The sequence below is a fragment of the Fistularia commersonii genome, chromosome 17 (genome assembly GCF_037954325.1).
Source record: "Fistularia commersonii isolate RoL2024-O1a breed Wild chromosome 17, RoL_Fcom_v1.0, whole genome shotgun sequence".
NCBI lineage: Eukaryota > Metazoa > Chordata > Actinopteri > Syngnathiformes > Fistulariidae > Fistularia > Fistularia commersonii.
Window position 1 is genome coordinate 10,358,552 of NC_141300.1, and position 236,999 is coordinate 10,595,550.

The 236,999-nt window shown below is 40.7% G+C and overlaps 10 protein-coding genes and 1 long non-coding RNA gene across 17 annotated transcripts in view; 6 read left to right on the forward strand and 5 right to left on the reverse strand.

The window, feature by feature from the left end:
- The window catches only part of LOC147225075 (synaptic vesicle glycoprotein 2B-like), a 47,515-nt gene extending 1,657 nt beyond the window's left edge, over positions 1-45,858 (forward strand). The window contains exons 1-15 of one of the 3 annotated variants that reach the window (XM_086163171.1): positions 8,306-8,496; positions 27,388-27,989; positions 28,769-28,998; positions 34,301-34,481; positions 35,336-35,487; positions 35,612-35,745; positions 35,908-35,997; positions 37,555-37,668; positions 38,128-38,216; positions 38,293-38,368; positions 38,483-38,571; positions 40,290-40,423; positions 41,590-41,787; positions 42,579-42,738; positions 43,045-45,858. In XM_086163171.1, coding sequence (XP_086019297.1) covers positions 27,754-27,989; positions 28,769-28,998; positions 34,301-34,481; positions 35,336-35,487; positions 35,612-35,745; positions 35,908-35,997; positions 37,555-37,668; positions 38,128-38,216; positions 38,293-38,368; positions 38,483-38,571; positions 40,290-40,423; positions 41,590-41,787; positions 42,579-42,738; positions 43,045-43,228 — 2,067 coding nt within the window. In that variant the 5' untranslated portion in view covers positions 8,306-8,496; positions 27,388-27,753 and the 3' untranslated portion in view covers positions 43,229-45,858. Of the gene's footprint in view, positions 1-8,305; positions 8,497-9,032; positions 9,081-27,387; positions 27,990-28,768; positions 28,999-34,300; positions 34,482-35,335; positions 35,488-35,611; positions 35,746-35,907; positions 35,998-37,554; positions 37,669-38,127; positions 38,217-38,292; positions 38,369-38,482; positions 38,572-40,289; positions 40,424-41,589; positions 41,788-42,578; positions 42,739-43,044 lie in introns of those variants that run through there. The other 2 variants (XM_086163173.1, XM_086163172.1) reach the window with 2 other exon arrangements.
- Positions 17,233-41,594, reverse strand: LOC147225076 (uncharacterized). Its single transcript, XR_015107368.1, has 5 exons — positions 41,527-41,594; positions 40,334-40,491; positions 35,562-35,780; positions 34,277-34,493; positions 17,233-18,411 (listed from the first exon to the last, which is right to left on the reverse strand). It is a non-coding gene; the product is annotated as an uncharacterized LOC147225076 (long non-coding RNA).
- Positions 43,266-56,637, reverse strand: LOC147225077 (aminopeptidase Ey-like). Its single transcript, XM_086163680.1, has 23 exons — positions 56,501-56,637; positions 55,528-55,622; positions 55,153-55,269; positions 54,861-55,047; positions 54,645-54,787; positions 53,980-54,116; positions 53,675-53,801; positions 53,254-53,408; positions 52,971-53,084; positions 52,360-52,503; positions 52,217-52,282; positions 52,011-52,076; positions 51,488-51,660; positions 51,261-51,340; positions 49,873-50,003; positions 49,654-49,709; positions 48,119-48,266; positions 47,918-48,009; positions 46,941-47,051; positions 46,697-46,864; positions 46,476-46,616; positions 46,179-46,260; positions 43,266-46,099 (listed from the first exon to the last, which is right to left on the reverse strand). The coding sequence occupies exons 1-23, from the start codon at positions 56,635-56,637 to the stop codon at positions 45,935-45,937; spliced, it is 2,835 nt and encodes a 944-aa protein (XP_086019806.1). The 3' UTR covers positions 43,266-45,934.
- A 1,210-nt stretch (positions 56,638-57,847) lies between these two features.
- LOC147225078 (aminopeptidase N-like) lies at positions 57,848-68,848 on the reverse strand. The gene is made up of 21 exons (XM_086163170.1): positions 68,557-68,848; positions 67,945-68,251; positions 66,794-66,936; positions 66,563-66,699; positions 65,806-65,932; positions 65,483-65,637; positions 64,753-64,866; positions 64,521-64,664; positions 64,349-64,414; positions 63,346-63,411; positions 63,082-63,251; positions 62,527-62,603; positions 62,007-62,140; positions 61,813-61,868; positions 61,504-61,651; positions 61,317-61,408; positions 60,770-60,877; positions 60,413-60,580; positions 60,188-60,328; positions 59,294-59,375; positions 57,848-58,730 (listed from the first exon to the last, which is right to left on the reverse strand). The coding sequence occupies exons 1-21, from the start codon at positions 68,846-68,848 to the stop codon at positions 58,563-58,565; spliced, it is 2,895 nt and encodes a 964-aa protein (XP_086019296.1). The 3' UTR covers positions 57,848-58,562.
- A 5,718-nt stretch (positions 68,849-74,566) lies between these two features.
- dnaaf4 (dynein axonemal assembly factor 4) lies at positions 74,567-80,328 on the forward strand. The gene is made up of 9 exons (XM_086163592.1): positions 74,567-74,689; positions 75,435-75,582; positions 76,089-76,222; positions 76,310-76,511; positions 76,930-77,075; positions 77,255-77,364; positions 77,459-77,612; positions 79,586-79,691; positions 79,813-80,328. The coding sequence occupies exons 1-9, from the start codon at positions 74,567-74,569 to the stop codon at positions 79,926-79,928; spliced, it is 1,239 nt and encodes a 412-aa protein (XP_086019718.1). The 3' UTR covers positions 79,929-80,328.
- A 27,494-nt stretch (positions 80,329-107,822) lies between these two features.
- Positions 107,823-112,578, forward strand: LOC147225080 (homeobox protein DBX1-B-like). The gene is made up of 4 exons (XM_086163310.1): positions 107,823-108,302; positions 108,614-108,715; positions 111,433-111,635; positions 112,025-112,578. The coding sequence occupies exons 1-4, from the start codon at positions 107,933-107,935 to the stop codon at positions 112,322-112,324; spliced, it is 975 nt and encodes a 324-aa protein (XP_086019436.1). The 5' UTR covers positions 107,823-107,932; the 3' UTR covers positions 112,325-112,578.
- A 308-nt stretch (positions 112,579-112,886) lies between these two features.
- On the reverse strand, positions 112,887-139,919 carry ckap5 (cytoskeleton associated protein 5). Of its 3 annotated transcripts, XM_086162973.1 has the most exons (45): positions 139,827-139,919; positions 136,897-136,994; positions 135,962-136,155; positions 134,092-134,298; positions 133,798-133,969; positions 133,561-133,690; positions 133,053-133,153; positions 132,748-132,861; positions 132,527-132,631; positions 132,237-132,326; positions 131,970-132,134; positions 131,717-131,845; positions 131,459-131,623; positions 131,222-131,320; positions 130,877-130,987; positions 130,576-130,668; positions 130,225-130,410; positions 129,865-129,959; positions 129,540-129,723; positions 128,538-128,683; positions 127,945-128,119; positions 126,944-127,057; positions 126,586-126,714; positions 126,313-126,507; positions 126,073-126,193; positions 125,644-125,729; positions 124,808-124,918; positions 124,039-124,161; positions 123,088-123,237; positions 122,773-122,976; positions 122,558-122,693; positions 122,280-122,473; positions 122,022-122,194; positions 120,510-120,533; positions 119,051-119,224; positions 118,842-118,962; positions 117,724-117,903; positions 117,441-117,628; positions 117,191-117,266; positions 116,916-117,104; positions 116,691-116,828; positions 116,466-116,549; positions 116,171-116,330; positions 115,636-115,757; positions 112,887-114,978 (listed from the first exon to the last, which is right to left on the reverse strand). In XM_086162973.1, exons 2-45 carry the CDS (start codon positions 136,951-136,953, stop codon positions 114,724-114,726), a joined length of 6,165 nt encoding a protein of 2,054 aa, XP_086019099.1. In that variant the 5' UTR covers positions 136,954-136,994; positions 139,827-139,919; the 3' UTR covers positions 112,887-114,723. The 3 variants fall into 3 exon arrangements, with proteins under 3 accessions (XP_086019099.1, XP_086019101.1, XP_086019100.1); XM_086162975.1 differs by lacking the exon at positions 124,808-124,918; XM_086162974.1 differs by lacking the exon at positions 120,510-120,533.
- A 2,176-nt stretch (positions 139,920-142,095) lies between these two features.
- Positions 142,096-147,961, forward strand: cstpp1 (centriolar satellite-associated tubulin polyglutamylase complex regulator 1). The gene is made up of 9 exons (XM_086163316.1): positions 142,096-142,298; positions 142,730-142,832; positions 143,140-143,270; positions 144,142-144,226; positions 144,566-144,651; positions 144,931-145,117; positions 145,585-145,694; positions 146,315-146,378; positions 146,618-147,961. The coding sequence occupies exons 1-9, from the start codon at positions 142,244-142,246 to the stop codon at positions 146,784-146,786; spliced, it is 990 nt and encodes a 329-aa protein (XP_086019442.1). The 5' UTR covers positions 142,096-142,243; the 3' UTR covers positions 146,787-147,961.
- A 2,400-nt stretch (positions 147,962-150,361) lies between these two features.
- mapk8ip1a (mitogen-activated protein kinase 8 interacting protein 1a) lies at positions 150,362-169,141 on the reverse strand. Of its 2 annotated transcripts, none has more exons than XM_086163314.1 (12): positions 168,896-169,141; positions 163,464-163,539; positions 162,262-162,855; positions 160,224-160,802; positions 159,045-159,299; positions 158,527-158,602; positions 158,276-158,442; positions 158,069-158,172; positions 153,603-153,713; positions 152,512-152,582; positions 152,315-152,413; positions 150,362-151,688 (listed from the first exon to the last, which is right to left on the reverse strand). In XM_086163314.1, the coding sequence occupies exons 1-12, from the start codon at positions 168,965-168,967 to the stop codon at positions 151,616-151,618; spliced, it is 2,277 nt and encodes a 758-aa protein (XP_086019440.1). In that variant the 5' UTR covers positions 168,968-169,141; the 3' UTR covers positions 150,362-151,615. The 2 variants fall into 2 exon arrangements, with proteins under 2 accessions (XP_086019440.1, XP_086019441.1); XM_086163315.1 differs by having other exon boundaries at positions 160,575-160,802; positions 168,896-169,018.
- Positions 169,142-201,356: 32,215 nt separating this feature from the next.
- On the forward strand, positions 201,357-215,501 carry cry2 (cryptochrome circadian regulator 2). 2 transcript variants are annotated; one of them, XM_086163349.1, is made up of 13 exons: positions 201,357-201,648; positions 203,473-203,581; positions 206,012-206,154; positions 208,044-208,228; positions 208,437-208,525; positions 209,328-209,468; positions 209,584-209,709; positions 210,474-210,659; positions 210,749-210,900; positions 211,187-211,389; positions 212,539-212,619; positions 212,735-213,249; positions 213,643-215,501. In XM_086163349.1, the coding sequence occupies exons 1-12, from the start codon at positions 201,491-201,493 to the stop codon at positions 213,235-213,237; spliced, it is 2,076 nt and encodes a 691-aa protein (XP_086019475.1). In that variant the 5' UTR covers positions 201,357-201,490; the 3' UTR covers positions 213,238-213,249; positions 213,643-215,501. The 2 variants fall into 2 exon arrangements, with proteins under 2 accessions (XP_086019475.1, XP_086019477.1); XM_086163351.1 differs by lacking the exons at positions 201,357-201,648; positions 203,473-203,581; positions 206,012-206,154 and adding an exon at positions 206,557-206,728.
- Positions 215,502-216,298: 797 nt separating this feature from the next.
- On the forward strand, positions 216,299-235,347 carry tango6 (transport and golgi organization 6 homolog (Drosophila)). The gene is made up of 18 exons (XM_086163463.1): positions 216,299-216,468; positions 216,789-217,441; positions 218,206-218,322; positions 218,534-218,681; positions 219,007-219,113; positions 219,248-219,410; positions 219,750-219,817; positions 220,081-220,193; positions 220,956-221,132; positions 221,265-221,391; positions 223,177-223,374; positions 224,845-224,988; positions 226,037-226,531; positions 228,167-228,224; positions 228,301-228,459; positions 231,263-231,414; positions 231,524-231,637; positions 234,180-235,347. The coding sequence occupies exons 1-18, from the start codon at positions 216,417-216,419 to the stop codon at positions 234,354-234,356; spliced, it is 3,222 nt and encodes a 1,073-aa protein (XP_086019589.1). The 5' UTR covers positions 216,299-216,416; the 3' UTR covers positions 234,357-235,347.
- Positions 235,348-236,999: the final 1,652 nt, after the last annotated feature.

Below are 236,999 nucleotides of genomic sequence, written 5' to 3' on the forward strand. Positions count from 1 at the left end.
TGCATTAGTTAGCCTGAACTGGTTGCAATGGGCCAGTCCCAAGTGGATTTGGTCAATGTTGCTATTACGGCAAATAATGGTTGGACATAATCTGCGACCTGCGGGGCATAGCCCTCCCTGGCTATGCTTATGACATGAATAGCAAGCAAGGCTTCATGAACCCAGCGTTTTTCACTGACAAGAAGAGTAGATTAAAACAATTAATCTTAGCCTTCAAATATTAATGGCTGGTGCTCGGGGGGATTATTTTTTTCTCAAATCCAGTACTGAGCAAGATCGAGCTTTAACAAGCTGTGGCTTTGTTGGTAGAGCGAGCATTGGCAGTTCGACCCCTGGCTCCTTCTGACCGATTGCCGAAGTGTCCTTGATCAAGACCCCACCTCAACCCCCTGTTGCTCCCTGTGGTCTGGTCAGCGCCTCGCATGGCAACTTTGCTGCCATTGGTGTGTGAGTGAATGGCTGAATGTGTAAAGCTTACAATTGGAAACCACTTACTAAAACTGGAATTGCGGTTATATTAGATTATCTATTAATGCTTTATCTATACCACTTATCCTGCCCTTAGGGTTGCATGGGTGCAAGGGCCAATCCTAACTGTGATTGGGCGTTGAGACAGGGTTCGCCGATCCATCACAGGGACACTCATAGTGACATACAACCAAACACAATTATCTGCGGGTGCAACTTTTGCAACGTTAAATAGGTAAATCAACAGGTGGTTAGACAAGTGTCACAATTTAGGTTTGTCTTGTCAAAATTACACAGCAGTACGGCTTGTGACCAATTGGTCGTAAATTAAACACAAAAATGCACTAGATTCATAAGCTACAGGGAAGGGAAGACGTAACAGGGAAGTTACATCTTGGTACATCACTAGCAATCCCTTGTTGTTTGCGGGGGGTTACGTTCCAGAACCAGCCAAGATAAACAACAATCTACACAGTAGCAACCATATATTGATTTTATTATTTATAAATATTTTAAAGCTTTTTGCAGCAAGCACACGATGATGTGAAATGGAGAAAACAAGGTGCTAAACGCATGCTATGCTTAGGATATGCAGAAAAGTATGCTACCTTCACTGAGGCAATCAGAGGCCAGGATACAGAACATCATGCTCTGGCTGGTCAGCACCCTAGAAAATTCTTATTTTGCCCTAAAAACAATTGAAATAATATGTAAAAGTACATTTATACCACATATCCACAGTATCATCCGTGATATAAAATCACAGTTAAAGATGAACCACAATATGGCAAGGGATGACTGAAGAGGGAAGTGACGCCCTTCTTTGGCCTGACCAGATTACGTAATGATGAAAGCACGTACGTGCACAGCCTCCCGGAACCCACGGGGAATACATTGAAGTGCCTGTTTGTTTTTTTTTGTTTTTTAAAAAAGGACTTCACATGAGAGTCTATGAGAGAACTTGATGTCAACCTGACTGAAAATTGCCCCCAAAAAGGGGCGGCTCCCAACAGAGGGACACTGCGAGCTGATTGGATGTCACATTCAGGGGCAGCTTCAACGGTCACAACTGCTGTAACAGAGATAGAATGGGATTTAAAAAATTCCCTCTTTTTCTGTAGTTTGGTGGTACATTCAAGGTTTGAACTTTTCAATTACTTGAAAAGAAAATAGGCATTTTTTTCTCTCTGTTTTGCAAAGGAATATGGACCTGCACCACTAGATGTGACCAGAATTGCCGCATTGTGTTCTCTAAAACATGAATTCATTTATTTCTCATTTGAACAAAGTTGTTTTTGGTGCTTTGCCAGCGGGGAGGGAATGGGTATTATTAATCACTATCTTTTCACCAATTAGTATTTGCCTTCGGTCTGCTCAGAATGAAAAAATAGGGTGAGCTTTACAGTTTGGCAGACCGATCTTCTCCAATCGGTCTAATGCGCTGTTCTGTGCCAGAGCAGGCATATCAATATCAGAAATGCACTCCCTCTGGATCCATATCAAACGGTTATTTGCAAAGTCATTCCTCTTTGTCAAATGAGAAATCCCAGCTCGGTTCCTAATAGTTTTTTGTTTTGCTCAGCTTTAAGCTACTTAGCAATAGCAGGGATCCTTCTTTTTTTTTTTTTGTCCATTAAATATGAAAGTGTTAGTTTATTCAGAGCGGAGGGGGGCATTGCTCTTGCATTAGTTGATCGTTATTGGCTTTTCCATCCTTGCTTTAAAACACTGAGTTTGTTTGTCAATCAGACAACAAATACTATTTTTGCCAGCTGATTTTTTATTTAAAATATTTATGAAGTGATTTGGGTTTTCCTCCCTGTGATTTTCATTCTTTTGGCAATTCTAGACATCAATTAGATAAAGTAGATCTCACTGCACATAGCTGCATATGCCAAATGGGAAAATCTTCCTCATAATACGCCTACATCACAATATAGTTTGTGTAGTTTCACTTCACAGAGGTGTTTTCCATCTGGTGTTTATCAGTTACCACTATAAATGTATACACAAAATATCCTGGAGAAGGAGAAAAACGTAATAAGAATGAAGAGGAAAAAAGGAAGGGAAGCCAGATTACACTTGGTCTTCTTTACCATTTGTGTCAAAAAAAAACGAGGTGAGAGGAGTTTATATCATTGTCTGTTTTCCTCAATGCTTTATTTAGCGATAGCAACCAAATCATTATTATTATATTTTTTTTTTATATCTGTTGCTTATGTTGCTTCCCAAAAATGACAGAATGCATCAGCGGTTATTCCATTACACAAGGAGTGAGATATGTTAGTAAAACCTCAGGTTGTGACGTGTGTTTGCGATTCACACTTGTCTGGGCGACTGACTGCCTGGTTGACCGGCTGACTGATTATATCTGATGTAATCCTCTGCCATCAGCTTTATACCGCAATGTCAAAGTACGCCAAATGGATTAGGGATCCCTCCCCATTCCCTGCCTGGGTGTGTTGGAGTGTGTAGACACATACTGCTTTCCTCTGACTGCAGATCAAACTGGTGTTTCTGTGATGTGAGTGGAGGGATTGAGGACGACTGCACTGGCCCACCTGAGTGGGTGTTCAGACGTTGCATATTTAATGAGGGAGTAGATTTATCATTCCTTACTATGCGATAGAAGACTATCATCCAGAAGGAACAGAAAGGTGTACAAGACAGTGGTGAGACCAGCGATGCTGTGTGGCCTAGAAACAGTTACAATGATGAAAAGACAGGAGGGAGAGCTAGAGATGAAGATGCTAAGGTTCTCTTTGGGAGAGAAGAAGAAGGATAGGATCAGGAATGAGTTTATCAGAGGAAACGCACATGTTAGATCAGGGGTGGGTAAACTACGGCCCGCGGACTGTTGGTCGTTTTGATCCGGCCCCCCAAAGATCGGTACAGAATTCATACTTGATGCGAATGATTGGATCAATGAATGTGGGAGCTCAAATAGGAGATTATTTCATTTTTGGAGCTACTTGAGAATTTTCCTGAGCTGAATGACACAGATTGGCTTTGTGCTTTAGTCTTTACTGTGGACTATGCTGACACACATGAATGAGCTGGACGTGAAACTACAAGGGAAAAACTGGTTTGTGCATGAAATGCAAGCAAAAGTTAGGGCCTTCAAAACCAAACTGGTTTTATTTTCAAAGCAAATGACAGACAAGTCTGATATGTACTGATAACAAATGCATTTTTTTTTTATATGTATCATATCTTGTGGCGACCTGGCCCGTTGCTGTGTTGCCCATCCCTGCGTTAGATGTTCTAGGGAGACGGTCAGAGAAGCCAGACTGGGATGGTTGGATCATGTACAGAGGAGGGATAGTGAATGTATTGGTAGACAGATGCTGGAATTGGAGCTGCCAGGCAGGAAGTCTACAGGAGGACCAAAGAGAAGATTTATAGACGTCATGAGAGAGGATATGAAGGTAGTTTGTGTGAGAGAGGAGGTTACAGAGAATAGTTAGATTGAAAGGTTGACTCGCTGTGGCGACCTCTGAAGGAAAAAGCAAAAATAAGAAAAAGATTTATAATTCTTCCTATTCCGCTTTGGACCTTTGGGTTATATTTGTGATTTTACCGGCAGATGTGATTTCTGTTCTCACCTCGCATCTGCCCTCAGGACGTGTTGCCAATGTAGTTCACGCTAAACTACCTACTGCCACCTTATTGGTCAATTGCGCCAGGGCCATCTATCAATGAGATTTCCATTCCTCTTCCTTGCATGTGTCAGCATTCAACTTGGAACCTAAGAGGCTTCTGTAGATGAGAGGTGGAGGGAAAGTACGTGAAAGCAGCATAACGGAAGCGATGACGGTGCATTCAGTCTTCGCCCTCCATGGAGAATATTCACCTGCTAGTATTCACAAACTAAACCCAAAGATGTTCGTTTTTCACCGACAACAAATGGACAAGACTCCCTGAGTTGCTGTCTTCTGCCTGTGCATGAACATTTTCAGATTATTTGCAGAATCCATCAGTAGATGTCAGCGTCATCTTCGCATGAAATCATTTGTTTGGAATATTTTTTAGATTTATTGATGAAAGATGATTTATTTAGGCCAGGGGCGCCCAACACGTCGATCCCGATCAACTGGTTGATTGCAAAGCCAACACGGGTCGATCACGGAGCCCTGCATTTCAAAATAAACTCAACGTACATCAACGTAAAAAAAAAACAAAAAAAAAAGACCTCGAGTCACAGAATATGTGATGGTACAAGTAGTGTGGATAGATTGCATGTCATTAAATATAGCAGTTAGCCTATCATCCATCCCCACTGCACCATTGACACGCTTGATTGACATACAGTACAGCCAATCCGAGATCTCGATACGGACCACCTGATAGTTGACTGAGTCCAGTTTGTGCAAGACGTCATCAGAGTAAGGCAATGGCCAAAAATGTACACAATTATATTGTGCCATATATGTTCATGCTGTTATGCAAGGGAAACGATACATACACACGCACGCATGCACACGCAGGCGCGCGAACACACACATAAGTACTGCTGTTAGATCATTTGGACTTGGGCACCAAGGACTGCTTCATTTAAGTGTTTTTGCCCTGCTGTTGAGTTTTACCCTCTGCAGATGCGCATCCGTCACTTTATTATTCATATTCAATCACAGTCACATGATTATATCAGTTATTCATCACACAGAGAGAATAAGCGTTGTGTATTGGATATCTTACTGTTAATTTGAAGAGTAGCATTACAGTTTTGTACCTCCTGCATGAAAGGATAGAATCCAACCAGGGACCTTCTTGGTGTGAGGAGGAAGCGCTAACCACTGCGCCACCAAGCCATCCCTCAACCATGAAAAATCACAAAAAGAAAATGTTCCCTGATTCAACACCAAATATTCACATTTTTTAAACTTTAAAAAGGTTAACAACTTTACCCATCCTGACAAAACAAATGACACATGCTGAGAAATAACTAAAGCTAAAAATAATAATTGACCTTAAAAAGGGAGGAAAATATGAAAGATTTATTTTTCAACGTTAATTATTCTCACTGAGTTGGCCGATATAGGTTTTTTTTTTATCATTACACGAATCCCCAAGAGTTTCTCATGTCTAATCTTGGCCCATTTGAAATAAATGTCAATCAGAGTAAGAGCTTCAAAAAAACGACACCTGTCAATATTAATGTTGCTGCTTCAGCTGCATTTGTATTGACCGACATCCTGTCCGACAGCTTTTCCCCCCTCACTAGTTATGATTCAATCCAATTTAGTTGAATATGCTTCGCCATTGTGAAAATAAAAAGGTCAAATCAGCTCTTGGCTCTCATTCAGGATCCTAGACAGGCTGACTCAGCTGTGTAAATTAATGTCCATAAGTTCGGTTCTGTCAAAGTAATCAAAATAAATTCCATAAATGTATGAACTGTATGTTCATAATCACTTATGATTGGGTAATAATAATAAAAACCATTTGTTGATATTTAGCCTTTAAAAAAATTGCGACAATTCCAGACAAAAAGAACTGAGAAGTCATGTCTTGCATGTGTGTGTGTGTGTGTGTGTGTGTGTGTGTGTGTGTGTGTGTGTGTGTGTATGAACAGCTGCAGCAAAATGCGTGGGCATATGGAGAACCTATTGTGATCATTAGTTTGTCCAGGCTGGCACACACACACGCACACACACACACACACACACAAACACACACACACACACACACACACACACACACACACACACACCCTGCGGTGAGTGCTCTAACACTCTAAGAACATAAAAAGTACAAGGCACTGAAGGCATCACGTCATCAGGTCGAGGTCATCACTTAAATCCAAAGAACCAGAGTCGAGCAAAAACGTTCTGTAAAAAAGAAATAATTGGTGGTCTGTGTTTTAATGCTTAATAAGGTGACTTCACAGATGGCAAAGTTCTTAGAAAAAAATAAAAATAAATAACTGCATATAATTTACTTGCATAAAGAAACTCTGGATCTATTTCGTATCGCGCAAAAACTTGTTCACACCAGCACGTCATCTATCAAGAGGTGAACACATTCAATAAATCCTATTTTCAGTGATGTCGCTCTATCCTGTCAGCAGGAGGGGAGTTTCAACACATTTAAATGTACCTTTAAATGTGGTTTAAAAAGGGGGGGGGGAGTCCAGGGGTGTTCAAAGTGACAGAAAGACAATGTCCACACAAAAGAAGCGGTTGTTGCTGTCAAAGGTAAACAAAGGAGCATCTCTCAACACGCCGCCCACAGACTTTCAAACAGATGGGCCACGACAGGAGGGCCAGTCCTGCCTTCTACCACTCTCTGCACACATATGACACTGAAGTGACTGGTTTCCCCTGTGGGAACGCCTTGGCTGGTCGTTTTGAACTGAATTTGTCATCAATGGCTGAAAATGTTATCGTGTAGATCCAACGAACATGGTCCTCCATTCGTGCTTCGGTTAGACGCCCAAATTGGGCAGTAGGTTCATATGATGTGAATGAGAGGGTGAATGGTTGTTTGTCTCCAAATGCAGAACTGTTATTGCAGGCCGCCGTTCCAGGGTGAACCCCTCCTCTCACCAAATGACCCAAATGGGCTCCAAAGTTGCCCAAAGATTGTCGGGTGGGAGTCAGTGGATGGCTCTTCAGGAATAAATGTTGAAAAATCTCTCCCTCTTCCCTCTCTCCCCACCCTCATCCCCTATTAAATCTCTTACAGCATTATTAATTCATCTCCATTGAGAACATTACTTATTCCAGAGACCTCCCAAGATTAGAAACCCAGAGCTGGTTATGTCAAATGTGCATGATTAAGTGTTGGCAACATTTTTAAATTAACATTATAAAACAAATATCTGCCCAATGATGACGGGATTTAGGGTCTGTTGATGAGGAGTGACCTGCCTTTTCCCTCCCTGCCCTTTTCATATTTCACTGAAGTGCACAAAGACAGCATCGCTGCAGTAGCTGAATCAGGAGAGCCGTGCTAAATGGCAGGGTGGGTGAATGTGCACGGCATGTGCACGAGGCACATGTGCAGGATGTTTGTCAGACTTTTCACTGAAAGCATCTCCAGTGATGCATCTTTTACGCAGTTTTAGCTGTTATGGGTTACCTAATGCTCAAATCTTGTTTTTAAGTCTCAAAATCAAAACACTTTTAGAGACCTTACGTGAAATGAAAAAATATTAACCCTCCAAATATAGCTCTTTTTTTATTTGTATAAAAAAATATCAGAGAGATTACCTTAGAACCTGTAAAAAAAACATTAACCAGAATTAGCCAGATAGGTCATGAGTCACAAACTCCATGTGTTGTTTGGGGTCGCGCGGAGGTTGAATGTGCATGGTGCGCATGTAGCAGGCTGACATGATGCCGGATGTGCGTCAGGTTGCAGGACTCCTCCATCAGTGTGTAATGTATTATAGAAAGCATCTCTGTTCTCACACTAAGTCAACACATCTGTCACTGGGAAGCTGCCACTCCCTCACCTCCTCCTACATCCATCCTTCCCTGCCTCCATCACTCCCTCCTCGCCACCATCAACCACCCATCTGCCTCTCTCTACCACACACACAAACACACACACACACACACACACACACACACACACACACACACACACACACACACACACACACACACACACACACACACACACACAACTAGCCTGCCCAACCCTTCCCCCCATCACAACCGGCCTCTTCGTGCTGGAAAAACAGAAGTGGTACGTTCCCCCTAACTTACAGTAGTGGGATACTGAGGTGGACTGTACCATTCTGCATGCAGTCCGGGGGGGAGGGGGTCAGCAGGGAGGAGTGCTGCTGCAGAGATGGAGAGAGAGAGAGAAAGAGAGAGAGAGAGAGACACGCTATCTTTTGCTTTTCTAATCCCTTAGCTGTGTGTGTGTGTGTGTGTTAATGTGTGTCTTGTTGCCTGCGTAAAAAGTGACGGTCTTTACATTTTCAGTGCAGAAACTCCTCATCGGGATTTTAGGAGCCCTCATATATTTGCTGTGATATTGGGGACGCCTCTGATTGGATGTAAACTTCAGTTTCTGGTAAGATAAGTTTCCATAAAAATCAAATTTTAGCTGTTCATACATTATTTGTACTGCTCTTTCTGTATAACATACCAAATATGACAAAGGGGATTTTAGATTTGTTCCCAAAATATCAAGATCTTGTCATTTTGTTTTGTCACTAAATCACATCTTGTGAGCTTTGTTTTAAGAATTAAATATACCATCTTAATCCATATAACCATTAAAGTTATCTTATTTACTCTTCTTTTTTCCTCATATGACAGCTTTATTTTATTTTTATATAATCACAGATACACTGCACTATCAATGCGAGGTGTATAATATTCAACTTGAAACCCACCGTGCAGATTATAATAATTAACTTCCAAAAGTATCTATATTGGGACAATAAATAAAAGTCAATTGAAATGCAATGCAAAGCGTGACGCCTGCAGGACACGAGACGTCCCACGTCGAAAACTTCTGCTCCAATCACAGGGGAGCAGTTTACTGGCACACACATTAAAATAAAAGCAGCTGTTTGCTTTGGAAACATCATTCCATTAACGCAAGGAACGGTCTGGTATCTAAAAGGACGCTTGAAAGCCTTGGACAAACAGGTATTTATCGCAGCAGGATTAAACAATGAGTGCCTATACACACACACACAGATACACACACATCATATATTACATTCTGTCGCACATTGTGTTATTATGACTGTGTGTGATTTGTCTGAAGTGGGACATGCAACCAACACCTGATGCCACAGACCGTTGTTGTATTGTTTGGTTGTTGTTTCTGCAGTAAATCTTGTGTCGTACCGATCGCAGGCCCTAAATAACCCCCCGCTGCAATAATCTTTTTGTCCAGAACTTAAAAAAAATCACTTTGTTGACCTATTGTCATCATTTAGAAATGCAAAAGAAAACTGCAGCATAGCCGTAATGTCTATACTCTCTTATTTTATTATATTTTTTTCGAGCCACAACCAGAGAAATTTCTCAAAAAATTCAAGGTGCTAAAGTCGTGATGTGTGGGCTTACAACATTAATTAAATTAACCAGAACTGAATCGTGATTTTCTTATTTTGTCGTTCAGACTGCGGATGCAGTGATTCCCCGGGCTGTCGAAGCGTCAGCAGAAATGCATGCAGCTCAGGATAACCATCTGAGTGAGAATGTAATGGAAGTGAATGACAGAGTTTTGAATTTTATTTTTTCTAGTTTTAGTGCGGTAAAAGGATTACTATCAATTAAAAACAAAACAAAACCAGTCAAAATAAAAGATGAATATTGGTAAGACGTTGTTTGGTTTTGAACCAGCTGGTCTCAGATGGGATGGCGGCGCTGCACTGTGGGTTACTTCTGCTCCAATTTCATACACAAGACTGCACCCTTCTTAATGTGTGTGTGTGTGTGTGTGTGTGTGTGTGTGTGTGTGTGTGTGTGTGTGCGCGCGTGTGTGTGTCTTCCTGCTGTAGATAGAACACACTGCATTATTTATCTTGGCTAAATGACTGGGATGACTCTCCTGCTTCCTCTCCCTGCATCCATCACGGGATTGTTTTTATCTATCAGCTTGATTTATCTTGTTTAGTTTTTTGTTCTCTAATTCAGTACAAAAGTTGTTTTTATTTCAATTAGAAGTTTTAAAATTTGAATATATTTCCTGTAGCTTAGAACATTATTCGCGCTCTTCAGAATGATTAACAGAAACGCAATGTTCCCCAGACAGCTCCGAGCTCAACGCGGGCGGACGTCTGTCTCGACCGGTTGGAGATAGAGAAAGAGAGAAGGACAGAAACAGAAAGCGAGAGTGTGATGGAGAAGGATGCGGGTATGAGCGCGTACAACAAACATAACAGACATATTAAAAATAACCTTGTATTTTCAGCCGTGCACGTGAGGACTTCCGCTGATAAAAATAGAAGCCTCTTTCAAGTATGGCTGAACTACAAGTCCCTCTTGAAATTTAATTAAAAAAATTCAAGACAGCATATTAAAAAAAAAAAAGTATTTTAAATTTCATTTGCTGTTGGAAACTGATTAAAAAATTTAAAATGTTTGTATGTAAAGGATTATACTGGTTTGGAATATAAAGTATTTGTGAGATCCAAACGTGCATTTTTCACTTATTTGCAAAATTGAGGCTCCTGCTGTGTTCTGAGTGCGTAGGCTCGAGGCGGAGGAGTTCAGATAAGTTGTCGTCAGGTGTCAGGCAAGTGGGAGGTGTGATGCGCCCGATCAATTCATATGGAAAACAAAAATAAATCTGAAAGTTCCAGGTGTTCTTTTCACAGCGCTTCTCTCTTAGTCGTCGAACTGGTGCTAAGTTAATGTTAGGTATAATCTCATTCATATGAGACAATGTATCGCAATATTACCACTTTTTTTTCCCACTAATGCTATTTTGCGCTGTCACAGAAAACAGCCATCATGTTGTTATTATACATATACCAATATTGCATTATTAACTGAACTATTGCACTAAACTGAGCAAAAAAAAATGCTGCTACTCTCTATATTGAAATTACATATATTTATACACTTCAGTTTTCATGTCGCCAAATGTCTGTCATCTTTTCAAATGATCCAGCAGTTTTGTGCACTTTATACCTTACAGTTTAATGTTTACTTTTTAATGCAATTTTGCACTTTACTGTATAACTCACACTCTATTATTATTATTTGTTACTTTCGTGTCACCGTGGGATTGTGAGAAATGTCTTCTCGGAAGAAAGAAATTGGGAAGAAATTGTCAATAAAGGTAACTTTGACTTGACTTTTGATACATTCGAGTCATATATATATGAATCCATAATCTTGATATTAACATTTACCCCAGATCTTGGAACAGGTTCAGATGAATAAGGTTAGTAAATGTATTTTTCCTGTACAGATATCCATCCATAGCACTCGTTTTAATTAGTAAGAGTTCACAAATCACACAATAAAATGTACTTTTTTAACTTAAGGAACAAAGTGTTTTGTGAAAACCATTACCACTCCCTAACTGGCTTTAACCGGCTGGTGTAAATAAAGCCATATTCCCTTTAGTGCTCAGACGCAGTTCAGTAGGCTACTTAGCCGGCATGCTATTATGTAGCACCCGCAACTTGAGCATTTGCTACGTCTAATCAGACAAATACGACGATATAGGATATACCAAAGTCGATAAAACATTGACATTAACGTTAAGTGCATATGTAACTGTGATAACTCATATCGCAATTCTCGACATCTACTCAGACTGGTTTAATAGGACTCCTTCTTGCCAGTAAGCTAAATGTTTATCTCCTTGCGTGGCTAGCAAGAGCTAATTTAGCGGAGGACAGAAACGCCCTCAACTCACCGGAGTTCTCAATACGATAAAACTCGATGTCACAGTCTTGTTTTCTTTCATCAACTTTTTTTTCGGATATATAAGTAACTTAAAAGACTAAGCGGATGGAAAATAATCAGTTTTAAAGTATTCTTTATCTTTTTCTCAATTCAAGAGCAGGGAGCTCATTAACTCACATTCAAAGCGGGGGGCTGAAGATGGAAAAAAAAAGGAGAGGAACCTAGTTGATCACTATTCTCCGGACAGTGTAGTGCGCCGTCTATAAGTAATTCCTATCTTACTACCCTATTTTCATAGGGGCTACACAAACATACACGTTATCCAGTTATCAGTTATCCAGTTATCAGTTATCCAGGTCATGGTGAATTCTTGTATCAAAATCTTCTTCTCGTGGCAACTGGACTTAAGTTTCTTCTGGACTTGAAGAAATTCAAGTCCAGTTGCCACGGATGGATGTTTATTTGTGTGTCACCCGCTGTGGATGTCATTCTGCCAGCCGCTAAAGCAGGGGCAGATCGCTGCAGACCATGTTTCTGTATCCGTGTTATTTCGAGCACCAGCGGTGCCGGTCGGTTGATCTGCACTGCACCCAAAACTCTGACAGGTGTGTGTTTGTTTATGCGTCTGCGTTCCGCCTCGCTTCTTACATTCAGCCAAGGACGAAACCGGCTCTCTCGGTTTACCGTGATTTTATTACAAATACAATTCAGTGCCAGAGGGTGTTCATTCGAGGACCTTGGTTTGGTCCGGCGTGTAAGACTCAGCCATAAACAAATCCACTTTTGCACTGAGAGCTATATGTCAATCCCTCCAGGGGGTCTGTTTGACAATGATCTGGGCCTCAAGGCCGCCCGGGGGGTTGCAGTCTGACATCGACCTGCTGACCCCCGGGGGCCAGTAGTCACCTGGGGGCGTCCCAGCCGGCCGGAGGATGGTGACCTCATCCTTCGCTAGATAAATACAAAGGAAGTTGACAAGAAAAATACAAATGCAAGCCTTATCATCCCCTGTCTCTTGTGGTGTTCAGGTCAGGCTGACCCATCACACACGTCTGTCAAAGATAACCATCAGTTTGATTTTGCTGATTTTGAGGAATAATGTGGTATAATTTATTGGTAATAAAAAAGTATAATAAATTGGTAATAATATGATTATCTAAAATATGAGTTGAAGAAAATTCTCAAAGATTTCTGAAGAATACTATTCTTTCGGATAGTTGTGACTGAAATATCAAGATTTCTTGTCTAAATATAAGTAATGTCCCGTATGATTATTGGATGATTTGTTGGAGATTTATGTCACTCAATTGGTCGCTTTTAGCTTTTATTTTATAAATGTTTATCAAACATCCAACTGATTTGTTGGTACATTATTGCTTTAAGGTAATTTTGTTAATACTTTCTGTTATCAGTCAACAGATGACGGTCTTACTTACTATTAATAAAAAAAATCATTTTGTATTGCTTTATCAAACGTTGTTTTCTTGCACTCATAAACGACGTACATCGTGAATTTGGTGTTTTGCTTTAGCTTTTAAAAGCTGGAGCGATTTCACCCGCTGTCGAAAACAGCGACAAGCGGCCGGCCTGGCGAGTGCGTCCACATCATTTAATATTAATGATGCCATGAGCAGTTCCTGTAATATTTATGAACAGTCAACATTGTGTGAAGGAGTGTGTGGGTGTGTGTGTTGACGCAATATTCTTCGGCATTTCCATTTGGAAGATTATCTTAAGAACAGAGATTTCTCCATGATCTGCTGAATCCAAAATTGGATTGTCCGGGATTTATTTATTTATCTATTTATTTATTTATCATTGCAAAAGAGAAGCTGTTTATTCCTGCAAGAAAAAAACATTTCCAGGGGAGAGAAGCTGGTCACGTTGTATCTGGAGTTTCTGGACACTCTGCATCAAACCTGCTGGTTACATGTGTATGTATTACCTAAATGTTGAGAATAAATTAACTAATATTATCAATTGTTTGTCTTTCTCAGTAGCCTTATCATTAATATTTATATACTAGAAATAATAATTATTTTTGTATTTTTGTTGTTATTATGATAACTGTACTAATACTATTATTTGTGTTAAAATAATATCATTATCATATTGTTATACTAGTAATTATTATTAATGTATTGACAACAATACTACTCCTTCTACTACTACTACTACTACTACTACTACTAATAATAATAATAATAATAATAATAATTAAGATAATAACAATAATAATAACAATAATAAGAATAATGATAATTATAATAATAATCATAACAATAATAATAATAATAATAATAATAATAATAATAATAATAATAATAATAAGAAGAAGAAGAAGAAGAAGAAGAAGAAGAAGAAGAAGAAGAATGCCAATACTGATTATAATACTTAATTATTAATGTCAACAACAAAATTAAATAACATAAGATAAGATAGTCTTTGCTGATCCCATGACAGCCGCGTTGCAAATAGTGCAAATGGGGGTAACAGAAAATAAATAAATAAAAACATAAACAATAAAATGAAACGACGACAACAACAACAATAATACTAATATCAATACTAATGCTACTAAAACCACCAACAACAACAGCAATAATAATAAAAATAATTCATTGATTATCTATAGAGCTTATACTGCCCTTAGGGCCTTGAGGGGCTATACTAAATATTTCAACGTGCAAGTTGGAAAATAGCACGTTATGATATCAATTAGCATAAAATTCATTTAAGATGAGCATGACAAGAGTTACTTAGGTTTAATAGCTGAGTGAAAGAGTGAAGTCAAAAATAAATTTTTTAATTCATTTTGATAATGATCCATTGTGACGTGAAAGTTCAAAAGCTATTAACATTTAAAACATTAATTCAAAACAATTCCCAATTTTAGTTTTCACTCGCTGATGCTACTGGTTAGCAGATGGGAGAGTCTCATGCTCTGCCGGTGAATAAACGCTTCCATGCTTGTTTTTTTTCGGCGTCTTCAGAACAGCATCCAATTGTGTTTCTGCAATTAACCATGCAACGTGCTCCAGGAGAAGTGGGGTAAAATAAATTAACAATTACAACTATTAAGTCAATTTCCCTTTTCACTTGCACCATTTTTAATAAATCATTGGCCTTTTCTATGTTGTTCGTACAATTGTATATGCATTATAGTTCCCTTTTTTGTAAATTTCCCGCTGATTCTGTTCATTTATTACAGCTGTTTGTCTGGTTAATTATCGCTTGCGTCGGGAAATTCATTGTTTGTAGACGGCAGAGGGGAGAGGAAAGGCTGAGGGATAAAGACGGGGAAGAAGAGATGGCGGGGAGAGCCAGGAAAACAACAGAAATAACCCGAACATGAAAAATACAAGAGGTAACATGTACAGATGTTGCTGAAAGCACTCAAGGAATCGGCTGAATGTTTGTTCTTACAAGGACAAAAAGTGGCCGTGAACTCACACGTTCATGCATTTTCACTTTTTAAGACAAAACCTAAGAAACACTCAAGTGTTTGCAGCTCGTAAGATACTCACGCCGAAACAGGTTTTCTTAATTAGCACGCATGTGTGTGTGTGTGTGTGTGTGTGTGCGCTCATGAGTGTAATCACCAACCAGTTTTAAAACCAGTCAACCGTCAGATCACAATCTGATCCAACATCTGTTTCACACAAACCTCCTCTCTTGTACTACTAATTATTTTTCTTTCGCATGCATGAATAAATAAATAAACAACTACAAATTAGGGGATTTAAGTCAGTGACAGTGGAGCTCTTGGGCTAAAAATATCAGCAAACCATTTCAAAACCTCAAAGAAATAGCCGCTTGACTACATTTATTACATTTGTGCTAATATATTATGGTGTGTTCTGCCTGTTTGTGTTCTTGTTCAGGTGGAAATCTGACAAATACATAAGCCAAGGTTACAACATCTGAAAAAGTCCCTTAAAATTAGCCAGGAGATTGTTAATTTAACAGATCCGTACCGGCTGGAAGCACAGGTGCGGGTTTCTTCTGGCTCAGACGTTGAGGGTTTACATTTTGGCATGTTTGATAGAGGTAGGGATAATTCACAAATCACTGCAAGAACTTCTGCTATTAAAAGCATGTTCATGACAGAAGCCAAGATACAGACAGAATGTGAGGTTATTTTCTTGTGATAGCGGTGCGGTATTCGGATCTTGACGCTTTCGCTGCATAGAGGCGTGTTTTTTTAATCATTTAGGATCGGAAAGTGCCAATTGTTATTTTTCTTCTTGGGGAATTTGTCCCATTAATAATTAACTGAATGGCTAATTGATCTGCAGAGTTCCTGCCAATATTAAGATAAGATAAGATAAGATAAGATAAGATAAGATAAGATAAGATAAGATAAGATTAACTTTATTGATCCCCATCGAGGAAATTCATTTGTCACAGCAGCGTAACTGTTATAGTGTCAATAAATATGAATATAAATAAAAATGGAGATACAATAAGAAGACAATTAGAGGATAGCCAGAGACATCCACAAATAAATAGACAGCAGAGAGAACAAGATAAGAAATAGTTTACTGATCCTCATAGGGGAAATTCTTTCAACAACAACAACATCAAGGATAAGAATGGAAAACAGAATTGAAAAAAAGACAGTAAGGGTGAAAATAGACAACCAAAACGGCAACAACAGTGATAAGAACATCAACAAAGTGACAATAGCAATGATTAAAATAACAAAAATAAGCAGGATGTGAAAGGGCTGAGACCAACAAGGGTAAAATAGACAACAGAGTTAGGGTGTGACCCATGTGAAAGGGTGAGGTAATAAGAGATAAAATGGGTGAGGTAATATTCATATGAGGGTTAATCAGATTTTAAATTTCATTAACATTTAACTGAAAATTTCTGAGGGAAACAGCAACGCCCATCCTTCGTTTGTGAATGAAAGTCCCCTGGGTTTGAGCTGGAGGGCGGAGATAAAGCCCGGACGGAACCGATGGCACCTACGGCCGTTTCGCCCACTCCACCATCGGATGATTTCTTACAATGCCTCATGAAGTTATGGGAGATCGAAACGGGTCGATAAAGCAGGGAGTTATGAGGAGGACGGCACTCGCTCTTTGTCTCCCAGCGTTTTTAATTTCCTGTTTCACCTCTGGGCAACAAACAACTGATGGTTGGCTCAGCTGGATCGATACCGATCCCTGATAATCGAATCATTTTACACTGCACATAGGGCACATTATTCTTCCTCATTGGAATGTTATTGGTGCAAAGATACAGGAAATTAACTGTAAAAACTCTCAATGTCTGTGGATTCATCTTTTTTTCTCAGTTTTTCCTTGTGAGACACCGCCCTTTTTTTGATGCAGGGGTCAGAGGAGCAAGCAGCTCGCACAACATCGACACTTTAGCGGCTCTTAAAGTTAGCAAAACCAAGTGTACCAAGTAAGGGTTTAGCAGGTAACTCTCGCTACCACGCTTTAATCGAACAGATTTTTTTTTTCTTTTCATAACACAACAGTTCCGAGATCAGAGATGGCAATCTTTTATAAAATTAAAACCTGTAATTTTGACAAGACAGGAGTTATTTTTCTGCAGGATTAGCACTGTTTCATGAAGCCATCAATAATTCAAAGATTCAAAGTGTTTATTGTCACGTGCACAGTGTAGATATGCGTTTCCCTGTACAGTGAAATTCCTACTTTGTTGTCTGGAGTGCATCAGGATATGTGCTGGTAGAAGAGTGTAAATAGTCTTATAAATAGGATTATATATATGAATGTGAACATTGCAGTGAAACATAAGATGTTTGAGTGCAGCTTGGTGTGCAACACATTAAGTGTAGGTGCAAGGATGAGTGCAATTTGAGCGGCGGTGGACTTTACATGTGCAAGGAGAAGAACGAGTTTCAGCTGTTTAAGTGTCTGAGAGCGGTCGAGTAGAACGAGTTCTTTAATCGCGTCGTTCTACATTGCACATTCTTGTACCTTCCGGCCGGAGGGTGGGAGTGTGAACGGTCCATGCCGGGGGTGGGTGTGCTCCTTGGCGATGGAGGCGGCTCTCCTGTGGACTCTGCGGTGGTAGATGCTCTGCAGAGGAGGCAGTGGGGCTCTGCAGTCTTTACCACTCGCTGCAGGCGTCTACTGTCCAGATAACGGTGCTGCCGTACCACACAGTGATGCAGCTGGTCAGGATGCTCTCAACAATGCAGCTGTGGAAATTGCTGAAGATCCTCAGCCTCCTCGGGAAGTACAGTCGCTGTTGAGACCCTCTGACCGTCTGCATGGTGTTGAGGGACCAGGTGAGGTCCTCGCTCATGTGGACACCCAGGTACTTAAACCTGCTCACCCTCCCAATCTTGGAGGAACAGGTGGCTGATGAGGTCCCCTCTCCTTTGTCACGTCCACTATCATCTCCTTAATCTTGCGTTGTCCTCGCACCACTTCACCAGACTGGCCACCTCCATCCTGTAGGCAGTTTCATCTCCGATCTCTGCGGTGTCATCTGTGAGCTAAAGGATGACATTGTCCTCATGGGAGGCGACACTGTCGTGGGTGAACAGGTTGTAGAGCAGTGGTCTCCAAACTACGGCCCGGGGGCCGGATATGGCCCGCCTCCATATTTTGCCCGGCCCCTGAACAATACCAGAGATGTATTATGATTTTTTTTTTTCATTCTGGACGTGTAATCGTGACTTGTACATGTATAGAACGTAACATTCTATTCCATCCTTTTGCAGTCTGTGCCTTATCTGCAACCCCTCCCTCAAAAAAAAAATCCTGGACACACCCCTGTCAAATAACACGGAATAATGGCGAAAAGATTAGGTAAGAGAAAAATAAATTCAGAACGCAGGGTATTTAACCTGGTAGGAGTATTTAACTTGGTAGGTGTTGGTATCACTTTGGTTTCATTGCCTGCTTGCTTTCTGGTTTTCACAGTGAATTTGATATGAGAGAGTTGCAAACAGCTGTGTCTACAAGAAAGTTAATGTTCCTTGGTCTTTTTTATCTGTGAAAAACTTGAAAAGGGATTTTTGGTTATTATTTATTTGATAAATAGCGTTATTTATTTCATTAATAATGTTATTATTTGTTTTTCTGATTTTTTTTTCCCTGTCAAGATCCCAGAAAGGGTTAATTTTTGGTTATGTGTGGCTTTCTGGGAAGCAGTAAATGTTTACATTTAGACACCTCTGCGATCATCACACTTTTTGTTACAAACTGGCCCGGCCCCCCGTCAGAGAAGGGAAAAGTAATTTGGCTCTCGCAGGAAAAAGTTTGGGGACCCCTGGTGTAGAGGATGGGGCCTAAGACAGATCTCTGATCTGCCTGTGTTAATGATACCTGAGGTCCTGTTACCTATCCTGACAGACTGGTTTCTGCCAGTCAGGAAATCCAGGAGCAAGTGCAGGCCAATGATGGGCATGTTGTGTGTGAGTTTGTGTGGTGTGAACATGTTGAATGCGGGGATCTAGATTTGGTGATTTGCCTCTAAGGATATACAGTACTGTCTCAGAAAATTAGAATATTAAAAAAACAAAAATTACTTTTTCATGAAATTCTAATATTTTGAGATAGGATTTTTGAGTTTTCTTAAGATGTAAACCATAATCAGCAATATTAAAATAATAAAAGGCTTGCAATATTTCAGTTGATTTGTAATGAATCCAGAATGTATGACATTTTTGTTTTTGTAATTGCATTACAGAAGATAAAGAATTTTATCACAATACTCTAATTTTCTGAGACAGTCCTGTACATATATGTATATTCTTTTTTTTTTGAAGAAGTAAATAGATACTGCCAAGCTCAACATTTTGTACCACTGATATCAAGCCCTTCTGTAGGATGTGGAATAAATAGTCTGAGGATTATAGTGAAAGAATAAGAGGAAGGATACTAATAAGAATCACCTACAGGCAGTTTAGAGTCTTAATTAGTGAAAATTACATGTTTAAAGTGGGAGGAAGCAGAAGGATCCAAGGGAAAACCAATAGATCTAAACGCGGCCCCTCATCATTGCCGCGCCAAGTGCAAAATCACGGAAATTCATAACATTAAACCAAGCAAACCAAGTTAAAACACATCCGGACAAGATTTGGATGGTTGCACCAAACGGCAGTTTGTGCTCTGGGATCAATGCTGGATGTTGTTACGCTTAACAAAGAGATTAATAAAGTAGTAGAAGATCAGCAGAAACACGTTGGGGGGCGGGTTTTAAATCTGGTGGCCGTCACCCAAACCACTGAGGGGGTTCAGTTGTCAGGCTAATGGAATAAAGCTCTCGCCGTCTTCATCCAGAGCTTCAAAAGGCAGTAGAAACCGCACGGTCTGACACAACAGATGCAAACGCGTCTCAATGCATTGGGCGAATGATAGACCGTGGCGAGTCCTGCAGCTCGCGCTCTCTCTCACCACGATTTCGATTTCAGAGCGCCGCGGGATGTGCTTCAGCTGCTGCCAAAGAACATGAACTCTAAAAAATGGTCAGGAAACTTCATCCCTCACTTCGATACCCGATAGCCTCGGCTGTTGCATGTTTTTCGGACAAACGCGAAATGTCGAGGCTTATTCCAACCATACGTCCGTAGGCCCAAGTCGTTCAGAGGGAATGACCCATCTGATCGGAACGCGAGTGAACTTCTGCCGGTCGCGGATTGACCTGAACAAACTGCAACTGCCGTTAAACAGACGTTCATAATCCAATCTCATCCCGATTAAAGGTACACTCAAATTAAAGCACGCGCTGATTCGTTTAACCCGCTTAAGCTCACAGTTGGAGGAAGCGATCACAGAATTAAGATGTAAGACATTAAATATATGTGAGTAGTCTTGACATTAATCAAGTGACTGAAGTTTTCAAATAAAAGAAGCATTGGTAACTTTAGGGTGGGTAGAAGCGGACATTTTCATTTTGTTTCAGGGAATTAAATGTAAATGCTTTATCCGCCCGTGTCCTCGGTAAAACCGACATTCTCAAAATATCTATTTAAGAAGCCAAACCGACCAGATGACTCACATCCATTGAATCATGTGGCTCGAATATTGATTTGGCAGCGCCAGGGAGGACTGTGCTGTTGTTATTTTGGGGAGGAATATTGTAAATTCATACAGAAATTTATTGCTTTTGTAACTCAGTGCCATGTGGATTCAAACTAACGAACGGTTCCCATTTTTGGAAATGGCTAGACTTTCTTTTGACATTTGCTGAACCTTTAAATTCGAAAGCAGCTTTGCAGGATTTCATCCTGGGAATCAGTTAGGTCAGTTATTGATCCCCGTAAGGATTCCAGAGGAGTCGAGTCTGTCTGCTTCCCGTGGAAAATCTGTCCGGACAGCCAAAGTATAAATCTGCCATTTGTGAGTTTGGCATTTAGAATAGAAGTCTGCGTTTACTGCAGCCTGTTTGTTTCTAAAAAAAAAAAAAAAACCTTGAATTCCCTTTGTAACTCTCCAGTCGATCATACATGGTGCGGTTCACTTATTCATCCTGTTTTGAAGTGATCCAAGACATCCAAGACATTGTTGCAGTTTCACAGAATTCTGCCATTAAGGGCTAAAGGGTTAAAGTCTTGAAAAAAAAAAAATTAAAATTAACAGGGGGTTTAATCACACTGAAACCATCCATTGCATGCTGGATAGTGTAATGCAGGGGTGCACACACTTTTTCACCATGCGAGCAACTTATAAAATGTCCAAGTCAAAATGATCTACCTACTATAAAAATATTAAACATACAGTATAGTTGTTTATGATTATATTGAGAATTCTTTACAAGCACAATATATGTACTGTACATTTTTTTGTCACTATCTTGCACTGAATGGAAGCAGCCAGGGATGTGGAGTCCGGACAGTAGCTAGCGATATCCAGCCTCAAGCACACTTCTAAATGATTATTGTGGTTTTTATGAACAATCCGTAAATGCTGCTCCACATTTCCCTTCTTCGGTACAGCGATGGTAGACTGGCACTTAAAAATTACTTAGTCAAAAAAAAGTCCTCCTCCCATGAAAGTGGTATGTTTTTGACGACTTACTTGGTTCAGCACCCTCACTCATTTTAATGCCCTTTCTTCAGTTCAAAAGAAATTGAAGGATAACTAAGTAACTTGCTAGCTTTCTGGAATTTAACAGCACTCAACGCCGTTGTATGCACAGTGACCCACGTGTCAGAAAAGGTGAGAGGGCTGGCTGCCCTGTGCATCAATTAAGTGAAAAAAATTCATAGTGAGGTCGGATAATAAACCGATGACCGTTTTTAAAACCATGCGATCTACCCACGCTGCCATTGCAATCGTCCGGTAGATCCCGATCGCAAATCTGGTACCCCCGGTGTAATTGATAATCTGACATGATCCAAATTCAAGTTTGAAAGTAAGATGAAAAATAGGTCTAACTTACAAAAAAAAAAAATGTTTTATCACTTTGGAGAGTAAAAACAACAAGTGATGTATCGCGATGAACAGTAAGTTGTGTTGTTTTTGCCTCGGCCGACACCGGAAGAGGGTGAGCTGAGGGGTGAATGACAGGGTTGTTAGCAGAAGACATTGGCGGGGTGAGTCGGCGGGGCGAGTCGAGCATGAGCTGAGTAATTGACGTTCACAGCAGCTCCGCTCTAAACGCCGCAGACACTTTCCTAATGAGCCGCGGGTCCATTGCTCACCGGAGCCAAAAGCGGCAGCCGCCGAACACAAATCAACGGCGGGGCCGCGTGAGACGGCAAGATTACTGTGCAGTCGACTGGCAGATGATATCCACTGCATTGCAGGAGACTCAAGTTGTTGCAGAAAATAAACCGTGTGTGTGTTTTCAACTTACAAACACTGACAAAATAAATTGCTAATGCATTTGTCTCCGCCTGTATTTGAACAGAAATGGGAATTAATGCTAAGTTTTTTGAAAATATCAAATTACAAATGAACTCGTGCTTTATCTAGGCAGCTCAGTGATGCAGAGACAAAACACACAGTGAATGGTTGAGCTTCTTTATAAGATTTGTGAATGAGAGCGAATGGTTTTATGTCCCTATATCAGGGGTCGGGAACCTTTTTGACTGGAAGAGCCATAAAAGCTGAATCTATTTCATTGAGAGCCATGTAGTATTTTTCACGTATTATAAATTAAATATGTCTTACTTTTAATGCGGCCTCTGGTGCTGCATGGATTTGTTCGAAGTGCCGCTTTATATTTGACCGTTTCATCGATGCAATTCTATCATAGCATATTAGACATACCGCAGATCCAAATGTAAAGGCCTTTCGTCCACGCAGCCTGGAATGCATCCTCTTTTTTTCTTTTCGCCATCTTTTCCGTTACGAGTATATCACAAGTATTTTAAAATCAGTTCCACGCCGATTTTTTTCTTTTTCAAGTCAAAATTGTCTGGGAGCCCTAGCCGTCACCGGAAGAGCCACATAAGGCTCGCGAGCCATAGGTTCCCGACCGCTGCTCTATACGATGTGTGAACGGGTGAACATTCATGCAAAGGGTGAATGAGAGGATGAATGCTTAAATGTGTTTATAAGACGGGGGAATGCGAGGGTGAAATGTATGTTTCTATATGACCTGCGAATGAGCAAGTGAATGGTTGCATGTCAATATGACATGAATGAGAAGGTGAATGGCTGTATGTTTCCATTTGTCAAATGGATGAGAGGGTGAATGTTTGCATGTCCCTATGTGCATGTGAATGAGAAGGTGAATGGTTGTATGTCTATATATGGCATGAATGAGAGGGTGAATGGTTTCATGTTTCCATAAGAGGCGCAATGATCGACCGCTTCCTGGTCCAAGGTAAACCCCGCCCAGTGACGGCTGAGATAGGCTCCATCAACCCCCCGACCCTCGGTGCTGGATTAGTGGTATAGACACCGAATGAATTAATCCGTTCATGTTTTTTTTAACCCTTATATTTTGATTATCTCTTCAAACCTTCTATTTCGAGCAAACCGACCTGGGATATTTTTCGACTTGTTACATCCAGTACGGTCATCGATCCTGGAGAACATTTTCACTCCTTACAATCTTAACCTGCACCGATAATTTGAGGGAAAAAGAAGCCGGGGACAAATCGATTCGAGCCCCCCCTGATTAGATATCTCTGTGATCAATAGAATATTGAACAGCCTTTAGCAAAGTGCCGCTTTTCCACATGACTTTGGAAGACTTTGTTCGGTTCTTTCCTGCAGCTGGTGATTTTAGGAGAGCGAAAGAAGGCAAAAATCTTGATGCCAATTCTGCTCATGTTTCTGCATCATGTGCTGTTATTTAAATCCACACAGTCAGAGGTCGGCTGGCCATCTGCACCATCTGGGCAATTTTAGATCTCCCGCTTATGGAGGGTTTATAAGCATGCGGTCGTATTCGATTGGTAATTTCCCCAATGATTTGAAATGCAAGGTGTTTGAAGATGAGTCCTTTCTCACTTTCAACCTCTAACAACAACAGCGGTATTGGTTCTGCTCATGGGGTTATAACTTTTTGGAGCTTAGAACTGGGAGATCGAGGTTATGATGTCTGATATTGGTCTGTCAGCAGATTATTGGAGTAAAATTACACATCACATTCAGCAAGGAAATACTGGTTGTTTCCAATCTGATGTATAGATAGAAATAATTTCAAGAAATGTGGTGGGTTTATATGCTAGTTAAAGTTGTCTTTCTTTAAAGTGATTTGTAAGTGATTCTTTTAAGTGATGTCAGGTCTGAAGGTCAGCACCGATAAATCACCGGGAACTTGTTTGATCATCTGACGAAACAACCAAAGTGGGAACATAGAGTTACTTGAACTGTGGCAGAATTTGAAATAAACAAACAAACAAACAAACAAATAAATAAATAAACATCATTGCTGATGTCCAAATATTGTTCTTAATCTGAGAATCCTCAGGAAATTACCTAGCATCTCTCCTTCGACTTAAAATAAAAAAAAAAAAAAAGCAAAAATTCTCTATATGACATGTAAATGAATGAAGAAATGGTTTTATATGATATATGAATGAGTCAATGTCAATATACTGTGTGAATAAAAGAGTTAATGTCATCTGTCCCGATATAAAGCCTCACAGAAGGCCGCTACACCTGAAGACGCAACCAGGTCCTCAAGAGTCTGGCAACAGTTCTTGGGACCAGGAGTAGTCACACCAACTCTTTGGCCTCGGAGACCAACCCATTCTATCGCAGCCCCAGCCTTCATGCGACAGGGAGAGAATAGCTCAACTGTCTCCTTACCAAACTAGATGCTAGACAGCTAGCTGTGGTGCGGGACTGAAAAGTGCTCGCTGATATTGGCCAGCAACTTATCTTTCCCCCCTGAGATCGCATGCCACTTCTCTGAGACCACACTTGGTACTCCGGTTCCATGGGAGAGCTCACCAGAAGAGGCAAGAAACCACACTACACTGGAAGCAGACGCTCAACCATGAGGATGGAGTGCAAAACTGTACCCGGTTGAAGTATGATGTGGACCTTTTGTGGCTCTTTAAAGACCTCTGCGCCCATGGACAGGCTCTGAAGGGGCCAGTGAAGATGGATCATGCGGAAGAACCCTTGCTGGGCTCGAAGAGCCTCGACATGAGCTGCTCGCTAATCCCCACTCGAGGACCCGGTCCACAACCCTCCGGGACGAGGGTGAACCAGGTCAGCTCTAGGCTGGACTCAGGGAAAAGGACTTCCCCAGCCTTGCTTAGTCCTTTCGGATGTGTCCCGAAATTTACATCCACTCCACACCTGAAATACAACTCTTGCGCCACTCTCAACATCAAGGTAAAGCTGATTGGCGTATCATCTATTGGCACAATGGACGATTTACCATCACGTCTCGAGTTTCATAATCCTATGACGTGAATGAGTGAGTGAAAGGTTGTATATAATTTATAAATAAATGAGTGAACGTTCCAGGATGAATTCTGACTCTCACCCAATGACAGCCGAGAGATCGGCAACACGATAGCAGGATTAGCAGTATAGCTAATGAATGAATATGTATATAAATACCAATCAAAATGATCAAGAAGTAAAAAAAAAAAACAGCTGTTAATTCACTCAGAAATACATTTCCATCACAGGCCTGCAGCTTCTCACTTCTCTGGAGTTTGTGCTCGGTCATTCTTCTAACTGCCCTCCGTCTGTCCTTTAAATCCCACGTCTTTTTTCGAGCTTCACTCTGAATTCTAATTCCTATTATTGTCATTTCACCAAGTCCGGCGTCCCATCACTGATGCAGCATGTGTTGACCTTGCTTGTATCTTACCTTGTAAGACAAAGAAAAAAACTTGAACTTAAATTGGTTCATTTCTTCCTTTTGACAACTTGTCCGATAAAGTTTGGATTTGTAACTTTAGGGTATGAATTGTTTAGCATATTTCAATTAAAGTTATCATATGGACGGCGTTACATTGTGGAATTATATAGCCATATATCAGGTTTGCACACCTCAGCTGTGTGTGTCCAGGCTTAAACAACAACAACATCATTTTCATTCAATATTTTAATTACCTTTCTGAGTTATTATACTCAGCTGGCTGTAGTGATTGTCCTTCTGGGACAAATAAAGGGATTTGAATAGAAATAAAAGAGAAAGCGAGTTCTGAGTATAGAACATTAAATATGGAACTTCAGGCGCTTGGAAATAAATTGTTATAGTTATCAGCATCAGCAGGACTTAACATTATTTAGGGACTCTTCTAAAGCTATTCTGCACAAGAGAGGGTCACTTGTTCCCACAACATTTTTTGTTTGTTGAGCCAAGAGCCAATATTTTCTGGGTGTTGGAAAATCTCAACGAAAAACTCCTTAATAGAATACAGTAAATTAAAATGAGTCCAAAACCCCATAAAATCTACAAAAACCATTTTAAATTACCCATAAAATACCTTTTTATCCACCATATCCAAGCAAGATAATTAACTAAATAGGAGCATAGATATAATTACCCAATGAGATGGAAATATGAATATATATATATTGAGTGTTCAGTGTTTTGCCCAAAGACATTTTGGCATGCAAACACAATAAAACCGCCAATGCATACTCACACACACAGACACACACACATATATATAAATTTACACAGGGAATGGAATGCATAAGTTGCTCAGAATAAACTGACAATTTTGTATTATTGATGTGATGGGCAGTGCCTGACAGTGATGTGCCAGAGATGTGGCAAAGAGGATGGATTTAATGCTGCATTTCTGAAAATTTCAACTGCTTAAACTGGGACTAAGAATGATGTTAAATTCATTACTCTTGTCTTTATTCAGCCAAAAACAGTGTAACCTTAAAAAAAAACCTTTATGATGGGAAATGGGTGGGTGATATATCTTCTATTTTTTTTTTTACTTTTGATAAACTCGGGGCATCTGTTTCTTGCAAGAGTTTGCAACAATACTCTGAGGATAGTTTACCTCAGTATAGGCGGAGGGGGTGAGAAATCAGTTCACTGCAAGATGATTCCATCGAAAATCCTTAACTGAGACAAAATATTGCCAGCAGAGACTAGTAGAAAAATCAGGATGAGAAACATATTTCCCGTCCGCTGCAGCGTTTCATCCATAGCAAAGAGTGTGTGACATTTTTGATGTATCTTTCAATTTTCCTGCCTGTAGGAACAAAGTCTGGAGGAACCCTTTCTGACGGCGGTGATTCATCACTGCATCGTTGCCGCAGCACAAAACCTGGAACCGAGACAAACGCACTTCACTGCACAAGTGCAGAAGAAGAGAAAGCCTTGATGGAAAAATCAGTTAGTGAACTGTCGCGACAATAAACGCCAGCTGGGCTTGAATCCGTGAGCCGGACACGCGAACAATCAACAGCATTTCGGCCCATTTGTGCTCAACTGATAGATACAATTCAGGATTTTTCTAAGTAGGTCAGAGTCGCAACACATGACCAACTTTGCAGAAAAAAAATAAAGTAAAAGTGTCGATTAGTTGAAAATAAGCTGAACCAAATAGATCCAGTGAGCCAACATGGCTGACCCCTACCAAAACAATATTTACCAACAAGGAGGCAGCGACAGTTACGGGACCTATGGCGAAGGAGACGGAGAAAATGGATATTGTTATCAAACAGATTACCCGCCCCAAGACGAGGACGCCGCTAGCGACGTCACCGAAGGTCACGATGAAGAAGATCAGATGTACGAAGGAGAGTATCAAGGAATCCCGCACCCCGACGAGGTGAAGGCAAGCCAGAAGGCGGACAGGTCTGACATCTCTTCCTAGATTTTTCCACTTTCAAATTAAGCGCTTCTTGATCACAGTTTTCCAACGAATCTCCAAAAATCATCATGTATCGCTATTGTTTCATTAATCCCTGACTGAATACTTGTTGAAATCTTCTTGCCACAACAACAAGACTTGAATTTCTTCACTTGAAGATGTTTGGACCCTCATCTTAGAGGCTTCTTCAGTTCTGATAACCTGTGGGGAGTTTCCGAATTTAACTGCCAGGGTTTTGGGCGGGTTTAGGTTATGTTGGCTTGTTATGTAAATAGAAGAGTTGATCAGCAGAAACTAGGTCAAAGGGGGTTATTATGCTAAATGGAGGTGTCGCACTCTGGCAGTTATATTCAGACATTAGAACTGCGATGAGAGGTGAAACGAGAACTTCAAGTCCAGTTGCAAACGACAAGAAGGTTTCTACAAGAATTCACCACGACCTGCATCCCTGACTGAGTTTGACATAATTTGATCAAGATATCTCTGTGGTTACGAGGTAAAAATCACAGGGAGTTGCAAAAAGTAAATGAGCTATAATAATTTAAAATAAACAATAAATGACCTTAAATAAATTTGGGTAAAGTTATCAAAAAATTGAAATTTTGTAAACACTAGCAAGAAAAAGATGGAAAGTATTTGAAAATTACTTTGGACTACCACAGAATCTACCTCATTTAGGTAGAATACAACAATCTGAAACCTGAGAGTGAAATATCACCTTCAAAACAGCAAAAAAAATTAACAGTCTGTGCATAAATGTCAGAATCCACAGCCAAAAAACCAAATCGTCCGGCGCATCGGAGCTGGAGGAGCTGTCTGAGCAGTATGAGGCCATCATGGAGGACTGCGGCCATGGAAAGTTCCAGTGGACGCTCTTCATCGTGCTGGGCCTGGCGCTCATGGCCGATGGCGTTGAATGCTTCGTGGTGGCGTTTGTTTTGCCCTCTGCGGAAAAGGACCTGTGTCTGTCCAACGCCGAGAAAGGAATGCTGGGTAAGCGCTTCGCTCCGCAGTAACTCTGAGACTCTGTTAGCAGGGAGGGGGGGTTTGATATTCACTTGTCCCGTCGTGATTTAGGGATGCATCGATTCTCTCCCCTTCTTGGACAGAAGGTGCAACGCAGCATCCAAGTCCAAAGGGTTGATTTTTAATGTTTATCCCAAAGATCATCGGGTGGCCGCAACTACGGCTTAAACACATCTCACGAGACCGCATGGAAAACCTTCATTATAATAATAATTATCGCTGCTTGTCGTGGCAACTTCTTCGGAACTGGAGAAGCCTCTGGAATGAGGGGTGAAACGTCTTCAAGTGAAGAAATTCAAGTCCAGTTGCCACGACAAGAGGAATTCGCCATATCCAGGATGACTGAGAACCTCCACAGACATAATTGTTAGTCCTATCTCATTGTTGATCCCTGACCTCTTTCCATTTCAAAACATGCCTTTGCCAAAGATTTAGTGAGTCGCCAAATGGTGTCCTGACGCTTTCCTGACACGATCAATTACCGCTGAGAAAAATTTGCAGAATTAGCTCCTTATCAAAATCTTCTTCTGGTGGTAACTGGACTTGAATTTCTTCACTTGCTGTTTCATCCCTCATCCCAGTTGCCACGACAAGGAGATTTTGACAAGAATTCGCCATGACCTGGATGACCGAGAACGCCGACAGGCATTCAGAATTAGCATTCTAGAAGAGAAAAAGCTAACAGTTTGCATATTTCAGTAATTATTGGTTAATGCCAAGTAGGAGTGTGGACTTCTGGATGGATATGGTTTCACCACCAGGGCAATTTCCTGCTTAAAATGATTTCAAGCCGTTACCAAACCACATCCTTCCACAGCTTAATGGCACAGAAAGCATGGATTCTAATTTGATTCATAAAACGTTAATGATTTATGATCCGATGGGATAAAAGCGACAAAAACGGATGAAAGCGCAACGCTTAGATTCACGATTAATGCCGAAATACCGGCGTGTAATCACTCGCGTTTCTATCACAGATTCATCTATAGACGATCAAATGATAGTGAAGTTCATCGTGTCAGTCACACCTTCAACAACATTAATACATTTTATTATCCGAATCTCCTGTTTCGATTATCATACGTCTCAGCCCGATAAAGTGCAAATGAGATTGTGAAAATATGCACACACACACACACAAGCACGCACACACACAAGCAACCCAGTCAATAATTGTCCGGAGCCTTTTAAAGCCTTCAGTAAACCCTAAATGATTTCTGCAATCACATTAGCTAATGGGCACTGAGAGGGTAGAATCGTCCCGCCTGCCAACGATAGAGAGAGCAAGAAGCATTTGCAACTATATAACATTGTATATTACTTTATTTGCATATTTAGGGTTCCCTCAGAGTAACTGTATTTGCATATTTATGGCATGGCCGCTGTATTTGCATTGCTATGGGCTCATCATTTCATTTGATTTGACAGATGCATACATGGGGTTTTGATGGTGGAGGAGGAGAAAGATGGCAGGGAGGAACAGATGGGGAAGATGGGAGGAAGAGTTTATGTAACAGCTGAGAGATTCCCCATAGGGGAAATTCTTTTGTCAGAGCAGCGTAGTAATTGCAGTATCAATAAATATGGGTATCATTTCCCATCTTTGGAAGAAAAAAAAAGACACGCTTACGTGCAAAATGACTTCATCTGAGATAGTTTGGACATGCACTGAGGGAGGATTGTGAAGATCTGGGTAGAGGGATGCTGAGGTTGAAACTGCCAGAGAGGAGGTTTATGGATGAAGTTAGAGGACAGGAAGTTATTTGTTTTTGTCATGAAGGAAACAGCCCATCATGATGAAGTCAAAACGAAATAGTCAATATTACTACTTGTACACAAGAATATTTTTCATAGTATTGTCCATTGATATCACATGACGGTGTCAACATCACTTCCATCTCAGAGATCATTATGGGGTCCTTAAAGCAACGTCAGCTAGAAACACTAGAAACGTGCAGGCGTGAGCGCTACTCTTATTAATAGCACAAGATCATTTGTGCCCGTCTCCTTCCATTTGTCTCTCGATCACACCCTCGCTTCCGATCTGTCCGTCCTGCTAATTCGCTCTCACTACCCCGACCGTTCGAGGCAGAAGGCCGCCCGCATTGAGGTGGGATCCGTCCAATAACTCTGCCCGGCAAGTGGCCAAGTGCTTGCTCACGGTTGAATGTTGGATTTCTATAAATCCTTTTAAAGAGAACACTGTGTGTGTCATGAGGCACCGGATAGATATATAAATAAAATATGACTTGACAAACAGACAACTGATGCCAGTTGGCTCTACCTCACAGCACAGGCACCACTTTCAATTAAAACAACTTGGCACAATGTGGATTGTGCAAAGATGCAGGATACGAGCAGAAAGCTGCGCATGAGGCTGATCTGTGAGAATAAACGCAGCAACATCCTATATATCGCATCTTGTAATTGCATCTTACGGGAGGTATTTTTGCATCGCTGCTTTCGGCCCCGAAAGCGAAGATGGCGGCGCCAAGGCTCAGTCTTCCCGGAGCGTTTGGACACGCAAAACTGAGTTTCATTCTTGATACCTTTTGTTCCAACTGTTGAAATATTGTTTAATTATCCACCACATGAGGGACGAATAGAATTGAATTTGAAAAGAATTATTACTATCTTTGTTAGTTTCACATCAATGTCAAGATTTAGGCTAAAAAATATCGATAGTAAGGATGCTCACATTGAAAAGTAAATAACTTTGCAACTTATTGTTTGATAATTTTATGTTACCGTTCTATTTTCGGGGGGATTCCCTGTACTTTTCCACTTCTCTCTCCGAGACAAACTCCCACTGATGCTCTCACTTCTATGAATCATCTTCAGGTCCTGCAACAGACTTGCAGATAGGTACTGTCTTACACCACCTTTGGGTTTAGGTACCATTCCATCCTTATCTGTTACACCCCCAATTTTGTGTGCAGTACTACACTTCTCTGCATTGGTCACTCCTTGTACAAAAGGGACTCACTATAACCAATAAATAGGAGACCTGCTGGAAGAAAAGCAGATGCAGTCTCCATCTCTGTTTCTCTCTGCTCGCCGTAGCTACGACCTAACCTCTGATACAATAGGTTGTCGTCCATCATCAGATCAGCAAGGTCAGGGGTCGGCAACCCGCGGCTCTTTCATCTTTACACTGCGGCTCCGAGTGGCTTGGGAAAATAAATTATAAATATTTAATTGAAGTGTATTTCATTTGTGTTAATTCCTTTTTTTTTAACTTTTAGTTCTAAGTTGGAAGAGTATTGTGATCTTGAAATATTAAATAAAATTATATTTATTATTTTTCGCCGCACAAAATAACGTCACACTCGCGGAAGCCGGTATACCTGCCAGCTGGTAAAGTCCCGATTTGCAGATGCTGTGCGCAGACGTTCAGGAGCAGAAGTCCCATAAACTATGTAAAATAAATATTTAGACGAAGATATTTTGCAAATACTTATTTTTTATCGTTTACTGACACAGTGATTTTTTCCAGATTTATTTTTAAAATTCAGGTCAAGGCTCCGCTACACCCTCTGAAAGCCCAAAGCTCAAAATGAGTTCATTACATAAATAAAATCTAATTTTCTCCGGAATACTTTGTGAATTTCAGATGTACCACACTACACACTTGTTTATACAAAGTGTAAAGGTAATAAAAAGCAATATATACAGTGGTACCTTTATTTTAGACGTCAAAAAGTAATTGCGGCTCCCAGTTTTCTTTTCCGAGGAAACCGGGTCCAAATGGCTCTTTGGGTGTTACGGGTTGCCGACCCCTGAGCTAGAGGATCCGGACCTTAGCCTTGGACTGAGAGGACGAGGAGAGCCCGCCGCTTTGGTTCTCGGGGGCTATCACCCGCCTCACCCCAAAACACTTATGATCCAAAAAAGGTTGGATTTGCAAGGAACGGGACCTGAGTCTCACGCCGTCCCGTCCTCGCTGTTTTCCGCACAATAGCCTCCCTGCATCATCACCTTCCTGTCCTCGGTTTGGTCCCGCAGCGTTTTGGGATGGAGATAGACTTATTTTCCTCTGACTCAGCTTGCGCAGTCGGCGATTGATCGATCCTCCACCCCACCCCTACCGCTCCGCTCTGACCTTGAAACGAGAAGCGACAGAACAGCCGGCGTGAAAATAGATGCGTGAACCCCATGAGCTTTGCTTGTTTTTATTTAAATCGATTGCTAGAAAAGATTCACACAAAACCCAGAAGGAAAAACTGCGGATGATACGGTCTTGTTTGCAACGTGTTAACAAAAGGGGTTACTACGCCAGCCAAAAAGTCTCAGTTGAAGGCCGTTGGGTTTGTTTACTTTTAACAAAGATAACAAAAATGACTAATTTCCCCAGCAGTCATTATTTTAAAAGGTAGACCTCTCTTTATGTATTCATGCTCCAAGGCCAGGTTGGACTGCGGGTTTCCATGTCGATTAAAAACCAAGCAATATCCCGCGATCACATAGAGATCTGGAACAGGAATAAACCCCGTCGCTTTTGTGCGACCATCTGCATACTGACGTGACGCCGAGGCGCCGGTCCTTGGCCGCAGTTGGACTTGGCCGAAGCGGAAACATGCTCGGGTCTTTATTTTGAAAAACTGGGGAGTTGGCAGAGCAGAAAAATGAGCAGGGAGAAGCCATTTCCCCGGCATGAGATGCCGTAGCGTGTTGAAAAGTAGAATGAAAATAGAAATATTCCGCTATTGAGGTAAACTGTAAAATCATTTCCTAACGGATTATCAATATGGCTTATCCTACGCTTAGGGTCGCGGGAGGGGCTGGAGCCAGTCGATCACAAGGCCACGTATAGACACGCAATCATTCACTCTCATTCATTTAACATTCACACGTCTGAGAAATTTAAGGTCTCTGTTGAACCCATTACATGTTTTTATGCAGAACAGAAAGGCCGCCTGTCAGAATCAAACTTTGCACTGCGCCGCCATGGTTTCAGTTATTAAAATAATTATCCATTTTTGAGCAACGTATTAACCCGCACACATACAGATTTCTCCTCAGGGAGAGCAACTGTTTTTGTTTTCAGGAATAAAAAGGAATTAGTAGAAGTGTTTGGTTGAGGTCAGAAAATCTCCTGTCTAACAATAAATGGAGCAAATTAAACAAAATCAGCCAAACCTTGCTTGGGCGTCAGCAGAGAGTAATCTGAGTAAGTTCATTACTACTTTTTGAGTAGCAAAGGGTTTTATGAAGGTGTGTGTGTGTGTGTGAAGCCTTGACTTACCGACTCTCCCGCTCCCGCTTTCAGGTTTGGTGGTCTTCCTCAGCATGATGGTTGGGGCCTTCCTCTGGGGGGGGCTGGCGGACAAAGTCGGCCGACGACGCTGTCTAATTATTGCTTTGGATATAAACTGCATCTTCGCCTTCTTGTCCTCGTTCGCCCAGGGATACGGATCCTTCCTCTTCTTCAGGCTGCTGTCGGGCATCGGGTAACGCGACACCTGCATCAGCACAGAAATTACATGTTTGAAAAAATAAGAATGAATGAAGTGTAATATGGCAGCATTTACTCATATTAACTCGATCTATCGTGATTTCTGCAAACTTTTTGGCTGCTTCTCCGGGGCTTCTATGTCTATTTCTAAGTTTTATGTCTGCCTTTTTGGTGATCTCTTATAATTTTCTCTGTGTACTTGTTATTTTTATGCTTGTTTTTTTCCATGCCTGGGGTGATGCATCCATGGCATTTTCACATTTTGAAAAAGAATCGGTTTACCTGAAGTTTGCAGAGAATTGTCTAAAACCAAGAGAACATTATGTATTGTCAGAATTACCCTATTACCAAATTGAGTTATTGGTAAATACAACAGCTCCATAATTAGAGTGTTTAGCAAAGCTATTAAATCAGCCTTTTAATATGGAGATCATGCAGATATGGAACTCCAGTTGCACAGCCTGATTTCCGTCTCGTTGTCGTGACACTCTGTTCTATCTCAGAATATCTGCGTTCCACAGGGAGCCGCGCAGCCCAGACCGAGAAATAGGTCACATACTCCACAAGCACAATGAAAATAATTCATATGCACACACTGCCGGCATGACGGGCAAAAAAAAAAAAAATATATAATATATATATATATATATATATATATATATATATATATATAAATGCATGGCCCACCGGTGGGTATCTTAACGCTTTATCCTTTTTAAAAAGAAAATGTCCTCGGTATAACCAGTAAATTCCACATTAATGTAAAGATGAAATGTGTTATACGTCGATTCAAATGTGTCTGTGTGTGTTATGAAACTGATCACACTTCTCCAATGTTTTTTCTCTCAGCATCGGCGGCACGGTGCCGATCGTTTACTCGTACTTCTCAGAGTTCCTTCAGACGGACAAGCGAGGAGAACACCTGTCCTGGTTGTGTATGTTCTGGATGATCGGTGGGATTTATGCCTCCTTCACCGCCTGGGGGATCATACCTCAATACGGTAAGGATATTAACTAAATATGCCTTTCAGGGTCCACTTTCTTTGCAGATTGTTGTGTCCTACTGGGCTTTTACCATTTATTAATTTCTTTTTCGGCTTGTTGGGACTGTTTGTGTGCGTTCAGGCTGGGGGTTGAGCATGGGTTCGGAGATTCAGTTCCACAGCTGGAGGGTGTTCGTCCTGGTCGCGGCGCTTCCTGCCATCGGCTCTCTGATAGGACTCGCCTTCATGCCGGAGAGCCCCCGCTTCCTCCTGGAGGTCAGATTTTCCTGGATGCTGTTCACACTTCAAACCTGTTGGAGGGGGGTTGGAAGAGAAGAAACGTATCAGGCCTTTATGTAAAGTTTGCAAGCGCTGCAAAGGTATCTCCTGGTGTGCTCATACATCCTGGATGTGTGTGTATTGGTGCGTGTGGAGCAGAATGCCAAGCACGATGAGGCGTGGATGATCCTGAAGCAGGTCCACGACATTAACTGGAGGGCAAAAGGGAAGCCCGAGAAGGTCTTCACGGTGAGCGCACATACCTTTCTACCACCAAGCAAAGGCATTACTTGCACAATTACTGGAGTAGCTACCGTTGATAAACTCAAAAAAATAGCTATAAAACCTGTAAATGCAGGTTTTTGAATGAAAATACTCAATTTTTTTGCTATAAACAATGTTCTGCTGATAACAAATGGGCTCTAATTTGCACGACCTCGAAGGTTAAAGGACATTAAGAGGGTTCAAGGACTAGAGTACTGGGATTGGTCAATGGGATCAAGACCAAAGAACCATAAACAATGGAGTTAAGGAACATAAAGGTTTAAGGGAACATGAGAATTAGGGGTTATAGACTCAAAAAGGGTCATTTCTTGGGAAATATAGGGTTTTGATGGACTGGTGGAACTCGGGGCAGAGGGAAAATAGTGTTTGGGGAACAAGTAAAGGAATCAAATAAATGTACACCAGTGTTCGTGTCATCCTGCATGGCAGCGTTTGAAGTGAATACAAAACAAATGTACTTTTCTGCGCACAAAACACGAGCCATGCACCAAATGTGTGAGGAAGTTTGTCTTCATTACATAGCTCTATTTTTCTGGCAAGTACAACTCAGGGTTTATGTGAGTATCCTCTAAGAGCCAGGATGTTCCCCAATGAAAACTTGCCCGCGAGCTGTAATCGGAATTTACTGTGCAGACAAAAAGGAGCCTGACAGCTTCCAATCAATTCAAAAACTTTTTTTTTTTCCCTTTAACCCAACTTGAGTCTCATTGTGCCAAATGCATCAGCAGAAACTCTATTTCACTTTGATTCAGACCTGATCTATAATGTAACTAATATCAGACCATCACAGAATAAGGGAAGGCAACAGTACATAAACTGTGGGAAATACAATCAGTATTAACGTAAAAAAAACTTACATTAACTTAAGGAAGTACTTATTTCAAGAACCTAATTACTCAACTTGTCCTATCAAACTTCCTCAGTGAATCTGTCAAGACGTCGCAAGGATGACTTGAGATTGAACCCAAATGCTCGACATGAAGCCGGTGTTGATCTCAGCAGTATTTTAGAAAATGCAAAATAAAAAGTCAGAATGTGTAGAAATCGAAACTCCAGAAATAACAACAAACCTGACACAGCCAGGCAAAATGAAAGGATTCACACCACATATATACACCAGACTTGAAATGGAAAAAAAAGGTTGAGACAACTGCCTCAGCCAATATCCATGGACAGAATCCTCGGTTTTCGTTGTAAAAATCTCGACTTTTTTCTCAACACTCCATCAGATCTGACTTCGCTTTTGACGTTCACGTCACAGAGAGGCTCCAAACAAGGACCGCTGAACAAAATGTTCAAGGTCACAGGCATTGAGTGTTGTATATCCAACATAGGATGTTTCTGACCAACCAGATACCATTAAAATGTATAATTATTGACAAACAAGAGTATATTTTTCACTATAACACCCAGCCTTATTTAAGACTCAATTCTAGACAAGGCAGAAATACCAAAGCAGAAGCTTAAATCATGTCTGAAGTTTGTTGTTGCAAAGGACTTGAATTTCGTTGTCTCCTTCAGGTGACTCACATAAAGGCTCCCAAGACGGCAGAGGATGATTTTATTGAGATCAAAAGCGCCACAGGAACGGACACGCAACGCTGGGCTGTCCGATCTCTCACGCTCTGCAAACTGGTACGCACGGAAACACCGGCTGAAGGAAAAGCCTCACAGGGTGGGCGGGGTGGGGGGGAAATGTGGATGTATTTTCTCTTCCCATCTGCAAAGCTCCAGAGACCCTTAGCCTGGAGTTTGTCCACTTATAGATTCCATAGGAACACGCCTGCAATTACTGTCAAGGCCAGGATTTCCATCACCTGAACGAAATCTACTGCTGTTGTTTTTTTTTTTTTAAATCAATGTTCAAACTTAGGATATGATTTAACAGCTTTGTCTTTAGTGCATTCACGTCAGAACCCCTAATACCCATCGATGTGAAGCGACACTCAAATGAACTGGCTGTCTCTTTATAAAAGCGATTCAATTATTTCCATCGATGAAACGTTCCTCCTTTCTTTTTTTCCTCCAGTGACTTTTTGGGCAGTTTTGTAGGCCGTTGGGTTAAATATGAAAATAACACATGTTTGCTCCAAGGTGCTGAAGAACGTAGCCTCTCTCATGTCCGCTGAACTGAGGATTGCGACGCTCTTCATGGCCGTGATCTGGTTCTGCATGGCTTTCAGGTTCGTCGGCTCTTCCGCCTGTTACTAAAACCTCAGAATTTTCTATGCGTAATCATCGTCTTCCTTCCCGTTGCAGTTACTACGGCCTGTCCGTGTGGTTCCCCGACATGATCAAACACCTGCAGTATGAAGAGTATAAGTCCGAGGTCAAGGTAAATCTTCCACCCAAGTGGAAGCAAGAAGTTCCATGTTTTCAAACGCTTCTGCACAGGTTTCCCCCCCCCAAAAAAGTATCAAATGACAGTAAAAACAGTTCTTCTCTACAGATCTTCAACAGGGAACGAGTGGAGGACTTTGTTTTTAACTTCCCGCTGCAGAACCAGGTGCATAACAACGGCACATTCATCAATGACAAGTGAGTAAACTGCTCTGCCCGGTGGACAGAAGAAGTACTGCAGACCTGAAGCCCTTGCGCTCATGTCAGTTTGGAAAGAAAATGGAATAAATCTGTCTTAACTGACTGGGCTGAGACCAAATAAGCAATAAAAGATGGCAAATGAAAACTTAATTCATTCTCTCATCTGCTCCGGAGACAGAGCAAAACACTTTAAGTCAACATTTAGTTTCAGGAAGGACCTTGAAGCGACAAGCAAAAAAGTTTTAATGTCGTATATCAACCATTCCATTCTTTGTTATCACACACTTGCATGTTTCATTGACGTGCATGTGAAACATTAGCTATATGTCAACACCGGATCTCCTCTCTGCATATGCTAATGGTCAAAATATACAGCCATGAAAATGCATTGTGAAGATTGTAAACCCTTTGGGGTTTATGTGAGCTTCACATTTCTTTATTTCTTTATTTTATTCTTATTATTGGATTCTGATGGAGAATTCATGTTTATAAAGGGGGACATCCACATTCTGTCCACATAGGTCAAATCAGGAATACACTTATTTTGTCTGAGGAGCCCAATGAGCAGCAACACCCTCCTGAAGTTCCTCTCGGTTCAGTTTTTAATGAAATAAGAAGTTTAAATTTTCTAATCAAGTCGTAATCCTTAGTTACCATTTAGAAAGCACTTGTAATGTATAAAATGTCACTGTTTAAAAAGTTATGTATCCATTTACAGTATTAATTCCCATTGGAAGTGACTGGATACTTTATTAGTTACATTTAATTTTGTTAATTAGAAGTCCTGAATGTTGAAAAATTCCAGAAAATTCTATTTTAATATATGCTGAATAGCGATTGGTAGAAATTGATATTTAATCAAGAAACAATGCAATACAGTCAGCCATTTTGAAAATACCCCCAACAAATGAGACGCAAAGATGTTGAGGCTAAGCGAGCGTCACATGAGCGCATTATTATCCGGGCCTTTTCTAAACCCTCCGTCAGACATCACTCAACTCAATGAAACTTGATGTAACCTGATTTTGGAGAGATCACTGAAATTTTTGTTAAATACCAAATTATGACCAATGGACTGGAGCGAATGTGGAGGACTGCATTTCTGTGTGGCCTTTACGAAAAAACCCATCGGGCCCCTGCAGGACATGTCACCTCTGTAGAACTAGGTTTTGGGAGCTGATATACAGTAAATGACGCTACTGTATATTGCTGGACTTCTATGCCTCTCGCAGAATTTAAAGCAACAGAATGGGATCTCAGTCATCAGCAGCATTATACCGCTGAATACCGCACTGCGGGGATGCGACCGTTGGGACTCCAACCATGTAAACTGCAAGTGTGAGACAAATCTACACTTGGTATGATCAGCTCCCTCCACGACCTTGAGCATTTACAGCCTTTTGCCAGTCAAAAAACCTTGGTCAGATCCCAGCGGTGGGCTGCCTTCTGCCTTGACCGGTTTGGGGCAGAACATGTATGTCCAAACATGTGGCCCCTGTGATTGACAGGTCTATGTCAAATCGCACCCTTTGCCCAATGCCCAACACAGGAATGACGCTGACATGGTCCTAGTATCAGTACAGCAGACAATGCAACGCCGTATATTTCTATTTGGACAAGCCCATTCTGCCCATTCTGCACTTTGTCAGCCATAGAAGTCCAAGTCCATGTTTTCTCCGTCTATCCGTCTGTGTGTGGCATCCCATCCTCCGTAGGTTCATCAACATAGAGCTCAAGTCAGTGAAGTTTGAGGACTCACTGTTTGAAGACTGTCGCTTTGAGGACATCAGGTCCACCGACACAGTGTTTGAGAACTGCACCATTATCTCCACTGTCTTCTACAACACAGGTATGTAGTGCAGGAGCAGCAGCCCAACACGTCCCGCTCGGGAGGGAGGTCAAAGCGATGTTTGAGCCCTGAACGATATGAGACACAAAAACGTGGACTCAAAGTGTTTCCCTTTCACTACTGCCATTGAATTTAAAGAGGAAAAACTGCATTGGTTGGGTCACTACTTGGAGGGCAGATGCTCAACTCAGGCTACATGGAAAAAAAAATATTCAGAGCACATTGAGATGATTGTCAAAGTGATTTAAACACTGATCAGAATTAATCCTCTACTGCATTATACTTTGCCCAAAAAGTATTTTTCAGGCGCTTGAACCTGCACACTCACTCTGCACTCAACTCATCTCATGACAATTTCAGTTTTTCTTGTGGCTCTAAAAAAAATGATGCAACTGCTCCCCAGAGTGTAGAAATGTGTGTACATCCCTACGATTCCACGGAATAGATGTGCCGCTGTAACATTTCACAGTCTGCTCTAGGACACCGGCGGCAAAGCACTTCAGATGCAGCCACTTTTAAGTTTGCTACGCAGTTACTTTCACCACTTTGACGTACTTTACATTCAAGGAGATGAACGATTCATTGTCGAAAAGACAAGGTTAGGATTTGACGGCGGTCTGTTGGGAATAAATTTTGAGCATAAAATTCCAAATGGACCTCATTTGAAGCCCTTTTTTAAGTGATTTTTTTAATTTTAAGAAAATCCCACTTGTAAACTGCTAAGAATGACAAATGTCCACTTATATCACATTTTGTCTTTTTTTAGGGGGAAAAAGGAGGGAATGGATGAATAATAAGTAATTGCAGAAATAGCAAAAATCTAAAAAAATCATAAATAGCCTCTTTTTTGGTTATTACTGCTGATGCAGTTGACTGTACTTTGGGTAAAATGGTGTTTCAGCACCTCCAATTTAGACAACTGCAAATTAATTCATGTTTGATATTGGTTTTAAATGACATTTACAGGTAAATTATATTAAAACCTTGAAGGTAAAGCCGACAGCTAACCTAAAACCTAAATCAGCTTTATTAAATACGAGTAAAATCGGCCAAGAAAGAGATTGATGATGTGATTAAATAGAAATGATAAAATAGAAATTCACCGTCGCCCTCGGGGCTTGTCTGAAGCTTCCGTCTGATGTTTTGTGGTTCCCCAAACCCCATAGACTTGGAGGGAAAGTTTATAGACTGCAAGATGGAAAACACCACCATTGAGCACAACAAACATGGCTGCCACCTGGACACCGTCGAAGAGAACGACGTCCTCATCTACCTGGTCAGCTTCCTGGGCAGTCTGGCAGTTTTGCCTGGCAACATCATCTCTGCGCTCTTCATGGAAAAGATTGGGAGAGTTCGAATGATAGGTAATCTGATTTACTTATTTTGACTTTTATCATTACTGTTCTATAAAACTTATGGCAATATTTTGTTTTACAATGATTCATTTATCCTTTGTTTGAGTGGCCTGATGACTTAATTCAAATTTGAAAAAACAAACGAGCGTTTTAAAAAGTTGTTTGCGCACTATCTCATGCACAGACGTGACTTAGAGATTTTACAAGAATCACCATCACGAGGTTGTAACTTTGGCACTGTTAATAAAACTAAATAGATTATGACTTTTAGTTAAGCTATTAAGAAGTAACTATTGGTTTCAAAATTTTAATATCTTTAATTGTTATTATTCCTGGATATAAGGGAGCCGTGATGATCATGGGGATGTGTCTTGTCATTGATAGGCTACTGATCTCAAAAGCTATCATTAGCAATGCTAAGCTAACCTGTTAGAGGAAGCTCTTTGTTGAACAGCATACTTTCGGGTCCACTGTTACCATAGGAACCTACAGTTAAATAGTCATTTAAAAAAATGAAACCCTCTACCAATTCCCATTTTACGACAATAAAACATCACACAATATAAAACATATCCAAATATTTGATCACCATTTCAGTTGGTGCATCCTTCCTCCCCATTTTAAAAGCAATGCACCCTCAGATTTGTTTTGTTTTGTTCAAATAAATACTGCTGTTCTGTTTCCTGCACGTGCACAAGGCTGGGTAAAAGAAATATCCACTAATACTCAAATATGTTGGGAGTCTGTGCTAGTATCACCTGCGTGTCGGTCACTGCCTGTCCTATTGGCCATCTGTGCAGGCGGCTCCATGCTCATCTCAGCTTGCTGCAGCATCCTGCTGTTCCTCAGCTTCACCCAGTCGGCGATCATCGCCCTGCAGTGTCTGTTCTGTGGCGTCAGCGTCGCTGCATGGAACGGCATCGAGGTGGTGACGGTGGAGCTGTACCCCACATCTAAAAGGTAAAAAAAATGTAAAAAAAAATCCAACTAGGAATTGAGATCCAGTAAATTTCATGTTTTTCCACTTCATCAGATGAGTGATATGCATTTTTCTAAAAGCTATTTATTTGCCACATCTTTAATTACACATTTTAATCTCAACTCAATGGCGTTGTAATAGTCATTTAGAATTAACAAATCAAGTTTAAAGGTGGGGCGGAAGATTTGCTAGAGATCTCAACCCTATATGTTTGTCTGAAATGGGATTTTTTTTTACAAGCAGATATTCTTCGATGACCTGCTGATGTTCTCCTGTTTGTATGTCAGGGCAACGGCTTTCGGCGTGCTGAACGCTCTCTGCAAGCTGGCAGCGGTCCTTGGTAGCTCTATCTTCGCCAGCTTCGTGGGCATCACCAAAGCCATCCCCATCCTGCTGTCCTTCGCCGCGCTGGTGTGTGGCAGCCTGGTAGCGCTCAAACTACCCGAAACACGGGAGAAGATCCTGCAATGATGTCGCTCGACGGCAAAGGAAGTAGGGAAAGGGGTGAGGGGGGGGGAGTTGGCAAAAACATATCCGCTTTTACGCCTCTGTTGCTTTTGAAAGCGAGAATTAGAAAACTAAGACGTACCAAAACGTAAAAAATGCCAAGCTCTAATTTCTCTTCATGTCACGTGTTATTATTTGTGAAGACTTCAGGGACAAAAAAAAAAGGTCAATCATTCCAGTAGGATTAGTTGTGTGTAATGACAGAGCTCGAATAATGCAGCGGATCAGTTAAAGGTGCATTTCAGCGACTGGATGTGGGAAAATTACATACAAGGTCAATGATTTCTGACCCGAAAGAGTGTGAGCTCAGGGGTTCGTTCTCTCGACAAGGTGAGAACAGTGTGGACAGAGCCTTCAGAGCTTGGGATCTCCGAATGAAGGTACTAAAAATTCCAGGGCCGATGGTCAACGTGAACCGTGATCAAATTAATTCATCTGTACTCTTGTCTCGTGCATGCTGGGAATAACATCAGACACCGGCTACGTTTTCGAAAATCAGTCCGTGTGACTGATGCTTTTTTCTTTTCTTTTGTTACCCCGCTTTCCAGCATCCCTGGGAAAAAAAAAAGTACTTGCTCAACAAATAAGCATGACTGTTGGAACTGAACTGTAATAAGAGACTGCCAGTGTTAAAACTCCTGTCAATAATTCTGTTGAGTTTGTTCGCTCCTCAATATGAAAATGGTGAAATGAATTCCTCTAAATTAATAGACTGGATATCTATATTTTCCTATTTTCAACAAGCATTTAAACATCTAGAGTAATTGGTTGATAATTAATAGCCAAAATAAGATTAATTTAAGTGTCACATATTGGTCAAATTACTGCCTACTTTGGGATATTAAATGACTATCCTAACCCTTATTCTCCTTTTTTGGGGGGCCAGATTCTGATGTTTTTCCAAAGAACAGCGCAAAACACTACGGGAGAAATGGTTGTAAATATTCATGCCGTTGTGTCACGGTTAGCATGAGTGTTACGTTCAGTTCTACTTTCCTGACATCATCTCAATGGAGGAATCACTCAAAGAGGAAATTCTTACTGATTTCCCACCACTGCTCCCTTGCTGTGCTCGTCCTGCATGAAGCAAACAAACGCAGGAATGGCGATTTTACAGGAATTAGTGATGAATGGCCGTCTGGGGACAAAAGTGATTGACAGGTTATTGCTTATATTGAATTCTGTCTGATTTTTTGGCATTCTTTCTGGCATCTCGATCATATTCTTTGATTTAACTTTTAACCAAAAATCTGTTCATCAAGTGGAAGCAATTATTTTTTTGAAATGTAAAAGAAACAAAAAAATGTTTAGATCACTTGTGATTCACAAACATTACACGTATTTTGTAAAGCACTCAGCACACAAACTTGCGCCCAGCACAGACATCGACAGTTAAATCAACACGTTGGTGAGATTAATTTCATTTTATTTTTAAATGTACAGCTTAATTTTGAATAGATATTTGTTACATCTTGTGCTACGACTGGTTGTGTACACAACTAACTGCATGTTCGTCTACTGTTTCCCCCGGGTTACCTTTCAATATATGTCACTGTGTGTACGTCTAAAGGAAAAACAACAATAATAATAATAATAATAACAATAAGAAGAAGAATGATAAATCCAGGCCTGTTTTTCCTCAAAAAAAGCAAGAGCAGCGGCACTTTGATACAGAAATAGCTTCTCCTTGCTTCTCGGTGTCTTCCAAAGGATTTATGACCAAACAAAGTGAGTTTGAACCCCAGTCTACCTCCCACACTGTTTGATATGTCATGATAAATGTGACCAGCTGTGACTCCCGAGCTTTTGTTTTTTTTTTGACGTTTTACTGGGCTTTTACATTTCAAGAAAAGAAATTTCCTGCGACAGGCAGTTGCTTAATCTGACGTGAACCGAAAATACATCAACGCCTTCCCGCCCTCTTAACTAGCTCTTTTAAAAATGTATTTTAATTGTATTTATTTTTGAAAAACTCCATGGGGCAGGGATGAGATAGAAATACAGTTAGGACAACATTGCATTTTTTAATCTAGCTTGAATTGCTGTGCATGGTTGTGTGTTTGTTGTTGTTTTATTATTTTTTTTTACAAATATGTGGGTGTCAACCTGAGATCCGAACTTCTTGTGCATTCTTTTTTTCTTAATTTCATGTAAGGTATTTATTTATGGATCAGTGGGACCACGGTAAATCTAAGAAAAAAAGCAGTCTGTGAAAACTAAGTTGGTTTGCAAAAAGAAAAGAAAGACGTCCTCACACAAGAACAGCGGTTTACTGTCAATGCCGTGTCCTGAAACCCGCTCAACATGTCTTGGATCATGTCAGCTTCCGTGACAGCATCATGATGCCCACAGTCACACTATAGAGGATTTAAAAGCGCGCCGCTGTTTTTCAATGACTGCTTCTTAACCCAAATCTAGTTTAAATGTCTGGCTGGTTATTTCTTTTGCGTTTTTACGCTGCTGTCCGGCGACAGTCTGCCATAGGTGAAAATTTTGTTTCATGGTTTGATTTCTGTAGGATACCTGCGTGTATTTGTGGTCATGATGAATAAGACCAATAAAATGTGTTCATTAATGCACTAACATTCAGTAACCCTGGGTTTGTGTGTGTGTATTTCTTCCTTTTTTTTTTTTTTCCTACACACCACCAAATTTTTATCTGTGTCTCCTTCAGTGTGGCAGGCTGCTGCTCTGGCTGGTGAACCAGTCCAGGATCTCTTGTTTGTTCTGCTGCAGCCACTTAATGTTGGCCCTCGTTCTCTCTAAGGCCTGCTGCACGGCCAGCGTGGCGGTACCAAAGCCCCCTGACTCGTGCTTCTTCACAAACTCCTCCAGCTGTCAAAGACGCACAGAGGTCACACACGACAATTCAACACACATGTTAGGGATCAATCAATCCAATGGGACAACGTACCTCCTGTAGTTGAGCGGGGGTGGAAAACCTCGCCGTCACCCCGCTGATAATCGAGGCAAAGGAAAAGGAGCCCTGCCCGTATCTGGAAACCAAATTACAGATTTACCCTAAAGTTGCGCACTCGCTTGCATTTGACACCTCATTCAACTGGTTTATCTTCTAAATGCCTGGGCTGCCAGACACTCGGGCAACAAATCAGACGTGGTACACATCTCGTTTCTTCCTTATGCACCCCCCCCCATTATGTTGCTGCATTGAAATGTAAGGGTTTGGTCAAGGGTCAAGGGTCTCACTCACTGTGTGAACATATACGTCCACCGCGCCCTGACAAAGTCCCAAGCCAGACTCTGTCCCAGCCGGTTGCTGGCGATGGACGTGATGACCGAGGTGGCGTCCTGCTTACGGATCTTGATGGGATCCAGTGTGTAAGACAGATACCTGGGTGGGCATGGGAAATTATCAAGTGACCAATCGCGAGATTACTTTCCTCGTGTTTGATAAAGCAGCCGAGAACCCACCGCTTTAGCAAGGGTGTGTTACTGGTGCAGGCCAGCGCAGACATGAGACTACTGGCCTCGCTTGCTAAAGTAGCATTTTTGAACCCGGACCAGGCGAACTTCCACTCTGCCTCGCCCCCCGCGGCGATGGCACTGCAGTAAACGGTCGGCCGCAGGTTGGCACTGATCCTGAATGAAAAGAAATTGATCAAACATGGGTGTCCTGAAAACAAAGGAGGGGATTGATCAAACAAAGAATACTAACGAATTGTTTTCAGGGTTTTGCATCCATTCTTTGAACCATGTGCTGGTCAGGTTTTGGCACTGGTGTATCCCAGTGCTGCAGGCCATCCGGAGGGCGTTCACCTGGTTGTACCTGCGGGGGACATGAACATGGCTGTCGATCAGCAGCTGGATCATCACATCAGCGAAGAAACAGCTTTGTTCCTAACTGGGGGGAAATCCTCAAAGGGGACGATGAGATAATTACTCACGGGTACTCTGATATTGAAAACGAGAGGTTACATTAAAATAAAGAAAGACAAATAAAAACGATCAAGTTATTGCCTATATTCAAGGGGATGAAATGACAGACAAGTAGGAAAATAATTAGAGGAAAAAAAAATTGAGAAAGAAATTAAATTAACATGATAAAGACCAAGTTAATAGCAGATTTGAAACTGCTATGCAACCAATTTGGTTCACTTCTAGCTAGTTGTTGTACTTCTAATTGGTCTGTTCATGGACACGTGGTTAGTTACCAGGAAGTAAAGCGGTTGCTGTGAAGTGTGGACATTAAAATCAAGCACACATTGAACCTGCGCATTATGTAGGAATTACCAAGGAAATAATCCAAATTAGGAAAAAAGACAACCATTAAACCTTATGAAATCCAAAAGTTTACATGTAAGTGGTCATGAAGTTACATGAAAATTAATGACATCATTAAGTTATGTCAAGACAAATTGTCTTGACAAATCAGCAATTTGCAAATTATGAAACGCCTCCAAACATAGCTGTCAATGCCGAACTGAAGGATCCTCTCGAATGAGGGAAAAACATCTTCAAGTCAAGAAATTCAAGTCCAGTTGCCAAGACAAGAAGATGACAGAGAACTTCATTGTATTTCCAATTAAAGGGAAAAGGGAGTTACTAACTTATTGCTGTACATTTTATGAATATGCTTGTTCGATGAAGGACTTTACTCGTGTCCGATGTGTGCCGCCGTTTGTTTCTACTCACTGGTCGGTGTGTCTGCCAGGAACCTGGGTCCAGTTCGATGTCATGTTTTTAAAGAACAGGAAGAGTGGAGTCACTAGCTTCCTCATGTAGCCCTGGAAGTAATACAGGATGCAGATGCTTCTTAACCATTCAATCACCACAAAGTGGCACAAGAGTAAAAGAATGTCTGTATTTGTGGCTATTTCTTATGAAGTCCTGTACCTGCATCGGCTGATAAACATCGGTTTGATCCAACATCAGGTAATAATACTGAAAGTTGTCCAGCGCAGCCTGCCAGGGTATGTATTCCGTCTCCATTGACAGATAGGAGGTGGTTCTCAAGGCCAGAGAGGTGGAAACCATTCCAGCTCTGCGGGGGTTCATGAGTTAAAAACATCCCCAAGCTATGTCACTTCTGCTTTCCATACAAAACAGTATTTTAAAAGAATACCTCTGGACCACCTATTTAATGAACTGCTGGTCTGTAGCAGAGATAAACTGTATCATAACTAAACGATTTGCACTCTTGCATATCTTATCATCTACCTGTCACATTACAATTGCTTATTTTCTTTATCAAACTTTGATAAGATCAGACTTCAGTTCGCTCTTTATCTAATTTTCTTTCATGTTTTTTTTTTTCTATTTTTGTACTATTTTCCAATTTTACATCTGGTTTGGGGCTTCCTCCAATTTTTATTTGTTTTCCTTGTTGAAATCTTCTTGTCTTGGCAACCGGACTTGAATTTCTACACTTGAAGACGTTTCACCCATCATCCGAGAAGTTTCTTCAGTTCTAATAACCTATGGGGGGGTTTCTGAATATAACTGCCAGGGTTTTGGACGGGTCTAGGCTATGGTGGCTTGATCTGTAAATGGAAGAGTTGATCTGCAGAAACTAGATGTCGGCGGGGGGGAACAAAAGAGCAACTTAGGGAACAGGTAAACCTAAATAAAGGAGTTAAACCTGTTGGATCACATGAACTGAGGGTCATGTGGACTTGACCGAGGGCTGGTTCTGGTGGTGGGTCTTTTCTGATTGTTTGGAGAGTGCAGATCGGCCTGGTACATGTGTGCAAATCTGTCTTGGCATTGATCCCAGTACGGTGTACTTTTGTGAAAGGTTGTGTTTGAGGCCCCCTCCAATATTCAGAGATGGCCCTTGTCCTTCAGGTGAAGTTGGACTGTGGAGTCCTATCCTAAAGTGGTGGCTCTCCTGTGTTGGGGCAACCGTTTGTGCAGCGGTTGTTAGGTCTCTCCGATGTAGATGTCATCACAATCCTCAGTGCAATTGACGACATACACATTCATATGAAGACAGGTCATTAGAACTAAGGAAGTCTCTCGGATGAGGAGTGAAACGTCTTCAAGTGATGAAATTCAAGTCAAGCTGCCAAGACAAGAAGATTTCGACAAGAACTCACCGTGACCTGGATGACCGAGGAACCTCCACAGACATTTATTTGTTATCCTTCTCCCTTTACTTCCAGCCAGCCAGAAATTTTTGCTTGAAAAATCGATGCTTGAATATGGACGCACAACTCAATAGTTGTATTACATTGAGTTATTTTAAAGTATTTATGCATGCAAGAAATGAATGTGCTTCCGAATGTGAACAGGAAACCGAAAAACAAATTTTGAATAAAGCCCAAATAGGACCAATATTTCTACTTTTGATGAAGCTCTGAAAAAATCTGAGGAGTCAGCAGCTGAAGGAGGAAAATGCGGCAAAGCCTCGGGCTGTAAATCGGACCTACCTCGCCAGATTGAATGCATCATCTACCAGCTGGGCTCGGTTTATCACCGGTATAACCTAGACAAAAGATAGGGATATGGGAACCATCAATAACTAGTCAATAGCACATGAAAGGTAATGTTAAAGTAAAATACATAGGAGTGAGCAGAAGAGATTAATAGTGAATTCAAAGAACCACTATCTACACGCCATTCTTGGAATCTAGAATCTGACCTTGTACCTGATGGTCTGTATCCAGCTGAATCAGAAGTCTCTGCCAGTTTTCCAGGTCGTAGTTCACCCGATAATAACCTGTGATGTTCACATTAGCCAGAATCCACGAAGCACCACTCCTCATCTCCAAGTTCACACCTTGGAGAGAAATCATTGAAAGAAAGCAGACATATTTCAGGGGGGGCGTTGTTTACATTGTCATATCACTTTTGCGAAGAATTCATTTAAAAGTTGGCATTTTTGTATTAAATGGAGAGGTCCTTATAACAACAATAACGTTGTTAACTTTGTCACAAACTTTTTGTCTAGGATACGTATCATTTTTTTACTACTTCACTGTGGGTCTAAGAGAAATGCAATTTCAATCCTCTGTATGAGTGGAAAAATATGACAGTGTTGACTACAAAGTTGACTTTGACTAAGCTGATGGTGGAAGTAAAACAAATTATACGAACTACACATAGTAATTTCTTAGTAGTAAGATATATCAAAAATGTCATTTTTTTCAACTTTATGACAGTAAGACACTGGTACAACATTAGCAAGGCATCAGTTTCAAGATGTAAATGAAGCATTTAATGTAGCAAAGACATTAAATGAAAAATCAAATTTGGATTTCAGGAGTGGGATGCCATCAAAAAAAATTATAAAAGTTGGTTGAGGTTTGATGATGGGGAAATAAATCATATAAATTGTGTTTTAATGAGGAAAAAAAATTAATGACGATCAAGTTATGAGCTTGAACTTTACCTTTCCGTATTAGCAATCCTGTTATCTTCCGTAGCAATGCTAACATTAGCAACTTGCGTAGTCTTACAAAGTTAGTATTACCTATCTGCGTGCTAGCTCCAACATGGTGCTCTCGGTGAGTGGAGGTGCTTCTGTGAAACGCAAACTCCCCCAAAGTGCAAATAACAATTTTATTTACTCCCACCTTTAATTTAAATTTCCCTTTTTCCCCGTCGTATCAGTGACCACGTCTTTCATGCTAACCACACTGTGCGTCACTGAAAATTGTCCCTCTGAAACTTGTACGCGGAGAAGTACCATAGTGCAAATTAATTTTAATTAAAGTTTAATGAGCAATAGTTGTTGTTGGCCACAGCCACACCGCAAACACCTGCAATTTTAACTCACTGATCCCGCTCAATTCCAGGTAAAAAAAAACAACAACCCAGAATTCATTGTACCCCAAACCACACCCACATCATTCCCAAAATCACACAGAAAACAAGCTTCGACATAAACACCAACATGTTCTCAACTCATCATTTTTTTCTGTAATTAGTTAACTCCAGTCAGTTGAAACTGACTCTTGGAAAATTTCAAGTAGCATATTTAAAAAAAAAAATGTTGGGTTTTTTTTTATATGAAACCAGAACCCTCCATCCTCACCTTTCTTTTCCATCAACCACCAGATATCTCTCTGCACATCACCGCCCGTCATCCACCTTATAGGAACCATCCACTCGTAGCTGGGAAGAAGGGAATCTATTTAACATTGTGACATCTGAACTCATAAATAAACCATCAACTCTTGTTGCAAACTTTTACTGATAACAGAGTTAGGAATTTGAAAAAAAAAAAAAACCTTGTTGTGTTACACATGAGGCTCTGCGTACTTGTAGGGTGATCTCGCTTTGACGCTGGACTTTGAGTCAAGTAAGAAGTGCTGCTGTGACACTTCTCCCGTCAAAGTATTGATTGTAACGACTGGGAAGCCCATCTGGAGAACCCAACGGTTCATAATATCATGAACTGGACGAGGAAGAAATACATTGTTGTCTTCCACTGCCTGTTGAAAATAGATCACAGTATTTTCATATAAAATGAAGATTATTATGAGTGTATTTGAGTCATGACATACAGTATATTTTAAAGCAATCATGTGGCTATTGACAGTTTTTTTTTCCAATAGTTGGGTACTAATTAATCAGATTCAGATATGGAGGTTTTTAAAGGCAAGTAAGGCTTTTTTGACTGATATTTCTTTCCTCGGTTGTTAAAAACCCAAAGAAGTTCATTAAATAAGCCTTAGCATGTTTGCTGCATCACCCCTTCCGTCTCACAAAGCTCAAGTCAGTCACTGCAACACCTATAACAGTCGACCCGATAAGTGTTACTGAAAAATCAGAACCGAAATACCTTTTGTAGATTTTCCCACAAATCATTCCCGACTGTGTTGCCAGAGGAGAAGTTGTTGAGATACCCCTGGAGAAGAAAAACACATCGTTACAACCTGACACTGTGTCCCCCCCCCCCCCCCCCATGCTGAATGATTTATACCGTGATTGATTTGTAGCTCCACATTAGAAGCAACTTTGTGGAAACCGCGATGCAAGCGCACTCACATTAAGTCCCCGGACGAAAACTGGCTCGGAGAGGAAATCGGACAACATCCTCAGTACGGCTGCACCCTGAGGACGCACGCGGACTGTCAGTATTGAGTTTAAATTTCGGCCCCGAAAACATGGGCATGCTCCACAACAAGCACCTTGCTGTAAGAGATGACATCGAACTGCTCCGTGATCTGATCCGGCAGAAAGATGCTGTCCTCTTTAGACGACAAAGGATGAGAGGAGGCCAAAGCGTCCACCGCAAACACCCTGTGGATTTCATCCAGGACAATCAGATCTTTCTGGAAGAAGGACACAGATTTTGCCAAATGAATGATCTGTATTTCCAGTAATACAGGGTAAAACCTCAGTGGCAACTGAAAAAAAGATAACAATACATCTTCTGGTCCTGGTTAGATTCCCCAAGCCCCCCATAACCTGTTGAAGTGCTGTTGAGCAAGACATTGAAGCCCCAGATGCTCCCCAGGTGCTGCTTAGTGTCTGTCTGATAGTCTACCCATCAAATCTGGCTTTTTTGGGTCCATTTTGTCTTTAAATGGATATAGCACTGCATTTTGTTAACCTGTTCTTGCACATGTGTATTAACACTTAAGGGGAATCTAATAAATTGATGAATATCTGGTCAACTTTTTGGGGGGCTTAGTTTGCAGTACTTGGGCATCTGGTGAGGTATTCCACAGACGTAGCATCAGTGTTTTGTTTTGTTTTGTTGGAGATCATATTGACCAGATAGAAATGAAATCCTCACCACATTCCATCCAGGTTCAGCCTTGTCTGCTCCCAGATAAGACACGTAGGTTGCAAATCCTTCATTCAGCCACACCTCATTCCACCATCTCAGTGTCACCAGGTTCCCAAACCACTGGAAGCCAGAAGTGTCAGTTCACTAACAATCAGCTACATTATCACTTCCCAAGAAATATGGCACTTTTCTATATGACCCTCGGGTCATTTGACAAAATTTGTCGTTTGCCTTTGACTCACAGATGTGGAGAAAAGAAAACCGACCATTGGTCGTAGCACAAGCTCACCATGTGTGCCAGCTCATGAGCAACAATAGTGACGGTGGTCTCCTTATTTCCGTTGGAGGAAGTCAAAGGATCATAGAGGAGCTTGGTCTCCCTGTAGGTCACCAAACCCCAGTTCTCCATGGCCCCGAAATAGAAGTCCGGCAAGGCCACTTGATCTACGAGGGAGGGGTAAAATCAACACATACAATCCCTCCATATCTTCATGTACTTTTCTAAAAGTACTACATTTGTATTCTCTGTGTTTGATTGATAAAGGGTAAAAGCACTTCTTTAGCTTTTAAGATCACATGTAGTTTTCATAACTATACAATTTAATCTTGCATCATGACAACACATCTTGAGGGAGCTTCAAGCAGCCTGAGATGCATAATGTCAGTTAAAATGGGCTTGCTGGTTTAGCCAAGCAGAACGGCGGGCTAACCTGACTTGGTGAGAGGATAGGAGATGTTGTAGTACTGCTGGAAAAATTCCAAAATAGGTCCTGTCACAGCGAGGGCGTAGTTCCCCTGTCCTTGTTCAATAGCCTTCACGCGAGCCCAAACACGTATCTGGACGCAGAACGGCAAACCAGTTCATTCTGCGTTCAACATGTCATTTTAGATGGAACATGCAACTCCGGGCAGAGGACACATGTAAGGTCAGGTGAAATACTTATATCACATAACTGTTGTGCAAGTGTACCTTCAAATGATGGGACGTATTGGACCAATCCCCAATTATACCTACCAGTGTGTGTCCTTGCATGGCCTCTCGACATGCAAAGTCTGAAACCACGATGGCTAGTAGATACGTGGACATTTTCTCTGTCGGCCAAAACTTGGTCATCGTCACCGCAGTTCCGTCAATAGTCATGTTGACACTGTCTGAAACACAAGGAGGCACCCTGTAAATGTGGACCCATCTACAGGGTTTTGAGTGTTTTCTTGTTATTCATGTGACATTATAAATGTCCGTTTCTTTCAAATTTTCCAGGAGTGAATAGAAGAGCAACTGTTTGCTTAACTTGCCCATGTCTTTGGATTTATTCCCATTGTATGCTACTTCACTATTTTACAGCAGGACACTTGCCTCGCAGCATGACGGCCCTCGATTCGAGTCCGACAGGGAGAACCATTCTGCACGGAATCTCCATGTTCTTCCAATATCTGCATGGGTTTCTTCCACGTTCTCCAGTGTCCACCCAAACACCAAAACATACAGGAGCTTCCTTGTTGACGCGCAATTGCCCAGAGGCATGAATGGGAGCATGGATAGTTGTATATTTCCAACTATCTGTGATCGACCCCCACCTCTTGCCCAATGACACCGGGGATGAACTACAGCCCCCCTGTGACCCTGACTACAGGATAAGAGCTATAGATAATGAATGGATGAGCGAGCTTTGGACTGACCTATCTCCATGCTGTTGGACAGCGCCACAGTCCCTGGAGGATGCAGGACAATGAGATGGAAAAAAGCCTTCATGGCAGGCTCGTCAAAACAAGGGAAGGTCTTCCTGGCGTGAGTGGGATGCATCTGAGACGTGGCCACAATCCTGCCAACAAGCAGAAACATTCTGGTGAGCATGTTCACGGCAAAACAGACACTGTCTAAAAAAGAGGACTCACTTCCTGATGCCGTCCTCCTCATATTCACTTCTGTAAAAGCCTGCCAAGTCGTCCGCCAGTTCTCCTGTGAACACGGTCCCCAACCGGTACGTCCGCCCCGCGGTTAATTCTCCATCGAGATGAATAACCAAGAACTGCGTCTCTGGTTGCAGCCAGGACTTTTTTACAGCAGGAACAGACCCTCCATCTGGATTGGAGAACATTTCAAAAGTCAAATGTCGACGACAAACAGATACAAAATTTAGAAAGAGGCCGAGGTCTGGATAAAGTGTATATTTGTGTTAGCGCCCACCTAAAGCTACAAGCGTGGCAATGTGTGTGTCGTTCACTCCGGTGTAGTTGAGTTTGTTGGAGTGGATCAGGATCAGGTCTGTTTGCATCACGCAATCAAACTCCACAGTGGATTCACCTGTTGGAGACATAGAGAGAAGAGACTATTGGAGAATAATAACAGTCAAACACTGATCAAGACAGTCAAATATGTATGATACAATTACATCTTCAGTATATATGTGCATGTATATATGTATACATATATATATACGTGTGTGTGTGTGTGTGTGTGTGTGTGTGTGTGTGTGTGTGTATAATCCAAGAATACCATGGATATTATTGGCCTCTTCTGGCTGAAGTAAGAATAGCATTGATGAAAGTCAGGAGGGCTCACCTGTGAAAAGGTAGAGGCCGTTGGGGCCGGCACTCAGATGAGGCCACAGGGTGATGTTGTAAGTGGAAGGGACCAGGGAAGTGGGGAGGCGGTATCTGTTACACACACACACACACACACACACACACACACACACACACACATACACACACATACATACATTCATTCATTTCACTCCAGCTGTGTGATGATGATGATACTACAAGTACGACTACTACTACTACTACTACTGATCATAATAGTAATAATAATAATTATTGTCATAAAATGAGATGGAATTCTTATAATACTTCCAATACTTACTGCTCTGCAGGCCAAAGCTGATTTTTTTTTTATTTTGAATGTGGTTGAATTATTTTATTATGTTTTCCGGCAATTTTTCTAGAAAGGTAACAGATATTGCTTTCTCCAAAAGTGTTTGAAAATACACAATGTGCACCAGAAAAATGACCAAACAGCTACATTGACCTGAAAAGTCTGATTGAAATCTTCTTGTCTTGGCAACTGGACTTGAGTTGAGTTTCAAGTTCAGTTGCCAAGACAAGAAGATTTCGACAAGAATTCATCATGACCTGGATAACTGAGAACCTCCACAGACATATTGGCCAGAAAATGCATGTAAACTTTTGATTAAAAAAAACCAAACAGATTTTTTTCCATTTCAGTGGAGAATTCAGGAGCCATGTTTCTGGAGAGAAATTTCCTCATTCTGCTAAATGTTTTCTGTGAACAAGCTGAATGAAATGTTCAAACTGCAACTTAAGGATGACTGGTATTTGTGTTTTTGTAAAATTTGATGGTGTTTTGACCCAGGTGGCCACAAAAGATCCCACTGAGTTTATATTACGATATTAAAGAAAAAAGGGAATCTGGAGTTCCATGATTTTTCTCCATTAATCATCAGCGCTTAAATCCAAGTGACATCTCCTCACCACTCAAAAGAAACACCTGGAGAAATGAGACAGAACCCTACCTGTCCCAAGGCGCGGTGGCATCACCAGCATCTCCTGTCAGGGCAACAGTCCATAACGTAACAATGGTTACCACGGAGACCAAGCCCAGGACCAGGAACACAATGCACATCCTGCTGACTCGGCAGGAGCTCCCCATGGCCTATCAAAGTGCGAAGATCCTCACAGATTAGACAGATCCAGGCGCACTAAAAACAGAAACACGATGATCCGCAGGAGATTTCCTGAGTCTGGCATGTGAAGTAAACTGACAAAAGAGCAGCGTTTCCCAACATTTAACAGCCGTTCTGACCTTAACCTCCCCCTGTCCAGCCTCTCACAGTTCATTGTTTGGAGTAAATAGATTATATATTATGACAGGATTGCTCTTCACAGCACCTCCTGATAACCGTCCGCTTACGCTTGCGATAAGGGGGATAAATTATCTCGAATAATGTGCAACCTGTGTTCCCATGTCATGTCATGTCATATCATAAAACATCCCATGAGAGTCCGCATTTGTGTGACGTTAGAAATGTGCAATAGGTTATAAACTTTGAATTAACTTCACCAGTTCTGCTTGTATTTTTTATTCGCTGCTTATCACCGTGAAGTCAAGTGAGCGATTTTAAAGCTGACCAATCAAAGGGCCACTTAAAAAGGTTTACAACTGTTCGTTGTCATTTAGAGTCTTTTAAAAGGGTGGTGGAGCTGCAGAGCCCAGGGAAAAGCCATGGGGAGAATGTGTTTCATCCACACAGAAAGGTCCAAAATCGGATGGAACCAGAAACCTTCTTACTGCAAGCTGGAAGCATTAAAAACATTTGTGACAGAATGGGTCGCTCTCAGGTGCTCATCATCATAAACAACATTATAATTATCATCATCACCATCACTGTGATTAATTCAGATCAACTGTAACCTAAAATTTGAGGAGATTTTGGTCAAATTAAAACCAATGCCTCAAGTCATTGTATTTCAATACAGCCTTTAACGGACAGCTTATTTTGTTTAATTATGATTCATTAAAATGATGTTAAAAATCACATTTTATTTCGGGCTACATGTAGAAAATGCTTGTGTATGTGTGGATGCAAGAGTACAGACAACAATCTAAGAGGTAATAAAAATATATAACCTAGACCTGCCCAAAAACCTGGCAGTTATACTCGTAAATTCCCCATAGGTCATTAGAACTGATGAAGCCTCTTGGATGAGGGGGGGAAAGGTCTTCAAGTGAAGAAATTCAAGTCCAGTGGCCAAGACAAGAAGATTTCAACAAGAATTCACCATGATTTGAGTGACTGAGAATCTCCAAAGACAATACAAATGTTTATTTTATTTTCAAAATGAATTCAAAGAATAGCCTGTCCCCGAAAAAGCAACAAATTCATCTGTGCGAGTAGAGAATGTCTGTTCTTATGCTGGTTTAATTCTTCAGGCTAGTAATTCATTACATGATTGTTGGAAAAGCCAAAAAGCAAATAATACAGCATATTGGAATAATAAATAAGAGTAAGGGTGAAATACCAAACATGTTTGAACCAATTTGCCTTGACAGAAAGATTTGAAATACCCTTAAAATGACAAACAGTTACACATGTGGAAAATTTACATCCTGGACCTGAAATATTTCATATAAAATTAAAAAAAAAAAAGCACCAGGCATTATTGATATGCAGTAAATGGAAAAATGTCTATGTGAAATACATTGCGCTTAATATACAAAAATGATTTTCTAACTTCATAATGAAATAGAAATGTTGAAAAAGTCAAACATACATTACAAATAAATGGCACAACACGTGCAACTTTTATTTATATAATTCCCTCTCAGTATCTGCCTCTGTTGAAGCTCTCCTGAATATGACGTACTGTCACTTCATGCTAGGAGTGAAAGCAATGCCCCCAAACCTTAAATCAGTGTATATGTACTTCCATTAGTATTTCCTTCTAATTTTGTCCATCAATATTAAACTGAGTCACGCACACAGTCTGTAACACACAGTCAATTCAGTTCTACGTGTCAACTTCTGTATTCAACCTGTTGTTGCCATGGAAATCAAATTGCATTTGACAGCTCAGTCAAGGCTTTACGGGCTCCTTCAGATTGTCATTGAACCATTTCAAAACGCTGGCCTCATTTTCCTCGATCCACTTCTTGTTGGCCCTTGTCCTCTCGAAGGCCTGATCCAGAGCCAGGGTTCCTGAGCCAAAACCGACATGGGCGTTGTCTTCCTTGAAATTCTTCAGCTGTGGGAAAACATTTGAGGAGTCATATTAAGGAACCATTTGAGACAAAAACATGAATGATAAAACACAAAGATGGTTCAAAGAGTCAGTCTCAGATAACAGTTGGCCTAGGACAGGGGTGGGCAAATTACGGCCCGCGGGCCGATTTTGGCCCTCGCGAGTTTCCAGTGCGGCCGGCGAGCTCTTTTACTACGAATATCAGCAAAATTTTATCTTAGTCAATATTCATTATGCACTTTATTCTCATCATTAAAATATTATTTTCTTTGGTGTTTCAACATTGTTGATTCAAAATGAATGAATTTAAAGTAAAAAATTAATGTTTTTTTTAATTTTGATGGTATGGTATAAAGCGAAAGTTTTGATTATTACGGCCCGCTGTCTTAATATACTATCTCCATACGACCCGCGGATAAAAATGTTTGCCCACCTCTGGCCTAGGACCTGGGCTGGGGCCCAAATAAGGACCAAGACCAAGGATTAGACCCCAGCATAAGACCTGAATCATTTGTAAAATTAGGAATCTAAATGTAATCCGAAACAACCACTGAAGAATATCTGACCTGTTCAAGCTCAAAGTCTGTGGAGAAGCGTTTCGTGACTCCATTGATGAGGTTGGAGAAGGAGAAGGATCCACCACCATACCTAAAGATCCAAAGGAAAACATACTCAGCAAGCTGAATTCAGTGTTCATGCACTGTTACATGTAGTAGGTTGATACACGGCATCGGGCCCAGTTTGATAGAAACACGCTGTGAAGGTCATGAGAATGACCCCAGTTTTGAAAAACCTGAAATATTTTAAGTCACAGTAACTCAAATAAACAATAAATTTAATTCAATATAATCCCAATATCAAGCAATATCAAGAAAAGTAATTAAATATTTTGCTAACAGGCATAGCAAAAGCTTTTATAAGATTGCTCAACTATCTCGGTTAGGTCTGTAGACTTTATCTCAATTCATATTGTGACTTTTGAGTCCATTAACTCATTTATCTTAAAATTGTCACCTTCATTTCTCTTTAAGGAACATTTTTCATTCAGTGATACTACTAGTGACTATTGAAGACAAAGGTATTCTTACGTTGTGAGTAAAGGATCTGATGACCTCATTGGTAACTGTTGGCCCAACATGTTGTTGTTCACAATAAAACTTTAAGCACTTTGAAATGCTGCCACTATGTCCAGAGTTACAGTCCAACATGGTGCGATTCTGAGTCGAGACTAAAGGTCAGCAGGACAATTTTATTAATCCGACCATTTTGAGTCAATAAAGTTGTCACCCCAGCCAGCCCCATGTTGGATATTCTATTGTTTCAATGAACCTCTGTTCACTGTTATCAGGAAAACAGATTTTCTGCTTTTTCAGAATAACGACCCTTATTTTGACTTCACACACACCAGGTGGAAACACAATGATATTAGCGGTTACAAGAAAAGAAATGGTTGTACTTACTGATTGAAAATGTACGACCAGTGAGCCCTGACAAAGTCCCAGGCTAGAGGCTGACCGACCACATTGCTTGCAATGTAGACAATGGTCGAAGTGGCGTCCTGCTTTCTGATCACATTTGGCTGCAGGGTGTATTCCAGGTACCTGAAAAAGTCGACAGCTCAGTGTTGTGTCATAGCACCCTCTTAGGTGATATTGATAATAATAAGAGGGTTGTGATGTGAGTACCTGTTGAGTAACCAGGGTTGCTTTGTGCACGCAAGAGCATAACGCAGTTTCTCAGCTTCACTCGCAATGGTGGCATTAAGGAACTCGCCCAAGGCGAATTCCCATTCCTTGACGCCCCCTGCGGCTATAGCGTTGCAGTAAACCGTGGACCGCAGGTTTGCGTGAATGCTGGAGACACAGGAAATGAAAGTCAATGAAAGTCATGTCGGGGACGATTCTTTTTATGGCTTGTGAAAAAAAAAAAACTTGTTCTTGGCATGAAAGAACCAGATGAAGCAGAAAGTTTGATAATCCGTGAAGATCGTCTGACATAGGAAGAAAGAAAAAATGAAAGAGTGTGTTGACTGATGCACTCACGTATTGTTTTTCGTATTCATCCACTGCTCAAACAATGATTTGGTCAGATTCAGGCATTTTTCATGGCCCGTCCTGCAGGCCAGACTGATGGCATTCACCTGATTGTATCTGAAGAGAGAAGGACAGTTGAGAAGAGGCAAAGCTTCCTAAAACACCTTACATTTCATATTCTAGGTTGTTCTTCAACAAAAACAGAAATCGCTTCAGGAGCCTTGAGGAGGTGTTCATCGTTACCATCACATTTAAAAGGTGTATTATCGTTTATAGAAAAGAAGGACTTTTAAAGACTAATAATCTTAAGTTGCCTTTCAGATTTTCAATCAAGAAATGTGAGGAAAAGCGTTGTGTGCACAAGATGTGTTTCTTAAATACGATTTTGATAAGATATTCTAGGTGAAATAATGTCAGATAATGAAAGTCAATGGAAGTGTTAATATTCAGGATGCTGGTTAAGATTTGATACACATCCTTTCTCATCAATGTAGTGTTTACAATTTTTTCTATTTCTTGAAAATTATTAATTGATCACTATTGTCTCTTTACTCACTGGTCCAGGTGTCCATTGGGCACCTTCTCCAAGTTGCCAGTCATGTTCTCATAATACTGAAACAAATCTTTCACCTGCTTATTCAAATACGCCTAAAACACAAAAAATACAAGAAAGACCATTTGAAGCATTAGGATAAGAGGATATATGTTTGAAAATCATTGATTTTACATGTTAGAAATCCCACCTGCATGGGACCGTAAACCCTGCTGCGGTCAAACATGAGGTAGAAGTAGTCCAGGTTATTCAAGGCTGACTCCCAGGGCATGTAGTCCCTCTCCTCGTTCAGGTACAAGGTGGTTTTTAGAGCATTAACTGTTGGAATGATCTTTGCCCTTCAGGATAATGACAAGTAAAAACTGTTAACCAAGCCAAAGCGTTTGCATACCTGGGTGATGATTGCAAATTTTATTATACAACCAAATTCATCGCAGAGACGAAAACCCCAAACATCATTCATTCCCTTCATGATGATGATATGTTAAGTAGGACTTACCTGGCCAGGTTGAAGGCGTCGTCCACCAACTGAGCTCTGTTGATCACCGGAATTTGCTTTGTGAGAGAAATAAAGAGCAAACGTGTCACTGGGGGTGATGATGGACAATATTGATTATAGATATTAGGTAATAGATCGATACATATAAAATCCACTAATAGAAATATCCTGACAAGTACAGTCACCCGACCCACCGTATGGTTGGTGCTCAGAACATGGAGGAGTCGATCCCAGTTGGCCTGGTCGTAGTTCACCCTGTAGTAGCCCACCATGTGGAAGTTAGCAAGCACCCATTCCTGTCCTGTGGCCTTCATCGCGGGTATGATTTCTACAGAAAGAGTGGGAGTCATTATTTTTAACAATACATAATTACTCAGTGGGATGATGATTCTAGTTCGATCCATAGCCCCGTATGAAGTGAAATACCTTTATTGTCACGTTCAGTTATACATACAGCACAACATAGTGAAATTTAACCACCCCATTTAAACCCATGAGCAGAAGGTAGCTAATGAACAGTGGCATGGGAGCACTTAGGGGTTCAGTGTCTCGCTCAACAACATTTCGACTGGCAAGGAAGAACGCAGTAATTGAACTAGGAATGTTTGGTTCCAAGGAAAACCACGCAAACGCCCTGAGTCACCCCATCCCATGGATTAGTTGTTGTTAGCTGGATAAAGTCCCAACCCTCTTAATGGAGTTCATGTACATCACCTGATTTTGTCTCCAGCCACTCTATACTCTGGTTCTTTCCATTCTTCATCCATTTTATTGGGACGATCCACTGGTAGCTGTAAACACAATTAAATGTATCAATAATTTCAAGACATTTCACTTTCACTGGTTGACAAATTACCTTTTTATCTCTTCAAATTTCATACCAATATAATATTGCTTTACCCTTTCACTTGGTCACGTGGCTGGTTTCTATTGGTTCAATGGTTGAATTGCAAACACGCAAAAGAATGTCAAATTAACCAATACCAATATAATACTGTTATAATTTTTTGGAATTGTTGTAAAATAATTAGAAATAGCCTGTTGCAATAGACATTGACTGTGTATTTTCTTAAAAATAAAAAAGGTTAATATCCCTTTTGACTATTTGTTGACTTAGATATATATCTTATTGGTTGCATTTTAAGTAATTACAAGTAAAATGAATGTTCACCTAAACAACATAAATGAAAAGCTTGCAATAGGGGTTGACAAAACCCCAGGATGGGGGTTGGGTGATACAAATCATACAAATCATTATACAATACATACTTAAAGGGAGATGGAGCCACAACATCTGAGTCCAGATCCAGGAGAAAGTGCTTCTGGGATACATTTCCATTTGCTGTGTTAATCGTGACCAAAGGAAAGCCCATCTGCAGCACCCAGGTGTTCATGATTTCATGGATGGAGGAGGGAAGATTGACACTCTTATTGGCAGCCTGTTGTTGCAAACAGAGAAGACAACGATGTGAGAGCAGAGCGGTTTTGCTTGTTGGGGAGGGTTTTCAGATGTTCTTCGGTGAAATGGCTTACCACTTGCAGATGGTCCCAAAGCTGCGTGTAGACTGTGTTTTTGTATGCAAATTCAGTCAGGTAGGTCTGCAGGGCAAACAGACACAAATAGAGAGAATGGATTACACGATTTGCACTTTTGCTAACACTTGTTTACTGGATAACTGTTGTCACTAGTGTCCACTCCACCAGGTCTGCACTTATTTGTTTGAATTTTCGTCCACAAACAACACATATATTCTATATCCTCAAGATGGACTTATGCATGAAAAACGATGGAATTTGAAAGGATGGAAGTAAGTGGCATATTTTTAAACTGAATCGTCATTGCGATGATCATTTTGGACAGCACTTTGGGCAACATGTCAGGACTGAAGAGCCAAAAAAGAACAAGAAAACAAAGCTAGCAATCTAGCAACTCAAAAACTCTTTTGTTAAACTGGTTAATGCGGTTCCAAAGCACTTTACAGTCAATCGCATTTACACACAAACAGAGCGGCAGAGCTACCACACAAGACGCTAACCAGGCCATCGAGTAAATGGGGCTTCAGTATCGTGCCCAAGGACATTTCATGATGCAGACAGGAGGAGCCAGGGATCGAACAGCCAATCATCCGATTGGAGGGATGCCCACCGTCCCCACTGAGCTACAGCAGCCCCCATAAAATGGTAAATTAATCAGAAAAATCCCCCCGTACAAAATTAATCTGGAAGCCAAACAATGAAAGCATGTTTTGGTTTGTATTTGTATATAAAAATAGAAAAAAATATATATATATATCCTGAATAAACATTGGCGACTTGCTCCTCTAACCTTTTTGTCTGCCTCTACAGTTGTGCAACTCCCATGCCCCACCCCCCATCCAGCCATCTCTGAACCCCCAATATATCACACTTCAGAATCAAAATCAGAATAGCTTTAATCGCCAAGTAATTTTTCAACTCCATGGAATTTGGTTTGGTTAGCGGTGTTAAACAGATAACATGCAACAGTCATTTAACATCAATGTCATCAACAACTTACTTGGAGTCCTGCAGTGAAGACTTCTTCGGTCAGGAAATCAGACAGCATTCTCAAAACAGACGCTCCCTGGGGTTGAGCAGATAGAATGACTTAAGAACAGACGAGTGACCGAAGCTGGTACAGAGTGATCTTGAAGCCCAGTGGGAAATTTGACTTAGAGTGGGTAAATCACCTTGCTGTATGAAATGGCGTCAAACAGCTCACTGATCTGTTCCGGCCTTTGGATGTCCTCCTCCTTAGAGGACAGAGGGTGAGAAGACGCCAAGGCATCTACGGCAAAAACCCTGTGGATGTCGTTGAGCACGATAAGGTCTTTCTATTGAAAGAAACAAGAGTTAGTCCAACACCGCTCATTGCACATGATGCTGAAGACAAAGGCCAAGAGGTTGAAGGGTAATCCTTACCACTCCCCAAGTCTTTTCAGCGTGGTCCGCTCCCAAATATTCAACGTAGGAGGCAAAGCCTTCATTCAGCCACAGATCATTCCACCATTGAAGCGTCACTAGATTTCCAAACCACTGAAAGGAAAGGCAGAAAGTTTTAAGAAGGGAACCACTTGATAAAATTGGTCTTCTCACCGATCAGGATCCCATGAATTAGTAAATAAAAAAGGATGGTCGAGAAGACTTAAGACTAGATCTGGACCTGAAAGATACAAAGATCTGTGATCAAACTACCCGTTTTAGCAAGACTGAAGCTTTAAAGTGCAGGGTTCACCAATGTCCCACTTTTATTAAATCAACCTGAACAGTTGTGTGGTGATTCTAACAAACTCTAACTTTAAGTCCGTTCATTCATTCATTATCTTCATCACAATATCCTACAGTCAGGGCTGTATGGGGCTAGTACCTATCCCAACTATCATTGGACCAGTCAAACACAGAACCACATATAGAGACAAACAACCATTCACTCTGCCACACATGCATCTGCGCAATTTAGAGTCTCCAGTCAACCTACTGCATGTTTTTGGAAACTGAACAAGCCAGAGGAAACCCATGCAGACAGGGGGAGAACATGGAGACTCCACACAGAAAGGTCAGACTCCAAGCTGGGACCTTTTTCGCTAATTCATATGAATTCATATGAACCACTCCATTAAAGCATTTTCCAGCCAGAGTGTTAAAAACTCACCATGTGAGCCAGTTCATGAGAAATGATGGTAGCGACCCGCTCCTTGTTGGAATTGGATGAATAAACTTTGTCATACAGCAGAGCCGTCTCTCTGTAAGTGATAAGACCCCAGTTCTCCATGGCACCAGCATTGAAGTCCGGCAGGGCAATCTGATCTATAGAAAAAAAAAGATGGATCAAAGATGAGGTTTGTTGATGACCTTTACACATACCTAACTTGTTTTTATTATGTTTTGTGATTCTTGAGAACATCACTATCTATGACATCAAAAATGATTTGCAGGAGCAGAGTGGCTGCTTGTCATCAAGGGTGGCTTACTCACCAGATTTGGGCAGAGGATAAGGGGAATTGTAATACTTCTCGAAAAACTCGAGAATCATTCCAGTTTTCTCCAGTGCATAATCCCCTTGGTTGGCGTCCATAGCGGACTTCCGAGCAAAGACTCGGATCTGAGCCCAGATAAGACGAGCATAAACACACACACACACAAAATGAAAGCACAGCGTTATAATGTGCATTTGCTTCAGATTCAAAATCAATAATTGGAAACTGGGAGAGAGAAAAATCTTAGGGACAAATCAGATTTACAGCTTGATGGTAAGTCTTCAAACAGACTGTCAACTATAAACAGCTGTTACCATAAATCCATCTTTGTAGATACTGGAATTAATTATAGTGAATTCTTGTTAGTAAACGAGAACAAAAACAAAGGAGATATTTTTTGAATTCTCATTATTCATTCATTACTATTTCTTTTCAAGAAAGCTTCAAAGCTGTTTAATTGTTTTTCTGCCAACTATCATCAACCAAAAGTAACTGTCGATATTTATGATATATTGGTGCAGGTTCTGAAATGACTGATACAACACTGGTCCACAGCTTCATGCAGTACAATACCATCCGATTTCGTTATATTTAAACTGAAATCCTATATCCCTTCGTCAAATATCTCATCTCATTAAATTACTAAATCTGTCACTTGTAAGATTACGTGGCTATTGCTATGGCAGTAACACATGAAAAACAAAATTAAACCCAATTAGAAAGTCTTGAAAGTCATGAAATATGGGGTTACTGACCAAAGTCCCATTCACGGTACTATTGATGGATTCAAATTCACTGACAATAAACGCCAATAGATACGTGGACATTTTCTTTGTCGGCTCAAAAACAGTTCTTCGAACATTTTTGCCGTCGATGACCTCGTCTGTTGAGTCTGCGGAAGAAAATAGAATACAAACTCTTGTATCACATTTTCAAAATTAAACACTTTCTGTGCGTTCCAGTCGGTTTGTATTGGAAAAACAAACCTTTTTCTGCTCCGTTAGAAAGGGCCTTGGTTGTTCTGTCATGGATCAGAGTTATGTGGAAAATGGCTTTCATAGCCGGCTCATCAAAACAAGGGAAAGCCTTCCTGGCATCTGTTGGCTGCATTTGGGTGGTGGCAACATACCTGAAAGAAAAATATGCATCTGTTAGTACACCTGCAAAGGCACTTAAACATTTGTGTTTGTTCACTTCTATAGCACTGAGACTATACATAACTGATGTTGCAAATGATAAAACATGATTATTCTTTATTGCCCCTATGGCAACACCATCTATAAAATTTTCCCTACGTCAACTCCCAATGATATAGGATAATATGTGTTGATTTTTTCAGCCACACCTCATTTTTACAAAAATTGTTCTAAATTCTTATTTTTATGTATAAGTTATAATTGATGAAAAAACATATGTCCAAAATGTCCAAAAGGCCAGAGTCTAAATGAAATCAGGCTGGGGCCATTCTTCAGGAATCTAACTGTAACTATGACATAAGACCATTATTTGTATGAAGTGATGTTTGGACTCCACATTTGAGCCATCCTGGAGGCTGACTGATGTTTTTGCCCTCCAAGGCGGAGTTCAAGTTAACTTACAAGGAATGGGACTTGATTTTGCATCTGATTTTGAGTTCTGAGATTGGAGTTGGTGTCAACACTTAGGTGAAGTTTCAAACTTCAACTGTCCAGATTGGGTTGATTCACAAGCCGAGGAATGTAAAACCAGAGTCAGTCTTGAGATGGTATCGTACACTAAGTAGGTCCCCATCCCTGTACTTAAGTAAAGTTTTAGCTCGTGCAATTTGGTTAGGACTCGAGTTTGTTCTCTGGATTTGGCTCCTGCACACTCAGGTCTCATTCAAGTCTGAATAGTCCATGCTCGAGTCTAAGGTGAGTCAAAATAAAAAATAAAAAATAAAAAAAAAGCAACAACTTTGAATCTGTCTAAACAAATAGAAATCTCAAGGCAATTCTGAAACGTCTGTGATTGATTATGATTCATAATACTTAAGTCAGACTTGAGTCAGCATTTTGGGGTTTGATTCTAAACCATTCAAGTCCAAGTCTTCCGTGCTGACGTTCGTGAAATTCCGTCATTCATCATTGTTATTGTAATTATATCAATTGGCACATACTTTTTTTGGTTCCCTTCCATGTATTCACTTCTGTAGAAGCCTCCCAGATCGTCGGCCAGTTCTCCGGTGAAGCTGGTGTGAAGACGGTACTTGTGGCCTTTCTTCAGTTTACCATGCAGCTGCAGAACCAAGTACTGAGTCTTATACTCCAACCTAGACAACTTGATGGAAGGGGCCTTGTGTGCACTATCCACTGCTTCAAGCATCGCCAAGTCATTCTCTCCATACTTGGTGTGGTTCAGCTTGTTGGAGTGGATGAGGATCAGATCGGTTTCCTCAACACAGTCAAACTCCACCATGGACTCACCTGGAACAAACAAGAAGAATCTTTCAATGTCAAGCCTGATATTCCTAGAACATGCTAAATACATATTTAAAAAACCCTTTAAATCTTTGAATTCTTTAATTTTGGAACATTGAGAATTGTTTTCCTTATACATATATTTATGTTCTCAAATTGTATAAATTAAGTGTACAGTCATCCCCTGGACTTTTGTAGACAGTAGTTCAATTTGCCTGATGGAGGCCATGAAAATTCATGGAATAATTTCTTGCATTTCAAGCTTTAGGTTTTTTTTGTTGTATGTAATTAATCAAAAATCAAAATTTCACCTGTAAAAATGAAGAGTCCACTTGTCGGATCTTCAATGAGTCGAGGCCACAGTGTGACATTATAGTAGATCGGTACCAGAGCCTTTGGCAGTCGATATTTGTCCCAAGGCTCATTGGACTGGGCAGGAGTGGTGACAGGGGGCTTGGATGTTGTTTCCTCGAGTATTTCGTCATTTTTAGCTTTTTCCTGTGAGTAGACCACGCTAAGAGCAATGATGGTGGCCACAGCTCCTGCTCCCAGCACAATGGCCACCACTCCCACAGCTTTACTGACATAGAAGCCTTTAGCCATGTTGCCTGTCTGTGCTGAAGTCCCCGCACTCAAACAGTGGAAGTGAGGCAGGGAGATGAACCACTATATGTAGCCAGTCATTGAGGCTGGTGATACATTAACAGTCCCGCTGTAAATTTCCAGCCAACCTTGTAAAGACAACTACTGTCACTGTTTGCCACCAAGGTCAATACCTGAGATCAGCTATTTTTCTGGTATTTGAATCCCTATCGTTAACATTACTTGGGTTGGAAGATGCCTTTTCTTTTGTGCAACAGACACTCCACCTTTGATACAACATATTTTAAAATTCATCCATTCATCTTCTGCCTCTTGTCCATAATCTCATTACATTAATTTAATATTTAGTGTTCTGTGTTTCCCAAAAGATATTTCTTACACTTCCTCTGTGTTCGGTCTGTTTGTTTGATCCTTTGTATGTGCAACTGTTTGCTTCAGTTACAAGTTTTTCTTTTCACATTTCAAGAAAATCCCCCGCAGACTCCCTACTTAAAAATTGTTTGACAATGTTAATAATATTTGGTAGATTTAGGGGTTATTTCTTGCCAGTTTTCAGAGAAACATCGGCACAACTTCTTTCGAATAGTTGGAAAAATAATCACAAAAAGTACCGAAGTACCATCAGCTTTTCTTATTTATAGATTTAAATTTTTTTGGCTGAATTATAATCATCTCCCCCTTTGTCTGCATGTGGGGAGAAAAATAACATTATGATGAGAATGTTGGGCAGCTGCGTCAGGCTTAAAATTGTATTTGCGCAATCCAGAAAAAAATCCCTCATATGTTACTCTGTAGTTATACTTCAACAGGAGTTTTTTCCATTGTTTCATCTTGTGATATTTTATGGATGCTGTAAACAGCAGTTATTATTGTTCCCACAATGACTCATGAAACATTAAGTACCCAGTGCTTCAAAAGCCCTCCTGAGTCACATTGCGAAATTATCCCATCCAAGACCACGTTATACATTTGGGCTACACCAACATTCAATAGACACCGGATGGACAGAGACACATATTCACCTTTAACTGGATTTAACTTCTACTTAAATGCAAATATGAACACCTTAGTTAGCATAACCAAACTGCCAGCAGACAGGTACTGCTTACTGATAGAAAGTAAGGTTTTTGGGGGGGGGCGTGGATTTCACTGGTCTAGTCATATTGTGATGAAGTTGTTAGAAAGTGTTAGAATGAAGTGAAACTCGCTGAGTGCTGAGCTGCTGAGCTGCTGAGCTGCTGAGCTGCTGATAAGTTTAGCTTTCATTGAGAGTATTTAAATCAATGGCTTTGTCTTTACGGTATCAGAACTGGGAAGAGGGGTTTGGTGATGAAGGATTAGGGATTATTACGGCTTGATGTCCATTCTTATGAACTCTGATTGACTGTTTAATCAAAACACGTTGTTATGCCGGAGGTGTAAATAAGGTGTAAAAATACACAACTTACAATGCAAAAAGGTGTGTGAACTTTAATTCCACTCTCACGTTTCTTGAAAATATTTAACATGGCTAGGTGTTGGAAAATTGGGATAAAGTTTAGCGCCATTCTAATTTTCCACACAGCTGTTGGCAGAAAGAACTGGATAAGATACGATGAGATATGATAAGATAACCCTTTATCAGTCCCACAATGGGGGAAAATTGTAGTCAGAGCACCATAAGTGGGCAGGCAAGGAAATAAAGAAACATGCTGAGTCATAACAAAAAATGAATTAGCAAAAACCCAATATGTGTAACAATATATATACAGAGAGAGAAAAGATTATGGGATAAAAATCTGCAACTATTCTGATATACTGTTGAAGGCTAGATGAGTATTTGTGTGAGCATATTTGTTTCATCTCATTCAACTGTCTGCCACCAACTCCACTCCACTGTATGAGGGGCATGAGTTAACCAGAAGGCCCTTCCTCCTCTTTCTGAGAGTTCCTGGCGGATAGGTTAGAAGGTTAACCACAGTTCAGCTTTCCAATTCAATCCACTTCCTCTGATAGGACAAAAGTGTATGGAATACATAAAGATGCTACAAAGCTCTGGTGTAAATGCCCTCTAATCTGACAATGACATTCTCATGCTGCCAAGAATAGTATTTCCATTATTCAGTTACTGGTAGTCTTATAAGTTGCTTCTCAGGCCAGTAGTATATATATGAGTAAAATATAATCCCAATGCTCTACCATTTCAATGACCCTAAATGTAGGATATGGAGTAGATAACAAATGAATGAAAGAACATTTTAAGACACAAAGACTGTAAAATGTTAACTTGGCTATTGTGATTCTATCGCTGGCCTTGCTTTTATCTTGCCTCTTCTTGCTGGCTGATTGCGTAGCCGAAGGTGATAAATCATGATAAAATTAATCTACTGGGTATGACAAAGCAAAATGTTCAATTGGATGTTCTGGAGGGTTACATTATGACATGCAAAGATTTTGACTTGGTATCTGATGGTTACTTTTGGAGAAATGGATGCAAAGTGGAGGAAGCATTAATACACCATGTGCCCTCACCAAATTTATAATTTTTATTTCATTAAATTATCAGCAGTTTTAAAAGAATTTAAAAAAAGAAGAGTGACTTGCCTGAGAGTATATTTTGAAGATATAGAAATAATCACCTGATTTTATATTATTAAATTTGTGTACTGTGTTTCAATTTAACTGAATTTTAACTGAAAGAAAAAAGATGCAGGCATACATGATTCAGTTAAATTATAATTATTATTATTAGTTGTAGTACTCTAAACAAGAATGTTATATGTAAGCCGAAAAAATTAACTTTTTGCACCCAATTAGTTGTTTATCATGTGTATTTTGTCTACTGCTTTAATTACAATCATCTGAATTCAGGAATCCGGTGACAACAGCAGTTAACGTCATAAATGTCAATGAAGCGCTTCACTTGTATATCCATAAAACAGAACTAACGGCACCAAGAGTCAGGTTAAGGATAAAAACAAACCTTTGATTAAAATGAAATATACATACAGTGAATATCAACATATTTATCCTCATTAAATATTGTACAAATATCTTGTTGTGTGTTAACATTTGCAGCTTTAGAAAACTGGATTTTTATTATTCAACAACTCAATCTCAACACAGCCCAGTCTCAAAGTAAACTGTCTGGACTGTCACACAAATTATATCCATAATCAGACGCTGATATATACATTGACATGGCAACCTACATTCAACCAAACATCATCAGAAAAAAAAAGTTGGTATGGAACCGAGACTAGATAAAACAAGCTGATCAGATGATTTAAGAGGTATCAATGTTTTTGTACATTTTACATAAGCAGCACTTCACGGAGATGGGTTTATCAGTTGAAGATATCAGCTGATAAGGATTGCCAGTTCTGGCACTGACACGGAGATAATCCGCCTAGGGGGGGACATCAGACTGACATCAAAGATCTGCTCAAGTTACAAGTAAAAGAAACTCAACAGATGTTTTGAATGACGGTGATTTTCTCATTTTCAAGAAAAATCTCAGGAAATATATGCGTCAGCTACTCCTTTTCACCCAAACACTTTTTCCTCCAAATGATGGGACAGAAAACATAAAAGATGAATAAAAGAAGACAAAACTAGAATAGAAAAATAGAATTCCTCATAACACAGGCTCTGTTATACTATTAAGATGAATTATGATTGTTTCCTTTTTTTGACTTGCCAAATAAACCAAAAATTTACAATACATGATACACATTTCCACCAAATTTCAGAACACATTGTACCGTACTTTCCGTCACACAGTAATGTCAATTAGTGAAATTGTATGACTGACTGATAAAAGCATCATCCTTGTACATTTGAGCAGATGCAATTACTTTTTGAAGAATGTAAATCAAACTTTATTTTCTTCGTACTGAAAAGTTGTTCAGTGCATGTATGATATCTTATTAGCAGGAAATACTTGAACATTTGTGTTCAGTGGATGGATATAACTACCCATCATTAAATGTAATTAAAAATGGCAACCCTTTATTAATTTTTGGTTCCAAATAGTGACATCATTTTACCCGATGGCACTTTCACAGGATAACAGTGTTCATATGACGGTTGTCTTTGAAGGTTCTAAATAAAAAATCCCCGGGAGTCATCCTGTGGAGACCCTCACTCTCAACACAAATGGAACATCACTGTTAATCTGACTGCTGTTTATCTAAGTGATGTAAATCCTCCTCCTCCTCACATACAAACACACACACACAGAAAACAATGACTTTGAAAGACCCTAAGAATTTGCTTTGCTGTGCTTTACACTGTGAAAACAGATTAATAACCCAGTCCCAGACACCTCAATAAAACCCTGTTATCACTGTGCCGGAAATGCAATATACCACAGAAGAGTTTGCAAGCTGGTCATATCACAGTTCACTCCATGTGCTCCAATCTCTCCATAAAGATAAACCTTAGTGGATATCACAGCTTTGCTTTCAGGAAAAAGATGCTGAGAAGATATAAAGTCTGTAATCTCCACCTGATTAGAAGAGTTACGAGGTGTCGTACTCTTCGCAGAGTATTGTACAAGGTATAACACTACTATAAAATACAGTGCAGCTTTAGAAAACAGTTGAGACGGAGCAGAATCTCAAAGGTCATGGTATAATGTTGTTTTGCATTTTTCATTTCCTTGCAAATGAGTGGAGCCCCCATGACTATAAAACCTAAACTTTTTCTATGAGCACTAAGTATGTTTTGCAGACGCCCTTATTTGGAGATATTGGATTAATTTTACTGCAGGAAAATTACACAAAGTTAACGAAACATTTATTTTTGCTCTGGTTAGGCCCCCAGTATGCCAATATGATGTCCCATCATGATCTTGATTAGGACACAAAATTGAAATTCCAAATCAGTACCACTGAAGGTTGTGATGACTACTAATTTTTATTTTTTCAAACGTACACACCAATGAACCATTCATGCATTTGTTTGACAGAAATATTTTTCAGATTCTCTTCTTAGAGGCATTGGACTTGCAAACACATTTCAGGTTTTATTTGTCATATACACGTCAACAATGGAATGGAATGTTTTGGACAAGACAAACTAGTCAACTCACTATCCACAATACAGACCCAATAAATGTAAAATAAAAACATGAACAACATTGTACAACTATTCAAACAATGGACTTGTCTAACAAAGAACCATGAGAAGCTGCCAAAGGTCATCATAGCTGCAAAGGATTCTAGGGTTCAGCCAGCCAACCCCCCTACCAAATGCTACATTATTATTATCATCATCATCATCAATATTTGGAAGAAAATAAAATACAGTAAAAAAAAAAATAGCGAGCAGATTTTTTTTCATTTATGTTATTTACTTGTTCGTTCGTGATTGATATGCAGCAGCTACTTTTCTGCATTTTAACGTCTTGTTTTAGAGTCCACCTCAAGGACAGCTAGAAGTTCTTTCCCTGTTTCCCTTTTAATTGAAACAGCACCCCCCTCTGGCTGTTTCCATGAAAAGGGAGCCAAACCATGAAAAAATACATGACAAATGCTAAATTTAATAACAAATAAACTCGCCGGGGTTACACAAGTATTAAGTTCGGCTCTAGCTTGGAAAACCGTTTAGCTAGCAACCCCCGCAACATCAAAGAGCGCAGCTCTTTGGTAACCATAGCGACGGGACGCGATTACTCAGAGTTCCTGAAGTCCGGGGTGAATTTCATAGGTTTTAGAGGTGTGAATGGTGTCGTAGATGCCTGTAATTGTGACAGATTACACATGGACGCAGACGGAGTCAACGGTTTACATAAACGTACCTCTGAGAGGGGCCAAAGCCGGGAAGCCGGATGTTCTGTCGACAGACGAGTACCTGAAGGTAACCGGACATCCCAGCGTTGGTCGGGACAGCCGTCCAGACTCACCTGCGGAGCCTCGTCCTGTCAGTTATATCTTTATAAATACTCAGAAAAGTACACAGATCCGTAACTTCAGATCCGTAATTTTGCTATTCTCATTCTTCATTGTTTACAATGTTTTCAGGTTAAGGCATGTTGTTTTTTTGCTGAAGTCTCGCGATAACTGGCAACAACCCTTCGCAATGATAGCTTCATTATAGAACTTAAGTAACTAAAAAAATTTCACATTTTTCCACTTTATTTTTTTGTTTATTAATTTCTGATTGCTGATGTTCACTTACTGGTTTGTTATAGAATTCATTGAAAATGATCTTATGATTTCAGCCAAATTAGTAAACTGGTTATTCTTTCCATATCTCAATGTTTTATGTTTATTTTCCCTTAAATTACTCGGCCTCATTGATTCTCAGTGGGATGAACTTTTAAAGTAGATTTCTTCTTTTTTTCTTAATTGCCCCGAACAGCAAGTTGATTGCCAACAGGGAAACTTGAATCTACTTTAAGAACCATGAATACAGTTTTTCTTGTGAGACTGATATTCGGATCAGAATTAGAGATTGGTTTTTAAATTGATGTGAGTGGCAGATAAGACCCTTGTAACTACAAGAAGATATTTCAAGGATAAAGTTAGTTATGACATCACATGTCATTTGAACAGTAGCCTGCTCACTAACTGAAGTGGCATACTTTGTCCTCCCTGCAAAGGTGAATTTCCCGCCTTTTCTTTTCGAGGCCTTCTTAAGCGAACCCATAGATGAAGACCGAAGCACAGCTAAGATTGGTGAAGGAGTGCTGACCCTGAGTCTACCAAAGAGGACCAACAAGCTGTGGGATAATCTGATGCTAAGTACAAGTGAGAGGTTTTCTCCTACTGACCAGTTCAGGGGCCTAGAGTTTACCAACACCTTTTAAATCTAAGACCTTAAACCTATTGAAATCCTTGTAAAAGTAAAGACCATTTCAGTTTGAGATTATCTGATGGCATGAGCATTATTTGTATTCAATCACATACTTCATGCTAATTTTCGGTGTTTTTGCTTGTTTATTTGTTTGTTTTGTTTTATTTTTTTATTTTTTATATTTTTTTGGGGGGGCACGATGGGTCATTATATCTTGCCATGATTAAGAAAGTGGAAAATCAACATCTAAAGGCTTGTTTTTCACAGCCTGAATAAAAAAATATCACATTCATGAGGGATATTGCAATAATAAAGGCTGCATGTTCTTTTTTTTCAGAATCATTGCTAAAATTGCAATTTTTCCTCTGGTCTGAAATTACCATTTACCTGATCTCTGAGAGTGTTTTAAGACTCACCCAGATATTCACAAGGTGACAGAGCTTTCATGGCACTCTTTCAGAGGATAAAGCAGAGTTGAAGGAGATCAGAGAGCGGGCTCTGTTGAAATACCAGGAAAAGCTTGCTGCAGACTCCAAAGCCAAGGCAGAGAAGCGATGCAAGGAGAAGAAATATGCTCTGAAGACAATGATGAAGGTCAGATACTCAATCATCTAAATACTATTCACATCAATTAGTGAAGGGTTACTCGCGAGATGCTCATACATTTGTATTTCTTCTCAGATTGAAAGTGATGAGAGAGAGAGAATCCAAAAGTTGAAGGATGACATACGGGAGAGGACCACTGCCGAACTGCAAGCATGGCAAAGGAAGCAGAGGGAGAAAGCTGAGGAGGAAGAACGAGTCAAAAGTCAAACTGCCAAAACCAACAAACTTGAAGAAAAGAATATGAACGGAGTATCTGGTGGGAGAAATGTCAAAGTTGGTGCGTGGATTTCAGCAGGAGCAAAGTGCCTTGTACAAGAAGATAGATGTCATCATTTCTCTGTGCTGCATCACAGAGCATACACAGTTAGCTTAGCACGATGAATGGTTGTCTATGATTTGTGTTAGCCTACCAAATACACAATCCAACCCACATCTAGGATTTTCATTTCTATACACATTTAAAGTGACTTCTCCCCTGTCACAGGACAGAGCAATGTTCACAATATATCTTTTGATGATTTTTGACAGAGCTAGGCTATCACTGCTATCACTTGCCATCACTGTACGAAGCTAACTAGCAGAGTATGCATCAGTAGCTCCCTACAGAGGAAACAACAGCACCTGTTTCTCATCTTACTTTACTTTCCCATAATGTTGACTTGTCCTTTTAACCATATATTCATGCGCACATGCAGTCAAAAGATGCAGCACTAAAGCAGAGAGCAAGAAAAAACAAGTTGATATCCCAGCTCCAAGAGCCTGCGGAAATATCCAGGTCTCTTTCACTCCTCGGGTTTTCCCGACGGCCCTCAGGGAATCGCGAGTGGCTGAGGAGGAAGAGGTGAGCACCAGTTTTATCCAAAATAAAAAACATCCCAAAGTGGAGCTGTCAACTCAAGCATGGTAGATTTTTTTTTTCTTTTTTTTTTTTTTTTAATGTGTTGACATTATATTTCATCAAAAGTGTCCAGCACTTGTTCCGATGTGGCACTGAGGTAAAATCTATGTGTCTCCTACCAGTGGCTAAAGAAACAAGCAGAAGCCAGGCGGGCAGTGAACGCAGACTTTGAAGAACTGAAGGATTTGAAAGAGGAGGAGAGGAACCCTGATTGGTTGAAGGAGAAAGGAGAGTAAGTGATACCTATCGGGATTTTAAAACCATCATTGACAGACTCTTGTTTCATGCCAATGAAATCACCTGATAAGGACTTTACTTTCCACCAGCAAATGTTTTACTTCTGGGAACTACCTTGGCGCACTGAATGCTTACAACCTGGCCATCAGACTCAACAGGCACATCCCAGCACTGTATTCCAACAGGGCGGCATGTCATCTGAAGTTAAGAAACCTCCACAAGGCCATCGAGGATTCCTCCAAGGTGTGCTTCACACTTTATGTTAAAAATAAACTGCATCATATGATATTCGATTGCTGCAGTACCCAAGATAGCAGTTCCAGGACCGGTTATGGGTCTTTCAGGTCTGTGCAACATCGCCATAGAATCAATCATGAGGCATTTTTAGGAGCTCTTGCGGCTGTGTCAAGATCACAGTCCAATAGCATCATGATATATACTACTCTGGTATGTTTTAATGCAGTGGTGGCATTTTTTTCTTATTTATTTATTCCTCTCAAAACTTCTCAAAAGGAAAACATTTTGGGGCACAAAGAGAGTCTCATTTGCCTGAAAATGCTTCCAACTTCCCTTCCAACTTTTTAGCAACCAGCTGTGTTGCAGGGAGCAGTAGTGTTGTGTAGTCAAAAATAAACCCACTCATCTTTAAAATTACTAATAGCATCCCTCCTTCCCTCCCGCACTTTGAACTCTTCAAAGTTCCATCAAGATAGAGTTCAGGCATCAGATGATCTGATTGTCCTTCAAGGTTATGTATGGTGATTTGCATAATAGGTGCACCATACTTATTTTCAGATCTGATGAGTCACATTCAGCAGTTCATGTCATTGCGGCTGGACTGCGTGACTGTTAATGATAAACGGCCAAATGTGTCACACATTATCCAGGGAGATTTGAGTGCTGCCAAATCTGTTATGTCCTATCAGCAAAGGCCGAAAATGCTAAAATGAATCATCGATAGATAGGACATGAGAGAAACACGCACACACACATAGATGTACATGTGTGACAGCTTTGTGAATATGGATTTTTCAGCTGGCCCAAGAGGGATTTAAAGGGTTAAATTTGATCAATAGCAGGAGAATTTCACAACTGACTAACTGAGATTTTGACAAACATTGCGAGGAATGTGGTTTTCACTAGACAGGAACCGGGATTAGAGATTATAATCAAAACAACAGTACCTACAGAAGTCAAGCTAACGTAGTGGACGTAAATGGCAGTATGTCTTTCTGATGTCTGGAAAACCATAAAGTAACTGAGTGGCTGCTGTGAACATATTCAGAACAAGTGTTAAGTGGAGGATCAAGCAAGACAAACTGACCCACTGGAATTCCAATAAAAGCACGATGAATAGCCCAACCCCTTATAGATTTCCTCCCCCTCCTAACAGATAGATGCATATTACTCCAAAGCTAGAAGACTCCGGCCCAGAGGAACTGGTCTGCATCGTGAAACTGCAGTAATACTTAAATCTTTTTATCAGGCAGTCTGAATAAGAGCAAAAAGGTGACTGTCACTTCCATCATACTGGTAAATGTGGCTACGGTTGCCAAGAAAGAGGTGTGTAGTTGCTTGTATTTGTGATCACACAGGACAGATCATCAATATATTAATCAATAAATGTAATAGAAATGTGTATAATGTATTATACTTGGGGTTCAGGACTGCAGATCATTAATATAATTCATAATTTATCATCTTAAAGAGAAATACGTCTGTTTGGAAATCCCTCGAGAAAAGTGACAGCAGTATTATTGAATGGTTTCTACTGAAAATGTTTAGAATCTACAAAAAAAAGTTATTTTCTTATATTTTGCAAGTAATATCCGTATTTTTCATAAAATAATTGCAATTAGTTTCAAAGATTTGGATCCTTCATCTGTCAGGCTTCTATTACAGTGTTTTTTTTCTTGTCTCGGCTGCTAACGTAGAATTCTAAAGACCAATATCATTAGTGAATAAAAGGTCATTTGGCCTGAACTTACTTATTTTTATTGTACCTTTAAGTACCTCAAAGTTTATTCACACTTCTAGAGTTCCGTCTGGTCTCCCAGACACTTCCATTTTCCAGTATTTAATTTTGATAAAAGTTGCGATTTCATTCTTGATCATTAAATTACTTAAGTTCCATACTGGAATAAAAACAGCAGTTAAACTATTGTGTTATTTTTTTCTCTCAAATTCTCAGTGGAATGATTGCGTTTTCTCTGCAGGCCCTTGAACTGATGACTCCAGCCATTTCTGCCAATGCGGCTGCGCGGGCCAGAGCCCATGTCCGCCGGGGATCCGCTTTCTGCCAGTTGCAGCTCTACGTTGAAGGTCTGAACGTACAAACATAAGAGTTTTGACAGTTTTTCAGGAATGAGCGCTTGAATGCCTCACAGCAACGTCCGTATCCGCCAAAACACACACCTGTGTAACTTAACATGTGTTCTCACAGGATTGCAAGATTACCAGGCTGCACTGAAGATCAGCCCCGACGATGAAACCCTGCGGGCAGACACACACAGGATCAGGGAAATGGTGCAGGGCACTGCAGCAGAGACCGGGAAATAGTCTCTGCTTTTATTATTTATGTTCCCCAAGGAGCCCGGGCCCACACGTTTGCAAAATGACCCTGAGATTCATGATTTCCATATTCGTCTGGTTCGATTCCTACTTCTATTATAGGGAAATGATGTTTACTATTTTGTTCCTGCCCCGCACACATTTCTTGGCGGAAGTCCATTTGGCCAGAAGTCATCAGTATCCCCAGTTTCAGCGAAGGAAAGATGTAATGATAAACAATAATAATGTAGAGTCACAAATGTTGGGGTTTATGCTAATGCTTGTTTTCTGTGTTATTTTGGGGTTGCTGGGGATGATGTGTGTGCGGTTTGGGGTGCAATGAATTCTGGGACTTTTTACCTGGAATTGAGCAGGAACAGTTAGTTGTATTGCAGGCTTGTGTGTTGTGTTGCCCATTAAACAGACATTTTACAGTCACCCGGGTGCTTTCCCTGGCTTAAACGCTACAATAGTAAACCTTGATAGGGATGGGGGAAATCTGATTTTTTTGTTTTTTGAAGTGGTTCCTTGAGGTGAATTAGAGGATTGAGACTGCTGCGCAAACGCATACACGCACCCACCCACACACACACACACACACACACACACACACACACACACACACACACACACACTCACACACACACACACACAAACGCACACGCACACAGAGCTGGTAGTGAATCAACATGAACGATGGAACCACAGTAATGGTCTTTGGTGCTGCCATTGTCACAACCAGACAGTAACGGTATCAATTACTATGGGCATTACGAGCATGGACACACACACACACACACACACACACACACACACACATGCACACACGCACACACACACACACACACTGAGGAAGCTCCTTCAGTTAAAGGGTGATTTCATGGCCAAGCAGGGGAGGGTTGATGTGAAAACCCCTGCCTCCCCAGGTCCAGGTGCTTCTATGGTCTAGTGCTCGTCAAAAGTCGAATGCTGTACATTCTGTAAAACAGGAAAGAGGAAAACTGTCACTGTTCATCAGGAATTAAAAAAGGAAGAATAACTAAAGCTTTTGCAATGTTTTTGATATAACGGTCCAAACTACTCAAGCAGGGAAAGGCCGGAGGCCTCTCAGTGGGAACGCGGCGCCACCGTGTGGACAAATTTTGCACAAGCCAAAATCCAATATTTGAATTTTATTTTGTATCAGGAGGGTTTTATTGTTTTTCTCTTTTTTTCTAAAGTGTTTCATCCTTTATGGTATAATTTTATTTCTTTTTATATCATTTTCTATATCATATATTTTTTATTTTTATATCAAGTTTGTGATGTTGGGTTTGGCTACTACCAGTACAAATGCATTTGGAAAAGTTAGAGGAAATAGATGTGTTTTTGTGTTTTTCATCATATTTCAAATATGACAGATATCCTTTTTTTGGTGACGATTATTTCAAGAGCAGCAATGAAAAAGACCATTTGCAGTAAGGTTTCATGTAACTTGTTTTAAATAGCAATAAATCATTTTCTATTATCATTTTATTTCCATTGTTTATAATGCCCTATTTGCAGTTAGGCGTACTATAAATTTACTGTAAAACACCTGCCTAATGTGAATCTTTTGTCATACTTGTAGTAGTTAGTAGTAGTAGTAGTCGTTATAGTAGTAGTTAGAGTAGTGGTAGCAGTAGAAGTGGTACTTGTTGCTGCTATTGGTGATGATTTTGATCATGATGACCATATTGATGAATATCCAGCATGTAAATCAAATGTTAATTGATAATTTAATACAATGGTATTTGAAATTTTCCTCATTTATGTAATCTCAAGAGTTCATCTGAAAAACATTTACCTCTTTCAAAATGAATGAACAATAGATAAGAGGTAAAGTTATGGTGTAATAAATGTCGTGAATCTAAATAGTCCTGCATCTAAACCTGTCTCTGTGATTTAAGTAGACCTTGTAGTTCAGTCTGATGACGGTTTCACACCAAAGCTCCTTTGTAAGCGTTCAGAAATCTCTTCCAACTTACCCAGAGTTCCGACAACACGACTCTGAAAGCACTCGGGAGACCGGAGCCACAGAGTGAAGTTACTGAACAAAAGAATCCATCTGGACTCATGCACACATAGAAATTCAGATCACATACACATCCAAGAGAGATACCTCAAGAAACCAAGTCTCTTATTTTGAAGGGAACACGACAACATACCGTACCGTAAATTTAAAAGTGTTTTTCTGTTTAGGAATTGGTCATGAATGATTTAATGCTTTCATATATTGAGCAATACTTTTTTGCCGTTAGGAGTGTAAAGACTTGCCGTTAACATGATATATGATTTGATTATGGACAAAATACTATTATTGATGTTTGATAAATGTCACATTATTTGTCTGACTGCTGGTGGTACTTTTTCACTTCCTAGGATCTGTAATAATGGTAATAATAAGATTTCTGTTTTGGGTTACCCTGTGACGGACTTAGGGTAACACCACAACCCAGCCTCCCAATCAAAATTAGCCATTGATAATAATGATAGTAATAATAATGATGATGATAATAATAATAATAATAATAGTCAAAAATTATCAGAAGAATTTAATTTGAATTTTGTTTTATCATGAGTTATTATAAAATTGGCTTCAGTCATTACATTTTAGATGCTGACGTTTATTTTATTAAATGATTCAAAAAAAACTTCAATTGGTTCAAATAAGGTTAAGACAGTTAGCCAAATGTTGAATTATTAGTAATTAGCAGTAAATTAGTATTAGAATTAGTAGTAAAAGCCGCTATTACCTTGTCGGTATTTACCGCGAAGCATTTTTTGTTGGCTTGAACATTTCCTGACCGACCTCCCTGTTTTAAGGGCTCGTCCTGCAGAATTTTGAGAACGATTATTTCAGCCTGAGAGGGTTTAGAAAATTGCCACTTCTCTTTGTAAACAGATTTTCCGCGAAGCCGCCTTTCACGAGGCAAATCGTCCATTTTGCTTTGAAACTGAAGTACAAATTGAGGTCAAGCGATCAGCTCGAGGTCGCGGTTACAGAACCGCTGCTTGTTCTGATCCTGCTGTCTAAACCTCCTGGAATGCCTTTTCTATGACATAATCTTATAACTTATTAAAAGTATGCCACTTATTTTGATTTTTTTTCTTTCAATCTAAGCGGATCCAATCCCTCCAAAGATCTGAGTGCAACGGTGAAGTAGCACTTGAAGACCTCGACCACACACCCTGCCCTCTGTCAGCAGATACAATTGAAATCTATAAACACCCTACAAAGCTGCTTTTCTTTCTGTTCTTTTTTCCGATACTACCCATTTTGCTTTTTTTTTTGCTTTAATCTCCTAATCAAATGTGCGGAAAGCTTCCTGAAGAATTAGGAATGGTTGAAATTGGGCACTGAGAGAATGGGGTCATTAAGAAGCCGTGATTTGCAGCGGCGCCTCATTGTGGCGAGCCAGGTTCGAATGAATGGCGGTGTGTGAATTACTTTTCCAAGCGTTTGAAAAGACAAACACCGTCCCCGTGTTCGGAGGGACTCAAGGTGTTATTACAAAAGATTAATGCGAGGCCCTGGAATTGGAACAAACTGAGGTGAATGCGCGAAGCCTCGCAGGGAATTAACAACAATACTGACAACATTATGTTTCAACTTGAATTAAAAAGGTGAATGTTGAATTTTACAATCACATTGGTGTATTTTGGCCACTGAGTCTTCCCCTGCATGCAGGCTGCTTCAGTTCTGACTGACTTTTTCTTTGAAAAGAAAGTCTCAGTGGACTAGTTGCAATGTCAGGCCTGAGACAAGAATTCATGATAAATCAGGTTTGCAGACACATTCAATGTCAGGATGCTGTTCATGTAGCGCTGTCAATGCCTTGTTTCAAACTTCACATTCACCCATTTACACACAGCTGCAGAGATGCCATGGAGGCATCAACCAGACCATTTGGAGCAATTGGACAGTTATGCAATTTACCCAAGGAGCCTCCAACACACAGAGGAGGAGCAAGGGATCTGCCAACCTTCACATTATAGAGATGCCTGCTCGACCACCTGAGCACTTTATTTATTCTCTGCCATATTTACAAATTTGTCTATTTAACTTTTTTTTTAATTAATTTATATTTTTTTCTGAGTTTTGTACCACCCGTGTATTTGCACAGGAGAATGTCGTTGTGAGGGTGACTGAAAATATCCTATGACAACGCCCAGAAATATGATATACAACCATGTTCGTATGGCGACAGGTTTTAAATACACGTTTAAAGTGAAAAAGGGACCTCTGGAAGTGACATTACGGATTTTCACAAGTCAATAAAAAATAGATTATAAAAGAATTTAATGGAAATGTTTAAAGCAAATGAGGAGTATTGAACAATGACATTTGGCAGACATGTTTTCTAGAGAAAAGCATCACAATAACAATGTTGTTCTTATTGTATATTATTTTCAAAGGCAATAAAAAGTCTCTTCATTAGATTTGTGGAGAAACAGATCAAATACTGTGATGTTTCAGGATGTGCTTTGGTAGAACTTCGGTTCATTCCCCTTAACCTCGGGATCAGGTCACCGTTGTGATGCTAAATCCAACATATTTGTTGTAGACAGTCATAACGAGACACGCTTGAAAACTGTTTTCTGTTTTCACTGTTCTGAAAATGTCATTTTAATGTCTAAAAGTCCTGTTTTGTGATAAGACCTTGCTGTTTTGAATGGCTCACTCGGCAGTCTTTTCATGCCTAACAGGACCAATAGAACTAATCTGTGCCTTATTGGTCTCCATGTTGACCCTTATGTTGATTGTATGCTATTTAAAAATGAGCATTTACAAGGGGTTTCTCTTAGCGTGTGTGTGTGTGTGCGCGCGCGTGTGTGTATGTGTGTGCGTGTGTGTGTGGGCAAGTCCCGGGGTGATTCCTCCCTATTGTTGCGTGGGCTCTGTGTGATTGGCAGGTGGTCGGCCCCTCTGGCTGGGCACTGAAGGTGACTGACCAGCACAATATGGAGGCCTTTATTTCTGCACACTGACCAGGACACCCACTGCTGCCTCCGGACACCCCTCTTTAACCCATTTACACACTTCAACAAAAGGCCACGGACCCCCATGCATGTATGTTCCTGAAGCATAGACCCCTTTGGAATTTATTCAGTGCCGAGGGTCCAACGTTAGCTTGTTTGGTCATTTAATGTGGAGCTCATAGTCTGCAAAGGGAATTTCTGCTTTAATATTTTTCCTGTAGTCTACCTGTAAATATATATGAAATTTAAAAAAGGAAAATTAAAATTGGAATTCATCTATGTCCACACTTGGGCTGGATTGCTCCCTCCCATCGAGAAACACCTGGGTTTGAGTCGCGGGGTCGAACCTGGTTGCTGAATAAGCGGCGTAGAAGAAAGACATTTATATTTAATGAATTATCAGAGAAATGCGAACTTAGTTACTGATTCTTCAAAAACAAAGAGCTGAAAAAAGGCAATAGAATTACTGTGATTTGTATGACTTATTTCCAGATAATGCTAATTATGTAGCTTTTTTACTTTGTTTGAACTAGTATATCTTAATAGTTGTTGTATTATTAGCATTTCAGCAGGTATTGGATTTAAATTAAACATTGGTTTAAAATTCTTTATATTTTCAACTAGAACTATAATAACAATTTATGATACTACAAATTTGAATTTATTACATCCCTTTATTGACAACTGAATACTACTTTCAATCAAATAAGATACAAATATGGCTTTCAATCAGCCAAATGTGTAATTACCACACCAGACAACAGATTCTGCATTCATCACTTATACGTTAAATACGTTAAGATTTTAATGCACATCCAGATGATTTGGATCTGTAAGTACAGAAACATTTTTGTTACATTGTTAATATTGAATTGTCAAAGAAATGTTCCTGCCCTCGTTGCCTTTTGTTTTGATTAGATAAAGAGGACGTCAGGCGTAGAAGCATGAGTAATATACAGGTTTGGGTATATTTTGTATATACTAAATCATATATTTTGTTGTTCAAAAATAATACCCTCTTACCTAATTGCTTGAATTCCATTTTGATATTTGGATGATTTAGTGTGTGGACAATGAAATTTTTCTTGCAGTCATGAACTGATTCCATTGTACATTAAATAAAACCCCATCATTCAGCGGGCTGTGAAACCAAAAGATAAATTCTGATTTACTGTTAATTAACCATCACATCCTACTGGTGTTTTTTTATTTGGGTGGCTGGTACGTTATGACCAAATAATATAAAACTATATGAAAATATGATAAATAACAATTAATACAAGTGACGCAACTGACTTCCCTCGCATCCCCTCTTGTCTCTGCCTCCCTCCTGAGCTTCATCTTCCTCCCCTCCTCTTTCCTCTTTCCTCTCTACTCAGCTGAATAACCACTAAAGGTAAATTAGATCATAATGACCCTGCACCGTCCATACAAAACCTGATTCGACATGCAACCCTCTGCTTAATGAGCTGAAAAACTGCTGTGTGTGTGTGTGCGTGTGTGTGTGTGTGTGTGTGTGTGTGTGTGTGTGTGTGTGTGTGTGAAATGTCTGTATTTTGCTCCTTTCGTCACAGCTCTGTGTGGCATCTCCTGACACGCATGACACACATGACAACGCACGTACACACACACACACACACACATACATTCAAAACCATATGTTATCATGACATACTCGATCCTAGCCCTTTGTCCTGTGAGCAAAAAAAACCCCAAAAAACGTGTATTTGATAATTTCATACTGAGCCATAGTATAGCAGCTCCAGAGTACAGAAAGGGATTTAGAATATGACAAAACCTATGAAGGTTTCAGTCTGACCAGGCCTGATGACTGCTTCCAGCAGTGTGCACGGCATCCATGAGCTCAAAGGCTCCTGGACTTTCAGAAAAATCTCCAGACTGAAATGCAAATTTGTACTGGTCTCCATCTCCTACAGCAATGCAGTTACATCATGTGGGGCCGATTGACTCGGCCCCACATGATGTCACTGTCATTAACACTGTAGAAAAAGCACCAGCATTTGCAAATGATGTGATTGAAATTACAATTACATTCCTGAATTTTGTGATTTGAGGCACTGTTTTTTGCTGACACCTTAGTGCCATATGCCATATATTTAACAGGTAGAATACCCTCCCCCTTATTTTCCATAGAGGAGGCTCCTCTGGTTATTAATTGTTTAGTTTTAAACAGTTACAGGAAGGAACAATGATGTGAAGATCCCCTCAACACCAGCCTCCACTGTGGGTCACATGATCATAAGCTGAAGCCTTTTCTGAAGAATGGATTAATATAAACTGTTTCACGTGAAGATTTTGGCCAGCAAATGATACCCGAAGGTTGCCACTAGCAGCCTTCATCATAATGTCTTCAACATAATGACGGTTTCACGATAATTCTAGCTAGGCTGTGTAACAGAGAAATATTCGAGGGATTTTTCCTGCACTTACTCTATGACTGCGCTTTTAATAATAATAATAATAATAATAATAATAATGCACTTTATTTAAGAGGCCTGACTCAACACTCAAGGATGTAGGTAAACAGAAAATACAGATTTAAAAGAAACAAAAAAGAAAAAAAAAGAGAAATATACATCGCTACAAGTTCTGCAACAAACATCAGCCATCAGGAAAATCTTATATTATCCTCAAAATGAGTCACATCTCCTATTTTCCTATCAGAGCTTAAGAAATTTTTGTGAAAAAATGCTAATTATTTTTTCTTTATCTGCTAGTCTCCTGTGCCCGTGATAAAGAAAACTCAGAAAACCTTTATATTTGGAGTCAAAGTTGTGATAGGTATCAAAAACTGGATTCAAGTGGGGCTTCATTGTCCTTTTATTTTTTTTTTAGTCTTCATTTATTTTATCTTACCACTTAAGTGAAAACCAAGTGTTCATTTGAACGTCCTGGCACTTTGCCCCATAAAGGTCTGCAGCAGGATATTTTGTGACAGAAAATTCAATTTCTCTCTGTCACATTATTGCTCTTTGCTAGTCATGCCTCTAGTGCATTCTCCTGCATGCTCCTGCAGAAATGTGTTTATTTCAACCTCGTCTTTCAGACCCCCGTCTTACTGCTCCTCCCTCCCTCTGTGATAATGAACTGCCTGTCTTGCCCCTTTGAATCAGTTAGATATGTGTGTGTGTGTGTGTGTGTGTGTGTGTGTGTATGTGTGTGTGTGTGTGTGTGTGTGTGTGTGTGTGAGCGTGTGAATGATAAACTAACCCCTTTCTGAATTATGGACTCCTAGGGGTCACCCTGTAGCCCCAGGAGCCAATTGTTATTGCCCACTCACGGCCTCTCTAAGCTGCACTTGACAGCCCTTTGGTGTGCGTGCGTGCGTGCGTGTGTGTGCATGCATGTGTGTGGGTGTGTGTGTATGTGTGTGTGTGTGTGTGCACGCACACACCCTGTGTTTCCTCGCAGGTAGAAGAAACCCAACAGATCTCTGTGCCCGCCAGCATGCCTCAGTGCCTCTTTTATAGAGTCTCTCACTCCGACTGAAAAGGGCCCGGATAGTTAAATCCCAGCACTGCCCACTCCCACAAACGTAACTTCTCGCCAAATTTTCCAGGGAAATGAGCAACACAGATGGAGAGATGTGTGGATTCCGAAGAACAAGAAAGACCAAAACAAAATGAGGGTAGAATAAAAAAGTCTAATCAATCAAATTTCCACCAAAGTTTCACCAATTAAACACAAATGTGATGACATGTGATTTGATTGCTGTTTAGATTCTAGACAGAGAAGTTGCGCAACACAGGAGAAATGTCCCATTCAAACAAACTCACTCAATGGAAAGAAATTTCTAAAATGTATATTGAAAACATCAAAATTATGAATAAATATGATGAATTAAGAACGTTGTACGTTCTATGTGAATGATACAACACTGCGTTAACCGCAACATGGAATCTGGCCAAGGGTGGGATCAACGTTGCCAGATAAGTCCGGCATTGTCCAGCAACTTAAAAAACACAACATAAGCAGCAGGAAACAAATCAACATTCAAATTATTCAAAACAAAGGGCACAACCAAATCTGCAGGGCGACCTCAATAATTGAAATCAGACAGATAGAAAAAGAAAAAATGCAGCCCAGCTTAAACTGAAAGAAATCCCTCCAGTCTGGCAACGCAGGGTGGGGTGACCAACGCTAGCTAGCTAGAGCCAGTTACTTAGCTAGCAAGCTAGCTAGCTAGCTAGCTAAGTAACTGGCTAACTAGCGCGCTAGCTAACTAGCGCGCTAGCTAGCCAACCTAACAGGACATTTCTAGCCAGGTTTCACACCAAAAGTATCGCACATAAAAAAATATGAACAAATAACAAATATGAACAGACAAAGTAAAAAAAAAAAAAAAAGTAACAACGTAACTCAGGATATCTTTTCCTTTTAGCTTTTCTCTTCAGGGGTCGCCACAGCTCTTTATATCTTCCTCTCTCACACAACTACCTTCATGTATTTGGTAAATTACCACCGAGGGTTGCTAGCTTCACAATCTGTCTGTGTCTAAAAAAAACACTTTTCCAAAGATAAAAAATACATCTTATAGTTAAATATAACAAAACAATAACCTTATTTCTTCTGTGGATCTTCTTCCCGACCTATTTAGCTGAAATGATCATTTCACTTCACGCAAAGAGTGACGTATTACAGGAGTTTTGCTCTTGTTTTCTTGATGGACAGGTAAACTCTCTGTGTGAGGAAGAAAAAGGAGGGGGGTCAGGAGTGGGATTTGAATTGAAGAAAAGAAAAAAAACACACGGAGGACAGCACTCAAGGTGTTTTTGCTTACGTTGCATATCAAGACGAGGCAAGGCTTTGTGCCGCCTCGAATGGGCAGGATCTGCTCGCAAAGAGACTGATTTGCTCCTTCTATTGTTTTCTTCTCTTCATAGACCTCTTAGCACTTTCCCAATTTGGCAAACATTTTCTCCTTCACAAACCTCCCATGGCCTTTTAACCTGGAGTTAATTAGTCTTTTCATTATCCATGAATGAGTTAATTGATTAACGAGGAACGGTAATGGCTTCATCTGTAAACAGCCCCTCATTTGCTTTCAGTGGCTTTTCCTTCGACTCCTCTCTCATCCCTCCTCCATTATAACCCCGTCGAGTTTCCAACACATTAAGCTCTGAACTTGGAAAAAGACAGAAGAGGCTTGTTTAGAATTCCTCCGGGCATTTTAATTAAAATCCAAGAATTACAGCCTCTCTCTCGCTTTCTCTCCGGTTCTCCACGAATCTTATCGGCCTTATAGTCCATTTTGGCTGCCGACACTCCTTCCCCTGATCTCCACTCCTTCCCTTCATCCTTTCTTGGGAGCGGCAGAAGGAATGCCCCCGATCCCTCCTCCAGAGAGCCCTTGTGGCCTGACAGCTCTCACAATAAGAGCCATTAAATGCAATGAGAGAGAAAGACGGCGCTCTAATTAAAATCCCCTCCTCCTCTGCCTCTTTACATCATTTTAGTATTAGTCGTGAGCGGGACAGAAACACAGAGGGACAAGAAAAGAGATGGATGAATGTGGGACTTCAAAGTGCGGCGACAGCGGCACTTGAGGAGAATTAACAACCGAGCATTGGGCTGCCGGAGCCCTGTATGTATGGAGATCTGCGTGGCTTAGCAGGCCTCGCTTGCCTTATAGAAGACCTTCATCAAACTACAGTTGAAAGGCAAACAAAAGAAACCGGGGAGAAAAAAAAAAGGTGACGTACATATTATAGCAACTTATAAAAAGAGTAGAGGAAAAAAAAAAAAAAGCACACTGGAACTATTTGCTTATAACTTTACCGGTTCGAGCAGTAATCCGACCGAAAAGAACCCATGCCGTTGAAATGAGGCACAATGTAACTGGTGTAATAAAAAGAGATTTCGTTATATAGCAGGACATCACATTAGAGTTTGGAGAATTCCGTGCAGTATGTTGGAAAATCTATTGAAAATTAATTCATTGAAAATAAAAATAGAGAATCAAGTTTCACACTGCTTTTAGTTTTTCTCCTTTTTTTCAATGCGCTTTCTGTTCGTCTGATTACATCTTGACTTTGGTTTCTGCAGAAAAGATACATTGTCTTTTGAGAAATTACAGAAAATTCCTATTTCTTTCACTGAAAGGACCTGGTTTTAACACTTATGAGGATTTAGGATTATCAATATTAAAGTTGCCAAATGAAATCTCCATATTGTTTGAAACTGCCCTATTGTGGGACGATTAAAGGCACATACTAAATGTTAAAATCCGAATATTTATATACAAGGGGGGGTATAATATTAAATAATAGTAATAATAATAATAGCATATATTACGTTATATTATACGACTATTTTAAACAAATTTCAGTGTAAGAACAAGAATAAGAATAAGAATAAGAATAAGAATAAGAATAAGAATAAGAATAAGAATAAGAATAAGAATAAGAATAAGAATAAGAATAAGAATAAGAATAAGAATAAGAATAAGAATAAGAATAAGAATAAGAACAAGAATAAGAATAAGAATAAGAACAAGAATAAGAATAAGAATAAGAATAAGAATAAGAATAAGAATAAGAATAAGAATAAGAATAAGAATAAGAATAAGAATAAGAATAAGAACAACTTTATTTATCCTGAAGGAAATTGTTGTTTTAAGTAAAACATAATAATAATAAATAATAGTAAGAAATTGTATAAACAGTGAAAAAAAGGGGGGGGGAATAAGAAATACCAATAAAACTATGAAGTGTCAAAGTCAAGGCTATAAAGTGTTTTGAGGTCTTAAGTACAAAGATTTTGAGATTTTGAGATTTCCTGCATACCTGTGAGATGTAAACTTAAGTCAAGCTTCAATAGAGATCAATCATGTATTCATTCATTCATTTGTCATCTCTACCATTCATCCTGCACTCAAAGTCATTGAGGGGGACTGGGATCTATCCCAACTGCCATTGGATCGGAGTTGGGGTTCACTCTGGGCTGGTCATTGATAGAAACATTCATCAACATTCACAACTGCTCATTCACACATTTGGACAATATTTTTGGGGTCTCCAATGAACCTCCTGCATGTTTTTGGCCTGTGAGAGGAACCTTGGAGAACACAGAGAAACCACACAGAAACCCCCCTTCCGTCCAACCAGAGACCTTCTTGCTGGGTGGCGGCACATGAACCACTGCACCAACGTATCACCCGACATATCGGTCCGAATTTTAACTGACCAGCTGCACGGCCAGAGCACAGCGAGGCTGCAGACACAGGCACGAACACTAATCCCGCCCATTTGGGTCTCTTCAGACAGCGGTGATAAAATCTGAGCCTGTCACTTGCAAAAACACCTCCTTCTGCAGACACAACTCGCCACACAGTCTCAGCGACGGTATCCCACGGTGGCCGTTAACATCGGCGACCTCCCACTGTCGATCATTCTGCCCGCCGACATGGGGAAATAGAAACAGAATCACACATCGATTTAAATAATCCAACTCACAAACTCAATAGCTGAAAACAGCAGATGCGAATGCAGGAATTAATTCATATCAATCTGCCTCTGCTGTGGATTCAAAAGAAGATCTTAGAAAATAATAATTTAAATGCCATCTTGTCCCCGAATAGAGGGATTGTTGTGTTCAGACGCAGATGTGGATGGAAGGGTCACCGGAGAGATGGATGGATGGATGAATGGACGAGGGGAAGGGAGAGATAATGGGATGGGGGTTCTTAAGTAAATAATGGGGATGATAATTTGGGCAGAGCTGTGGCCCAATTGGACATATGGCCAAGTGAAACAGGCTAGAGCACTATTCATGATCTTCACTCTATTACAGGGATTAGATATGTAGGGAGGCCAGGCCACACACACTCTCACACACAGTCACAGACACACGCGCACACACTGTTGGTGCTGATTTCTTTAATCAGCATTATTCCAATTATATTTACTTTCAAATGGAGGAGCTTTACCGACTCATTTATAGCATTTGACTGATGTGGTCCAACTCAAGTAAACCCCGAGGATGAAGATTTGACGATGAGTCTGAAAAAAGACATCAAGATGTTATTCATGCTCCGATATGCATTCATTGCAAATGGCTAAAAAGATGTTTATTCATTACCATCTTGCTGTCAGCTCATTTTCTGGTTACCTTCAGAGTCCAAAACAAATGCAGAAAAAAGATTAGGAGAATGTAAAATGCTGTTTGAGTGGAGGCTGTCTTGGAAATGCAGCCTGAGAAACATATTTTCCTCTTTTTGTTTTTCTTTGTAAATATATTATTTCTATGCAGCCTTGGGATGAACCAACCTGGAGCTTATATAATGAGTGGAGGGAGCAGTGAATGTTTCCAAACACTCGGATGAAGCACTCAAAGTGCTTCAGTGGTTATTTTTACAATTTCTGTCCAGAATCAGCATTTTTTGTCTACTTGCCTTGTCCATAAACAGATATAGCTCTGAAAGGAAAATAGCAGATATGACTTTGCTGTTGGTAGTATTTGCTTTAGAGGTTGTAGGACAGAATTTGGTTGTTACACTTGAATGCACTTTTACATTTATTTTATTTTATTTTATTTTATTTTATTTTATTTTATTTTATTTTATTTTATTTTATTTCATTTATGTATATATTTTTTTGTCTTTTTATTGTTTCTTTCAAGTCTGTATTTTGTGTATATGCATATGTCTGTGCAGTGTCAAGTAAGGCACATTAAATAATATGTATTGTTTATATTATATATTCTTAAGAACTCTTAACCTTGTGACGAGAAGATCTGACGTCCAAGAAAACGCAAAGCACAGCTCGTCACATTTTGTTACTTGATCTTAGAATGAAGTCAAAAAAGACATACACGCGTCATAGAAGTTAGGAAATACAAGCATAATGTGATTTGAATAGGCCTTGGTAGAAGCGTAGTAACTGTCTGCGAGTGAACCAAATGTCTAACTTTGGAAAAAAAGACAATAATAAAGTCTACTATTGGGGAGTTTGAATGTTATTTGAACTGTGACGGGTTTTCTCCTCTCTGTTTTGTAAAATATGCTGCATTCGACTTTGACGAGCGCTGAACCATAGAAGCACCTGGACCTGCTTGGCCCATGAAATCACCCTTTAACGAAAGGATCTCACTCAATGTGTGCATGCGTGTGTGTGCGTGTACGCGTGTGTGTGTGCATGTTCCGAATGTTCACAGTAATTGATATCATTACTGTCTGGTTGTAACAAAGGAAGAACCGAAGACTGTTTCTGTGATTCCCGTACACACACGTGTGTGCGTCTGTCAATGGAAAGATGATCATGACACATTGATTCAGAGTTTGAATAAGTTATTCGGCAGTGAATCAGCAGTTCTCTGCCTTCTGTCAGCCTTCCTTTCTCCCTTCCCTTCTTCTCGCCATCGCCTCGTCCCCGGCTCTCAAAGGCCTAGCCATGTATAACAGATATGGTGGATTGTGAGTAGATCAGAGCAGATCATTGAGGTGAATGGCTTCAGTGAAACCTCTCATTCAGCTTAGAGTCAAAGCTTTCAAAGGAACCCTGATATGGAAGAAATGGGGATATCCTCCTGGCTGTTCCTTTATTCGAGTGTGTCACTCTGTGTGTGTGTGTGCACGTGCAGGGTGTGCAGGGGTGTGCAGGGCGTGGGCTGCTGACTTCAGTCCATGTGAAATTATCAAACAAAGCAGAAATAGGAAGTGGGATGAATGGCACTCACGCTGGGCGCCATGACCATAATCTAATGTGTGTGTGTGTGTGTGTGTGTGTGTGTGTGTGTGTGCGCACGTGTGTGAGTCCTCACACACACACATTGGTGTGACAAAGAAATGGCTTGACACAGTTTTCAAACAGGAAATGAAAATGTGTTTTTCGCGCAGCCTTGAATTTGTCATCCATGTGTTTGCCTGTGTGTTCCATAAAAATGGACGCCGTGCTCTGCTTGTCAGTTCAATAACCATTTTCTGCCAGAGACATTAAATCAAACTGGACATTTAAACCTGTCATTTGGCATATTTGAACACGGCGGCCGCAGAAATCCAACATTTTCAACATTTTACTGAGGAAGGGTGACAAAAAGAAAAAGCTCAGCACTATGACTGATCTCCGTCTGATATACTAACTTCCTTTTTTTTTTTTTTTTGCCGTTGTGCTCACTTTTGCCCCCAAAGCAGAGTGCGCTTCTTTTTCTTGACCATTTAAGGTCGTGACCCCGAAATAAAGGTGCCGGAGACTTTTGACCTTGCATGATCCCTTGAAACGGTCAAAGCCCAGAGGATTTTTAAAAAATCAACACAGTAAATCAACACACATTATATTAAATATAGAATAGGAATATTTCTTCTCCAACAATTATTGCTGATTTGCAGTCTTTTTTTGTTTTTTTCATTTTTGATTATTATAAAACAATGATTTTGATTTCTTTCCTATTTTTTTCAAGGATATTCACAGAATTTTCCTTTCTGATTTTCATAGTACAGTATAATTTCTTAAATATGATATTTTAATAAAGGTAAATTCCTTATCACTGCTAACACTGCATCACTGCTGTGTGTGGATACTGCATTGAATAGCATTATAGAACTGTGATCACAGTAACAAACTGAAGACATCGTATTTCAAAAAAATATTAGTATTTCCAAGGCCTTGCAGTTACAAAACCTTTTTTTGACAATTAAACTAAGTTGATTACAATTCTGTGTTCATAATTTAGATAAAAGTAATAATAGTAACAATACATATTATTTTAGGGACCTTACTTGACACTCAAGGACATATACACAAAATACAGATTTAAAAGAAACAATAAAAATGAAACCAATAAAAGACAAACGTGGTAAAAATTAAAAATTAAAAATTAAAAATTAAAAATTAAAAATTAAAAATTAAAAATTAAAAATTAAAAATTAAACATTAAAAATTAAAAATTAAAAATTAAAAATTAAAGGGACGGAGCAGTTGTCATCAGATAGAACAATCATCTTTAAACAGATGTGTTTAAAGATTTTGACTTAAAGACACTTAAAGTCGACACCCAGCACAGTTTACAAATCCAGGTGCCTTTTCCTATGAACATGGAGGGAGATGCACGATATCTTATCTTTTCGCCGATGTGGGGAAAATAAGATTTTTATTTATTTCTAAAGTAAACCTCTCCCAGAGCAGAGATCCTGCCGATCAGATTATATGAGCGGCAGATCCCTGCCTGTGCTGGATCTGACTGGATTAGCTGTTTCCTGCCTGGACACAATAGAGTCCACCAGGAAATCAGATCAAACCACACACGCATATACTTGTGTGGACGGCGCATATCATAACATGTGCCCGTGCGCGTTTGTGTGTGCGCGCACGGGGAGCAAACAGGCAGGCTAAAGGGCCGAAAGCCAACAAAGAAGCAGAAGAGAGAAACAGCAGGAAGCTGACTAGTCACTCTATCCCAGCTCCCTCTCCCTGCTCGGGCAGACAGCAGGATGAAAAGTTGAAGTTAAAATCAAAGGTTGAACCAGGGATTAGTCCTGGGGGAAGCTTTGGGCAGCGGAGGAGGAGGAGGGGTTCAGGTTTAAAGAGAGGCGTAGAGGCAGGGAGACGAGGGTTTTCAATACGGACCAGATTAGATTGTCTGTCTGACTCTCCCATATGTGTGCGGCGATGGGAGAAACAGAACATTAGCATCATTCCACACTGTTTCACACCGTTCACTCACAAGAGAAGTAACATTTGAAAATGCTGTTTCCCTGGAAAAACAACAGGTGAATGTTTACAACTGACTAGTCCGCTGACATGAACCCTTTCCTCTCTGGCTTCTAGAGTGAGAATATGAAGGTCCCGTGGCCAAAGGGCACCGGCACCGAACCAGTAAATGTCTAATTGAATACCATCGCTGGGAATCATGTCAGTTGCATTAGTCCTGCAAAGTCATCCCTTTTTTCATAACCCAAAGTAAGACAGAGAAGTGGTAATCAGATATGAGTATATGTATATGTATATGTATATGTATATGTATATGTATATGTATATGTATATGTATATGTATATGTATATGTATATAAATCCCAATAAGATAAGATAAGATGAGATAAGATAAACTTTATTGACCCCATAGGGGGAGCAGTGTAACAGCTATAATGTCAAAAATAAATCTGAATATAAATATAAATAGATAGACAGTTAGAAGACAGAAGATAGCAAGACATCCACGAATAAACAGAGAGTGGGGAGAACAACAACAGCAACAACATCAGGGATAAGAATGGACAACATAATGGAACAGTAAGGGTGAAAAATGGACAACTAGAACGAAATTACAATATAAATAGAGTGAAAGTAGCGATGACAAGAATAAAAAGAAATAAGAAAAATAGGCAGGGTGGGAGCAAGCTGGAACCAACAGTTAGGGCATGACAAGTGAGGGTGGGTAGTGAATGAGGTGAGGTAGTGAGGTTGAGGTAGTGCTGTGTGTGTGTATATATATATATATATGTGTGTGTGTGTGTGTGTGTGTGTGTGTGTTTTTTTAAACAAATATAGTGGTCTGTACTTCTATAGCCCATTCATCAACTTGCAGTTTCAGAGCACTTCAGACTGGATGCCATTAATGCACCCTCTCACACAGATGGACAAAAAAGAGTGTGTGCATGTATGTATGTATATGCAAATATACATATATGTATATATAATAACTATATATATATATATATACATATAAATATGTGTGTATGTATTTATAGATATATAGATTAAAAAAAAAATATATATATATATATACATATACATGTATGTATAGGATGTGTGTATGTGTTTGTGCGTGTGTGTGTGTGTGTATGGTATATCGTCCGGGTAAACGGGGTAAATGTTGTTGCTAAATGTTGTTGTTGCAAAAGTTGCCAAACAAATTCAATTTACATGCGCATTGAAAGATTTTAACCTTCATATAAAACACGTGTTTGCTTCCATGGGCTATTTAAATATGATAACTATGACACAGAATCAATGGCCGGTCTTTTAAATAAGATATATACAGTTTTCTAAATAAATAACGTAAATCATGTATGAAAAATATACAACAAATGATAAAATAAATCAATTGAAAAAATAAGAACATATCCCAATACATTAGTGAATTATGTTGATGTGTTTCAAGGCGTCTAAACTAATATTTTCATTGTTTCTGTGTTGAAAGCGATAAATGATAAAGAAGCTTATAAGCAGGTGAGAAGTCCGACAGCTTTACAGTCTTTAAATGGTTGTGCAAAAGCAGAGATAATAAGATTACTGTGGTCGATTGTGTCGAGTGGCGATATCATACATTTTCCTTTCTCTATTTAGATCAAATCCGGCATCGGTTACCATGGCAACGTATCCTGCGGATAAGTGGCTCACAATACAGTAAAGCTCAGGTGAACCTCAAAAAAGTCTTTTCATAACTTCATTTATATAAGAAACACATCAGATCCTGGTCAAATCTCTTCCGTGAATATTTCTGGATCCACTTTTTTTGGATCACCACTGGATTCCCCACTATCCAAAATACTTTTTTTTTACAGGCCCTGTTGTCATAGTAACATACACCAAACATGCACCATGATTTAGATCCCACATTATCAATTTCTAAGCTTCACTTGGAGACCCTAGATTTGTGTTGATCGTATTTGACCCTTTTTTTTTTTTTTTTTTTTCTCAGCCTGAATCTCTCACCTGAATCTTCTTGAAATACATTCATCTCCTTTTTGTCACAGGTGTTAATATTCTAAACAGCCAAAAGTGATGCAATTTGACCACCAGAAACTGCACTGTGACTCTTGAGGCTTGCAGAGAAGTTTTGCTTTTCTTTTCTTCCAAAGGTATAACAGAGCTTTAATACAGCTCTGTTGCAAATTTGAATACCTCTTTTCGAGCTAATCTGCCTCCTAATTCCTTATTGTGTATAATTTTTGAGATCAACCATAAATATTTATCCATTTTTTTATCGCAATAAGATAGCTGAATCCAAAAACAAAAGACACAGGCTAAAATTGCATCAGCAATGTTCTCCACACCGAACTCTAATTTGTTAATTCTTGCAGCTAAAGGTTCATATCACAGCAACTTGGGCGAACTAACACAATTGGTTTCGGCATGATTGCATTGTTTGTATAAATCCAACGCATCACAAAAGGTTCTTGCAAATAAACAAGATTCGCCTAAAGCTGGAAAGAAAATGCCATCACATCATTTATTTTCAAGAATCATTAGATAAACAGCCGTACGCATGGTCGTACCGCAACAGAATCTCTCTGTCTGCTGATCCGTGTGAGAAAGCTTGTCCCTCGGCATATGCATATATAAGCCTACTATACACTTTCAGTTACAACACTGTTCCTGTTCTCTTTCTCCCACACTGACACACACAAATACACACCCACGCACACACAGACACTCACACACACACGAGGACACTGAAAAGGCAGAGTCCCTTTTTTTTTTCCCTGTTATGCAAATAACATCAGCCCTTAAAACGGTTTGAGTGAGAATTAAACGTGAATTAAATGAGGCTTGGCTCTTTTCTCTCCATTCTATCTGAATAAGGCAAAGCCCCGTCACCATGGGAGATCCCCACGCCGTTGCCATGCCTGTTATGGGATTGACAAGACGAGAAGTGACATAAATACCGTGGCCAGCGCTCAATCCAATTATGTGGCGTGGCCCGCCTCAATACCTGGTAGCCATGCCGCGTTGTGCTGGCGTCCTTGTATTCAGCCTAAGAAATAAGACGGGGTGCATTCAGCTTCAAGCCTCTGGCTAACCTTGGTCTCTTCACCTCGGCTCGCTCAGAGTCTCTGCCCTCAACCCTACGCTCAACCCAGCTTAAGAAAGGCCTTTTGGGCAATTTGCTTCCCCTGGCTCACCAAAAACCCCGGGGCTAAAACAAAGTCCTCTCTTAAATAACAGGGTCCAATTCCAAAATGGACATGAATAGCTATTCATATAAAGAAAAATCATTCACGAGAACAGGGACGGAGAAAGAAAGGAGGTCAGTGTGAAGGAATTTAGATTTTCTGGGACTCAAATCTCATTTCATGTGATTCGAGTTTGTACATGTGAACAACGATTTGTGTCCCGTCTCGCCCGGGGTTACTGTTCTTGCATGCGACCCGGACAAACAGATTCAATCGGATCATCGTAGTTCATCGAAATACTGGCGTTCTTATATCTGAGCACCTGTACACCCAACATAAAATACGACAATCAGGTAAATGTGCACTATTATTATTATTACCAAGGCGTGTGCAACGCAGCGTTTCAATGTAAATGCACGCAAACGCAGATCCAACGCGATGCCAGATGACGTCGGGTGAGAGGTCGCCTTCGCCACATGTAGTGACTTACAAAGGCTCACTCTCAAATGACCTTCTGACATTTTAGAGTCCGATATCGACAAAGTCGCAGAACGCGCAAACTTCACACGGACGCCGCCGTCCTGCAAGTGCACCTGACAGAAATCCATATTTTACTTTCACAGCGTCACATTTTAGATCTGCGTGAATACGAGTGAATGATCTGCTCGTGTGCGGCTCGTCAAAGAGGATGTCGGGAACGTGACGATCGGTAAAAGGTTGGGGGAGAAATCGGGGTCAGCGTTGGATGTTCTGTACCGAACCGATTCAAAGTGTGTGAATGGATTGGTCGGAACATTGCGATCCACTTCGCGTTGAAAGTCAGAATCTGGGAGTTTGCGTTGGGTGTACGGAGAGGCTCCTCCTACGCGCCACGAAAAGCGCCGTGGTTTCCTGTCGTGAGTCGACGGCTTGGAACAAAACACGAGTTAGCGCACCAAAGCAACAGGTCGGAGTGGGCACTGTATCGCTTCTGCTCCTTTTTTTTTTTCTTTTCCACACTCTTCCTGACAAACCCAAATGGAAAATGGACTTGACAACCAAATCGGTGCCCCTCCCTTCCTCCCCGCCAATGCTTGGCTTGTGTTTGAACCCCGGGGCCCATTTTAACCACAGGCATTTACAAGCTCCCCTCTAAACAACCTGCCAGGTGCTTTAAGCCTCCCGCTGAAGGGCCGTAGAACGTTATGAGACGCCAATAAGATTAGAGCAGAATAGCCGGTGAATGGAATAATGGGAGCTTTTATAATGGGAAAGATTGTTAGCACAGTGATGTGTTGCTCTGAGCTCCCATGACCAATCTACAACTAATGAGCATTCAATGAGTGTGCTCTATGTCACAAGTGTCCCGAGGCTATGATGGGGACACCGAGGCAAGCCATTTCTCATGTTTGCCCGCAATGCGGGGCTAATCGCCCGGTCAAGATTTACTTTTATTACACAAATTCAATAAGCTTTTCGTTCTCACACTCGGACACAGTTTGACGGAAATTCATTGGCCTGGTCGCTGGCAAATGAGGGTTTCGTAGTGAGATGTTTATCTAAGCATGCAGAAGTGAAGTTGTTGAAGTTATTTTGGATTTCCTGAAAAAAAAAATAAAAAAGGTAACTTTTATTTTATGACACGGAACTGAACACAACACCCCAAATCGTAAGGTAACCGAAGCACGAAAACCTCAAATCTTTAACATTTTTGATTCTGTTTATGGATTTTCCGGATAATTCACAACCTCAGAGATTCCTAGTGCGTAACGTGATTTTCAGACACCTAACGTTCTCCCGTGAGCAAGCACGTGGCGAAATCTCGACTGGATCCCAGTCGACATTCTGCCTCGACCAGGCTCAAGAAGAGGGAACGACGGACAGAGAGCTCCGGCTTGGAAAGGAGAGCTTACGGCATGTGGAAGAGATCCCGTGTCCAGTCATTCAGATGAATTGCCCGCTATTAAAGTCTGGATTTTACAAGATATTGAAAGCTATCTTCCCTCAATTTTCCCCATTTTCCCAATGGGCATTTTGAAATAGCTGCTTCTGCAGTTTGTTGGCATTTTCCACATTCCTGCTCTTCACATTGCATTTCTTAAACGCCCCGCCTGAGTCTTAAAGAGTCAGGAAATCCATTCGATGTGTAAGTATTCCAGCTGCCGCTCCATCTAGTCTGAGATTTAACGGCCGGCTTTGCTTTAATAGCAAGGCGGCGTTTGATTTGAGAGGAGGACGATCTGTCGCAGAAAAGCCAACATGTTGGTTTAAAGGAATATCAGGAATTTGATCTTGAACGTGTTCGGCTTCACCCCATTCCAACTACTGTCCCATGGCGTGACGCATATAACAGCCTGCATGTCGTCTGACCCTCATATATTCCTTTATTATTTTGTCTCACGTCCACTAATGACACTGCACCGAATTCAAAAGTCGCTTTAGAAAACCTGGAGGAAACGCTGCAAATGAATACTATCGAGTGATACTATGTTTTTCACATTAATGAATGGATTTATTGGGTGCCCGTTTATCGATATAATTTGAGCTTCATGATTTCGATATTACTTTCGAGTGAAATCTCGATCCATTGATCCACGTTGGATCAATATTTTTATTTTTATTTTTATTTTTATTTTTATTTTTATTTTTATTTTTATTTTTATTTTTATTTTTATTTTTATTTTCCCAGTGTGGATAAAATTCTCTTTGGATGACCCTCGCTTGGAGTCGCGCGGTTTGATTCCCTGCCGGGGAAACCTGCATCAACGTTTTCTGTACGCACCGTTCTTCATAAACTCATTTTAAAAACATGCTGCTGCTGGGAAATAAATCGCGTGAATGGTTTAAAAAAATAAAAAAAATCAAACAATGAAGGTCAAAATTCGGAAAATCATTGATTTTTGGCCCGTTTTTACTTCTGAGGAATTAAAATTTGATTTTCGCATATTGTCACCTTTTCATAATGTATCATTTTTAGTTATTTTTTGACAAAAAGGATTCTTTTTTGCCTAAATCGATTCCTTATTCAACATATGGCACAGCTTGATGTGTTTCCTGAAAAACTTGAAAAAATGACTTTTTTTAGAGGGTGATGATATACATAATGTAATCCATTTAGATCTATTTAGTTATTTAACCTTTATCATATCTGATTTTATGTTTTGAAACATCCTAAAATGAAGTGAGTCCAGGTGAAGTATGGATTTACAGACACTTCGGACATCGAGATTGAGGGATTTGTCGGAGCGACATGTATTTCTTATATTCTATCGAACTTGTCACCTTAAATGTTCTTTTCCAGTGCGGAAAAAAAAATCCATTGAGGGAACAGGTGCACCAAGAGTCTCTCCCTCCCTCTCTCTCCCACTTTCTCTCTCTCTCTCTCTCTCTCTCTGTAAGGAGCTTTATTGGAGGGCTTGTCTCTCTCTCTCGCTCCACACAGTGAGGTGATGTTTAATGGAAAGTTAATATGGTTTTAATGCTTGTCGCCGCACTTCGACACCCAGGGCCCCACTAATCCACTCTGTTCCACAAGGCCTGGAAACAGATGCTCTGGCAGAGAGACACTGTGGGAGAGAGACAGAGAAAGAGAGAGAGAGAGAGAGAAGAGCCTAGGGAAGAGAAAAGATGCCATTCACCATTGATTTTCTGAACTAGGTATTTGGACAGAATACAGTCATTTTAAAACGATATTATTACTTTTGTGAGTGCCTCCGTCTACAACAGGGGACGGGTCCGTTTGAGAGACAGCTGCTCATTAAGGGTGGAGAAAGAAAGTAAATGTACTTTTCTCAGCAGGAACCCGTGTGTGTGTGGGTGTGTGGATCCCTGAGTACAAATGCAGCCACTGGATAATAAAAAGTATTATGTGATTTTTCAGAAGCCCCTTTTGGGGAACTGATATAAATGGACGTATATGCTTATGTATCCAAATCCAGATTTCAGATACATCCAACAAAGATAGCTCACTTCATAGTGATGTGTAATTTCCTATTGATTTATAGCTAATTATCGGTTTGTTTTTAGACCATTTAAGTTTTTGTGAATTTCATTCTGATTTTTTTGTTTTTATTTTTTCTTAGGCTTTTTTTCAATTGTCGGTTTTGTGGTAACTGTGGTTACATCAAATAAAATGTGAAATTCTTTTTTTTTATATATATATTTGTGTAGTTATTAAAAAAAGTCTGCTGGTTAACAGTATTCTTTATTGCTTGATAATAAATTATAAGGCCCTTGTTTTCCCCATTTATATTGCTGCCCACTTTTGCCTGTTTCTTTTCTATTTTGTTTTTTCTATTCTTTTCCACTCACTTAAAGCGTCTGCACACGCACACACACACACACACACACACACACACACACACACACACACACACAGTCCAGCTTTCTCTGACTGTGTGCTGATATAGATTCTCATCTTAAGGTGGGATGCAGACATCTGTCTCACTTATGGTGGTTGTATGAAAGATATTTTTTGACATAGATACATAATTTGTAACTTAAAGATAAAGATACCTTGACCTTTCATGACCCTGATTCCACATGAGAGCATCTCTGAATAATGGGACGCCTACTGAGGGAAAGACACAGGAAAAGGAAGAAATAACCACTTTTATAGCTGTGTTGTGGTTCAGAAGTGAAATAAAATTGTTGTTTTTTTTAAGCAAAAAAACACAGAAGTAAAAATGTTGCTTCCCCTTGATAGCGTGGAGAGAAAAGAAACCAAAGCGGGGTTTTTTGTGCGCCTTGAAGTTCATGTGTCATTCGGGCGGTTTGTCTGTCCGGTTCGTGATGGTTCAAACTTATCGCAGCTTAAAAAGCTTTGGCATTCGTGTTAACTAGCTAGTCCTTCACCTTCGTTGCCCCCCTTCTCCTCCTCCTCCTCTTTGCATGTGTTATCTATTGAAGGAGAAAAGGTGGGGAGGGTTCACGTCGTAAGACTTCTAGCAGTGAAGGGCTTTAAAAGGAGTCTTAACTGGTGTTTAATTCACTAACAGCTGTTGTGTTGGTTAAGAAATGAGAGGCAGGCTGGTGTGTGTCTGCAGGACCAGGAGGAGAAATTAGTTCTGCCGATGCCCGTGTTCCCTCCCCGGAGAACCATCTGCTCCGATACAAAAGGGGGATTTTCCGAAGGAATAAAATGCTTTGAACGCAACAATTTCTCGTTCTTGCTCTCTTTTGAGGGGAGTTGTGGTTAAGGTAAAGCACCCGCCCCCCCTCTCTTTTCCGCCAAGGCCGACGATCTCCAAACACACATTTAATTATCAGGCCCCTTTTGTCGTGCGTGTGGATCAAATGTCTTTATGATGAGTGCTTTGCAAGGGTTACACTGAAATGAGGTGCTTTGCAATCGATACAACTGGTAACAGTAAACGACTGGTGAAAAAGAATAAAAAAATAGAAAAGAATAAAGGCCAGGGCCAGACAGAAAAATACTTTATCAATATTTAAAAAATATTAAAATATAATAAATAAAAAACTATATTATTTTATTCAATATATTGTATAATTTATTTAATATATTATTTTATCCCTGTTTATGCCCACCTGGGTATTTATGGTTGTTTTTTTTCTTAATTATTTGACTATTTTACGATATCATAACACATGGACTGAGTTATTTTTTCCTTTTTGTTTCTGTGAATACTGTGATGGGTGGTTTCCCCGTTCATCCAGCGCTCCCTGCTTTCGAAAAACATTTTTTTTTGTTTTGCTTCTTTTCAGTACTTTTCAATAGCCGTGGCCTTTGGATCCTTACTCGGAAGTGTAATACATTATAAAAGACTTTCGTGTTACTCACAAAGGCTCGGATGTGTGTTATCCAACCGTCTTTTAAGCTGTATTATAAAGCCAAGACAGACATCTGGATGAAATATTGAAATTGATAAACAAGATTTTTAATGCGAGGGAGGGAAATAGAGAGCGAGAGGGACTGTTTTCCCACTAAGCGTGGGGATATATTTAAACATAACATATAAAAAAAATAAAAAAAAATGTAAAAGAAAATGAAGAGGTGTATGTATGTACTGTATATGGTTTTGAGATGGCTATTTGGTAGAGTGGTGACATCTGAATAATGACTACTGGTACTTTGGATCTTCGGTTATTGAATTGCAATTTTTGCAAGTCGCTTTGGATAAAAACGTCTGCTAAATGTAATAATAAAAAATATATTTAAAAATATCCCCGATCATAAAAAACAACGCAGGGCACGGAAAATCTGCATTCAATTCTGTTTTAATCATTCAATTTAAAGTGTGAAGATGATAACACGATCGTATTATCAGTGATTTATGTTTTTTGAAAAGTACCTCGACGTGTGATAAAATCACAATGAAGATTCCCCTCTGAATACCACTAGATAATTTTTATTATTATTATTCTTGTTTTTATTATCCCTGATTGTATTCTGAAATCAAGTCAACTTAATGTAAATGAGATTGTATTCAGGCTCATCACAAAGCAAGGATCTCCTATCAGCCTTTGTTTTGACTGATCCTCTCCCCGGGTGAAGCGTGGGGCGTTCAGGGCCCCGTGGGTGTTCTGTGCTTCTGAACTTCAGCGTTTCGGACTCATTCAAGTGACCGGGGGCCAATCCGGCCCTCCCCGTGATCAAAGGGCGGCTGGACAAACCTGACTATAAGTCGATCTTTTAATCGTTTTAAGCGTAAAGGCCACCGTATGTCCCCCTTAACCTGCAGAAGGATGGGAATCCCCGCGGTCGGAGCGCCGGGACGAACCGCGGCGGCCGCTTTGTCCGATTCTTTTTTTAAGCCCTAAAACTTCTCGGCGCGGCAGTGACGTCATGCCTCGATTTACGAATTCAGAAGACCGGAAGTGAGCTACGGTAATTTAATAATAATAATGATAATAATAATAATAATAATAATAATAATAACAAAACACTGAGGCTCTAGCGTTAATAAGTGCAGGATATAGTTTAGATCATGAATGCATGAATGAATGAGTAAATATACCACTACTGCAACTATTACGAATAACAACAATAATAATAGCAACAACAACTACACTGGGATAGGGTCCAGCAGCAATAAGGGCAGGATACAGAGTGTAGATCATGAATGTATGAATGAATGAGTAAATATACCACTACTACTACTACTCCTTCAACTGTTAACAACAACAACAATAGGCTCCAGTAGTAATAAGGGCAGGATAAGTGGTTTAGATAATGAATGAATGAATGAATGAATGAATGAATGAATGAATGACCACAACCACTCTTGCAACAACTATTATTAATAACAATATAACTGGGATAGGGTCAAGCAGTTAGAAACATGAATGAAAAGAACAAGTGAGTAAATGAATGAATGACTGTACTGCAACCACTATTATTGGTAATGATAATAATAATAACACAAACAACAGCAATAACTGGGATAGGTTCCATCAGTAATAAGTAGAGATAATTGAGTAAAGCAATTACCATAATAATAATTAGAACACAAAACATTGAAATAGACATCAGCAGGAATAAGGGTAGGATGAGCAGTTGAGGTAATGGATGAATTAATGAATTAATGAATGAATGAATATACTACTACTACCACTATCAATAATAGTAATTGTATTAATAATAACAAAAAACAACACTGCTGGGCTCCAGTACTTATAAGCACAGGATGATGAATGTATGAATGAATGAATATGAATATGAATATAACTCTAACCATAACATTAATTATTATGAGGGTAATATTGGTGGAATTGGCTCCAGCAGGATAAACGCAGGATAAGCAGCGTATAGTATATGTTTTTGAAGGATATGATAATAATAATAATAATATTGAGCGGCAGCACCGGCACGCAATTGTGTGCGTGCGCGCGTGTGCGCGTGTACGCAGACCAATCCACGGGCCGGAGGCGGTGCGCGCCGGGGACACGCGCGGGGAGACGAGCTGGGGGTTGAACTTGTGCGCCCAGCGCGTGCACGTGCGCGCGTGTCTGCGTGTGTGTGTGTGTGTGTGTGTGTGTGTGTGTGTGTGTGTGTGTGTGTGTGTGTATAAAACCTTCTGGATGGGGGCTCCAATACACAGGTATCAGAACGTGGGTGTGCACGGGTGCGTGTCCCTGACTCTCCTCCATCTCCATCAAGAAGAAGAAGAAGTGAGGAAAACAAACGAAAAGTCGGGAAAGTTTCTCCAAACTCCCGGCCGTGATGTTTCCGTGCAGCGCACTGCCGCCCCCTCTGTACCCGGATCTCCTGCGCCCTCCGGCCGGCCTCCCGCCTCCCCTCGGCCGCTCCCTGCCCGCGGGCTTCCGCGTGGAGGACCTGCTCCGGATCAGCCAGCCGTCCTACAGCTACATCCAGCGGACCTTCTCCTCCCGGAGCCCCGGGGACGCGCCGCCGCCGAGCCCGCGGCCGGGCTCCGCTCCCCGGGCTCCGGCGGCCGGCGCGGAGCGATGCCTGTTCCAGGGCTCTGGTCCGCAGAGCCGCGGCGGCGCCGAGTCGCCGCACACCCCCTGCCCGGCCTCCGGGTACCTAAAGTTCGGCGTCAGTGCCATCCTGGCCCCGACCACCCGGAACGGTGAGAGAACAGCCCTTAAGACGAGGGGGGTCTTTATTTCTAATTATCTGCCTAGATACTGTGATTTTATCTCAATGATAATTTTATTAATTTTGTTATTTTTCTTATTTGATTGATTTGTAATTTATAATATATAATTCTGTGTTATTTCTGTTACTTCTATCACTACACAGAGGTTCATTAGATTAAAATAGATTTTTCTTAAACAGCTCTAGATCTCTAAAGTAAAATAAAATAATGTTTGTCACATTTTGAGACAAGGTTTTGAAGTTATTGTGTGTGTGTGTATGTGTGTGTGTTTGTGTGTGTAGCTTGCTCTTCTCCTCCAGTCCACAGCCTGCAGACTAAGTCCTTCCCACTTCCATTGCTGGATGGGAGTCTCCATCCCTTCATCAGAGCTTCCTTTTTCACCGGTAGGCCGAATATTTGATTAGTTTATTTAATTCATAAATTGATGGATTGACTGATTGATTGATTGATAGATAGACACCATCAGCTCTAAATTTGCCCCTATTTTGGAGCCTTTCTGCAGTAATTTGTGCATACGTTGATTTAATATGGAGACACTTGGGGGGGAAAATTTCATTTCAGTTTTACATCCAGTTCATGCATCATAAAAAAACACATGCGAACACCCATCTAAGTAAATATATGGATTTTTTTTCTCATTTTACTCGTTACAGTAAAAGTTTTCTTCCTCCTGTCCACCTCCCACTGCGAGAAATTTGCTTTGGCTACCACTGGTAGCCACTGAAGTGCAGACAACCTTAAAAAAAAACCATCTAATGTCCTTGTACTCTGGGTCACAGTAGGGTTTTTATTTAAATGTCTTCCAGGTATCCTATTTCAGATGCTACGAAGCGAAACGAAAGTGTGTTTACTCGAGGACGAGTCACAGTTAAGACGAATGAAGGCGCGTTTACGTTCGAGTGTTCAGGGTCGCAAGAGGTTGACGCTCATTTGGAAAAATAAGAAAAGGGCCGAGTGTGTCGGCCCTCGGAGAATCGACAAGGAAAAGGTCATAAAGTGACAATGAGCGCGGGCTCGACTCTGTTGCACGCCGTTTTTTTAAATGTAACCAGGAACGGCTGATGTTGAAGCCAAACTCTCTGTTTCGGAGACATTGTTACCCTTTTGGCATGGGAATTCCGCGAACATCCCCGGAATCAGCTCCGCCAATTTGAAGGCCCATTTAGTGGCCGCTCTGACTGCTGACATTAGCACCAGTTGTCGTTATCTACAAATTAGTCCAGTTTGTCACGCTCGAAATATATTAGTGCCGTTTGTCATGCTCTAAATGCGAGGCGGGTATCTTCCCAGCTCAGGAGCTCCGCGCCTCTTCACGCGCTGTCGTTTTCCCACCAAGCCCCTCTGCCTGCCCACAAAGCTCCCAGCACCGTGACCAATAGGAGCCAAAAACCTCACACACAATCGTGCAAACGCGCGCACACACACACACACAAACACACTCGCGCACGGGTACGGGCACGCACACACAAACGCACGCATTTTGAAAGTCTGGTTCATCTGTGAAACCGTAGTTCACTCTAATGTCAAAGCGAAGCTCTGGCATCTAAGAATTCCTCATTGCGTCCAATCGTGATGCGTTTAATGATACCGCATTTGTACTTAGCTGAAGTTTTATTAAAGTGTCAGGTCAAGGTGCTGAGTCTTGCTCAAATCAGAGTGTTTTTCTAAAAATAAAAACAATTATTTGTGAGTAGAATAATACAACATACAGAAGTTAGTTATTAATATGCCAGTAATTCCTATTAAAGAAAATCTCCAAAATAAGAAAACCTGCAAGAATTTACTTTCAATTCTACTGGAAATTCCTGAAAGGTAACAAAAAATAAAAAAAAAAATCTTGAAAATGATCGAGAAATTCTCTTAAAAACCTGCAAGAAATTATGAATAGGTCAGCATTAAAATAAATACATGAATAGAAGGGGTGGGTGTAATTAAATAGAATACAGAATACAGCATTATTGTTGTTATGAGACTGAAAAAAAAAGAAAAAAAAAAAGAAATGGAAACATTTCTCCAGGTCTTTTTCTCAGTGGGGACAATAAAGGGTTATAGGCGGGTGTGTGACTTTTAAGAACATCTCTAAGCTCTAAAGCACAGTGTCTAACACTTCTACATTATTCTGACCTGCTTTTAATGGGCCTGTAATATACTGGCCTGTCGACAGGCTTCTCCACTCAATTCATTACAACACAATCAGCGTCCTTTATGCATTTTGCAGCCTATACAACCCGCCTTCATGCTTCATTAGAGGTAGTGTGAGGGCAACTTTGGAGAGCCGCCCTCATTAGCATTGGCTCTGTTTCCACCGCTGGACAAATTGGGACTTTCAAGCACCAGATATCAAGCGGGACGAGAATATTCCGGGCGGCACCGCAAGGACGGAGATGCGGAGCTTTTCAGCCCTGATTTTAAAAATGCGTAGGATCGAATGAGACGACCAGATAAACCAAAAAATAAAAAAAAAAAAGTTTCCCTCATTGCCGGTGTGATTCAGGGATTCACAGTTAAACTGAATAACTTAAAATACGTGCTTACACAATACAGAACTCAACCATATGCAACAATTTCTAGATTGCAGAGAATCCTGTGACACTGTGTAATTGCAGTGTTGATTTAATTAGTCTTTATATATTCAAGTACTTTTCTGAAAAGTCGAAATAACATGCAAGTAGTTAAGGGATCGATAAAAGGTTGGATGGATTCAGTCAAAAAAAAAAAAAATATATATACATATATATTACCCTACTTTTTTTTTTCTGTGTACGATGCCCTTCAAGGTGCCTGCAGTGTTTGAAAAAACAAAAACACAGTGATTGGAACAGCCATAAATCACTGCTTTCAACTTCAGGGGAAAAAAGGTCAAAAATGTTGGTTTTCTTGACTCTCCACCACAGCGGGGGGTTTTGGGGAGGGGTCGGGGGGGTCGCCGCCACCCTCTGGAGGGTCACAGGACACAGGAGAGGAAGAGGACGCTTTCTGGAAATAAAAAAAAAAATTAGAAATAAATGTAAAGTAGCCATCTGAGAATTTATGTCAACATGCAGACACACACATCAACCTGTAAAACACTTTTTCTTTTTATCATTGATATCCTTTTCAGCCTCGTCCTCTGTGGTGCCGGTCCCCGGGACGTTTTCCTGGCCCCTGGCGCCAAGAGGGAAGCCCAGGAGGGGGATGCTGCGGCGGGCCGTGTTCTCAGACCTGCAGAGGAAAGCCCTGGAGAGAACCTTCCAAAAACAGAAGTACATCAGCAAGCCAGACAGGAAGAAGCTGGCCAGTAAACTGGGACTGAAGGACTCACAGGTGCTTATTTATCCGAACTGTGGGAGCAATGTGAAATTATTCTAAAATGAATTAAACGTCCCTTGAAACAAATGACAAGAACATAAAAGAATAACTTTAAATATATTTAAATCAGAAAGGAATAATTACATGATGTATGAGTAAATTCACAGCCTCTGGTTTGAAGGATCACTAAGCCCCCTAGTGGTCATAGTTGGAACTGCATAAAGCAAATGATAAATCACAACTTTGCTTTTTAATGACTTAGAATTATACATTTGATAGCTAAAATCAAAAGTGAAAGGTTTTTGAAAAGAATACTTCCTAGGGATGTACAGAAAACATATCCTGAAGGTTTAAAATTCTTCAAATGATTTGAATATGAATGTCTTTTTTTTTGCTCACAAAAGGTGAAGATCTGGTTCCAGAACCGCCGGATGAAATGGAGGAACTCCAAAGAGCGGGAGCTGCTGTCCACCGGAGGCTGCCGCCAGCAGACCCTCCCCACCAAAACCAACCCCCACCCCGACCTCACGGATGTGAGCAGCGCCTTCTGCCACAGGCTGGACCGGACTGACCCCCCGAGTCAAGAGCAGCAGGACAGCCTCCATCACCACCAACACCATCACCACCTCCACCCGCCCTCTCCATCAGAATCCAAACAGTCTGAGCTTTCGGAGTCGGACTCTGAGGAAATCACGGTTTCATAAGAGGTGGATTGTGAAAAAGTGTGAAAGTGGTTTGGAGTGGCTGGATTCTATCAGCATTTAAACCACCCTTGTACAGAGCCATGTATATTACTTTTCTATGTATAGTACTTCAGTATATTGTACACAATGTAAAACATCTGAGCGGTTATAGACCGGATATCTCTAGACCGAAACGGTTCTCTTATGTGTATAATTGTTCTCTTCACATATTTGTATTCTTTATTTTCTCAAATAAACTTCAGAAGAAAAAACTCTTGAAAGAGTATTTGGCAATTTATTAATGACCAAGAGAATTCCTATAATAATTAAAAAAAAAAAAAACAAAACCTGGATATTAAAAATGCTGTACTGTGCCTTAGCGACCCTTCAAAAAGAAAAAAAAAAAACCACATGAAAAAGGAGACTACTGGTGACCGAGACAAAGTAAGAAACTCTAAGATGGATTGTTTAAAAAAATAAAAATAAAAAAAGACAAAAAAAAAAAAAAACAACTTTGATATTCTCTGTAATATGGATTATGCAAGAAAAACAGATGTGACAATAGAAGACATATTAAGACATATTAAGCAGTTTTAGTAACGCAAACTTTATTTACATGAGAAAATAAAAATCACCAACTTCATGCCATGCTCTTTAACCGTACAAACAGAACGGAGCGAACTTCCTTCGGATGGGTAAAGAGCCGCACATAAATAAGTTTGGTTGATGCGCTTTACAGTGACAGCCGGTACCTCGGCTGCTGGTAAATAACTGACAACGCGTTAATGGAGGGCGTTAGTACATACAGTATTTACAGCAGAGAGTAAGTCCCACTACACGGTCAAAACACACTACTTGAAACACACGTGAGCGTGGCTCTACCGGCGCTCCCTGAATGAAGCCGCTCCTCTCGCCACACCAAGAAGACACGCTCGGTTCCGATTGGCTGGAAGGCGGCAATGGGGGGGTGGGGGGGGCGTTAAACTGTTGCCATTTCGAAAATAAAAGCAGCTGTTTTTTTGTCCCCCCCCGATAACTGAACCACCAAGAGCTCCAGGTTTTCATCCCGGACAAAAATTTTCGGTTTGCTTGGGATGGAGGAGACGTTTGGGCCTCTCGAATTAAACTGAAGCAATGGAAAGGGGGACTTGAGATGAATTGTGTGACGGGCCACCAAACGGCTGCTTTTTAGAAGAAAAGCTGCACCTTTGGTTTGACATTCTGATCGAGATTAAAACAAAAACTGTACGCGTTCTGAAACCCGGCCTCCTTAGCCTTGTCGGCCCGACCAGAGTCTCACCGATGTAAACCCGGTGGAACTGAAAGGACATCGCGACTCTGTGAAAGCGCCTGAAATTGACAGAAATCAGACTTTTCAGCTCGCAAATCCCACCTGGAAAGAGCGATTTTTGAACGATTTGACCGTCTGACGCGAAAGAACGTCTGACTTGACCGGATTAAATCAGAAAAAAGCTTTTGCAAGACAAATGAAAGGGGAAAATTTGCCTTAGTGGTTCATTCCTTATTGACACAAACAAGTCTTGAATGACTTCATGGACAGCGAGCCGCCACGAGAGGGCAGAAACACACCGTGTTTACACCGCTTGAATAGTTGGGTTTGGCTTCTTGCAGCGGTCTCCAGCCATCCACTCACAGCAGCAGGATTGTGAATCACGCAGAGAGAAGTGTCATTTTTCCCAGCCACGTGGATTCCAAAAAGCGCTTTCTAGCAATTTGGTGGGTTAGTTACGTTTAAATATGTACAAACATATTGTCCCGTAAAACTACGAAAGGAGAAAAAGGGGGGAGGAGACGTACACGTTTTCAATATAGTACAGCGAGACAAGGTTTAGTGGATAGAAGGGTGGGGAGGGGGTGACCGGGAGGGGGATTCAGTGACCATTTTAATTGTTAGATGAAACTGTACAGACGTGACAACTATAGCGGAACTATGCTCCTGCACGAAAACACCACGACTCACTCGCTACGCTCCCAATTCTTTTTTTTTTTTTTTTTTTTTTTTGCCCTGATGCTTTATTGGTAAAAACAGAAAGGTTACTTGATGTCTAAATAAAAACAATTTTTGACATTATCTTAGGGTTGAATAAGAGCTTAAAAACACCTGGATGGTTTGTGCTGTGTTCGTGTGTGTGTGTGTGTGTGTGTGTGTCTGATGTGGAAAAAAAACCCCAGTCACAGCCTTAAGTTACACTACAATCAGGTTAGGTGTGTTAGATTTCTACTACCGTACAGGCACAGTGGGTGGAGTCAGGCTTGAATTTTGAGGAGGTTTTGAATCGCAACCTCAACTGTTGGTACAGTGGAAGTGGTGGGCTTTACGGTCCGAGTGCTTTTAAATTTCCATCTACCGGAGCACGAACAGAATGTGTTTAAAAGGAGAGATGGGGATTTAGTCGCTCCTACTGCCTGTTGCTCTTTATCCGCTCCAGACGTTTCTTCAGGTCGTCCAGGTTGGCCGCTGGCGAGGCCGAGCGGGTGTGGGTGTGCGTCGGGGAGCGGGTATGCGCGTTGTGCTCCTGTTGATATAGCTCCCGGGACTCTTTGAGTTGTGACAGCTTGCTGTGGAGCATGTCGGTGGACGAGGCCACGGACGGCTTGGACGACAGCAGGGACGAGATGGGAGGCCGCTGCTGAGGCTCGTCCTCGCCGCCGCCCTGCAACCAGGAAAGGGGGATCTTCCATTATAAACATGCAGTTAATGTAGTATATTGAGCTGAAGTCAAAGAAAATTGTTTTGAATTTCAGTCTTAACTAACAGTGGGTTGAGCTTTGACTTCAGCTGAAAACACCCTCCTGTTAAATTCATAACGCATTACTTATAAATACAGTAATACTTGACTTAATTTCATTCTGTGACCGAGCTCTTAACATAATTTGCAGTATAATCAATTTCAATTTCCCCATTAAAATGAATTGAAACAACATCATTCCGTTCCAGACAACCGTTTTTATCTTTTATTTTTTATCATGTGTTTTTGATTAAGAAAATTTGACTTTATAAATAAAATAATAATACATAATATGAAGAGAATGTAAAGAAATTAACTGGTTCTATTAAGCGGTTTTATTTTACGATTGGGCTTTGAGTGACTCTTTTGATGCCACCCCTTTCCCCGGGGGTGGCATTTAAAGTATTTGTACTTTATTATTTACGTGATGCCACTTTATGCTTTCACTCCACTTGATCTCTGGGGAGAAAAGGCGTACTTCCACCACTGTGTTTTGACATCAGATGGCTGACGCTGATTTGGGACGGCACTTTATCACACATTTTAAATAGAGTACTTGGGATACGGAAGAAGTTTACTCACTCGGGAGGTATTCTCCAGGCCTTGCCTTTGTCGGAGGATCTTCAGCCTCTCATAGTAAAACGCCGGCTTCAGCTCTTCGCTGTTGCCGCTCAGTGTGGAGTCCACGCCGTGTTGAGGGATCACTGTGGAAACACACGTCACTACAACACTGTCGCAAGCTTATTTCTATCTGGACATGATTTTTTACAACAACTGACCCGGCTTTGTAGACACAATTATGACGAAGTCGCCAGTTTATGACCAAGTTAAAACCAATCTTGTACAGGAACTAGTTAGCGAGCCGAGCAGACGAATATATCTTTGTTTACACTCGCCGGTTGCGCTTTCGTTTTTGACTTACAGGTGAATTTAAATTAAAAATTTCAAACACATACTTATTTTGCCCAAATTGCTCATTTGTACTCGCTTCCATCTGCAACCTGTGGCCTATTTCTAAGTATTTTCTTTATCTCATAATATACATAAAAGTAGGATTTCAGGCTATTCTGGGCATCACTGCCACGGCTCTGTGGCAACGGGCTTTCTGCTCTCGTACCTGCCGAGGTCTGGATGCGAGTCTTGCCCTCTCTTTCTGACTCGATCATGCGGAGTCCGCGCTCCACGTAGCTCTGGAAGAACTGCGAAGTGTTTTTGAGGAAGGGCTCGAGGTCGGCATCGGAGTACTTCTGTTTGTATTCGTACAACTCGGTCAAACCCTGGGGAGAGATTTGGTACTTTGTTAATGAGCAGTTTCTCCTCTTTTCAACCTAAAAAAAAATAAAAGAAAAAAAAAAACAATAAAAACTGTAATAAAGCAAAAGAGCCTCCATCTGAGGTACATAAGGCCTGACCTCTTTGGTGTTCTCCTTGGAACCAATCTTCTTGAAGATCTCAGACAGGATGTCACTGACCTTTGCCTTCGACATATGATCATCCTGGGGACGAATAGTCATTTTTCAAAGAAAAGGAAACCGCAAATAAAAGTTCAGAGGACGCCAAAATCTCACCAAGGAGTATGTGTGTGTATACATAAAATTTATTGCATATCTTTGTTAGCTTTTAAATGTGCAACCCACCGAACGCAGGCCGCCCTTCTCATTGCCTCGGTCACTCTTGAGGCCCGACAGATTGCTGGAGTGTTTGACGACCCGCCTCAGGTGGGCCTCCAACTCCGACTCGTTTCGATTCTCTATCATTGACAGGTGGTCCAGGATCTGTCGGTCAGAGCAGCGAGAAGATCATGAGCTTTACGGATCCGATCATATAATTAGAAAAAGGGACTTCCAGTGTGTTTGCGCTACCTTGGCACCGGTGAGCTTGCAAAGTGTGTGTAAGAGGGTCTTGAGGGTTCTGTGTGGGACATCGCTCTTAAGCTGCTTCAGTTTCTCTTTGGGGAACACCTTCATGAAGTTGTGGACATCCAAGAGGATGCGGTCCAGGTTGATGTTGTTTATGGTCTCCGGGAGGAAGCGGATCATCCTCCACAGACACTACACACGCAAACACACACACACACACACACTGCTAGTATAATCACATCCTTTCCAAAGACTGACACAAGTGGAGTGGTGCGTACCTTCATGACCAGTTCAGAGAACATGGGAGATCCAGCTGTCAAGACCAGGGTGTCTTGCAGTAGCACCAGCAGTGCGCTGCAGGGAGCCAGGAGCCAGTTAAAACATACTTTCACGGCTAGTTTGACTTTTTAGCTTGGATTTTTCTCATGACTGAAGGCATCATTTTTCACATAAAATGGTGAAATTATGATGAACAACTTTACTGTTAACCGGAGAGGATGTTTATTGATGATTGTTGACGGTCTTCACCTGAGGATGTTGGTCTGATCAGACTTCTCCAGGACTCTGATCACAAGCAGGTTGACTGATCTGATGAGCTGCAGCCCATCTTCTATGTCCTCCACCCTGCTGTCCAGCATCAGCGTAATCAGGCCGTGCATTAGGTCCTTCAAAACACCCATTGATGCCTCTCTGGCCAGGGACTCCATCGAGAACAACTGAGGGCGAGATCGGGAACACCTTTATCTTTGACAGCCAGTTCAAGCAACCGGTGTATCGTCGTTTGAACCGGTTTAATGAGAAAAGTACTCACAGACAGCATGTTTCCGATAATGCAGCTGTACAGCTTGAAGATGTCCTTCTTGTCCAGCCGGTCATCGGCCATGTACGTGTTGTAGATGAGCCTCAGCTGCATGAAGGTGGCGATGAGGAACTGGTCGATGTGTCCCGACATCACCTCCGCTTTGTCCTCCTGCCGCAGCACCTCATCAATCTGCGGCGACGGAAACAACCGATGTGGGGCTTTTACTCACTATGTCATCATTAACAGGGATGCACATTCCAGCTGATAAGGATATATTTCAAATATTCTGTTATTTGTTTTCAAATTGCATCACTTTGCTCTTGGGGATGCCTGCAAACTCTGGTTTACGGGAGTCTTTGCACCAGCATCCTAGACGTTTTTTTCAAATTAATTTTCAAATCTTATTTTGGTGGCAGAGGATTGTAATGTAATGATGCGTCTTTGTTACTCTCAGCTCCATCCGTGAATATATTGACAATTGTACTTTAAAGAGGTTGTTTTTCAATTTTTGCTCGCTGCAGTCATCAGACCACTATAGAGCCCTAGAAATATAGTTTCACAAATACAATTTAGTTGTTGAGGTAATTCATCTAACTCCGTGTTTGACGGAGGATGATATAGTCACAATAATAACTATAATAAATATTCAGAACTGTGCAATATTTCATTTCATAACAGCTACACTACAATTTTTCCTTTTATCATACTATTGTGCACTCCTTACCTCACTTGTTACTAAGACACTTATAGTTTTATCACTTGTTTACTAAGATACTTTATAGTTTCACTGAGACACTTTATAGTTTATAGTTTATTTTTATTTCTAATTCTGCCTTTTCTTTTTATTATTTATTACTGTTATATTTTCTGTAACTCTGGCACAACAATTTCCTTCGGGATTAATAAAGTTGTTCTTATCTTATCTTATCTTATCTTATAAGCATTGTATGCATGGCCACATGTTCCGAGGGTGCATTGAATCAAATTTCACTGCATTTGAAAACATCTCCGATGCAAATCACTGCCACGAAAACACACATTACCCAGTAAGGCAATCATATGGGTGGGAATATTGACAGAATATAAGGATTTTCTGTATAAAATGGCTATTGGTGGGGGCAACTTACCTGAGCCAGGGCCTGTATGCTGGTGTTGATGTCACCGCTGGCCACTTGAGAGATAACAAAGTTTATAGTGGATGCAGTGCTGTTGTGGAGGTCATCGAAGTGTGGGGAGACAGAGCGCATCCTTCAACGACAGAAAGAAGAAAGTTTGAGACACTGCAATACTTCCGCCACATGAATCAGAAGTCTTTGTCTGCTTGAATTGGAATTACTTGGGTTCTGGGATCATGATGGGCTCCAGCAGCTCATCCAGCTTGTGCTGGACCAGGTCTGGCAGCTCACACACCCTGCTCTGGTCCATCTCAATCATGTCCAGGTCTAACTGGAACTCCTTGGGGATGGAGGGGTGAGAGGACTCGCTGTGCTGGGCGTTCTGACGGGCTTGGCTGGATGGAGAGACGGTGCAAACAGCAGCGTAGTTAGTATGTGTGGGGGATCAGTGCCTCTAAGCTCCAGTTCTGACTGGGTCCATTTGACTTTTTTAATATAAAAAAAAAAAGGATACACGGTCTCCTCTCCATCATTTAAGAAAAAAGGTACAATTCTCCTGATGAGTGTAGTTCTGAGTCTAATCCATCAACCGTATTTAAGATTAACTATTAACAGATTAACATTTAATTAAAGTGATCCCATTAGACTGTCAGGACTGGAGCTGATGAGCACTGATCTCAAAACATTACAGTGGTTTTCTGCACAACTATATATAAATAAAAATCCACATTGTTTGTTATTGTGGTGACTGCTAGCAGCTCTGTATTACATGAGGACTGAAGACAAAGACTAAAGGAGATACATTTCACCGAAATACAATCATTACACAATAACATATCTGATAAAGCCAGACTAATTAATTGAAAAGGGATTAAAATGTTTTGGCCCAGTCACCAGGGTTCTAAGGATAACAGTTCATAAACCATTACTACCCATAGCAGATTTCAGTGTTTGACAAATATATCAGCACATGTTGTTTACGCACTAAAATATCATACATTAAAAAAAAAAAAAAAAAATTATCTGTTTGAAATGACATTGGATTTTGTTTCCAAGTGGGATTGTAAGACAAACTTCATTTTCCATTTATAACAAAAAGGCCAAACACCTCAAAGACATAAACTTGGACTAGTAAAACATATATTGATTTGTTGATAGCAAACATGTTAAATCTAAAATGTATGCATAAGCTCCTCTTACTTTATCTAGTGTTGATCAGGTTCTATTGGAAATACTTTTACAGTTTAAGCTTTTGTTGAATTACTGTTCAACTATAAAATCACAAGTTTTAAAGCTTTCTCCTTACTCCTGAAAATGTTGTTAGTTACAAGCCATTTGGTAAACCTCACTTTTTGAAGACGCTGCATTCATTTTAATAGCAGCCAAACTAAAGCTGTCAAGATAATATTAGATAAGCATTCAAAAAGCAAGCTGAAGAGAGCGATGAGACAGTAAGAATGATGACAGTCAGGTGTAACAGATCATGATTTGTTCTGCTTTACTTACCAGATGATTTTGGCATTTAAGTATAAACTCCAGGTATAAAAAGCACAGCACGAACTCAAATGTGACAGAAAAAAGAGAAACGTCTATTCAATCTTAGAAGAATGGTGAGAAGAGGTTTTTTTTTTTCCTGATGGAAACCGAGCAATGAGGGCAGGAGGAGGAAGAGGTACTCACATCCTATATGTGCGATACATTATTCTGCTCCAGAAAGGAAGGCAGGCAGAACAGAGAGGGGCGGAAATCACAGGAAATAAGATGAAGGGGTTAAGAGACATGCAGCCTGCCGGCCGAGGAGCCAGCCAAAGACACGGAGTGGTTGGTTTCACGGACCGCTACGGTTTTACACCACATGCCAATTTTCATGTGTCAAACGTGTGTCCGTGAAAGCAACCCAACATGCGATGACAGGACAAGAAGAGGACAGATTAATTTCAAGCACAACAGAAACAGTCAAGATATATGGCATGAAACTCCAATAGGGTCCAATGGTAACATTAAAATCACGTACTTGGGGATGAAGCTAAGGTTGGTCATATGAGAGAATGACAAACATGCTTATGAATAACAGTTGGAAACATCGGCAAGAAACATGCCCGGTGTTTTCCACAAAAAAGTTCTACTTGGGCGGCCCAGCTGAGGCTGGGCATCACAAGCAGGATCGGTGGTTAAGCAAGGTAATTTGCGGCTCAACACAGAGTTTTTAGTCACCCCATGCTGATGCTATAAGCTTGCCATCGAGCCACTATTTCAACCATAAATCTAAATGGTACCCCTTCACACTGGGATGCCACAATGACCTCATGGCTAGGTTGCAAGGGGAAACCTAAATACTGACAATGGCAGTATGTATGTATGTAAGATATGCTGTGTGATAGAAAGTAATAAAGAAGTTATGCAATCACTATGATTAGAGTAGAAAAAATATATACATTTTTTTGTTTTGGCATTTTGGTAATGAGTCAAGTTTTTAGAAGTTTTAAGAAATTAAAAGCACATTCCAAACAAATCAAACGGTGTTCTTTTGTTGTCTTTCTTCCCTCTAAAGCATAAATGCTAAATATATTTGTTATGAAGACATTTTCTGAATGTCTTTAAACCAATGCATTATAATTTCCATTCGGAATTTAAAAATGTAAATGACAAAATAAAACCTATGCCAAAAGGGTTTCCCATCAGTATCTATATTTTACAATGTACTCCTCCATGCAGCCTTGGGTTGGCCCCGACCAAGGCAATTTTGATTAGCTTAGAGAAATCCAGAGCGATTCTTTTGTCAAGAGTGAGGTGATGTATTGCGTCGGCATAGTAGAGATAAAACCCAATGCAAACGGGGATAGAGATAGTTTAACCTGAGTTACAAAGAAGTTTAACATCGGATATGCATTTTAAATCGATGCCTAATGGCCAAAAATTCTCTAGAGGGATATGAATACATAAAATCACATGAGCATCTCTGGACAATGCACGCTCGAACCGTGGGACTACTGACGTTTAAAATTAGCATTCTATGACTGACATCTATGTATTTGGCAGTTATTGGATTTCTTACTTTCATGGTGGAAGCATGAATGTACAAATACGCAAACTTGGAAAAACCTGATCCCCACAGAAGCATTAAATTTCAACATGGAAACAAATGGCTCTGCAATCCAGAGATAGTCCTCCCTGTAGCCGGAGGTGACTTACTTCAGTTTGTTCGGGTCTTCCTGTGCTGGCTTGCGGAGGAAGGTGGAATTGGTATTAGTCGGGTGTTCCCTCTGAGACCTCTCCGGCGCATTCTGCTTGGCTGGAGCTGCCGGGGTCTTCTTGGCTGAGCGCTTGATCCTCTCCTCCAACATGCTCATGTCTTTCTCTGACAACTGAGAGGACGGCGTGTGAGCTACTTCTTGTAAAAATCTGTTTGGACTGAGTTGGAGTTCTTTGCATGTGTGATGATTAGCTTACATTTCCAATTAGTTTGTAGACCTGGTCTCCACACACGTTGTAGACAGCCACCACTGTGTTCAATGCAGCATTACGGACGGAGGTGTCCCGGTCCCCAATGTGAACGGCGATCTCTTTCAGAGCCTTTGCAGGAGTCGGTTGACATACATTCATTCCATAGCCTTCAATCAAACAACCCAACTCCTCCAGACATTCTGAGGACATAAGGGATATTTTATTTTGGGATATTTTCCTGGAAAGGGTTGCACCAAGTTACTGCATTGTGTGTAAAAACTTACCAGCTCTTTGCTTGGAGTTCTTGGACTTGGTTCCTTCCATGAGGAAAGGGAAGACCTTGGATGCTGGATAAACGTTACACAGCACAGTCAGAATGGCTCGGACGTCTTTGCGAACCACATCCTTCGACTCCCCGACCTTGTCAAAAAAAAAAAAAAACTTTGAGCAAGGATATCTTTCAAAGGTTGTTATTGTTGTGCACGTGATGTGTGCTGACCTTGAGTATGAGGTAGGGGATGAAGGAGTTGGCCTCATATTCAGTGAGGTGATAGCTCTCCCTGTTGAGCATGGCGAACAACAGCTTAAGGTACTCCAGCACCTTCATCAGGACTGTAGTGTTTGTGTCAAAGAAGCGCAGGGTGAACCACTTCAAAATCAGGTCAAGGCAGCTCATCGTGGCTTCGCTCTCACTCTCCAACCTCTGTAAGACACACGGTTTTAGCAATGACATGCCTACCCTGCTAGGAGCAGCAGCAATCCAAATTTATCATTTCTGAAACAAAGACGACACGAGTAAAGATGTAGTCCTTACCTCCATCATGACTCCGATGGCCTTCACGTGCCTTTGGAAGTCAAAGTGGAAGAGCTCATCCAGGAGCCACTTTGCAAAGCAGGTGGACATTTGAGTTTTGAGTTGTTCAACATATTCATCTCGAGGAGTCATGAAGTTCCACTTTAAGATCTGAGAGGGACAAGTTTTTTAAAGATTTTGTGATTGAGTTCAGAACCTATTCGACAGTACTCATGATCTCCTCAGGGTGTCATAAATTGGCAGCTGGTATTTGATGATATCAGAGGAACAGCACATGTTAGATGTTTTGGAGAGAAGGTCAGAGAAGCCAGACTGACATGGTTCGATCATGTACAGAGGAGGGATAGTGAATATATTGGTAGACGGATGCTGGAATTGGAGCTGCCAGGCAGGAAGTCTACAGGAGGACCAAAGAGAAGATTTATGGACGTAGTGAGAGAGGATATGAAGTTAGTTGGTGTGAGAGGAGGATACAGAAAATAGGGAAAAGCCAAAAGGAGAAGAAGAATGGTCTTTGTATGTATAAAAGTATGTTAGATAGAGAGAGCGAGCGCAAGAATCAGTGCTGCAATGTCCTTATGGGAACTGAACTCATACATCCTGCTCAAACCAGCTTCAATTGCCATGACTAATCTAAAAGTTCGGCTATTACATATTTAAAGTCAAGGTTGTTTTCCTCAAATTGCAGTCAGTTGATTCCACAAGGCAAGCTTGCTTTGTTGAAGGAGGAATGACCCAAATAATAAAACTTCTCATTGCCATCAATACATATTTTCTGTATATAAATGGTCATTCAAAACAGCTGCACATTTAAACATTAATTCACAACGACTCGGGCATGGATTCAATTTCTTTTTTTTTTAACCCAGAGCTTAAAATTGTGCCGAGTGAAATACACAGACATCCAAGTAACTGTGCCAGCCACGAGATAATGTTCAGCCAGTCTTGTACCTTCAGCTGCTTCTCCTCTTTGATTCTCTGCTCTTTAGCATTGGGGATGAGGACGAAGATTGGCCCTGACTTATCCTCGTCCTCTTTCATGCCTTTGGCTGTGGTCTTCTTACCAGCTGCACCCTTGAAAAGGGAAACAAGAGTGAGGACGCTCAGTTTGTAGTTATGTGCTTTGAAATTTTTGTTTTTCATCTCCCGGCTCATTAGCATGTTGTTTTTACATCACATCAAATAAGCAGACATGTATACACAGTGTGGTTTGAATGGTTAGATGAGGAGTATGCAGACCATAGACAGTGAAAGTGGAAACGAATAAGCCCGGTGGTAAAACACATATAAAACAGTAGTTGGAGACATGCAAATAACACATTCATGCAATAACAGAGTGACGCGACTTCTCGCCATCCTTGTAAGCATGCATTAACAATATTTGATCAAGTCAGGATTTTTTTTTTTTCCACACCATATGGCAAACCAGATAAGTTGGGTGGGTTAATCAGATTTCGATTCACACATTGCAACCCACATTTATAGTGCCAATATTAGCAATCAGTGACATATGATTAGTTTGGGTGACTAAAGCAGGACAAGGGTTAGATTTGTTCAGTAGACACTTTGTTAGCCTGAGAAAGTTTTGTTTTTTTTTTTGTTTTTTTTTTAATAAACACCTGCTGCTGGACAATCAAAATGTTTATTTTATAAGAAGCAGCATGTTTCTCAGGTATAAAGTTAAGTTATCTCATCAGGAAGACACCTGAACCACATCTACCTGTTGACTGCCAGCGGCAGCCTTCCCTTTGTTCAGGGGCTTTTTACTAGCATTACTGTCCTTGTCCTTGGAGGGAGGGGTGGGGTCGGGTTCCTCGGGAGGGGAAGGGAGCTGAGCAGATAGAAAAACCACATCATGTTTACACTTCACGGCTAAAGAAATGACAGATGAAAAACGAATGACGTGTCGAGACAAACGTGGAATGCGTCACATCACGGGACTGACAACGAAGGTACACAATGGGAGTGTGGGACAAAATACACAGTGATCCTATTACAATCCTAAAATTGGCAATCTGCTTGTCACCTGATTCAATTTGCCCTGCAGAGCAGAATATTTTCCATCTAACTAATGCTTACCTCACCATGAGAGAAGACTTGGCATTTATTTGAAGTTCATATAACAGGAAAAAAAAAATCCTGTATCTTCTTCAACAGAATTTATCCCATTAGATAGATATGCATGTTGTGCTAGGCCATTTCTAGTTGTTTTCTTTTCAAATGAACATATTAGTTTAGGATGAGGTTCAACACCTTCTGCAGCCTTTGCATCAATAGCCTGAAGTGGGCTTTGTCGCTTCAGCCACCAACAGCTTAATATCATTGCGATGTGCTCAATCAACAACTGTTCAATATACCAGAATGCCATCATAAAAACAGTGCAGCTGATTTTCTCGATTGAAATGTAAATAAAATTGTCATACTAAGGGACATTCATCCTTGTCTACTCTTTTGTACCGCTATTCAATGCACTGCTACAGCTGCTCTGTGTAAATCTTTGCCTTTTCAGGTGGACAATTCTGACCCACAACGAAACGTTCATTCGGAAAACCTTACCTTCTTAGCGGCCACTCCTCCTCGGACCTTCTTGGCATCGGGTTTGCTATCAACCCCATCCTCACCGGCTGCCTGCGACCTGGAGGCTTCACAGGACAAAATACATTGGCGCTTGAAACTGCCCATCACACCACCAGTGTTTGACAACCAAAAATTTTCTGTCAAAGACTTCATCGGAATGGTCACATGGTTGCATGATGTTAAATGTGTAGCTAGTTAAGCAGTGCTATGAGTGTTATACCACGAGTGATTTTATTAACATCACATTTCTCTGATAGTTTGTTTAGTTGGACACCCTGCCCATGGTCTTGACCTACTGGGCGATTGTTCAAAACCCAGACATTAAATATAAAACAGACAACCAAATCGCATTGAATCAATAATTACATTACAAATTTAGTTAGCCCGCAACTGTGCAATCAAACAAACCTGATGCGGCTCTACTGGGTTCTGCAGAGCCTTTTCCTGTTTTTGCGGGAGCAGCGGGTTTAGCTGGCATTATGGCTCGTGCTTTGTCCAACATGGCCACCACCTGGTCCTTGGAGGCAGGCTAAGGGGTTAAAATAGTTAGTGAAGACTCCAGAGACATAGGTTGAGCTAGAGATTTATCTCTCCAATCAAGTCACTAGAAGGAACTTTTCTTTCTCATTTTTAACTTCCGTAATTCACCTTGAGCTTTCCAGTGGCTTTGCACATCTTGTCATAGCCCAGGTGCATCATGAAAGTGGGAAGAGCATCCTGGGCTTTCTTCCTCACTTCGCCATTTCTGTCCTCCAGGCAAGCGTAGAGCTGTGGGATGCACAACTGGAGGTCCCCAGGCACCGTCCTCAGGGTGGGCAGTTTCTCTGCAAGCCACCCGAGCAGCTGAAAATTCAGACAGCTTCTTTAGAATGTTTATCTACATCATTTATTAATTTCTAATTATTTGGCGTGAGTGCATACCTCCTGTCGTAAGAAAGGATTCTCCTTCTTTAGCTCTTCTGCCATCTCCTCTCCTTCCAGCCATTCCTTCATCCCAGTATGCTCCACCCAGGCCTGCACAGTGGTCATGGCAGCAGCCCTAACGTTTGCCTATAACATAAGGAGAAATGCAGTCAACACACAGGCAGTGGTAAGATTACGATTGAGCGGGTGGTGTGTATATGCAGATGGAAAATATCTTAATTGATGATCTGTCTCTATGGCCTTCAATATAGTTTGTATTTAACAATTCTAAATCAGTGAAAAAAACTAATTGCATAAAAAGAAAATGGTGTTTTTGTCCATGAAAGTAGACAGGATGTAACAAACACCTCCATACCTTACTGTCTCCCAGAACAGTAATGACAGGGATTCCCACAGATTTGACATGCTGCTTGAGTCCAGGCCCCATGGCTGCAGCCAGCTGCTGCAGAATAGTAAGGCTCTGCTGGACCTGCAAAAAAGACACAGTGGTTTTATTAAAATATGTAATTGAATTTTCTTCTGGGAAACTACATTACTACTACCACCGTAATTTCCGGACAATAGGGCACACCTGAATATAACCCGCACCGGCTAGAAATAACGAAATACTTGTCTAGAAGCCGCAGGTGTCCACGTTGTGACATGAGATATTTACACAGAGAGATGTGACAGAGAACATTTTTTTTTTAACTTTTAATTACATACATACCAGTAACATCCACAAATACATACATACATTTTCCAAACCGTGCCTCAATCATGGCTGATGAAAAAGATAAATAATAAATAACGCGACGAAAAGTCTATCTATCCATTCATTTTCATCCCTACTTTTTCCTCCTCCAGCTGATCGCTACCTCAGTCTTCCTCCTGCGCACTAAAATCATTTAAGTCGTCTTCTTCAGGGTCAGAATTGAACAACCTCAGAATTTCATGGTAATTTCATTGGCCCGATGTGACAAGGCCAAATATTTTTGCGGTGTGAAGCTTGTTAGCACCAAAAAAAAGTCATAAATCAGCCACATCGCTGTTTAAGCCACAGTGTTAAAAGCATGTGAAAAAAGTAGCGGCTTATAGTCCGGAAATTACGGTATTCAAGTAAAATTGTCAGATATGTTATGCCTGGTCAGTGGACGTTAGTGCATAATTTTGTCTTTACTCGTGTGGGAAATCTGGAGTTTCTAGAGATCACAAGTGATACACAAAATTCAGTGTTATTCTTGATTAAATCATTACTTGCTCAATATTAAAAACACATTGAATTGGATGGCTCATCTTGTCAACCAGGACAGCTTGACAATCTAGAGAGAAAACTGACCTCGAGCCTTAATTTGGGACGGGCCTGTTTTTACTCACCAGGATTTTGTTAGAATCGCTAAGTCGTCCTTTTAGGGCCAGAGGGAGCTCGCCAATGTTGGGAGTGATGAACTTTGCTTCTGAAATGATGGCGGCAACCTCCTCCAGGCCTTCCTTCCTGATCTTCCAGTTCTTGTCCCCAATTTTAGACACCAGATCAGATGTGATTTTGTCGCTGCCAAGGGGGACAGAGAGAGGATGAAATACTTATGCTAAATATGCAACGGAAATGCCGTAAGTCAATTCAGTCAGCTGTACAAGATGTATTAATTATAGAAAAAAAATTATACAAAAGGACGTTTGTTAACTTAATTTGATTTTTTTTCCAGACATTCTTGTTTATTCTGTTACGAGATTAATTTTTAACGTGTCTGCAGTTTGGACCTGTCAAACTGTGTATGACTATCTGCAGTGGAACCGAGAAAGAACAGCCTTTAGGGATATTACGAATAAAGAACAATCACTTTCATATTTTGTGGATGAATTAATAGAACCTTACATTATTAAGTGCATTAAGCCACCAGAGGAAAACATCTTAGACAGTGTGAAAGGATCTCATGAGCCTTTGTGTTTTTTTGTGCATTTGTGGTTACCTGATATCTGTCCGAGGCAGAAGGTCCATGATATCCTGTCCTCCACCCCCTACGTCTTCGTCCTGCTCCTCTCCATCATCCCCATCCTCCTCCTGTGTTGTCTTCTTCGTGAACTTTGTCGGAGCTGGAGGAGACTGTCCCTGCATCTGCGATGTCAAAAAACAAATATCTTAGCTTTGTCTTATTTTCATTATTAATAATTAGATAAATATACCAAAATTTCTGGACTATCATCCATGACTTTTTCCATACATTTTGAACACTGCGGCCTAAATATGATGCGGCAAATACATGGATTTTTACAGGCTGACAAGCTTTGTGTCAAGAAATATTTAGTGAAGTGGGCAGACACTGCCCACTGAATATTTATATTAAAAAATATTTAGCCTCATCACATCAATTAAGTTACCGGTGCACATGGACACCACAAAACACACACGCAAGTGACGTTAAGAGGCACAATGAAAGAGGGACTAAGGAAGTGTGTGACGGAGGAATTCTGAGGCTCTTTCATTCCGACACTGAAAATGACTTTAGGGGTTTTAGTACACAGGATAAAGATGGAGATCAATATCTTTTCCTGGTAGGCGACTGTACTTTTTTTTTTTTTTAAATCAGATATCTTGCAGCACTTTTCCTAAAAAAGCATTTATGGTGGGTATTTCATTGAAATTTAAAAAAATAATAATCGTGTAACATCTTTCGGTGTATACAATTTCCCAATCCTGGGATCAATAAAGTACATCTCATCTATCTCATGTTACAAATGGACACTTGCGGCTAATAGACAAGTGCAGCCTATATATGTACAATTTGTTTTTCTTTTCAAATTTTGTGGGTGAGGCTTTTATTCAGCTGCGCTCTGATATTCAGGTGGGCTGAAGAGTCTGACAATTATGGCAGATTGTTTTCTTTGACATCCTTCAAAAAAATGGTAAAAATAAATAGCAAAAATATGACGTTTCAAAAAAAAAAAAAAAAAAAAAAAAAAAAAAAAATTACCTTCTCAATCTCAGCATCTATTTGTGAGAGCAGAGCGGGCTTCTCATCCTCAAAAAACATGCGCAAGGGAGCACCCATGTAGAGATACATGACTCCAAGCAGGGAGATGGCTGCCGTTCGAACTGCAGGGTTCGTTGCTCCCAGGGCCGTCTTTACATTGTTGATGAAACCTTTCACATTGATACTGCGGGCAAGAGGAATAGTCATTTTATGATACTATAACATTTCATAATTAGAATTAAAAAAGGACAGTTCGAAGAAAACGTGATCAATAGTACATTCTTAAAATATAGGAATGCAACTTCTAATGATGGCTGTAAATTACCCAGCAAATCCAAATTCCTTCATGGCATTGGCCAGCCAGTTGAGAGTCTCTGCTTGGTTCTTCGGGTTCTTTTGTGCGAACGCCATAGACACCACCTTAAAATAAAAACATATATATCATGTGGAGATTTGACTTCAAGAACATACATCTGAAATCAGTATTTAAGGAAAAAAAATGTGATGTATTGATCTGAAATGCCATGACTTGTGCAGATTTAAGTCATAGGCCCATCTCAGCAGGTATTAGAAGATTACTTGAGATCCTCAATTAACTCGATCTGTTCTGAATAGGGCTCAAGCTCTTTCAGCTCCAATGTGAACAATTTTAAAACAGAAAAAAAAAAAAAAAAAAGTTAAAAACCTGTTCTGCAGTCCATGGCAGTGAGCAGGCCTCCCCGATTGCTGTCAGACCCTCCTTTGCGTTTCCACCACACTTGACATCACCGACTTTATCCACCAAGCCATCCAACACCACAGATGCTGAGGTCTTGGAAAACTGGCCCCTCTGGGCTATAAGAGCGACAATGTGGAGCTTCATCTGCATCACCTGCACATGGGGATAAAGAAACACAACATGAAGATTCCCCATTCATTAATACTGGAGAAATTAATGTATTATGATAAATCTCATACTTACACCCACATTTTAAAGCAGGTGTATAGTTACCTTTTCCCAGAATGTCTGCTGACTAATAGATTCTGTTACAGATACCTGGAAGTTGGTCTCCTTCCAGCCTGGTTTCTTAGCCAGCATCTTGACCAAAGCTTGGCAGGGCATCACCGCCTTGTCCATGGTCTCGACAGCCTTGAAGCAAACGTGAGTTCATTGATCAACATTCCTGAATACTAAGCAGGTGGTAATGTGTCAGCTTTTCCTCAGTCTTTCAAGCATTTAATTTAAAAAAAAAAAAAAAAAAAAATCAAGTTCAAAACAATCTTAATTCTTTACCGGTCATACTTCATATATGGTGTATTAATGTGCCACCATACCAAACAGAATAAATGGAAGTTACCCTCTGAAACTCCTCCATACTGGCCAGTCTCTCCTTCCAGTTGGCGGAGTCCAGTAGCTGTAGACATGAGGCAGGGAGAACACCTGCTGCCAGCTCCTCACACACCTCGGCCTGAGAGCATTTGAAAAGTATTAATATTCAACAGCTGCCATTTCCCATTGCCAAATCCACACGGCGAAAGACTCAAGACACACACAGTTGCAGGAATATGAAATAAACTACACACTTTAAAGGGCAAAAATGACAAACGAAAAATTAACTTGACCATTAAATTCAAAAGAATTGAGTTTTTAATTAAAAAGAAAAACTTTTTAAATGGAATACGGTAACTTTGTGTGTACTTACCGACAGTTCACTCTCAGTTGTTTCTTTACTTTCGTTGGCCTTTTTGTTTTTACCACCAGCTGCGGAGGCAGATTTCCCTTTCTTGGCTGGGCCCGTTGTCTGTTACACAAAATACATTTTTGGGAGGAACTGAGCTTTGATGGAAAGCAATGATGACACATTTCCCAGCGGACAAGGGAAGTACATTTGGAGTCAAGAATATCCAAGATTTGGTTCAGTGGATTAATTATGGCTCACCTTGCTGGAGGCTGCACTTGGGGTTTTCTTGGATGGGGCGGAGGACTTTGGCGAAGCTTCAGAAGGAGCGGGTGCTTTAGCTGCAGGCTTTTTGTCTCCACTTCCTCCACCTCCTGGAGCTTTCTTCCCTCCAGGTAGCTCCACTTTGTCAGCACCCTCCTTTATCTGTTATAGTCAACAAAAAAAAAAAAAAAAAAGTTAGAAAGCAACAACAAATTTATGAGCTTAATTGAACTCCACGGATCCATTTAGCTTCACCTTATCCAGTTTGAGTTTATCCAAATCAGCAAGGAACGGGTTGACCGCTTTCTCTCCCACGACTTTCATTGCTGTTCCCAACGCTTCAAATGCAGCATCACGGACTTCTGGGGCAGAGTCATTCACTTGCTGGTGGATTAAGACAAGTATCATAGAAACGCCTTTGAACCACAGCGGTGAATTGTTTGCAATCATTCTTTTGACATGCAGGAAAAATCTACGGATTAATAACCCTCCGCTCAGTTTGTGCTACCTTGATGAGTGCGGCACAAAAGGGTTTGAGGACGCTCTTGGGAAGAGTTGCCTGGGTGCAGTGTCTGAAAGAACGAGCCAAGAATAAAGAAGCCTGCTGCTTAATAGAGGGGTTTTTATTGTCCATAACGGCAAGTATGTCCTCTGAAAGGTTCTGCAAAGTGGTCTGAAAAAGGAAAAGCATCACATTAAATGATGTAAAAACCATTCAATTTGACAAAATTAAATGGGGGCAATCTCTTCTGCGTCATGAAGTCTGCATACTTACAGTGAGAAAGATGGCATCGATGGCTTCCTGCAGTGCCTGGACAACCTGAGGCTTCTTCTCCTTGAACTTCTCAAGAATAGTTGGAACCACCTAAGGAATACGTACATACGTATTTTGTTTTCTTTACTTTTTTACCATGAAACAACATTCAAACAAATTCAATAAGCTCAGGTATTATGGAGGTAGAAAACTGGAAATTACTAAGAGTAAAACAATTTCTCACACATATTTGAGATAGCTTGGGATACATTGTTGTTATAAAGCTAAATAATTTAAAAATTGTAACTTACTTGTCCAGAGTATGTTCCAAACTTCTTCCTGAGACCTGCGGCCAATCCGGCCAAACATTTAGCAGCCATTGAAACCAGCATTACGTTAGCATCTTTCCCCACAACCTAGAACAGGAGACAGTCTCACCTTCATGTAGAAAACTCAAACCAACCATCAAAGATCTCACATGGCCCAACTTCACATTGAAGTCAGCTCCATCCCAAATGACTTTTCTCAGTACCTTCTTCAGGGCTCTGACCAGATCTCCATAGTCTCCATTCTCTAGTTTGGGGTTCTTAGTCAGAGTCTCTATGGCCTCCAGAGCTTCTTTCCTCTCCTGCCATTTTTTAGCTTCCTGCATAAACAGACAAAGTCAGGTAACCAACATTTACAGACAAGACAAAAATGTTTCCTGCCTACATGGTTTAATCATCTTTTAGCACGGTGTGGTCTGAATTAACAGAAGTTGGGTTGCATTTTAGAATTGCAAAAGTTTGCTCCTTGTTCTTCAAGATTGAATAGAGACCACTGTTTCAGTTGACTTACTATTTTTTCATAGAAGTCTTTAGGCATTTTGGAGAGAATCTCCACGGCTTCCAGCAGCTCGTAAGGATCCACCGCTGCCACCGTTTCCTCCTCATCATCACCTGAAAGAGGCGGACAGAGAAAAAGAAAGGAAAAAAATCAAATTGGGGAGTAGATGGAGGAGCTGATATCATCCTCAAACTGTTTCATGGTGCACTGCATTTGCTTTTGTGTCATTCCATAAATATATTAAAAAAATAAAATAAGACAAGCGGGACAAACAGCCCTCCCCGAATCATTTGTCAAGACATTATATAAAATCGGAAAATTCTGTACATCTATTCCAGGATAAAATGACTAAAAAGCATCTGATATAATCATTTCATTTCAGTGCTTAGATGTTTTCGGGAAAGTTACTTCTATGGATGCCAGTGTGCTTGTACAAATACCATAGACTGCAGCGGCACAATGACATTGCTTGTGTGAAGTAATGTGTTAAAAAGCAAGCGAGCAGTTTGTGGCGACGTACCGTCAGACTGATCCCCTTGTGCCTGCTGCTGTTCGAACTTGGCCTTCAGGTCCTGCTGGGAGCGCAGGAACCGGCTCTGCTTGGGCGGAGACGAAGGCAGCTTCACCCACTCCTCTTCGAGCTCCTTCAGCTTCAGAGGAACAAAAAAGTCACTGTTTAATATTATGTAAATCATACAGATCTACTTAGAAGGCAGGTTGTTTATGTGTAAACAGGAAGGGGAGCTTTGCCTCTCACCAGCACAGAGTTGATGTTCTGTAATGAAGGCCTCAGTGCATCCCGGATCCATTTGTAGATCTCGACCGCAAGCAGCTTGGCCTCGTCTCGCACTGCCTTTTCTCGGGACTCAAACTGCTTGGGTAGAACCTTCACTACTGGCTTCAGAGTCACTATCTTGGATCCAAACTCACTGAGGGGAAGACAAAAGTGTAGTTCAGCAAACAATCGATGCAATGAACCGGACATGGGAATTTGCAAAGACTGTGTTCCAAATAGAGTTTCAATCCTTGGCAATCTCAGAAAGGAGCTGACCTGAGAGCCTTCCTGAGTGTCTCAATGCAGGCCACGACTATCTTTGGATTCTTGTTGTCCAGTCCTTTCAGTAGCTCATCCTGCACCACTTCAGCCTTCTCGATTTCGACATACATCAGACAGATGTCTGATCCCAGCTCTTTTGCCCGAGCCTTTGGCTGGTTAAACACCTTGGTCACAACACCTGACACCACCTCACCTGTCGTCCTGTAGAGAAAAGCAAAGTTACAGATACAACCTGTCCTAACATAATATCTTAGCTTTTAATACCCCAAAACACAGTGAATCCATGTAGTTCTTATGGAAAAAGACCCCCGTTTAACACCATTCATGGAGTTCTCTTCCTCTTCAAGCACTAGACACTTTTATTAAACAAAAAAAAAATAAATGGGGGGCGTGGGGCAGTTAAGATTACCATCCCAAAGAAAAATCAATATTTCTAGGTTTTGCTAACACAGACAGACAGACAGACAGACAGACAGACAGACAGACAGACAGACAGACAGACAGACAGACAGACAGACAGACAGACAGACAGACAGACAGACAGACAGACAGACAGACAGACAGACAGACAGACAGACAGACAGACAGACAGACAGACAGACAGAGGCATTGCACGTAGTTGGCCAAGCCATTATTGTGCCTGTATTTTTACAGCACCGAGGGGTTGAAATGAGTGCGAACCGCATGGAGGTACCGGTAAATGATGGGTGGGGCAGGGGCTTTGTTGCAGTGAATGGATCCAAGGAGTCAACAACTGCGCTTCCTTCTGTAACTGGCTACGGACTCCTTCATTAGCTCTGCCGGTAAGGCCCTAACCTCTCGGATCATCATTCACCTCCTTTTTCTTTTGAGCTGTCAATAAATGTCCTCCTACTCTCCCTTTTACAATTGGATTCCTCAATGTGATTCCCCAAGATGTCTATGCTGAGTAGGACACCGATGAAATCAAACATATATACTGCGGGTGGGGATGGAAATCGCCTGTATGCGTGCGCTGCCGCAGCCTAGAAAGAGCACGACTCTATCTTTCGCAGACTAAATGTCATGTTGAAAACGCCCTCTGACACAGCGGCTCCATGCACGTAGTGATGCTTTTGCTTTAAGTGGAAATTTTTAATCAACTCTATGATTAGAAACCCTTTTCTAGCAGCAATGAACCTTCAAACACACAAACCAGCAAGAGAAAGGTTCCAATAGATAACAGACTTTAAGGGGGGCAAAAAATAAAATTGGCATTTCATAGGGAAAAAGTGGCCAAATCAATATACTGCTTTGTTTGTGATTATCACAGAATATATCTTGTGTGATGTAATGCCTGCCCACTGTGATTTTAGAAAGTTGTCATTCCTCAAGGAGATGCATTCCTATGTTACACAGCAGTGTTTTTGGAGACGTTGTCCCTTTCACACAGTATTTCGGGTCCCTGACTACTTCTGGCATCATGGGGATACGACAATGCCCCCTCAAATTCAAAAGAAAAGAATTATGCAATAAAACGGTCACTCGTCTTGGATTCTGCACCCTGAATTTTTTTGAGGTGGTTTTCTGCTGCAGTGTTTATTCAATGAACAGAAAACCGCGGAGCCAAGTCAGCTGACCAACAAAAGCACAGCAGTACATTAAACGTCTGCTCTCCTGACAGAACAGACTCCAGTGAGGCTGCCACATGGAGTATTAACAAATATCCAGTAACAAGGCTCTTGCAAGAGATGAGTTAGTGCCTTGCAGAGTAGATAACTCTAATATACATTATAGGTAAAGGATTGTGGTTATTCCCTCCCTTCAACGGTAGTGACGCTTTCTGAAGGTCACGCTACAAACTGAGTGACACAACGTAGTTTTTAAAATGTTATAGTTTACTTACTTCCCGGCTACGTGAGCATTCTCGATGAATGCCAGCGCAGCTTCCAGGCCTTTCAGCTGAGCAACAGCGTTTGACTCTGTGACAAACTTCTTTATCAGTCCCAAGTACTTCCCCCACTCTGGACTCCTCTCATCCCCTATTCTCTGGAACAACTTCAGGGCCTCTTCATAACCATTCAGACGGGCTTTCCACACCTATGAGAATAAAGTAAAAGGAGTTTGGGCTCATCCACAATGCATGATTAATTAAACATACGGCCAAAAGAAGTCAAAACTAAATGAAGCCACACATTTGTGAAGAGTCTTTCCGATTATACATAAAGGACTACAATAATGGGACAGCAGGGGTGACCTATATTCACAGCAGCTGAAACGTTATCTTCTCTATCTCTACTTGGTTGACAATATGTTCACTGGCTTTTCCTTTACGGTGATTTGTGAAGCTTATTGAAGCAAATAAAATTCTGTTAAGAAGCAAAATACTCATTTGTTGCATTATCATGACAGAAAACTTTTAAACGGAAATCAGGGAAAACGCCTGCAGTTTTAATCTACTTTCTATAAACAAGGAGAACCCATTTCTTCGAAGTATCAAACATGTTCAACAAAGCCAATCAGCTCCTGTGCTGGTCAGACTGCCAAAACCTTATATGTTATCTACCAGTAAATACCCTAAGGCGATGACGTTGAATCGAGAATATATAAATACTTTAATTTTGCATTCAGAAAACCAGCATGTAAATCATGGTCTTCGTGAGAACTCTTTACCAGATTCTTGTTTTGTTTCAGCCCCCCCCTTTTTAAACAAGGTTAAGTCACTTGATTGTCTGGCAATATCTGTCATGTGGTCTTTTGATTATCATGATATATTAAATCATACTCTAATCTCATTGAGTCATAGTCTGAGCTTGAACAATTAGCATTGCAAGACCATACCTTGTGTTCACATTTCTGATCAATGGGAAGCTTCATCCATTCGCTATCGTCCCCCATGTTGGCCACTCGGGGGGGTGGGCTTCCCCAAATATGCTCAACTGAAAAACAGCAATGCCAGAATTATTATCACATAGAAACAGCATTCAATGCACTGAATCTGTAGTTTGACCGCAGCGCACCAGGTAATGCCCAAAAAACAGAGATGTAGGTGTCCAGGGAGAGGTGCTGCAGACAAAAGTCCTAATTTCATCAGAAAAGGATTCTTTGGAATGATGCAGCAATTTGTTTTCAGGGGACTTCAAGAACAATCGACATTGCACAGGCACAAGTTAGTGATGGCTTCTATACATGTGTATGTAAAACAAAAGTCTACTTTAAAAACTAAAAGAATAAAACTGTTTTAACCCAACTACTGTGTGTAATCTAAATGGTTTGCAATGTGACCCAAAGAATCAAAGTTGAATTTGTACAAATAGTGTATAGCAGCAAGTATGGGGAATTCCTTCAATTCCCGTTCAATCAATACTGGAGTTTAGAGGCAATCAAAAAAAGGGGAGAATAAAATCAAAAAATGAAACCAGAAAAAGAATAAAGAAAAACAGAGCTGGGTATAGTGATCCTCATGGTTCAAACCAACCTTGTGTAATCGAATGACCATTTTTATCCCAGAACTCAAGACCACTTATTAAAGTAAGCAAATATCAAGACTAGAGACATGATAAATAAAAAGCATGGTAAATTATCATTCAAAACTGTATACAAGTCATGCCTGTAGTCATCATATTGGATCCAGACATCCCAATTTTCTCCTATTTGTTGCAAACCAGCAAAAAGGAAATGAATATTTAGGATGGGCTCTTATCAGACAAATCTGAGTTTAAGTGGAGCTTCCAGGTTCTCAGATGAGACCAAATAGCAGGGACAGTTGAAATATGACATTTTAGTTAAATCAACAAACATGAAAAGCACTGATTTACAATTATGTTGGAATTATTAATTTGTTAATTGATAAATAAATAAGCCATCAGAAAATCAAAATGTCACTGAATGATTTTTGATGCATTCAAATCCTTGATAGCAGATCCAGAACTGGGTATAGGGGTTAAAATTTTTGGACACACATTGGGGTTTCTTGAGATCAAAGAGTCAGTACAATATAAAGTAGGAACAGCACCTGAAATATTAATGTTCAGGAATATTGTCACTTATGTTGCCATAGACAAATGTTACACTTGACAGAAGGTAATTTTTAAATTAACTAAGATTGCACACCATTTTGAGAGACAACAAAGTTGGTGGTCGGAACATTTTATGCAGGCTGTAATGAGAACATAGCTTGACAGTCAAGGGCATATTTGGCAGGATTACTAAGAGGGGTTAAGAGGGTAAAAATATATAAGAATTCAATGTCATTAGTCTGAAGAAATTAGGACCCCTAAGTACCAGTATGTGACAATCTAGTCGACATTCACTTTCAATGTTCCCCAAAAGTATTAATTATTTCTAATTCGGTGGGAAAGGAAAACATGTTCTCTGTAGAAGCATCAAAAACTGTGCGTGGGCTGATGGATATTAAAATAAGATTCCCAAATCCTGTAAAGTCATATCTACAGCAACACACTTAGTGAGATGTACTCGCTTCCTTTTGAAAACATGAGCATGTGATTTTCTAAGGCACACTCAAGGATGGGCTTTAGAGTTCATGTTTCATATTGATCCAGTCCAGTCTGGCAAACAGCCTAAGACATAATTCAACTGGAATGATTATTTCAGCTTGTTATGGTCCACTTGGAGTTTGTGATTTTGTTTTTAATAATGTGTACACATATGCGTGGATATTTTAACATTCAAAACGGTTTTTAGATTAGTCAGTAACCAAACAAAATTATCACTGTGAAATTTCAAAAATTGGACTTGATATTTGGCTCGAGTAATGAGTAAAATCCGGTAAACCCTTTCTAATGTGACCTCGATCCGAGTAGACATACAACTAGTCTGCCTAACTATTTATAGAAATTAGAAGTCACGCACTATCGGTAGGGATCAATGACAAAATAAACAATACATAAACATGCTTTTAATATACATTTGAGATGTTGGGTATGCAGTTACTTTTTCGAACGATACTTGATAACCAAACATAGGCTTCCTTAAGAAGTGAAATATTGATCGCACAGTTCTGGAAACTAAAAAGTATGAAACTCATAGGTGAGGTGGATTTATGGGATAGGGGGTGGAAGCATGCTAACATTTTAGTTAACAGCAATTTAATTAAATGTTAGATAGATCACCACAGCACGCAGCTCTAGTCATAGTTATGCAGTTTGCATCCAAGCAGACCAAACGTTACAGCTAATATGAATTCAGATATTAGACAAGACCACCTGGCACAGTTCGCCAATATCACTTCAATAAGCGTTAACAACCGCTGAGAACTATGTTATTTACAACAGTAACATTTTCGGTGAATTTAAACAAATTCCGTTACCAATTCATGCTAGGTTGGGAGGGGTCAGCAACTTAAAATTCTGTAACGTTGAGTTAGTTACTAGTCGAATGAACGCCATTAGCAACAGCAGTGACATCTGCTATCTTCACACATCAGGCCGTTGAGTCAATTTAAAAACGGTTTCCGACCAAGAGCGGGGAAAATGTCACCAGAAAGTAATAGTAAATAACAACTATGTGTTTCAGAAGGTAATGCCAGCCAACAATTGCCACAGGGAGTGCTTATTGTTTGCTAGCGGGCGGTCGCCGCCTTTAGCTGCTTAGAAACCAGGCTAACATCACATCCGCGCCAACAGAAAGCAGGCCTAGCAACGCAGTCTGCATCGACACTGCTGACGGAATTGCGAAAAAAACCATGCAGGCCATAATAAAGATGCAAGTCTTACTAATAACGTGAAAATGGGCTTGTGTGCTCAGAATACCTGTTTGCGTCTGTCGGAGACAATACGATGCTTGCCGTCCAGTGAGATGGAGGTGATAATGGGATCACTGTGAAGACGTCCAGTCAAGCTTTATACAAAGCGTTGACAGCAATAACACACTGCAGAATATAGCTTCCGGTTTGAAAAAAAAAAACAGATCCGCGACGTAATTTAGTGGACAGAAAAGCACAACACGTATTAATAAACATCACGTAATTACAACAAATCGAACATATAATCTACAATGGGGCTAATAAAATGTATTTCTGTGACTTCCTGGTTGATTTTAGACGTTTGCACTTTAATTTAATGCAAAGCGATTACAACTTCCGGTTGTGTCACGCGTGCTGATGTCTGACTTGTTGCAACTTTTTGAAATGCCTCCAAGGGCGGAGAGACAGAGGGAGGGGCGGAGACGGCTCTCCATCCCAAAGCATCATTCCTGCGAGGAATCACAGCCGATATAGTTGGAGTTTCACTGCAATAGGAATGTCTTTTAACTAAGGCGGGTGAAAAAAACACAACACAGCACAAACAATTTCTCCCCATACGCGCTGACGTTTGCATTTCCTATTTACTCCTGCGGCTCACTAGACTCGAAATGTGATTGGTTGAATTCAAACTAGACCCCGCCCCAAACCTCAAATGTTTTTTTTTGATTGGGCTGTCAAGATGCACCCTTAAAAAAAGTTGACATTTGACGTTTGCTCCAGGCTTCATCTGTGTTAACTTTGATCTCAGTCTATCTCGTGGTGTTGTATTATTTTGTATTATTATCATTTTTTTGCTATTATTTACAGTTTTGGATGCTATATAAACATCTGTTTAAACACCACAATTATATCCTCATAACCCTCACCCTTTTTTGAGGGTGAGGCTTTTTCGATGTAAAGTTTTCAACAGTGTAAAACCTTTTTTGAGGGGGAAGCAAATCCAAAAATATATTTTTATTTCATCTCATCACAAAAAGCACTGACACAGAAAATGTACATGAATCTCACACACAGTAGATATAGATGGAGTACCTTCTTAAAATCATAAGCTAACAAGTAGATGAAAGAAACTCTCACTTGCACTTAACACAAATTGCAGAATGACCCATGTGTTTAGTAACTGAAAATGCTTTACAACCAGGACAGTTGATTTACAGTATTGTCGGCTGGGTGACAAACAGACACACCTAGTTTTTACCAGATAGCATTATAGCCTTAACACAGGGTCACAGGGTGGGTGAAACCAAACCCAGCTGACAAGGAGCAGAAGAAAAACAGCCTAGAAAAAACACCATTTAATAACATAGCCACATGGAGGCATGGAGTGCTCCATACCAATTAAGTACCAGTGCACAACCATGACGCTCGTCTACCAAAGAATTTTTTCCTCTCCTTTTTCAGCTTAAACAGTCTTTCCAGCAACTTGAATATAGCTAACAGTGGGCATTCTTTGACAAATGGCAACAATTTTTTCCCAAGAGAAACTCACCAGGAAACCTTTGTTCCTACTTGGCCATAAAGCCCCTAGAAATGTATTATCTGATTGGGTTCATCAAGAAATGTCTTGTCCTTTAACTACAATATTAAAAGAAACTACAAGAATTGTATTTGGTTCTTTCAGTCTGCATTATTGTTATATGTGATTCCAGTACATGTCAGTGAGATTTTGGTACAACATCTCAAAGTTGTCATAGTCTTGTTTTTAATTGTATACTTGATCATGGACATCAGACTTTGCTTAAAACATACCTTCAAAAAGTTCAATTCAACATCTATTCAAAATGTAAAAAATAAATAAATAAAAAATAACAAAATCCAAGTAACACAAGTATACACATATACAATTGCATGGAATCGCTCGAGTTACCCTAATCAAATGTTATTGTGGCAACTGAACTTTGTTTGACAGACTTCAAGAAAAGTCCCCAAACATGTAATACAATTTTCAGAAGAATTTTCCTTTTTTTTTCATCCGTAAAGGTAAATTAAAAAAATAAATGCTTGTCTGGAGAACAGATAGATCTCTATATTTACATTTATTTCCGGATTTATTTAATGCAATTTACCCCAAGTTTATTGTTTTTCTACATGTATGCTTTACATTTTATTCGGTATTTACCGTAAGTTTTGTTTACTGAAACAAAAGCTAAGAAAAGATCTCGTCCAACTGTTAGAATTTAGAGAGGAACTATTGCGACGCTGTCTTTAGGGGGGAAATTAATCAATGTAACTCATAACACCAGCCGTCCCCATGGAAGCGTTGCTAGCTATTAGCCGATATCGAACCAAGACAGCAAGCAAAATGTCCAGGCTTCAAAAATAAACGTAGTAAGATCGTGTCTGTAGCAGAAAAAGGACAGCGTGTCCTTTACAGTTATATCTAACCTGAACGTCTTCATTTAAATTTATTCGATATTTCCAGAAATGACAACCAAAATGAACAGGTTTAATTCCACCATCCCCGTTGAAGAATACCTAGGTAGGCTAACATGAGATTTTAGCATCAGATGTGCCAGTATCATAAATGTGCGCTATCGTTAAATACAAGTTTATTATGGTTTTTTTTTTCTCGTTTTTTCTTCGCACTCAAATCTTGAAATGGAGACAGTTTTTATGACTCTGAGTTCAGAAACGTGATGTGTCCGCCACGGCCTAAAGTAGTCAAAGTCTGAGAGTAAAAATATTGTAAAAATAAAACTATTTGTTTGCTGAATCCACCATTTCATTAGTGTAATAGCCAAACGAGAAATTGCGAAAAGACAAAACTGACACTGTTTCATTCTTATAAATTATGGAGTTTATTTTTTTCCTAATTAATTCCAGCATATTGCTATTAGAAATTTTTGAATGTAACAATGTGTTTGCTATGAAATTGATTAATTTTGTTGTGTTATTGTGTTTTCTAAACAGCGGACAGTAACGTGTTGTTCTACCTGAGTGACGCTGTGAACCAGCTTCTAGAACACAAGGAGGAATACACTCAGTTTGGAATTATCCGCTACTTTGCTGAATAGTATGTTGAATTTACTAAAACATCACTTGCCAACACAGTCTGTATCTTTTACTTTGGTTGGGTTTTGCAATTGTTGGATAAAAAAAGCACATCTCAAACATGCAATACTCCGTCCAACATATCCAGTATGTGTGAGGAGTCAAATCAATGAGAGGATGTGTTTGATTTCTCTTATAACTAATGCAGTGTTTTCTGGATTTAGTCATACTCATGTTTTTTCCACTTTACCCAGCCCTGTGTCATATGCCAATCATATGCAAGGAAAAAAAAAGAAAATTTTTCTTGTTTCTGAATTGTGTATTCATAGTTTCAGCAGCGTGAAGAACAGTAATCACATTCTCTTCAGAGAGTACAACTACATTAAGGCCACAGCTCATAACAGAGCATCTTTCATCCGAGTCTTCTGGAGATGTTACAGACAGATTGGCAAGAGTGGAGGTGAGACAAACTTAGTTAGAACAAACTACTTTGTCACTGTTTTGGTAAGCACACTCATTACCGTAGATGTGAATAATGGCAGGCTAATGTTCTTAGATCACTTCATCACAAACACATTAATGAATCCATAATCCAACAGGTCGTCATTTTTTGTAAACTAGGAGCATCAAACCAGTAGTAAGAGCAACAAACCAGTTGTCCCTGATTGACAATGTAACTAATGTTAATTCATCAATATTCGACTACTTCGTCACATCAAACCGATTTAAAAATGCTAAGTCTATTATTGGTACAAACACACACACAGCTTAGCACAGGGAAAGCACTGCTAATTGTAGAGAGCTTCATCTTGCCACCCTGCTTTGCTGTACTTGAGCCCCTGCTGTGTTTTGGCAGCATGAAGCTCCTACCTGACGTTGGGTGACATTCACAGCAATCTAAGTGTCACAGCTGTGAGAATGAAGAGAAAAAACCCCTTGATATTACTTACCAAAAATGGCACTTGTGGTTAAAACATGTTAAGGCTGTTGTAAGAGCATTTCTTTTCCTAATGTCCACGAATGAGGCTGAAATTCACAATGTTCCACCCTAACAGTCCTAGTCATATCTTCTTTGATTGGTCTCTATGGTAACACAGTATAAAGCTCTGGGTGTTCCATTGTTGTCGATTGTTCCTTTTAATATGATTCAGATTAAGGATAGTAATGTCTGAGATGTTTGTCAATGTCTAGCCTCACATTCCTATTCTCCACACATTTCGATAGTCAGAGCTTTACACACACATACATACACACACACAAACCCTACCCCCACTTTGCGAGAGCCTACCTAACACCTTTTATATGCAGTTGTTTTATGTTTTTTTCCCCAGACCTTCTGTCAGTGCAGGAGTACAGGTCACTGCTGCAACTCCTGTGTCCAGACTTCCCAGTGGAGATGGTGAAGTGTGCAGCCCGGTCAGTGCAGTGACAAACACACACCTTGTAATCGGGGGTCGGATCTGGCATGTAAATTTCATTCCTTAAATAGCTATTGGGATAAAGAGTGACAATGAAAGAGGGGTTGCTGAATATGTATATATTTTTATCGTATAGCTCACTACAGGTTTGGTAATTTAGGAAGCCTGGAACAATTCAGAGTGATTTCATTTTTTTGATGTTTTTTTTTCCAAGAAGCATATACATCTTCTCAGCAGTCTATTCATTAAACAGGTTGAACAATGAAACTGAAATGTGCGGCGTGACTGGATGACTTGAAAATGCCTGACTTTTTTGACTTCTCTGTTTTTCCTTTAGAATTGTTATGCTGGATGATGCCATCGACTGCCTGATGTCTTTCTCCGACTTTCTTTATGCTTTTCAGCTGCACTTCTACTATCAAGGTGATTTTGATGGCTGTGTTTATCAGAACTCATATTAAAAGGACTCTGTAGACAAAGGGGTGGAGTGGGGGGGCTCTGTGACATGATTCTCAGACATCAAATAAGATTAAAAAATGTAATTAGAATAGTTCAACACCAGATGGACATTGACATTATATTTTAAGTAGAAATTCAACCAAACCAAAACTGAAAAGTGTCTGGAATGATCCAACAAAACAATCACGAATATTTCATGTAAATTGTTGACGTTAAATTACCATACTTGTTAACTGTGTGCAGAGTTCCTGGACAGCTTACTGTTGATCTACCAGGATCTGTTAGCAGGGAAGAGCCCGAACACAGTCATCGTCCCCACATCCACCTCTGTTGAGCAGCTCCCCTCCCTGGCTACTGAAGAGAACAACGCCGTGGAAGCTGCCACTCTGGCTCAGTGCATCGACCCCCTCTGTGATCGCTTCAAACACAGGTGCTTTTGACACTTGGATAGTATTTCTCCGAGCAATTATCTTAAAAACTTTTTATTTGATGAGCACTGCAGAGATTTCCAGTTTCAGTTTGAGCCATTTGCTTTCCAGAATGACTAAGCAATCCGACAGGGTTAGATGCTCAACCAGACCACAGAGGTCTTTTAATGAACTTGACACACACGTGAAGAGCAAATGAAGCCTTTTGGGGAAGAGGTGTTTCTGCTCTTATTATTTTTACATGATAATTGTGGTTTTGTAGTTTTTATTTTGATTTTTTTGTTATTTAATTAATTGTGTTTCTATTGCTTTTATCGCTGCTGCTGTTATTTCTTGTAGTCGCATCCACCTGCACTCTAAGCTGCTTAATTAATATAAGTGGCACTCTGTGCTTTGTGGAACATGTAATGCGCATAATGCAACCTCCAATTTGGCTGCTGATTTTAATGAGATATGTGTGTGTGTGCAGTCATCCCCCCAGGTCCTTTGTGAAAGAGGTGCTAGAACAGAGTGACAAAGTCTCCTACTACAGTTTGCTGATGAGTCTGGCGAAACATGAGGTCATAAACCAAACCATCGGTAAGTAGAACATCACACATTTACTTGAAATGAAAAAATAAAAAACACAAAACACATAGAAGTGCTTTCTGGTTTAATTTTGTTATTGTGCATCTTGAATGACATGGAGCACAATACACCGTTTCTCTCCTTGGGCTCCTGGGGCAGTATGGTATTTCTTCCACCTCTCTTTCACTGCAACACACACTTTGTCATTCTTTTTCTCACATTTGATCTCCACCATCTGCAGGACAACTCCCAGTTTCCAGAGTTGCTAACTCTATGCTGTTTATTGACAGCCACATGGCAGACAGTGGGTTTATGAGATGAGATGAGATGAGAACAACTTTATTTATCCCGAAGGAAATTGTTGTGCCAGAGTTTCAAGTAAAAAAAAAACATAACAGTAATAGATAATAATAGAAAGGAGGAAGGGTCGATGACAGGGGTCGGGTTGAACCACACAGGAAATGTGCCATGAAACAACAAGGGTGTGGGATTCTCCTCTATTCTATATTCGTGCTTCGGAGATTTCTTCAGATTGACATTTACAAAAACAAGGATGGTTTTTAATTTATTCAGTTTGGAAGACACTTTGAAATATATCATTAGTTAATAATTTCTTTCTTTTTTTTTTACAGGAGCTTTACCTAGCAAGACAGAGCTGCTGATTGACCCAGAGATGGACCAAGAACTAGACAAACTGTGAGATCTCCCACACACACACACACACACACACACACACACACAATAAAATCCTCAAAAATCAGCTATTGATTAACAGATAACCAACTATTGCCAAGAAATTACCTGAAAGTGAGCAAAATGCATTAAAAATATCTATAAATTATGTAAAAACTCATTTTTAAGAAATGATTACCGGTAATTTGCAGTCAGCTGAAAGGTCTTTATTTTTTCTGCCCTCCATCCACATGTATGCCTAGTATTGCCCAGATCTCAGTCAGTCCCAGCAGCAACAGCAGCGGCAGTGCCGTGGGTGTCCTGAGGGAGGTGCAGAGGAAGGCCTCCCCTCGAAGAAACATCCACCACAGAAGGAAGATGGAGGTAGAGAGCGACGGCTCCACGGAAGAAACCGACTCCTCCGAAAACTAAGCTTTTAAGCCTTGACCTTTGACCACTCTGTGACATGTCACTTTCCATTCTTAGCCCTAAACACTGTGGCCTCCTCACCTCTGCTTCTCAAACTCTATACAATCGCAGAAAAGAAACCTTACACTCCTTCTTTTACAAGATTAGGTCTTTGAGCCAATAAACAACATATTTCCAGCCTTTAGTAGATGTAGAAGATGGCACCTGTGTCACTAAAAATTTAAAGGTGAGACATTATTTGCAATGTTTTTGTGTCACAGCAGCCCCTGTTCAATACACTATTACTGAGGCAATCAGTGACGTATACTTGTATATATAGAACATTAAATGTTGACATGTTACAGTGGATGATTTTTTTATTTTAGAAAATTGTGCTTAGATCATTCAAGAAAATATTGTTGTCTGTTTTTTTGTTAAATATGTAATATTAACCCTTTTTCCTCAGTAGTTACATTTAATTTATCCCAGGATCATTGGAATAGGACTCGACCATCAATAAAAAAAATAGCAAGGCTTGCAATACTTAAAAGCCAGAAGAAATAATCTTAAGAAGCTGCCCTAGCAAGATTGTCCCAGAAAATTGCATGAAATGGACACATATTGCCAATGCAACATTCAGCTAATTTCTTGAACTAACACAAGACTTTTTTTAAGAAAGATGAAATACTTGTCACTTTGAAAAAAATATTCAGTTTCATTATGGGACAGACCCTTGCCATATTGGATTTTTTTTTCCTTTGTATGTATAGCACAGACTGAGAATCCCCATCCCTTGTGCTTTTTGGACTCATTCACATATTTAGCTTTAGTCTTATACTGCAAGATGAATAATGAAATCTGAGTCACCAGCATTTAAATCAAAATCAGGAGCCTCCATGGAAAGAGAGAATCCTACTGACTCTAAACATATAACCTGTGCTTCCTAATTATTATGTCATGACACTGTAGATACTAGCACTACTTTCCATGATCTGCTATTGAACATGTTGACAGCACCACAACAAAAACTTGTTTGTTTATGTGTTTGAAAGCTGCCTGTTGGTCTGTTACACAGCGAATGTACATTTACCAAGTATCTATTTATTTATGAATGTTAAGACAAGGCTGAATGATGAATGTGGATGATCATGTCCGGAGCTCATGGCAAACACTGTGAATAATAAAGATGGAACCGTTACGCACCTGAGAGGATTTTTCTTTCTGCTGACTTCTACGGCAGCGATTGTGATTTATTGACAAGAATAACCATCATTATCATAATCAGTCTGTGTCTCATCTTTAGTTTACAACATCAAATATCATGCGGCGTAACACTCAAGTTCTGGTCAAACTGACAGCCAAGAGTAATAACTCCTTTACAAACATACATACAGTATCTTTACAGGATGAATCTATATCGATGAGTTTATATACAGTGATAGAAATCACAGAAGTGGAACAGATAGAAAGGACACTTTCTGGTGGATCAGTACAACCTGCAGTCATATGTCTGCGATGGTCGGCATGGAGATGAACCTGTGTGCTGAAAAAGACAACAGGGAGCTCGGGTGTCTGGCCCAGTAAAGTCGAAAATCTTTCACTGTGCATCTTTAACCTTTATATATGTATTCCATGGTGTTCTGATAGTTGCCACTTCCATCTTTTCTCTTTCCATTGATTTCCACTGATGAGAGGAAATCCATCTTATATTTATTTATTACCCTTACTTTGCATGGTTTTCCATACAGTTAATCACAGAATCTCTGAAAGTATAGAACATTGCAAAAACAGGAATAACTAGTAGGCACAAGTTAATTAACTTGAGGGAACTGAGTTGTGTTTTTTTTCACAACCACATGACTTTTCGGGGCAATATTAAAAAATCACATTAATGACTTAAGGAACTTTGTGATATACTGTGGAAATTAGATTAAAATATATTTGTAAAAGATAACATAACTTGTTCACACAAGATAAATGTCCTTTTTTTCCCAGAAGAGGATGTGTATGAATAACATAGAAATTACCTTTTTGACTCAAAGGGCTTTGTAAAATTTGTCTTGAAACCAGATTAAAAAAACAGATCTTACGAGATATTTTGAACCTGATTATTCACGATGATTAAAATTTCTTTGCACAAGATTAAAAAAAAAAAAAACGCTTTGTGAGGGCTACACGAAACATACAATTTGTGGGAATAAAATAAAAACTAATGCAATGGGGACAAATAATGAAACAGTTGTCTTTTTCCTGTGAGATAATAATAGCATTTGTTACAAAATAATTCTACCCCCAAAAACCTATTTGCATAAGATGATTACACTGAAAATAACTTGTGAGAACAAGTTAACTATCTTGTCGGCACAAGATGTCAGTACGCATCTGTATTGAAAAACTGTCCTCTGTATATTAAGATATAATTTTTTTCCTTACATAATTGAGCCCTATATCTGATACTAATCCATGCGTTTTCATCCAAATCTTTCTTCCTCCTATACTACAAAAAGTGCAAGAAATTATATATATATATATATATATATATATAAAACATACATATATATATGTGTGTGTGTGTATATATATATAAATTTATATATATATATATATTCTATAACCAAGCTCATGGAACTGCTGCATTAGGCTTAAGCTCAGGTAACAGTTGCTTAAACTGACCAGCTTCACGTAAATGTCCAATCCAAAATGTTAAACCTTAATAAATAGCGGACAGGTGATGTGTTTACAGTCTCACCTTCACATTCCATGTCGGCCATCTTAGACGTATACAGTTAATTCCAACTACAAACGTTGTCATCTGAACAAGACCGAGTCTATTTAGATTCTGTGATTAGAGACGTATGAAGTAAACAGTAAATACGGGCAACAATCATCATCACTACACCAGAAAAAAAAAGAAAGAAAGAAAGAAAGAAAGAAATAGGCACTGTTTCTGGAACACAAAACATTTCACGGTTAATTTGCATTTGAATTTTGCCTGCTCAAATCTGATAATAACAATAATAAGCAAACTGCAGATTTATTATTCATGACCGGAGAAATACCAAAGGTCAAATCTGGGACGGAGCTGCGTTAATACATTTAGAGCTGAAAACACACAAAACAGCCAAGTGTTCTTTCATTGCCACCGAAGAAATAAGTTACTGTCGAAGCGTTTGAACTTTGAGGCCGTATTTGAGCAGGCAACACACACAGAGTCTGAGCTGAGAGAGATGGTGACAGATTAGGACAGACTGCACGATAATCCACCACCCAAACACGCTTTTTTACTGAATTGCACACTGTTGTCTGGGCCTTGTTTTTTTACACACAGTGCAAAGAAAAAATCTGATTTCTCAAAAATCAATACCAGAAAGACAATAAAAATAATGATAATCATCATAATAATAACAATAAAACCCTCTTTTCCAGGTTTGTTGGTTGACAAACATTAAAAAAAAAAAATCAAGTAAAATCAAGCAGCAAAGAGAAATCAGGCACCTTAACAAAAACTCAGTAGTAGATTGTCATTCTTGGGATATAAGATAAAAATTTATATTTTCTTAACTATACATATATATGTATGTATATATTTATGTACATTTTAGGGGGGCATTAATCTGTTCTCATCTGTGCAAATAAACATGGAGGTCCATTTATATTTTGTGTTTCCATTTGAAAGAGCGATGGATGAAGTGAATTTGACGGCAGAAGTTATACTTGGGTCAAAATATTGTTCATGGGTGTCCTACTTTCTCTCTGATAATTTTAGAAACCTCTGAACGGAAATTATATCCTAGTTTTAATCAAGTCACAATTTTCCATTTCATTGGTTCTTTAATTTCAAACCAATTCTCATCTAACTGAGAATGTTACATTCAGCTGTACCTTGGATCGATGCTAGCTATCAAATGTTAGCAGCTGTTTACCTACATAGCTAGCATGTATCCAAAACCCCCACTAAGACCAGGACGGCTTTAAAAAAATTTGCCTCTCATCGGTGAGACATAACAACTCTTGTCAGCAGTTATAAGCAAATCTTATAAAGTGGTCTCTTTGTTGTTGAACAAATAGATTGCCTTCCAATATTGAGACAAGACTTAGAAAAACAGGAAAACGTTAGCATTAGCTTTCCGCCTCGCCATGACTACAGTGGGCTAGGCAACGCTTGCTGTAGTTAGCCAGACGAACATTAGCTTCATTTTACCGCCATGTCAGAATGCGTGTGGTCTAGCAAAAACATGTCATAAAATGGGACAACTGTATACATAACTTATCCAGAAGATTATATGAAATGATAAAATAGTTTTCACTCTTACTGACATAAGGCATTAAAGAAGGTTACATGGAAGCCAGAACTACATTACTTTCACCATGTAATTTAATGCCCTGCAAACTCAGCGGAGAAATTCGCAATTGGTGATTACTTTTTATTTTAATCGGTTTCCCTAAACTGCTGTTGGTAACAACATCATCATCAAGTTCACAGTGATTGTACACCTTCTGCCATAGAATGAATTCCCATCGGCCTGTCTAGTTTCAGACAAAGGGGTTTGCCATCGAGTAAAACACGAACAGCCCATGAAACACATCACTATCAGATACATGTGTCTGGGTTGGGGTGCGGTCACGTGACCAAAGAGGATCACATGATCACACCCATCCGTAGAGGTATTTATATGCGTGACGTAGTGGCCAAAGGAAGGGAAAAGCCTGCAGCACCATTGCTGGATGCTGCAATGAGAAGAAATCCGCCATGCAAGAAATCCGACAAAGATAATGGTCCAGTTTGTGGTGTAAGACCTGGCTTACATGCACATGGTGAGTATTTAGTACACAAAGTGGGGATGACAGTTCAGTTATTCAATGAAGATGTCTTCAGTGGGACAGGAGTAGCCAATATGCTCCTTGTAGTACTGCTTGAAGGCTTTACTGCAGGATGTAAGACACAAGACAGTATGTTAGGATAAAAAAAGAATTTTGTTATGGTACTGATCTCACTGTTGGTCAGTGAGATATTATTATAATGACAATTTTTTTTTTTTTTTATAAGCGCCTTTCTTGAAACTCAAGGACATATAAAACAATACATTTTCAAGAAAAATACTTTAAAATCATAAATAAAATAGAAACTACATTTTTATTAAATGGCAAAAAAAAGTATTCTAAGCAGAACAATGTTGCACAAATTTTTTTCACACCTTTTTCATTTAAAAGAGAGGCTGTTGATGTCTTCAAGGCAAATTCTTGATACAAATTTGTACATGATTCATTGCCAAATTTGTGGAAGTTTTCTCCAAGCTTACAGAGGTAACTTCTCACTGATTTTCACATGGCAATGCAAATTGGAATGGAAAAATAATTACAAATGAGAGAATTTGACACCTCCAAGGTTTTTAGGGAATTTATCTTCTATCATTTTGAACAATAATTGACAAAAAAAACCTTTTCCCTTATCAGCTATGTGAAATTCTGTCTGTAAACCCTAGAGCGAGGACACAAATTAAATGAATACAGTTTAAAGGATTTATAAACAAGCAGATTAGAAAGAGACATACCCCACTGACTCAGCCAGCGGATGTAATGTCTTCTCTGCCATCATCACGTGACATGCAAAACGCTGCTGGTCGGGGTGTTTTGTGATAAAACCAAAGTACCTGCAGAAGAATTGTCAACAGTCATTCAATAGTTGCAGGAACAGGCTGTGACAAACTTTGGGGTGAAATTCATTTCTGTCACATCATTTTAAACTCACTTGCTGTGTTTTGGGTGGCAGCCACAGAACGAGATGTTCTTCAGGTGAAAGAAATGGAAACACTGCTCTCCCTGAAAAACGACATGTAGAAATAGGAATATGTGTGAGTGCACTGACAGGCATTGACAAATATTTGTATCGTGAATCCAGGACAGTTTGAATTAAACGTCTGATGTCAAGGCAACATTTTTAAACCAACAGGGAAATTAAATTGAGAATAAAAATCTGAATTAAAGGTGTATACCTTGCATTCCAGTTTTTTTTTTAAACGTCATTAATGTGAAGTCATTGACTCAGTCATTGACAGTGAGTTGTAAGCATTTAAAATTCTTTTCCAGTCTTATCTGAAGTCACTTAATTCTCAGCTGGTACTTACGTCATATGACTCAAGTCAACACTTCTGCGGAATTAATTCTGATACTTTTTCTTCATATAATGTAAGTTGTAACATTTCTTATATCAATGTCAATAACATAGTGTATATTTAATATTTAAATTTTCCCCTTTTTAATCAATTTATTGTTTTTTTTAGACTTCGCTGTTGTTAATTTACCCCCAAATTATAATATCCAATTTATGGATCCACTTGTAGCTACTACTAATTGCCACTGGAGGGTGTTTTATTCCTATCCTCCAACAGGAGGCCTGTGTTTAACGCCATGATGTTGGATATTCATTAAAGCTAAGATGGAGAGAAGGGGATGTGTGTTGAAATGGAAATGGAATCTTGCAATGAATCACAATAATTTGTGATAACATCATTGTGTGACAAAACCAATCCTTGTGCAAACTATCCTGGTGCCTCATTTTGACATCAGTTCACATTAAGTGTGCAAAAAAAAAAAAAACATGAGTCACTAGTCAAGTCTTTCGGGGTCATTTTGGCGTTGCATACATTGATGCATCTATCAAGGGACCATCTTCTCTGTGTGGGATTGTTGCCTACATTTGGACTGAAATCTATCTTTGGTGTTAGGAATGTTTGCAAATAAAAATAAATGCACATTCAAATTCACGACTCATGGTAAGTTTTCAGAAATGTAAATACTTAGTCTCTTGCCCCTTACAGGCAGATGGAGGTGTGCCCTTACCCTGTGAGCCGATTGACACTGGTCCTGTACGCTCATCTTTACGCCCCTCACGCTGACCTCGAGCACACAGGCAGAGGGAGGCTGCCCTGCGATCCGCCTGTTGTAAGCCACCTGTCAACATCGGGGAAAGCCAGTCAGCCCTCTTCTCTAGAAATCTATATCCTGAACATTTCATGGTTTCCAGCTGGCATGACCAGACAGCAGCTGGAATGGATTTTGGTGTGTTTCAGGTATAAGTTTGTTATCTGTCAGATAACATCTCTCTTTAGAACAATGATGAGATGAATGCTGATAACAAGTCTGCCTTCAAATTATTTCAATTTGAAATCATCCAGGAACTGTAAATGAGGAAATAAGAAACTCACTTTTTTTTTTTTATCTAAATGGCAAGCTATATAGAATAGTGAAATTATTCTGTTTGTTCTGTTGCTGTTTTTTTCATCTTCCAGATCACAAATGTTCTGATTTTAATGCTGCTCAAATATTCAGGCCCTCAAGTATTATTTCAAAGATTAAGGCTTGCTTTAGCTTTTAAGCTTTTGGTTTAGAGAAGCAGGAAAACAGTATTTATCCTGTGGATTAACTTGTCAAATCAAAAATGGGAAAAGGACATGTAGGATATTTTTTTTCCTTTGAGTTGTCAGTGCTGCAAATTGTTAAATAGCAATAATATATTACTCAATACATGTGTGGATGGAATTTATTCATTCACTCACTATAAACCAACATACATCTCCTCTGCTAGGTACCATGTGACTTAATACAAGTTACCCAAGTAATAAAACAAGACAGCTAAATTCTGGTGTATTTATATGATCCAAAATATTCTTCATAAAGGACAACCATCTACCATGATGGATGGCTGTTGGAGGAAAAAATGAAGAATGGAAAACTGCAGGAAAATGACAACAAATGGTCTTGCTTCAATAATATGCCACAGGTTATCCTGCAAACAGCTGTTGCTCATTATCAGTAAGTTAATTCAGCTTTATGGTCCATTAAAAGAGGCTCTGTGAAGCACCTGCTGAAGAGAGCTAGTCCACTTACAGGTAAGAAGTGTGATTTAGAGGGATGTAATGGAAGTTGTTGTTGTTGTTGTTGTTGTTGTTGTTGTTGTTGTTGTGTTGATTGTTTTGTGTCTTGGTGAAGCGTCAACAGCAGTTACTCCTGAACTCTCTACCTCCTAAACCATCATGATGTGAGTAAATAAACTGGTCCAATATTAAACCTGGCTTAACAATTGATTTGATTGTAATGCTAATGCCTCTGCAGGATGTGGCTTTTGTTCCTGCTGATGGTCCCTACAAAAGTGAGTCTGCTCCTGATGCACAAATTAATCCTGCACCCTCGCAAGTGACCTCTTGACTCTTTCAGGTTATCAATCTAGAGGCTATCAGCAAGGCTATACTAGTTCTGATAGCACTGATGGAGATGGCGCCTCTGGATATGTGTCTCCTCCTGAGGATGACCACTGGGTTGCTATTGATGATTTTGAAGCCGTCAACGAGCCGCTGTTCAGTGGCTCACATAACATGGAGCCAGTCTACTCGTACACCTCTCACTCACGCTACAGACTGGGAAGAACGGCTTCTGGTGATATCACCTACATCCCAGGGGATCCCTTTCCCATGGACCAATCTAGACAGTCCAGGAAGAAAAAGGTCCAGAGAAGACCAGCTAACTGGTAGGTAATGCTCAATTAAAAGCAACATTTGCACAACCAACACTAACTGGCTTTTCATTACAGATCTCTCAATGCAGCTTTTCTAACTCTGGAAATAGTTTTCATCTTGTATTTCTGATCACTGACCTACTCCGGGCTTAAACTTCCAGACTATCCAATGTCAAGCATGACTGACTTGGTGCAAAGGACCTGTGCACAAGTTCCTGACAGCAATGTGCAAGCCAGATTGCTTCTGAATGTTCAGTAATCTGGGGCTATTGTCGTGCCAGGTCCTGTAACTTTTCTGGTTATGAGCAGCAAAGTGTTTTTAAACGGTGAATACTTGAATTTCAAATGGCAACAGGCCCTTTTTGATGCAAAGGGAACCTTCTCCAGGCTATCAGAGACTACCTTGGCAGCACAATTGCCCAATCTTGGAATTTGACAAACCAGTAATGAGTGACGGTTAAACTGCAAGACAAATTCTCTAAGTTTACTGAACATGGATTACTTTGCATTATAAACACTGGGGAATGCAGCTTAAATATGGCCTATTATCTTCAAAGACAATTCTCTAGCCTGTCTGGTGAGGAGGCTTTTGGAAAGTGTGGAACTCTTGAACAGCTGCATGCTAATGAGGAAGATTTTTGACTCAGCGTCTAAAGGAATCCTGCAAATGCATTTTTTTTTTTTTAGGTGCATTGCTCCAAATGACAGTAGCTCTGCACCCTCACTTGTGATGCAGGCAGGTGTATTTATAGTGCAAAGTTAACTGCAGAACAGAAGAAACCCTGTCCTGTGGATCATAAGTTACTAGGTTTTATTACTATGTGGCCATATCCCAGGTGAATGTAGGCAAATACTCACTCCTTACCACTTGCAAAGTGCCAAAAACAAAGCCTTTTTAGACTCCAAGTGACACCAATAACTCTAAGTGTAATCCCTGCTCTTTGCAGAGCACTATTAAATTGGCTACAACAGGACAGTCATTGTGAGAGGGGAAACAATTAGATTGTCAGCTGAGCCTTGGATTCCAGTGACTGCAGACATGGAGAGGGTGAAACCAGATTAAACTGTAGTGTATACGTGAGGAAACTCTTTTCTGGCTATATACATGCAATGTATGAGACACAAAGCAAACAAATCAACCAAAAGTCGCTAAATTGCGTGTAGATAAAGCTCCCATTACTGCTGACTATTAGCCTCTATGCTAGTCAGACTCAATGGAGGAAATACATGACTTTTATCAGCACCAATGTTTTCTAAATAAATAGCTAAATTACATTTATTGCTGAACAATCTGGTCCAATACTCAGAAATATTTGTTACTTGAAAATTAAAGTATATGTGTGTGGCAAATTTATATTTATTGCTAACTTTGACTCACGTGCTAATCCATTGAACAGCTAGCTGTGCCTAGCAAGGGTAGGAAAATTGGCCCCTCCTAAATGTAAAATAACACATGAAAGCTGCTTTTTGAAATTATTTCAATTTTTGGTTAAATATTTATGTACCTGTAGGGAGCACTCTCCTTGTAACAGCACGGTATAAAATCGAAACAGCGTTATGTGGTTGTGTTTCTTGCGTGGAGAAGCTTGCAAGCTACCGGGTAATTAGCAATGTTAACCTCTAAGGTAGCAGTAAATCAGCCTGCTGCACTGAAATTCACTACGTATTCAGGTAAGGACACTTAAACACTCAAAAGAAACACGAACGCATTTGAATATGTTTAATAAATATGTTTTCTGTAATGTGTTGAGGTTATACTAAAGTATTGCTCTGCACTAATAATATAAAGTATTATAATAGCCCAGATACGGAAGCTAAACAGTGTCAGAACTTGTATTTATGATGGTGCATGGAAAATGAGTATGTTGAGCCATAACTGAAGATTCATAACACCTCACTGAGTGTGTTATTGTTTTCAACAACATGACAATTGTATAGAATGTGAAGAATTTTCAGAAATAAATCTGGGACTTGTGTTCCTTCCTGCTCCACATGTCCTTGGTACCTCCAACCCCTGGGTCTGAGGTTGGTAACACACCAGACATAAGTTTAATATTAGGGGTAGGGTGCTAATGTCAACATTGCTGGAAATATTTTATTTTGTAGTTGGAAATAAGGTTGAAATTAAATTCATCATTGAACTGAAAGTCACTCTCTGTGGACGTTTACATTTGGACATTAACAAGATCAGATGTAGTTGCGACTAAGGTCATTCTGATTTCATATGAGCAGCATTTATTGATATTGATACAGGTGGAAAAAAATGTAAGTTTATGAATTGAAATATCTGAAAGGTTTATTCCTTCATGAGTTGGTTCCACCTGCTGTGAGTGGTTGATTTTCAATGAGCACTGAGAATGAATAGCGTTCATATTGCATAAACCATGGGATGAAATCGGTCAAATAGTATCGCAGCGAGTCATGAATGTTGGGATTTAAGTTTATGCTTATTTTCTGCGTGATTTTGTGGCTGCTTGGAATGAAGTGGGTGTGGTTTGGGGTGCAACGAATTCTGTTTTTTTTGGAATCGAGCAGGAACAGTTAGTTATATTGCAGGTTCCTGTGGCGTGGCTGTGACAAACAACAGCTATTGCTCATTAAACAGATGTTTTACCATCACCTGGGTGTTTCGTTGATTGAAATGCTACAATATAGAGAAGCTACAGTGTTAGGTTATTATTCCTATTTATCTATTCCTATATACACTCATGAATAGATGTTTTGATTTTCATTGAAATACCTTTTTTTTCACTATGACAACCATCAAGGTGACATGGTGTGTTTAGAGGTTTACCTTCTGCATCGCCGCACTCAACACATCATTGCCTTTGTGGATGGGGACCTGAACCGAGCCCAGGAATTGGACAAGGAACTGTTCCACCCAACCATCTTTTTGGACTGAGAAGAGAAAGAGGCACAAAGGCACATCAATCTCCCTGCTGTCACAGAGGCTGGTTTGTCTTTTTCTTTTTTTTTAATTTATCCTCTCACTGAACCGTACCTTTGTTATTCTCTTTGGCCACTCTGACAGCATAGAAGGCAGGGAAGATGCCAGTAGCTCCAGTCCTCATGTTATAACCCTGACACCACAAATCCTCTGACTGGTTAAGGATTAACACTGGGTCATCTGACTCGAGGTATAGCTCGTCATCATGTCGAGGGACAAACCTGTAAACAAAAAAGAAAAATTAACTGAAAGTGTTGATCGTATGTATTTATATACACAAACCAATAGTTTGTGTATGTACAAACCTATAAACAGCTCTGTGGCTCTGTGGTCGCTCCACTCCATCCAAAACACAGGAAAACATGCCAAATGAACCAGCACCTGAACAGACGGTTGCAAAGTAGACAGTTCATTTTTCACAACAATGACAACCATGAAATAGTTGTTTATGTCCGGTCATTTTCTACAACACAGAACCCGGTCAGCGTTCACTTCTTATCTTCGACAACAAAATTCAGCAGACTTTGTATTTGGTGAATTCCTTGTTTATTCGTTTGGACCAGCCCCTGACAAATAGCAGATCTGTATCCGCTGAGACGCCTTCCAATGATGTATTGGTAAATGTTAATGATTATTTTTGGATTAAACTGACATCGATCAAACAGCTTTCTTACGTTAAATTGACAATACTCCCCAGCTGGTTGTTAGAGATACTCATCGGTATCATTAGCGGTTGCATCTTTTAAATGCTGGTATCAGGCAGTCTCTGTAGGCTGAAGGGGGATGAAACCAGTTTAGTTCACTAAGAATTCAACAAACTAACCAGTGGTGCTGTAATGGCTGCTGTCTTTGCCAAAGAGATTGAGGAACTTCCTGCTTCTGGGTGCTGCAGCTCTTCCAGGATGGGCCTCTTCTTCCTCCGATGTCACATTTGTCGATACCTTGGACTGCTTGTAGTACCTTCCCACTACTTCCCTCCTTCTTTTCACCTCTTCTTCCCTTCTTCTTTTCAAATCCTCTTCCCTTTTCTTTCTCTCTTCCTCCTCCTTTTGGCTCTTTTCCTCTTCTTTTCTCCGATCTTGGATCAGAAATTAGATAATCATTTCATTATTTGGGGCAAACAACGGACAAGACTCTGCTGTTGCACAACGTTTCATACTGGACACGGTTTTAAAAATTGCGTTAAAAATAATCAATTTAGTTTACTCATTCAGTTTTCAACATTTTACATGAAATATTTACATCTCAGCTTATACATTTACAGTACTGATATTGTTCAAAACCTTAATTTTGGCAAGAGTAGATTGTGAACCCCATAAAATATGTTTGGTGATGTTTTTTCTTCCACTCAAAGAAGTAGGTCCTTTAAACACAAAAAGGAATTAAATTTGTGTTTTTGCACTTCCACTGTTTTATTGATCATTTTTCAATGAAACAAGCAATGCCTCGAGGGGAATTTCTTAATTTGGACTCAAGAATGTCATTTACATTTTGATTCGTCTAAAGCCCAGAGTTAAGTTAACAGTGAGCTCACGTCCACTCATTCTACTGGGTTTCGTGACTGAGTGAATTGCAACAGATTTGGCAGAGGCGTTGACTTGGACTTAAGATTCAACAAATGACAAATCTCTAGTCAGGGGTCCAACTGACAGTGACCATGCAAGACGTCTTTCCCCAATCATTACTTGAGAATCTGTACACTAATCATAAAAGAATTTCTGACCTTATTTTTTTTTTTTAACAGATTCCTCACTGTAGGAGTCTTGACAAACACAAATACAGCTGGTTGGAGGAGGCTAATATTGCATTGTGGTACTTTTTTTGCTGCGTCACCATTATGTTTGAATGTCATGTTCTTGGATGTCATCTCTTAATATCAGCACTTTAACACTTACTTTATCGGTCTGCTTGTTGAGACGATCTAAATTGCAAAGAGGATAAACTCTCGATGAACGCACCCATAAAACGGTCCTTGATATTTGAACGGACTATTTCATTTTACCTTGCTTCCTCGCTTCCTCTCTCCTCTTCCTCTCCTCTTCATACTCTGGGTCTTCCTCCTCATTTGCTGACTGATACACCGTCTCTGTATCACTGTCATCGTTGTGCACATTGCGGCTGTGCAAGCAGTCCTTGAGGCTGCCCAGCTCCAGTTGACCGTGTTCATCAACCACCAGAGTGTATTTAACAGAGTCATAATTTAACCCTGCTGAAGCCTCACTCTTTGGTACAATCTGTGCAGCTGCAGGCCCCCCATGAGCGACACAGTTGGTGCCACCACCCTTACTTTCAATTTTACTTCCCCCTGGGTCCACCTCTGAGTTGGTGCAGTCTGTCTCTGTTTTTTTATTACCTTCAAAGTGATGGGTTGGACCGTTCTGGACATTCACGCAAGGAGTGGGAGCTCCCTCCCCATCTTCTTCAGTGATGTCAGGGTTGATTCGGTGGGATAGAGAGGGATGCAGGGGTCCCGGTGGGGGTCCCTCTGTGTCTGAGCTCAGAGACATTCTATTTGACCCCCCCTCGCTGCTGGACCGAGAAAGAACGGGGGCACTCTCCTTGGTTCGGTCATGGTTTTGCCCTGAGAAAGCAAAATACACAAAAAGCTGGATGAGTCTTATTCACATACTATGATATTCACTATGACATTCAGATCATGAGGGAAATGATTTTTGACGGAATATGAGATTAGATTCAAAGGAATTAGTGATATTTAACAGAATACAGCTGGACATGTACAGTGTGTTTTTTTTTTTTTTTGTATCTAATTACTTTGGCTTTCAAAACTTCTGCATGTTATCAGTATCCAGCAGTCATGAACTGTGGATTTTTTTTTCCACCATGGCAAAATCTACCCATGTTTAAATAGGCTTTGTACAGTAGAGATAAATTTGCACACAGTATCTTAAAATTAAGGGTAGACTAATGAGAATTAACACCACGACGAAACCTTTTCTTGCATTGTTGAGTGTGTTTTCCGGCCTATATTCATTTGGAATTGTGTTTTTGTTCTTCTCAAGAGCATTTTAACTAACTTCCTCAGAAAGTAGGTAAAAAAAAAAAAGAATGTCCACTATCGTCAGAAAAGTGTGTTTGGATTTGCCCGACAGAATTATCTAAAGCCACTAATAACTAACTAACTTGAAAGGTTGAAATACATATTGAATGAATATGAGGTACTAAGTAGAGGTAACTGTGCTATGATATTAATTTGCTTGTAAATCCAATGTTCTTGCTGTTCTAGTAGTGCAGCCCTGGCAATTATGTATCATTAGATCAACTCCAGGGTCAACTGACATGGAGTCAGCCTTGAGTCCGCCATTCGGAGCTTATACTGTACAGTGATAATGAAACATTTGAAAGGGAGAGCCACACAAGGTAGACCAGACCTCTTACCGTCACATCAGATACATAACTTAATTTACTTACTACCATTTAAAGCAGTGATGCTACAGTAAATCTGGAACCTCTTTAAGTTTTTTTCCTATTTTTGTATCAAATGCATATTCTTGCCTTGAGTTAAAATTATTACATTAATTTTATATAACTGTTTACAGTCAGTTTTCTCTGCTAAAAGAGACCGGATTAGCGATGATATATGAATTGGAATATTATAAATGAATACCTTTTCAGTTTTGTAAAGTGGTTATTGGTTCAACAATACTAAATAGTGATCAGATCAAATATGCAGCACATCTTTATGCTGAGTCCTGAGACATTTAAGTCAAATGTAAGAAACTTCAGATTTTAAATCTTGAATGAGTTCTTTTCCGTTGTGTTATGTCACAACTGTCATTTCTTGGATTACGTTAAAAAAAAACATGAATTCATCTTTTTTTTTAACCCATCAATCAAGGGATCTCCAAGCACTCGGTGGTAGACGACAAATCTTCAAATCTTTCTGAATAGTTTACATTTGGGTCTCCTAAACTCAATTTCCTCTGGGATCAGTTCATTATTTCTGATTCCTGATTCAAAGAATGGCATATCTAATCGCTCAGAGCCATTTTGTCCCCTACAACTCCAGGTGGGACGGTCACCTTGTTCCTGGGTCTTGTCCTGGGTCCTTGATGCCACAGGTGTACGTGGAACAACCATGGCTGTCAGATAAACCTGCTGGTTGCCGGGCGGATTGCTCAGTTTGGCCCTGCCTGCCTTGTTCTCTCCTCTCGCCAATGTTTTCCCTTTGACGTCCAGCCCCGAGCTTCTCAGTCCGTTTGCTTCCCTCTGCCTCTGATGCCCCGTTCGCTCCTTCTCCTTCCCCTTGGACTCCTCGCACAGCCTCCCCGCTCGTCTATCTTCCTTCCCGGCGGTCGACCCATCCTTCCCCCTGATGTCTCCGGAGCTCCTCTCTCTCATCGTCGCCGCTCCTCGTCCTCCTCCTCCTCGTCCCCTTCCCGCTCCTCCTCCTCCTCCTGCTCTCCGCTGTCCCCTTGGGGAGCTGAAGGACTGTGCGTGCGTGACCCCGGACAGTTGTCTCTCCCGGGGACGAGCCCGCGTGTCACCGGCTGCAGCCTGAGTTCCGGCTCTGCCATTGGCTGCGTTGCTTGTGGGGGGTTTAGGGGCCGGGCGGCGGGTGCAATGTCGAACTTTGTCCTCTGCTTTTGATTTGCTATCCGGCGGTGTACGATCCCCTTCACACACACACACACACACACACACAAACACAAGTATCGGATTATGTACCGGGCAAAGTGATGTAGGCTTAGGGGTTATTCATGTCTGCAAAAACTCTGACTTGAAACATATATGTGAGAAACAAATGCATTGTGAGATGAGATGAGATTTTCAGCAAGAATTATGGAGATGATCTTGTTTTGTGAATAAGTTGGGTTTGGATTTGATTTATTCAGTGGTTTATGATTTGGTGTGGCTATTTTATGCAGATGAATGTATTCCTCAGACATCACATGATGCAGCAGTACAGTGCTGTGCAGTGTGTAGAGGTTGAATGCGGGGGTTTGCTGAGGCTCCACTGTTTGACAGAACGTTAATGTTCATATTTTTTGCACAAATCTGCTTTTGCTTTGCTGATTTCAACAACACACAAAAAAAAATCCCAATCAGATTACTCATAATGCTAACTTCCATTCCATTCTAGTGTGGCACTACTGTATCTAAAAGTCTGAATTTGTTTAACTCCAAGGTGAAGAGCTCACTCTTTCTAAAAATACAAGCTTAAAATTTTCTTCAAAGAAAGCGTTCACAACTTTGATTTCAAACACTGCATCATTTCTCATACCTGTAATGTGTGGGGAGGAGGACCGGGAGTCTTTCCAGCTTTCTTTCTTCCCCAAAGAGTTGTTGTTTATGGTGTCCTAAAGAGAGACCCAGAAAACAGTGTGAGTGCAAAACATAAACACACACACACACATACAAGCAGTGTGTTTTTTGGGCAAATTTGAACAAATAAATCATTTACTTGTGGTCCCCCTTTTTTTGTTTGAAAAAAAGGAGTGTTCTGAATTTGATGGACAATAAAAAGGGAAAAAAAAAACAAAAGATCTGAGAAGGTGGACCGCGCGGCTAAATCACATCTGGAAAAAAACAAAACTTGAAAACTCAGCTAAACAAAGGGGGCTGCTCTGTTTCCTGATAAGATGGACAACCAGCAATAGATCTGTATTTGACTGACATTTATAAAAGTCATTGTCTGGGGTTCTTGACCACAGAGAGTAAATACAGAGTATTAGGACATCCAGTCTATGAATGTTTAAGTGTTGACTTCTGTGAGTAGAGAAATAACCGAGGGTTATGATGTGGAGGATGAAGATAAAGCGGCTGCATCTCGCCTCCATATCATGTTGTGCTACATTAGAGATTCGCTCCGGTCTGATTGATCAGAGTATGGATTGGGTTAGTGGACCCGGGATTTGATCCGCAGACCTGGAAATACAAAGACCCTCCAGAAGCTCAGTGATCATACTGCAAAGATCATATTTTTTCTCCTCATGAATAAATAATGTTGGCTTTGTTTATTGGTGATGGTTTGGTGCCTTTGCGTTATAAAATTATATGCAGTGTTTCAATAGTGCTGCTTGTGCGTAACAGTTTTGTGCCGCTTACAGCGATGCCTGCTTCTTCAAAATGAATATATTGTTAAAAAAAAGGTAAACTGGAGCGTGACACTGATAAGGGACCCGACCAGCCACTGCAGCCTATAGAGAATAGAAATATCCTTTAAATGATTTCATTTGAGATAATTTCTCACAATATTTCAAGGATGTTTCCTGTTCTTAGGTTCTTTCTTACAGCATTTTATACCAAAAAAATAACCTACGTAGGTATATTTTTCACCGACCCTTGCCTGAAATAGAGTGATTTCTCTAAAAGCTGCGAGTTTTACTCTCCCGATGCAGATTCTCTCTCAGTGTATCTAAAATTGGGTTTTCGACAGACATAACAGATCGATGCGATGCTGAATCTTGCTTTTAACAGCGGTAAACAGATCGGAGGCTGCCTGTCGCTCAGGGGCTGCAGACTAATGTTTTATTTATTTGCTATTAAATTATTGGCCCGTAGCAGCCTCCTGCTCTCATTTAAACACAATTCTTGACTGGCCTCACACACATTGCAAGGACAGTTGAAAGGCCATGTGCTGATATGCACATTTAACACTTTATTTTAAATACAGCCATCTCTGGTGTCTTCAATATCACCCCGTCCTCATTGTGTGACTGCTGGGATTTCAGGGTAAATTAAAACATAGTGCTGAGATGATAGTACAGGATGCCGATGTTGCTGCTTTACGACCCATTCTGACGTTTGTATCTAAATTTTCATTGGTCATTAAACACTAAAATGAAAGATCAGCTGCACTTTAAGAGATAAACCTGACCAGGCCTCTTCAAATAAGCCTGTGTTTTGACTTATAAAAATAAGTAGCACTTCAACCATTATTCATACTTTTACACTGATATACACATATTGTGATACTTTAGTAGCTTTAGTGGTATTTTGATGTTTTTGTTTTTTTTTTTTTGCTTTGGCCTTTGGATACCATTTTTCAAAAGACACTTTTTCAAAAAAAAATTTCACAGTTTGAATAATTTCTTGCTAATGTCTAAATGTTTTTCCACTGATTTTTTTTTTTTTTTTTTGGGAGGGGGCAAACACTTTTGTAAACATCATCATTTAAAATAATTTTAAATGCATGTCAGATTTCATTTAATTTCTCACAGTTTCTTTAAATCTTCCTGATGATTTGTCAGGTGATTTATTCTTTAATGAAGACTCATGGTAATGCACGTTTGATTTCTCCCCAGTGACAATCTTCACATTTAAATGCGTCGTTGGAGAAACAACAAGCTTTAATTTCAAAGAAATAATTCATGGAAAATGGGCTCTGCAGAGAGTAGACAGTGAGATAAAACGCTGGAAACCTCACATATTGAATTATAAATAACAGACGCCATCTGGTGGCCATTGTGACTAAAACTACAGGAATGTAGGAGACCTGATGACGTACTTTGAGTATGGTGGCATCGTGATTTGGTATATGAGTCACACACACACACACACACACTCACAAACCCACAAACCAACGTAGGTTGCAGGACAGAGGGGATGTGTCAGTCTTTAGGTGTGAGTCACGAAATTTGGTTTAGGAGGTCTAAGCAGGTTTGAAAAGTGCTTATCTCAACTTCAGTCATAAACTTCAATTTGGCATCAACACATTATGAAATTTTAAACATATGCAACAGTGGAATAAGCGCAGGAGTTTTATCTGTGCAAAACAAATTTCTCCTCGCGGCCACAAACTGAGTGAGCTCATTTTAGTAGCTTTTTGTTTTTGTTTTTTTTTTTTTTGCAGTTTTTTTTTCTCTATGTAACAGTTAAACGCGTTTCATTTATCACAAGAACCTAAGAGAGTAAACACTTTTGTTTTTTTTTGTTTTTTTGCAGTTTTTTTGCAGTTTTTCTTCTCTATGCAACGGTTGAACGCCTTTCATTTATCACAAGATTCTTAGAGAGTAAACATTTTTTCTTTTCATTTTTCACAAAACAAGCTGGATTTGATATGGATATTTGATATCAAAATGTATGTCAAATCTAGGTCTAGTACTGGATTTTAATCTAAAATAATAGCGAGAAGGTAAACTTCTTTGCTTCTCAATATTTTAAAGTGGCTATCATTTGACAGCAGTCTGTTCTCTTCACTCATGTTCTAATAACTGAGAATTAGTAAAGGATAGAAATACTAAAATTGAGGTAACCAGAGTGGATGAGGTTGAAATAGACAAAATCTGATTAATCCCTCAGTTTTGATCATTTCGAACCTGAGTCTGATCGGTCTTCTGTCTTTCTAAACCGTTGTCTTTTTGGACAATATTTTAAAGTTCCGTCAGAGTCACTGACGGAGACACTGTGCAAGTTGCAGTGTCTGATGGCTGGAAAGAAAAAAAGTGATATAAAGTTCCAGGCGGTAAAATGATTGATATGGAATCTGATTTCATTCTCTCTTTTGCAAAGTATAACCTAAGAATTCACAGGAAGTGCTCAAACCGAGCAGTTCCCTAAAACTTCTAGAAATTACATTTTTTCCTTTTTTGCCTTTTTCTGAAGAATTGTTTCACTGGATTGATGAAGGTAAAATGAGGTGGTCGGTTTTTTCAGCAGAACAAGTCAATTCAGAATAACATCAGGTAAACGTCGCCGTCCTGTCGTACTCCAAAAAAAAACAAAAAACAAACCTGCAGGCCTGACAATTAGCAGATTAGTCCCGAGCAAAAAGTCCATATCTTCACAGACACACTCTGTCTTAAGGCCACTTACGTTAAGTGTGTGTGATTGGACTAATGCAGGTCCTGTGGGGAGTCCAGCTGTCCGGCGGGAGGTGAGCGAGTTCAAACACCCTTTAAAGCAGGTGATTACCGTACAGGAAGTGTGTATCAGTTGTACTCTCCAAAATTCCATACTCAAACTATTTTAATTCGATAAACATGAGTAACATCCTTTATCGTGATACTTATAAGCTGTAGCATTAGAAACAGTAAACGAGGCGCGAAAAGTCCTGTATTTATAATTTAGACCTAATTTTGAAATGACTGTCCGCTATCACCGACAATTTTTCATCTTGTATTTAATATCCAGGAAAATCCATGACTGTAGACTTTTATCAGCTCCGAATAAATATATTAAACCGTATTAAAATGTAACAACTGAGAAGATACGTGTTATATTATCGCCACGGCGGCGAGAACTTCAGAGTTTCTGTAAGAAAGATGCACCTGAAAGGCTTTTCTTGATTTCAAAGATCCAGCCTTCTGTCACTTCGCCCCATTTCTTAATCTCTGGGAGACAGCAGACGCCGCCGGACACAGAGCCGGCTTGTTTTTTCGGTGGTAAACTCAGCCTGTTTTACATTTCCCTCCTGAAAATCCTGGCCCCGTTCCACGGAAATCCACAAGTGAACTTTGCCGTCGTAAATTGGATTGGGATTAGGTCAGAATCAGTGATATTCACAGAGCTCCCGGCATTAATCTCTGCTGACTAAATATGCTCCAACCCATAATGCTTTGAATACATTTCCATTATTAAAATTATCATAAGAATTTATGTAGTTATACTTGAACCATAAGATGAAGGCACAGTGATACTTAAATGACTTAAGAGATGAATTGTGATCACCAAAATACCTTTATTTGACAAGTTCCTGCGTGATACAAAAATAGCTTTTCAGAGTCAGGGTTGGATTCCTCTGCTGTCCACCTCATTTTCGTTGTATAATAAGGCCTTTGGGGTGTGACTATTATTGTTTTCTACCAAATGCAACCGTATCAGATGAAAGACTTACATTTAAGGGCTTGTGTAAATATTACTAATTCTCTAGAAAGTCAGAGAAATAGCAAAACCCTTTTTCACGGGGCTCAACGAATCTTTGAGTCTGTTCATTCCCTTGGATGTGGATGCTAACTGGAGGTTGGTTTGAAACGACTCTGCTCTGATCTGAACTGACTCAGTAAACAGGATGCAGCTCATTTAAAGCAAAAGGCCAGGACACAACTGTCGCTTATTACTGAACCCTGACCGAGGAGCCGGGGGTCTGCCGTTGCCATATTGCATCGTGAGACGTTATTCAGTGCAAACGTGACCCTTTGCTATTTTTTTTTTCATCCTTATTTTCTGCTCTGCTGACCCCATTTCGTCAATCCCAACAACAACCATACGTGTCCTTGAGCAAGACACTGAAGCCCAGCTGCTCTCCAACTGTATGTCGGGTGGAAACAACAATGGTCTCTGTATCAGAATAATCAGTATAAATTCGCTGAATATCAACTATCCAATAATATTACCTCTCTCGAAAAAAGCTCTCATTTAATCACAGCCTCCAACCTTTCGGTGGAGCTACATTTAAGGCATTTTGAGGACTGAACCACTAACACACACACACGCACACACACACAAATGCACAGATAGCCAATGCTGTCTCATGCTAAAGATGCACCTCGCATACATGCACACACACACACACACACACACACACACACACACACACACACACACACATACACACACACACACACACATATACACAGTAACCTATTTATTCACATATCACTGTAGCCTGCTTCCATACACAGGACCCACCCTTACACACACATACACACACGCCCACACACACACACACACACAGTAACCTATTTCCTCGGCAGACCCTCCCATCCTCCGTACCTGGGTGCCGGCTTGCGGTGGCTGGGGGAACAGGGCCAGGGTGGTGGGTCTCTTTGGCCGATATTTGTCCATGACAGCACAGATTGATCCCCCCTTCTTCCCTCCTCCTCCTCCTTTTCCTCCTCCTCCTCCTCCTCCTCCTTCTCCTCCACCTCCTCCTCCTCTTCTCCTCCTGTATCGTAGGCTCGCCTCTGCTCCGACAAGGCCTCCCCCACCCTCCTCTACCTCCCTCTTTCCCCCTTCTTCCTCCTCAGCCTCCTCGGCATCGATCAGCTCAGATGCTCGGAATCCGGAAAAACACCCCTTACGCTCGCTTTCTGCATCCTTATTGGTTGGTCACGGTGTCACAGCATCATCATCACTGCCATCATCTTCCTGGCAGTGCTGAGCAGAAGGGAGAGGGGGACGAATAGAGGGAAGAAGCGGGAGTGAGAGAGTGAGAGAGAGAGGAGGGAGGGTGTTGAAGAGAGATGGGGTGAATGTGGATTGACAGTCAGGAGAAGGCAGGGAGGAGAGAAAGGGGGAGGAGAGGACGCCGGTGCTAACCAATCAGAGCAAAGAATGAGATCATCAGCTCTGCTGCCTGTAGCGTTCTGCGAGTAAAGCTAATAAACACTGTGTGTGTATGTGTGTGTGTGCGCGCTGCCCCAAGTCAAATGGGATTATACAGCACCAGGGCTCCAATGGAAAAACAAGTGATGAATTACAAAGCAGTAATTTTTTTTATCTATACATACATACATATATATATAAAAACAAAAGAAGCTGAATACAAAACACACACACACAAAAAGCAATAAATCCCCTCAAATTTAATAATGTAACCAGTTTGTGATAAAGGCACAAAGCATTCATTAGATCGTTCAAATTCCCACTTATTTACTCAATAAACATTCAATCGAAAAACTATTAGAAAGAAAAAGTAACCCTGAAAATTATAACATTTATTGTTACAATCTTGCTTAATTTCATTATCTTTTTGGTCTATTTTTCAATGCTTTCCTTTTTTTTTTTCAAATAAACCAAAGCCAAAATATTTTTTTAATTCATGTAATCTCAATTTTATTTTATTTTCCACATTTATTTTTTTTAATTGCTTTTTATAGTCTTTGAGCTTTCAGACTTTTATCTAACTATTCTCTTTCAGCCTGTATAACTACTTAGTTTTCCAGTCATACAGTTAGGCCCTACGATATTTGGACAGTGAAACAAATTTTGTTATTTTAGCTGTTCACCAAAACGTATTCAGGATACAAATATATAATCCATAAGGGCTTAAAGTGAAGACTCTCACTTGTAATTTGACAGTATTCACATACAAATTGGAGCAAGGGTTTAGGAATTACAGCTCTTTAATACGCGACTGTCTCTTTTTCGAGGGACCAAAAAAAAAGTATATAAAATAAACAAGGCTGCATGGGCTCTTACCTCGGTTACCTCGGTAATCGGTTAAGCAGATAAAAAGTCTGGAGTATTTGGAAGCTGTTGCTTTGAACACACAACATGCGGTCAAAAGAGCTCTCAATAGAGGTGAAACAGACCATCCTGAGGCGGAAAAAAAGAAGAAATCCATCAGAGAGATAGCAGAAATGTTAGGAGTGGCCAAATCAACAGTTTGATACATTAGGAGAAAAAAAAAAGTCCAGATTACTGGATACACAACAGAAGAAAAGGAAATATGTGATTAATGTATTTGCTCCTTCTGTTGGGCTTTTAGTTAACTGAACATTGAAAAACAAAGACAGCTGATTTTTCCCCAGTGACTTGCTTTAGGGTAAAATGCGGGGTGTTTTTTTTTTTTTGGTTAAATCCCACGTTGTATCATATGTGAACTGGTGTTCAGATTTATGTGTCTTAGAAGCGTGTGGAGAATTTAAAAATAAAATTGACCAAGCAGTGAGATGAATATGGAAAAATCAGGGTAATCAATAATCATTCAGCGAACAAGGAACTCTCCAAGATCTAATTCATTCATACATTAAACACTGTAATCGGATTAGTCTCTCATGTAGTTCACATTTGAGTCTAGTCCTGTTTCTTCTCATCCATTTTGGCTTCAGTGTCCTTTCAGAACATTTAGTGTGTTATGACTTTTCAAAAGAACTACCATTTGGAACAAAACAGAAACTTTTTTCGGCGGCCAATCTTCCTATCTTGCATCTATTATGCCCCATAAATGGCTCCTCATAAGTTATACAGATATCACTAAGTTCAGACCGAAAAAAATACCATGCAGATGGCATGTTACATGTTTTTAAGGTTGTTATCATACGGGTTAATGAAGTTGTTTGTCCCATTAATTGCCTTTCATATTAAAAACATTTACTATATTCATTCACTGTCACATATATAAAGTTCACAATATTATATTTCACATTATTCACAATGTTAGTGCTACATATATTAAGTGAAGGTAATTATTTGATAAAATGTATTAAAAAAAAAACCACAGGGTTTGTTATGTCAGGTTTAAGAGACAGGCCCTCTAGTGCCTGAAAAAAGTACGACAGGGAAAAGCACCGGCGTTGGTAGCGTTCACCCTTGTTTGAGAGACTGGACTTTAAAAATATGCGCAAATATTTTCATCTGGCTGAATGTGTTTGAGAAGTATAACACATATTTGTACATTTTTCATTACATATAAATGTATGAATGCATGTAAAATGTATTCATCTGAAAATTTAATCACAGAAAATTGTATGTCAATCACATGTTATGGAAATTTGTATGGGTTGATAACCGTGTGGGACAATATTATGTATTTTATAGAATGTTATCCAGCATTTATTTTCACATGTATTTGAAAAACATTTTTAGGAATATAATTTGACTCATTTAACGATTTTTTCTCTGCGTCAGCCTTTATATATACACATTTTTAAATTCATGCATATTTTAAAAAGCAGCCAGTCGGCTGAATTATTTTTGAGTATCTAACGATATTTATCTGGCATTGATATTCTAATACAAAACTGATTTTTCTGCAGTCAACTTCAGGAGGCCTCTGATGTGAAGGTCATCCTCCACCTGCATTAGAATTTCTGCAGCCTGAACAGGGAGAGCAGGGACTGAGCAGCCCATCCGGACTATTTGCAATGCTGCGCCGGATGATTTGATTTCGATGTGCATTTTGAAATGCAGTTACAGACGCTATAGATCCTCACATGCCCCCAAGTGAAAATTTAGCTGACATCCATATTTGGATTTTAATAAAAGTGTCTGTTACCCTCTGCAGCCCCCCTCAACCAGTGCTAGCAAAGTGTCAGGTAACAGGCTCAAGCCAGACAGTGAGGTTCAAAAGGGGTAACAAGCAGCAAAGAATGCTGGTGGCCAGAAAAATAACACTGGAGGAAAATGGAACTATTAAAAAATTGATCATTTTAAATTTACCATTTCAATCAGATAGTTAAATTCATCCACAAGCCTATTTGCCCTTGCAGTTTGCTGTGAATGCTGACTCCTTCAAAGTCCAGCCTTTAAATTTGAAATTATCATGGCAAGTAAAAGTTGTGTTGCCTTTGGAAAATGTTACACATTTCAGCAAATCCTGTTTGGAGTCCAGAGGAAGAACAGAAACACTTCTTAATCCGGAAACTTGTCAGTCCCAAATCTATTAACTACTGCTGGAACTCATTATGTGGCTTGGTGAAAGCCATCAGTCTGCAATCTTCACATGACTTTGCTTTCACAGTTCATGAAATGAGACTATTTTATCCACCTATGCCTGTAGTTCACTGAGGGGTCAGTGTTCTTTTACTTGTATGCTTCTCCAATCTCCTCTGACTAGAGGACACGCTTCCAGTATTCATGATCTTTCTCCCGGTTGTCCTTAGTCGTGCCCTCTCCATATATGTGGAGTTTCTCAGTTTGCAATCCATTCCTGTGCAGAGTTCTAGTGACTGCCTTCTGTAAGACAATTCCTGACTTTGCCCAGTCATTCACTAGTGTCCTCTCACTTTTTAGGCACATCTCAATTTGAAACCGTTCTTATCTCTGCAAGGGCTTTCTAAACTGTAAGGTTCTCCGAATTTGATACTTCCTACCCCAGTTCTTGGAAACAGAACTCTCTGAATCCTTCTGCTTTTAGGATCTATTATTCAAGGTATATTCAGCATGGCTCAGGTGGAAAGTCATTTTGGAACAAAACCTTGTTGGTTCAAGTGATGAGCAAGACACCAGGTTCCTTGCAGTATAGCATTTGATTTCTAAAGCAAAATAGCATCCTTAGGAATGACAAGTTTTAAATTGCCTGTGCATTTAAGTTTTGAGGGGGGGGGGGGGGGGGAGTGAGCTTATTTGGAACTTTTCAGATAACACTTTACAGAAAAATTGATACTCCATCCTGGTTTCCAGCTTATGAAGTCTCCAATTTATGGGGGGGAACTTTAGTTACTAATTCGTAGTCTAGGTCATGTTTAAAACTTAAGAATCTACTTAATCCCCAAGGGGTAATTGGGGAACTCTATGCAGCCACACAACTTTTGATCAGTCCCAATATAAACTATTTTTTTGTAGAGACCCAACCAAGGTCATATGTATCTTAGAGACTGGGACAGTTCCCACCCAACAGTTTAGGACTGCAATATCAGAAATACTCTGCAGCACCCCTTACTCAAGATAGTCAGACCAGAAGTTTTTGTAAGCAACCATTTATTGCTTTTTCAAAATCCATACTGTAAAACCTATAAGAGAAAGACCAGTCAGGAATTTGTCACTTGCAATTCTGGGTATTCTCCATACAAACCTCTGTCAAAGACCTTTTAGTGTCTTCTGTATCCGGCCATTTGACGTTTGAGATTTTTCTTCCTAGGCTCTCTGGGTCCGTCCATGGGAAAAGGATCCCCTGGGATGTAAGTGATGTCACCTGAAACGGTTTTTCCTTGGCGGTAGCGCGAGTGAGAGGTGTAAGAGTAGACTGGCTCCATGTGATGATAGCCAGCGAACACTGGTTCTTCAATCATGTCAAAGTCATCAATGGAAACCCAGTGGTCGTCCTCAGGAGGAGACACAAACCCAGAGGAACCATCACCACCATCAGTGCTGTCTGAGCTAGTGTAGCCTTGCTGATAGCCTCCAGTTTGATGGCCTGGAAGAGTCAAGCAGTTACGAGAGCAACTGCAGGCGTCACACGTATATCAAGAGCAAACTTACCTGTGTAAGGAACACAAATGACGGTTCCAATCAGCAGGAACAAAAGCCATACCCTGTAGGAACATTTCCTTTTGAGTAGAATTCATCATTACAAGGCTTAATATCAAAGGCTAATATTTACTCACATCATGATGGTTTTGGAGATGGAGGTGTCTGCGCTGTAACTAATCACCAAGAGACTAAAGGACCAAAACCAAATAAGACATAGCATGAACAAGTGAAATAACTACAAGTTGACACTTGCCGTTGTCATTGCTTACCTGCTTCTGGACCACCTATCTTCAGCAGGAACCTCCCTGGTATGTTCTTTCTGATGCCGCAGAGTCTCTTTTAAAGGACCAACTGATTGATAACTAGCAACAGCTGTTAGCAAGACCACCTGATGCACTGTCAAAATTAAAAAATAGGGTTGGGGTTCACACATTTGGTTATTACTGAGTGAATCCTGTTGGGATTGGACCGAAATATTTAAACTTGTCAGTCCCAAATCCATTGAGGGATGCTGAAATTCATCATGCCGCTTGGTGATAGCGGTCAGTCTGCGATCTTCCCATGACTGTGCTTTACTGTGGTTGTTTTGGTTGTATGGTTCTCCCTCATTCCTCGCTCGCAAGCAGCATCTCCATGGCCAAAGAGCTCTAGTTTACTCTCCTCTGACCAAAGGACTCAAAATTATTCATGATCTTTTTCTGGGTTGTCATTCGTCTGGCTTGAAGGTGTCTCTTCTGCAGATGTGGAGTTTATCTTGGTCTGCTACCTCGCAGTGCATTCCTGCAGGGTTCCACTTCTTGTCTTTTATGAGATCATTTTTGACTTTGCTCAGTCATTCACTGGTTTCCGGCCACTTTCCGGGGGTTTTCAGATGCACCTCACTTTGAAATATTTCACTTCCTTCTCCCCCCGCTGGACTTCTTCCTGACCTGTATGACCCTCTGAATTTCTGAATATTTCACGCTTGAGCTCCTGGAAACCAAAAGCGTTGCATCTTCTGCTTTGCGAGTATTTTTTTTTTTTTTCCTGAAGTTTGAACCGATATCTTTTTTGGCATACTATCAAGTGACAGCTCAAACGTTTAAAGTTTTTCTACACCTTACAAGTGTGAATTGGAAGAAGGTAAAGTTAAAAGTATCATATGCAATGTTCCCTCTTAATTTTTAATTTTCAATTTTTTTTTTTGTTTCCAAGCAAACACAAACTCCTTGACAAGTCCCTTGGATGACTAAGTAGAACGTGCACACTGCAGTCACGCCAGTATCACACCCATCCAATTTACATGGTTTATTAAAAGAATCGAATTACAGCAGTAATTTTCATTAAATTGCTTTAAATTAAGGGATTTAGTCCACTTACAATGAAAGACAAAAATCATGTTCATGACCCATGTATGTTAACACCATTGGAAGTATAGATATTTATTTTAACTATAGCTTAACATGAACTGCCAACTGAACCGAGCCACCTAGAAAGTCCAATTTTGAAAACACACTAAATTTTTATTATAAAACTTCGACTTATATTACAAGTATGAGTTTGTATGTCGAGTATGAGTGTGTGAATCTTTGTCCGTAAAATATATAATTACGACTTTTATTAGCATTTAGACTACTCATAGTTATAGCATTTAATGATTATTATCCATAACAAATGAATATTCTTAATAAACAAAACTATGATAAGCACAAAACTGATAGAGAACTTAAATTTCTCCTAATTTTTCCCGTCTGACCTTCTCATGTCTCCAATAGTTGTATACTTTGTCCAGGTTCATTGGCCCGTCTGCTTCTTGCTTTAATTTTATGCGCATCAGCAGGTGATGCAGGAATGCAGTCACAGGGGAAAATATTTCTCCAAGCAAATATCAGTTTTGTCTGTTCCCTGTGTCAATGAGACTGGCATGTGTGTGTGTGTGTGTGCGTGACATCCCCTTAGAGAAAGTTGTGGTTTTCCTGCTGCTCTGCAGCTCACGACCAAAGAACTTGTTCTACCGGACTGCCATCCGACTCTTAAACAGCTGACACTCATTATTTTTCCTGCACTTAAAATGCAGCGCAATAATCTGCACATGTAATTACTGCCCATTTAAACTGCGCTCATCTTGGCACCTGAACTTTGCAAGTTGCACACCAAGCTGCACTCAAATGTCTTATTGCACCGCCAACATGTTCCATATTTGTTTACACCATAATTATCTCTTATCAATACATATCTAAATGCACTGCAGACAGCAAAGTAGGAATTTTATTGTACAGGGAAACACATGTCCACACTGTGTTTGTGACAAAGACTTTGAATCTTGAACTCCAGTGCAATAGAAAACTTGTATAAGCACAAGGTTGCTTCAAGTTTCAATATGCCAACGCCCTTAAAAGGAGATGTAAGGTCAACCTGTGTCCGGGTTGCAGTTCTATGTTAGCGTACACCTTCTAACCTCGCAGTCAGCTTTGTATTACGAGAACTTAAGTGTGACATATTTCGCTACCCCGGTTTTCAAACGCAAGAGTTGAGCATGCCATTTAGTTTATAGACTTGCGAGGCCCAGAATTGAGAGCAAAATAACTTTCAGGGCAGAAATCCTCTGAGTTCAGGAGGCAGGGGGTGTTTGAGCCGACTTAAAGTTGCAGTACAGGTCATAATTTAATGTTGCCTTTAACATAAATGTAGTTAAGATTGGCCTGAAACTGCAGTCTATCCAGCAAAATTACTAATTGAGATAGTCCATTGAAAGCAATTTCAGTCAATTCATTGACCACGAGACAAGGCTATGTGGTGCTTGGACTAAGATTTAAAACACCTATTGGATTAAGCTTCCAGTTTTAATGGGATAGGTGCAGAAATTCACTTTAAGACCATGTACACTATTTAAAAAAAAAACATTTCAAAGGAGTTCTGAAAGAAAGCCAGTCAATGGCAGACTGTTGAATATTGGAAATGCAATGAATATTACCTACCACATAGCTCTTTTGGATGTTCCTATCACTGATAGTTTAAAGTGTTAGTTTTAGACAGTTTTAAGTAACTTTGGGCTAATTAGAGCCTTTCTTTCATATACCTTAACGGAGTTTTTAGAAAAATGGATGACCACAGGAAAGAATATAGAAGCTTTTGGCTCACCAATTCATAGCACAGCAGCAAGTGTCTCATTTAAGACGAAGGGTAAAATTTGTTGAAAAGAAGATTTATGGTCATAGTGAGGGAGGATATGAAGGTAAATTGGGTGAGAGAGGATACAGAGAATAGGGTTAGATGGAGAAAGTTGATTCGCTGTGACGACCCCTGAAGGGAAAAGCCGATAGGAGGTAAAATTTGTTGAATGCTCCATGTATCCCCTGAAACTCTTAAAGAAAAAAAAAAAAAACCTTGTTTCAATGCTATATTTGCAGAAAGACAAAATCTGCCCCCCAACTGTTTAGTATGACTACTGAATTGAAGTGGTCCGATTCAGCTCAAGATAGTCAGGACAGAAGTGTTGAGCTACCATTTATTGGTTCTTCAATAGCAAGACTGTAAAATCTATAAGGAAAAGAAAAGTTAGGAATTCATTGGCTATCACTTACTATACAGATGATCATAGAGAGCCCTACCATTTAGTTTTTTTGGGTGTTGCTATAGTTGGTCTTTTCTGAAGGGACTTCTTCCTTGGCTGTCTGGGTGCATCCACTGGAAAAGGATGCCCTGGGATATAAGCGGTTTCACCGTAAACCGTTTTTCCTTGGTGGTAGCGCGAGCGAGAAGTGTACGAGTAGACTGGCTCCGGGTTGTGCAGGCTATTGAACACTGACTCCCCAACAGCTTCCAAGTTGTCTATGGCACTCCAGTGGTCATCCTCGGGAGGCGAAACAAACCCAGAGTAGCCATCTCCATTAGTGTTGTCTGAGCTAGTATAGCTTTGCTGAGAGCCTCCAGTTTGAACTCCATAAGGATGGCCTGCAAGAGTCAAGTAATTATTTGTGTAAGTGCAGGATTCAATTGTGCATGGTTGTCTATCACTATATGTGGCCCTATAGAAAACCCAATAGATAATGGATGGAGCAGACTCGCCTCTTTTGGAGAGAACCGAGCTGATGGTGCCTATCAGCAGGATCAAAAGCCACACCCTGCAGACATGTTCAGGTCAGTCAAATGTAGTTTTTTTATTCTGTTTTATTTAATAATCTTTGACAGATATACTCACATCATGGTGAGAAAGCAGAGATTTTAGGGGTAGCTTTGACTTCTCACCAAGCGACTAAAGATAATACAAAACAATGCAACATGAACACCATCACGTACAACAACAACAACTATTATTATTATTATTATTATTATTATTATTATTATTATTATTATTATTATTATTATTTATTTAATTTTATTTTTTTTATTTTTTTTTCCTAAACATTAACCTGCTCATACCTGCTTCTAGACCAACTCTCCTTAGTAGGAGCCTCCCTGGCATCAGCTAACAAAGCCTTTTTTAAAGGACAACCAGCTGCAATAGGTGATTGATTGATTTGGGACACCTGATAATACTAAAAAAAAAAAAAAAAAAAAAAAAAAAAATTAATTGGAGGAAGGTGTTGCTGCACCTAGATATTTGTGGCATTTTTAATTACCGATACTGAAAAGATCGTGTAGAACTTTTTTTTTTTTTTTAGAATATTTCCTTAGTTTTATAAAGCACTATTTCAAACACAGTGAATACAGTTTCTAGGTATTAGAAATATATATTGGTGCACACAGAAGTACTTTTCACATTGAAGAGTTTGTTTGTGTTTTGAAATTCACTCTGGATAAGCAGACATCGCACAGCACAGTTGTTGTACTTGAGATGTGGAACCCCATTGTATGCAAATTGATGAGTAAGACTCCTGAATTTAGGCCATAATGTCTTGGGTCGCCCAGCTGCATTCAAGTTGTTTTATTATCAACAGGGCTGATCACAAGAAATTCACCTCAGTTATGATATTATTGCAACAATACTTGACAACAGGGTTTGTAAGTGTTGTTCTGTCTGTATTTGATGGACATGTGCGTAATGTACTTCAATCATTAGTACCAATTCTGTGCAGTAACATGCAGGTGAATGTAAAATGGGTTGGTATATTCATCTCATACCTGGCTTGATCATCTCAATTGATCTTTATTGTATCCTAACTTTTAAAGTGTTTCATTGGCCCAGTCTATCATACTTCAGGTTTGGAACTGAAGAAGCTTCTTAGTTGAGAGGTGAAACGTCATCAACGGAAGAGAATCAAGTCCAGCTGCTATGAGAAAAAGAGTTTGACATTAATTAACCATGACCTGTATGAGTGAGAAGCTCCACAGATTAGTTTTAAATCCTTATCCCAACTCACCATTCCACTTGTATCCCTCATTCACCTGTGTACTGTATTGCTACGGCTAACGTCATTACACTCTGTTCCAGGGCATACGTCCAGATTTTCCTTTCTCTGCTCTTAAAACATGTCATCTGCAAACCTCAGTCCATGGAGACCCTTGTCTAATAATCAAGAAAGGGCTCAGAACTGATTCCCTGATGCAGCCACAACGCAACATTCCTTCGGCTGTCATACATGTCCTGCACCACTAACTTTTTCTGCCAAGTTTCACAGTTGCCCTCTCAGCACCCTGTCATTTGTTTTTTCTATACCTACAAAGGCACAATGTAGCTCCCTGTGACTTTCTTTGCACTCAACATTCTCAGAAGTTGATGCTGCATCTTTAGTACTCTTTCTTAGCATAACCATACTGCTGCTAACATCTGCCCTCAGTTTGGCTGCCACTATTCTTTCTCATAAGTTGTACAGCTAATCAACTTTATTCTCCTGTAGGTGCCACTACTCTGCTTTTCACCTTCTTAAAAATCAGCACAAAGATACAGTAAAACCCCATCTCACGGACAAACCGACTTAGGAATAGACCAAATTTTGAATGGGCCTGCAACAAGCCTCGGTGCATGGCGCACAGACAAACAAACTCACAGGTTTTTTGTGTTTTGGCATTGTGGCATTGTAGCGTAGCAGCAGTCGTTCGTGCTACTCCACATTGTTTACACGTTCACTGTCGTGTTCTCCAGTTATAACCTTTTTTTGTGCTTTTTCAGCAAGTTAATTCTCATTATTGCTCCCAAAAAAGTGACTATTGCCAGTGATGTTGAAATTAAGAATTACATTTGATTCAAGTTAGCAGGGGTCTCATATGCAGGAAGGCTTTACTTTTGCTGTTTAAGTGAAGGAAACACTAAGTACAAGTGCCGGCAAGAAGAGAAAGACCACAATAATCCTTAAGGTTATATTCAATTCTTGTGTGTGTTTTTGCGGCAAATAAACCCATAAAAAAGTTTCAGTAGATGACAGTGTGTTTTTTGACATTGATGGAAAACCAGTTCTCATGGTTTCTATACTTCTCAGCGGGAGGAGTTGACACTGAAGAATGGAAGAATGGAAAGTCTGGATGCAAGCATAGAAATGATCTCCAGTGCATTTTCTTTATAAACACAAAAGTGGTCCAGAAAAATGATTTTATTCAAATAATCCAGTGGATTTTTCAAATCAACATTGACCCCTCTGGCCACCTTCTATATAACATGTTGGTCCTCATTTAGGTAAGCCAAGTAGTGGTAATTTAAAAAGTCAAACCTGTCTCACTGGAGGATAAATAAAACCTTCAGTGTCGTCTTAGGGGAGCTATTTTCCTCCCTCTTGTAGTTTGCTTTGTTTAATGTACATGTTAAACTTAGGCTGATTTTATGATATGTCTGTGCAAGTCACTTGGTCTTAAGCAAGCTAATCTTAAAATGAATCAACAATAATAAATGTTTCATTAATAGAGAGGGAGGAAAACAGGATTCATTCAGCAACATCCCAATGGATGAACCCACTCTGGAAGCATTTTGTTAAAAGTCATCACCTAGTTTCATTCTCACTGTGCATCAGGTTGTCATGCTAACAGCTGTTGTTAATCACCAATCAGTTAACGCAGCTCTGTGGTTCTTTAAAAGAGGCTCTGTGGGTCACAGAGAACATGACAAAGAGGCTCCTGCTGACAAGACCTGGTCTAGTTGCAGGTAAGTGGTAAATAGTTGGATGGTAGTTATGGAATGTCATGTTGGGTCATATCTTGTGTTTGGTTCTTCAGTCTCTTGGTGAAAGCCAGTTGCTTCCTGAAATCCCCACCTCCTGAACCATCATGATGTGAGTAAATAACCGGTTAGTACTAACTTGGTGTGATAGCTTTGACAGACATTAATGTGTCTGCAGGATGTGGCTTTTGTTCCTACTGATTGGAACCATCAGCTGTTATCCCCACAAAGGAGGTGAGTCTACTCTCGCTCCACAAATGAATCCTGGATGCTTCCTCTCAAATCCCCATTCTGACCTTTGCAGGCCGTCAAACTGGAGGCTATCAGCAAGACTATACTAGCTCAGACAGCACTGATGGTGGTGACGGTTCCTCTGCGTTTGTGTCTCCTCCTGAGGACGACCACTGGGTTTCCATTGATGACTTTGACATGATTGAAGAACCAGTGTTCAGTGGCCATCATCACATGGAGCCAGTCTACTCTTACACCTCTCACTCGCGCTACCGCCAAGGAAAAACCGTTTCAGGTGACATCACTTACATCCCAGGGGATCCTTTTGCCATGCCCAGGAAGAAATCCCCCTCCAAAAAAACAGCTCAAACCACACCCAAAAGAGAGCCGGCTTACTGGTAGGGCTCTCTGGCTCAATGTACAGTAATTGATTCTTAAAAAAAAAAAAAAAAAATCCTGACTGTCTTTTGCTTTACAGGTATTAACCACCTGATTTTTGTGGCAACAATAAATGGGTTCTTAAATCTCTGGTTCTGACTGTCTTGAGTGGGGTTTCCAGTCCATCATAAAGCAAATGCTTGGTGGGTGACAGCTCTGATGGGGGGGGGGGGGGGGGGAAGGTTTATCAACCCTCTGGACATCGGGTCTTCAGGAACTTAAGCCGTTAATGGTGACTCTGTTAAAGCTCCAAGAAATGCAAAATTCTTGGCAACTGGCATTGAGTTTCATCACTTGACTGTTTCACCCCTCATCTGAGGAGTCATTTATGAACTATGTGGAAATTACAAACAAAACTGCATGGTTTTTGGGCAAATCAAGGCTATGGAGATTTCTTCAAATGGGAGTGTTGATCTGCAGAAACTAGCTGTAGTGGGATGTGTTTGGAACAAAAGAGCAACTTCTGGGGGATACCTGGAATGTGAAAGGCTTAAAGGAGTGAAGTATGCTGATCACATGAACTGAGTTTCATGGTGATGGGTCTTTCCTGGTTGTTTGGAGGATGCAAATGGTGTGCATATTTATCTTGGTATTGATCCCAGTATGGCACTGATTGTTGGGGGGGGGGGGATGTGTGTGTCCTTTGTTTTTTTTTTTCTGACAAAGCTGGCTTCTTTGACTCCTCCCACACCTTTTCTGGCCAAAATAGACATTGCTGTCTTCAAATGAATGGTGCTTGTACTACAGGTGTTAGTGGACCTAGTGGCTCTCCTGTGTTGGGCCATCTGTTTGTGCAAAGGTGGTCTGGTTTCTCCAATGTAGATGCCATCACAAGCCTCAGTGCAAGTGACTGCTTACACCGCATATTTAATCTTGTGCCTGGGTGCTTTGTCCTTGGGAGGCACCAGTTTTTGCCTCTGGGTGTTGTGGAGTTTGATCTGTACCGGTATATGTGTTCGTTGAACACCCTTTGGAGTTTCTCTGGATCACCAGCGACGTATGGTATGACGATGTTCTGTCGTCTTCCTCCTGTTCTACGTTCCTGCGTCCGCTGGTTCCTGATTTGGCGAAGGCCTAATTAGGGTAGCTACAGGACCTCAAGCTCCTAAGGTGTTGTACCTTGGTCTCGCTTCCTTTAGCAGTTGATGGGATGTTCTTGGACTGGAAGTGTAGAGTTTTGAGTACCCCAAGGTTTGTGTTCAAGGGGTGACGTGAGTGGAAAAGTAGATACTGGTCAGTGTGTGTTGGATCCTGCAAATCGTGATGTCCTGCTGGACGTGAACGCTGGAGTCCAAGAAGGGGAGTTGGTCAGCAGTGACGTCTCCCTTGTGAATTTGATGTGGGTGTCAATTATGTTGAGGTGAGTGGTGAGCACTTCTACCTCCCTCTTTATCTTGACCCATGTGTCAAATACATACCTGTACCAGTGGGTTGGTGGTGTTCCTCTGAACCAAGGGAGGGCCTTGCTCTCATCCTCCTTCATGTATCAGTTTGCCACTTTGGGGGAATACAGGCCAACCCCTTTACAAAGTGCCTGGAGCCTGGGGACACCAGTGAGTGTCTGACCCATTTAAGGATTTGGGAGTGTCTCACAGAAGACAATAAATTTTAAACCCTGCATGAGAATGGACTACAAAAACGCAGACCAAGAAAAGCTCCACCTTTGCAGAGGAGGTACCTTCAAGCTTTACTAAGGACAACCTGGAAAAAGATCATCATTGAAGTGTGTCCTTTGGCCATGGAGATACCGCTCATATGTATAATCATATTTATAAAAATGTTGACACTCTTCCTATCAACACATATCCAAGTGCACTGCAGACAGCAAAGTAGGACTTTCACTGACCAGGGAAAGAAGTTTCTACACTGTATATGTGACAATAAACACCTTGAATCTTGAATCATCCGAATCATTCATCCCCTCTATTGCCTTCACCAATATGCCCATTGAAGTCCGCACCAATTACAACTCTCATCTCCGGAGATATTCTGCATCACTTCATCTATCGCATTCCAGAACTTCTTCCCCTGAAAGTCACATCCCACCAGCGGGATACAGCCACTAACAGTATTTTAGCATCACACCTTCAATTTCAAGTTTTAGACTCATAAGTCTATCTGACATTCCTTTCACCTCCAGAACATTCCAGACAAGCTCCTCCTTCAAGATAAATCCTACTCCATTCCTCCTCCTGTCAGTACCATGATAGTACAACTTAAAGCCTGCTCCGAAGATACTAGTCGTACTACCTTTCCAACTGGTCTCCTTGACACACAGTATGTCCACCTTCCTTTCCTGCATTATGTCGACCAACTCTCCCTTTTCCTGTCAAAGTCTCAATATTCAATGTCCCTACTCTCAGTCCCAGATTCCTGTCTTGCCTCTTCTTTCTCTGCTTGACTGTACCCTGTAGGTCATGTGTACCAATGGCGGTTGTTGTTAACCCGTTCCTCAACCGATTCAGTATTAGATAATGAGGTTTGATTCGCACATTTGGTTTTGGCAAAAGTTTTACGCCGGATGCCCTTTGTGACGCAACCTTCTGCATTTATCCGGGCTTGGGACCGGCTCAGGGAGACACTGGCCCGTGCCGCCCTGAGGCTGCCGTAATGAGTTGAAATATGACTGACTGGTTTAAACATTTAGACAGTTGTTCAAACACTCGTGCCATAACCACCGTCAACCAGCAATTGTCCCATTCTGTTGTCGTCTCTGAAACTGAGTTTAGAGCTATGAGAGGAAGAAAAAATCTCAAATTATGTGTTGCACCTTTCCACCGGGTAACAATGTTTGAAAACTCCAAATTGGGAGTACCGGCACATTCACCTTAAATATTGATGGAAAACCAGTTCTTATGGTTTCTATACTTCTCAGCGTGAGGAGTTGACACTGAGGAATGGAAGAATGGAAAGTCTGGACGCAAGAATAGAAATGATCTCCAGTGCATTTTCTTTATACACACGAAAGTGGTCCAGAAAAATGATTTTATCCAAATAATTCAGGGGATTTTTCAAATCAACACGGACCCCTCTGGACACCTTCTATATTACATGTTAGTCTTCAATTTGGTAAGCCAAGTAGTAGTAATTTAAGAAGTCAAACTTGTCTCACTGGAGAATAAATAAAAGTTTCTGTGTGGACTTAGGGGAGCTAATTTCCTCCCTCTTGTGGTTTGCTTTGTTTCATATACAGGCTTAACTTAGGCTGATTTTATAATATGTCTGTGCAAGTCACTTGGACTTAAGGAAGCTAATCTTAAAATGAATCAACAATAATACAGGTTTTCTTAATAGAGAGGGAGGAAAACCTTGATATGGCCTTGGTTTAACACATTTCAGCACAAATGATCTGATTGATTGAAATCTTTCTTCTTAAAATTGTTAAATCAATTGCACAAAACTGTTGGGTAATTTGCTTTTGACTGCATCTTTTGGGCTTCAAACAGGATTCATTCAGCAACATCCCAACAGATTAACCCACTCTGGAAGCATATTGTCCAATAAACATCACCTAGTTTCATTCTCACTGTGCATCAGGTTGTCATGCTAACAGCTGCTGCTAATCATCAATCAGTTAACGCAGCTCTGTGGTTCTTTAAAAGAGGCTCTGTGGGTCACAGAGAACATGACAAAGAGGCTCCTGCTGACAAGACCTGGTCTAGTTGCAGGTAAGTGGTAAATGTTTTGATGGTAGTTGTTGAATGTCATGTTGGGTCATATCTTGTGTTTGGTTCTTCAGTCTCTTGGTGAAAGCCAGTTGCTTCCTGAACTCTCCACCTACTAAACCATCATGATGTGAGTAAATAACCTGTTAGTATTAACTTTGCATAATGGCTTTGACTGACATTAATGTGTCTGCAGGATGTGGCTTTTGTTCCTGCTGATTGGAACCATCAGCTGTTATCCCCACAAAGGAGGTGAGTCTCCTCTTGATGCACAAATGAATTCTGGCCACTTCCTCTCAAATCCCCATTGTGACTCTTGCAGGCCGTCAAACTGGAGGCTACCAGCAAGACTATACTAGCTCAGACAGCACTGATGGTGGTGACGGTTCCTCTGCGTTTGTGTCTCCTCCTGAGGACGACCACTGGGTTTCCATTGATGACTTTGACATGATTGAAGAACCAGTGTTCGCTGGCTATCATCACATGGAGCCAGTCTACTCTTACACCTCTCACTCGCGCTACCGCCAAGGAAAAACCGTTTCAGGTGACATCACTTACATCCCAGGGGATCCTTTTGCCATGCCCAGGAAGAAATCCCCCTCCAAAAAAACAGCTCAAACCACACCCAAAAGAGAGCCGGCTTACTGGTAGGGCTCAATGAACAATAATAGTTTCTAAAAAAAAAAAAAAAAAAATAATAATAAATCCTAACTTTGTTTTGCTTTACAGGTATTGACCTCCTGATTTTTGTGGCAACAAAATAAACTGTTTCTTAAATCTCTGGTTCTGACTATCTTGAGTGAGGTTTCCAATCAGCATAAAACAAATGCTTGGTTGGTGACAGCTCTGTTGGCGAAATGGGTTTTTATCAACCCTCTGGACATTGGCTCTTCAGGAACTTAAACTGTTAATGGTGACTCTGTTAAAGCTCCAAGAAATGCAAAATTCTTGGCAACTGGAATTGAATTTCATCATTTGACTGTTTGCTTCATCTGAGGAGAGTCATTTATGGGCTATGAGGAGATGCCAAATAAAACTGCCAGGTGTCAGGGCAAATCTAGGTTATGGTCTTCTCTTTAAATGGGTGCGTTGATCTGCAGAAACTAGCTGTTGTGGGGTTTGATCTGCACCAGTATATGGTGTTTGTCGAACATCCTTTGGAGTGCCCCTGAATCCCCAGCAGCGTATGGTATGATGATGTTCTTTTGTTTTCCTCCTGTTCTACGCTTCTGGTGGTTCCTGATTTGGCGAAGGCCTAATTAGGGTAGCTACAGGATCTCAAGGCTTTCCTAACATGTTGTACCTTGGTCTAGCTTCCTTTAGCAGTTGATGGGATGTTCTTGGACTTGAAGTGTAGAGTTTTGAGTACCCCAAGGTTTGTGTTCAAGGGGTGACGTGAGTGGAAAAGTAGGTAGTGCTTGGTGTGTGTTGAATCCTGATGTCCTGTTGGATGTGAACGCAAGAGTCCAAGAAGGGGAGTTGGTCAGAAGTGACGTCTCCCTTGTGAATTTGATGTGGGTGTCGATTGAGGTGAGAGGTGAACACTTCTACCTCATTCTTTATCTTGGCCCATGTGTCAAATACATACCTGAACCAGTGGGTTTGTGGTGTTTCTCTGAATGAAGTGAGCGCCTTGCTCTCATCCTCCATGTATCGTCTCGGCATTTTGGGGGAATACAGGCCACCCCCTTTACAAAGTGCCTGGAGCCTGGGGACACCAGTGAGTGACTGAAACATTTTAGGAGTTGTCTCACAGAAGACAATTTTAAACCCTGCACGAGAATGGACTGCAAAATATCAGACCAAGAAAAGTTCCAGCTTTGCGGAAGAGATACCTCCAAACTCTACTAAGGACAATCTGGAGAAAGATTTGTCAAATACATACCTGAACCAGTGGGTTGGTGGTGTTCCCCTGAGTTGTGAGTTGTCTCACAGAAGACAAATTTTGTCAGTACCATGATAGTACAACTTAAAGCCTGCTCCTGATATACTAGTCTTACTACCTTTCCAACTGGTCTCCTTGACACACAGTATGTCCACCTTCCTTTCCTGCATTATGTCGACCAACTCTCTCCCTTTTCCTGTCAAAGTCTCAATATTCAAAGTCTCTACTCTCAGTCCCAGACTCTGGTCTTGCCTCTTCTCTTTCTGTTTCCTGACACACCTTCCTCCCCTCCTTTTTTGACCTACAGTAGCCCAGTTTCAATTGGTACCCTGTAGGTCATCTGTACCAATGGCGATTGTTGTTAACCCGTTCCTTGACCGATTTGGTATGAGATTATGAGGTTTGATTCGCACGTTTGGTTTTGGCAAAAGTTTTACGCCGGATGCCCTTCGTGACGCAACCCTCTGCATTTATCTGGGCTTGGGACCGGCTCAGGGAGACACTGGCCCGTGCCGGCCTGAGGCTGCATTAATGAGTTGAAATATGACTGACTTGTTTAAACATTTAGTCAGTTGTTCAAACATTCATGCCATAACCACCGTCAACCAGATATAGTCCCATTATGTTGTCATCTCTGAAACTGAGTTCACAACTATGAGTTGAAGAAAAAATCTCAAATTATGTGTTGCACCTTTCCACCTGGTAACAATGTTTGAAAATGTCTGCAATTTTGCAGGCCATTCTCGTGAGACAACTCCAAATCCTAAAATGGGTCAGTCACACACTGGTGCCCAGGCTCCCGGCACTTTGTAAAGGGGGTGGCCTGTATCCCCCCAAAATGACGAAATGATACATGAAGGAGGATGAGAGCAAGGCCCTCACTTCATTCAGAGAAACACCGCAAATCCACTGGTTCAGGTATGTATTTGACACCTGGGTCAAGATAAAGAAGACTGAGGTAGAAGCGTTCACCACTCACCTCAACGCAATCGACACCCACATCAAATTCACAAGGGAGGACGTCACTTCTGACCAACTCCCCTTCTTGTTATCTTTCTGTTGCATTCACGTCCAACAGGACAGAATCCTGGACATCAGGATTTATAGGAAACCAACACACACCGACCAGTATTTACTTTGACTCACACCACCCCCTTCAACACAAACCTTGGGGTAATCAGAACTCTACAGACCAAGACCGAGGTACAACACATTAGGAAAGCCTTGAGATCCTGTAGCTACCCTAATTTGGCCTTTGCCAAATCAGGAACCACCAGACGCAGGAATGTAGAACAGGGGGAAGACGACAGAACATCGTCATACCAATGTTGCTGGTGTTTCAGAGAAACTCAAAGGGTGTTCAACGAACACCATATCGTCATCCTCTTACAATAATCGCCCGAGTCATTTTTTCAGGAAACAAAATACTGAACCTTTTGACATAGGCAATTTCTACTAAAGGGGTAGAATGGCACAATCTGTTGGACTGAAGATGTAGGCAATTTTACCAGCGGTGGTCAGCATCATGAGATGATTTAGGCAAAAAAAAAAAAACATTTTTGTAAAAAGATGACCTGGGCGATTATTTTAGGAGGGTGGTGATATACCGGTACAGATCAAACCCCACAACACCCAGAGGCAAAAACTGGTGCCTCCCAAGGACAAAGCACCCAGGCACAAGACAGAGTACCTGGTGTAAGCGATCACTTGCACTGAGGATTGTAATGGTTGCTACATTGGAGAAACCAAACAAACTCTGCACAAACAGATGGCCCAACATGGTCCACCGACACCTGTAGTACAAGGTCTGTTCATTTGAAGACAGCAATGTCTATTCTGGCCAGAGGCAAAGAAGGCAGCTTTGTCAAAACAGAAAAACCATCTCTGAACAGTGAAAGAGGCCTCAGACAACTTTTCAAACTTACAATGCCATATTGGAATTAATACCAAAACAGATATGCACACACACAGCCCATCCGCATCCTCCAAACATCCAGGACCCACCTCGACCCAAATGATCCTCAGTTCATGTGATCCAACTGGTTTCACTCATTTAAGCTTTTCACATTCCAATCCAGGTATTCCCACAAAAGTCGGTCTCTTGTTCCATGGACTCCCCATTACAGCAGGTCAACGCTTTCATTTAGAAAAAAAAAGCCACCATAATCTAGAGAGCAGCCCAAAAACCTGGCAGTTAAATTTTGAGTCTCCTCATAGATAATATAAGTGAAGCCTCTCAGATGAGGGTGGACTGTCAAAACTCACATCCGGCTGCCAATAATTTTGCAAGTCTGAGCTTTAGCAGGGTCACCAGACTGCTCAAACTCCTGAAGACCCTATTGGGCCAGAGGTTGGATAGGACCGATTCAGAGCAGGACAGTTGTCACCTAGCAAGGATTTGTTTTGCGTGACTGGAAACCCCACACAAGAGACTGTGACAGGACCAGAGATTTAAGAACCCATTTTATTGTTGCCACAAAAATCAGGTGGTTAATACCTGTAAAGCAAAAGACAGTCAGGATTTTTTTTTTTAAGAATCAATTACTGTACATTGAGCCAGAGAGCCCTACCAGTAAGCTGGATCTCTTTTGGGTGTGGTTTGAGCTGTTTTTTTGGAGGGGGATTTCTTCCTGGGCATGGCAAAAGGATCCCCTGGGATGTAAGTGATGTCACCTGAAACGGTTTTTCCTTGGCGGTAGCGCGAGTGAGAGGTGTAAGAGTAGACTGGCTCCATGTGATGATGGCCACTGAACACTGGTTCTTCAATCATGTCAAAGTCATCAATGGAAACCCAGTGGTCATCCTCAGGAGGAGACACAAACTCAGAGGTACCATCACCACCATCAGTGCTGTCTGAGCTAGTATAGTCTTGCTGATAGCCTCCAGTTTGACGGCCTGCAAGAGTCACAACGGGGATTTGAGAGGAAGCATCCAGGATTCATTTGTGGAGCGAGAGTAGACTCACCTCCTTTGTGGGGATAACAGCTGATGGTTCCAATCAGCAGGAACAAAAGCCACATCCTGCAGACATATTAATGTCTGTCAAAGCTATCATGCAAAGTTAATAGCAACAGGTTATTTACTCACATCATGATGGTTTAGGAGGTGGGGGAGCTGCCTTTCACCAAGAGACTGAAGAACCAAACACAAGATATGACACAACATGACATTCAACAACTACCATTGAAACATTTACCACTTACCTGCAACTAGACCAGGTCTTGTCAGCAGGAGCCTCTGTCATGTTCTCTGTGACCCACAGAGCCTCTTTTAAAGAACCACAGAGCTGCGTTAACTGATTGATGATTAGCAGCAGCTGTTAGCATGACAACCTGATGCACAGGAGAATGAAACTAGGTGATGACTTTTAACAAAATGCTTCCAGAGTGGTATCATCCGTTGGGATGTTGCTGAATGAATCCTGTTTAAACCCCAAAAGATGCAGTCAAAAGCAAATTACCCAACACTTTTGTGCAATGGATTTAACGATTCTAAGAAGAAAGATTTCAATCAATCAGGTCATTTGTCCTGAAATGTGTTAACCAAGGTCATATCAAGGTTTTCCTCCCTCTCTGTTGATAAAACATTTATTTTTGTTGATTCATTTTGAGATTAACTTGCTTAAGTCCAAGTGACTTGCACAGACATATCATAAAATCAGCCCAAGTTTAATCTGTACATGAAACAAAGCAAAATACAAGAGGGAGGAAAATAGTTCCCATAAGACCACACTGAAACTTCATTTATCCTCTAGTGAGACAGGTTTGACTTCTTAAATTACTACTACTTGGCTTACTTAATGAAGACCAACAAGTAATATAGAGGGTGGCGAGAGGGCTCATATGGTTTCTATAATTCTCACAAGAGGAGTTGACACTGAAGAATGGAAAGTCTGGACCCAAGAATAGAAATGATCTTCAGTGCACTATCTTTATAAATATGAAAATGGTCCAGAAAAATGATTTTATCCATATAATCCAGCGGAGTTTTCAAATCAACACGGACCCCTCTGGATACCTTCTATATTACATGTTGGTCTGCATTTAGGTAAGCCAAGTAGTGGTAATTTAAGAAGTCAAACCTGTCTCACTGGAGGATAAATGAAGTTTCACTGTGGTCTTATGGGAACTATTTTCCTCCCTCTTGTAGTTTGCTTTGTTTCATATACAGGTTCAACTTAGGCTGATTTTATGATATGTCTGTGCAAGTCACTTGGACTTAAGCAAGTTAATCTCAAAATGAATCAACAAAAATAAATGTTTTATCAACAGAGAGGGAGGAAAACCTTGATACGACCTTGGTTTAACACATTTCAGGACAAATGATCTGATTGATTGAAATCTTTCTTAGAATCGTTAAATCCATTGCACAAAAGTGTTGGGTAGTTTGCTTTTGACTGCATCTTTTGGGCTTCAAACAGGATTCATTCAGCAACATCCCAACGGATGAACCCACTCTGGAAGCATTTTGTTAAAAGTCATCACCTAGTTTCATTCTCCTGTGCATCAGGTTGTCATGCTAACAGCTGCTGCTAATCATCAATCAGTTAACGCAGCTCTGTGGTTCTTTAAAAGAGGCTCTGTGGGTCACAGAGAACATGACAGAGGCTCCTGCTGACAAGATTTGGTCTAGTTGCAGGTAAGTGGTAAATGTTTGGATGGTAGTTATTGAATGTCATGTTGTATCATATCTTGTGTTTGGTTCTTCAGTCTCTTGGTGAAAGCAAGTTGCTTCCTGAACTCTCCATCTCCTAAACCATCATGATGTGAGTAAATGACCTGTGTAGTACTAACTTGGTATGATCGATTTGACTGACATTAATGTTTCTGCAGGATGTGGCTTTTGTTCCTGCTGATTGGAACCATCAGCTGTTATCCCCACAAAGGAGGTGAGTCTACTCTCGCTCCACAAATGAATCCTGGATGCTTCCTATCAAATCCCCGTTGTGACTCTTGCAGGCCGTCAAACTGGAGGCTATCAGCAAGACTATACTAGCTCAGACAGCACTGATGGTGGTGACGGTTCCTCTGCGTTTGTGTCTCCTCCTGAGGATGACCATTGGGTTTCCATTGATGACTTTGACATGATTGAAGAACCAGTGTTCGCTGGCTATCATCACATGGAGCCAGTCTACTCTTACACCTCTCACTCGCGCTACCGCCAAGGAAAAACCGTTTCAGGTGACATCACTTACATCCCAGGGGATCCTTTTGCCATGCCCAGGAAGAAATCCCCCTCCAAAAAAACAGCTCAAACCACACCCAAAAGAGATCCAGCTTACTGGTAGGGCTCTCTGGCTCAATGTACAGTAATTGATTCTTAAAAAAAAATCCTGACTTTCTTTTGCTTTACAGGTATTAACCTCCTGATTTTTGTGGCAAAAATAAAATGTTTCTTAACTTATTGGTCCTGTCTTTATCTTGAGCGGTGTTTCCAAGCAAAACAAATCCTTGCTGGGTGACAACTGTCCAGCTCTGAATTGGTCCTATCCAACCTCTGGCCCAATAAGGTCTTCAGGAATTTGAGTAGTCGATGGTGACCCAACTTTGGGATTACCTGGATTGGAATGTGAAAAGTTTAAGAAATGTGTTGGCTCACATGACCCTAACACAACCCAATTGTGTTGGGTTCATATAAAATGCGATGTCCTGTTGACCCTGAATGCAACAGTCAAAGGAGGGGAGTTGGTCAGCAATGACGTCCTCCCTTGTGAATTTGATGTGGGTGTCAATTGTGGTGAACGCTTCTACCTCATTCTTCTTTATCCTGACCCATGTGTCAAATACATACCTGTACTAGTGGGTTGGCACTGTTGCGCTCAACTTCCTTCATGTATCTGTTCGCCACTGTGGGAGGATACAGGCCAGCCCCTTATCATAGTGCCTGGACACCAGTGAGTGTCTGACCTGATTTAAGAGTTGTCTCCCAGAAGACAATCAGCTTTAAACCCTGCATGAGAATGGACTGCAAAATTGCAGACCAAGAAAAGCTCCACCTTTGCAGAAGCGATACCTTCAAGCTTTACCAAGGACAACCTGGAGAACATGAATAATAGTGTGTCCTTTGGCCATGGAGACACTGCTCATATGTATACTTATATTTATAAAAATGTATACTCTTCCTATCAACACATGTTCAAATGCATTGCGGACAGCAAAGTAGGACTTTCACTGACCAGGGAAAGATGTTTCTACACTGGACATGTGACAAACGCTTTGAATCTTGAATCATTCATCCCCTCTATTGCCTGCACCAATATGCCCATCGAGGTCTGCACCAATTACAGCTCTCATCTCTGGAGATATTCTGCATCACTTCATCTATCTCATTCCAGAACTTCTCCTGAATCTCACATCCCACCTGCAGGATGCAGCCACTAACAACATTGAGCATCACACCTTCAATTTTCAATTTCATAAGTCTATCTGACATTCTTTCCACCTCCAGAACGTTCCTAACATACTCAGCGTCTGGAAAATGAATAGGAACACTCTGAATTTCACGAATGGCTTTGCAGACAGAATGCCACTACACAAATCACTGGTTTAATGATGAAAAAAAATATTTGCCAAAACTTGTAGAGGGAAGGGGACGACCTCCTCTCCAAGGAAGAATGAGAAGTTTGGATGCGAGAATTGAAATGATCTCCAGTGCATTATCTGTATACACACGAAGGTTGTCCAGAAAAATGATTTTAACCAAATAATCCAGGGGACTTTTCAAATCAACATGAACCCCTCTGGCCACCCACTATTTAACATGGTCTTAAGTTGGGTAAGCCAAGTACTAGTAATTTAAGAAGTCAAACCTGTCTCACTGGAGGATAAAAAAAACTTAAGCGTCATCTTAGGGGAGCTATTTTCTTCCCTTTCGTTTGCTTTGTTCAATGTACAGGTTCAACTTAGGCTGATTTCATGTCTGTGCAAGTCACTTGCACTTAAACAAGCTAATCTTAAAATAGAGCAACATTAATAAATGTCAGCGCCAATGAACTGATTGATTTAACCGTTGGGTAAATTGCTTTTGACTGCATCTTTTGGGGTTTAAACAGGATTCATTCAGCAACATCCCAATGGATTAACCCATTCTGGAAGCATATTGTTAAAAGTTATCACCTGTTGTTTCATTGTCACTGTGCATCAGGTTGTCATGCTAACAGCTGCTGCTAATCATCAATCAGTTAACGCAGCTCTGTGGTTCTTTAAAAGAGGCTCTGTGGGTCACAGAGAACATCACAGAGGCTCCTGCTGACAAGACCTGGTCTAGTTGCAGGTAAGTGGTAAATGTTTGGATGTGTTTTTTTTTAAATAAATATATAAACATATGTATGTTGTTTCATGTCTTAGGTTTGGTTCTTCAGTCACTTGGTGAAAGGCAGTTCCCCCACCTCCTAAACCATCATGTGAGTAAATAACCTGTATAAATGTAACTTGGTATGATAGCTTTGACTGACACTAATATGGTTGCAGGATGTGGCTTTTGTTCCTGCTGATTGGAACCATCAGCTGTTATCCCCAAGAAGGAGGTGAGTCCCCTCTTGATGCACAAATGAATCCTGCACGCTTCCTCTCAAATCTCCATTGTGACTCTTGCAGGCCGTCAAACTGGAGGCTATCAGCAAGACTATACTAGCTCAGACAGCACTGATGGTGGTGATGGTTCCTCTGCGTTTGTGTCTCCTCCTGAGGACGACCACTGGGTTTCCATTGATGACTTTGACATGATTGAAGAACCAGTGTTCGCTGGCTATCATCACATGGAGCCAGTCTACTCTTACACCTCTCACTCACGCTACCGCCAAGGAAAAACCGTTTCAGGTGACATCACTTACATCCCAGGGGATCCTTTTGCCATGCCCAGGAAGAAATCCCCCTCCAAAAAAACAGCTCAAACCACACCCAAAAGAGATCCAGCTTACTGGTAGGGCTCTCTGGCTCAATGTACAGTAATTGATCCTAAAAAAATTCCTGACTTTGTTTTGCTTTACAGGTATTGACCTCCTGATTTTTGTGGCAATAAAATGGTATCTTAACTCATTGGTCCTAAGTATCCTGAGTGGTGTTTCTGATCCAGCATAAAACACTTGCTGGGTGATAACTATCCAGCTCTGAAATGGGTTATCAACCCTCTGTACCACTAAGGTCTTCAGGAACTTCAACAATTGATGGTGACCCTAACAAAGGTCCCAGATGACTGCAAAATTATTGGCATCTGGACTTCAATTTCTTCATCTGCTGTCGCCCCTCATCAGAGGGGCTTCAGTTATAATGACATACCAGGAGATTCTGATGGTAACTGCTGGGTTTTTGGGCAGGTATTGTTGAATTGTAAGAGTTTACCTGCAGGAACTAGGTTTAATGAGGGACGGATGACCAAACAAAAGAGTGACTTTTGTGGCATTATCTGGAATGTGAGGAGGTAAATGCCACAATAGAGGGAAATGAAGCATGTACTAGTTTGTTGGGGGGGGGGGTACAGGCCAGCCCTCTTACCAAGTGCCTGGACACCAGTGACTGACCCATGTTAGGAATTCACACCTAGAAGACAATTTTAAATCTTGCATGGGAATGGACAGCAAAATTGCAGACCAAGAAAAGCTCTACCTTTGCAGAAGAGATACCTTCTGACTTTAAGGACAACTGGGAGTAGTATCATAAATAATGGAAATGTCCTTTGGCCATGGAGACACTGCTCATATCTATATGTTTACACTTCCTATTAGCACATATCCAAATGCACTGCAGACAGGAAAGTAGGAATTTCACTGTACATGTGAAACACTTTCAATCTTGAATCATTTGGAGACAGGGAGAGGCATACAACCAAAAGAACACTGTCCCCACGGTAAAGCACAGTCCTGGGTGTTTTATGCTGTCAGAACAACTGTTAAGAGATTTTATGAGTATCAGCAGCAATGTGTTGAAATGTGACTCGTCCTTTTGGCTTTTCCCCTCAGGGGTTGCCACAGCGAATCAACCTTCTCCATCTAACCCTATTGTGTGTATCCTCTCTCTCACACCAACTACCTTCATATTCCTCACCTCTCTAGATTTTCCTCAACCGGTTCTATGCTCTCACTACAGATCACAAAGTCAGCTACAAACATCATGGTCCATGGAGATTGCTGTCTAACCTCATCTGTCATCCTGTCCATCACCACTGCAAACACGAAGGGGCTCAGAGCTGATCCCTGATGGAGTTTCACCTTGAACTTTTCTGTTACCACTGTCTCATCGCAAGCATACATGTCCTGCGCTGGTCTAACATACTTCTCTGCCACTCCAGATTTCCTCATACAATACCAGAGGTCTACAAACAGGAACACAGTGCAGCTCCCTCTGGCCTTCTCTTTACTTCTCTATGAACATTCTCAAAGCAAATACTGCCTCTGGAGCAATCTTTCGAAGTATGACGCCATACTGCTGTTCACAAATGCTGACTTCTGCTCTCAGTCTAGTCTCCACCACTCTTCCCCATAACTTCATTGTATGGCTCATCAACTTTATCCCTCAATAGTTGCCACAATTATGTACATTGCCCATATTCTTAAAAATGGGCACCGTCACATTTCTTGTCCATTCCAAAGGTATCTTCTCTGTATCTACTATCCTGTTGAAAAATCTAGTCAGAAACTCTACCACTGCCTCTCCTAGACACTTCCATACCTCCACAGGTACATCGTCAGGACCAACTGCCTTTCAAATCAACAAAGACCACCCTGGCCACCCTCTATATTACATGTGGGTCTTCATTAAGTAAGCCATGTAGTAGTAATTCAAAAAGTCAAACCTGTCCCACTGGAGGATAAATAAAAGCTTCAGTGTAGTCTTGGGGGGGCTATTTTCCTCCCTCTTGTAGTTTGCTTTGTTTCATATACGGGTTAAACTTAGGCTGATTGTATGATATGTCTGTGCAAATCACTTGGACTTAAGCAATCTAATCTTAAAATGAATCAAATGTTTCTTCTTTAAAACGTTTAATCCATCGCACAAAAGTGTTGGGTAATTTGCTTTTGACTGCATCTTTTGGGCTTCAAACAGGATTCATTCAGCAACATCCCAACGGATGAACCCATTCTAGAAGCATATTGTTCAAAAGTCATCGCCTAGTTTCATTCTCACTGTGCATCAGGTTGTCATGCTAACAGCTGTTGCTAATCATCAATCAGTTAACGCAGCTCTGTGGTTCTTTAAAAGAGGCTCTGTGGGTCACAGAGAACATGACAGAGGCTCCTGCTGACAAGAGCTGGTCCAGTAGCAGGTAAGTGATAAAGTCCATTTATTTTTTTAATTATTAAATGTATGTTGTCATGTCTTAAGTTTGTTTTTTGGTCTCTTTGTGAAAGGCAGTTGCTTCCTGAACTCTCCACCTACTAAACCATCATGATGTGAGTAAATAACCTGTTAGTATTAACTTTGCATAATGGCTTTGACTGACATTAATGTGTCTGCAGGATGTGGCTTTTGTTCCTGCTGATTGGAACCATCAGCTGTTATCCCCACAAAGGAGGTGAGTCTCCTCTTGATGTACAAATGAATTCTGGCCACTTCCTCTCAAATCCCCATTGTGACTCTTGCAGGCCGTCAAACTGGAGGCTATCAGCAAGACTATACTAGCTCAGACAGCACTGATGGTGGTGATGGTTCCTCTGAGTTTGTGTCTCCTCCTGAGGACGACCACTGGGTTTCCATTGATGACTTTGACATGATTGAAGAACCAGTGTTCGCTGGCTATCATCACATGGAGCCAGTCTACTCTTACACCTCTCACTCGCGCTACCGCCAAGGAAAAACAGTTTCAGGTGACATCACTTACATCCCAGGGGATCCTTTTGCCATGCCCAGGAAGAAATCCTCCAAAAAAACAGCTCAAACCACACCCAAAAGAGAGCCGGCTTACTGGTAGGGCTCAATGAACAATAATAGTTTCTAAAAAAAAAAAAAAAAATCCTAACTTTGTTTTGCTTTACAGGTATTGACCTCCTGATTTTTGTGGCAACAAAATAAACTGTTTCTTAAATCTCTGGTTCTGACTATCTTGAGTGAGGTTTCCAATCAAGCATAAAACAAACGCTTGGTGGGTGACAGCTCTGTTGGCGAAATGGGTTTTTATCAACCCTCTGGACATTGGCTCTTCAGGAACTTAAACTGTTAATGGTGACTCTGTTAAAGCTCCAAGAAATGCAAAATTCTTGGCAACTGGTATTGAATTTCATCATTTGACTGTTTCACCCCTCATCTGAGGAGAGTCATTTATGGGTTTTGAGGAGATGCCAAATAAAATTGCCAGGTTTTAGGGCAAATCTAGGTTATGGTGATTTCTTTAAATTGGTGTGTTGATCTGCAGAAACTAGCTGTAGTGGGGTGTGTTGGAACAAAAGAGCAACTTTTGGGGGATTAACTGGCATGTGAAAAGCTTAAAGGAGTGCTGCATGTTGGATCACATGATCCTAATGGCCAGTTGAAACTGGCTGGTCTCTGATGGTCTCCAGAATCTGGCTACCTCCTTGTGATTCAGGGTTAATCCTGATCTGTATGGAAGCAGACTACCTTAAACAGCTGGGACTGGTGTCCTACTCTGACAAGTCATTTTCATGCTGGAGTGACATTCTGTACTGGTTAAGAGTTTTGAAGTAGGATAAGAATGTGTGACTTAAGTAGTAGACCCATAGTCATGGAAAGTATCTGGTGACAGTGTCCCTAACGGATGTTAACCTTCAGCTGGGACAATGGTGCCTGTAGATGCTGGGTTACACTTCTTCTGGAATACTTGCCAAGCCAGTTGGTTTATAAAGAAGGTTCACTTGTAAACTTAAACATGTCATGAGCCATTGGTTCAAAGGCAAATGGAAAAACCTTGCAGCTAAACTAACTATTAGCCTTACAACCTGGTTCTCAGGTGGATGGAAAAGATTGCTGGCCCCACATTCGAATTACCTTGTCCCTCCAATTTTACATTACATATTATGGGCTTTGAGAGGATTTTTTTTTTTGTCTTGTTCAACTGCATTTTGTAGCAGCCAAAATTGTATAATCTCCAAAATAATGGAGATTAGACCTGGTACAGAGCTAATGACAAGTTTCTGGAGAGGCATACTGAAACCCAGGCATGAGTTTTAGGAGTGACAAGATGTAGATGTTGAGCCATTTCAAGAATATGCTGTAAAGCCAATATACCCTTAAATTTTGAGACTTGCACAAATATCTTGGATGGACAATGACTGGGGATTGTGTAAATGGGATTTACAAGCAAGTCGTTATTTAAAATTGATAGCATGAAATCAGGTTAAAGCATGGATTATGTACAAAAAGAAAGACCTAATGCAAACAGATCTGCTAGTTCTTAAGAAATCTGCTTTGAAATGTCTAATAGTTATGACTGCAGGCTGCCCATGGTTGCATGTGGTACGCTTTTGAAAATATGTAATGACAAACAAGAGGTGGTCTGACATAAGCCTTTTGACATTAGCCTGGCCTGCAGGTGGGCTGGATCGAGGTGAGCCAGACCAAGGTCAGGTTGCTCACAGGATAAGTGCATGAAGAGGACAAATGTTTATACGTGTTCGCCTTGTTAAAAAGATTTGCACAAGGCCTGTCCCAGTCCATACTGATCTCTTTGAGTTCATTTTTTCTTAGTGCTATAATATATTTTACTAGGAAAAATGCCCCTGTAGTGTTATATTTAAAATGCCCATGAGGGTTTTAACACAGTCTGGCAATAAACCATTGAAGACACTAATGGCAAATGTCAGTGCTAGATGTTTTATCACAAGTAAATCCTGTCTCACTGCTACCAAATTCAGTTTAAAAATAAAGTACAAAAATTGAATTCCCTAAAACACAAACTTTATTGGTCTCATTGAAACGGTAAGAATGGTTTACCAAGCACAAAAGGCACCAAGGTTCAGTTTGAGCAAAAAAATCTGAAGCCTAAATGATGAATCTAGATCAGCATCTCCCCAACCTTTTTTGTACCAGGGACCAGTTTTATGTATGAAAATGTATCCGCGGACCGCTTAGAGGTGTAGGGGTTATAATAATGTCTTTTGTCAGTTCTCAGTATTTAATCTGAATACTATTACATTTTATATTAGGGAATTACAATATTAAGTGCAGTTGTAGGGCAAAGGCGAAAACAGTTGTTTTTCAAAATAAGAACTGGAAGGTTGAAAAACTATAATTTGTACCAAGAAAGATTTGTCATATGCACGACATGGAAAAATGGTGATAATGAAAGTGAAACCCCTTCTTTGCTATCCAGATGGTATAATATAAGAGTGACACCATGGTACATAAATAAATACATAATAGTACAATAAAAGGCAGCATAGTAAAGATACAATAGAAATGACCAAGTGAGCTCCTTACAGATGTGGACACCCAGGAATTTGAAGCTGCTTTAAACTGGTAGCTGGTATGTGCACATTTTATCCTGTTTGGTAGTGGATTTCACTGAAACACATTTTCACCTCAGAAAAACTGATACAAAAAACTCATACAATACCACTCACTCAACATTTCAAATCAGCTATTTGACCAGTTTTGCTCATCAGGAATGTATGCATTAATTTTATTGTTGATAGTTTGATCTACACATAAGTGCCAGTGACTTTCTGGAGACTGTTTTGTCAATGCACACAGTCGGTCTAAAATAACCTGGCTAGGAACTGTATTTTTTTTCTTATTATTTAATGAAATGTCGTGCGAATCATGCCATTATATGTGATGCTCTTCTTATAATTTTTCAATTTTTCAGCTGGTATGCCAACAATGTTCATCCAGACGCGTGTCAACAACGGTCACGTTGGAATTTGTTTTCGCTGAGGTCATTACCGCGGTTCCCATCGAAAACGTGACACAGGTCTTTGCCTGTGTATTCTGATGCCGGCCTCTTGTCCAATAGGATTCCTTTTCGTTTTGTTAGCGTCGCTAGTATCCCGCCGTCGACCAATCAGCGAAAGGACACGGGCGACAGCAACGTGGAGCCACGCCCACCGCAACCCCCTGTCAACGCCTCTTTCTGTGTCGGAGCTCATAATACGGGGCAGTAAACTTTGTCTGGAGTCGCCTGGATTTTGTCCGTCGTGTCTCATCGGCCGAGATCGGAGACTCTATTTCGACTCGCATCTGAGGATTTTACTTTCACGATGGAATAAACGCGTAACCATGGTGGTAAATTCAGTGCATTGGTTTCGCAAAGGTCTGCGGCTGCATGATAATCCGGCGTTACAGGAGGCCCTCAATGGAGCGGACACCGTGCGCTGTGTTTATATTCTGGACCCGGAGTTTGCAGGCGCCGCTAACGTGGGAATCAACCGATGGAGGTTTGTAAATAACATCCATATGTATATGACAGAGTTGACACATCATAAACGTGAGTTAAATGCAATATTTTATCTGCACGAAAACGTATTAACACTTAGTGTGATGAATAGTCGTTGCTCTTAAATGTGCGGTGCTCGGGCTCGGGCCTCCGCTTACGTCAGTGAGCTAACGTTAGCTTAAAAAGAATGCTAAAGTCCTTTGAGAAAAAAAATAACATTTTCAAATTACCTTTGTTTATTGACATTGTCGGTATCGACATGATAATGGTACATTTTATTGTTCCGAACCACTATTTGCTTAGAGTCCGAGTGCAATTTAACTGCGTTGGCACATTTACAAAAGCTTTATTTAGCTATTATCAGCTAATGCTAACTTGGAAAAGCTCCACTTTCTGTTCGCTTAACTATTCCGCTACAATTTTGTGCGTAGTGACTTTACATAAGTTCAGTTTAACGATTGCAGCCAATGTCTTATTCATCCAATCGTATTTTTTAGGTTATATAATCGTAAGTAACGTGCATGTGGAATCAGTAGTGTGTGAGTAAAGAGTGCGTAGTGACTAACGATACTCTGGCCGCTGAAAAATCTTACTAACAATACAGCTTTGTATCCGAAATGTGGTTTGAAACTATATATATATATATATATATATATCTCGTTTAATGAGCACTATGCATCAAATTGTGGTCTTCTAGTGTTTACAGTGATCGTATGTGACGCGGTTGAATTGATAATAATTATCGTTATGTGATCGTTATTGATGTGTCTAAGTAGCATTACTGTATCTAATCATGATCTGGGCTTATATTATTCTAACACATGCATGAGAGGTAAAAGTGGAAACTAAAGAAAACAAGGTTATAGCAACAGGTAATGTCCATAGTATATCGAGGTGGACTACCTATTCCTAATCTTCCATTATTTTGTTTGTGCTTTATTTGCAAACTTTAACATATCTGTATCCATTCTCCGGGGTCCTGTTTGTTGGTTGGAGAACCCATTTACCATTTAAAACCACTTCAGCTTTCAAACAACCTTCAAGTTACAGTTGAATATTCAGCTCGTAGTCTAGAAAATGCTAAATGCTCTTAATGTGATGGTTAGGAGCTTTTCTCTTTCTACAGGGGCCCAATGTCAGATGATTATTATGATGATATTAGTCAAAGTTTTTTCCGAGCCTAGGGTGTCTTTTCAGTTCAGACAAAATTTTATAACAATAGGTTGTTTCGCTGATGCCAACTTAAATGTAATGGGATACATTCTTGATAACAGTTCAGTTTGAAGTAAAAGCATAATCACCGATTGTCCATCATAGTGTTTTTTTATTTTAAGGCAAATTAACGGGTACCCCTTTAGATCCCAATACTCTTGCCCAAATCTGTTTGCACATTCACAATTGCAATTAGAGGTCATAGCAGGTCTTTGTGTTTCGTTTACTAGTAGCAGGCATTCCTTCTCATACTGATCATACAATGATCATAATGTTGTTCCTCAACAGAAACATCCTTGCCCATTTGTGTCAGAATGGAGCGTCAAATAAAATGTTTTGTGTGCATTAAAACTTGGTCAGTTCAGGCACTTTTCAAAGTACAATGACTAGAAATAGGCCCTTCTATCTGTATTCATAATGATTTTTGTTCTCATACATTTTGGAAAATTCTCCATCCGGAATCCATCTTTAACCAGACCGTATTCCTGGGAGGGACCACTTAAATATTCTACGTCCTTTACAAATAGCACAGAGAAGTTGAATGTTTAACCATGGAATGGACTTACACTCATGTTTGAAATTTTACTCCTGAAACAACTGTGTCTACTTTTAGGTTTTTGTTGGAGGCCTTGGAGGACTTGGACAGCAGCCTGAGGAAGCTAAACTCCAGATTGTTTGTAGTCAGAGGGCAGCCGACTGATGTTTTCCCAAGACTTTTTAAGGTCTGTACTTGTCATTTGTCACCTCCCAGCATGTAAACATCAAAGTCTGCTGTCCAAAAAACCCTTATCAATGGAGGATAACAGCTGTGGTTTACGTCCTCTGCCTGGTTTGTGTTTTACATGAGCATAAGCTCACCCCACATTGGTGACACAATGATCGGTTGATCATCAATGATCATTTTAAAAGATTCATATTTATATAGAGGTTGCAGCTCTCATTCACCAAATCTGCCCTCACTCCAGCGTTCATTAGTTAATAGTTTCAGAGAACCTCAAAGTTTCACAAGGGGGAATAGGTCTCCTCGGGACAACATGAACAACTTAGACATTGTGTTGATGAGGCTATGTTTTTAGTTCAATTCCTGATGAAACCCAGACTTGAGAAGTGCTCAAACTGGCAGACAGTTTTGTGCTGTGACACATTTAAACAAAATATTTGAGGTGCATACATTGACATGCAAATCGTATGCAGGGCATGGTACAGATGTCAGCAAGTGTAGAACCTCATTGTTTTGGAAATTCAGGAGATACCTATTCATATACACTATGACTTTTCACTAAATGACTACAGAATTGATCTTAAATGTCTCAAGATTTGTTTTCCTTCAGTCTTTGAAGACTTCAGAGGTAGCTGTTTATTTTGCCTAAACCTAATTAATGCTTCAGAACAAACCATGAAGATGCCTGCGGTGAACCCTGAGAAAACATTATTGCCCCAAAGTGATCATTAAATAAGCTGCAATTGTGTATTTCTCTGGTTTAAAATAGCTTAAAATGCTGACATTATCATGAAAATAGATAATTGATATCATAATCTGAAGCTGTCAATTGTTGCTGCTCTAACATTTACCAAAAGTGTGTGTGTGGGGTGGTGGTGGTGGACATCAGGGTCCACATCGTAGGACTTTAATTAGGTCTTGATTTAACATAATAATTGACCAAATGTTGCAAATAAAGCAAATGAATGCATTAACAAGTGTGAATTCAAGTTGTTACGAACATCGTGCTACTTAATTTGTAAATGTAGTTTGACTCCTAAAATGTATATGCTTCTGTGCCCATGTCTGATGTGACTTTCCTGCGAATGACTCTGGGCAAAACCTTTTTTGCATTCCAGAGGACTATTAACACCCACTAAAGTAAGCAAATATTTTATTGGTGTATTTCAGATGGACCAATTTAGTTATTCCTAAAACCATAACAACAAAAATAGGTCATTTTGTACAAGCGGCATATGCACAAAGTGTAATGATCAATATAATCTGGCTGAATTCACCTGGTGAGAGCATGCAGGAAGTAAGAAATTACAGTCTCCAGTGAGTGTCAGTGGACTGTGGATGAGCACTGGGCCAGAACACGGTCCGACTACCCAGCAGTAATTTTCCAGCCCCGCTTCGCCAAAATACAAAACGATACAAAGATGGGATTAAAATGATTGCATCACCATCGACATGTTTTCAATCAGCATTGTGGAAAATGATGGACTTGACGAGTGGATCAGAGCACTTGAGCCCCAATACAAGCAACTTGTATGGAAATCTATGTCTCCATCTGCTCTGCCCGCCTACAAACAGCTGTAGGGAGATTTGCAGCACCAAACTCTTGTACTTTCCACCAATTCCTTGTGACTTTTTTTTACAAATCTGTCTCTGAATATTTACTTTGTTCACTTACATGTTCAACATTTGACATGCAGACTCAAAATGTTAACATCCCTGCAGTCCTTTTCATCATGAAGAACACTACTAGACTTTGAAGCCCAAACCCTCTGAAATCAGTGAAATAGAAATGCGTGGGTATCTATTTAATTTCATTAAGGTATCTGTTTTTTTAAAAAAAAAAGAAAGAAGGAATGTTGACAAACCCATCCTTTTATTTCAATTAGAGGATTATAATTCCTTATCTTAAAAAAGACTTGACACTGTTTATAGTGCTACATATTTAAAAAGAGTTTAGAAAAATCCATTTTTTTCAAATATGTGTCATAGTAATACATGTTTAAAAGGAAACATTCAGCCGATGTTCACATTTGTCCACAAATGTAAATCTAAAGGGAAAATATGACTAAAAATTTGAAGGAAAAATCATCTGACATTTTTTTAGGTAATCGGTGAACATCTGTGATGTGAAGATTTTGGTCCAGAAGAAGCCAGCAGCCGCTCGTACTGCAGCAGCTTGCACATAAATCACACCAGACACAAAACTCTGATTTTCAGTTCATTCGGGAACGTGAAAAGACATGTAGCCTTTATGTGTTACAAATGGTAAATTAGTTTTACAGTGATACCGAATACCTCACATTGACAGATGGATGTCACAGGCTGTGATGCAAATGCTGCAAGATCAACTGATTAGCGTCATCCTATTTATAAGCAGTGGGATTTTTTTCCTTTCTGACTTGTTGCTCATAACTTTTCTGTGTCACCGCAGGAGTGGCAAATGACCAGGTTGACGTTTGAGTATGACCCAGAGCCTTATGGGAAGGACAGAGATGGCGCCATTATCAAGATGGCTCAAGAGTTTGGCGTGGAGACCATTGTCAGAAACTCCCACACACTCTATAACCTGGACAGGTGTGTGTGGCACATTAATGTTCTCAAAACATTCAAGTATATGCTTCACTCACTAAAGAATTCACAGTTACAGGTGACGAAAAGGGAAGCCAAATGTTACATGATTATATGAAACCCAAAATAAGGAGCCCATAGCCACACGCACAAGCATAGTAATGCAGAAGTTTACTTATGTAAGCCCTCTTGAAACCAGATAATCAATTTCAGAACAGTCTACAATAAATCCAACACACTGTGTCATTCGTTGTGATTTAATAAGACTTTAAAGGTATTCTTGTGGATTTTATGGCCATGTTTTTCTTCTATAATCCAGATAATTTCTCACAGATTTTCAGCCCATTTTTCAGCTTTTCAAGGAATAACTTCACATTTGTAGCCAATTTCTGTGTCTGGATGCAAATAGTAAAATTATGTCACACGTTTTTATCTTTCAGTTAGATAGTATTCATTGAAAAGCAGTGTGTTTTGTAACAGCCTCCCAATGAATGCTGATGAGTTGGAGCCCTCCAGTGGTTATCTGGTTGTACTGTCAATCCTCACCCTGTAGAAAACGTGAGACAGGCCGGCAGATAGTGTGAGCATTGAGAGAAAGGTCCTGAAATGTCAAAGTCCGTCTGTTCAAACCTCTACACAGAGAGAGGTTGGCTCAACATGTTACAACTTCACTATGTTACATAATTAATTACAATATACATATGGATGAAGCAGGAGGGAGCTTAGCTTTGTGTGCGAGCTGGGCGGGGGTGGGGTGGGGGTGGGGGGTGGCTGCGCATGTGGACATGTGATTACTGTATTCGTTGAGGGAAGTCACCGTGAAGTGGCCAATAGGAGGCTTTGGCTGCGTCAAATCCACCTACCAAAGATCCAGAGCTGCCTCGCAGATATAGACGGGTTGTATAAGATGGAAACTAAATCCAGAGCTTCACTCTCTGTTCCAGTGGCAGAACAATGTGAAGCCATGCCAGCTCATAAACAAATAGCAGTAACATTGAATATTAATCCCACTTGTTTTTTTCCAATGACCACGGATTTTGTTGGTAAAGTATATTTTTACTAATCAAGCATTTGAAATGGCCTTTGATTTTCTGAAACTTTCCTTATTGCATTGGTTAAAACTGCTAAACTTACACGTTAGCAAATTCCTCGTGGGATTTTCCTTGGACATCAAAATCTGTCAAATGCATTTTCTTGAACACAAAGTCAGTCAGACATTAAACTAAGAAAAGAAATGTCAACGTCTCAAATGATATTTACCAGACAGTGATCCTTGCCTAAATGTAGGCCAAACCATTTCGGCTTTACAATTAATATTTTTAAAAATCCACCATGTAGGGCACCAGCAATGTTGCTTTATGCATGCTGCCTGACTCAAAATATAACTGATACCATAATGCATTTATTGTACTTTGTATTTGCGTTAACTGTGATTATAACAGATTAAATTAAAGTAAAAAGTAATGTTTTTTTTTGTTGTTGTTTTGTTTTTAAGACTATTACATAAGAGAAAAATTGGGAAAATTGCCCGAGTGAGTGAGTGGTTGTTTGTGTATGTGGCCCCAGTACAGGATAAGCGGCAGAAGATAGATAGATGGATGGATATCACATAATTAATAAATAAACACTTCAACAAGTCTGCTTTTTTGACAAAGACAAAATGGATTAATATGCAAAAGGGGATTCAAAACAAGAATTAAGATGTGCCATAATAACCAGTCAGCCCTGTCAGTCCTGTATCTCCAAATCGGTCACCATACCCAACTTTTCCTGGGCTCACCAGCCTGGTTGCCATAATGTGTCCTGCATTTATAGGTGATTTTTGAATGCCTCACTCATGTTCCCACTGAGTCATCCTTGTTAATCTGTATATGTACTCTTTTCATGTCCTGCAGGATAATAGAGATGAACAACAACAGCCCGCCGCTGACCTTTAAGCGGTTTCAGACCATTGTGAGTAGACTGGAGTTGCCCAGGAGACCCTTGCCCCCCATCACCCAGCAGCAGATGGACAAATGTCACACCAAAATTGCTGACAACCATGACCAGCTGTACAGTATTCCTTCACTGGAAGAGCTAGGTACGCGAAAAATGTTTTATTTAAATGTATTCGGCCTTTGTGTTTGAAATAGATCTCATTTTGCACCCCGTTCAGAGTCTGTCCATGGAATTTCTTTCTTTTGGCTCGATAATTACCTCCATAAGTGTAGACTTAACTTTTATTTTATCCTGCTTTTGCTGGACTGAGATGAAAAGATGATCTAATCACTGCACAAATGTATGCACAGGTTTTAGGACGCAGGGCTTGCCTGCAGCTGTGTGGAAAGGCGGAGAGTCAGAGGCCTTGGACCGACTCAACAAACACTTGGACAAAAAGGTAAACCATCTTATTTAGAAGACACACACACACATAATGTATATTGGCATGATTTATCATATGTTTTGGCATTTTATGTTGCTTCTTGTGAGTGTCACTGATAACTCTTATTGTCGAAACTGGACTTGCTTGATTTCTTGAAGCCCTCTCGACCCCTAATCCAAGCGGCCAAACTACTGAAAAAGCCATTTGGATGAGAGATTACATTTTTCAAAACATTCCAGCACCACAGTTGGATTTTTCTGCTGCAGCAGTTAGATTTTTCCAACCTATCATGGCCGTTGTTGGGATCAGGTCCAGAGCAATATATTCTTTTCCCAGTTCGCCAATATTGCAGTCCAATATTGATCTAGAAGGGTACAATGACTGACATACTAAACCTTTTGAATAGGTTTTCATCTCTGCATGTCAGTCATCTTTTTCCTTTTTAACTGTAGCTCAGTAACTCACTGTTTCCGCTTTCCTTTGGCAAGTTGATTTTTCTTTTTTAACATCTGACTCAAACCCCCTAGGTATATGCAATGAAGCTCAAAAACACATTTATATACAGTATGCATGTAACATGAGTAAAGTAAGAGAGAATGTAGGACTCTTGATGGAAAATACTGGAAACATGTGTGCCATTTCCATACTAGTAATAGAATTAGTACTGAAGAATTCATGTTGTTTATTCCTTTCCACTATTCGCTTTTAATTCTAGTTCTTGTGCGTTAAACCCAAAACTTCATTTGGTTGAAACACAGCTTACCAGCGTCTCAAATGAGCAAGAGTGTGTCCTTACCGTGGTGTGTGTTGTCTTCAGGTGTGGGTGGCAAACATTGAACACCCCCGGGTCAACATGTGCTCCCTGTACGCCAGTCCCACTGGCCTCAGCCCGTATCTGCGCTTCGGCTGTCTCTCCTGTCGGGTTCTCTACTATAACCTCAGAGAGCTGTACATGAAGGTAATATCACTATCCACCCGATACTCAATGCTGATATAAAAAATTTCATTTAATACATGTAATAACTTATTATCAAATATGTAATTGCCCCCTTTTCCCTCCCATTCTCCTTTAGCTTCGGAAGCGCTGCAGTCCTCCTCTGTCACTGTTCAGTCAGCTATTATGGAGGGAGTTCTTCTACACCGCCGCCACCAACAATCCAAACTTTGACCGCATGGAGGGAAACCCCATCTGTGTCCAGGTGAGTCTGAGGAGAAAACTTGGAGAAACTTTGTCCAGAATATCGTCAGTCTTCAATCCCCAAATACCAAGTATAGCAACAGCCTTTTAAAGAATAACTGTATGTGTGAATCAGTTTAGAAAGGGCAGCGACGAGTGACAACAGGAGAGAACGATAGCTTGTTCATTTTTTTTTCTTTATCCACAACATAGTAATATATACATTTTCAGCGTAGTTTTCCTGGAAAATCTTCGTTATTGTTGTCACAAATCCCACACAGATTTGCTAATATGATCAAATATGACAGCTTATAATATGCTGTTTGACCTGACACGCCATTGTTTTTTTTGTCAACTCTTGCATAATGAATGAGCATTAGAAAGGCATTTATAAAATGTGCTCCATCAGAACACCGCTTTCCACCACAAACACTAGTCATATTTGAAGGTGTGAATGAAACCACAGGAATTATAAGATAATTAAACATTCGAGTCTATTTCACAGTTCTTTTATTAGGTTGCACGGCATTTAGCCTTCATGATGTTGAAGAGTGATTAAACGGACTTTATTATCCAGCATGGACTTCAGGATCATGATGAAAGAGTTGATTGTATAATTTGATTTGTCCAATCCTGCTTCGTTGTGTCCCTAAGCTTTTTATTTTGAAACTTGTCTGATAGGTTTAACCTGTGTAACCTGTGTAACTGTTAATATGGGTGGTCATCTGTAACCATTTGGAAGCAAGGAGACAGTTGTCCATATATCTCTTCCGGGCTTATCTCCAGATCCCATGGGACCAGAACCCCGAAGCGTTAGCCAAATGGGCCGAGGGTCGAACCGGTTTCCCCTGGATCGATGCCATCATGACTCAGCTGAGGCAGGAGGGCTGGATCCACCACCTGGCCCGACACGCTGTGGCCTGCTTCCTCACCAGGGGGGACCTGTGGATCAGCTGGGAGAGCGGCATGAAGGTAGAACACTAAAATATAGTTGTTGCTGTGGGGATGATTTATAGTTTGCATCAAGCAGTTGGTTTGTACACGTTTGTATATGTCTGCAGGTGTTTGAAGAGCTGCTGCTGGACGCTGACTGGAGTGTAAACGCTGGCAGCTGGATGTGGCTGTCCTGCAGTGCCTTCTTCCAGCAGTTCTTCCACTGCTACTGTCCTGTGGGCTTTGGAAGGAGAACTGACCCATCTGGAGATTATATCAGGTATGCCTTACTCTCATTACGATACACAAGGACTTTTCTGTTATTTGGATTGAAAATCTTGTGTTTACAGTTTCAACTGATGGGATGTGATATGGTCTTATTGTTTGTTTGTTTGATGTGTTGGAAATTTAACACACCCAAAATGCTAGCATCTGGTTTTATATAATCTGAAGAAGACTTCTTACATCATGTGAAAGTCCTATTCATGGCTGTCAGCTTCATTTAATTTTGTTTCTAGAGCAGCAAGTAGTGTAAATCATTTGGACTTTTTTAACGCTTTCTCCAGGCGTTATGTCCCCATCTTGAAGGACTACCCGAACCGCTACATCTACGAACCCTGGAACGCCCCTGAATCTGTCCAGAAGGCAGCCAACTGTGTGGTTGGAGTGGACTATCCCAAACCGATGATCAACCATGCTGAAGGCAGCAGGCTCAACATCGAAAGGATGAAACAAGTTTACCAGCAACTCTCCCACTACAGAGGCCTTAGTAAGTCATCCGGCTCACTGAAAACCATGTGGGACAAAATGCAAAAAAAACTAAAAAAAAAAGAAAAAAAGAACACTGGTTAAAATAATTACAAAAAGCACCTGTCTTCTAATAATTTTGGACATTTCTTTTAAATACTGTCCCCCAATATCCAGTTATTTTTATGAAAATCCTGTGGGTTTCTTACTTTGTTGACCTACTATGTTGAACCACATATGTGATGGTGGTGGTGTCACATCACTGTCGTGTTTTCTTTCATAAGTGTAAACCTGCTGTTGTATGTTTTACCAGCTGCATTAACAGCTGATCAGGCAATTTTAAGCATGTAATGAAAGTTACTTATTGTTTAACTAATACAGCAATGTAGTTTAAGTTTTCTTTCTGATTATTTCCTGATTTTTTTTTTTGGTTGTTTTTTTACAAGTTTATTTTCCAGAACTGTCAAAAACGTCAATCTGCGCTTCCAAGCTGGATATTGGTTGATCTTAATCGCTCAGTTGGTAGAGCATCAGACTTTTAATCTGAAGGTCCAGGGTTCAGTCCTTGTTTAGGCAGAAGACCTTTCCTGACTGTCCCCTCTGGGGATTGATAAAGTATTACCTTATTGCCTCATAAATTACTATAAAAGCTACAACTGCAGCAAATATACAAACCGCAGATGCTCAGAGTGACTTTATGGTCAAGATAAAGAGGTTTTAACATATTTAAACATCTGTTTAGAAAAACCTGTCAGCATAAGACCTGAGAAACAATTGGTTACTGTTTGACTTCACTCACACACAGCAGATGTTGCCATGGGGACAGTGGCAATTCTCACACACATCAGAACCATTTTCTGTCAACAATTAGATGTATTTAACCTGAAATAATAGCCTAGATTCAAAAACATCAGTCTTCATTCAGTCTTCTCACAGTGAACACGAGCATTGCTTCTTGGTGTAAAGCGAGTTCTTAATCAGATCTAGCTCTTCTTTTTAAATTTACGAGAAAGATCCTTTTTCCCTAAAGCTGTTTTACTTTAAATTACGCAGACACATACATCAAATTGAACCGATGTTCAAAAAATGTCACAAATAAAGCAAGCAAATACTTGTAAAGATTTCAAGCCATTATATTTTTCCTAATCCAATGTGCGTTTGTGTGTGTCAGGTCTGCTCGCTTCAGTACCAACAATCCAGGAGGAGGCAGAGCCACCGATGACCGACGAGTCCCAGACGAGCAGCGGACCTGGTGGGGGAAAAACTACACACCAAATGTCCCTGAATAAAATTTCACCTGAATAAATCTTGAATTCATGAAGTCAGACGGAGCCATTCACATTCTTTATATTTTGCCATTTTCATAGATTCTCCCCCGAGAGGTCTTGTGGACGAAGAAGCAGCCCCTGACTCATCCACCGTTTGTATTTCCACTACCTCTGCCACATATCAACAACTTGAGGTGGCAGTATCCAGTTTTCAACCACAGGCTGATTCGCACATACCAGCCTCCACAGCCGTATCCTCCACGTCCGTGGGCCATCCACCAACTGCAGAAGCTCCTCCCACCTCAGTCGCACCGCCAGCCCAGAGCCACCTGTTCAGGTCAAAGCCGTCCTCTCCGTCCTCGTCCTGTCCCTCATTGTCCCCTTGCCCCAGTCCGGCGATGTCCCAGAGTCAGACGCCCTCCTTCGGGCCAAGGAGAAAAGGCCTCACCCACAAAATTCGCCGCAGCCAGAGGCAGAGAGGCCGCCAGAGCTGCGCCTCAGTAGCCAGAGAGTTTGGTGGCGAGGAAAAGATGGAGGAAGATGTGGAGCAGGAAGAGGATAAAATGGAGGAGGAGACTTCTGGAGAAGCTGTGGGACATTAGCAGTGACAAAAGGTCAGATTTACCTGAGTAAATGATAATAAATAAGGCTGTTTATGAATATATATTCTTGTCACTTACAGTCATGACCAAAAGTTTTGAGAATGACCCAACCATACACCTAAAAACCCTGAAGGAACAGACTTTGTGAAAGTGTCATTCTCAAAACTTTTGGCCATGACTGTATTGTCAAGTATTTTTGACAGAAACAACATTTTTTGGGAATTTTTGCCTTTGCCGTCAAAATAACAATGATTTAGAATGTAGTTTTAAAGGATGACTTCTTTCCTTTTTGATTCAATACATGCAACCAAATTGCCATCAGCTTTTTTTTTTTTTTTTTTAAAGTCTCATTTCCAGAGCCTCAAAATACTTTTATTAATGCTTTTTTTCCTGTTTCCTTTCCAGGACGAGTTTATGAACAGCTCTTCACACGTGGTAACTGAACTGATGGGGGGGCCAAGTCCTTGATACACGGTCAACATATAAATCAAGCATGTATACGAAAAAATGGACGCAATTAAAAAGCTCCCTTCCCCATATTTTTTTCCAGGCAGGAAGAATGGGTCAATACTGTGTTAGTCATAGATATGCATTGGCGCATTATCGCTTGAAATTTTGTAATAAAAAGAGCCCACAACGAGTGTGAGAACAAAAATGATCCTCAGCGGAGGAGTGGATGTTGCAACATCACAAAATCATATTTACAGAGTTCTTGTACAGTGCCGCCTTTGACGCTCACACAGCTAACAAGGATAAATGCCATGCAGCGCAACTCGAAGCAAAACCACATTGAAGCGGCACAACATGGCTTGGCCGCCAGCAGCAGCGTGCCTCTGCTTGTCCTCCATAACAACGGGCTGCTACAAGGACTCCATACTTCACCCACCATTTCACACCAGACAGGGACTGTGAATTCCACAAACTCATTTGATAAAGCAATGTATTTAGATATTTTGCAGATTTATATAAGAATTTGAATTGTCGGGCCAAGACCAGACTTGCACAAATTTGAGGCAGGAGAGATTGCCAGCCGATGGACTGATTTACTGCCCCTCTGTAAAATGTATTCCTCACTTTATGTTGTAGTTCCCCTTCAGTGGCTAAAGGAAGGAATTCATTTCTATATTTATGGTAACTGTTGATATAATGAAAATATGGCACGAAGGGTTATTAGCCATATTTTTTTGTCTGACAATTTTAAATGCTGCTTGTTTTGGATTGAATGTAGTGGGAAAAAACATGTTTCTCTCCCCATATATTTATCAGTTCCTATATACAATATTGAAAACAGAATCCTGTCTTATTTGTGGTTTGATTTGAAGGGGGTTTCACAAAGGTCAATTCAGGTAAATATTTTGAATGTTTATTTCTTAAATTATCACATCTTTCTTTTGAGGTCTCAGAAAATCTTATTTGTGTTTTTAAAGATTGGTATGTCCTTTTTTTTATTTTTCCATTACAAACTGCAGGCCAGAGTAAATTGTTCTATTCACTGTGATAAATAAAAATGCTGTGTTTTTTTTTACACCTAAAAAGGCTCAACAGATCTCCCCAGGTATAAAAAAAAAAAAAAAAAAAAAGTGAAAGTTATTTTTGAAATTTTAGGGATCCGTTTTAATGGCACGGAAGCTTAATCACAAAATATATCGTCGTGAGGAGCAGCATGAAACAAATTGCATGTGAATAGATAGGTTTTATTCGAAAGCGACAATCACTGAGGAGCTTTCAACCTGACTGCTTCTTAGACTGACTTGCTTCAAACCAAAGACGGGTGCCAAGGTATGAAAAAACACAACTTTATATGTGCACGAGCTGCCGCAGCGGTTTGCTCTGACTTTGTGAAACTCCCCTCAGTGTTGTGCGATGGATTGCAGTCAGTAGAGATGATGTGCTCAGGTGTCCTGCTGCTGTTCTCGGCAGGTGGGAATCCTAGAAGCTTATAAGACACCAAACTGGAAATATTTTATTCGGGGTTCACCAAGCTCCCTTTTATATTCACCCAGTTGAGACTCTTGGGGCCCCGTCTGGCCTGCCTTCAGGTCCGAAAAGCTCATGGTTCCCACTGCTTTTGAACACAAAACAGGCTCAGATGCTTCTAATTTACTGCACATTCCAACGAACAACATGTTGCAGAGCGTGAGAGAACGTGTGCCTGGGAGCTGTTGCTACATGGATATTTATTTGTTTGGTTTCTTTTCTTTTTTGTATTGTACAAAAAGAGTTTATTTTCATTAAATTTGATGAGGGAGTTGGGATTGAAAGGATCTTGTGGCCTGCCTTATTTTTGTGTTTGTTTCTTTAGTTCATATCTAAATTATGATACACATATTAATGTTGTTCTAAATGGCATAAAATGACAAAAGCAAATCTTAACACATGAAAAGGCTCCACAATTGATGATTCAACTAAAAAAATGTCTCCACTGAATCAAAATCACAGAGAAGTGTGTTGATTGATAATTCCTTAATAATCAGCAACAGCGTACCTGGACATTAACAAGAAATTTACTGAAGTGCGTGATTCACAAGTCATTACTAAACCTTTATTGATTTATTTGATTGTAATTTTTTTAATCGGGATCAGCTTTCTGTTCCTATATTGTCCAATTATTGAACTTACCATGCTCTTGTTAGCATATTTTTGTAGTTGCACATGAAACGTGAACTTTTACCATAATATGCAACACATACGGTAATCATTAATCCTCATTTTGCAGGATTCCTTCAGTGTTTTTTTATGCGAAATGCAAATGCAAAATACACATTTCTCATGATAAACGGGTTGAAAGAGTGCATCTTAGCAATGTTTTGACTCCGCTGGTATGATAAATTCTCTCTGGTAGAATTTATTAAAAGTTATCTTTATTTTTTGGAGAGATACCGACTGCAATCGGAACAAACCAACTTGTTCCGAACTTGATTCTGGTAATTTTCATATGTCCAACGACATTGAACGCACCATGAGCCTGTAACGTTCAAATTTCCAATTACAGTGAACGCACCATGAATCCCGGCGTGATGCATCATGACGTCTAATCACTGCGCCATGTTTGACATATTTTTAGTAGCATGGCTAGTGATGTCAGTGCACTCGTAAAGCCTGCCTTATTTTTTCTTTTTTCAATAAGCGTCACAAGTTATCACCAGAAACTAAAATAAGTTCTTTAACGGTTACCTGAGATGACTGCGGCCATTATCTCCGCTTTGAATATCCTTACGAAACCCCTCGGGGGTAAGTTAGCAGAGCAGGGGTGGGAACAAGAGTGTATCGTTGCATTTGTTTTTGAATATTTGTTTTGACACATTTCAGACTGAAGGGCTAAGTACTTTTACCGTGTAAAGCAAAGGCACGACACGGTTTTGTTTTGAATTAAAACTAAGTGTTATGGCACCTCCGAGAATTTAGGGAAATTGTTGTTTTGTTTGATTGCGTCGTACTCGGACGTGCTATTACGTGATGCGTTCATGGGACACACAGTGTGTATGTAAATTACTGTTTTCGAGCTGTGGCGCTGAGATGTTATGCTATTCTGCGTATTTTCCCATCTGCAGAGGCGACTGCACGGGGTGCCCAGTCATCCCAGCAGGAGGCGCTCCTGGCAGCACTGCGGACCAACAGGACGTTTCTTCTGGAGCAGCTCCACAGTGAGAAGAGCCTTGAGGAGGTTCGGAGACTGAGGGAGGAGGTGATCGCCGGGGCTGCTTGGCTCTCCTCCTCCGACACAGAGGATGCGACGTGGTATTTCGTCCAGGAAGGTCTCCTACTTCTCCTCACCCTGTCGAAGCACCTGTCTGCAGAGCTGGCGCTTTTCCAGCGGACCCCACATCCTGCAAATAAACCTCGTACCTCCGAGATGGCACCGCCTCTACCCCCTGATGTCCTCAGCGTCACCCAGCAGAAGACGCTGGCTGCGGCCCTCCAGTTTGTGTTTTCTTTGGGGGTGTGTCCGTACCTGGCTCCAGGTGTAGGGGTTCCACTGGGTCGCAGGTCAGCCTTTGGCGCCTTGGTGGAAAAACTGGTCCGCGCCGAAGCATCGACGGTCGCAGCGAGACGTCTCCTCACCACCACGAATGTCTTGCTGCACGTGGTAGAGCTGACCTCTCTGGCCACACTGGTTTTCACGCGGCACCTGGGAGACCTGATGGCAGCGCTGTGCCAATTGGGCTACCAGCCGCACCGGCCGGATGCAGGCAGCACGGGGGAGGTGAAGATACAGCATCTTCGCATTGTCTTGCTTGTAGTCGGTCGGTCAGTCAGTCAGTCAGGCACAGCCTGTCCAGTTTGACTGTGTGTCTGTTTTTACGACCAGGATTCTAGTAGATCTCACACTACTATTTTTCACTTGGCCATTAAATATTACATTATCAATACAGTCACATTGGAGTTCTGTTGCCCCAAACCAGGAATCTCCCCTGGATTAGTTTCAACATGTTGTTGCCATGACATTCACTAGCAGTTGCAGATATAAGATACAAAGCTGCTGAGTATTTACACTGTCATTATTTTTGACAATAAATCTGAAACGCCAAATTGGAAGTCCATCCTAATATTCCTTTTATTTTTTTAAGAAAGTATCAGTCAGTAGTTTATATTGTGCCCATAATGTTATCCAAAGCTAGTGAGAAAAAAAGAGATGTATGGATTCAAAACCTGTATTGTAGTATTTGATAATCCATGCCTTGAGAAGTAAACAGAGTAGTGGGGATAAATGTTCGAATTGTTGTTATGTAAACCTGAATCATGGAGTCAGATAACTGAACCAGCAGTGCAATTATCATTTTTTTCATTATTGATGAACCTATAAATCATTATCTTCCAGTTGTTGAGTGGTCTACATGTGCAAAAAAAGAGTGTAGGATGTAGAAACAGGCAGAAAATACATTTGAATATACTTACAGTTGAAAGACCGCTTATATGAGGGCTTAGAAAATAAGTTTGACACTTCCCGTTTCAATTCCTCCGATGCAGGAACTCAGTGCTGACGAGCGTCGAAGCTGCAGGGAGGCGCTGAAAGGTCTTCTGGGAAAAGTGTATCAACCGGTCGTTGTCAAGGAGCTGCTGATCCTGCAAGCTGCATTTAGACAGGTATGCAGAGGAGAGGAGGCGCAGGGGGGATTAGCGGATGCGACTTTGAATGACTAAACTGTATAAATCAGTCTCATCCAGAGCCCTGGTATCTGCACTGAGGAATTTGTTGGACTCTAGAATTATCAAGGATTTTTATGTTTCCTCATTTGGAAATTTTTGTTTTTTTTCCCCCTCCTCCATTCTTATCGTGTGTTGGCTATCTTTCTAGTCTGGTCCGAAAGGAAACTCGAGCGGCTCCAGCAGCAGGGCGGCCCCTGCCTGGCTGAGGAGACTGTGTGGTCAGCTTCTCTCTGAGCGCCTTATGCAGCCTAACGGCGTCCAGGCTGTGGTCAGAGCCATTCTGGAGGGAGGGCCAGGTGAGGAAAGGTGGGGGCATGAAGTCAGTAGCTGAACTGAGAAACAGAATAAAGGATCTCCAAATGAAAATTTTAAATTTCTAAGGGATGCTGAACGTGACTTTTACCGGGATTAAAACATATGCTTTAATTATAAATATGTCAATATTAGGCCTCTAGTATCCTGGTGCAGGAGAGCTGAATAGAGATATAAAGTGATAATGAGCTTCTCACAAGCTGTGAAGAACACTTAACCTCATCGTCACCTGCTTGACCATCTTTGGGGGTCTTTTTAAAGAACAGGCATTTCAGGCAATTTTCAAGTCACTCACACTCTTTCTCACAGGCACTGAGTCTGACGTGAGGAAGTGCGATAGTGTTGCAAGAATCCTGGTTGCCTGTCCCCAGCAGTCCGCCTCAGCAGACAGTTACTATAGACAAGTCTGCCCTCAGGTGACAAATATGCAAACAGACACACTAATGCTTGGCAAATTATTTTCAATTTTGAGCAGTTTTTGCCATATAACTTGTGACACAAAATACTGTGTTCGGACAATGTTTTCCAAATGTGTTTTGCGTTTGCGCAGATCCTTGATCTTTTGCACATCAGAGACAAGCTGACGGCCCTGCAGTTTCAGCTTGTGGCCACCAGGGCGGCGCTCCGCATGGTGGAGGAGAAGACCAGCTTTGCCCAGCAACACCTGCTAACTCCTCTTCTTGCGCCTCTGCGTCGCTGCACAGCTGCCACCCGTGAGTTACGCAGCGACACATCCACATTTGGAGACATTTGGAGACGCGAAGACAAAGTCATGACATCTTGCCTGCCGCTGCACGTCTTTCCAACAGTCAATAAAACTTTTGCGTTCATGGCAAATCTATTTAAAGATGAGAACTGTTCAGAAAATTAATCCAACCGCTCAACAACTCAGTGGGCCACAACAAACCTGAGCAGGCTCAGTGCATTAATAAGAGTCAAGGAGTAACCATTCAAATTGGTAAAAAGGGCAGGGAATGTTGATCTCCATCCCCTCAAAGAATGTAAAATATCCGTTGTGTTTCATGTTGTTGTCTCCTGATTGTATTTACCAGGTGAGGGCGAGACCTGCATTGTTGTGGAGGAAGGGGAGCTGACCTGCTGTGTGGAGGATGTTTATAAGGTAACACAGACTCTTCTTCTACTTCTCATGATGTGACACGTGGATTTCCTCGTTATCAAGAAAGGTGTGTGCGCAACAGAAGTCATCAGAATCCCGAAAGAGGTGACAGTTTGAAGAATGATCCTCCAGGGCGGTCCTGGGTTCTGATCACTCAAGCAAACCACAATTTCACTCACCATTTCCCTGGAAACACCAGAACTGACTTTATTTTCACGCATCTCGAATTGTCTCATGGGTGTTCCGTTGATCTCGTGTCTCTTCAGGTTTGGGTGGTGGGCAACAGCCCGTCAGCCCCCCTCCTCAGAGCTCTGGAAGAAATTCTCCCTGTCATCTTTGCGATCTTCTGTTTCACCAAACGTAACGTCTCCCACCTTCGGTGAGCCTCTTTCCACATTTTTAGCCGGGATTTTCACCCACAAATCTTGGCCCAGGCATTGACTATTTCCAAGGAGTGTCCCGACGCCGGATCTGGATGTTGGTTTTGTTTCAGCACAGTGGTGCTTTTGTAGCAGTGAACATATGTGATGCATGAAGGGATTACAATAGGTGTTTTTGAGAAAATCTTTTTATAAAAGGTAATTAGTGAGCCTTGAGGAAATGCAACATAGATGTAAATTTAGCCCAGAATGACACTTGGTTTGAAGTTTGTTTATTTTCATGCTTTTGTAAGAGCGGTGAAAAATGTCTAACTTTCACCACCCCAAAAAAGAAGTATAGCGGTGTAGCTCAGTAGCCTGATTGTAGGCTTTCATACAAACACCGACTGTGAGGTCCCCCAAGTTGCAAACAAACCATTACATCATGGTGATCCAGTGTCAGATGGAATTTTTTTTCTTTGAATTCAAAGACATCTCAGCAGAGCCTGTTTTTCAGAACTTTTGTGTTCAAATTCACGCTCTATTTCCTTTACGGAGTTACAAGTTTAAGGCAGTGAATGAGCAACGTATGGACAACAACAATGGTTGCATCCACTAGCAGGTGGTATTAGCCATTTTACTAATGATGTGTTGTAGTTCAGGTCATTTTACATTTTGACTATGCAGTTCATGTTATTATCACTTTTTTAAATTTACAAGACACTAACCAAATGCAATCTGTCTGCATGCAAATGTGCAAATTTGCGTTTCTGGCTCCACAGCGCCCCCTGCAGGGAGATCTTGCTGTGGTACCTGAGCCACAGCAACAGCGCCGCCGCCCTGCCGGTGCTGAGGCAGCTCTCTGGTCTGGAGGGGCAGGAGAGTCAAGTGACGCCGGAGCTTTACTTCACCGCTGGCAGCAACGGGGGTGTCAGACTGGTTGGCGGAGACACTCCAAGGTGAGACACGCAGCGTCGATGAACGGATGACTTGAAGCACCGATTTGTCATCGGATCCCACACTTTACCTTAAATTTTCATTTTGTCGGATTTTCCCGTGTGATGATTGACGTTTCCTTGTCCCACGCCCAGGGACGAGGACGAGGCCTTGTACGAGAAGCTGTCAGGTGAGCAGTGGAGGACGGAGTGTCTACTGCAGCTGCTGGGCGAACTCAAAGGCAGCGACCTGCCAGGGGATTTCTTCCTGTACCTGCTTCAGGTGAGCCGTCGCCTCTTCATCTGATCTCGGTTAGTTGTCAGCTTAATGCTTAATTCAAGAATTTGACATTTTAGCATTTTACATGCTCGCCGAGATGAAGCAACTCTTCATGCCATCTTTACACGTGGGTGCGTTCAGCAAGCAGTTTAGTAATACAGAGCATCCTGGTGTTCATTTTGTTCATTCAATCATTCATCGGCTGCACTGCTTATCCTGCAGTCGGGTGGCGAGGGGCCACCCAAGGGTTCACTGAGGCCCGGTCGCCAGTCCCTCACATACAACCATTCACTCACCCACTCAAACATATAGTGACAAATAACCATTCCTTCCCTCATTCACACTCCTTAATGGTCATACTATACTCATTATCAATAAATTTTTAGTCCCCGCATCTACTGTGCACTGTTATTTCGATAACCATTCACTGTGCAAGGCATTTATCTTTTTTCTTTTCATGTTTTTTATATTTTGTTTTCTATTGTTTATATTGTACATAGTCTTGTTCATTTGTATTTGTATCCTCTATTTGCATTTTCTTCCCTATTATTACTATTTGCACACTTTTCTACCCAGTAATGCAGCTGTGACAGTTGAATTTCCTTGTTGTGGGATCAATAAAGTTATCTCATCCTGTATTATCTGTTGCAACCATTCATTTGGAGTAGGAAACCCACACAGACACTGGGAGAACATGCAAACTCCACATTTCATAATTATCATTATGTTTATATGAATAATAATGGTTGCTTTCGTAAAATAAGGGATGCCGCTAGTACTTTACATTTGCATAAGATACACTGAATTTAAAGAAAAAAGGCTGACAAATCAAAGTTGCTTAAAATGAATACATATACAATTAAAACTTAATAAATTAGGTGTTATGAATTATCTGATTTCTCAATGGTAATTTCTGGAGTTGATTTTGTGTTTTGTTGTTTGTGTTCACAGGGAAAAATCACACATTTGTTCATTTGGCGAATGGATTACCCTCTGTAATTATGTAATACTGGTTCATATGGTTAATTGTTTAAGAAACAAGCCAACTAAGTGCTTTTGCACCGCCAACTAAAGGTCAAGTCGGTGTACAATTTATCAATCTTTGTTTTTCAGGCTTTATGAGGTTTCGGTAATTTACGTCTCGTCGAACGGATGGGCTTCGAGAAGTTTCTGTCTCCTCATTCAACGTCTTCAAATCCCACTGTCAGATAATCTATCATTATTGATCAGCCAACATCTACAGGAAGATTTAAATGGTCGAATGCTCAATATTATTTCCCGGAAATTACTGGGGGGCTGCTCCTTGGTGGTCTACCGGAGATTAATTATTTGGAAGGGCTCTAGTCAGCTGAGATCTGATTCGTCGGCTGGTTGCAGTGAGGAAATAAAGACACTGCGCTCTAGAGCTTCCTGTGGTTGTCACGTTGATCGTAAAATACCGTTGCCAGCAGATGTATGATCCTTGACACGTATGTTCATGATCCACATGGAAAGTACTCAGACTCATCACCTGTCAGTTCTCCTTGTCATCGGATTGCTGTTTCTACGTAGTCTTAAAATGCTTTTAAAGGCTTCAATGTAATGAGTCTGGAAAAAAAATCCTTCAGTTTTGTTTTAAAAGGTATCAAATCCCGATTTAGAATTTTAAAAAAGATGGCCGCAGGCTTTCTTTTTGTCTTTTTGCAATGCTTTTCATTCAAGCTCACCATCTCAAAATAGTTGTTTTCAAACTAACGTTGAAAGATTATTAATCGCATAAAAATGATTCCCTGCCCTCTTCCCCCATAGGACCTCACCAGCTGGGCTTCTGAAGCAGCAGAAGAAGAAGAAGAAAAGGACGGAAGGGTACTGTACACCTCTTCCACAACGCTCCTGGAGGCAGAGCAGCGGCTGCAGAGGCAAGGCCGGAGCCTTGCTTCGCTTCAAGTACTGGCCATAATGGTGGAGACGGTACAGCACTCGGTGCTGCTAAGGAAGATCACGCAGGTGAGCAGAGGCTGGTGATTCCCAGCAGTTGGAGCAGGATTGTATAATATAACTTAACTTATAATATAACTTTTCCCCCCAGAACCTTAGTCACAGGGAAACTGAATGTCACCATATAGGAAACAGGTGGCAGCCCTCTACAGGAAGTGACGGATTGACTTCAGTGGGGGCCACCAGCCTGCTAGCTCAAGTTTTTCCCCATTTTTGTAGTCCTTTTTCTACTATTTATGTGTAATTTGTAGTTCACTTGTAACAAGCCTGCAAGAAGAAACATTTCTGTTCATTTCAGCATCCGACAGATGCCTACACACACACACACACACACACACACACACACACACACACACACATGCACAAAGAATGAAGGGGATCTTGCATAAACCCAGTGGCTGCATTTGAAAAAAAAATAAGTGTGACATATCTCATATTATCTCTGGCGTCCCTGTGACCTGCCAGAGCCTGGTGTTTCGGCGCTCTGGACAGATTTCGAGGCCAAAGTCGATACGGTCTTAATAAATGAGTTCAGTCTTAAGATATGAAGTTGGCAGTCGTTGCCATTGTTATCGACTGAAGGTGAGACTGAAGGGAGCGGGTTTTTTTCACCAGACGACAGCCTGTATTTTGCATCGAGGTGGAAGAATAATCAAAATGTTATCAAATGACAATTTTCTGCCATCAGAACCAATGCTAGGTTTATCCCTGTGGTTTTGTTTCCCCACTCCGACGTCTGAGAGGCGCGTAAGAACTGCCGATACCTTTTTGTTTCTTTCGAAAAAGTCACAAACCTTTTCAAGCTCATGTAGGAGGCACAAATCATGAAGACCAGCAGGCGGATGTGACCCTGTTGTAATGCGCATCCATGTTGGGCATTTACTTTAAGAATTATCTTTATCTATCAGATTGCAGGCTGAAAACCCCTCCCGACGTCCCCCTCTGTTGGGTTTACCCTCCCGGAACTATCCGGCTGTTTTTTTGTCCTGCTTATTTTTTTGAAATCAGCCTGCGTCCCCCAGGGAGTAGCTGTAATGGAAGCAGGCCACCTTGAGTCATGCCGTTACCCAAAAATAGAGTGCGTGCTGAGGAAGGGGGCTGCATGGGTGTTTGGTGGAGGGATGTGTGAGCAGCCCGCTGCTTTGCTGGGGCCAACAAACTTAACTGTCCCTCACAGATTAAGAAACGTCTCTGATAAACCGGAGTCACTTGATTGGATAAGCTTTTATTTTTAGCCGTCTCACCTTTTTGGATGACTTTATATGGATTAAACGTTTTTTTGGCACTTCCTTCCATGAAAACACAGGCAAAATATGCTCCAAACTTTCCCAGAGCAACCGCCGACCTGCCATTTATTTGGTATTAGCAAATTGGTGCCTCTCCATACACCCTTCAAAGGTTGAACTCAGATCTGTCCTTTTTTTTTCTGTGTGCAACTCCCACAGTTATGTGTCACATCTATGTGCCTGTTGCATTTAGGTGGTGAGCTATGTGGTGTCCCTGCTTCAGAGGGCCTGCATCGGCCTGGATCAGGCCCCTGGTTCCATTTCAGGAAACCCAGTCGAGAGCCAGACGTTGAGCATGGGGATGGGGCTGGTGGCCACCCTGCTCTCCGGACCCCAGGTACCTCTTTAACCTACACGTAATATGCAGTTTTTCAAAAGGTAACAGTTGGTCACGGTTTATTTTTGCTTAATTAAAAATAAATTAAAAATTACACATTGCATTTTGCACACTTGGATCAGTGTAAATTGATTTACGTGTGAGAGATTGAACACAATCGTTATTTTTTTTTCCAATAACAATTTTAATATCATAGTTGAACATGTTTGGCTGCCAATCTCTAGAGCCGTGTAAAAGCAAATACAGATCCAAAGAAACGATACTTAATCCTGGCCATCCCTAAATACGAATCAACATCGCCAAGTGAGATGTGGTGAGACATTTTCTCACCTGTTATTGTGTGGTATTACTTAATGACTGTTTTTTGCATTCAGATTTACAGAAGACTGCTGCTACTCTATATCCAACTTCAAATTACATGAATTTATACATTTTAGGTTAATTTGCCGTTAAATCTCTGATCATCTTTTCACCCAAGCACTGGTAGATTGCATCTGTGTGCACTTTATACTTAATAGTTTCATGTTTGTTTATTGCGCACTTTACTGTTAATGTGCACCATTATTATTTTGTTTATTTCATGTCACCATTGAAAAGTAAGAAAGGTATTCTCGATTCCTCTGTATGTCTAGTGCATGTGGAGAAATTGACAATAAAGCTGACTTTGACTTTGAGACGTTCACATCCACAAATGTCTTCGGTCCTCTCTTTTTCCTTCTACCTGGCAGCTCCATCTCCAACAAACCTAACTCTCCCTCCACTTCATGTGTCCAAACCCACTCAATTTGGCATCAAAATACCCGTGGAAATTCCAACATTGAAGCTCACAGGATTAATAACACCGCGGAGATAAATGGTTTTGCTCCAATGAAGGCAGAAGTTTTAATGGCACTGACAATAGGAATAAAAGTTATCATGGAAGCTATGCTATTGTACTGCTTTGGTTGCCAGGGGGAAAAAACTATAAAAAAAAAAAAACATTAATTCAATGAGAATGTTGTGCTTTTTGGAAGCCTCCCAGTCTCCTGACCAACCCTGGCTTTTCCAGCTCACCGCAGACGACTACTCCTCCATGTCCGGACTTCTCCCGCCGCTGCTCACGCTGTCAGAGAAACACCCCGATGTGTTGGTCCAGGAGCTAGCCTCCAACCTCAGAGCCGTCATCGCCACCCACGGGGCCTACCAGCCCCAAGAGCTCCGCGTGGCTGCCGATAAACCCCACAAAGACTCTAAACCGCCAAAGAACAGCGACGGGCATCCAGATAAAAAACACAAGCTGGAAACCGAAGCCAAAGATGCTGGAGCTCGTCCTCATCCGCCTCTGCCGGAGAGCAAAAGAGCTGCAGCCGGACTGGTTCCGGAAGGATGCGCAAGACGTTCGGCCGACGCCGACCCCCGCCCTTCCACTCAGACCTTCTCTGATATGATGTTGGAGGCATGTGATCCGGAGGTGCCAACAAGAGCCTTCGCCCTCAGGGCCTTGACCAGGATGGTGCAGAGCAGAGACCCGGAGGCCGTGCAGGCCCAGGAGAAGGTCCTCACTGTGAGTCTCACTTTTCAGTCATTCTATCCTGATGACTGAGACCAAATCATGAATGAGAAATTTTATTGATATTTTCTTGTTCATTTTATGACATTAGGAAGGAAAATTTCATTGAAAGCAGCATTTGGTTCCTTCGCTTTAAAAAAAAATACAGTGGCCCCTTTTGGCCAACAGGTCAAAATTCAAGGCCTTTGCTTGTTCGGATTTATTTTGTATTCGTAGTACACCACTCCACCTTGAAAATCAATAACCAATGAAAAATATGGAGGTGTTTTGATACGAGGTAAAAAAAATAGCGTCCCTCCAGAAGGTTTATCCGCGCCATTTTTTTTTAATCCGTAATGTGGCCTTAGACTTGTGGAGCCTTGTAGAGGAAGAAGTTCTGCCCAGTTGGGATAAAGAGTGTATTATCAGCTTCCTCCTCCCAAAAATGTTTTGGATGTCTTCACTTCAGTTAGGCAAAGCTATTAGCAAAACCTATTTATTACATTTTTATTCCTTTCAATAATTTGTCGTTACTTGTGGTTCAAAGAAATGACTCAACTTTGAATGTGGACTCTACCATCTGTCCAGAAAAAGGTTTAAAACGTCTTTTTTTTTCCCCCTGCAAAATTGAGGATCGTGAAGATGGTTGCTATGGTAACTTTCCAAGGGTATCACATTGTATTAGAACCAGCTCAATTGGAATTTGGTCTCTGATAAGGGCTTTTTCGAAAGGGCTAATTTTTTTTTATAAATGCATGAACATTCTTGGTCTTAGTTCCTGGAAAACAGATCAATTTTCCAAGTGGGTTTTTTTCTTCTGAAGCAAAATTGTTATTAATTTGAGAGTTTTCAGACAGTTTTCGGTAAAGATGACTATTATATTAGCAGAAAAGAACAGCTCACAAAATGGCCAGTCTCTGCGCGTATGTACGCACGGGCAACAGTTTGGGGGGAAACAAGGCCTTTAGTTTGACCTTTTCCATCTTCAAAGCTCTCTGGGATCAATTACCATTATCGCGATCCAGTACTCGTCCGGGGACATTTTAAGAGCAAACAAACCGAGGCATGTTAACGAGTGCCTTATCGTAGTCGGTGCGCCCAGAGCTGGCGGGTCAGCGGCTATCCGAGGAAGCTTTCGCTGCAGCTTGGTGATGGTATTGTCTGCCTCTCCTGGCACGTTCTGAGCAAACATGTATAATAAATGAGGCGGCTGGACCCCTTCCTCTGGGAGCCCAAGGAAACAAAGGTATCCAGGGACTGGTTTAGATGTTCCAAAGAAAGAAAAGCAAAAGAACAATAACTCATGTAATATTCTGTGTCATGGGAAGCCTCCCACCCCACCCCCGTTATGTGTAACTTTGATAACTACGCCCCTTTATTAATTTTTCTCTTTTGTGTCATATTTCGCGGGGGGGCTCTTCCATACCTTCGACCCAGGGGCTCCATATTGTACCTGGGGGTGGTGTTTGGATTATTCCCTTTGATAGTCTTTAATATATTCGGTGTCACGCCAGTATTGACCCTCTTTAGCTCCACTCACAGTCAGACCTCAGCCGGCAGTGTGTTCGATCCATCGAGGTCAAACGGGATTAGGTTTTACGCTGGCGTCTGTCGCCGAGCAATCAACCCCATGGTTGTTTCCACCCCCAGCTTTTCCTGGAGAACCTGGAACACGAAGACTCTTTCATCTACCTGTCGGCCATTCAAGGTAAAGCTCATCATCCGAAAGCTACCTAACCATGATATTCCAAAGGACAAATGGACTGAATCTACTGTATGTTTAGGTCTTGCCACACTGGCTGATTCCTACCCCGAAAGAATCCTGGAGCGGCTCCTGAAGGACTTCCAGCATGGTCCTTCCCTCCCCACATCCAACAAAGGCCACTCCCTAGAGTCCCGTCTTAAAGTGGGGGAGGTCCTAATGAGGTCCAGCCGAGCCATGGGTGAGCATCATCAGCGTCAGCACCCTCAAGCCTCATTACCCCTAATGCCGCCCATACATCAGAAGACTGAAAAGATTTGGAGAAGACCCGTAGAAAACGATCATCTCACATCTAAAAACAGGATTTTAGAGTTTTCCGTCGCAGCCTAGTCTGAGATCGAGATTTCACAAAGACTGAATCTTACAGAATCACTATTTACAAGACTGCAGCTAGATTATTTCAGCAAATTTTACTCCCACTATGCAGTGTTTTCCCTGGGTATTTGTAGAGGCCAATAGGTTGGCATGGCTGGATGTCCAGCTGCAGATTCACACATTCATACACTGCTCACAGCACATTCAGGGACCAATCACTGTTGTTGAATTGTGTTTCGAACCGAGAACCACCCTACATAGGATGGCGATGTCACAAACACACACTGACATTATCCAGATGAGCAACATCTGACATTTAAAGGTCTTTAACGCTTAGTGAGTTGTGAGACCGGGCGAAGCCGAGGTAGATACAAAACAACACCAGCTCGAGATTGGAAAACCATTTCTATTCCCTGACGTAAACGTTCAGATGGTCGAATCAGAATTTGATTGAACCAAGAAGAGAAAATCCACACTGCCTTGTGGGATGGTGTTCTTGCACCCCTCCAGACCCTTTAACCCCCCCTCCCTTATTTTACCACCTTTGTAAACAGAATTCTCCATTAAGACTCTTTAACATGAGAATATGTCATCTCATAAATCTTCTAGAGGGGCTAAGCAAACACAGGATTAGTGGAACCAACGTGGACACCAGAATGCAAGAAAATTACCCCGGAATGTTAGAATTTATCCCTTAAAAATGTGAAAAAGAACCTATAGGTCTGTCTGGTTTTACTTTAAATTCTAGTTTCATTTTGACCTCCTGAGCGTTTCAATCAGCTCACCGGTTCAACTGATTAAGTGACCGCTGGCTGCATAAACGGAAAAAAAACTCCTGTTAGTTTTTAATCTGATCGGCAGCTGATGTCAAACCTCGGCATTTCTGGAGGGAAAACCGAATAAATGGTTTATGTTTTTTTCCCCCAACTGTAACTTCAGCTCTTTGAGAGGAGTAAAAGATACGGATGCATCCATGTTAGGGTTACATGTCTAAGCATGGACATGTCCACACATCCAGGGCCACAGTGAAGGCTTGTTTCCTGCACACGTCTCTTCAGAAGGGCCCCTGTGTATTAGAAGTTTGCCACCATAAGAAAAAAAAGACCCTGTTTGACTCTTCTTTTTCCAGCCTCTGGTTTTATGTGCCAGATTACCATCGTACCACTTTCTAAGAACAATCGGGGCGTTTATGTCTTTGGATAGACCTTCAGTTTGCTGCAGACACATCCAGAGAGCCTCTGTTTGACTTGACCCCCCTTCCCACACACACACAGACATCATCACACAAAGCTAGGCTGCCATTTGTAAAATGTTCATAACTCCGGGTAAAATGCACTCGCAGAAAAGCAAACGCAAAGTTGCCCAAAGTTGAAGCTCCACCGAAAAGGGAATGCGATTTACTGAGTCAAAAGTGGGACAGCTGTGGGAGCGCAGCATCTGTCCACGCTCGAAACAGAGGTTGATGCACACAGCGGCAGTGTTGAGATGCAAAGGACAGCTGAGCTGGTGTGTGTTTTGTGCTCCAGTCTTGCAGTTCTGGGAAAGTGTCGATGTTCTGAAAGAGCAATCCATGGCGAGTTAAATAGATCAGATGGAGTGTCTGTTTTGTTTTTGTTTTTTTTTCTGGACCAGGCTAAATTAGCTATCTAAATCCCTGCAGACGTCAGACACACACACACACACACACACACACACACACACACACACACACACACACACACCACTCATGCACTGTGACTTCTACCCGCTTGTCGCCTCCTCGCCGTGGTCAAACCCTGGCCATCTGTACGTCTGCCAACTGAACTGTCAACTCAAACACGACGTGTTTAACTTAGTTAGATTTAAGGCCATCGCCTCCCGCATCTTGCCAACAAACACACACACTTGCAAACAACTCACCTTCCTCTTCCAAAAGGCAAGAATAGATTGTCTCTTTGCAATGCGGTGGTACACACTTTATACATCATTTCAGAATGTCGACTTCTGTGACACATCTTGCAAATTTAAGATAAGATAAGAACAACTTTATTTACCCCGAAGGAAATTGTTGTGCCAGAGTTTCAAGCCAAAACATAACAATAATAGATAATAGTAGGAAGGAGGGAGAATAAGAAATACAATAAAATATAAATTGTCAAGGTTAAGGCTATCAAGTGTTTTAAGGTCTTAGGTCTTAAATTTAAAGAAAAATGTATTCTAAAACACAAGAAAAAATAAAAAATTATACTTCTGAATATAACAATTAGCTAATCGTCAAAATAAGATTGACACGAGTGTGAAATGTTTAAAATGAAGCAGCTACAAGACATTAAAAGAAGTCACCTTTTACATTATCAATGTTGCAATTAAAACATTTTTTTAAATGTAATTGAAATTCGTAGATCAGCCTTTAACATTAGCTTCTCCCAAAGACCCGGTTCTGCCTTAGTCTCTTTCTGATGTGATTTTATTTTGCCATTCTTTGAAATGTTTGTCTATATACCAAATCAAATATCCCCTATTGGATTTGGCGCAAAAGTATGACAACACACGCCTTCTAAACCAGCTGTTATTTCTCTTTGACGTCGGCACGGTTTCATTTGATGTTTTTGAAAAATACCGGTTATCGGTTGGGCATGTTTTTTTTTTTTTTTTGTTGTTCACCTGTGTGAGCCGGGCGTTTCCTCCAGGGGAGCTGGCGCCTCATCTCGGCCGGCCCCTGGTGTCCGTCTTCCTGCGGGGAACCAGAGACCCGGACCCAAGTATGCGAGCCAGCAGCCTGTCCAACCTGGGGGAGCTCTGCCAGAGACTGGACTATGCACTGGGCCCGCTGGCTCAGGAGGTGAGGGCAGATACACAGACAAGGGAATCATGGAAAAAGCTTCAAAAATGAATTAAAATCCTTCTTATTGAATTTTGTGTGTATCTGTGTGTGTGTTTTCACGGTGAAGCTGAGCTCCTGCCTGACAGCCCTGATAAGGACTGAGAAGGAGGTGGAGGTGAGGAGAGCCGCCGTCCACGTTATCGCCCTCCTGCTCCGAGGCCTCAGCGACAAAACCACCCAGGTACGAACACACTCGCGCACATTTCATTCCGACACTGATACACTCACCGTTATGTTTTTATTTACGGAGACTTTTGGTTTAATTTAATTAATTTAAAAAAGATCCAGTTGAGCAAAAAGACGTGCCTTTAACAATGCTGGTAATGAAGGCACGTCGAACCAATCAGGTGTTTGATGGGCAACGTCGTGATTAGAAACAACATTTACTGACACCGATGCTCAGGTCGGAGTCCAATATCAGCAACAGATAAAATGTGTGTGTGTCTGTTTGACAACCTTGAACCTGTTTGTTGATTTTTTTACTGCATGAACGGATTCCTCTTGGAAATTTTCTGCTAATAAAAATTAAACCGGCATCGAGAGAGGGACATTCCTAGGGCCTTTAATTGCTTGTGAAGTTTAAACATTGACTCTGTCTGTAATTTTCCCCGTTGACTGTTGGGAAAGGCGGAATCAATCACACAGTGTTTGCTTTCGTTGTCGCCCTCACAAAGCCTTCATCTGCCATCCTTTGTCCGACACCAGGAAGAAGGGCTTCGTAGCGGGTAATATTCCACCGGGACTGGCAAGATGTGATGCCTTCAGGTTTCTCCACAGGGGTTGCAGTTTCTTAGCTGAAACAGTAACAATCCAACCGGTTCAAAAAGAAAAAGTAAATCGGTTTCTTTTTATTTTTCAATTTCTTCTCGTCTCTCTGCTCATTAGCAGATAAAACTGAACCAACGAAAAAAGAAAGGCTTTTCCTTCCATTGTTCAGCTTCTTCAGGGAAATAATCCCTTTATTTGAGAGGGTTCAGGCCCTTCACTCATCCAGTGTCCAGCTATTTTTGGACTTTCCCACATCCTCAAGAAGACCTATGATGTCAAGGAATGGCTGAGAGGCCACGGATGGTGGCACTGGTTCGCATCCGCTGCGCTCAGAGCGATATTTACAACCCGCCTGTTGTGGCCGGGAGCAGGTGAAATCGCAAAAGCAGCATGTGTGAATTTCCATGGCTTGACGGGTCCTGTAATCTTGTCCCGGCTTCCCTCCGGTCATCACAGGCCTAAATGGTAGCTTCTCACCAGACACAGGAAGGGACACTCCCTCTGCAGTTTGCATTCACACCGGTTTGATCAGTAAATCTTGCCAAACGTAATAAAAATGGTTCTAAAGGCAGCTGGAAGACGCTTAAACCCCTTTGCAATGTTTCTCAAATCGGGGAAGCAATACGCACTTTGGCTCTGGAGCCATAAATATTCCCAGTCATGGATTACAACAGGCAGTTTCCACCAAAGTTAAAGTAATTGGTGTCAAATAGAAAAAAGTGCAGGGTTTTTTCCTTTTTCTTTTTTTTTTTTTGGCAAGTCATTTCCATGAGAATTAGATTATTATCACTGTCTCCGTCCAACTACCGTTAGTATTTCTTTTTTTTTTTTTTTTTTTTGAAATATCACATAAACGTCAAATAAAATTACGGTAAGGCTCAGCCTATTTTTCGGTCAAATTGAACGACAAATTAACGTCTCCCTCGAGCCACAATGTCATTTCTGTTCTTCTAGAACCGTCTACTAGTTTTTCGAAACGTTGCATAAATGAATCCTCGCCTGTTTGTTCTCCCCGGTGCCCTTCGGCCCGGGGCAGAGCGGCCGCACAGTCAGTCCCCTGTCCAGCTGCTGGTCTCCGGCCACATCCTGTAATTACTGGAACAGCTGGAAAGAGGCGGCCCTGCAGCAGCTGCATGGGACTAATGACACACACGGACACATGAGAACAGACACACACCGGCAGACCGCCACACAAAGGTTAGGCCAAGGAGCAGCACAGGAGTTGGACAGGTGTTCGTTAAAAAAAAAAAAAACTCATCCGCAGCCTCTTCATCAAGGGTTCTATTGTGATGAAGATGTTCTGAAACCCGGTGGTCAAAGGGCTCGGTGTTGTAGGTTTTCATTAAGTCCAGACTAGACACCTCCTCCTCTTTTAACAGCCGATTATATAGGACTATGGATGACCTCCCGCGCGGGTAATGTCAAAGGTCATTTACTCAAGGGTTATTTGGGGCCGAACGCAGATCAGAAGCTCCGTTGTCGTGGCTTCTAAGAGGCAGGTGTTCCGGTGACGGTGCAGGAACCAGGAGGAAGACGAATTGTCCCGCTGGGATCGATTCGCATCAGTGGAGAACACGCAGTTCAGCAGGATGGGTTAAACAGCGTCTCGCAACGCAAAACACACTCTATTCACTTTTCAGGTATTAATTCGTTCCCCATAACTCTAAATCCTGACTGATCATGATGATCAGTTTGCGGCCCTGGACCAAATCTCCGATACGCAGCACTTTGGTTTATCGACTATTATTAATTACTTTTTTATTAACGGAAATAAACTAATTGGAAAAGGGCTGAATGCGACTGTTGAGATGTGTTTGCGGGTGTGCCGTCATACATGCATTGTGGACTCTGACGGTCTTCAACAATCAGGGAGATGTATATGGATTATTTGACGTAATCTGTTATTTCTCTTGCAGTCTTCAGTCCTTCACGTCTTCTCTGCCCCCTCGTTGCAGGTCCTCAGCCACGTCCTGCTGGACCTGTACCGCGCGCTAAAGCAGGTGGTGCGTTCGGACCGGGACGACGTGGCGGTGCTGCACGCCCAGCTGGCTCTGGACGAGCTGGACGACGTGATGAGGAGGCTCGTCTTCCCCAAGCAGAAGCTGGAGAAGAAGATCGTCGTCCTGCCCTAACGTTCACCCTGCGTGTGGTATCCGTTGGTTTTTTCTGCACGGCCTCTAACGCTCGACCTGCTTCGATGCAATACCACACCGTGACATCAAACTGTTCAGCTTTTTTAAAATAAATATTCAAATACACAATCCCTCTGATGTGTAGACATTAAACTTTCACTTTTCGATCTTTTGAAACAGAACAGGACAAAGACTACTGACATAGAGAGATGCATGTTTGCAAAGTGATTTTTTTTTTGTTTTAACTTGGAGTAGATCATACATCATGCTGTATTTGCTTATGGTTTTGAAATCAGATGACAGAATTTTCTGAGAGGTTATTTCAAATAAGCTTCCCTAAACGTTGAAGTAGGTAGGTTGAAGTGGTGATTATTTTTTCCCGATTTAGCACATTTACACCGACCTGTTTGAAATTGCCAAAGAGGGTCCAGAAAACCCCTGACACATTACTCCTTTTGTCCCCCTTATCCGCTGCTCTAGTAGGCAGAGCAGGAGGAATGACCTTCGCTCTTTCTCTCCCACTGGGCAAACATGGCCGTCCTCTGCCATGTTTTCCATCTGTGGATCCATGTGTGAGCGTGACATGCCGCCTCCTATGTCATGTCTGACAATTTCTTGGCCTGAAATTAAACCATGATCAACTTAAGTTTTTACAGTTTTTTGTATTATAACCAATCAAGAAAAAAATCATCTATAAAACCTGATCAACTGGTAAATTGATCGGGTTTTATAGCAGCCTTATTTGTTCTTAGTTTCACCTCACCCACTGGCTGTTCAAGGTCGATGTTTTCTGGCATCGACGACAAAAAGTTTCCATATTGGACCCTGAACTTCAGTTCACTTTGATAGTATGATAGTGAGGAATTACCAAAAATTCTATGTAAAAGACAAAAAAAAAAATGGCATAAGAAATGCAAAATGTATGTACTGAATTATCAGTCTGAAACCTGGTTGTTTTATATATATATCATTAAAAAAAAACGAGACACAAGCAAAGTGTTTGATTAAAATCACTAAATCAGCTTAATGCACAAATTATACAAAATAAAAAATTAAAAAAAAAAATGAAGTGCAACTGTAGAAAAAAAAACAACGTCTGGATTACAGACAAGTGCAGAATGACTTGACGTTTTGAGTTACCGTGGTAACAAAAATTCCATCAAACCATGCTTGGAGTTGTGTGGAAATGAATGAGAGGATTTTTAAAAAAAATGATGAAACCCACATGTTCCAAAAACGAAGATTATGTTTCCACAGCCGGGTAGATGCAACGTCCGACATTTCTTTTTTGGGTCATTGTCTCCCATCGACCAGCTGTTTCTTTGAGAGAGAGAGAAAGAAAGAGAGAGAGAGTCCTTCACATCCACTGGAGAAAATGACCCTGATTATAGCAAACCTCACAGAGAAGAGGTTCAGCAGGAGGGCCTGGAAACAAATGGGGATCAAGCTTTCAATCTGAACTGGCCTTTTGTTCTTTTTTTTTTTTTCATGCTTTTTTTTAAGATTATTGATTCATGACTAATGTTCCTATTAATGGACCAATCCAAAGTTTTCATTTGGCTTTATTTAATATATGAATACACAGTATATATATGCCACCTAGTCTGAGGTCTCAGTGTAGTTTCTGTGTTCAATGCCTTTCAAGATACCAACATTTTTAAATGCTAGAACGCCACTGTGGTTGTCGAACCTCTCGTTCTGCAGCCAGAGGGCTCCCGTTCCTTGGTTCTCCCGGTACCTGTGTGGATTCTCCCCAGGTTCTCTGTCTTCCCCCTGCAGCCAGAAACCAGTCGGTGGATGAAAAGAGGATTCTGTGAAAGGATGATATACTGTAGGTTCACATGATGCTCTCGTCTACTGCTGCTGCCATGCTGTAGCTAAGCGTTACAAACAAAGAAAGCACTCAAATTCCAAATTTTATCTCACATTTTTTTTTTTTTATTATTATGCCAGTCTTTCCTGGAACCTTATTTAATGCATTTTGACTCATTTTGTTCCAAAGCATCCTATTTATTTCAGTTTGGGATATAAAAATATTGTAACTTTCAATCATTTCAATGGCATCTGAACTGTATTTTGGGAAAAAAAAAAATCTGCTCCAGAAATATTTTCCCTGGGGTGGTTTTATTTTGTTTTGATTTATGATAAAGTCTGTGCCGTCTCAGTCCTGCCAGGCTGTGATAGTGTCATAGAGAGCCAGTTCACACACACACACACACACACACACACACACACACACACACACACACACACACACTGAGAGACTGAAGAGTGAGAGGGAGGCGATCGTCGCCATGTGAGTCCATTACAGTGATTATTCCTCTCTGTGTGTCACAGTGAGCAGACAGAGGTTACCGACGACGGACCGGTGTGAATGTAAAGCAGCCGAGTGGAACCTCCTCAGCCTCACCTTCTCTCTCCGAGAGCGTTTGTCCATCGCCTGACCTGAATGAGGCATGTGTGAGGGGCTACCGCCGATCGATCCTCCGGGTCTCGCCGCAGTTTGTTCCAGCCTTGGCTTTGGGACCTGCAGCATGTCAGCAGCTTCGGAGGAGAGGCGAGCGGGGGGAGCCAGGGGGAGCCGAGGGAGGGGAGGGTAGATAAATATACCCATAAAAGATGCTTTTGAGTGAAGCCGGGAGG

Excerpts from the sequence above, each read along its gene's own strand:
- LOC147225077 (XM_086163680.1), bottom strand. The coding sequence starts at position 56,637 with ATGGGGAGCTCCTGCCGAGTCAGCAGGATGTGCATTGTGTTCCTGGTC. Across the intron at positions 53,085-53,253 it reads CTCATGAGCTGGCACACATG|TGGTTTGGGAACCTGGTGAC; the intron begins GTGAGCTTGTGC and ends TCTGGCTTCCAG. Across the intron at positions 48,010-48,118 it reads ATGTTTATCAGCCGATGCAG|GGCTACATGAGGAAGCTAGT; the intron begins GTACAGGACTTC and ends TATTACTTCCAG.
- LOC147225078 (XM_086163170.1), bottom strand. The coding sequence starts at position 68,848 with ATGGCTAAAGGCTTCTATGTCAGTAAAGCTGTGGGAGTGGTGGCCATT. Across the intron at positions 68,252-68,556 it reads TGGACTCTTCATTTTTACAG|GTGAGTCCATGGTGGAGTTT; the intron begins GTGAAATTTTGA and ends TGTTTGTTCCAG. Across the intron at positions 65,933-66,562 it reads GTACCGTGAATGGGACTTTG|ATCCGAGTCTTTGCTCGGAA; the intron begins GTCAGTAACCCC and ends ATCTGGGCTCAG.
- dnaaf4 (XM_086163592.1), top strand. The coding sequence starts at position 74,567 with ATGCCTGTAATTGTGACAGATTACACATGGACGCAGACGGAGTCAACG. Across the intron at positions 77,613-79,585 it reads CCATCGAGGATTCCTCCAAG|GCCCTTGAACTGATGACTCC; the intron begins GTGTGCTTCACA and ends TTTTCTCTGCAG. Across the intron at positions 79,692-79,812 it reads GTTGCAGCTCTACGTTGAAG|GATTGCAAGATTACCAGGCT; the intron begins GTCTGAACGTAC and ends GTGTTCTCACAG.
- LOC147225080 (XM_086163310.1), top strand. The coding sequence starts at position 107,933 with ATGTTTCCGTGCAGCGCACTGCCGCCCCCTCTGTACCCGGATCTCCTG. Across the intron at positions 108,716-111,432 it reads CAGAGCTTCCTTTTTCACCG|CCTCGTCCTCTGTGGTGCCG; the intron begins GTAGGCCGAATA and ends TATCCTTTTCAG. Across the intron at positions 111,636-112,024 it reads TGGGACTGAAGGACTCACAG|GTGAAGATCTGGTTCCAGAA; the intron begins GTGCTTATTTAT and ends TGCTCACAAAAG.
- ckap5 (XM_086162973.1), bottom strand. The coding sequence starts at position 136,953 with ATGGGGGACGATAGCGAATGGATGAAGCTTCCCATTGATCAGAAATGT. Across the intron at positions 131,321-131,458 it reads CAAGTGCAGCCTCCAGCAAG|ACAACGGGCCCAGCCAAGAA; the intron begins GTGAGCCATAAT and ends TTTGTGTAACAG. Across the intron at positions 126,194-126,312 it reads AAGCCACTGGAAAGCTCAAG|CCTGCCTCCAAGGACCAGGT; the intron begins GTGAATTACGGA and ends TTAACCCCTTAG.
- cstpp1 (XM_086163316.1), top strand. The coding sequence starts at position 142,244 with ATGACAACCAAAATGAACAGGTTTAATTCCACCATCCCCGTTGAAGAA. Across the intron at positions 142,299-142,729 it reads CCCCGTTGAAGAATACCTAG|CGGACAGTAACGTGTTGTTC; the intron begins GTAGGCTAACAT and ends TTTTCTAAACAG. Across the intron at positions 143,271-144,141 it reads ACAGATTGGCAAGAGTGGAG|ACCTTCTGTCAGTGCAGGAG; the intron begins GTGAGACAAACT and ends TTTTTTCCCCAG.
- mapk8ip1a (XM_086163314.1), bottom strand. The coding sequence starts at position 168,967 with ATGGACAAATATCGGCCAAAGAGACCCACCACCCTGGCCCTGTTCCCC. Across the intron at positions 162,856-163,463 it reads CTCCTCCCCACACATTACAG|GGGATCGTACACCGCCGGAT; the intron begins GTATGAGAAATG and ends GTGTGTGTGAAG. Across the intron at positions 152,414-152,511 it reads TGCCACCCAAAACACAGCAA|GTACTTTGGTTTTATCACAA; the intron begins GTGAGTTTAAAA and ends ATTCTTCTGCAG.
- cry2 (XM_086163349.1), top strand. The coding sequence starts at position 201,491 with ATGGTGGTAAATTCAGTGCATTGGTTTCGCAAAGGTCTGCGGCTGCAT. Across the intron at positions 208,229-208,436 it reads TCCTTCACTGGAAGAGCTAG|GTTTTAGGACGCAGGGCTTG; the intron begins GTACGCGAAAAA and ends ATGTATGCACAG. Across the intron at positions 209,469-209,583 it reads TCAGAGAGCTGTACATGAAG|CTTCGGAAGCGCTGCAGTCC; the intron begins GTAATATCACTA and ends ATTCTCCTTTAG.
- tango6 (XM_086163463.1), top strand. The coding sequence starts at position 216,417 with ATGACTGCGGCCATTATCTCCGCTTTGAATATCCTTACGAAACCCCTC. Across the intron at positions 218,323-218,533 it reads TGCAAGCTGCATTTAGACAG|TCTGGTCCGAAAGGAAACTC; the intron begins GTATGCAGAGGA and ends CTATCTTTCTAG. Across the intron at positions 224,989-226,036 it reads CCCTGCTCTCCGGACCCCAG|CTCACCGCAGACGACTACTC; the intron begins GTACCTCTTTAA and ends TGGCTTTTCCAG.